Source organism: Maniola jurtina, chromosome 3 (genome assembly GCF_905333055.1).
Source record: "Maniola jurtina chromosome 3, ilManJurt1.1, whole genome shotgun sequence".
Lineage (NCBI taxonomy): Eukaryota > Metazoa > Arthropoda > Insecta > Lepidoptera > Nymphalidae > Maniola > Maniola jurtina.
The window spans coordinates 8906009-9194366 of NC_060031.1; the positions used below are offsets into that span (position 1 = coordinate 8906009).

Consider the following 288358-nt stretch of genomic DNA (forward strand, 5'->3'; position numbering starts at 1 on the left):
ACAATGATCTCACGTCTGCGATACGGCGGGCGAGACGGTCGGTGGCACGTTGCCGCGGTCAGCGTGCCACGCGCGTTGCGCCTTGTGCTTTGGACGCCCGCGGAAGCACTTCTCCACTCCTCAGCAGCATATTCTACTACGGGTAGAAAATCGTGTATTTGTACTGTAGCACCAATGGCCGCATTTTTTTATTTATATTAGTGCTAGATGATGCCCGCGACTTTTTCTACGTGGTTTTAGGTTTTTTAAATCCCGTTGGAGCGCTTTGAATTTCCGGGATAAAAAATAGCCTAGATGTACATTTCCGAGATATATAAAAAATATCCTATGTACATTTCCGAAATATTAGCAGTCTCTGTACCTACCAAGTTTCATCGAAATCAGTTAAACAGATGGGCCGTGAAAAGTTAGCAGACAGACACACCATCGCATTAATGTAATATTATGGTCAGTTCGATCATTATGATAATGGATACTGTCAAATAAATTCAAGTGGACGAAGTGGTCGGCACCAGCTAAGAAGTTATTAATTTAAGTTAATCAGGTCTATTAAAAATAAAATTTGAATTCCAGATTGATTAGACATCGTCAGTCTCTGTTGATACACGCGTACCAAAAATAAATATTTGCTAAGTAATTTTATTCCTATCTATGTAAATTTAGCAGCAGCTTTAAATTCACAGCTTTATTTGTATTTGCGAGGCGTTCTGCGTAAAAACGCAAAGGTTTTACCTGGCCGAACGAGAACACAGTCAGAACGAGCTATTCCCAGGCGTCGTATACGAATTCTGATCACATGGACGTTGAGGCGTCTGGTGATGGCGTCTCACTTAACTACGTACTCCACTTTAAAGCATTGAATGTACTTTGTGTGTGCAGTGTAATAGAAAGATCATATTTATATTATCTGTTAAATTAATCCATAATCTATATTAATAATTAATATCATAAATAAAAAATTATGTCTGTCTTTTTTATAGCTTTTTCCTCCATAAACCCCGTGGCATTTATATTTATCAGGGTTCTTGAATATCGCGTATAATATTTTGATTGAAAATTTTAACATCACGCCAAAAACATTTCATGTAAAGGTTGCCAAGGCTCACAAGTTCGTAATGTTTTCACTGTTAAAAAGTTATGAGATCTCTAGTAGAGCCAAGCCCCTAACAAGCTTCGATTTGTGGTGCCCATGAGACCTGTCCTAAGACCAACGTATACCTATATAGCTCTTTTGTGCTCTCGACTGTGCCACATTTATATCAATAAATAACAAATAAATCTACTTATAAGCCCTGATTCTACAACCCCTACATCTTGGTGAAAAAAGTATGGCTTGGCCGTTTAATGTTCGTAAAACTACCACGTGACATAACTTAGCCTACTAATACTAATGTCACTTTGGAGATTTTCCTCAACAAATAAGTTTGAATGAAATCCAAATTTATTGATAACTAGCAAACCCGGCGAACTCCGTTTCGCCACTTGGTTTGTAGTACATGCTATGAAAAAAGATTTTCACGCTTTTCTGTTGAAATTTTTCCTGAATTTTCTTTGCTATAAACCACACGGAGCCCGAGACCTTTCCAACGAATGCAAAACCGTGGAAATCGGTTCGTGCGTTATGGAGTTATAGCGTCAGGAAGGAAAACCCGACTTATTTTTATATAGTAGAGAAGAATGTTGCCCTGAATAATAAAGGGCGCGAATACGTAGCTTTAGTTTCACGTTGACGAAAAAGTTGTCACTATTATTTTAAATGAAAGTGAAAAGAACAAGTACTACTTATATCAATAAAGGCACCTATTTACTTCTAAATTTTATGGATTTCAACATCTCTCCGCCTTATATCTTGAACTACATACTTAGATTAACTTACTTTATGTTACTGAGTAAAATTGAATTTGTACAAAGCAGCGCACTGCAAATAAATATTGTTTACACTCGATATTTTATTCATTCCCAGTAACACAGCCTTCCCAATGTGGAATTTGCTGATCGATCGAATAGGCTCTTGAAACGTTACTAGCCCACACGGACAGTGAAGTAGCTTGCGGTCAATACTCCCAGAATTACAGGAATTTATTTAAAAGAACCAGTGTCTGCAAAGTAGGTACACAATTTTCATTTCATAAAAGCTGTTTTACTGAGATCGTACATAAATCTAACGTGTTTTGTTACAATCCATAGCTGTAACCCGGTTTATTGATGGAATAGACTCAATAAAAATGCTTTTCAATCTGCTTATTTTTGGTAATAAATAATTATGGGAAGTATATATTTTTAGACTGAGAGTGGAATTATTACCATGTATTAAATAAGTCATATCTGGGAATCACGATCCACGACTAAAATACGTCTCACTGAAAAAAAAAAGTTCGCTCCCGTGACGCGGGTCTTTTTAAGTGTAAGATTATACTTGTATATAGTAGGTATATGCTGAATGTTTGGCTTGTAGGTACCTAGGTACCTACTTGTTGACAAAAAATTAAACCGTATGGTTTAGTTTTTGCTAGGAGCACTTTTCTAAAGTAGGTATTATTAGAAAATGTAGCACTTAAATCTCCTTTCATCTAATCAAATATCCTTGCATTCTACAGCATGCATTATACTTACGGTTATTTCGATCTCTCGTTGTTTATTTCTAAAAACTTAAAACCGTTGAAATACACAACTATTCAATCACTATCCATACTAATATTAAAAATGCGAAAGTGTATCTGGCTGTCTGCAAAATTTTCACAGTTCATCCGTTCAACCGATTTTCGCGAAATTTTGTAAATACCTAACTACAGAGATCGCTTGCATTCCGGAGAAAGACGTAAGCTACTTTTGGTTCCGGAAAAACAAATATTTCCCACGGGATTTGATAAAAACCTAAATCCACGAGAATGAATTCGCGGGAATTATGTAGTTTATGTACCATAAAAAAATTAAAGAGGATACGCAAAATAAGCAAACACAATTTACCTACCTAAAGAGACAAAACTCCTCTCCTCTCTGCCTAGTTACGCCCATTGTGAAAACTGCTGATTGCTATAACGGCGATGCCGTTAAGTTACAGAAATACGTAGGTAAAAGGTACCTATCCCATTTTCACAAATGAAGTTTGCTTTTAAAGCCCATAATATGGCAATGGTAACTACAAATTTTACAACCTACCACGGTCTTAATTGTTATATGAAAATTTAAATGTTTTAATTTAATTACCTAGTAGGTTCATGATTTATATGCAATTACATAACAGTACTTTTAATCTTGCAAAGTGATAATTATATTTTATATAGTATAGCTGTATAAATAAATGTTTTTATTGCCTTTATATTCGGTAGAAAATCGTGGTTAGATCAATGGTAGAGCCAAAGCGAGAATAGAACATCAAACAGATTTGAGGCTTGTTACTTGTACCTATATGCCCTACCTATATAAAACAAACATTGAATTGGCTTGCAAGAACAAGTAGGTGAGACACGTACGTTTTAAGTTAACTCAAAAATTAGAGTTTTTATTCCCGCATCTTCAACCGCTTGTATTTACCTAGATACGTTTTTACAGATCCTCTTGTAATTTCTGAAAACCCTTATCGCACCCTTACGGTTCTCAGGGAATATTTCCTCCCACCCTAGATCTGTGTTTCCTCCAGTGGCAGTGGCATTCCAAACCAGTGGTCTTTTAACGATTTAAAAGAACTTGTAAAAGTTTATTATTTAAGAGGGCTCTCTCCGTCACTCGTTTCATACAATCGTAGTTCCAATTTCATTTGAATACTAAGCAACCAAAGTCCATGAAATTTTGCAGACATATTCTAGAAACTAATATCTATGTCTGTGGTTTTCCAGATTTCTGTTAAAATATTCGGTTTCAAAGTTACGCGGCCATAAAAATTTTCATACAAATCTTTGAGCCCCTGTAATTTTAAAACTACATATTTTTCGAAAAATCTAAAACACCACAGACACAGATATTAGTTTCTAGAATATGTCTGCAAAATTTCATGAACTTTGGTTGCTTAATATTCAAATGAAATTGGAACTACGATTGTATGAAACGAGTGACGGAGAGAGCCCTGTTAAGTATAGTTATTAAAAAATCCTTCTATTTCTATTTCCAAACAGACCTAAGTGCACCGGTATAACTACGTTGTCTTTCAGTCGCTCAGTCATGGTACTGTTTAGTATGGATAAATTCGTTTAGATATAAATAACCATGAATGAACTTAATAAAAGGCGGTTACTAATGCAAAATCACCAAGATACACATCAATTTTATTTATAAACTTCTCGGTCAGCCTGGTATGTGCTCCCACTGCTCTAGTGCTCTCGAGTCTCTGAGTATGTACAAGATTCAGGCCCTCATGTAACGGGACTTGGCTGACAGCTTTGCACACAAATTAATGGCTACGGCTCAAGGCCGCCTACAACCATTCGACATAGATACATTCGTTTTTCGACTATGAGAATACGGCCTCACCGCAGGCCAAGATCGAGGCCGAGAAAGTGCTCGCTATGTAGGAGCTCATCAACAAACTTAATACGTAGTCTCGAAATGAGACGCATTATCCGACATAATTAAATGAATAATACATAGTATTTTTCAATAAAGATTTTTTAAATAAAATCGCTTCAGAATTTACTTAGAATATCAACCCGCTCAGTTTCAGTAACGGCAAACTCTCTCTGCTATTATGAAGAATAGAAACTTGCTACGTTTATGTGTCATCGTGAAGGAGTGAACGGCTTTTTGGCACGATGTAACATACATATCTAATTAAATCCTTATCACGACGAGGGTATAAAACGTGTCTTTAGTTTGGTTGTCCATTCACAAGTTTGAAGTAATTAATTGGAATGGTGGAGCACAAAAGTGACAGCGTATTTGGTGTCGGGCGGGTGCCCGGTTTTTGCCGCTCTTGTGTGTGTGTACTGTTACTGTTAGCCGAGTTTCGGCGGCTTGCCAACAGCTAACCTTGATATGTACTTTCAGTTACGATATCTATTTCGCACTCCTCTTGTTGCCACTATCAATTTATAGTGGCTGAGTAACTGACAAAAAATATCAATCAAAATTCTAGCACATGATGAGCCCGCGGCGCTCGCACACACTCTTGCGAGCTCGAACGATGTTCTATGAGAGGGGATATTGAGACGAAAGTTATCAACAAGTTTTTATGAAACGAATGTATAGACCAATATATTAAATATTAAAAATGTAGCCGTACCTACAACCTACGTAGTTTAAAAACCTTGTAACATCAAGTTGTAGTTGTGAATCCCCTATGCATAATTAATGTCTAAGCAATGAAGTACCTAAGTACCGTAATACAAACGTGGAAAGTACCCCATTGATTATACAATACAAAATAGGGATATTAATTCATTTCAAAGACTAAATAGGTTGGTAAAATATTTCGTGAAGTGCATTCTCTCACTTGTAAATGACTGCCTAGGTACCTTACCTAGTAAAATACAAGTTTCTCCACATTTTAATTTTTAGGGCTGCTGGAAGAAATCTCTTCAGTTGAAATAAGTTTTCCCTTGTGTCCACGTGTTATAAGAAGTCGTAATTTATTGATACATGGTAACATAAAAAAAATACGTAGAGTTAGATTCATGTAACTTCCGTGTTTTCCTAAAATGTTGCATTAATTTAATGTTTTAAGTTAACTTCACTTCTTCAGTACCTCAAACACCTATAGAGATCTATTTAAACAAAGTTATGTATTAATATTATTGTTTAGCAATCATAAGACCTGAAGAATCACGCGACTTGTAAGTTCAGTGACTTCGTCTCTCACTTGGCAGGAAGCTTATATATTATACGCTTTGCAGAACCTGTTTGTGCACCCTAATATTACCTGCACATAGAATTTTTTGGTTACAACAACGTCTGAGTCACCATACTCAAATGAACTCAAATAAAAGCTTATTAACCCTGTGTAAATATTTCGTAGGTATATAGTGGTGATGCCCGCGACTTCGGCTGCGTGGATTTGGGTTTTTAAAATCCCAAATAAATTCTTCGACTTTCCGGGATAAAAAGGAGCCAAAATATTCATATAATACGCGATGCAAGCTATCTTTGTACCAAATAGATATTGCCCGCTACGTCGGTTGTCCACTTGGATTTAGTTTTTTTTGAACCCATGACAACTCTTTGACTTTCTGGGATAAAAAGTTGCGTATCATGCAACCTGGGATGCAAACTACATACCCTTCGTGAAGACAGACACTTTTTCGCATTTATATTCGTAATGGATAATGTAGCCGGAGCGAAAATGTTCATGCAAAAATTTCAAACAGCAAGAATACCTACTGTATATTTTAAAGCGAGCTTTCGGGCTAAACGGTACGGAATACAGTTAGGTCGATAAGTGTCATCATGTTAAGAGATGTCTAGTAATTTATTTAGACGAGCATAAATCCGGCGGCCGTGTTCGTGTGTCGAATATTTGGATGCTGCAATATTCACTGTTACATAACAATTAGCGAGGGGCGCGGGCGCAGCGCGGCAGCCGCGGCCGAGCGCGGGGTCATTGGCAACGCGCCGCAAGCTGCCACTTAGGTTCAAGGGTATCTCAGCTAGGACTACATGCAAGCGCTTGACCGCTAGCTACCTGTACTTCGAGGCGTAGGCGCACTTTGATTTGCTCACTCTTTACTCCGAATTAAAACGCGACAAACTTATGTGTCTAACATAAATCCATCTCGTTTTATATTAAGCAGACTCAAAATGCTCTCTAGTATAGATGTCTGCCAGTATACCGAAATACTCTTTACTCTCAGCATCGTACGTTAATGTTCTCTTTATGACGTAAATTCCCACTAAGCAATTATTTAGTGATATTTCAAAGGTATTTAAAAATTTAAATCATGTGGATAAAGTTGCCAACATTTAGCTACTAATTAAATATCATTTAAATAAAATAACAATTATAATACAACCACTTGATCTTGTACAGTCTTATAATATATAAATAATAAACTTTCAATATATTACAGATAATAAAAAAAAAACTATTAATTAATTATTTGAAAATATGTGGATAGGTAAATACATAGGACTGAGGTAACCTACATTACGTAACAATGAACTTACATTCGCACTCGTATACCACTTGATGACACATTAAAATTGACAGCTAAACATTATCGGAGACAGGGGAAGAGGGGTTGATCAACCTTTGTTGTCTGATTGTTCAATTTTCAATCATCATTCGGTATTCGTCATATTACTCATACCTACTCCCAATTGCATGGGATTACCACAGGGATTACTGATCATTAACCTGCACCAGAGCAAAACTACCTACATACCACAATAACCACACCATAACCATACCACCAACCATACCAACCAGGCAACCACAATTGTAACCATAGGAACTTTTTTCTATTACAGATAAAGATCTTTGTAGACATATTTATTAGCGCGTCATGTAAACCAGCCGCGATCTCGCAGTTCTTTGTCATTAGCGCGTTCTCACGTCTAGTGCCTTAGCTATTTTGTCATTACTTAAGGCTGTATCCCATCACATTATATTACAACCAACGCTATTGTAAAAACAATATTTTAAATACCAATATAAGAATATCTTTTTACATTTATCTAAAGACATTAAAAGCCAGATTATACTCCTATTTTCCATTTGCGGTGTGGTGTTTTTAAATAATATAGTAATTAGATTTTATCATAGTAGGATTTAAAGGTACTATTAGGTATTCAGTGGTAGTATGTAAGATAAAAGTTTAAATGAAAAACATTTATCTACTGCAATCTTCTGCTCGCAACTCGGATTTGGGTTTGGGTTCCGAAGTTAGAAAATCATATTAAGCTTATACCGTTATAGGTATAAGCTCAATCACAGAACTTTGAATATAATATGTCGTATCTATGTACTCATATATTGCATTTTTACCTACTGAAGCTTTAATCGCTACGTGAATGTTTGCTGTGTCTTTTTAACTGTAATTTCAAAGCCATTAAACAACTTTTTGTGTGTAGTAAGTTTTAATTTGGCTTGGCTTACACAAAATAAAGAAACCAAACCGGATACAATCTTTATTTATACCTTTTCTTTGATAAAGTTAAATCTAAACTTTGAAATTGTCATTGAAACACTTTTCGAATACCTAGATCCGATACAATTTTGGGGAGAGTGAAACTTGAAAGTTTACAATTCTTGTCAAGTATTCTAAAGGGCAAGATTCAAAATTCTATACCTACCTACCTATCGATGAGTGCAAAAATCTATGTCAGAAATCACCTTACTTCTGTCTATGTTTTCTGATCTTTTACTGATAGGAATTTTCCTTCTTGGGGTGGTACAAATAAAGTGTGTAATAATAATAATTCTAATAATATATTATCCTTGGATTTCATTTAAATTTAATCATTCTATCTCTATTTTAAAAGAAGCCAGTTAAAGTTTTTCATCGATCTGTGAGTACTGCAATGCAAAATCTACCTAAGAAAGCAAACTTATTTCAAACGAACATCTGTCATAATATCTGTTCCGTGTTTCGTACTTACTTCTTTAAGTTTTACCTATAAATAACTATTAATAGACACCGACCACGAAAAGCAATCTCGCCGGGTGGCAGTTAAGGGTCCTCAGCTTATTTTATAACGACGTTCATTAATGAACCCGGTAACCTATGTCGGAAAACGCACCTAACTACTTACGCTGTAGGGTGTTTTCCCTTTGGACCCCTTGCAGTGCGTTGTCCCGAAGACTATGTTATTCATTACTTAATATTGCGCCTGTAATACATAAGCTTATATATAAGAGAACATTGTTAACATCGCAAACTTTGTTCGCTTATTACAATGCTAATTATATGGTAAAAATTTTATATCGGTATCGTGTACTAGCTAAACATTCTAATAGTACAAAATGAGATTTCTCAGGAAATTATAACTATTCATCCTAGCAATGAGAATCGTCAGTTTAGTTTTCTTGGTAATTAGCGTTGGTGAGGAGCGTTGATGTCTAATGTAAAGCGCGTTGCGCGAGCGCGTGACCGTCGTTCCTTATGAATGAATATTCACTGTGACAAAAAGCTTCTCAATGGATGACGAACCTACTACAACATAGTATTATTCACTCCTCTCATCAAAGGTTGCCTGGTGCAGATTGCTCTGTGAGTAACGAGACCGCCTTTGCATACGTAGTTTTAAGTTAGCTAGCTATTCAGTATATTCCACGTATTCTGTATCTTGTGAGCAATAAAGTACTCATTTAAGTATCTATCTATTACATTATTCCTATATTCCATGGTTTCATTCTACTTTTTTACCTACCCGGTAAAAGCAAAAAGAAAACGATGGGTTATGATTTTAGCAGTCTTTGTATGCATGTATGTTGTGCTTATGTACGTTCCATCGAAACGTCTAAACCACTGAGCTGATTTTAATGTATGAGGTGTCAATCGATTCATTAATAATATCGAATCCATTGACACCTCGTTCGCCAAATTACCATAATGACCCGGCTGACATAGGTTACATTTTATATGAATAAAATTAGTATGGCGGATGTAACATTTAAAAAATGGGATGTTAAAATGAAAGAGGATAAAAATCTGAGTTCATAAATATTAATATACCATATAGGTATATTAGTTAAGTATTAATATAATAATTAATACAATATTAAAATATATTCATGTACCCAGAGACAGAAAAATATTTTTTCTATATTTCAGCGTTTATTAAGAGGAGTAGTCGGATTTTAGTTTTAACTTTATTTTATTTTTTCAATATTAGTATGTACTATATTCGGTATACGTTTAGGTACTATTTCTGAATTTTATTGTAGTATGTTGATAAACTAGTAACAAATATTTTTTTAATAAGAAACAATGCGTCAGTCCTTGGTCAGTAGGTAGGTAATTTTAATGTTGTTAAACCTGCTAGATTTCTTGTATACTTACCTGAATTATTTATGAACAAAAAATAATATAAATTATACTAAAACAAATGATTGACACATCGCGTAGATACCTATATAAATATTTCAAATACAATTATACTAATTAAGTCTTATATTTAAGCTTAGTAAAATTGTACTTAATACTCGTACTGAGGGACAACACACAGGTCTAGAAGCAAGAAACTTTGTAAAGAAATTCCTTTATGACGTAGGTGAGCACTAAAAAATATTTTTGGGAAATTTGACCTAAGAGGGGGTAATAACACGTAATAATAAGGAACGAAAGTTTGGATGAGAAGTGCGTCATTTTTGAAAAGTCAGTTATATCAGCATTTCTGAAAATTCGTCATAAAAGGGGATCCCTTATGGGATCATTATTCTTAGAAATGAATTTTTAAATCCTTTCTTATGGTTCACTTACGTCATATAAGGAACTCATGTGCGAAACAGGTAGGTATTATAATTTAACCGGCGTTGTTGGCATAGATTTCAAGAGTTGGGTGAGCACTCTGTAATCCCTCACTCTCATGGTTTCCTTCACTTCTGCTGATCAATGCGTATGCAACTTCGAGACGAGTATGAGAAACGCAACTTATTGGCTAGGCGCTGGGCATATTATGAGTGAGCAGTACAACAATAAGAGGTGGGAAATGTAACTGGCAGGGCATTTTATAAGCAATGCTTCACTTTTATCGAGTGTCTCATGATACGAGTACGTCAAGGTTTTATTTAAGACAAGTGTAAATTAAAAATTTTCAACACCCCCGACCAGTGAAGGTTTACAGTAACTAGAAAAGAGCTGATAACTTTCAAACGGCTGAACCGATTTTCTTGGACTATTCCGCGCCTACGATCCAAAGTATCTGAGTTTTCCAAAACATCATTTTCAAATAAATAATTATGTATATCTAGGCAACGTCCATCTTGACAGCTTGACATTTGTCAATTGACACTTGAATATTATGAACCTAAGGGTTATCTAACCTTCTTTTCTACAAGAAAACTAGAAAAGAGCTGATAACTTTTAAACGGCTGAACCAATTTTTTTGGATTATAGCTAAGAACACTCTCGATCAAGCCATCTTTCAAACAAAAAAAACTAAATTAAAATCGGTTCATTCGTTTAGGCGCTACGATGCCACAGACAGATACACAGATACACAGACACACAGATACACAGATACACACGTCAAACTTATAACACCCCTCTTTTTGGGTCGGGGGTTAAAAAGAGTCGAGACTTTGTTATTCCATTATCTAGAATTTATGCCAGATTTTGCTATCCCTAACAGTTTCAGTTTCCGCTTCACTGACCGTTGCCAAAATGTCACCCTGTGTATACAGAATCGTGTTCATCGTGGCCTTCCTCACACGAATCTTCACAAAAACCACCCAAATGTTTGTCGGATGAGCTAACCCGCCCCGAACTAACGCACGATTCACTGATAACCTTGATAAATTAATCGATGAGCAAAAGTTATATTTTAAAGAAATTTTTATCGTACCTAATCAACTCTGCATTTAAATTATAGACTCGTAAATTATAATGTAAGTACACTCTTTTGTGTATTTAAATAGTCTATAAATTATCGTAAACAAAGTAGTAGGTAAGCAAAATTCGGAAAATTCTCGAAATTAATTTCAATGCTTTGAATGTAAGGGTAAACCCACACATATTGAAATTATGGAAATGATGTAAAATCACCCGGTAAAGCAGCGCGAGTTTAAGTTTACCCGAGCTCGTAACAACATTTGCTTGCAGATGTCAAATCAAGACTTTTGCCGGTCCAAAATTACGGTTTTAGAACCCAACGAGCATGACTTTTTTTTTTGTAATTCAGATACAAGTTAAACCTTGACTGCAACCGCACCTGATGGTAAGTCTAAGATGGACGCAGGCTAACCTGAAGGTATGGCCGTTTTCATCAATCCTATTCCAGCTTTGATTTCTACACGGCATTGTACCGAATCGCTTGGCAGCACGGCTTTGCCGGAAGGTTGGTAACTAGTCACGGCCAAAGCCTCCCATCCAGACCAGATCAGAAATTTGGAAAAGAGCACTTTGACTTTACTCAGAGATTAGAGCTAAATACACACATAAATAAAGACAAATAATGCTAAATAGAGACATAAATCCTGGTCAAAGTTAAAGTTGGTAAGCTCTATAGATATCAGCCTAAGTTTTAAACTAATCAAAAATTTTTTATATTGACAACCTAATGTCATTATTTGAATTAACTTTGTTGACCCGTTATTGAAGGGGTTTTGATTAGCGGTCCTAGTAGTATAAGTTATAAAGTTAACGTAAGCTGTGTGTAAATCTATTATTTATTTATTATGGACGGAAAAGGGACGAAAAGTGGAAAGAAAAGGGGGAAGGATGCCTTTCCCTTCTAAGTCCATACCAAATAACTAAGAAAAGATACACTAGAGACAGATACAGACAGAGCTTAGAGTAGCAATGTCATAAACCCTAGCGTACCTATTCTTCGATGGCGCGGGATCAGAAACCGGATGTCTGTGAAATATTTAACTGATGGTGATGTCAACACCGTGACGTTCCAAGATTTTATATCACCTGATGCCGGTCGTCGGTATATTTAAATTACCCAAGTTTTTTGGGTAAGAAAATCGTTTCCATTATTAAAATAATCTATTGTAATTTGCACAAATTGTTTTGTTTCTTTGATATTTTAATTTCGTTTAATGATTGGTGATGATGATGATTTGCGGCGTTCTTTCAATAATAAATTGAAGATTGATGAAGTCTAAATTGATAAAAAACTGTTGACCTTAATAATTTAAATATAGTCATTATTATTTATATGTGTACATGTAGTTATTTAATATGCAAAAGTAGGTACGTAGATAAAATATGTATACAGGTTGGTTTAGAGTTCTACTTAATTATACAATCTAAAAAATCAAATGGTTAATTAAATAAAACACGATATAAGTATGTTCAAAAATAGATTCGTTTTTGAAATAACATAATAATAATAATTGTCTTTTATTATTTTATTTTTTGAACGTACAAAGTTTCACAAGTAGATACGTACCTACAGATGGTTACGTTTAGGGGTGGTGCGTAGGGTTGGTAGGTATAATGAGCCGTTACTTTTGTTTTCATTTGTGTTATGGATACCATTTTCCCAAAAATACCATATTCCCAAAAAATGGCTACACAAAAATTTATGGAAACAGTGAATGTTAATAAAAATCTTACTTAGAAAGCTAAAGCTAAGGAAACCCAAGAGCACATAATGCACACAGCATCGATGTAGCGACTTTTCGTAAATGGAGGGCCAAGGGGTCATCAGCTAACCTTCTAAAAAGCATGTGATGTTCCGTCCACTGAGCAATTACTACGGTACAGAGCGATTTTTACTTTTGACCCACCGCTACATTTATTTTATACCCGGTATCCCCTACCATAATGTAGTCACAGACATGGTTTACATTTATATCGCTGAATGTAAGCAAAAGTCAAGTCAAATCATTTATTAAAATAAAAATAGGTAATACATTGTACTCTTTTTGACGGTCAGAATTTTTAGATTTGTAAGATGACATTAAAGTGGTGATACTTAATAATTACATAAACTTAAAACTAAAGCTATGAGGGTTCCAAACGCGCCCAGGTCTGAGACGAGCCCACAGTAAAGTCAGCTGGGTATTTGTTGTTATTGTTATTTTTGTGGGTAGTAATTTATACAAATATGTATATGGTATATGTAATACGTATTTTGTACAAATAATAAAAAAATCGCGCTCGCTTCTATCGTGCTTATTGGTAGAGCTGATGTAATTTTATGGTAGCAAAAAATAAAAAATTATGAAATCTAAGTTTTAAGTACATATTTATAATAATTTTAAAAATGTGGGGGGAAAAAAGAGGAAATTGAGGCTCTCGGGAGTCGGGAATGCCAAAATGGAATCTCACACCACTGGCAATAATGACTCGGGCCGGCCCTGATCACATAAATTATGTAAAGGAGTGAGAGAGGAATAAATCATACTTATGTAAAATAAATTCGACACTGAGGAGCAATAAACTCCGAAAACTTTTTTATTACTTCAGGAAGCTCTTCAGATAAACGCCTAACTGGTTTTACTGTTGATATTAATTAATAAAATCATTATATGGGGGTGAATGGCCTAGTTAGGTACCGACTGCTCATATTATCACGATTCACATTATGCGGAAACGCAACTGTGCTAAGAACTAGTCAGCCTTTTCTATTTAGCCTTCCTTCTTGTCAATAATTGACAGAATAATAAGTCCCAATCATTTATTATTAGATGATGCCCCGTGCCCGCGACCTACCGCAGAAAATTCTAAGTGTACTTATTTCATTGATAAGTGATACGATACGATTAATCGTGAATGAAAATCATCTGGTCCATACTTCTTTAAATTAGTAATCATGATTTAGTCAATTTAATTTTGTATATATATATTTAAGTAAGTATCATATTATATGTATTTACATATTTAGGTTTTGCAGGTAGGCATGTGTTAATAATGCATGCATAAAAAATTGCGATGCGATCGTGAATCTCGAAGCGGATGTTACTGTCTACTGCCTAGGAAGTTTTTCTGAGGTAATGATTGCTAACAGTCGGTCATTGTTGATCAGAGTGTACGCCTATAGGTACATTTAAAACCTAGGAATTCTCAAAGGAGATCGCACACAGTACATGGCTTTAAGACCCGCACAAGGTGTCTGTCTCAAGAGACGCATTTTTCAGTACAAAGGCTATGGTATGTCAGCGTCAACCTCTGCAGTTGCACCCACCTCTCGCGTCTCTTGGTTTACCTACCAAATGATCTATAACGATGGGATAATTAAATTCACTTCATCAGGCTGCAAGATTCCACTGCTGGACAAAGGACATTTCGAGAGCGCCCCAACAAACTTGGCCACTTTAACATTTTTCACTTCAATAAACCTACAAAAACGCGATTTTCATGGCAATTACAGACTCAACGCAATAAAACCCAAAAAAAATGAAATGATAAAGGTATAGTATAGGTATATTTATAATATTGGAAGCAACAACATAAACTAATTCCGGCCAATTTGCTACGTTAAAGTTGTGATAGATTAATATTCAAAAGTTTCCGTTAAGCTATTAAGATAAAAAATGATAATTGGGAGCATTTAACATTCACTTCTCGTGCTATGCAAGTTTAATCAACGGCTACGAGAATTATAATAGCTGGAGCTATAATTTGAATTATTGTGTTTTCTAATTTCTTCCATCTGCATACTCATACATGTATCTACCTATCTATTCACGAACAACTTTTATGGTTTCATAAATATCGAAGTAGCCAACTGAACCAAGCCAGCTTCGCTCAGTTGGGATTTCTGAAAATCCTTTTTAGTGAGATCTTCGTTATCTACAAACCCAATAACCTTCGTAATCTAAAAAACTCTACATGTAAAATCTCAAATTATGGTTTGAGTTGTTGATGTCAATTAGTTCCACATTTTAGGTACTTGTCCGGTCGCCAACGATTAGCGAAAAACGAGTTCAGCTAAAAACTAACGAGTCGGCGAACAACGAGAAGCATTTGTGTAGTTAGGATAGTTTGCGAGTATGCGAGTTTAACGAGCCATTATTCGCACCAGTCGCCGAGATATGCGCGAGTATTTTGACCGCTAAGAGAGCGTCGCTTAAGGGCCTGCCGACATTATTCCTTTGAAAGTATTGTTATTCAACACCTATCTAGTCCTACAAATGACATCACAAAATTTTCAAAAAAATATGTACAATAGTTTGGTTAATGGTCTTTAGTTATTTAGAGTTATTTATTAAAATAATCGTTTATTACGATAAATACACGAATCTTATACAATAGCAGCTTCATTTAAGATCGTGTATCAACTTCTTTACCTGTGCAACCATGAAAGTAAATCTTACATTTAATAATAGAGAATATATATATGATACACTTTCGAAACGTATTTTATTGTATTTCGACATTCTTTATGAAAAATTCACATTTGGGTAAAATAATCCTAGTCGGCCCTGCGCGGGAGACGCGTCGCATACGGCAGGCGCCCTTCAGACGTGGTGGATGTGCGCAATTTTTCCCGCCAATCGCTCTCGATTTACGAAAAATATTTTTTGTGTGATCTTATTGTAGCGAAATTATTATTTATAAATTATTGAATAAGGATGATTTGTTTTAGTTTTAAGAAACTTTTATCATCCAATATTAGTGAACTCCATAGTAAATAGGTACTTAGTAGTGTTTTTTAGTTATTTCGTTGTTTTAAATTGTGTTAGGTAGATACGAAGGTATCATAGTCAAATATCAGGATGCCGAAAATATCTCGACTAAAACGATCCCAACTACAAAAGATTGAAAGCATGAAAATCGCGTAAGTACCTACTTATCTTCCCATATACCTATTATTACATAAAAATATTGTGCGGCACACTATTTTTTGGCCCGATCCCTGGAATTGAATCCAAAACCTCGTCACCTATAGTGGAACATTGAAACTCCTGACTAACTAGGTACTACTACTTACTATAAACGGCCTCGCCCCCGGCTTCGTACCTACGGCTTTTTTGAAAATAAATAAGTAGAGCCTATGTCACTCAGGAATAATGGTAGCTTTCTACTGATGAAAGAATTTTCAAAATTGGATCAGTAGTTCCAGAGATTACTTCATACAAACTTTACTTCTTTATAATATGAATAAACACACACCATTCCTTGATGCGTCATTCATGTAAGCAGCTGGGCAAAATACTGTAAGTAGGTAAGTACTAAGTACCTACCTACCTAGTAACTTCCTACCCACCGACACAGATTACAATAATGGTCAAAACTTATTTATAAGTAGGTAGAGGTACCTATAATAGCACCCCATAGTACGCGACAGGTTGACATTGAGATGGCCTTGCCATCCGTCATACGGTTTTATGACTGTCGGAAATTTGAAGCCTTGCTCTTAAAAACAAAAATCTCGCACGAAAAGAAATAAATTAGTTAAGATTCTGAGTAATTGTAGGAAAGGAAGTATAAAAAACAAAAGGGCAAAATAAATTGCTCTAAAGCTAAATTGCGTTAGGGTCGGTCATAAATTAGATAAAAGTCGTAAATTTTAACTTAGAAATCTCTACAAGTGTACAAAATTGTAATCACGTGTTATGCGAGTGGTCTAGGCAAGGCAAGGGCGTGAGAAAGTAAAAGGTACGGCCCATTAAGGGAAGTTTGAAATACATTTTATTTTCAGCCAATTAGCCATCAGCCAGAGAAATTCTGTGCGCAAGAGTGAACCAATCAGAAACCGAAATTTCGCTGGTTTTTTTTTTGCATTTCAGATCATGGGCGTGGACAAAGATATCCGTGTGGACGTTTTAAGTCTACACTGGGGGACCGAGAGGAACATTCGATTGAGGTCTGGCTCAACGTGCAGTAGAGCCTAACAGTGAATATTAAGTGTAGAAATATATTGCAATTGTGTAGTTTAATAATAGTAAATTATAAATAGAATAAAATAGTGTGTATCCGGACCAGCAGAAGCTGATATATGGTGATGTACTAATTTACATTTAATTTTAAACTAGATTATTTGAAAATCAGTTCCAAAAATCTTGAGTAAAGAATTATTTTACAAACTAAATTAGAGATGATATTATTATTTGGATATTAGGAGGTGTTACAATATTGTGTATAACTATTAGATTTGCATCCAAAATTATAGAAATGGGACATTTCTCTTTGTGGAACTAGGATTCAAATATATCTAGAATAAATAATGAATATATTATAATTTACGCATAATGTGTGTCCTTAAAATTTACTTTATTATAGAAGTAAGAATTATAGATAATATCTCTATTGATTATGTGGGCATGTGTGTATTTTAGATAAAATGGTGTACATAATATTATATAAAGCCGAAAGGGTTTTTTTGTTTGAATATTTGCTTTTCCCTTTCAATAATTAGTATGGCTTAGGAAGCAAATATTCGGCCGGGAATTAATTAATGTAATAAAGTTACTTAATTTCCAGTCTAAATAATAAATTCAGTTTCTCTTCTATATTTGTTTTTAAACTGAGTGAGTAGTAGAAAATCTATTCACCAGTAATAAATTATATGAATATTATTTTCCTCTTTTATTGCTATATTTAATTATACCTATATGAAGTAGTGAATATTGAAAGGAGATTCAAGTTAAAGATTTATTAGTTATGGTTCATTTGATTTTTTGATATAGCTCAAACTTAAGTCACATGTGTGCATATTTAATTTGATAACCTTCAATATTGACTTTCTCTCTCTAATACTTACCTAAATAAAAGTACTTACTATGGAACTAAGAAATACAAATTTCTTCCATCTTACATTGAAATTAGTATTGAAATTGAGTAAATAAAATAACGTCCTTTAGTGGAAGTTGATCACAAAAGTTAGGACGAAGCATCATTATCATCATCATGATCAATCTTTTATATGGTTATGAATGAACTAGAACATTTGAGAGAACTCTAGGGATGTGAAATTCTCACGATGGTTTTCCCTTATACTTCTATTTTCACAAAACGATTAGTACCTAATTTACCAAGAATGCTCTACACTACTAAAGATAATAGAGTCGGCTGGGTTCGAATCTCAGGCTAAAGACAAAGGGACCTTTTACTTTCGAGTCATAGCTAAATTTCATCTACTTACCCCGAACGAGACAATGGAGTACACGCTGCCTCCAGAGGGCAGATGGCGAGGCAGGTAGGTACCTTTTTTTTTTATTGTGTACCGATCTTTCCCAAACAGCATTTTAGGTAACATTATCTGTTAAAACCGACGCCAGCTGAATTTGTGAATCACCGAGTTTTTGAATAGATAAAAATACTAGTTTTGCTGTACTTTGTAATTCCTTTGCTTGATATTATGTGGTACATGGTTGATTGGTGACGTACCAGCAGCGAGATTCCGGCACAAAGCAAACACGTCATGTCTTTATACAGCTGGACTCTCCGAACTAATAAATTGGCCAATTTATTGACAATCAATCAAACAAATATATAAATATACAAAAATACCATGGTTTTGGGGCGAGCCCAGAGCTCATTGAAAAGAACCTAGGTTTCCGTACCTAGGCAAATTGAAAACGCTTCGCAGCGAAATAGGAGAGTCCAAGTGCTGTGCCCCGATAACAATGCTAAAAGACTGAGATTTCAGTGTAGGGCTCCCCCCGTGCTTGAGGAATGCCGGTTGGTCTCAAACCGATGGCCTAAATAAGGCAAATACACGTATCAACTGATTTTCCACACTAACAGGACGTTCTAAATTAGCAAATCTCTCCACTCATTATATCTATTTTGAGGAGTTGAAATTTTACATTAATTTTTTATAATTCAATCCGTGTAAACCTGTTAGCTGGTCGAGAAGTCTACGTGTTCACCCAACGTACTGTACCAATTAATTACTTGTAAATAACTCATGACTTAAATACCTAGGTGTTTCTATAATTCAGCTGAGTTTATTTCTTATTTTATCTCTTCATAATGCCTAATCTTAACCACAAGTATAGACGATCACAGCGTACCATCACAGAAATTTGATGCCGAGTGACCAGGGATCTATGTACGTATTCGAAATAACGATATGACTAGATTTACATTAACATAAAAATAACACAACGTAGAAATTGTGATTGGGTATTTGAGAGAGAAAAATTTATAAACTTACATTGCTATTTATAAATTATAAGTTTTAAGGACACACTGCATGTTGTTTTATATTTATATGTTGTACATTTACATTTATTTATGTATAGGGGGAGCAGGAGAGCAGAAATAAGCTGTATGTCTTATAAATGTAAAATTTACAGGTTTTCAGAAGATACTACAGAGATCGAGCTATTATTCCTTGCTTATTTCTCAGACTTAATTTTTTTCAAACTCTGAGAATACATATAATCGAAGCAGACCCAAACATGTGATTGCAATTAGTATCAGTAATATATTAGTATTAAAAATACGGCTTCGCGACTTATGAAAGTTATTCAAATAAAATTTAAGTTGGCACTTGGGTAGGTAAAAGAAATAGGGTCAAATTGAAAAAAAAAGATGTCTTCAGGTAGGAAGGGACGTAGAACAAAGCAAGTAGGTGCGGGGCAAAGCGATGTTAGTACCGTAGAATCGAGCGAGCAAACAACGACCTTAGGGAATGCTACATTAGAGTTGATTTTGAAAAAAATCACCGAATTCGAAGCAAAATTACAACAGTTAAATTCAAATACCGGTTCAAATGAAATCGCGAGCATTTCTTCACACGAGTCGAACGGGATTAATGAAAATGAAAAATCTGATAGGCAGGGGTCGAATCTTGAAACCGCGAGCACAAGTACATTATCTGAGACCCGGAATTTATATGTTGTACAGCCGTCAGTAACTAAACCAAATTTCGACGGAAAACCATTCACTAACCCCATCGTTTTTCTTAAACGATTAAAGAAATATATAAGGGCGGTAAATGGATTAGATCGCGAAATAGATATAGCGTTAGGTTGCATCTCGGGGCATGCTCGGAAGGTTATGGACTTGTATTCGAAGGGCTGGACTACGTTCGCTGACTTCGAGATTGATTTTAGACGAAATTATTGGACCGAACAAATTCAGGAATCTATAAGATATAAATTGATTAATGCGGTATATTCAAGCGATTCGGGAATGTCGATGTCCGAACATTTTGCTGAGCAAGCAGAATCAATGCAGTCATTAACTATTGCGTTTAGTGAGAGAGATTTGGTCAATTCTATTATGCGACATTATGCTATAGATATACAGCGATTATGGTTTACTAGAACAGAAGAAGTTAACATCATGAACGGAGCGAAATTTCTTCGAAACATAGAGCAAAATATTGTTGAAAAACCTAGGCAAATTACGAGAGGTACTGTTAGTAATAATTACAGAGGTAGACGATACAATGAGTCATCATCGAGACGACCTATTGTAGCAACAATGTCAACAAGAAGTTGGAGAGCTAGGGGAAATTCGACGAGGGGACGCGGCTATCGTGGTCGATTAGGTTCTAGGGTTAACTTTAACAGGCCTACGGTATCCGAATCTAAACAAATTAGGCCGGCTATCACGTTCGTGAAAGAGGGCGAGAATCTTACTGTGTCTAAGAATGTGGGGGAGGGTTCATCAAAAAACTAGAATGCCCAACACAAACGAGGTCAAGTCAGTTAGTCTTGTGTGGCACGGGCGTCAGAAAGACCTCAGATCACGAAGAAATAGGTGTAGTCTATAGGATCTTAATTAATAGTGGATGGAAGCCAGGACAGAGTTTGGGGACCGGAGATAAGGGACTTAAACGGTTATTAAGAGGCGGCGTTGATTATAACGAGTATAGTAGTCAATTTGAAATTAGGAGTATAGGAATCTTATTGGAAAACCAGTTTGAAAATGTAACAGAGTGTAATGAGTTAGGCGTGACTTGTGAAACTTGTATGAGGAGAGGTTTGAATGTGTACACAATGTATCATGAATTAGATGAACAAACCGATGTGAGTGTTGATTATTCTTTACCTAGGTTACCTGAAGTATGTGTTAGACTGTATGGAAGAAGTATGAGTGCACTCATAGATACGGGAAGTCAGATTAGTGGAATAACTAGGGAATTGTACGACTCTATTCTAAGAGAACATGGGACATTGCCAGAGATCGCTATTCCAGCAATTCAAATACAAGGCGCGTTTGGGTCGCGAAGTGAAAGCACAAATCGGTTAGTGCTAATAGAGTTTCAGTTAGGTAGTACTTTAGTTGAAGCACCTGTACTAGTTATGCGACGTCTTCCTAGGTCATTGATACTAGGATACGATTGGTTAGAGCGGGTAAAAGGAATAGTGAACTGTAATGGTGAACACACTTTGACTATTGAACATATGGGCGTTAGGTCTTGTGTTAGGCTGAATTCGGACTGCAAAATCGAAAGGTTAGGGGGAGAGACGAACGCAGCCACGATTAATTTAATATTAAATCAAAACTCTAGGCCAGTGGAACAAAGTGTATCAGACATGAATTTAGATAATGAGAAATTTAAGGGATTAAAATTAGATGACGCGAACTTAAGTAATGAACAAAAGGAATTATTACTACCTGTGTTAAACAAACACTGTAAGGTATTTACGGAAGGTTTAGGTTTGACAAACAAGTACGAACACGTTATTGAGCTATTAGACGAAACACCTTTTGTAAAACACAGTTATCCGGTACCTTTGGCGTATAGGGAACAGGTAAAAGCCGAATTAGAAGAGTTAGAAAAACTAGGCGTGATCAGACAGGAAGCGACTCCTTACTGTAGTCCTCTCACTTTCACTAAGAAGCGAGATGGGTCAATAAGACTCTTATTGGACGCACGAGAGTTGAATAAGAAAATGGTAGGTGACGCGGGCGCGCCTCCACTCACATCTGAGATTTTACAATCCTTTCATGGAGTAAATTATATCAGTTTAATTGATTTGAATAATGCCTATTTTCAAATACCTTTGCATAAAGATTCTAGGAAGTATACTGGGTTCTCGTTCATGGGGAAGACGTATACTTATAATGTTTTACCTCAAGGTTTAAAAACTTCTGTAGCAGGGTTCTCGAGAGCAATGGATTATATCCTAGTAGGAGTACGAGAGTTTTGCGTAAACTATTTAGACGACATAGTCATATTCACTACGGGGGACATAAAGTTACACTTAGAACATTTAGATCGAGTGTTAGATAAATTAGAAACCGCAGGTTTATCTGGAAGGTTAGAGAAGTGTCGGTTCTTATGTGTAGAGGTAAAGTTGTTAGGACACATAGTAAATACTAACGGGGTACGTATGGATCCTGAACGGGTTAAAGCCATATTAGACTTCCCTATACCTCGGACTATAAAACAATTACGAAGATTTCTGGGATTAATAAATTATTTCAGAAGATTTATTTCAAAATATAGCGAAGAGGTTAAACCACTGTGTGACCTATTAAAACAAAATACGAAATGGTCATGGACAGAGGAAATTAACGATTGTTTTGAAAGGGTCAAGAAATTGTTTATAGACACGATACTTCTTGTACACCCAGATCCTAAGGGAACTTATTATTTACAAACCGATAGCAGTAATTTGGGGGTTTCGGGTTATGTCTATCAATTGAATGAAGCTGGTGAAGAACAAATATTAGGGTTCTGTAGTAAAGCATTGACAGAGACAGAACGCAAATGGACAGTTACTGAACAAGAACTATGGGCCATCATTTTCAGTTTGTCAAAGTTTGAAACATATTTGAGAGGAGCGAATTTAGTCATTAGGACTGATCATAAAAGTCTGATTTTCTTGCAGACGTGCAAACTATTGAGTGCTAGGATGATACGTTGGGTACATTATATAGGGCGATTTAATTACACAGTCGAACATGTGAAAGGTAAACTAAACATTGTAGCAGACGTATTGTCTCGACACTTAAAGGGGACCACTGATGTATTAACTAACAAGGCCACGGGGCCTGAAATGAATCTATTTAAAACATCATTAGGACGATTAGTGCGGGAGCGATGGAGAGAGATAGGTAGTTATCAAAGTCGCGACAAGACTGTTAGTGAGATAATTAGACGCGTGCAAACAGCAGACACTTCTGAATCAAAGTACTACGTGCTTAAAGAAGGGATTCTTTATAGAAGAGACATAAAAGTGGATATCTTAAGGTTATATGTTCCCGAGAACATACTAAGGGATTTGATAGTTAGCATACATGAAGAAGTAGGTCATTTCGGGCGATACAAGGTTTATGCTCTGATGAAACGTCAATATTATTTCCCAAATATGTCTCGTATAATAGGTCGTGTTGTAAGAGCTTGCGAGACATGTCAGAAGTCAAAACATGCTTTGGAAACGCACACGGGGCCGATAAAAACTGTAATAGCGAAGGAAATAGGAGAGAGAGTTTTTTGCGATATTTTTGGACCTTTACCAGCAGGACGATTTGGTTTTAAATACATATTCGTAATGCAAGATGCTTATAGTAAGTTAATCAGACTATACCCACTACGCCAGGCTAGTGGGAAGGCTACTTTAACTTGTGTAAAAAAGTTTCATAAGCAGGTCACAATTAAGACATTATGTTCAGACAGAGGCGCGAACTTTACTTCAAAAGTTTTCGAGTTAGGTATTCGCCAACTAGGTATCGAATTAACGCACACATCTGTTAGAAATCCGCGGCCAAATTCGACAGAGAGGGTTAATAAAGAGTTAGGTAGATTATTCAGGACGTATTGCGACAAATCACATCGATCGTGGGTAGATCTATTATCGGATATAGAAGATTGTTACAATCAGGTAATACATACTACAACGGGATATTCGCCAAACGAGATTATATATGGAAAACGTGTGATGGTACGCTGTGATCGTCTATACTTGTGGTTAAGATTAGGCATTATGAAGAGATAAAATAAGAAATAAACTCAGCTGAATTATAGAAACACCTAGGTATTTAAGTCATGAGTTATTTACAAGTAATTAATTGGTACAGTACGTTGGGTGAACACGTAGACTTCTCGACCAGCTAACAGGTTTACACGGATTGAATTATAAAAAATTAATGTAAAATTTCAACTCCTCAAAATAGATATAATGAGTGGAGAGATTTGCTAATTTAGAACGTCCTGTTAGTGTGGAAAATCAGTTGATACGTGTATTTGCCTTATTTAGGCCATCGGTTTGAGACCAACCGGCATTCCTCAAGCACGGGGGGAGCCCTACACTGAAATCTCAGTCTTTTAGCATTGTTATCGGGGCACAGCACTTGGACTCTCCTATTTCGCTGCGAAGCGTTTTCAATTTGCCTAGGTACGGAAACCTAGGTTCTTTTCAATGAGCTCTGGGCTCGCCCCAAAACCATGGTATTTTTGTATATTTATATATTTGTTTGATTGATTGTCAATAAATTGGCCAATTTATTAGTTCGGAGAGTCCAGCTGTATAAAGACATGACGTGTTTGCTTTGTGCCGGAATCTCGCTGCTGGTACGTCACCAATCAACCATGTACCACATAATATCAAGCAAAGGAATTACAAAGTACAGCAAAACTAGTATTTTTATCTATTCAAAAACTCGGTGATTCACAAATTCAGCTGGCGTCGGTTTTAACAGATAATGTTACCTAAAATGCTGTTTGGGAAAGATCGGTACACAATAAAAAAAAAAAGGTACCTACCTGCCTCGCCATCTGCCCTCTGGAGGCAGCGTGTACTCCATTGTCTCGTTCGGGGTAAGTAGATGAAATTTAGCTATGACTCGAAAGTAAAAGGTCCCTTTGTCTTTAGCCTGAGATTCGAACCCAGCCGACTCTATTATCTTTAGTAGTGTAGAGCATTCTTGGTAAATTAGGTACTAATCGTTTTGTGAAAATAGAAGTATAAGGGAAAACCATCGTGAGAATTTCACATCCCTAGAGTTCTCTCAAATGTTCTAGTTCATTCATAACCATATAAAAGATTGATCATGATGATGATAATGATGCTTCGTCCTAACTTTTGTGATCAACTTCCACTAAAGGACGTTATTTTATTTACTCAATTTCAATACTAATTTCAATGTAAGATGGAAGAAATTTGTATTTCTTAGTTCCATAGTAAGTACTTTTATTTAGGTAAGTATTAGAGAGAGAAAGTCAATATTGAAGGTTATCAAATTAAATATGCACACATGTGACTTAAGTTTGAGCTATATCAAAAAATCAAATGAACCATAACTAATAAATCTTTAACTTGAATCTCCTTTCAATATTCACTACTTCATATAGGTATAATTAAATATAGCAATAAAAGAGGAAAATAATATTCATATAATTTATTACTGGTGAATAGATTTTCTACTACTCACTCAGTTTAAAAACAAATATAGAAGAGAAACTGAATTTATTATTTAGACTGGAAATTAAGTAACTTTATTACATTAATTAATTCCCGGCCGAATATTTGCTTCCTAAGCCATACTAATTATTGAAAGGGAAAAGCAAATATTCAAACAAAAAAACCCTTTCGGCTTTATATAATATTATGTACACCATTTTATCTAAAATACACACATGCCCACATAATCAATAGAGATATTATCTACAATTCTTACTTCTATAATAAAGTAAATTTTAAGGACACACATTATGCGTAAATTATAATATATTCATTATTTATTCTAGATATATTTGAATCCTAGTTCCACAAAGAGAAATGTCCCATTTCTATAATTTTGGATGCAAATCTAATAGTTATACACAATATTGTAACACCTCCTAATATCCAAATAATAATATCATCTCTAATTTAGTTTGTAAAATAATTCTTTACTCAAGATTTTTGGAACTGATTTTCAAATAATCTAGTTTAAAATTAAATGTAAATTAGTACATCACCATATATCAGCTTCTGCTGGTCCGGATACACACTATTTTATTTTATTTATAATTTACTATCATTAAACTACACAATTTCAATATATTTCTACACTTAATATTCACTGTTAGGCTCTACTGCACGTTGAGCCAGACCTCAATCGAATGTTCCTCTCGGTCCCCCAGTGTAGACTTAAAACGTCCACACGGATCTGTTGTCCACGCCCATGATCTGAAATGCAAAAAAAAACCCAGCGAAATTTCGGTTTCTGATTGGTTCACTCTTGCGCACAGAATTACCCTGGCTGATGGCTAATTGGCTGAAAATAAAATGTATTTCAAACTTCCCTTAATGGGCCGTACCTTTTACTTTCTCACGCCCTTGCCTTGTCTAGACCACTCTCATAACACGTGATTACAATTTTGTACACTTGTAGAGATTTCTAAGTTAAAATTTACGACTTTTATCTAATTTATGACCGACCCTAACGCAATTTAGCTTTAGAGCAATTTATTTTGCCCTTTTTGTTTTTTATACTTCCTTTCCTACAATTACTCAGAATCTTAACTAATTTATTTCTTTTCGTGCGAGATTTTTGTTTTTAAGAGCAAGGCTTCAAATTTCCGACAGTCATAAAACCGTATGACGGATGGCAAGGCCATCTCACGCTCCCCCAAAATAGATTTTTAATACACGTAGCTCCTTTTGTCCCTGCAGCTGTGCTAGTCGTTTCAAAATCTATTTTTCCCCTTATCTGTATTAGAACGCTAGTATCAAACCTCCTACGCCTATCTATTATAACCTCGGGCATGACCATAACTATTTAACTCAGGTATCTCTTTGTTTAGTGTACCCCAAACTACCTGTTTTCTGTCCCTTTTAATACTCTAGTTTTGCCTATCTTTCTGGTTATCTACATAGTACCTAAACAAATGAATGGCATTGTAGTTACCCTTAACTTTACCAGTATGAACGTCTATTATTGTATATACATTATTATATGGAACTGCCCCTATTATGTACGGCCCTTCATATAAGCGCATGAATTTTTTTGTCAACTTTTTATCCGCATCTGACTTCGTAAAAGTCTTAAGTTTCACTAAATCTCCGATTTCGAATTGTATTAACTTATGATTTTTGTTATAATGTAATTGTCTACTTTCGGCCGCCTTATCTATGTTTTGTCGTGCCTGCTGTCGAATTTGTTCTAACGGTTCACCCTGTAAGTCTGCCCTCACCGACGAGTCAGTGTTGAAATCAGTCGATAGCAGAGTACGTTTTCCATATATAATCTCGTTTGGCGAATATCCCGTTGTAGTATGTATTACCTGATTGTAACAATCTTCTATATCCGATAATAGATCTACCCATGATCGATGTGATTTGTCGCAATACGTCCTGAATAATCTACCTAACTCTTTATTAACCCTCTCTGTCGAATTTGGCCGCGGATTTCTAACAGATGTGTGCGTTAACTCGATACCTAGTTGGCGAATACCTAACTCGAAAACTTTTGAAGTAAAGTTCGCGCCTCTGTCTGAACATAATGTCTTAATTGTGACCTGCTTATGAAACTTTTTTACACAAGTTAAAGTAGCCTTCCCACTAGCCTGGCGTAGTGGGTATAGTCTGATTAACTTACTATAAGCATCTTGCATTACGAATATGTATTTAAAACCAAATCGTCCTGCCGGTAAAGGTCCAAAAATATCGCAAAAAACTCTCTCTCCTATTTCCTTCGCTATTACAGTTTTTATTGGCCCCGTGTGCGTCTCCAAAGCATGTTTTGACTTTTGACATGCCTCGCAAGCTCTTACAACACGACCTATTATACGAGACATATTTGGGAAATAATATTGACGTTTCATCAGAGCATAAACCTTGTATCGCCCGAAATGACCTACTTCTTCATGTATGCTAACTATCAAATCCCTTAGTATGTTCTCGGGAACATATAACCTTAAGATATCCCCTTTTATGTCTCTTCTATAAAGAATCCCTTCTTTAAGCACGTAGTACTTTGATTCAGAAGCGTCTGCTGTTTGCACGCGTCTAATTATCTCACTAGCAGTCTTGTCGCGACTTTGATAACTACCTATCTCTCTCCATCGCTCCCGCACTAATCGTCCTAATGATGTTTTAAATAGATTCATTTCAGGCCCCGTGACCTTGTTAGTTAATACATCGGTGGTCCCCTTTAAATGTCGAGACAATACGTCTGCTACAATGTTTAGTTTACCTTTCACATGTTCGACTGTGTAATTAAATCGCCCTATATAATGTACCCAACGTATCATCCTAGCGCTCAATAGTTTGCACGTCTGCAAGAATATCAGGCTTTTATGATCAGTCCTAATGACTAAATTCGCTCCTCTCAAATATGTTTCAAACTTTGACAAACTGAAAATGATGGCCCATAGTTCTTGTTCAGTGACTGTCCATTTGCGTTCTGTCTCTGTCAATGCTTTACTACAGAACCCTAATATTTGTTCTTCACCAGCTTCATTCAATTGATAGACATAACCTGAAACCCCCAAATTACTGCTATCGGTTTGTAAATAATAAGTTCCCTTAGGATCTGGGTGTACAAGAAGTATCGTGTCTATAAACAATTTCTTGACCCTTTCAAAACAATCGTTAATTTCCTCTGTCCATGACCATTTCGTATTTTGTTTTAATAGGTCACACAGTGGTTTAACCTCTTCGCTATATTTTGAAATAAATCTTCTGAAATAATTTATTAATCCCAGAAATCCTCGTAATTGTTTTATAGTCCGAGGTATAGGGAAGTCTAATATGGCTTTAACCCGTTCAGGATCCATACGTACCCCGTTAGTATTTACTATGTGTCCTAACAACTTTACCTCTACACATAAGAACCGACACTTCTCTAACCTTCCAGTTAAACCTGCGGTTTCTAATTTATCTAACACTCGATCTAAATGTTCTAAGTGTAACTTTATGTCCCCCGTAGTGAATATGACTATGTCGTCTAAATAGTTTACGCAAAACTCTCGTACTCCTACTAGGATATAATCCATTGCTCTCGAGAACCCTGCTACAGAAGTCTTTAAACCTTGAGGTAAAACATTATAAGTATACGTCTTCCCCATGAACGAGAACCCAGTATACTTCCTAGAATCTTTATGCAAAGGTATTTGAAAATAGGCATTATTCAAATCAATTAAACTGATATAATTTACTCCATGAAAGGATTGTAAAATCTCAGATGTGAGTGGAGGCGCGCCCGCGTCACCTACCATTTTCTTATTCAACTCTCGTGCGTCCAATAAGAGTCTTATTGACCCATCTCGTTTCTTAGTGAAAGTGAGAGGACTACAGTAAGGGGTCGCTTCCTGTCTGATCACGCCTAGTTTTTCTAACTCTTCTAATTCGGTTTTTACCTGTTCCCTATACGCCAAAGGTACCGGATAACTGTGTTTTACAAAAGGTGTTTCGTCTAATAGCTCAATAACGTGTTCGTACTTGTTTGTCAAACCTAAACCTTCCGTAAATACCTTACAGTGTTTGTTTAACACAGGTAGTAATAATTCCTTTTGTTCATTACTTAAGTTCGCGTCATCTAATTTTAATCCCTTAAATTTCTCATTATCTAAATTCATGTCTGATACACTTTGTTCCACTGGCCTAGAGTTCTGATTTAATATTAAATTAATCGTGGCTGCGTTCGTCTCTCCCCCTAACCTTTCGATTTTGCAGTCCGAATTCAGCCTAACACAAGACCTAACGCCCATATGTTCAATAGTCAAAGTGTGTTCACCATTACAGTTCACTATTCCTTTTACCCGCTCTAACCAATCGTATCCTAGTATCAATGACCTAGGAAGACGTCGCATAACTAGTACAGGTGCTTCAACTAAAGTACTACCTAACTGAAACTCTATTAGCACTAACCGATTCGTGCTTTCACTTCGCGATCCAAACGCGCCTTGTATTTGAATTGCTGGAATAGCGATCTCTGGCAATGTCCCATGTTCTCTTAGAATAGAGTCGTACAATTCCCTAGTTATTCCACTAATCTGACTTCCCGTATCTATGAGTGCACTCATACTCCTTCCATACAGTCTAACACATACTTCAGGTAACCTAGGTAAAGAATAATCAACACTCACATCGGTTTGTTCATCTAATTCATGATACATTGTGTACACATTCAAACCTCTCCTCATACAAGTTTCACAAGTCACGCCTAACTCATTACACTCTGTTACATTTTCAAACTGGTTTTCCAATAAGATTCCTATACTCCTAATTTCAAATTGACTACTATACTCGTTATAATCAACGCCGCCTCTTAATAACCGTTTAAGTCCCTTATCTCCGGTCCCCAAACTCTGTCCTGGCTTCCATCCACTATTAATTAAGATCCTATAGACTACACCTGTCCTTTCGTGATCTGAGGTCTTTCTGACGCCCGTGCCACACAAGAATAACTGATTTGACCTCGTTTGTGTTGGGCATTCTAGTTTTTTGATGATCCCTCCCCCACATTCTTAGACACAGTAAGATCCTCGCCCTCTTTCACGAACGTGATAGCCGGCCTAATTTGTTTAGATTCGGATACCGTAGGCCTGTTAAAGTTAACCCTAGAACCTAATCGACCACGATAGCCGCGTCCCCTCGTCGAATTTCCCCTAGCTCTCCAACTTCTTGTTGACATTGTTGCTACAATAGGTCGTCTCGATGATGACTCATTGTATCGTCTACCTCTGTAATTATTACTAACGCTACCTCTCGTAAATTGCCTAGGTTTTTCAACAATATTTTGCTCTATGTTTCGAAGAAATTTCGCTCCGTTCATGATGTTAACTTCCTCTGTTCTAGTAAACCATAATCGCTGTATATCTATAGCATAATGTCGCATAATAGAATTGACCAAATCTCGCTCACTAAACGCAATAGTTAATGACTGCATTGATTCTGCTTGCTCAGCAAAATGTTCGGACATCGACATTCCCGAATCGCTTGAATATACCGCATTAATCAATTTATATCTTATAGATTCCTGAATTTGTTCGGTCCAATAATTTCGTCTAAAATCAATCTCGAAGTCAGCGAACGTAGTCCAGCCCTTCGAATACAAGTCCATAACCTTCCGAGCATGCCCCGAGATGCAACCTAACGCTATATCTATTTCGCGATCTAATCCATTTACCGCCCTTATATATTTCTTTAATCGTTTAAGAAAAACGATGGGGTTAGTGAATGGTTTTCCGTCGAAATTTGGTTTAGTTACTGACGGCTGTACAACATATAAATTCCGGGTCTCAGATAATGTACTTGTGCTCGCGGTTTCAAGATTCGACCCCTGCCTATCAGATTTTTCATTTTCATTAATCCCGTTCGACTCGTGTGAAGAAATGCTCGCGATTTCATTTGAACCGGTATTTGAATTTAACTGTTGTAATTTTGCTTCGAATTCGGTGATTTTTTTCAAAATCAACTCTAATGTAGCATTCCCTAAGGTCGTTGTTTGCTCGCTCGATTCTACGGTACTAACATCGCTTTGCCCCGCACCTACTTGCTTTGTTCTACGTCCCTTCCTACCTGAAGACATCTTTTTTTTTTTCAATTTGACCCTATTTCTTTTACCTACCCAAGTGCCAACTTAAATTTTATTTGAATAACTTTCATAAGTCGCGAAGCCGTATTTTTAATACTAATATATTACTGATACTAATTGCAATCACATGTTTGGGTCTGCTTCGATTATATGTATTCTCAGAGTTTGAAAAAAATTAAGTCTGAGAAATAAGCAAGGAATAATAGCTCGATCTCTGTAGTATCTTCTGAAAACCTGTAAATTTTACATTTATAAGACATACAGCTTATTTCTGCTCTCCTGCTCCCCCTATACATAAATAAATGTAAATGTACAACATATAAATATAAAACAACATGCAGTGTGTCCTTAAAACTTATAATTTATAAATAGCAATGTAAGTTTATAAATTTTTCTCTCTCAAATACCCAATCACAATTTCTACGTTGTGTTATTTTTATGTTAATGTAAATCTAGTCATATCGTTATTTCGAATACGTACATAGATCCCTGGTCACTCGGCATCAAATTTCTGTGATGGTACGCTGTGATCGTCTATACTTGTGGTTAAGATTAGGCATTATGAAGAGATAAAATAAGAAATAAACTCAGCTGAATTATAGAAACACCTAGGTATTTAAGTCATGAGTTATTTACAAGTAATTAATTGGTACAGTACGTTGGGTGAACACGTAGACTTCTCGACCAGCTAACAGGTTTACACGGATTGAATTATAAAAAATTAATGTAAAATTTCAACTCCTCAAAATAGATATAATGAGTGGAGAGATTTGCTAATTTAGAACGTCCTGTTAGTGTGGAAAATCAGTTGATACGTGTATTTGCCTTATTTAGGCCATCGGTTTGAGACCAACCGGCATTCCTCAAGCACGGGGGGAGCCCTACACTGAAATCTCAGTCTTTTAGCATTGTTATCGGGGCACAGCACTTGGACTCTCCTATTTCGCTGCGAAGCGTTTTCAATTTGCCTAGGTACGGAAACCTAGGTTCTTTTCAATGAGCTCTGGGCTCGCCCCAAAACCATGGTATTTTTGTATATTTATATATTTGTTTGATTGATTGTCAATAAATTGGCCAATTTATTAGTTCGGAGAGTCCAGCTGTATAAAGACATGACGTGTTTGCTTTGTGCCGGAATCTCGCTGCTGGTACGTCACCAATCAACCATGTACCACATAATATCAAGCAAAGGAATTACAAAGTACAGCAAAACTAGTATTTTTATCTATTCAAAAACTCGGTGATTCACAAATTCAGCTGGCGTCGGTTTTAACAGATAATGTTACCTAAAATGCTGTTTGGGAAAGATCGGTACACAATAAAAAAAAAAGGTACCTACCTGCCTCGCCATCTGCCCTCTGGAGGCAGCGTGTACTCCATTGTCTCGTTCGGGGTAAGTAGATGAAATTTAGCTATGACTCGAAAGTAAAAGGTCCCTTTGTCTTTAGCCTGAGATTCGAACCCAGCCGACTCTATTATCTTTAGTAGTGTAGAGCATTCTTGGTAAATTAGGTACTAATCGTTTTGTGAAAATAGAAGTATAAGGGAAAACCATCGTGAGAATTTCACATCCCTAGAGTTCTCTCAAATGTTCTAGTTCATTCATAACCATATAAAAGATTGATCATGATGATGATAATGATGCTTCGTCCTAACTTTTGTGATCAACTTCCACTAAAGGACGTTATTTTATTTACTCAATTTCAATACTAATTTCAATGTAAGATGGAAGAAATTTGTATTTCTTAGTTCCATAGTAAGTACTTTTATTTAGGTAAGTATTAGAGAGAGAAAGTCAATATTGAAGGTTATCAAATTAAATATGCACACATGTGACTTAAGTTTGAGCTATATCAAAAAATCAAATGAACCATAACTAATAAATCTTTAACTTGAATCTCCTTTCAATATTCACTACTTCATATAGGTATAATTAAATATAGCAATAAAAGAGGAAAATAATATTCATATAATTTATTACTGGTGAATAGATTTTCTACTACTCACTCAGTTTAAAAACAAATATAGAAGAGAAACTGAATTTATTATTTAGACTGGAAATTAAGTAACTTTATTACATTAATTAATTCCCGGCCGAATATTTGCTTCCTAAGCCATACTAATTATTGAAAGGGAAAAGCAAATATTCAAACAAAAAAACCCTTTCGGCTTTATATAATATTATGTACACCATTTTATCTAAAATACACACATGCCCACATAATCAATAGAGATATTATCTACAATTCTTACTTCTATAATAAAGTAAATTTTAAGGACACACATTATGCGTAAATTATAATATATTCATTATTTATTCTAGATATATTTGAATCCTAGTTCCACAAAGAGAAATGTCCCATTTCTATAATTTTGGATGCAAATCTAATAGTTATACACAATATTGTAACACCTCCTAATATCCAAATAATAATATCATCTCTAATTTAGTTTGTAAAATAATTCTTTACTCAAGATTTTTGGAACTGATTTTCAAATAATCTAGTTTAAAATTAAATGTAAATTAGTACATCACCATATATCAGCTTCTGCTGGTCCGGATACACACTATTTTATTTTATTTATAATTTACTATCATTAAACTACACAATTTCAATATATTTCTACACTTAATATTCACTGTTAGGCTCTACTGCACGTTGAGCCAGACCTCAATCGAATGTTCCTCTCGGTCCCCCAGTGTAGACTTAAAACGTCCACACGGATCTGTTGTCCACGCCCATGATCTGAAATGCAAAAAAAAACCCAGCGAAATTTCGGTTTCTGATTGGTTCACTCTTGCGCACAGAATTACCCTGGCTGATGGCTAATTGGCTGAAAATAAAATGTATTTCAAACTTCCCTTAATGGGCCGTACCTTTTACTTTCTCACGCCCTTGCCTTGTCTAGACCACTCTCATAACACGTGATTACAATTTTGTACACTTGTAGAGATTTCTAAGTTAAAATTTACGACTTTTATCTAATTTATGACCGACCCTAACGCAATTTAGCTTTAGAGCAATTTATTTTGCCCTTTTTGTTTTTTATACTTCCTTTCCTACAATTACTCAGAATCTTAACTAATTTATTTCTTTTCGTGCGAGATTTTTGTTTTTAAGAGCAAGGCTTCAAATTTCCGACAGTCATAAAACCGTATGACGGATGGCAAGGCCATCTCAAACGTACTCTGCTATCGACTGATTTCAACACTGACTCATCGGTGAGGGCAGACTTACAGGGTGAACCGTTAGAACAGATTCGACAGCAGGCACGACAAAACATAGATAAGGCGGCCGAAAGTAGACAATTACATTATAACAAAAATCATAAGTTAATACAATTCGAAATCGGAGATTTAGTGAAACTTAAGACTTTTACGAAGTCAGATGCGGATAAAAAGTTGACAAAAAAATTCATGCGCTTATATGAAGGACCGTACATAATAGGGGCAGTTCCATATAGTAATGTATATACATTAATAGACGTTCATACTGGTAAAGTTAAGGGTAACTACAATGCCATTCATTTGTTTAGGTACTATGTAGATAAATAGAAAGATAGGTAAAACTAGAGTATTAAAAGGGACAGAAAACAGGTAGTTTGGGGTACACTAAACAAAGAGATACCTGAGTTAAATAGCTATGGTCATGCCCGAGGGTATAATAGATAGGCGTAGGAGGTCTGATACTAGCGTTCTAATACAGATAAGGGGAAAAATAGATTTTGAAACGACTAGCACAGCTGCAGGGACAAAAGGAGCTACGTGTATTAAAAATCTATTTTGGGGGAGCGTGAGATGGCCTTGCCATCCGTCATACGGTTTTATGACTGTCGGAAATTTGAAGCCTTGCTCTTAAAAACAAAAATCTCGCACGAAAAGAAATAAATTAGTTAAGATTCTGAGTAATTGTAGGAAAGGAAGTATAAAAAACAAAAGGGCAAAATAAATTGCTCTAAAGCTAAATTGCGTTAGGGTCGGTCATAAATTAGATAAAAGTCGTAAATTTTAACTTAGAAATCTCTACAAGTGTACAAAATTGTAATCACGTGTTATGCGAGTGGTCTAGGCAAGGCAAGGGCGTGAGAAAGTAAAAGGTACGGCCCATTAAGGGAAGTTTGAAATACATTTTATTTTCAGCCAATTAGCCATCAGCCAGAGAAATTCTGTGCGCAAGAGTGAACCAATCAGAAACCGAAATTTCGCTGGTTTTTTTTTTGCATTTCAGATCATGGGCGTGGACAAAGATATCCGTGTGGACGTTTTAAGTCTACACTGGGGGACCGAGAGGAACATTCGATTGAGGTCTGGCTCAACGTGCAGTAGAGCCTAACAGTGAATATTAAGTGTAGAAATATATTGCAATTGTGTAGTTTAATAATAGTAAATTATAAATAGAATAAAATAGTGTGTATCCGGACCAGCAGAAGCTGATATATGGTGATGTACTAATTTACATTTAATTTTAAACTAGATTATTTGAAAATCAGTTCCAAAAATCTTGAGTAAAGAATTATTTTACAAACTAAATTAGAGATGATATTATTATTTGGATATTAGGAGGTGTTACAATATTGTGTATAACTATTAGATTTGCATCCAAAATTATAGAAATGGGACATTTCTCTTTGTGGAACTAGGATTCAAATATATCTAGAATAAATAATGAATATATTATAATTTACGCATAATGTGTGTCCTTAAAATTTACTTTATTATAGAAGTAAGAATTATAGATAATATCTCTATTGATTATGTGGGCATGTGTGTATTTTAGATAAAATGGTGTACATAATATTATATAAAGCCGAAAGGGTTTTTTTGTTTGAATATTTGCTTTTCCCTTTCAATAATTAGTATGGCTTAGGAAGCAAATATTCGGCCGGGAATTAATTAATGTAATAAAGTTACTTAATTTCCAGTCTAAATAATAAATTCAGTTTCTCTTCTATATTTGTTTTTAAACTGAGTGAGTAGTAGAAAATCTATTCACCAGTAATAAATTATATGAATATTATTTTCCTCTTTTATTGCTATATTTAATTATACCTATATGAAGTAGTGAATATTGAAAGGAGATTCAAGTTAAAGATTTATTAGTTATGGTTCATTTGATTTTTTGATATAGCTCAAACTTAAGTCACATGTGTGCATATTTAATTTGATAACCTTCAATATTGACTTTCTCTCTCTAATACTTACCTAAATAAAAGTACTTACTATGGAACTAAGAAATACAAATTTCTTCCATCTTACATTGAAATTAGTATTGAAATTGAGTAAATAAAATAACGTCCTTTAGTGGAAGTTGATCACAAAAGTTAGGACGAAGCATCATTATCATCATCATGATCAATCTTTTATATGGTTATGAATGAACTAGAACATTTGAGAGAACTCTAGGGATGTGAAATTCTCACGATGGTTTTCCCTTATACTTCTATTTTCACAAAACGATTAGTACCTAATTTACCAAGAATGCTCTACACTACTAAAGATAATAGAGTCGGCTGGGTTCGAATCTCAGGCTAAAGACAAAGGGACCTTTTACTTTCGAGTCATAGCTAAATTTCATCTACTTACCCCGAACGAGACAATGGAGTACACGCTGCCTCCAGAGGGCAGATGGCGAGGCAGGTAGGTACCTTTTTTTTTTATTGTGTACCGATCTTTCCCAAACAGCATTTTAGGTAACATTATCTGTTAAAACCGACGCCAGCTGAATTTGTGAATCACCGAGTTTTTGAATAGATAAAAATACTAGTTTTGCTGTACTTTGTAATTCCTTTGCTTGATATTATGTGGTACATGGTTGATTGGTGACGTACCAGCAGCGAGATTCCGGCACAAAGCAAACACGTCATGTCTTTATACAGCTGGACTCTCCGAACTAATAAATTGGCCAATTTATTGACAATCAATCAAACAAATATATAAATATACAAAAATACCATGGTTTTGGGGCGAGCCCAGAGCTCATTGAAAAGAACCTAGGTTTCCGTACCTAGGCAAATTGAAAACGCTTCGCAGCGAAATAGGAGAGTCCAAGTGCTGTGCCCCGATAACAATGCTAAAAGACTGAGATTTCAGTGTAGGGCTCCCCCCGTGCTTGAGGAATGCCGGTTGGTCTCAAACCGATGGCCTAAATAAGGCAAATACACGTATCAACTGATTTTCCACACTAACAGGACGTTCTAAATTAGCAAATCTCTCCACTCATTATATCTATTTTGAGGAGTTGAAATTTTACATTAATTTTTTATAATTCAATCCGTGTAAACCTGTTAGCTGGTCGAGAAGTCTACGTGTTCACCCAACGTACTGTACCAATTAATTACTTGTAAATAACTCATGACTTAAATACCTAGGTGTTTCTATAATTCAGCTGAGTTTATTTCTTATTTTATCTCTTCATAATGCCTAATCTTAACCACAAGTATAGACGATCACAGCGTACCATCACAACATGGCAATCGGATAATGAGCCGCACATCACCCGCGCTATCCCGCACCGGGTTAGCGCGAGGGCTGTGCGGGTGAGTGGGACGTCCCCATCCCGATTGCCATGTCGACCTGTCGCGTACTATAAAATATGCTAGTTATAATTACCTACCTCGACCTATCGCCGACTAAAGTTCGCGATAGGTCGAGATGGCAATTGGAATATGAGGCGGGGGGACGCCCCGCACACCTGCGCTCGCCCGCACCGCTCGCTAGCACGGGGACTGTGCGGGTGTGCGGGGCGTCTCCACCCCGATTGCCATCTCGATTTGTCGTGTACGATATACCTTCATAATATTGCAAATTGTACGATAGGTACATAGGTAGGTTACTAACAACAGATTCTTTGTTTACTTTTATTATTTTAGTTGTAGTTTACTCACGCCCCGAGGGTTCTGTACTCAGGTATTTTTTCGAAATTTTACACGATAAATCAAAAACTATTGTGCATAAAAATATATACGTAGTTATAAATAGTTACCTTTGAAATTTGAAAATACTAATTATTTCTTGATGGCATAAATTTTTAGGGTTACGTACCTCAAAAGGAAAAACGGAACCCTTTTTTTGACCTATCTCATAGCCAGCGTTTGCAAATCTAAGCATACGTAGGGACTGACTGACTTTGTTTTATACTATGTAGTGATGACGCAGTTTTCGCGGCAGCTTATGAAAGTGGCAGAGGCGGCAAATAAATAAAAAAGACAGAATACCTTGAGCGTTTTTTACCCGACTATGGCAAAGCCGAAAGGAAGGGTTATGATTTTAGCAGTGTATGTATGTATGTATGTATGTATGTTTGTATCCAGATTCTGTGTGTTCCACCGTAGCGCCTAAACTACTGGGCCGTTTTGATGAATGAGGTGTCAATCGATTCGTTGTAAAGGCCCGGGTGACATAGGCTATATTTTATACGAAAAAAATTGGCCAGATGGATGTTACATCAAAAAAAGTGAGGGTCTTAAAAAAATTAATTGCTATTGTGTCGAGTGAGATGTCCAATGAAAGAGGAGAAAATTTTGAGTTCATAAATATAAATATAGTTATTATTAAAATATACCAAGCGACAGAAAACCATTTTTTAATATAATTATTATTTCTTATTCAGCGCCACCTATTGGTCATTTACGAGACCTCGGTTGGTCGTCGCATCATAGACAACGGAAAAGTTTCAAATAAAAAAAAAGTTGAAAAAACTATAACCCGACTACGGAAAAATGAGACAACTTGAACCCGACTTGGTACAAGTAAAATAAACTAAAAAGAAAGAAACAAGATAGGTGCTTAGTGCTATCATCGTCTTCATCGTCTTGAGTAAGATTCAATACAAATGCCGTGGTCGTGCGTTGTCTTGCTCTCAAACTCAAATGGCAAGCACTTTCTTAAATTTTATGCATTATAGCACGATTCAATATTAACTCTGAATTTAGTCTTAGTAAAGTCAAAGTACGCTTCACATCGTCACTTACTACCTACTGCTATTTACCAGGTGAGATATCAAACAAGTGCTAATTTATAATTGAATAAAAAATATTAATTCAGGTCATTTACGATATCAACACACATTAAATTTTCTCCATTGCCGCTTCTAACACGCTTTTGCTCTATGGAAAAAAACCAACCGAGTGCGAGTCAGACTCGTGCACCGAGGGTCCCGTACTCGGGTATTTTTTCCGATATTTCATAATAAATCAATCACTATTATGCATAATAAAAAAAAACCCCCACCAATACTAAAAAATAAAAAATTATTTAATTTTTATCGAACATATTATTATGTATACAGGAGTAAAATGTAGTTCTATAGTATCATTTTTTGGATAGTAAATTAAATTGCTTTTACTATTTAGTGTTGGTGGTTTTTAAGTTTTTTATCTATTTTTAGGGTTAAGAAAAAACGGAACCCATAAAGGATCACTTTGTTGTCTATCTGTCCGTCCGTCCGTCGTGTCTGTCAAGAAAACCTATGGGGTACTTCCTGTCGACCTAGAATCATGAAATTTGGAATTTTGAATGAATATTTTTTTTGTGATGTAACCTCAAATTCACGGTTTTCGGATTTATTCCTTTATACTTGTACTATAAGACCTATCTACCAGCCCAATTTCATGATTTTAGATCTACGGGAAGTACCCTATGGATTTTCTAGACAGACACGACAAACGGACACCCAAACAGATAGACAGACAGTCAGACAACAAAGTGTTCCCAGAAGGGTTCCGTTTTTCCTTTTGAGGCACGGAACCCTAAAAAGCTAAGCGCATCGGTGCTATGTCGTTTCCGTTTTTCGTCTCCAATGTTGAGGTTGTTAACTTGGTTGACCTGTAGCCGTAGTACAGTTTACCGCCACTAGATGGCGGTAAAAATTAAAGTAAATTAATGTCGAGGTGTAGAGGGGCGAAAGGGAACCAAATGCTCAAGGCCATTCGAAACTTGGAGACTCTTAACGAGTTTTTCGCTCGTTGCTCAGAGAAACCAGTGGTCCGATATTATGTAGGTACAGTCAGCGGTTACTCTCTTTTATGTCGACTATATTTTTTATTTTATAGTCGATAGCCAGCCAGTAAACATTATTAAAAAAGCTTTCGGCCCTAAAATTAAAAAGATAAAGGTAGGTACGTATGTGCCTTAAAAAGCTCTACCTATTACAACTTTTATGACTTCATAATTAAAGGGCCACTACGTGTTTCTGACTCGACCATTATTACCACCAAGGAATGAATACTAACATCTATTAATTACTTGGAAGCTCATGCATTCGTATTTAAGCTATAGCAGAGGAGAGTAGACCAATATGGGATAAATAGACAGGTATTTTGCTATTAATGGTGAAAAATAGTCACCCTCAGATAATTTTAACAAAAAGAAAGGCCTAACTTACATCCTAAGTACCTGATAGTGAAAACTTTTTTAGGCGCGTTGGGCAATTATGGATAAAAACTTCAAGGTTGCGTATCATACAAGAAATGACACTTTTTATTTAATTTTGGATTTTCATGGCGACCATTTTGAAATTATTATTATTTGTTGTTATAGCGGCAATAGAGATGTATAAAAATTATACCTACACATATGTGAAAATTTCAGCTCTCTACTTATTATGGTTCATGAGATACAGCCCGTTGACAGACAGACGGTCGGATGGACGGACGGACAGCGGAGCCTTAGTAATAGGGTCCTGTTGCCACCTTTCGGGTACGGAACCCAACATCATCCAATCACCGGCTCACTACTGAGCCCGAATCTTCTCTCAGAATGAAAAAAAAATCTACCACACCTGGCCAAGTGCGGATAGGTAGACAATATGTTAAGAAAACGGGGCCAATTATAATATAATTAGTAGATAATAGATATCCAACAAAGTCATTATCAGCATCATAGTTAGTGAAGTATGCATCTACTTAGACATAGGATCTCTTGAGAACTCTACATCTAGGTATTCATGGAATACCCTCATAGCCTCAGGCTTTCATATCCTCGGTGCCAATCACTTTCCAGATATCCTTGATCCACCTAGTTGGTGGGCGATAATATCCAGAACAAAACTTAAGATCTTCTACTTCATCTGCAGTCATTTCGAGACATGCTTTCTAAAAATAATAATATAATTTACGAGTACTTATTTGGCCTTCAGGGCACCTAGCCCGATCCGCCCCGGTGTCCTCCATGCGTTTAATTGATGCGCAAGCGAATGTCCGTAGTTCAACGCACGATTCACGAACAATTATTTAATCTGCACATTCATTATTCAATCTACCTTGCGGAAACGACTTGAAAATTTATGAGAACTCCTTAGCATGCTAGCTTTTTCCACGTCTACTTACGACGAAGGCAAGAATGAAGGCTGAATGGGAATTCTTTCTAGCTCTGTCAATTGACATGATCATAATAATTTAAATATGCGCTAAGAAATATAGGTGTTCTCAAGATTTTCTAAAATATAAATCTTATGATTCTTATAAATAAATACAGAAAAGTAAAAAATAAATCTTCTTGATTCTTATCCTGTAGCTGTTACTTTTTCACGGTACAACAGCTGAACTGATTTTGATGAAATTTGACAGCTTGCATCCTAAATGGACTTTACTTTTTACTTTCTATCACGGGAAATGGAAATTCCCACGCGATTTTTATGACTTAAATTCACGCGGAGGAAGTCACAGGCTTCATCTAGTAGTATGAACAGCTATTGTAACCTAGGTAATCACTTGACGATTCGAAAGCACTTTTAAAAGTGTACTTATTGATTTAAGAATCTTTTTTATTCCAATCTCATTTCCAGAGTAATAATAATAAGAACAGAAGCTGATAGATCAATCACTCCAGAAACATGTTCAGTACCTTAGATGAAATTTCTCCAGCATAACCCAGCTTTGATTTAAGGAGACGTTTTTCAAACATTGATTTTTCATTCTGATGCTCAAACATAAACAAACTTTTTGCTGCCTATACGTCTAATACCTACCAAAACAATCATTTTATAATGGAGTTTTTGCATACCTTTTGAGATGAGTAGGTATCTAATAGTTAACTCAGATAACTATCTTATTTTAAAGGACTACGAGATACTTGTTTTATCATAATCATCATCGTCAACGGATTGACGTCGATTGCTAGACATAGATAATAGGTACCTACCTATCTTATAGGAATTCCTACAAGATAAGTCTCGCGTCGTCGTCTGTCTACATCTGAGGTCTGCCAATGCTGCGTTTTCCCGTGCGAGACCTTGGGACTCCAAAGTCTATCAGTTTTTCGAACTATGTACCACTTAGTTTATGGTATGCAATGTAGTTTACAATCCATACTAATAATATTATAAATGCGAAAGTGTGTCTGTCTGTCTGCTCTGCTACCTTTTCAGTTTTCACGGTCCAATCAGTTTAACCGATTCTGACGAAAGGTAAAGTGTTAGCTTATATCTCGGGGACGGACAAAGGCTACTTTTTACCCTGGAAAATCAAAGAGTTCCCACAGGATTCCTAAAAACCCATCCGCTTAACCGATTTGTATGAAATTTGGTACCGAGGTAGCTTACGTCCCTGTAATTGGCAACTTTTTATCCCGGAAAATCAAACAGTTCCCACGGGATCTTTAAAAACCTAAATCCACGCGGACGAAGTCGCGGGCATCCTCTAGTGATAATATATACTAAGTATAGATTTCTTAAGAGAACATTTGATTACAAACCTCTCCAGTCCTTTAGCGAAAGCTTTTAACAATAAGCAAGGAAGAGCTCTCCGATTCCGATTTACCTATGTATGGATGTATGGATGTATGGTTGTATGTGGCATATTGGTGGTATATTGGTGGCATGTATGGATTGGATGTCCCCTTTTCATTAAAGTGACTCATTTTATCTTCCGATAGCGAATAATTGGTATTTTGTATCACAAACCTAGCAATAATGCGGTTTGCATTTCTTGGTAGGTGCTAACAACACTTCGCTCGGAAGTGGAACAGTCATTTATGAGCCAAATCGCTCGTCAAGGTTGTTCCCGTTATTTGGTCATTATTCCTTAAGCATCTCACCTATCGTATCTGAATTTCCAATAAGTAAATGGCTCTGCGAGAAATTCTAACACTATCAATTTAAACAAAACGCATGTAGTTAACATCTAGTTACAATAATACATTAATATTATTTTTTAGGTCTAGTAAAGTGGTGTTGTAGTACCTACCCTACTTACTTCAGATTTTTTAAATAGACCGAGATAAAGGTTTATAAAACCAAAAATAAAATGATTATATTACTGGTTTTACATAACTTATCGTTTTCTACAAAAAAACAAATAAGTAACCACGTTTGGAAGATAAGTTTTAGGTACCTACCTACTAAATCACAATAGCCTTACTTAATTGTTGTAATTTTATGACCTAGAAATCCACTTAAATTTATAACTCTGATGGATTTCCTATTAAATATAAAAAAGTAATAGCCTTCACCGGAATGAAGACACGGAAAAATACATGTTGAGCGTAACGAAATGTTGTTAATATGGGTAAAAAATTAACCTACACCTATGAATGTATACTACTTCGTATCATAGACCTATGCTTCGTACCTAATGAAAACCGTATTTAAGTACTTAGGTACCGACCTACCTACCATCCTACGAATCGCAACAGCTGTGCGTCTGCATCGGATTGATGGCATTATATGACCAGTTGATGACATCAATTATTATTATTATACTTATGCCTTCTACTATCTAAGGAAAGAAACGCATAAAAAAGTTGTTCATAATATGAACTTATCGATATCCTATTACCTAGAACATAATATTATGTACCTACCTGTCTAATTATATCTAACTACTTAGTACCTAGGTATCGACTTGTCTTTCGTTTAGTTTAGTCTTTTAGTTCGTATCGTCGTCTCTTTTTAACCCCCGACCCAAAAAGAGACACACAGAGAGAGGGGTGTTATAATTTTGACACACGTCAAAATTATAACACCCCTCGATACGTTATAAGTACGATGTCTGTGGCATCGTAGCTCCGAAACTAATGAACCGATTTTAATTTAGTTTTTTTGTTTGAAAGGTGGCTTGATCGAGAGTGTTCAGCTATATTCCAAGAAAATCGGTTCAGCCGTTTGAAAGTTATCAGCTCTTTTCTAGTTACTGTAACCTTCACTTGTCGGGGGTGTTATAAATTGTTAATTAATTACACTTGTTAGTTCCTATATTAGGTATAAGCACCTAACTTCTACATAAAGTTATGTAGAAGTTAGGTGCTGTAAGGTAACTTCCTGTTTTTAATGTTAAAGCAAGCTACCTACTTATTTGATTACTCACGAATATCCTTTAACTTCTCAGTATTTTGTTAGATTTTATTTTAGTTTTGCGTGAGTTTATCTTTTGTGTCTAGATAGGTATTAGGTAGATGTCTACATTTGAGATCTCGGAGCCCCTAAATGCGCTGAGGGTAGCCACCGAGTGGGTTTTAGTAGGTAGGAATCCTACATAAGCCAATGAAGACATCGGGGAGGGATTAGATTTCCCTCCCCATAAACAAAAAAATAAGGCACTAGGTAGATTCTGTATAACTACCTAATTCACAGCACAAAATACTAACGTGATTCGACACAATGGGTATAATATTACATTATACCTATACTTACATACCTATTTATATGAGTTTACTATGACAGCATGCAGAGGCGAACACTTAACTACCATTTTCCTCATAAGCCGATTTTGATGTGGTTTTTGACAAGAAAACTTTCACGGGGCTTTTTTATTTAAATAGTCATAAGATCTACATTTAGAGTATCTTGTGTAAACTATAAATAAATATGTTATATGTATAAATAGGTACGATAGGTACTTAACTTAGGTATGCATGGGTACGAACTACGCAGGTACCTACCGTTTATTTTTCTGACTTTGTTTTTACATAATTAATATAATAATGATAATATCTACATAGAACATACCTTATTTAGGTACATACAAAGCATCCCATTATAGTATCCGTTAGAGGATGGAAGTACGTATAATATTAAAACAACTTATGGTGTAATTTCCCAACTACGGGCACATCACAGCACCTCATAACAATAAATAAGTAGTCGAGTAGGTAGGTATGATACATAATAGGTATTTTTATTTTATTAAATGTCGGTAATATTGACTCATCTCAATAAAATGGTAGGCAAGTTGAATACCCAAAGAAAAAAAGGGTTCAATGTACATGAATTTGCAGCATTCCAGTAAAACGACCTTGGGTTTTAGCGGAAGTCGTTTGAATAAGCTTTACCTTCCTACGTACCTAAAACTTAATCCTTAAATGCGAAAATTTGTCAGTCTGTCTGCTAGCTTTTTACGACTCATCCCTTTAACCGATTTTGACGAAAGGTAGAAATAAATAGCTTATTGACATAGGCATCAAAGAGTGCTAGTTAGAACAAAAAAGCTCTTTTCAGACTTCGCTATACTATTGTGATATAGGTATACTATAGCAAATCAGCCAATAATAATATATTGTACAGTGAAGTGTAAACGTGTCCATGATAAAACGGTGCGCAATATTGTTGTGCTATGAACTATATAATATTATAAGTATATGAACTATATGCTATTAACTATATTATAGCGTAGTCTGAGAAGAGCTTTATTATTTTAACCTACTTGAACTTATTTGATCTTTTTTAAATGAAGGTACCTATCAAAAGATTAAGGCTTCCAGATACCTAGATTGATTAATAACTTAATCATTAATCTGGACCGTAAGCAGGTACTTAGTTAGGTGTCCTCTTTGTTTCCTGAAAACTGCATTTCTGCGAAGTAGCTCGAATTTTCTCCTTTTTCTTTTTTCCATCTGGAAACCCTAGGTAGAGTAAAAGTTTTTCGTTCTGGAGGTTTTGTGAATGAGCCACCACACCACCAAAGAACCACCTTCCACCTGTATGTGGGCCAACTTTCATACATCTATTTAATAAAATGCGTACCTAGGCACAGAATACCGTACATTTAAGACATTTCCATAAATGGCCACCATAAAACAAAGTGATCAATAAATAAACTTTCGAAGCTATGTCGCAACACGCTTGCATCTCATAGCTATATACCTAGGTATATTGTAAAAATAAGCTAACACGGAGCGCCTAAAGCGAGATGCGCACGGTAAATAAGAATAACGGTGCTTTTACAACCTCAGCACCGATGTGCGCCGGCCTCGCCTCGGAACATTGCCAATTCCCATTGCTCAAGTCTTAAGATAGGAATTTCTCACTTGTACCACCATAAATGGATTTACTATTCATTTTCAGTATAGAGATGCATATTTAATAACACAAGCCTGTGTAAGTACAGTCCTTTTGAATTTAATTTCATAATTGGCTAAGGAAAAGGAAATACCCTCGGAAGCTTAACTGCTTGGCTTGCGTGTTCCGCGGCTTATCAATTCAATATAGACATCGTCCCTTGCTCTTTGTTCTCCCGAGGCTACCTATCGTCCATCCGACCTTTGGCGTCATACTTACGCTACGTCGAGTTTGTACACTAATTCTTTTAAATAAATGAACGACCTACCATTGCAAAAAATATTTTCCGATCTGTCGCCAAAAAACGTATGTTTCTAAAAAATAAAAATACTAAGAACCAAACTAAAATCCTTGAACCTTTTTAGAAATATAACTCAAAAAATTAATATCGGCTTTTTAGTTAACGGAGCACAGAAAATAACATTTCAGCATTCAAAATATGTGTGAGGCTCGAAAATCCACTATTGGGATCCGATAAATGATCATATTCGGCAAATCAGCAAGTTCGACATTCAGCAATTCAACTGGCGACACTGTACCCTTCCAGTCATTTCGTCCGAAAAAAAGGCAAATAAAAGAAAATGAATTTGCGCTTCTAATTTTTTAATATGTTGTAGGGGATACCTAGAAAAGCTTAACTTGAGATTGTCGACCAAGCTTTCCTAGGAGCTTTCGCCGCCATCTTGAAAAACGCTTAAAATTTGTTTTTCGGCAATAACTCGGCTATCCGATGAGATTCGAAAATTTTTGTAAGACACTTTTTGTAGCTTTCTTTGTGCTCTACAATAACGCCTGAATCATTTTTAGCGTATCATGCATCGTTATCGAGATATCGATCGATAAAGTCAAAAATTTAGGACACAATTTTTGAACTATTAAAGCTCATTTCCTGTAAGTGTAAAGGAAATTGTGAGGCCGCCTGTGGGTGCAGAAAAGCGGGAATCAGTTGCTCCGTTATTTGCATGCACTGCAGTGGGCAAACATGCAGTAACGCCAGAATCGACATTTTGCTTGACGACGACGACGATGTCTGTAACGATGATGATGACGATGCTCTCATCGAATCAGCATCATTTCCAACGTTTCAACAGACACAACAACTCGAAGAGTTTACGGAGGACGAAGATCTTCAGCCTGGACCATCCAAGCGAAAAAAGACATGAAAAAAGTCCATCGTTCGTCTCTCGAGTGCAGAAAAAAATATTTTTCTTTCCGTTTATTTTGTTTTGTTTATTTTGTATTGTAAAAAAATAATATTTTTTACTGCACAAACAAATTATTTGTTTAATAAATTACTATTGTGTGATCCTTAATTTGTTGCTCTATGTACTTATTTTTTATCCCATCAATTTCCTGAACAATTTCCCATTCGATTCGACATCCAGACACAACCGAGCGAGCAGCTCGCTCGACGCTGAGTGTGGATTCACCGACTTTGCGGCGCGCTGGAGATCGTAATTTTTGTCCAACATAAAAAAATCCAAGAAGGAAATTGTAGGTCTGAATATGCTCTACAAGTTTGAATTCCACAATTTTTCATACTTATTAAGACCCAAAGAAAAAAAAAGAAAGCAAGAAACAAAAATTGTGTCCTAAATTTTTGATTTTATCGATCGATATCTCGATAACGATGCATGAAACGCTAAAAATGATTCAGGCGTTATTGTAGAGCACAAAGAAAGCTACAAAAAGTGTCTTACAAAAATTTTCGAATCTCATCGGATAGCCGAGTTATTGCCGAAAAACAAATTTTAAGCGTTTTCCAAGATGGCGGCGAAAGCTCCTAGGAAAGCTTGGTCGACAATCTCAAGTTAAGCTTTTCTAGGTATCCCCTACAACATATTAAAAAATTAGAAGCGCAAATTCATTTTCTTTTTTGAATGTACGTAATGACTGGACTAGGGATACAGCGAATGTTTTGTGTTTGTCAAATTTTAAATGAGTTTGGTAAGTCAGCCGGCCGGCAGAGCGACATCCTGACTCCTGAGACAGCCAATAGTCCTCCCTGTGCTGTTTTAGATATATCCCGAAAAAACATAGAGCGCGAATGTGCCGAAAGATACGATTGCCGCCGGGCATCATCTGCCGAATTCCGATAAGGAAGGCGACCCATAAGTACCAATTAGAGCTAAAAATAAAACAATTTTTAGAAGTTATCAATGTTTATTAACATCATGATTAAGAGAAAAAGTAACAGCATCAAATTGGTTCAAAAATGAAAAACAGATATTACGATAATATACATTATTTCAATACTGTACTGTAATAGTACAATATGGTTTTAATTTCAATGTAAACAATTTACTTTATCTACAAATAAAGTAAGATTTCGATGGATACTATTAAAATATTGTACTCTGCAAATGCACCACAAATTAATAGAACAATACTATAATAGATTTCTATAATAATATAATAGATCTCTTGTGGGAATTTGTTACAATAAAATTATCTTATTAGAGATAGTAAAAGTCTGTATATTTTTAAACATTTAACAAAAGTATATGTTTGTATATGTATATTTAGTGAGATATAAAGTGATGGAATATCTTTTTGTTCAGTGTTAAATCCTTATTGCTATAATTCTTCTAGGCTGCAGTCATTTTAATAATAATTAAAAAAATAAAATTATGTCGCTGATCGGAAACAAAAGCCAAAAATATCTAAAACTTACAAATGGCACAATACGACAGTAAAATAATATTTTAATAAAAATAACTGAGCCATTTGTAATACAAACATTTTTTTAAACGTCTTGCAATTAAAAATGCCAAGTATCAATTGCAACCGTAATGGAAATTAGTAATAGGTACATAATAATAAAATAAGAAATAGAAAAAAGCTATGGGCTAAGATGCTAGCTGAAAGCTACAAACTTGATATTAAAATTGAACTCTTTGTTAAAAATATCACCTAGCTTTATAACAAACATTAAAGTATACTTACTATATTAAAAAAAGTAAATAGAAATAGTTCAGCAACACCAATTGATTGAACTTTAATAATAATAATTAAAATATACCATAAAAATTAAAAAGTGATAAAAATAAAATTAACAATGAAAATGTGGCCCAGGAACACGGAGGTGGAATCCTAAAGCTCTTAACAAAATTTGTTAATATTATATCTCTCTATTGGTGTATTATTTTTACTTATACTATTCAATTCCTATACTAGAGTGACGCGTTTATTGCGTCGCCTTGTCGATTTCACTATACGAATGTCAGCGACAAAAATTCTTTTCGTGTCTAATCTAACTTGCATCGTAATTAAATCGCGTCAAAAACAATTAAATCGTAACAATAATACGAACTAAAATAGGCTCAGTATAATATTGCGTCGAATTACTTCAAACTTCCGGACTGTGAACACCGGCTGTGGCTTTCGCGTCCTGCAACAAATATTTTACTTAACTCGCATACGAATGTGTTTTTAGGATTGGATGTCATCCTCCATCACTATAACGCCAAATAAGTTAATAAATGTGTTTTAATGAATAATTTTGATATTTTTTTTTAATTTTTATTATATACATTTTTTTATTTATGAATTTCTTTTTTATATATATATATAAATATATATATATAACTATATATATATATATATATATATATAGTTATATAAATATATATATATATATATATTTAATAGACTGTCCCATTCGAATTGGCGTGTTTCTGGCTGTACGGTTTATGAGTTTAATTTTTTTTTATTGTTTCATCGCAAATAGAAGTAAACTACTATGGAAGTCTCTCCTCGGCTTCGCCTCGGCCTTCCAACTCGGCCAGTGAGTGCTTTAATTGAGGCCTGGACTGTAATGTACAATTATTTTCATTAATTAATTATTTATCACACACATTTTCTTATACCGTTCATCTCCTATTTGCCCCCTGCTCTGACAGAGTGTCTCTACATGAACGATGAGTGTTGACATACCGGTGGTGGTGGTTCCGCGTGTATGCCGGCCCAGTGCACGAAGGAGGGCAGGTCCCGCGCGGGCAGCTCGGCCGCCAGCGCCTTGACGCGCAGGTTGCGGTCGTCCGTCAGCAGCACCAGCTCGCGCACGCACGCACCCTCCCCCCCGCGCGCCTCTGTGGTGCCGTCAACGTTAATGATAAAAATTCTCATTTGGGGGTTCTGTACACAATTATGAAAATCCCCCTTCCCCATTTCCTTGTTTTTAAGATAAAAATGAATAAAAATACTACTCTAAAATAGAACTACTATTTTTCATGTATGAGAGCCCCCCTGAAAAATAATTTAGTTGAATTTCTAATTCAATATTAGATTTTGGGTCAACCTTCTACACCAAATACAAAAATTTCAGATTTGTTACTCATTTCATCTACGAGCTACAGAACTGTGACCAGTGGACAGACAGACCGATGGGCAAACAGACAGCAAAGTGACATTAATAGTGCTCCGTTTTTATCCTTTGGGTACGGAACCCTAAAATTCAGTCAAGTAGCGAGTAGCACACGAAGGGTTCCGTACCCTAAAAAGCGCTCGAGATTTTGTGATAATAATATATCTTTGATATGATTGTATGTTCTGTTTACCCGTATCGGTGGCAAGGTTCGCGTTGAGGTTGATCGCGGTGGCGAGCACGCGGTCGTCGTTGGTGGCGCGCGCCTGGTCGTGCTCGGCGGCGAAGGCCACGCCGCGCGCCGCCAGCAGCGAGCCGCGCGCCGTGGCCAGGCGCACGCCCGCGCCGCCAGCGCACAGCCACGCCAGCGCAGCGCGCGCCGCGCCACCCACGCGCGCGCAGCGCCGCAGCCCCTCCAGCTCCGACACCACTGCCGACGAGATCACACAAGCTTACATTCGTATTCTCGTAATCATGAACAGGTATCATCTTCAATTTGAAGTTTAGCTGTCAGTATGTAACAGCTCAATCGGCTTGGGAAATTACATTATGTACAATATCTCAAACTTGATAATAATAGGAAAAGGCACGTCGCAGGCAACGGAAGCAGTTGGTTACAACGCTACTACGTTATTTTTAACGTTAATTTTTAATAGGTTGGATTATTTCTTTAACAGGCATCTTATTTTACTAACCGATAAGCGGCACGGCGAGCTGATAGGGCTGGTCGGGCGCGGCGAGCACGGCGCGCAGCAGCGGCAGGTGATCGATGAAGCAGTTGGTGTCGGGCACCAGCCAGCGCGGCCGCACCTCCACCTCGGCAGACACCCAGCCGCTGCTCAACATCTCCTGCAACAAGGAATAACCCTTCAAACCAACCCATGACGAACAACCATCTAGCTAAACCAACCAAGCCAATAACGAATAAGACTCGGCGCGTACTGGCGTGTAGATGCCAAGATAGGGCCGGCGAACATTAGCTTAGACGGACGCCTCGGCATGCCCGAAGACTTCGCGAAATACCTAAAGACCATCAGCGTGCGCTTACATGTAGGGATGCCAAAGGTGGGCATCGGGCCCAAGCCCTTGAACCGTGGCAACGACGAACCCTTTGACCGGGCCAAGGTCGTACGCTTTGGACGGATCAACAATGAACAAATGAAATGCTGCTAAATGGTTAGCAGCATATATAGCGGGTTATAGCAAATTAAGCTTTTGGTTCCTTGTATATCATGGACTTCCGCAATATAACGTCTGCTTTTATACTAAACCTGCATTCGTTGTCGACGTTTGTCGAGCGTTGCCTTCCTAGATTCGAGTTGCTCTTTCCTCCGGAGCAGTTTCCTTGTGGTCTCGTCAGCGCCTTCGGGCAACTCTTCGCTGAGGCTGGTCGGACCACTCGTTACCGCGCTAGTGCTGTCCTCTTCCCCTGAATTTTCAGACTAAAACAAACAGAAGATTGTGATATACCAGATGACTCGCGCCGGTTTGCCCGGATGACTTTATTAGCTGATGCCCGCGACTTCGTTCGCGTGGAAAACAACAAATAAATAGTGTGTGTGACGTCTGCGTGATTTTGTTTTTGAAAATGTCTTTGATTTTCTGGAGTAACAGGTAGCCTATATCACTCTGCAGGTTGAACCTAATACCATAAAAAATCACGTCAATCGGTTGCTTCAGCATGATTGAAAGACAAACAAATACACTTTGGCATTTATAATATAAATTATACAGATAGTTTTCAAATATCCGAGAGAATAGCAACCCAAGTAATAGTATAAGGCGAAAGGGAAGAAGAGGAGTTAGTTGTTCAAAATAATTTCTTTATACAGTTAACGTAATAAACAAAATACATACTAATTGTTGCAAAGGTGAGTAGCTGGGTTCGGTTCGTTGCACTGCGCTAACGTAACGAGGTTGCGCTTCTGCGGGGTACTCCAGCTTCAACACCGGCGGATCCACTCCTACTAGGTATCTGTGGCAAATATTATGGCGTTTACGTTCAGACTGACACCAGCGACTTACAACAACAACAATATATAGGATGTACATTAAAACTAAAACCAGACCCAGTATGTGATTCCGAGTCACTCAGTGTTCGAATATCTCAGCAGTTTTTTCATACTTTGACGATGTTTTTTTTACATTATTTTCAACTAATTACAACATGGAATCATGTGTAATCTATCTCAACTTGTTTTTAAATAAAAATTATTTAAGTATATATTTTTTTATTACTATGTACTTAAAACAGACTAAAAAGTACAATAATTAAAGCTAGATGTAAGAATACTAAACTTGTAACATTTAAAACGCTTTGGTGTGTTAGCAATAGATATAACCGATTCTAAGTGAAAATTTCATTCCTCAGCAAATGATATTATGAACTGTTCGAGTTTTTTACTACTAGACTTTTTTCTACTTTTTATGCGTTTTAAAAAGTGGTATTTAATAAACATTCTGAATTAATTGTTTTCAGTTTTTTAGTCTTATTATTTATTTATTTCTTTATATCTCGTTATGATTAAAATTTCAAGTCTCTAGCTACTCGAGAAGCTAGTTTAAAATCGTATCCAAAATTTTGTAACGAACCATCACAAAGCTTCGGCAGTCGTGTCCACACTCCACACGTAGCCTGCGTAGGATAATACCGTATACTCACTCAGTGCCGAAGAAGAGCAGCTTCCGCGTTCGCAGCACGTGCTCGGCGGTGTGCGGCGCGACGGGCGGCTCGGACGGCAGCCACGCCGCGGCCGCCTCCATGTACATGAGCGGCGTGAAGCCGGCCAGCGACGCGTCCTCCGGCAGTCGTATCGATACGTAGCCTGCACATCACAACATTTTATTACATATATACAAAGAATAAGTTTATTTCGCTATATAATCCGCTAAAGTTCATAAGTCTGCATTATTGGATTCATTTTGGAGAATGTGCTCAGGAACTTTACAACCTTGTTTCTCCTTCACCATTTTACCACAGAGCAGCAAGAAACCGTGAACGTTGGCATCCTTATGTGGTCGAAATCCATTCTAACGTTTTCGCTCAACTTTTTCTGTTACGAACCGCTAAGGTGTGGCCCTATCGGTATTCGTGTTTTCTGCCACGTATAACCTAAATACCCTTCAAAACAAGTTTGAAAAGACATCTTCTAGGCAAGCGCGCTCGAACTTAGACCTCATCATTGCTTATTCCCTTATATTGGGATCCCTTGCCATCCCATGCCGCCAGTGGGCGCCAGGCCTGAGCCGTGTCAGTAAAAGACCTTATAGAACTCTCATTATAGTAGGTCCAGGTACTGAGGTAAAAGCTAAAACTGTGGTATGAAATGCTGTGCTTAGCTAAAATAAGGTAACGTACAGTATCCAGACTTACCTTCTTTCATTTCGCTTTCGAATTCAATGGATTTATCGTCGAGAGCTTCGAGTATGTTCATAAGCTTCGCGAGCCAATCCCATGGGTCGTTATCGGAGCTATAACAAATTCTACATCATAATAAAGTTCACAGTAAGTTTACATTGTGCCCCAAATTTTTGTTTCAATAAACTGTCATCATAACTTGCAAAAATAAAATAAAAATTGAAGTTGAGATGTGGGCTCGTTTCTCTGGTAAACGCCATACCTTGGCACCACTTAATCCTGCCAAGGCATGGCGACAAGAGGAGGGTATAGTACTTGGCAGTTATGTGTTTTTGGTTGTTTGTCGGTTCATCGGTTTCCTCGTAGTTGCCAAATTATGATGAATGACAAGTCGTTAGCTTCGTCGTGGCTGTCCTACTACCATAGACATAAGCCACCATAAAAATCCAATATGGCGAAAATGACAGACAAAAAAAAATCGAGATAAATGCGTAAATGTTGTATCATATGAAAATATATAATTTATATAACAAAATGTAAATCATCACCGTGCAATTAGATGGCACAGTGAATTTAAATCGGCGGTCATGTTAAAAACTTACTCTATTTCGAAACTGTCAAATGATGGCGGCGGATTCCATATACTGCTATGACATAGCATCCAATCTGACCAAACCTACAACAAAAGTTCAAGTAAACATTTGGACAAAGCGGCATAAGCCTGAATTTATTACTGTTAAAAGGCTCGGTGCGACATGGATCTCCCTTTAACTAGATAATACAGTATAAGTGCATGGTTTGTTTCATTTATAAAGGGTAACTTCGTGAATAGGTTGCACTTAAAAAAGAAATCGCAATAATATCGCAATCGCAATAATCGCAATAATCGCCTATAAAGAAATCGCAACTATCATATCTCGAAAATGATGAGTTATCGATGTACTTTTAATTTTGTAGCGATGTACGCCCACGACTGGACATAGATCTCTTGTAGGGACTTCCACACGTCACGGTCTTGCGCCGCCTGTATCCCAGCGGCTTCCTGCGATTCATTTGATGTCGTCTGTCCACCTAGTGAGGATTTGCCAACACCGCCCTTTCCCGTGCGAGGTCGCCATTCTATTTCGTTTAAATTGTTTTTGTGTTGTGAAAATCTTGATGAACCGGTCAAGTGCGAGTCGGACGCGCACACGAAAGGTTCCGTACCATCGTACAAAAGTAACAATTATAAATTTTTTCTGTGATGTAACCACAAATTCGCGGTTTTCGGATGTTTCCCTTCACTTGTGCCATAAGACTTACCTACCTGCCAAATTTCACGATTCTAGGTCAAAGGAAATACCCTATAGGTTTCTTGACAACCCCGACAGACCGACCGACAAAAAATGATCCAAGGGTTACTTTTGAGGTACGGAATCCTCAAAATGGTAGTGGTAGTGGTATATTTTCATCACATCGTTATTACTTTGATAGCGGGCAGCAAGAGCAGCGCGTCGGCGTGTTGCTGCGTGTGCGCGGGCTCGGGCAGCAGCGCGCAGCAGCGCTCCAGCAGCGCGCCGAACATGAGCAGCGAGACGCCCAGCGCGCACTCCAGCCATTCTGACCGCTCGCCGCCCTTGCTGCTACCTGCAGCATTATTATTCGGTTAAATATTATAAAAAACAGTAAAGTGCGAGTCGGACTCGTACACGAAGGATTTTGTACCAACGTACAAGATTACGTAAGTATATGTACTTACTTTGTATTTTTTTTTAAACTTTTTACTTTTTTTTTAATTTTTTTTTAGTGCCAATACTCAATAAATAATTAATAATTTATCAAAACCCTATGACTATGAAGCCATAAATAAAAACTGATAAAATAATTTATTGTGGTCTGAAAAAAAAATTGAAACACTGACAATTGACACAAACTATTATTACAGATCGAGTAACGGCGAGAGTAAGATATGACGCGTAGATACACATTTACTTCCATACTTCATTTTGATTTCTGATTTTATAAATGCGAAAGTGTGTCTGTACTAGACTCTAGCTGTCTGTCTACTAGCTTTTCACGGCCCATCCGTTGAACCGATTATGACGAAATTTGTTACAGAGATAGCTTGCACGCGGGGACGGACATAGGCTATTTTTCGTCCCGGAAAATCAGTTAGTTCCAATGGGAATTGGGATTTTAAAAAATCTACATGGACGGATACGTGGGCATCATCTATTTGGTACAGAGACGGCTTGCCTCCTGGAAATGAATATAGGCTATTTGTATCCCGGAAAATCCAAAAGTTCCCACGGGATTTTTAAAAACCCACGCAGAGATGAAGTCGCGGGCATCATCTAGCATAATAAAATAATGCTGCAATTTGCTCGTACAATATAAGTATTACGACTATAGTTTATGGCATAAGAATAGAGATGACGGTGAAGATGATGGACAGCTTGTCAATAGTAGCAGAGCCGGACCGATATAAATAGACGCAGCTAAAAATACTCCCTACGGATTACACCTGCGAACGTAACGCCTCAACTTGTAGAACAACTTCATACATTAGTGTAGATAATGTGTGGTTTTCCGTAAATTCTTACTTATTTTTAAGTTGTCGTAATTTTTATGGGAAAAATTTGTGTTTTCATCGTTATTGTCTGATATCTACAACCAACCCAAATAAACTGGGACATGAGCAACAGAAAGAAAGCCATTAACAATCACTAGGTAGTAGGTACCTACTGTTTTTTCGTTTCACCATGATAGACCGCCTGGTTCTAAAATTACAATGTTTTCTTTAAAGAGGGTCCACAATTACTAATAAAAAATTAAGATCTAAAACCAGTACAATATTACGATCTAAATTCTAAACGAATGTCTATCTGTTAACTTCTAATGGCCCATCCGTTTATCCGATTTTCACGAAAGCTACAGAGATAGCTTGCATCCCGGAGACGACAGGGGCTTCTTTTGATCCCGGAAAATCTAGGAGTTCGCGGGCATCATCTAGCAATCAATATTATACAAGAATGAATGTGGCAATGCGGTCTTTTTAATATAATATGATGTGTACCTATTGTAGTCATAAAAGATTGGTCACAGATATACAAACAAACTCATAAGCTAAATATATAATATAATCCGTTACGCCGTCGCATAAAAATAAACGCAAAAAATACAGAGTTGTTATGGAATCGGTTTGTTGAACCTGTCGGAGTTAAGTGTCTGCATTCATAGTGGTAACGTGCGCAAGCGCAATCGGACCCTGCGGTGCAACAACCTCTACTTCGTGATTATAAACCTTTATTCATTGGTCCATATAACACTAGATGCACTTCAACCTTCAAATTATAGCTTATAAAACAGTCCAATTTAAAATACCGTCTCGAGTACAAGGAAACTATCGGGCTAACTAGTCTTTTATGGTTTTGATATTTTTAACAATTTACTTTTATTCACAACTGTAACTTCGTCCGCGTGGAATTTTGCTTTTTAGGTTTTGTGTTTTCTCGTGAGACTTTACATTCCTCTGGGATAAAAATTGAAAAGTAACGGAAATCCATCTTCGAGATGACAGCTATTTCACTCACGCAGAATGAAAATTAATTATGAGAATAATTAATTTGTATTGATACGAAAACACTGTATCAAGCCAGTGTAATAAGAAATATACGTCCAATGTTATGAATTTCTTGCAGAAAGCTGCAAATGTTTTTTTACATTTGTACTAAATATTACCTAAAGTTGATATAAAAAATAACCTATGATCATCGTCATCATTACCAACCCATTGCCAGCTCACTACTGAGCACGGGTCTCCTTTCAGAATGAGGAGGGTTTGGTCATAGTCCACCACACTGGCTAAATGCGGATTGGCAAACTTCACACACCTTTGAGTATATTATGGAAAATTCTCAGGCAAACAGGTTTCCTCACGATGTTTTCTTTCACCTTAAAGAAAGTGATATTTAATTGCTTAAAACGCACATAACTCCATAAAGTTAAAGATGCATGACCGAGATCGAACCCCAATTATAACTACCTACTTAAAAATAAACTACATCTAATCTAAATTACACATTTTATTTTTACTAACGAACGTGCCACTTATCATTGTAGTCCTGATAGCTTACCGTAGCTAATTGCATGAATCTAGAAAATAGCATTTTTTATCGATTGAATAATTTCTGCAACCATTGTATTCGTTTCGGTTCGATTGCCTGAGAAGGTCACAAAAACTAAAACTCCAGGTAGAAAATAAAGCAACACAATTTTTCTAAACGCAGATATGTATAAGATCGCATATTTTTTGCACCTAAACATAAATAAGTGACCTTTTGAATATACTTGTTGCAAATCATAGACGTAAACGAATCTTAACAAGTAATTCCAAATTAATTTTATCAATAACTTTCTTTAACAATAATTTAAACAATAATTGGTCCTTTACGATAAACAATAAACAAATAAATAACAATAAACAACGCGAGATCGTTACGAATTTCTACAATAAAATTAAAGATTTCCGTAATCCGTAGGCAACGGCTTAACAACTAGCTATCCAATGATACTATTACTGCATGATATAAATTCGATAACCAATTCAATTTTTCAAAAGGGGTTATTCTAGAGGTCATTTAAAACCAATTCAGTCAACTAGTTGCCGAAAATGACTCCTAACAAAGAATTTTACGTGTTTTTAAAATTGATGATTTGCACGACGTCCGCGTCTCCTGAACGAGCCCTTATTATTTAATATTTATTAATTTCATATTGACACCTCCATGCGCTCCTGATAAAAACCGGTCAAGTGCGAATCGGGCCTCGCTGTTTTAGAGTTCCGTACATAATTATTATGAACATTATATTTTGGGTGAATGAAATTCTTTTCCGAGCTAGAACATCGCAATAAACCGTGAAAGAATACCCCAAAAAATGTTCGTTTGTTTTGGTCACAGCTTACAAACTATTTTATAAACCGTTGTTTTCAGTATTCATTGTTTGAATACAGTATATGGTACATATACCAAAATTTCATATTCCTAACTATAGTTTAGTTTTTGAGATAGCCCCGTCACAAAAATGGTCTAAAACTGACAATTTTGACTGCCTCCCTATCGACCCTAACGAAATCGTTATTTTTAAGATAAACTTGTAACAGAAAAAAAAAGATAAAGTTGAAAACTAAAACCCGATTGCGATCGTCTTAATAAACGCTGAAATATTAGAGTAAAATTGTTTTTTTGTCGCTTGGTGTATTTTAATGTTGTTGTACATTTATATTCATGAGCTTAGAATTTTCTCCTCTTTCATTTGACATCCCACTCGATACAATAGCAAAAAAAAATTTTTGGAGACCTCCACTTTTTTATGTAACATCCTTTTTTAGGTCTATTTTTTTTCGTATAAAATATAGCCAATGTCATCCGGACCTTCACAACGAATCAATTGATAACTCATTCATCAAAATCGGCCCAGTAGTTTAGGCACGGTGGCATTCATACAGAATCTGGATACAAATATACGTACATATGTGCATACATACATACATATATAGACTGCTAAAATCATAACCCTTCCTTTTGGCATTGCCGCAGTCGGGTAAAAAAAAATAAGGGTTACCTTTAAGCGCTGCGGCGGTGGTCTCCACGGCGAACATGTTAAGGGCCGTGAGCTGCAGCAGGCGCGCGGCGGGCGTGGGCAGCGGCTGACGGTTCAGCAGCGCGCGGAACTGACGCAGCATTTGTGCCGCGCTCTCGTGGAACGTCTCCATGCTGATATTACGGCGATTTATCAACCGGACAATTATAACACCGCCCGACCCACAGCACGCAAATCATCATCATCATCTTTATGATAAACCCATTACCGGCACGGGTTTTCTCTCAGAACGAAAAGGGTTTAGGCTATAGTCTGCCACGCTGGTTCAGTACGAGTAATTGGCAGAATTCACCATTGAGGACATTTTGGACAACTTTCATGCAGTTTCCATCACGATATTTTTCTTCATCGCTAAGCAAGTGATATTCAATTGCTTAAAACGGACATAACTCCGAAAAGTTAGAGGTGCATGCCCAAGATCAATTCCCCGACCTTCCGAAAGGCAGATGTCTTAACCACTGGGCTTGCACGCACAACACACTACAAACGCCCGACGAGACGCGGTGTCATTGTTTTTTAGTGTAAAGTTCCTACAGACGTATTCGATTTTTAACGATCGTTTGTCACTCGATTTGTTGTGTTTTGACGATCAATAAAATCTTAGGCTAAGATTTAGTGCCCTTTTACTTTGCTCAGACTAAAGATAGAGATAAAACAAGACATAGTTTATATATCGATAAATACCAAGGTTAAAATCACATCACTTGTTCGTTTATCGATCGACAAAAAACACAATGTTGATCGTCCGTTGCGTTGCTTGCACATTTACTAAATTTGTTTGATCACATATTGTGTCGATCGTCAAAAATCGAGCAAATCTGTAGGCATCTTGCGATAGGGTGGAAAGTTGCAAAAATGTGACCTTATATCGAATTAAACATAAATTAATGTAACGACTACAAGCACACAAAGGCATGTGAATTGTGAACGCGGTAGCGGACTGATGGAAGACTTTAGGCCTACCAATATTATTATAACCCGCATACTGTCTGCAAATGCGTTAGTGTTCTAAAAGCGTAAGGACCGATTTAACAATCACGAAATTCTAATACTTAAAGTATTAAAACTTTACTTAAAGTATTAAAGTTTTAATACTTAAAGTAGTAAAAGAGCAATTTAATAATAATGTATGTATATTCACCGCTAATTATTATTAATACTCAGTACTCACCCAATTTTGGTAATCAATTTTCCGTGGACATGCAAGTAACTGGTTATAAAACTCTTATTTAACTGCAACAAACGAAAGTGTAAGTTTTAGATAATCTAAATATATAAAAAAAGAAAAGGTGATTGAATGACTGACTGACCTATCAACACAAAGCGACGACAAGCACATGACGGATCGGAATGAAATTCGGCATGCAGGTAGCTTTTATGACGTAGTTATCCACTTAGGATTTTCGAAAATTCAGCCCCTAGGGGGGGTAAAATAAGTTTCCGAAGTTGCGGAAATAAGCTAGTTTATTATATATTCACCAAATAACTTATATCTTTTGAATGAATGTGGAGGAGCCATCCGCAAGATTCGTTCGATTCGAAAAAGGTTTTACCTAAGACTTAAGAGTGATGTTACGTGTAATGTTACGTGGTGCATCGTACTGGCGAATTACATTACTATATATTATTTCTTCAGTAGTACCACCCATGTATCGCCGCCTCACATTACAACATACCTCAACGGGTGTCATGGTCTGCAGCGAGTCGTCGGGCGCGTGCTGCAGCGTGGTGGTGCGGTGGCCGCTCGGCCGCACCCACACCTCGCGCCGCAGCCCCGCGCCCGCGCGCGCTCCCTCCGCGCCGCTCTCGCCCGCCTTCGCCGTCTCCAGCGCCGCGCGACGCTTGCGCTCCGCTGCCTCATACTGTCAACACATTCAGTACTTACAATCAACATACTCATATTAGTACTTAGTAACTCGAACCAAAAAGAATAATTTATATCATCATCATGACTATCAACCGATAGACGTCCACAGCTGGGCATAGGTCTCTCTTAGGACATGCCACGGTCAAGCACCACCTGAATCCATCAGCTCCCTGCAATTTGTTTGATGTTGTCTGTCTAGTGTATGCCTGAGACACAATCCAGCTAGGCAGGTCCAATTTCAAGAAAGAGGTTAGCTGGCCGAATCTAATTCGGCTGGGCAATGTTCAGGAAGCTTCGAGATGTCTTCTTGTAAATAAATTATGTCTGTAAATGTCTTCTTCATGGTAAATAATTCTTCACGGTAAATAACGATTCAAAAGCACTTGTAAAAGTTTATATAAAAAAAAAATTTGTTCTATTCTATTCTTGTCCAGAACTCCTCAGTGCTCGAAGACCAAAGTCTTCAATTAGTGCGTGTTGCCAATGATAACATATGAATTGGAGACAGGGTCGCTATCTATGGGCCTCATAAGAAACTCGATATCAGTCACTCAGCGGGCGATGTAGAGAGCTATGCTTGGAGTTTATCTACGTGATCAAATCAGAAATGAGGATATCCGTAGAAAAACCAAAGTAACCACCTTAGCTACATGGGTCGCAAAGCTGAAGTAGCAATGGGCTGGGAACATAGTTGGAAAACACGATAGACGTTCGAGTCCCAAATTGCTGGAGTGGTGACTTTGCACCGGAAAGTGCAGCATTGGAAGATAATTTATATAATATACTTACCAGTAATAAACCTTCCATATCATTACGTATTTATTTTTTTAACCCTGATTAGTTCTCAATGATCAGCACAAAGCCTTGGACCTAGAAAGCTGAAATTCCGCACGTAGGATCGCTTTATAAAGTAGACAAGGAATAAAGCCGGTTGTTTCGAAATCTCTGCGAAGCACCTGGCGATCCCTAGTTTGAAAATTAAAATATTCCAAATAGTATACTCACTTTTTTTCTATTTTCATCAAATAATGATAATAAACTTTCTCTTGCTGATTGAAATGGATTCGAGGACATTAAACTTCTCATATAATAATAAACTGCATCTAGTTTTCTTCTCTGAAAGACAATTAATTTATTAAAATTATTATTTGGCAATATGTAAAACCATAATATCGCCTTGAATCTTGTACTTACGGCATATATCGCTAAAATTGCTAATTGATTATATGGTCTACCATTCTTAGGATTTATTTGCTGAGCCTTTGTGTACCAAAATTTGCTTTTAGCATAATTGTTAGTTTCGTTTACTTGTTCCTTATATCTAGCTAAATCACCGAGAAAAACATACAGTTTCTGTACTGAGATCAGCGCCAAGCCTACATAACCGAGTCCCTTGGGCGGCAATAAGTGATTATCGTTTATGTAATCCTCCGTATTAAATTTGTAAGTCTTCTCTAACATCTGCACGAGATTCTCGAAGAAAACATTTCCCTCATCGATAATAACGTTTAATAGTTTGATGACCTCGGGCTTCTCCTCTGGAGTGACTTGAGAAATACTCTTTCTCAAACTTTCAATGAAATGATAGTACAGAATTTTCCAAAACTGGTGCTCGATATTGTCTGCCTGGCAGTACTTTAGGTCTGACATTAGTAATCTCTGAAGCGCACTTTGTAAAAATTTCCTGTAGAAACAAAATTACACTATAATATAATCAACATAATAATTTATGTAAATATGGAAATGCCCATATTTATTTAATATTACAAAAGCGAAAGTATGTCTGTCTGTCTGTCTGCTAGCTTTTCACGGCCTGATCCGTTTAACCGATTTTGACGAAATTTGGCACAGAGATAGCTTGCATCCCGGGAAAGGGCATAGCCTGCTTTTATCCTGGCAAATCAAAGAATCTTCCCGGAATTTTTAAAAACCATATAGCTACGTGAACAGTCACTGCATCATCTAGTATTTGAATAAATTAACAATAACATTTCGTTCATCAGTTAGGCTTATTTGCACACGCATAAAAAAACCAACCACGTGTGAGTCAGACTAGCCCACTGAAACGAAGGTTCCATAGTTTGGAAAGAAACATATAAACAGTTATTTACTTAAATTAATCTACCGTCTCAAAAACGAATTACTTTTATTTGGAATAACAAATCAAAATTTTTGTTTGTAAATGTTGTGTGCCCATTCTTAAAAGCGAGTACTATCATCTAATTAGCCAATTCAAAGTGATTGCTAACTTCAAACTTAGTCAAACTAAGGCTATACAATCAAACCTGGTTTCGATGACGTCGGGCCAGTTGGCGGCGAGCGTGAGCGGGCCGCGCAGCGTGTGCATCTTGAGGATGGCGTCAGCGCGCTCCACCTTCTGCAGCAACGCCACGTGGCGCGCACCGCGCGACGCCTCCACCGCCTCGTAGCCCGCGCCCGCCTGCGCGCGGCTCGAGCACTCCGCCGCACCTACGATACAATCAAACTTATTTATTTATATTTTATATTTATTAAATTTATTTACTTATAGAATATACAGGGCATTTTTGTTACAGTCAGTGCCACAAAAACCACACTCGGTTTTACTGGGAACTGTGTTCAAGACCAAATAATGTATACTAGACCAAATAATAGATGGCACTATCAGCGCAGTGTGTCGCGGTCTTAGTCCACTATTGTGTGACGCACACTCATGTACGAGGGCGGCACTGAAAATTTCGGGAATCAAGGAAGTGACACAACATTACTATTTAAAAATGTATTTATTGCATTTCGAAGTATTCTCCGCGAAATTTGACACATTTTTCCATACGATGGAACTAATTATTGAAGCAACCATTCCATTCGGAAGTTGGGGTCTCCAAAATGGCCGTTTTGTAGGCGTCCACAGATTCTTCAGGTGATGAAAATCTCTGACCACGCAATGTATTCTTTATTTTAGGGAAAGTACAGAAATCATTAGGGCTTAGGTCGGGGCTGTACGGCGGATGGTCTAATAATTCTATGTTTTCTTGCTCTAAAAACTCTTTTGTTCTGTGCGCGGTGTGAGAACTCGCATTGTCGTGATGGAGGATGATGCGGCGGTTGCAGTTCTCTGTACGGAGTTCAGAAACGACCTGTGGCAAACAAATGCTAGTATACCATTCAGCATTAACCGTTCTTTGTCCCTCAAGAGGAATAGTCGCAACATGGCCGGTTTTGGAGACAAACGTGGCCACCATTTTTTTTGCAACACTTCGTGAACGAACAATTTTTGTTGGCTTTAACTCATTTTCGAACATTCGAATTTTGTTTCGAGTTCGTACGCGTATATTCAGGATTCGTCACCTGATACGATGTTGTATACAGCATTTGAGGATCCTGCGTGGAATCTTTCGAGAGTTCTGACGCACCAAGTAACGCGAGCCGCTTTTTGCTCTTCACAGAGCAAATGTGGTATCCATCGGGAAAACAACTTTTTTACACCTAATTGTTCATGCAAGATTATTTGTATTTGACTCATGCCAATGTCTAAAGTTGCCTGAATTTCGCGGTATGTCACATGTCGATCTTCCTCAATCAGCTTACGCACAGCATCAACGTTTTCTTGGGTGACTGCAGTTTTTGGACGACCTTGACGGGGATCATCACTGAGCTTAACACGTCCACGTTGAAATTCAGCAAACCAGCGATAAATTGTGGTTTTAGATGGGGCTTCATCACCAAATGCAGAAATCATCCGGTCGACACACTCTTTTTGTGTTAAACCACTTCGAAAGTCATAATAAATCATCGCTCTAGAATTTTCTCGAGTCAATTCCATTTTCTCAACGACTAAACAAGTTTGACAAGACCTTGTGACAAGACCGAGAATCTTTTTCTAAATAAATAAATGGTATTCGATTTTTAAAACCTAGGAGTTTTCAATTAAAAAGATTTCAATATGGCAGGGACAGTGGAAATATTCCATTCCCGATACTTTTAGGGCAGCCTATGTAGAATTTTGACCAACGTATGTTTGTCCTTGGGTTTTCAATAAACCAGCCCACCTTTTAGAACAAACCGTGTGGTTTATGTTTTACGAGCCGCGGACGCAGCACGGCGGGCTGGGGCACGAACACACTGCGTTTACTTATTATAGTTATATTATAAAATTATAAAAACAAGCATATTAATGACAAACTGGTAAAGGTAGGTACAATACTTCATCTAGTGGGTAGGTAAGAAACGATGTAACTATACCCTGTTCAGGGAGACCAGCTGATAGGGAAGTAAGAAACCGCACGGCATTGGTCACAGATATGGATATACTATGGCGTTGCGACCATACGGTGTGGATGTCATGTTTTTTGATGCTCCTTACTTTTGTTTATACAATTGTTGAATTTTTGACTTCAGCTGATCGCTCAATTAAAGTGAGATAAAAATAATAGTAAATGTTTTCAAAGGTTTTCATGTAAGCGATTTCTAATGATTTGATTGCTTATTAATATCCCTGAAGGGCGAGGAAGCCTCGTAATCAATATTATCGCAGTCATTGTAGGATCTCTTTGAGCAGTAATTTGTATGTAGCGACCTTATCTGCACGTAGTGATACGAAATTGTCCTCCATGGAGCTCTACCACGCTGTCAGTGCCAGGACAGTGTGTCTAAAGTATACTTAAAACACTGCTATTATGCAGTGTTATAAGACTTTAGCGATAAGCCTAAAGCGATAATAACAGCATGTTGCTAAGAACCACCTTCAAACATTTTTATGGCTCTTCGGTTCAAGTGGAATCTTTTTCACCCCCAACCCAAAAAGAGGTGTGTTATAAGTTTAACGTGTGTATCAGTGTATCTGTGTGTCTGTGTATCTGTCTGTGGCATTGTAGCTCCTAAACTAATGAACCGATTTTTTTTTTTGTTTGAAAGGTGGCTTGATTGAGTGTTCTTAGCTATAATCCAAGAAAATCAGTTCAGCCGTTTGAAAGTTACCAGCTCTTTTCTAGTTACTGTAACCTTCACTTGTCTGGGGTGTTATAAATTTTTAATTTACACTTGTTTCCATAGTAATGTTCTTTTCTTCTACGTTCTTCTCAGAAATATGTGTCAGGTGTTACTAATTGGGTCTCAAATCTGTTGCAGGATTATATAGAAATACGACTTGACAGAATGTTTTAATGCATATTTTTACTCTATAGATAAAGATGCCTGATCCACGTTCTCCAACAAGTCTCAGAGACTAAGATTGTGAACATGTTTTTATAAGCAAAAAGCAACAAATGGATAGCGTTTAAATCAAATCAAATTCGTACAAACCTCGTTCCATCCTCATGTCTTGCTTTGTTGGGCTAGTCTGTACTACTATTGGTTTTGATGGATTCTGATGATCAAATAAAGTTTTTTGTGTTTCTGCATTTGCTACGCATCTGAAAAGAAGTAAAAATTTAAAATATACTCATGTATTTTTAAAATAAATGCGAATGTATGACTTGCTACCTTTTCACGGCCCATCCGTTAAACCGATCCTGACGAAATTCATACAGAGACAGTATACATACCGGAGAAGGACATATGTTACTTTTGGTCCCGGAAAATAAAAGAATTCCCATGGATTATTTAAAAACTAAATCCACAAGGACCAAGTTGCGAGCATGAACTATATGAGATAGCTCGCATCCTGGAACGGACACAGGCTACTTTTATCCTGGAAAATCAGGGTTCCCGCGGGATTTCAAAACCTTTATCCACGAGGATGAATCGCGGGCATCATCTAATAAGAAAATAATGATAATAAGATAAGATGAATATTCAAAGCGACTTCATATAGCAAGCGCCCAGGGTGCGCGGACTAAGCGCCATAACAAAATGTATGACGCTCTATGGAACGAAATACAAAAAGCGTCCGCCGCGCGCTTCTTTTGTTCTAGAGGCCGCCATACATTATCGTTTTAACCCCGTCCTGTCCGCGCACCCGATGCGCTTGCTTTACAAAGTGCCTGAAATATCGATATCGAGTACATACCCCTGGTCCTTATGTAGATGAGATATGGAACTTTGCGGTAAAATTATCAATCCAGGTCGCGAACAAGATTCTGTCACCGATTTTTCCGAAAGAACGCTGTTTAGTCTATTCCTGTGATGTGTGTTATCTTGTTGCCTAAAATCACATTTTGACTGTTATGAAGCTGAATATTACAAGCAAGAGTAAAAATGACTTACAAGTCGTGTTTATAATTCAAGTGCTGAGGTCTACTTTAAGCCTTATAATTCAACTTTGCCGGGTTGTAGCTTACCGATCGCTGTGGTGGTGCTTCTTGGACTCGAGGATTTCCTCGCGCCAGTTGACGTTGGCGGGCGCGGGCGTGGCACCAGGCGGGTGCGGCGCGGGCTGCACGTTCTCCGCGTTTCGGCGGCGGCGCCCCTTGCTCTTGCGCGAGCGCCGCGCCCCACCGCCGCCCGCACCCCCTCCCGCGCTCTCGCCCGCCTCCCCGCTCACGGCACTCGGCGTCGGCGAGTGTCTCCTCTCTATACTGGACGTACGACCTCCGTTCCACCTCGCATCCCCTTTCTTCTATAATCAAAGATCGGAATAGGTGGAGTACAAAAAATACCTAAAGTTCGAGTGAAGACAACAATGAAGTTGTTAAAACCACCAAGTATTTTTTTTTTATGATAGGTATATTAAAGTGTGTATTACAATTTTTATACAAAAATATATATTTATTTTTTTATATAAAAATAGCGAGCAAACGAGCAGGCGGGTCACCTGATGTTGAGTGATTACTGCCACCCATGAACATTTGCAGCACCAGAGGAACCGCCAATGTGTTGTCAGCCTATCAGGAATTTGTTGATCCGCCCCTTGAATAAGCCCATGTTGAAATCTAGTGGGAACACCGCCGAAAGGAATTGGTTCCACAGTTTTCATGAAAAAAAAGATCTGGCAAAAAGGTGGTTGAAGGCACCCAGGAGGTGAGGGTGGAGACTTAGATCATAATGTAAATAAAATTTGACTACCTGAGCGGGTGAAGACCAAGTAGCAGTAGCAGCTTTACTGGCAGATATTGGCATCTTAAATCCATTACTGTCTTTAGGACTTCCAACGCGATTAGTTGAGGTATCTCTACTGTTGCATTGAGATACTATTCTCCTGTGAAAATGACATAATATGGCTTATTCTCTGGTGCACTATCTCTAAAGTTAATTGACAGGTCTAAATCTAACGGTGTCGTTTTCCACAGGGAGCATTATGAAAGGTAAAGAAATACATTTTAGACCTGTTATTTTTGTTTAGTTTAGAGAGTGTACAAGAATTAGCCACATTGTACTGTTGTAAAAAGGTAACTGTATCGAAAACAATAGCTGTGAATTTAGGGCATATTAACAGCCACTAAGTGTTGCGACCCTTGTTATGTAATAAATTAACCTAACCAGTATTTTTTAATGATATAGTCGTATATATAATATCTTAGCGGTTAAATTGTCGTGAGTGATATTCATCATAAATATATAAATAAAACGGATAAACATCATGTAACTAAGAACACTTAACATGTACATCTGCATGCCTGAAGGCAGACTTACGTAGATGTCGACTCCCCCCCTTCGGTTCCGGTTCGAAACTAATCAGGCCTATTCCAACAAAAACGTGAGTTTAGCTGTTTTATTTATATATTTATAACGATACAACTACTTATATCATTTTCAAAAATTAAAAAATAAGTACTAATAAAAAAAACATGTTTCCCTCACCTTTCAGAACTTTGCTCTCGGCTGTAAGATCGCAACGAGCGCCATCGATCCAAATCATCTCTGCTATTTCCGATAGTTGAGGAACGATTACTTCTGTGGCTATCACGCCTTTCTCTCTCCCGTTTGAGAGCAAAAACTGCGGCGTCCTGCTGTATACTGACATTACTATCTTTTCTATTACGTTCGGGCTCGTGTTGAACACTAACATTACTATCTTTTCGGTTACGTTCTTTCTTTTCCGAATTTTGGTGACCTCTGCTAGAGCTCCTATTGAGATATGATTATTAAAGTTATATTATAAAACAAGCAAATGCTTAGGCGCCATCTCCACGGGCGAGAGTATCGCGATGAGTCCGTCCTACTATCGTCGGATAATCTTCACGGTACAACAATAATGCCGCCAGCGTGTCGTCGCGACTCGCAACGATACTCTACGAGACTGCAACTTATCGCCGCGTGACGTGACCGCTACGCCTCATTGGGCCTCTCAAGTTGAGAAGCGTAGCGCCACAGTTGAGAGTTTCAACTGTGGCGTACAGTGGCGGCATCGCCGGGAGACTCGACGATATCCACGGCGTTATATTCGTCCGGATTCACTCGTCGTATCGCTGCTACAGTATCGCACTATGGAGATAGGCCCATAGATTTTCTATCAGATTTAATGGTATGGCGAGTCTATAGCCGCAATACACTCGCCTGAGGAGATGGCGCCTTATAGTTTCTTCATGTCCATCTGTCCCGCTCTCCATTGTGCCTGACGTCCCACTGTCACAGATGGACTTAAGAAAACTATAAGCATGTTTTACCACAGAACACTAAAAACAGTTAAACACTACCTTTTATCTCTCCGACGAGATTTACCACTTCTTTTCGATTCACGAGGTACAGCAGGTTTGATGTCTTGAACTTGAGATGATTTTATGGTTTGCGAAAAAGAAGTAGAAGTATCACAAACTTCATCCAATTTAATATTTTTCTCAACCTCTTCTGTCCAATCCTATAAACAGAACACAAGGTGAACAAAATGATTATTTAAAAATCTACTTTCTACTAAATGATGCCTCAAACTTTGTCCATGTGGATTTAGGTTTTTGAAAACCCCATTGGAACTCTTTGACTTTCTGGGACCGAAAATAGCCTATGCTCTTCCCTGAGATGCAAACTAACTGTGCCAAATTACATCAAAAAAGATGCCTACTGGCTACTGCCTTGAAGGTATTTAAGTTATATGCGGCAGGAAACATGTATGGTTTTAAATACCGTAGTGATTTGTATGAGAAATGTTAAACCAAAAACGTTTTATGTGAGTAGATTGGATTGATATCGACCGCATAACAATGCCAACACTCATGGCTACCACCATCTTGGAATGCATGATCTCTTACACCAAGAAGTCTGTAATCAAGGGCTAAATTGTAATTGAATACACAGCAATGTAGGTATCACTCACCAAGTTAGTCATATCAGAAAGGTTTGCAGATATGTGTGATATAGGTTCACTATCATTTTGATTATCACTGCTCTCATTTGTATTTTCTAATTCATACTGCACTGTATTTGATTTACTAATTCCATTTTTTGAGGCTAAAATAAGAAATTAATCAAGTAGGTAAAAATTAATGTTTGTCCATCTGTCTATTTGTTACCTATGTTCAGGCATCATTCACTTGACATTGTACAGTTGTAGTTGGAAGTTGTGGAAAGGTTTCTGACATAATACCATCAATGTACAGTACATTGTGACCATGCCACCTACTGGTAACTTACCAGCAACATACAGTAGGTGGCATGGTCACAATAGCGCCATAGCTCGCTGAGCAACATTGAATTTGTGAACAAGGCCATTTGTCAGTATCCACGTTTCAGCACCATAGGTGAGGATGGGAAGGACACACTGGTTAAAAATCCATAATATAGACATTTTATAAAGAAAATTCAATAGTGGGATTGATTTTTTCAATTAACTGTTTGATAGTCAATAAAAACCTGAATAAAGTTGTAGCTTGTAGAATGAGCAATGTAAGCAGTATCTACATTACATCATTTAACTCACCACCATCATATAATTTCTTTTCACTTTCATAATCACTCATGAGGGAGTTTGGCTTTTCACAAACACTGTTGTCCTCTGTAATATTTGGTTCATATAAGTTCATATAGGAGTTGCTTGGAGTGGATCTTCTTGAACTTTGTACTTCATAATTATTCTTTAAATATGCATTTATAAACTTGTCCCTATCAAAGTTTTCATGGTCTCTTAAACGTCCCCTTCCTCTTGAAGGTAAAGTCTGAGACCAGTTTGTATTCTGAGAGCCATAAAATTGACCTGGATTATATGCTGACTGTGTCATTTCATTGTGCATATATCTGTCTTTGTTCAACTGGTCTACACTATCAAAGCTTTGATGACCTGGCACCTCTAAATTATACTTTTTTCTAAACCTCGGCGGTATATTGTCTAAATTAATAATATGTTTAGAGCGTGAGTCATTAGGGAACCCAGCTGAATTTCTTCGGCCCGAAGGTGGCTTGCCTCCAGAGCCAGACTTGTGGCGTCCTGCCCAAGTTTCCATGCTCCTGCTATCTCGATTTCTCTCCAAGTTTTGGTGAGATGGTGAAATTGATCTGGCTTCTGATCCTTGCCTATGGTGTCTATTAGAAGTATGATGTTCGTTACTAGGATTCTCTTTATGATGGAAATCTCTCCCCGAGGCATTTCTGGGATAAAACCCTGCACTACCAGTAGAACCATTATCTTGTTTATTGGGCATATTACGCCTATTACTATATTGACTAGAACTTTCACACTTGAATGATTTTGGCTCTTTGTCAATATCAAAACTTGAATATTCTGACCTTGGTACATACAACTGTTGTTCAGGCTTTCTATAACGTACGTTTGCAGCTTCTCTAGTTGAAGCACTGACATCATCTCCATTCACTGAATGCTGAGATCCATAATTGCAATGTTCTCTTCCTCTGGAACCGTTATCTAATTCATACGAGTCCATTCTTGCATCCAGACCATACCTAGATCGTCTTAGGGGCCCACTACCAGGTTTATACAGCTTCTGTTGTGGCTTGTTTTTTCTATAATCTTTACAGTCATCATCCATATCAATATGACATAGAGAAGAATTGCTTAGAACAACGTTAGCGACATTATATTATAAACATTTTTGCTGAATCTTCAATTATTTTCCGTTTTTACATACATCGTGAAGGTTATAATAAAATTACTTTATCTAGAAAATATCACATTAAAACTTCTTGTCAATATCAAATCATATAAATTTTAGATATTTTGCTTCACCACATTAATGAAAGTTAATAGATAGGTTTACAACAAAAAATATTTTCTAAGAAAACAATGCATCAAATACGTTTGTATTATTATTAGGTCCACAGATGAAACACAAGATGAAAGCAGGGTGACCAGATTTAAATTTGATGATTCTGCTAGTTGCTGTTCTAAAAACTGTTAAAACCTGCTTAACATGTTTAAAAAAACGTGTTAAAAGAGCTATAAACAAAACCTTAAAAAACTATGATTATATATAACAAAAAGCTAACCAATTATTTGAAAGCTATGTGTTCCTTCCTGAGTGACATAAAGCTATATATATTTTATTTTAAGCACCCGTGCGAAGCCGCGCCGGTTCACTAGTAGGCTTATAAATTGGATGATAATTAAAATATGTATATTAAACATGGTGAAAGAATTATTTTCAGGTATTTGCTCTGAGATTATTTTAATATGTTTAAAAATGACGTTGATCAACTTCTCTGTACTGTAAGATCTCATTTTACGGACGTTAAAAAAGCGTCCAAAATATAGAACATTATGTATTGCCAATTATTTGTTCACACGTAACGAAGCGTTGACATGTGAACAAATACTTGGGTTCATACATTTCTAGTACCTAAATAACTCAAAATTTAAAAAACCCCCCGACACAAAAACCTCTATAAGAAAACTTGAACAGAGCTAGCTGATAACTTTCAAAGGGCTGAAGTGATTTTCTTCGATTATAGCTAAGAACATTCTCGATCAAGCTACCTTTCAAACAAAAAAAAACTGAATTAAAATCGATTCATTCGTTTAGGAGCTACGTTGCCACAGACAGATACACAGATACATAGATATACAGATATACACGTCAAACTTATAACACCCCTCTTCTTGGATCGGGGGTTAAAAAAGCTCTCGTGTAAATGAGGCCTAACTGTATCCCACAAAATAGTCGGTACACACCGTAGTGATTACATAGTCTTTGGTTGGTACTATCCCATACAAAAACAAATAGCCGTGCGGAGCCATCTCAAGTGTGACGTCATCAGAGACCTTAACCACTAGAACATACTTTCAATAGCGTTTAAAAAACCTCGTCAGCAGTAGGAAACTATCCATCAATTTATAATAGAAATTTTTGGAAATTGCTGGCTTGCAGACAGTGAAAAACCAATAGTCTTGATTTTAGGGTTCCCTACCTCAAAAGGCACCCATAAAGGATCACTTTGTTATCTGTCTGTCTGTCATGTCTGTCAAGAAAACCTATAGGGTACTTCCCATTGACCTCTTGACCTAGACTTGCTGAAAATTGGCAGGTAGGGAGGTCTTAAAGCACAAATAAAAAAAATTTCCGAAAATCTTGAATTTGTGGTTACATCACAAAAAAAAATTAAAATGTGTTCATGAATAAATAATTTAGTATACTTATGTAAATACAAAGTAGGTATGTTAATTAACTATAACAAGTGGGGTAAGTATCATATTATGGAAGGGTATAACTACCTATACATTCTAAAATAGATTTTTGAGGTGACAACGTCTTATAATTCGATAGAGCCGGCTGCACGCACATGGCTCATGCGGCGTTAACTCGCTCTGAGGCGTTCCATGTAAGGCTTGAAGAGCGCGGAACGAGCGACAAAGAAGCACAATTGGCCTTAGTTGTCACGTTCAACTATCGTCAGTAAACCGACTTTACAGACAACCAATTTTTTATTTATTTTTACGCATAATAGTTTTTGATTTATCATGCAAAATGTCGAAAAAAATATCCGAGTAGGGAACCCTCCGTGCGCGAGTCACTCGCATTTAGCCGGTGGAATTAGAAACGAGGTGACAAATCGCTTCGTACATTTATAGTTATGAATACAAATATTTTTTTTATTTCATTCCATTGCTCAAAAGTCCAATTTAAACAAAATATATTATGACTTTTGTATTGTATGTATTTAGAAGTATAATTTTTATATGTGAAACTAAAATTTTTAAAATCCCGCTAATAAAAACCAATGTTACCCATCGCTAGTGCACCAACATCGGCCATCGGATACAACAGCTGTGTTATATAATTACCAAAAGATATTCTGAAACATGGTAGCCCTAAATATAAAATGTCAGATATAGAAAGTTGTCGTCTACAATTGTAGTGCGCTAAATCACGTTTGATACTTTAATTTATATGGCCATAAATGTATAAACGCAACTAACTGATCAAAACTTATTGTGCCACCTATGTTTTCAACCATCAAATTGCAATGGGTTCCTAACCCGTAGCTGACGTATTTTATATTTAAGAATATTCAATTGTACAGAAATATAGTTTAAGTGAAAGTATCTGTGTTTGTTTTAATCATATATCATTTAATATTGTTCATGATTAAGAAATAATGTCCTTCGAGTACTTGCCCGTGGCTGAAGATGAAAATGAAGAACCCATAGAACTTCCAATCGAAGAAGATGGTACGTTGATGTTAACAACAGTATCCGCGCAATTTCCTAGCTGTTGTGGACTGAAGTATCGACATCCCGAGACAAAAACTTTTAGAGGTATTAGATTAAGGGATGGCAGGCTTTTCCCACCTTCAGAAGGTTGGGGTAATCATCTTTATATTTGCAGTTTTCCAAAAGAAAATAAACGAAAATCAGGTGAAAATTCAGAAACTTCATCGATTAAAAGTAAACGTAATGATAATCTGTGCTCTGATTTAATTGTTTTGGGTTTGCCATGGAAAGCAACAGAACAAACTGTACGAGAGTACTTCGAGAAATTCGGCGAAGTTTTGATGGCGCAACTGAAACGTGACCCTAAAACTGGTATGTCAAAAGGTTTTGCATTCATTCGATTTTCATCATATACAACTCAAATGAGAGTGCTAGCTCAGAGACACATGATAGATGGTCGCTGGTGCGATGTACGGATACCCAATTCAAAAGAAGGTTCCCTCAATTCTATGCCTTGCAAAGTTTTTGTTGGACGCTGTACTGAAGATTTAACAGCCAATGATTTAAGAGAATACTTCTCACAATTTGGAGAAGTTACTGATGTTTTTATTCCAAAGCCTTTTAGGGCATTCAGTTTCATTACATTTTTGGATCCTGAAGTTGCACAAAACTTATGTGGTCAAGATCATATCATAAAAGGAGTTTCGGTGAATGTGTCAAATGCATCACCAAAACAAAACAAAAGTGGCTCTAACCAACGGAATCTACCAAGTAGAAACTATGATGAGGGCCATCCACACAATGCTTCAAACAACAACTCATGGAGTAACCGTAATATGGATATGGTAAATATGCAAGCTTTAGGTTTATCTGGACAGCACGGCCAAACTGCTGTGGCTGGAGGCGGTGGCCAGGGGCAAGGCGGTAGTATGCCACTGGGCATGGGAGGCTTACCAGTAAATCAGGCACTTGTAGCAGCAGCTCTGAATCAAGCAGGTTGGGGTCTAATCAACAATATACCTTCTGGAGGCTCTGAACAAGGAGCTTTTGCAGGCCCAGCTTCGTCCGCCCCCCCTGCACCACCCAACTTTCTCTCATGGATGCAACAAGGTAATTCTGCACAGGGACCTTCTAGTCAGTGGGGACAAAGACACCAATCCCAAGGCCATTCTGTTTGATCCAGTGTCTGATTTGATAAGCTCACAATAATCTCTGTGATTGTAGCAAGAATTAGATAATTATTTTGTGTTTACCTATAAAACAAATGGGTTGTTCTGTTGGTGAAGAGTGGTTTGCTACTGATGTTATTAATTTATTATGGAATTGTGTTTTGTTGTTTTTTCTTTAATCTTATTACAATATAATGCTGTTAAACGTTTGGATACATTTAAAGCAGTAGCTAATGTATAATGTATAAATAATATGAATTAATTGTTGGTGTGCTTTTCTCCTTCAGGTAATTTTTACTTTAAATGATATTTAACCCACTAACTATTTTCAAAACTAAAAATGCAGAAGTAAAAGCTTTATAGTAATTTCATACTACAATGAGAGCAGTTGCTTAGCTGTATTTTATTAATTATCACTTAAAATATTTTATCATCAATAACAACATTTAGGAATAATGTTAATATCAGCATCTATTTACTATATATTTTCCCCTCTTTCTGGTATTATAAGCCTTCTGTAATGCTGCCTGATGCACATATTCATTGGGTCAGAGATTATGCTCTTACATTTTAAATAAAATAATTACTGTCCTTAGATTTGAACTCCTGCAATAGTTAAAATTATAATATGTAATTTCTGAAAAGGATTTTATTTTATTAAGTATATTTTTTTATTATCTTACAAAGCAAAACCGAAAAAAAAAAATCATGAAAATTCATTTATATATTTTTATGTGAGTGTATTTTGTCAGATGTAGTATGGGTTTATTTGTTTTATTATTTATTTCTTTTATTGTTTTCTCTTTTGACATAATGTGTACCTAATAAATATTGCAACCCAAATAAGTTGTACCTTTAATAGATTAAGCGTACTGTGCTTTGTACATTATTATGTATATGTTTTTACAACAGACTGTTGAAGTTCATACTTGTATAGTGAAAGATAGAGGTCTATTGATTGTTATCATTGTTTATCAAATAATGTTGATTATTATAAATTTATTATGTGTGTTTCCTCAGGATATGTGCAAAATGGTAAATGTCTATTTTTGACTAAATAAATGGCTAGATATTTTTGTGACTAAGCAATGTGGAGTTCATTGAATGGGTACCTAGCGGTAGATATAGTAAATCCACTGGCATAATTATGTAAAAATATGCATGTATTTTATTATGTAGGATGGATTTGAAATGATGTTGGTACAAATTTTAAGACTGTAAATAACTTTCAGCTATATTAAACAACATAGAGTGTAAAATTTCAATAATTTAATATTTGAATTGTTATAAATAATTATCAATTTGGTGCAAAGTGTATGTAAAACTAATTTCATTTTTTATTGTGATTATTATTTAAAGAAAACTTTTTAGGGTTACGTACCTCAAAAGGAAAAAAGGAACTCTTATAGGATCACATACTTGTCTGTCTGTCTGTCCTTCCGTCTGTCTGTCGTGTCTGACAAGAAAACCTACAGGGTACTTCCCATTAACCTGGAATCATGAAATTTGGCAGGTAGGTAGATCTTATAGCAATAAAAATCCAAAAACCATGAATTTATGGTTACATTACAAAAAAAATATTAAAATGTGTTAATAATATTAGTATTTTCAAAGTAAAATAACTATATCAAGTAGGCTATCATATGAAATACTTTACCTGTACGTTTTAAAACAGATTCTTATTTATTTTTATGTATAATCCCTAGTTTTTGATTTATACTGCCAAATGCTAAAATTTACCATCCTCCCCCTACTTACTTTTCTCCAAAGTTTACCAGTCGAAATATCTGAAATAATTATGGTCAATAGAAGTTTTTGTATATTTTACAGAAAAACTAAAACTAATGCTCTATCATAATTTTTTTGATATTAACAATAAACCTTTACAAACAAAATTAGTTTTGCGGTTCGATAACTTCATTATTACCCTTTTACTTCTTTTGTAGTACGGAACCCTCGGTGCGCGAGTCCAACTCGCACTTGGCCGGTTTTTTTTTTTTTGAGTTGTGGAGTATTATAAATGGAGTGCCTCACCAGTTAGTGTGAATAGTAAGTTTAATAACAAAAATGTTTAACGCATATTTATATATTATGTAATATGCAGATTTTGATTTGATATAGTTTGACCATAGTATGACATTTAAAATGTAATAGGTATTTAAAAATACATAATATTTTGACTAGGATTGTGTATAGAATGAAATATATTTGTCAATTTAAATGGCTAGTATTTGTCTGATCAGTCAGTGGATTTGTTATTTTTTATTTGTATACCTACCTACCTTTACACGGATATACTTCTAATATTTCATTATTCATAATTCCAGATTATTTATAAAAATTATGAGGAACTTAAAAATAGACCTTTTAAGTATTTACTAAACCACACAAGTATAATATTCTGTACCTATTTGACACAAAATAGTAAGGTACTCATAATATTATATTGCAAATCCACTACAGATTTTACATGGTTTATTTTTTAGTCTGTACTCTGTAGTTTTGGTATAATTATGTTTGTTTCGTTAACATACAGAAAGTGGGCCAAGCTATTTTGGTAGTGCCTATTATGATAAATAGGTACCTGCATGAAATTATAATTTTTAGAGCTTTTATGTGATGGATCAATTTGATTGAATGTAGCATAAGTGTTACACGGGTGATTTCAAGACGATGTACATATTGGTCCCCAAACATTATTTATATATTATGTATACACCTTCCCCAGCTAAAAACTAATTTTTTCAAATTAACACCAGCTGATTTTTTAAAGTGCAATACATAATATATTATGCTCTTTGTAAATAACAGCTTATCTATACAAAAAATGAAGTGCAATTGGCACATCTTTTATAACGTGAATCATCCACCTTCATGTGTGTGCTTAGTCATGGTTTACATTGTATAATTATTATTATTGCAATCCCACTGACTTCAATAGGATCAAAAAAACAAGGTGCTAATTATAAAAATTAAAATTTTGCTTTGAATACTTTTAAAAATTTCCAATTTCTGTGATAGGGTATTTGACATATTTTATTTGCAATGTTTAGAAGTACTTGGCAATATTATCAAGTTTTCCTTGAAACTGCAAAAATTGGTTGCTGTTCACTGCCAGAACTTTTTCAACAATAACAGATACCTAGGTTTCTTAAATATAACGTAACCACTAGAGGTAAAAAGGATTTCAAGCCGTAAAACGGAAACATGCATGTAGCTGAATTCCAACTTTAGAAAACGGAGCGAATCACGAGTTATTAAGAAGATAGGTACTCTAACATCACACTATCACACTAATATTATAAAGGAGAAAGTTTGTATGTGTGTGTGTGTGTGTGTGTTTGTTACTCCTTCACGCAAAAACTACTAGACGGATTGGGCTGAAATTTAAAATGGAGATAGATTATACCCTGGATTAGCACATAGGCTACTTTTTATCCCGGAAAATCAAAGAGTTCCCACGGGAATTTTAAAAAACCTACATCCACGCGAACGAAGTCGCGGGTATCAGCTAGTTTTCAATATGAAAGTACTTTTACTCAAAATAACCCCCCTTATCCCCTTGACGTGTTTTTAACAGACTTCAAAAAATGAGGTTCTCAATTCGTCTGTCAGCACGCGTCGAACGCAACATACCTGATAACTATTTTTACTATTCTAATTTTCAATAGGTAGGTAGGTACTTACCTAAATATTAACAATTAAATGAAGATCAAACGATGAGTTGATGACAATCGTTACTAGTATATTTCATTACAAGTGCGGAAAGGCTGTCATTGCAAAGAGTTCCGACAAATGTCTACCCGAGCCGAGGCGTAGCTGAAGGCGAGGGTTGACAGTCGGAACGAGTTGCAATGACGGTTCCGCACGTGTACTGAACGACTATTTTTAATACAGTTGCGAAAAAATGAAGCAATTTAATAAAATAATAAAAAAACAATAAACTCAACTAACTTAATTTAATTTAATTTAAAACAACTTTATTGTTAATAGATATAAAAAACTAGGGTCGAAATTACTCATTTTAGGCAACCAACAACTAAACTCGCAAAAATTTCTGAAAAATGGCGCCAACCGTAGAATATAAGCAGAGTTTTTTTTTTTCTTCACCCATTCTGGTAGGCAAAGGGAACTATGTCCATACAGCCAAGTCTTCAGTAGAAGTTTTTTATTGATATGAAATGAAAATGAAATTTAATGTGATGAAATGAAATGAAACCTAACCAAACTCATTCAATCAAATCATTAAATCTGATATTGAAACAAATTAGTAGCTTCTTATTAGAAATACGTATTTGCATGAATCATAAAAACTTCTATGAATTTTTTTAGTAAAAACTTCATGGTTGGTTTTTCTTTTTAATATTTTGACAGTTGGGAAAGAAAAAGCACGAGTGCGGGAAAGGTAAAGAAAAAGCACGAGTATGTAATAGCCCACATCCCGAACGCTATACGTCCCTGCAATACCCCACTTTTTGAGCAACTGTATTAAAAAATACTTTACATCATATACTATCTCCATGACATTACATGTACGTAGTAACGTTACGTCATACACGCCGCGTTTCAAGGCCGTAACTCACACCGTAACTAGAAAACGTTTTGCATAAGTTGCTTTTTTAATTGTTCTGCCTACTTCAAATAGTTTCCATAAAAAATTTAAGAATTCATTTTAATATCCTATGTATGTTTTATTTATACTTATGTCAAATATCCTATATTCTACAATAGAATAATTTATGTTATAGTAAAAATCTGAATAAGTAATATATTATTAAATACTACCTTAAGTCTTTCCATAAGTCGGGACTCGGGAGCGATACGGGATTTCTACATATAAATTATCTCAAAGAGTATAAAAAATGTTAAACAAGTTAGTTACCTATTTAAAAACGATCAGAATGACTGTATAAACTTTTTAAAGTTTTTTTTTGTGAAGCCTTAAGGTGGAAACACACTATAGTATGTTGGTCTAGGTATGTTGTGACGCGACTTACGCGATTAGCCGACTCGAGTCAGCATATTGTATTACGACGTGCATACACTAGTCGGTTGTGACTTGTTCAGTGTCGCACTGGCGCGCTTCGCTTTAGGCACCCACTTCGATTTGTCGATCGTCGCGCCTGTTCGCGTTGCAACACACCACAACACAATGATGTGTCGCATAACCCTTTACTGCAAAAAAGAGAAAATATAACGGCCTAAGTTATTCGATTTCTTTGTATATTTTTGTAACAGTTTAAAATAACTTACCTGATATTCATTCAGAATTAGTGTTTTAAACTAAGTTTTATTTTCATTAGTTTCGTAAGTCTTCCACCTCTAACCATTGTGACTTCATACCTAACCTACTCAAGGTGCAAAGGCACTATTGTGTTGTGGAGTGTCAAGCGACAAGGCGATCGAAGTCGCACATGCCTGCTCAGTTCGCTGTGGCGTTTCGCTCGAGGCGCACTCTGATTGGTCGATCATTGCAGCAGATTGTGTTTACAATGCAACACGCTACAAGTAACAAAACAATGTGTCTTCACCTTCAGTACCTAGTGAGCTATTATGTATTCACACTTAATTTATGTGATGTACGAGTAATTGCTAATGTAAGTACAGATTGCTACTTTCCCTTAGCTTTTACTTAATAAATTATGATTTTGTTCACACACCAGTTTCATTGATTCTATTGAATTTGTTTTGTGTCTGCGTTGATTTAATAAAGTACTTAAAATCAGAAATAAAGGCATGGCATGATTTTACTCCATCTCTCTTACCTACTCTACCCATCTAGGCAGTGACGTGCAAACCATTAAAACAGCACTGCCTGCTCCATTTAAATATTGTGTTTTCAGTTTTCGCAATTGACAGATCCGAAAGCCACCCGCCAGCTGGCGGCTTTACATCGTTGACAATAAAATTGCCTGATTATATTTTGTATGCGAACAATTGAAAGCCAAAGGCTGTTTACCTACCACCTGCACTATAAAACCCTATGCATGTAAAATTGACTCACTCGAGGATACTCATATAATATTATTATACATAGGTAATCTTTGAGGCTAAGGGTGAAATGTACCATAAGCATGTAGGTAACACATCGAGACTTATGATGCGATCCGATGGCAATCGAACGTGCTGCGTGGCGCGTGCATACATTGGTAGATCATTGTGCACAACAACAATAGGTAGGTAGTTACCTACAAGGAACCAAGAGCTTGAATCGCTATAATCCGCTGAAACCGGCAAATCTGTATGGTGCAATATATAGCATGCGATATGTACCGCCAGTCCTCATACTCATACTTAATATGTAGGAGAAGCCAGCCATCAAGCAAGCAACGCACCACCACCATGTAACATCATCACCACCATCACGCATGATCTGTGTGGTGGTGTGTTGCTGGATTGCTTGGTGGCTTGTAGGTAGGTAGGTAGGTATGTCATGCCTGGTCTTCCGCAAAGTAAAGCCTGCTTCTATACAATACAGCATGTAGGACTCTACCTAGTAGGTACCTGTTAGAAAATAAATACTATTGGAATGGATCTACATAAGATATAATAACTACATGAATATCAACTGATTTATCAGCGAAACCTGCTTTAAACCTTAGATTTAGGCAAGAGGTAAACTCATTCTCAGAACCATAGACTTACGATTTTTATGCTCAGAACTCATTGATGAAGGAGAAATCGGGGAAATTAAACTCTATGAAATTCTCTTTGAAGAACTTTGAGTCGGATTCGGATGTCATAATCACGTCAAAATTATTGTGTGTACCACATGTGTAAGCTTTTTATGCAATTTTCATGAAACAAACAAACTTATCATTAAGTAACTACAATAGTCATTACTGTAAAAATGAAATTATGGATCCACAAAGAAAAACACCGCCCGGACCAATGGCACCATCTAGTGTGAGAGCAGCACACAAAAGTTTCGCAGTCACGAATACTTATATCAAAAACGTTAGTCCTCAAAAAGAAATTGTAACAGTCCACACTAGCACTCCAAATGTTGAGCACAGATCTTTTCACAGCGAACAAAACCAGGTATATCAAGGAGAAGTTAACGTGCTCTCAATTATGTAAGTTTAAGGTTTTGGGTTCCTCCAACTGCTAGTTTATATTCACTGGCGTGCAGGTCATAGAGGCTTAAAACACTGCTTACCCAAATTGAAGTTCTTTGCTCATTTTTAGAGTTCCGTACCTCAAAAGGAAAAACAACGAAGTGATCCTATAAGGGCCCCCCTTATATAGGATCATTTCGTTGTCTGTCTGTCCAGAAAACCTATAGGGTACTTCCCGTTGACTTAAAACCACGTAAGGCAGGTAGGTATACATATAAGTCTTACAGCACAACTAAAGGAAAAATCCGAAAACGGTGAATTTGTGGTTACATCACTGTTCATTCATTCATCATTGCTATTTGCTATCTGCCATCCTGTTGGTTTCGATTCCATTGACGGGTCTTGACTCTTGACATAGAAACAGACAACGAAGTGATCGTATAAGGGTTTATTTTTTATAAGGGTTTCCGATTTGGCTGATTTTTACGGTTCTTTATCTAAAGAACCGTAAAAATCAGCCAAATCGGTCGAGTCCTTCTCAAGTAGGTAATGAAATGCAGGTTATGTAGATCCAACGAGCTTGTCAAGATTAATAATATAATAATAATGGGGATCCGTGGCAGTTCGCTCGCAGCCAGGATGCAAAAAGCGGTCTTGCTAGACTCGGCTAGGATAGTCCGCCGCTTTCTCAACCTGTCGCCCTGACCTGACCCCCGGCCGTTTGGTCTCCCCTGCCGGGGCGTAATCCTCCGCCCGGTACAAATATGTATTTATGTAAATGTGTATGTAGGTTTATTTATTTTTATGTATGTAAGTATATTATATTCTCTTTGGCTTTTATAGGTATATATCTATTTTGTAACCGGGCGTGAGAGTAAGTTATATAGATAATAATAATAATCCTTTATTTGCATAACAGATTAGAACATTTCATTTCAATTAGGTACCTACGTCAGTAAGGGCATGGCTAAGTTAAACACCACCACAGAATCAACTAGGCACCTGTTTTCAGGTTTTTTTTAATTTATGGAGGCAGTTAATTTCGATCACTTGCTGCATAAGATACCTAGGGTATTTTAGCCCACCACGGCGCAAGTTAGCAAATACTCACTAATCCTATAGGGCTATGGGCTATACTCTATCCCACACATTTTGTTTCTCAGAAGATAAGTAAAGTCTAGCGGTCCCGGAATATTGCTCTAACAGATATGTAACGATTAATATCTAAGTATTTTGAGCGTTGCAATAAATTCGTACGACCTACTTACCTAGGTATTACTTAAAGACCAGTAATTTATGTTGTAGAGATACGAATAAGGAAATAACGTGTTGCAAGTATACAGAAGATGTAAAAGAAATAGCCTCTGGTTTTATTGATGGCACTATAAGATTATTTGACTGTAATACGGGAAATTGTGTCCATACTCTTGTCGACGATGAGTGCCGTGCATACCCTGGACCTGTCACTGCTATCAAACATAGACCAGTTAGCAAGGCACATCCTGTAACAAATATGTTATTAACTTGTTGTAAGTCCACCTGTACGCGACAGGTTGAAATGGCAATTAGAGAGGGAACGCCCCGCAGATCTGCACAGCCCCCGCGCTAAACCGATGCGGGCGAGCGCGGGTGACGTGCAGGGTTGCGGGCCGTCCCCCACCGCCTCGCATACCCCGATTGCCATCTCAACCTGTCACGGACTATACCTTACAGATTTTTTCAAGTCATAATAAGTATCAAATTATTGAAGGATGATATAGATAGGTACGTACTTTGTTCAAAAAAATAAATCGTTTTTGTGCAAAAAATCACACCAATCCGTTGCTCTGTTACGGCGTGATTGAAGGACAAACCAACGAACATACTCGCATTTATGATTAGGTAGTATGAGGATACGCAGGTGTGGATTGGCTTTTACAATTTGTTATTTACCTACATAATTAAAGTCGATATGATTATTTATTTTGTTTTTCGATGTCTCAAGATGTTAATGGATGTATAAAATGTTGGAAATATAAATATGAACAATGTCTATACACGATAAGGGAGAAACGGCAAATACTAGGATTATGTTACCACCCACATTATAGTAAATTCGTTACCTATGGTGACGATGCTAAGCTAAACATGTACGACGAAGAGGCACAGACTCAAGAGAGAGCTTTTTATTCTAGGTATGCTAATTAGATTTTTTTATGAAATCGAAGGAGAAATTCTCAAACATGATGAAGCAAACTTGACACAATAACTAACAGATTGGATGAAACTTTTGGGGTTCCTTGTTTTAATCACACTAATATTATAAAGGCGAAAGTTTGTATGTGTGTGTGTGTGTGTATGTTTGTTATTCCTTCACGCAAAAACTACTAAACGGATTTGGCTGAAATTTGGAATGGAGATAGATAATATCCTGGATTAGCACATAGGCTACTTTTTATCCCGGAAAATCAAAGATTTCCCACGGGATTTCAAAAAACCTAAATCCACGCGGGCGAAGCCGCGGGCATCGGCTAGTCACTCATCATCTTCTATCATCGATCTACATCACTCGGGATGATGTAAGGATTCAGACGATAACTCATAATTACATCCAAATCAGTTCCGGCATTTAGAAATTATGCTGAAACGACGATCTCCCTGGCGCAGTGGGGGCATTAGTTAGCACTGTGGTTTTAAAAGTGCGAGGCCCCGGGTTCGATTCCTGGCAGTAGCACTTGGAAAATTTATAATTTCTAAATTGTCTATGGTCTGGTCTGATGGCAGACTTCGGCCATGGCTTGTTACTTATCACCCTATCGGGAAAGACGTGCAGCTAAGCGATCGGTTCCGGTACTATGCCGCGTAGAAACCGATCAACAGTTCGTACGGATTTAATGAAATTAACAATATACCCCTATACCCCTTAAATTAAAATCAAATAAATAAATAAAAATCAAATACATACATGAATCCTGAAAATGTTACATTCCTTTTTTAGGGCAGTCGTATATAAATAGGTACCCTAGGTCCAGTAGGTAGGTATGTCACTAAGCGACTATTTTTGAATTCACAATCAGGATATTAAGGTATGAACGTACCTAGATAAAATATTTTAAAAACTTACAGCCAACGCAAAAACATAATAGATGGACACACGTCAAGAATTTTCGCCTGTGTCTTCAATCCTAAATCACACCACGAATTGATCTCAAGTGGATGGGACGACACGGTGATGTGTTGGGACGACAGACAACCCTACGCTACTCGTTACTTCTCTGGTGTCCACATGTGCGGCGAAGGGCTAGATTTCGATAAACCAGGAAGACAGGTGGGTAACTGGCGGTCGGTACTACTATTAATAATAATAATCATCTTTAATTCAAACTAGATGATGCCAGCGGCTTCGCCCGCGTGTTTAAATAAATAAAGCGTGTGTTGATTGTGTTCTGGAAGTTTTGTGTGTTGGTGGTGTACAGTGCTTGCTTTTCCTGCTTCTTTAGTAGTGGGAGGGCGGGTGGTGCATATCGCTTGTATATCTTTGTTTCAGACATATCCATTTAGAGTAACCATTACACCACTTTTAGGGTTCCGTATCCAAATAGTGCCCTCAGGAGCCTATTGCTAAGCCTCCGCTGTCCGTCCATCCGTCTGTCTGTCGGACTGTAACTCATGAACCGTATGTCGACAACAACTGTTCAAAAAGGCGGTAAAGTTTCAACTCAATCGGATGAATTATGTGCTTACGAACAGGTAACGAACGAAAACATTAATTTGTAAATGTATGAATTGAGAGGTGATAGCTTAGTGGTTAAAAGTTAAAACTCCTAGACAGAGTCCGAGATTCGATCCCGGGGAAGCACCTCTTGCTTTTCGGACTTACTCGTAGGTACGCGTAAGCAATTAAATCTAATAACGGTGAAGTAAAACATCATGCCCAAGAGTTTTCCATAAGGTTCTCAACGATGTATGAAGTCTGCCAATCTGAAATTGGCCTGCATGGTAGACTACGGCCAAACCCTTCTCATTCTGACAAGAGTCCTGTTCTCAGTAATGAGCCGGCAATGTGTTGGTGATGACGGATTAAACAATTGATATTTTTAAAGATTTTAACATGTTCTTGGCAAGACAAGGACAGTATTCAAATCTGGGACTATGGATCCTGCAAACTAATCGAAACAATAACGCCAGATAGCTACCAGTCAAAATTATACTGTGGGAAAATGGTCCCGCGTACTAATTTGATAGTCTGTGGCGGTACGGAACCTAATATTCTACGCGTCGTAGACGTCAATTTAAAAATTGTAAGTACAATTTAGTATAATTAGTATCCTATACGCAGTATCCAATGAAAGTTATTTTTTTGTGTCGATTCAAAGCGCCCCACTGGAATTTATAAAATTTACACAATGTGTCAAATGGTCTCCGTATTGACATTATGTTGACAGATGTCTCATCACTTACATTTAGTTCAGAGTATGCTCACATGATACTGCTGCTATCAGCGCCAAAATGGCGATAATAACTGCGTCAAAACAGGCCGGCAATAGCAAGTCAACAATACCTGTATTAGTAGAGGCCAGTGATCCTAAACGAATAAATAAAATTGAGGTGTCTGTATGAAATTTCAAAGTAACTGCCTAAAGTGCTATAAGACCTATTAATCTACCTACCTTCCAAATTTCATGATTCTAGGTTAACGGGAAGTACACTATAGGTTTTCTTGACAGACACGACAGACAGACGGACGGACGGACGGACAGATAAACAATAAAGTGGTTCTATCAGGCTTCTGTTTTTCCCTTTGAGGTACCCTAATAACGACTCTACTCCACTTCTTGTGTGCGCTGGCCCTTAGATGATATATTTCTTTCAGACGGAATGTTCAGTACGCAATAACCCCGGCGGTATCTATGCATTCGATTTTGGAACGATAAGGAGAAAACTGACAAAAATACCAGACACATATAAAAGAATGAGTGAAATACCAAACGTTCCACGCGTTGCTTTTGTCACTGGAAAAAGACTGCAAACTGTTGACTTCGGATAAATAAGTTTGATTGCATTTTACTGTGATGGTGATCTCATACCGCGAAACGACCACAAGCTCTGGGGCGTAGAAGCCGTATCTTTCAGTACTGGAAATGCGAACAAAGGCACAAAAACGAGCCTGCCACAACGGTCGCAGATTTGTTATGCCATCGCCGTATTTCATCGGCGCGCCCAATGCGGCCGACTCGCGCATTCAAATTTTCAGTATTGAAAAGTCATATAGTCGTATGAGATCACCTTTAGACTGCAGTTACACGCTCAGCTTGGCATCAGTTCAACTTCAAACAGGCCATGACCTTGATCACAGTGAATCTGAAACTAAGGGGCTGAAGAGCATTAGATGTTTATTTCAGCATAAGTTTGGCTTGAAGATCTTGTCTGTCAATCTGGATCATCAGTCCACCTGAGAGTCTACCAGTCAACACTGAACTAAATTAAAACCTAATGTCTTTTTGACAACAATCATAAAGATTCAAGTGATATCAAACAAAGTGCAACTTAGGCCTAGTATAATAAGGCAAAAAAAACACGAGTCTCATTATAAAAGTCTCTACTCACAAACAGGCGTTTATACAATTTACTGTGATAGACAAATACACTGTGATTTCATTTGTAAATAGTATATAAAACTCTAGAAAGATAAAATATCCAGTTTGGCAAGAATTCATAATAAATAAAACAATACTAATAGCCAGAGAGCCAGTGGAAAATTTTGGAGAGGTACTCAGTACACCTTAAAGTTACAACACCTCCCACTGGCTCTTGGACCATAATTACTACATAGTATTATACACAGGATTCGAACATCTATTATTTGACCGGTTCAAGTTGAGCCTCGTCAACGGATGGGTTTTCCCATGCTGCAATTGTTTTTTGTTTTGAGCTTTCGACATCACAGTTGAAACCACCACACTCGAGTAGTCCAGAGGTGCGAGCGCTACCACGGTGGGCGCCGCCGGAGGGCGCTCGCCCGGCGGCCCGCAGTACGACGTGCGCGAGCGCGCGCGGCCCTCGCTCTCCGCCGTCAGCTTGCACTTCTTCGACACCGACTCGTGCGGCGCCTTGGCGCGGCTCGGCTCGCCACCCGCCTCGCGCGGCCGGCCCGGCTGGTCGTAGCGGCCCACCAGCACGCGCACTGACAGGTCCTCGGCGGGCTGCGGAGGCGCGGGCGGCGAGGCGGGCGGCCGCGCGCGCGTCGCCGAGCGCGCCTCGAACTCCTTCTTGAGGTTGCTGACGAGGCCGGCGGGCGGCGGGCGAGGCGCGGGCGCAGCGCGCGGCAGGTCGCCGTGCGAGGCGGCGGCGAGGCGACGCCGGCGCGGCCCCACGCGCAGCCACGTGTCAGCGGGCGCGGAGGCGGACAGGCGGCCGCCCCACGTGGAGGCGCCGCGGTCGCGCGCGCTCTCCATGCGCGCCAGCTCCTCGAGTATGGCACAGGTCTCGTTGAACTTGCGTTCGTTGGCGGCGAGGTCGGGCGGCGCGCGCTCGCGGATCACAGCGAGATCGGGCGCAGGCTCGTCGCGCGGCGCGGGCGGCGGGCGCGCGCGCGCGTCGCCGGAGCCCCATGATGAGTGGCGCGATAGGTCCACCACCACCGCACTGTCGAACGAGCTCCAGGAGCTCTGTCGGCTTGGCGGCGGCGCCTCGTCGTCGCCCCGCCGCTCCACCGGATCGTACGAAGCGTCGCATGGTTTTAATTTAACGTCTATCATACCACTGTCACTCTTCACTATATCGTCACTGTCGCCACGCGGCCACGGCGCCTCCCCGGGGTCCCAAGCGTGGATGCGGTCGGGCGCGCGCGCGCGGCGCGGCGGCTCGCGACGTTCGATCTCGTGGACCAGCACGCGCACGCTGGGCGCGCCCTGCTCCTTGAGGCGCATGATCTGGTTGGGCGACACGCTGTAGGAGCCGCCAGCGCACGGCATGAGCATGTGGCGCGTCTCGGAGGCGAGGTTCTCGAGCGACACGGAGGTGGGCGGCAGCAGCTCGCCGGCGAGCTTGGAGTCGGGCGACCAGGAGCGCGGCCGGCCCGTGTACGACCCGGTCAGAGCTAATACTAGAGGGGTGGGGTCCATTATTTTGTTCTCCGATTTAGACGACGACTTGGGAGCCTTCAGATTCGTCTCGGACTTCGACCGCTGCAATTTCTCTTTGTTCTTCATTGCGTCCAGGATTCCTTGATAAGTCTCGAGCTGGTTCAGGAAGTTGTTGTTCGGCTTGATGCAGCTTCGTTTCGCCTTGACGTGCCGGAGAGCCTTGTCGAAGTTCCAGTTGAACGCCTTCATGGCGTAGGCAATGACGACGGAGGCGGACCTGCTGATGCCCATCTTGCAGTGCACGAGAACCTTCGAGCCTTCATTCCTAGCCTTATTTATGTATTTAAAAGTATTATCCCAGTGTTTTAGAAGATCAGTCTTTTCGTCGTCGTAAACTCTAATATTTAGGTAATCGAACATACCAGGAAAAAAATTGTCTATTTCTCTAGTTACGTTGAGTATATGTCTGACCCTGTAAGCGAGAAACGTATTCCTTTTAATATTCGGCTTTTACAGAAACTATCAAAAAGTTCAGCTAAGCAAAGTCATACCCATTTCTTTGCAACTCCTCCAAGTTGCTCGCATTCCATTCGGAGCCGAGGTACACGTGGTCGAAGATCTCGGTGGGCGCGTCCATCTGGCCCAGGATGGTGAGCATCTCCTGGTCGATGAAGGACTTGAGCTCGCCCAGGTCCATGTCGAGCTCGTCCTCGAGCCGGCTGCGGATGGCCTTGCTCGTCACCTCGTCGAGGTCCACGCTCATCATGATCTCCTTCAGCGTGCTGCGGATCACGCGCTCGGTCTCGTCTTTCTCGCGCGGCCTGTCGAAACAACAAACGCTTTTTAGCTCTTGAACTAGCCTAAACTATCTCAAAATATTAACCACTATGCAGTCGGGAGTCATTATTTTTGGTTTTGATTTGGGGCATCATTAAGGTAAGATTTTTCTTACAATATTATGTAATCAAGAAAAGACAAGACAAAGTAAATAAAATACATTGTATTATCATAAAGAACGTAAGAATGTTACGTACGTTGCATTTCGCACGCATCTAATGCGTTTAATTAGCGCATTTGCCAACATCCGATTCAAATTCGAGGTCAAGAAATGAGGTCTAGGTATGCTGTAGGATATAATGTAATGTCTGAGTTGAATAAGGTCTTAGTCCAATTACTTGAACTGAAGTAAACACAAAATGTTTCCTTGGTCTCTTTTTTTTGTTTTTGTCATTGATAAAAACAAAATATTATCATTAATAATATAATATTGTCATTAATAATATATTGTCACATAATCAATTTCTGCTGGAATCAATTCCTGTGGAAACAGAGTTGGCAAAACTCAGTTTTTTTTAAAACCAAATCATTTTCGCTTAAAACAATTTTTTTAGATACAAAAAAACCTGTTCAAAACAATGCCAACCCTGACCGGTACCAATATGAACGCGTTCATTCTTTAAGCAATCGTTACCATTTTACCGCACGAAATTCGAGCCATTAATTGATACAAGCATTACCTATGCTTGTACATTATTAGTAAGTGGCAAACAAATTGAGCTAACATGCAGTATAAATTTTAGGTCTCTGGCGGACCGAGGGGGGCGCGAGGGAATTTCTACCGCGCGAGGGCACGCGATTGGTTAACCAGTCGTCACATGTATCTTGTTGCGTTAACTTTCCTTTATGCCGCTTTTTCTCAACTACCGTCTTATTTTCTAAAAAACGGTTAACTGCAATAAGTAGTTTTTGAGTAATCGCTAAAAAACGTGGGATTCCCAAAAATTTTTGTTTCTTAAAGTTTGCATGTATGAAAGAAATAAATAAAAAAAATCTTCGTTGTTAGGCGATAACTTTTAGCAGTTAATAACTTTCTAGAAATAGGACGAGAGTCAAGTCGTTTGGAGGGCAAAGCTTGTTAATTTTTTTAGAAAGAAAGTAAATACATACGTTTATTCTGTAAGTTGTGTCACATGTTACAACTAAAGGTTGGTTTTTTATAATTTTATGACAGTGCTTTACCTACATTCAAGGAAATTTCTAAATATTTTTTTTAAAACATATCAAACATTGCGAAACCGGCAGGATTCGAACCTGCGTCTTCTAGGTTTTGCTCCCGACGCTCTGATCGCTAAGCCACGGTATCGCTTACTGGCAGTGACGTAAAGATTGGTTACCCCGGCGCTGCCACCACTTGAGCATCAGTCAAAATGTCTCAAGCAGAAGAAGCGGCGGAATGTGTCGTGTGTGCATACTTGAGCCGCAGCGAGTCGGGCGAGGGCGGGCGACGCGACTCGAGGCAGTCCATGGCGTGCCACTCGTTGAGACAGGAGCGGTCGGAGTCCACGCGGCGCTCGTAGTGCGCGCACCACGCGTGCGACGCGCCGCCCGCGAAGTGGTTGAGCGAGCGGGCGCGCGCACTCGCGCGGTGCAGCGTCTGCAGCGCCGACCTGAAAACGACACTCCTCTTTGAACCAGGGCTTTGAACTAGAGCTTTACTCTATGTACCTTCTTTTAATATTTTTTTATTTACTTTTAATTATTTCTTGGTAGAGAGTTGAAACTTTCACAGAATGTGTATTTCTTTTGCCACTATAACAATAAGTAATATAAAACCAAGATGGCGAATTTCAAAATGGCGAAAATCGATACTAATCCATATTCAACATTTTAACCGATTATGATGCAATTTGGTATAGAGTTAGTTTACATCCTGGTGAAAGAAGCTACTTTTTACCCCAAAGATCAAAGAGTTCCCACGGAATTCTTAAAGGCCCATCCGTTTAACCGATTTATATTAAAGGTACAGAGGTGGCTTGCACCCCGGAAATTGACATAGGCATCTGTTTATCCCGGAAAATCTAAGAGCTCCCACGGGATTTAAAAAACCGTTAATCCACGCAGACGAAGTCGCGGGCATCAAAGAAATACATAATAATGTAAAATAATTACATATCATTAACATTTTAACATTAAATACGTACCACATGGCTTGCACAGATACGGGCTTGAAGATATGTTGCTGGTTGCACACACACACGCTAAACCCTCTGTGGACAATGAATCTGTAATTAGTTATTGTTTCACTGGACACGAATGTCTTGCGCGACGAAGGTGGATTCCTGCAATCGTAAAGGTAATACTTACTCCTAATCAAACAAACATGATTTGAAGTATCATAAAAATGAATTTCAATGAAATGTCATGTCAAAAATTCTAAATTCCATGTAAACCAACTTATGGCTCTTCCCCGATTCGAATAGTAGGTTCTATTGAGAAGAGCTTTTTAAAAACCTAAATCCACGCGAACGAAGTCGCGGGCATCACTTAGTATCACTATAATTTCTCAAACAGAAATATTAACTTAGGTAGGTACTCAAGCGGCACAAAGTAATGCATAATACACAGCGGATTTCAACGAAGGTTACACTAACTTAACATTTTAATCAAGGGCGTTCCTATCTCTTGCAATATTCTTCGATTTAAGGGCTCTAACACATTATGCTCTTTGTGTTATAAAACCGGCACAATTTACTTGAATTATAAAAACCTTGAAATTGCTAAAACTAGTTTTAAATGGCGATGCGTGATGGTGATAAAAAATATAGGGCTGAATTTGTAGTATGCTTCTGCTCATACCAGGGCGCTTTAAAGCCCCCGAGGTCCAACGATTTAAGCTGTTGATTGTTCTTTGATACATTTTCAATCGGCCAGTTTATTCCATAGATAGACGGTAATACTTGGGACACATAAGCCAGTTAGGTAAGTTCAATTTCGAGAAAGACGCCGAATCCAACTCGGCTGGGCAGGATTCGGGAAGCTTCGGAAATTGCGATGTTTTCTCGTCGAAAATTCCACAGTGCTTGAAGACCAGTCCAGTGCGTGATGCCTGTGATGACATATGGATCCGAGACATAGTCCTTAGATAGCTCATAGTCAATAAGATGGAGAGAGATATTCTTCAAGTTTCCCTACATACATCAGGAATGAGGAGATACGTATTCCGTACTTAGAAGATGCAAAGTAACCGACATAGCACGACGGGTTGCGAAGCTGAACTGGCAATGGCTAGGGCGCAAAGTTAAAAAACCCGATAGATGTAGAGGTCCCAAAGAGCGCAGCGTTGGCAGGTTCTCCACTAGGTAGACAGGAGAATATCAACGACGAATCACAGGGAGCCGCTGAACTCTCTAGAGCTATCCCTACCATATCCAGCACTACACGTTGACAATGATGATTACCAATAGTTGATCCTTTTATATGAAAAGATTAGCTGAGCAGCACCGGCTTCGCGCTATTCGCAAGTTAGTCCTTGACTGCGATCTCACCTGGTGGTAAGTGATGATGTAGTTTAAAGTGATGATGCAGTCTAAGCTGGAAGCGGGCTAACTTGGAAAGGATATGGCAGTTTTTCTAATTACTAGTATTAACAGTATGACTAATTATTTTCTTACCCATCTCCGTCTAGTTTGATGGAGGTGTCCGCCAGCACCCGCAGCACAAGGCCGACCGTGGTTCGCTCATTGCAGTCGATGCCCAGCAGAGCGGCTTCGTCGCCGCGACACACCACCACCAAATACCGCGTACGCCCAGGATGAGCGCTCTCCAATTTCACCGCCTAGTTCAACAAGTGCAGGGTAGCGATCAGCATGACTGCTTGATTTAAATCATTTTCGTTTGTTGAAATGAGTGATTTCACAGGCGATCATGGAAAATGATTTTTCAATTTTCACACTTACAAAATATAGTTTCCTTCATTAATTTGACTAGGAATTAATAATCAAGATCAATAAGCTCTTTCGCAAATTGGTTTTCACGGAAAGTGAATTTTCGCACTTATGATTGTAAATGCGAAAATTCGCTTTTAGTGAAACTTTGTGCGCTTCGTGATTTTCACAGCCTACTTTACCTAAGTAAGGTAGCAAGTGTTGACGCGATCTTTACATGCTATCTTTTATTATGGTTATTATCCAACTCTACTATCTACTGGGTGACTCTTCATAGAGTAAAACAGATTTGTATGTTCCTTGAAGTACACATACGAATATGGATTACGGCAAACTAGACCCAATTTGACTGACAGAAAGCTTAAATAGAAAAAACATTCCGTTCATTAAAATTTACGGAAATTCAGATTTTTTTACTGCGTTTTCTAGAGAACTGTCAAATTTCGCAAAATAGAGCTTCATTTACTCTTAATTTTGTTTACTTCGAGATATTCTAATGAAAATGTTCAAATCTAGGTGATGACTGGTAACTAGATTTCAAACGCTTAAACAATGCGGTAAATGTACGAAAAACAACATGACAAAGACCAGGTATGACCTCTATAAACGGTATGCTTCCTAATTATTTCAGTATCACCAAGTTTTGTAGAAATGTAGGTGAACTACTGTATGCTAATCACATCCTATTTTCAACTTTGGCATCAGTACCTATACTTTTGGAAACACCACGTCCCCCAGTAGCGTTATTAATAAATATAATTTTATCAGGTATCCTCAAAGTATCAAAACCTAGCGTATAATAATTGTGTAGTAAAAGCTAGTCAAAAATGAGATAGGCACCCAACAGTAGAGTGGCTGCAGACCAAGATGCACTTATAAAACTGCAGTGAACAAAATAACTAGTATCTACCTATCTAAGACCTATATCCTTAGTAGTAAAACATGACATTTTGTATGCGGTGCAGTTAAAAAACCAGCGTAGCCTAGTGGCTAAGAAGTTCGCCTCCTATTTGGGAGGTCGGGGGTTTTCGACCCCAGGCACTGTAATTTTTCGGATTCATGTGCGTTTCGTTTCGTTCGAAATCTGTAACTTTTCGGAGTCATGTGCGTTTCAAGCAAAAAAATATAAATCAATTTAAGGTGAATAAAATTATCGCGAGTTCTCCATAATAATCTCAATATCATAGATACACACATACACACGTCAAACTTATAACACCCCTCTTTTTGGGTCGGGGGTTAAAAATAAAACAAGTAGGTATCCATACCATTTTGAGCGTCTCCTCCGGGCGCACCAAATAAAACATAGACTGTAGATGGTTGTGAATGTGAGGTTGAGGAAGAGGCCGTGCTGGCGAGCGGCGGCGGTCCGCGCAGCCTCGCTCCGCACTGCCCAGCACCAGCGCCGCGCCCTTGTTAGCGAAGTAGCACTCATTGAGACTGGAACAAATACATTATTGTATACTCTTAGGCTGAGATCTATAGGGCGAACTTTGACCTTACTAAGACTTACTGTTAAAACGAGACAGCGTTATACCGCTGGTATAAATCTGTCTCATTTTAACTGAAACTTAAGTCTAAGCAAAGTCAAAGTGCACTCTATAGATTTCAACCTTTGTGTCCTGAGTGACGGTGAACCGCGGAGGCGAGATGAACGGCGGATTAAACAAATGTACGTTCGAAACTATAGTGTCCGTGGTGCATCAATACACTACCTATATACCTACTAGGCACATTCGGCGTGAAAATCCGCTCTGCAAGCCGCCATACGCGGTGCGCCATCACTCAGGACACACCTTAAGAAGGTAGTGGGAACTGGGTGGATGAGGAAGGCGGAGGATCGTGTGTGGTGGCGCCTCTTGGGAATGCGAATGTCTACCAGTGGACGCAAACAGGCTGACTGATTGATTCTCTTGATATGTCTATTTCTCCATTCAAATGAAAACAGGTGCAATGTTGCGCTTGTTGCTGATGCTAATACTAGATCGCTTCAATATTTATATTATGAACTATCACATACTACTTAACTATACATGCGGCCCGTCTGGAGTGTGCGATATCAAGGCGAATTTAGTGCACGTGTTCTTCACAATTTGATATAGGCGCCATCTCCACGGACGAGGCGAGAAAAGTCCGAATCCGAAAAGAATCCGAAGATTGTGGGGATAGCATCGCTTTATGGAGATTGGCCTGTAAAGAGTTGTATCGAATTTGGTGGTACAGCGAAATCATCGCCGCGATTCTCTCGTCCGTGGAGACAGCGCCGTGCGAGAAGTCTTTTTTATATGCCTAATTATTTCAAATACTTAACTGAAAATATCGATCAAAATTCATTCATTAAATTTATACCTAACACCAAAACTTCTTTATCTAAGAGATGGGTAAAAGGATGATGGTATTCGGTATCGGTACAACCTTCCCTTTGGATTCGTCTTTAAATCCATGCTTCAATAAGTACTAATATTATAAGGGAAAGAAAGAAAGCTACAAACGGTCCGTTTGGTTAAAAAAAATATTCAGCCACAAATAAAGTATTTAGTTTTTAAAATTTGTTATTTAAGTAATGCAAAGTGATATGCTAGTGGTAGTTTAATAAAAAGAAATATCCTGCCGCAAGTTTCTATGTAACTGACTACTTTTTTAATAGGCTACGGCAGAAGACTCGCTTATTCGCCTCTTTATTCATTAGTTCACCTTCTCGACCTTCGACTCGGCCTCGTAGGCTTGTTTCCTTGGTGTTTCTCCTTCACTATCTTCTGGCTTCGCGCCTTACAAAACACTCTAGTCTCTAAAGGTAGGACAGACAAAACTGGGTGAAGTCCGACTGATTTCATTTTGGACTACTTAGTTAAAAGGTACTCTAGGTAGGTACCGGAAAGGTTGCATACACTTGCATTAAAAATTTAGCCGCAAAATTTTAAAAGCTAATAAAAAACTCGTAGACTCGTAGCTTTAGTTTTAAGTTTACGTAATTATCACCACTAGGTATATATCATGTTTCAAATCGAACAAATCGGACAAACAAAAGGTGTACTATAGTACATATTTTGAATAAATGATTTTGACTTTGACTTCTAGCCGTGAAAAACTTGTGATATCGAGCGAATGTTACAATGTTGTACGAAAGTTCTATTCGAATAAAATATATTACATATTCAAAATTAACATTGAAAATATAGAACTGTGTTGCATCCAATATCTGAGCACTAGTTCTTTAACAGTTTTTTATTTTACTTTTATACCACTGTCATAAGCAATATACTACCTACCATTTTTATCATTTATAATTATTTATAGTAGATAAACCTGTAGCTCAAGATATAATTCCTAATGAAAACAGTAAACAATTCTTGCCATATTATGGTAAGCTAAAAATGTCATGACAAAAATAGCTCTAGTAGAAAAAGTTGTACATGGCTCGTACGTTCGGAGAGCACTTTGAGCGGTATGCCACATTGAAATCATCGATGATAATAATAATTGAGGCTCAACTACTTGCAACAAGCTGTCCTTCAAAAGAGGTGCGCGAGAATCGTACCTACAAGTCATTCGGCAATGACGTTTTAAAAATAATGCAACTGCGAAATGTATGAATGACGCCATTTTTAGTCAGGTTGTTGCAATCCGTCTTGTGGCGTTTACCTTCCTTTCACCGGAGCGCCGCGCAGCCCGAGCGCTGCGGTGCTCGATTGCGCGCCGCCGCCTGCCAGCCGCGAGACGCGCTGGCTGGCCCTTGAGCCGTGGGTTTGAACCACGTTTGGACTATGCCTCAATACGTACAACGCGGTGATTACTCATACAACTTGCTATTTTTGATTAATCTTACAAACACGTTCGTATCTACGTTCAATGTTCAATATGTATTGTTTTCATGTTTATGTTAGGATGGTATTATTGTACCAAAAGTCTTTATTATAGTTTAGGTAAGTACTATTGGTTCGGCGCCCCTGAATTATCTACATCTAGAGATTGCAGCGTACCTACTTTGACGTTGCTTATACGAAATACAGTGATTCTGAGGCTCTGACAGACGGGCGGACGGATAAATAATGTATGACCATGTATGATAGGAAACTATTACGTCTTATAGACAGTGACGGATTAAGACTACTTGATGCCCTAAGCAATCCATGCCTGTGGGCCCCCCTATCCGTATGTCAACTGGAATCGGTCTTTAAACCTTTACCGCCTAAAAACATTAGTTTTTTGTAAAATAAGATGCGGCTTTCGGGGGCATCAGGGGGCACGGCAGTGCCCCCGCCAAGACGAGCCAAACGGCGGCCGGGGCGCTACGTAGTACCTTTTTCTCGAAGTGTTTCGCCGTATTTTCGACCCGTCATAACTTCGGTCTGGATGGCGCTAGAAAGCTGAAATTTTCAGTATAAGGTGTCCTCAGCAAATGTACCAAATATACTAAGTATCAAATATCTAGCTTTTATGGTTACAGATTTATTGATACCTAAAATACGCCGTTTTCGTCCCTCACTGATGATCATCACTATTCATAGTCTGTAATTCTAGGGTACTTCCCGAAGTCCTAGAAGGCTGAAATTTGGTATGTAGACTAGAAATTGCATACAAACTACAGGAAAATTAAGAAATTGGCAATGCCCCCCTTCTACGCCTCTTATGAGAAAAGCAAATCTGTAAATTATATCGCTAGAATGCTGATATTTTCAGGATAAGATGTCCTTGGCAGATTTATTAAACGCATTGAGTATCAATTGTCTAGCTTTTATAGTTTCAGATTTATTGACAGTCAAAACTTCTAGTCTGTAATTCTAGGGTACTTCCCGAAGTCCTAGAAGGCTGAAATTTGATATGTAGACTATAAATTGCATACAAACTACAGGAAAATTAAGAAATTGGAAATCCCCCCCCCCCCCCCCCCTACGACTCTTATGGGAAAAGCAAATCTGTAAATTCTGTTGCTAGAATGCTGATATTTTCAAGATAAGATGTCCTTGGCAGATTTATTAAATGCACTGAGTATCAATTGTCTAGCTTATATAGTTTCAGATTTATTGGCAGTCAAAACTTCTAGTCTGTAATTCTAGGGTACTTCCAGAAGTCCTAGAAGGCTGAAATTTGGTATGTAGACTAGAAATTGCATACAAACTATAGGAAAATTAAGAAATTGGCAATGCCCCCCCTCTTATCGGAAACGCAAATCTGTAAATTCTGTCGGTAGAATGCTGATATTTTCAGGATAAGATGTCCTTGGCAGATTCATTAAACGTACTGAGTATCAATTGTCTAGCTTTTATAGTTTCAGATTTATCGACATTCAAAACCTCTAGTCACAAATTCTAGGGTACTTTCTGAAGTCCTAGAAGACTGAAATTTGGCATTAAGTAGGTATTTCAAGAATTATGAACAACAGATAAATTAAGAAATCGGGTCCCCCTTCATGCCCTCGTATATGAGATGCATATCTGCAAAATCTGTTGCTCGAATACTAAAGTTTACAGGATAAGATGTCCGTGGCAGATTTATCAAACGTACCAAGTATCTCTGTGTTTCCTGAAGTCCTAAAAGACTGAAATTTGGTATATCTGCTTCAAAATTGAGTTGCAAGATTCCACCCGAACAAACATACTTACATACGAGTACATTGCAAGTTGCAATTGAAAAAGTACGGCTTGGCCGTTTAATGTTCGTAAAACTATTACATGACATAACATATTAAACGTTAAAAGTTATTAAACGGCCAAGCCGTCTTTTTTTTTACCAAGATGTAGGGTTTGTAGAATCAGAGCTTGTAAGTAGAGTGATTTGTTATTTATTGTTATAAATGTGATATAGTCAAGAACATTTAAGAGCTATATAACTTTGGACTTGGGATAGGTCCCATGGCCAGCACAAATCTAAGCTCAGCTAGGGGCTTGGCTCTACTAGAGATCTCATAACTTTTTAACAGTGAAAACATTATGAACTTGTGAGTCTTGGCTAACTTTTTACATGAAATGTTTTTGGTGGGATTCGAATTGTCGAATGCACAAGCGGGCAGCGAGTGGGCAAGCGGGAGTGGGCTTATGACTCTAGATCGGATTCTATGTCAACTTAAAACGCGTGAATTTTCAAATTAGTCCTAGAAACTATTTTTGGTGTGGGTTTTGGTGACGTGAGAGTGAGACGTGATGCCCTAGGGACGGATTTTTTTTGTGCTTCTTCTGGTGCCCCCTCAGACGTAATGCCCTAGGCAATTGCTTAATTTGATTAAGGGTTAATCCGTCACTGCTTATAGAAGATTACTACTAGAAGTTTGGTAGTAGTAAAGTAGTTGCTGTAAATAATTTCTGTAGATAACTTTCTGAAAATTGATGCCAGACTTTATTTTAGAGATTTTTATGTTTTTATAGGTATCTATTTCATTTAGTTGTTTTCGCATTTCAATTTTCCGTCTCAAATTAGTCCCAACTTTCAAGTAGACGCCGGAGGAACTACGCATTATTTTAGTCGATTAACTATAGTTTGTGAATTAGCAGGCCTTTGATAATAAAATAATATTGTGAATTCGTATGCATTTTAGTGTCATCATCTATTTAACGTTCTAGGTAGGTACTACTCGACTTCTTTACCTACATCCCGGAAAATCGAAGTTTCTTTGGGATTTTTAAAAACCTAATTCCATCGCTGAAATCAATGTATTAGAAGTTTAGGACCTAATATAATTTTTGTAAAAAGCCCGACATTTAGGCACGTTTGATGTTCATAAATTTACTTATTTACAGTGACTAAGTAGTAAAATCCCGATAAAACGGAGCTCTCATGCATCAAACTCACATGGGTTGACCTTTTGTAATCATACGGCTGGGTAGGCAAACGGTCTTCTTATACTTAGAAATGAGAAACCATAATTCATTAGAATAAAATGTGGGATAGATCACATTTTAGAGTTTATTAAGTACGGCATTACATTGTCACTTCCATTACAGAAGCAAGGGCGGTTGATCTCAAGGTTCGTTAAAAATAGAGCGGCGGCGCGTTGCCAAAGCCGCGCCGCGTTGCCCGCTATACTTGCGCGTGAATAAAATTGCCGCATCTGTCTGCAGCCCGCGAGCCCGCTTCTTCGTAGTCGTACCGCTTTACCCAATTTAGGGCAGCGCGCATATCCGCCACATGGCGTGACGTCGCGACGCGTCAAAACAATGCGACCAGCGCCTTCAATAGTTGACTCGACTGTGTTCGCGTTTGCCTTGCACTGAGCACTATAAATCACATCGCTATGTTATGGGGCAAGCTCTCATTACAGTATTTTTACATAGTAGTAGGTCCTTAGTTCGCTTATAATATCTGCAGTAAATTTTCACTAGGAAATGTAATCACCGTTCAAGAAAAGCTTGCACTTTTCCGGGTTTTTAGGGTTCCGTACTCAAAAGGTAAAACGGAGGCATGCTAATGTTACTCTGCTGTCTGTCTGTTCGCGTGTCACGGGTCTCTAGCTTTTTATCTTAAAAAATAAAGTTGTCAGTTTTAGACTATTTCTAAAATATACCCCATATTTCAAAATTAAACTAGTTAGGAACATAAAATTTCGGTATAGATACCATGTATAATTCGTACAAAATGAGATTTCTCTCGCCTTTGTAACTTTATGTGTCAACTGTCATGTCAAAAGTACGATTTCATTATTTTAAAGGTAAACCTTACTTTTGACAGGAAAGTTGACACAGAGTTAAAATGGCGAGTGAGTTCTCATTTTGTACGGACTATGCCTACTGTATTTCAACAACAAATATTGAAAACAATACAATTATCTATGGAACTCTAAAAGAGCGAGACCCGACTTGCACTTTGCTGGTTTTTTTAACAACCAATCCATAGGCTTGTAAATTGTACCTAATACTTATTAAATATACCTACTTACATAAATTTAAAAAAAAAATCGGCTGAACCATTATTATCGATATGTATATAGAGCAAAACAATTTTTAGGGTTCCGTACCTAGAAGGGGAAAACGGAATCCTTATAGGATCACTTTGTTGTCTGTCTGTCTGTCCGTCTGTCGTGTCTGTCAAGAAAACTTATAGAGGACTTCCTGTTGTCCTGGAATTATGAAAGGCAGGTAAATACCTCTTATAGCATAAGTAAAGAAATAAATCCGAAAACCGTGAATTTATGGTTACATCATTTAAAAAAAATTGTGTTTCAATTTTCAAAGTACCAATTCAATTTCAAGTTTCAAACTATACCAAATGGTCCAACCAACTATATCATATGAAAGGGCTTTACTTGTACATTCTAAAACAGATTTTTATTTCTTTTTAAGCATAATAGTTTTTGATTTATCGTGCAAAATGTCGGAAAAAATACGGAACCCTCGGTACACGAGTCTGACTCGCACTTGGTCGGTTTTTTTTTTTTTCAAATTTTGTGTCTGTTAGCTGTCTTCCACGCTAAGCTGAAACTGCGAGAATGGATTTGAACGCAACATGGCATACCTTCTTATAGCTTATATCCCGGGTTAACATATAGGATACTTTTTATCCCGATAAACAATAGGGCTCGTTCGGAATACGGGATCAAAGTTTTTGTCGATGTTACTCGATAACATCGTCGAACCTATTTTCACAATTCTTCTTTTTATTTCAAAGGATTGTCAGATTGGTTTCATGTAAAGGTAAAGATCTAATGAACAGTTTCGGAGATAGAGAACGGAACTCCAGAACAACGGGTAACAGCAATTCAATTGCGACAGTGTACTATAAATATGCTTAGTAAAAATTACATTCAAGATATTTTATTTGCAGAAACATTTTTTACAAGACCCAGAGTCATAAATAAAACCTATAGGTTTTGAGTCCCTTAGCGGGTCTTGACAGGCACGACAGACAGACAGACAACGAAGTGATACTATAACGGTACCGTTTTTCCTTTTGAGGTGAGGAACCCTAAACACCGGAAAAGTGCAAGATTTTTTTGCAATCTTCAGTGTTCCGTAATTAAAAAAACTACATTATTTTACCATATCATGCAATCAGTTAACTTAATAAGCCAAGTTCAATCTCTGATCAATTAGTGACCTTCAAGTCAAGAGTGAATGCTGGATATAGGCATCTTCTAGGCAAGCGCACTCCATCTTAGCTTGCATTATCACTCTTGCCAGACTATTTAAGTCTGATTGCAGCCAAGCGCTAGTCTATAAATTAAAAAAAAACTATCTACATTTTGTGGTAAAACCATTTCTTTTTATAAGAGTGCTATTTCCTTATTATAAAAGTCACGTTAGGACAAATTAATCACGTAATCAGCGTATCAGCTAGTAATACATAACAATTAATAAAGTAAATTTCAGATATACGAACACGTGTAGTAAATAAACAACTCTTATTCTCCATCAAGTCGACAACACATCCAAAACAACAATCGAAACAATAGGTACAACACAAGCTTAATATACGTAGGTATTAAGTACCTAAATGCAACCATGTCCAAGACAATGGCAAAAAAAATATCACAACTAGTTATCACTGGATATTGACACTAACACAAAAACTACGAGTCCGTGATGGCAATTTTCACGACGGATGCGGTTTGTGAAACGACACACGGGCCGCTGCACTGCGCCCACCGCGATTCACCATCCGGCGCATCCCGAAGTACAATTCGCCATACACGCACGAGTCAGTCAGCTCGTACGGCGGCGCGAGCGTCTGAGCCGAGCCAGCGCCGTGTACGTTGTTGCGTACGACACGGCTTCCCTCTGAACGGAGCGCGAACTGTCGCGTAAATATAGAAACTACAGCTACACTGAACAGGAACACGAGATACTCAACAACACACTCTTCACACCTCTGTTATTGCGTTTCAAATTTTGAATGTCGATCTAAGAACATTTCCAGAAACACACCAAAGTATAGTTTACAATTTGCGTTTTCGCCCAAAACCTATAATATGCTAGAAAGAGTTTGTTTTGCCCTTAAGTATCGTTTATGATAAGAGTGGAGCCTCTACTATTCTATTGGATTCAATATTTTTTAACCGACTTCAAAAAAAGGAAGAGGTTATCAGTTAGTATGTTTTTTTTATATTTTAGTACATTTTCTAATAAAAGACATCTATTTCTAGGACAGATATTTCTAGGTAGAGTTAGGCAAATAATATTTTTCATTACTAAAATAAATAGTACATACCTCTTGCTGGTAAGATTCCCGGCATCGTCCTCTGAAGCTTCAGTTGATTTTTCTTCCTCATCCTGTTGGAGTAATCAACATAAACCATCAAAGAAAATCATTCAATTAAGTATCATTGACAAAATAAAATAATAAATACTTTTTGTACTCTGGATAATTATTATTAAATTTAAAATTCGCTAACTAGTTATGAAAAGTTTAAAGCATTATCTATGTGTTAGTACCCAGCATACCATGACAAAACAATTTACTTAATACTACTAAAAATATAAATATTATGATATCAATCTTACAATATTGTGATGAAACAATGGTAAAATTATTATGGTCATTAATCATTATTTATGTAAAATTAGATGTATTAGATAGTTTAGTTATATCTTCATTTGTTATTAATACAGTAGCTACTTCACACTGTGTTTATAAAAAATGGCTTAAACAAAAGGTTATTAAGAAAAATAATGCATTCCAAAATGTTATTAACATTTTTTTTTACGTACCATTTGATGTTACAACTGCATTGCCAGTGTTTGTTTCTGTGGAATTTATTCATAATATATGTTACTCTTACCAAAAAATATTTTAAAAACCCTTCTTATCCTTTATTCACATTACATTATTTTCTATATACTTTCTTTTCTATTAATCTCAATCATATTCATAAAACTATCACTCAAAATAATAATATAATTGTTGTACTGACTTGGTATAGTTGCATAGAATAAAAATTACATTTATTTTAGATAAGATATTGTACTTGTAATAAATGACACAAAACATGTTCAGCTACTTAAAGTTGTTCGAAAAAACATTTTATAAGCATTCTTTCCAGAGTACAAAAAATGAGATCTATAAAATAAATGTGATATTTTTTACCAGAGTAGCAACTAACACCTTAAGGTTAAGAATTTTATTTTAATATAAAAACTTTACTATATTACTCTCATGTTTACTGATTTGATTTTATGTACATCTAGACTTATAATAAAACTGTTATTAGATAATTTCTGTACATTAAATATATTTCGAAATTTAGGCGAAACATTATTATCATTATGGAGCCCAAATTATTTTTTAAAATTAGTGTCAATTTGTCTGTACATGTCATGCTGAAAGAACTGAATGGATGAATATACCAACCACATTTTCAGATGAGATTATTTGTTTTGGGTACACTATAATACAGGATAAGTCTTTATAAAGTGTACATATTATAAAATAGGATGAAACTAGATCAAATTTTATCAACAGATAACAATGAAAAACAAATTAATTTTACAGACCCCTTTTTTATTAGCAAACTTTGTAACTTTGAACAAGTGATCCAGTATGTTAAAAACAAAAGAATAATGATTGTAAATATGAAGCAATGACATTGACATTAATCTACCTCAAAAAACCAGACAAGAGCAAGTTGAACTCACATGGAGTGTTCTGTACAATGAATATGTAAGTTTCTATGCACAGTATTGAGAGATAATATTATACTATGTTGTTTAAGACTTATAGACTTCTTATAAGTTTTAGTAGTCTATAAAGTACAGAACTTTTTTAAGTTTAGGCTCAGTACTCTCTAAGATAAGTGGGGTGAATGGTCACTTTTCAGCTATTTTCTCTATAACTTTAAAACTTAAGTTTTAAGTTTCAAGTAGTACTTTATTTTGCTTCGACCTTCCAATATTACTCAGCCCAAAATTGTTTTATATCAGACCTGTACAAAGATTAGAAAAAACCTATGTAAGGTTTAAAACAAATTACTTAGTGAAGACCATTGATGTTAGTGCCAGGTGAAAACAAAATTATGCTTTACCTATGTGTTTTATGAAAAGAAAAAATGTATACACAAGCCAACAGTAACTAAGATATTTACGTATGTATTAAGTAATACAAGTTTTTACTCTTAACTTAAAAAATTAAGTTTTGTAATTTAAAATTAGGGTGTTTATATCAAAGAGTTATACTCTAAACTAAAAAGTTCAACCTTATAAAAAGTAAAACCCAATATAGTAAGTACCATAATGATTTAAATAGTCATAGGGATATTATACTAGTGTGTACCTTGTAAAGGTACATTCATAATCCAAAATTAGGTTAAGTTTACAACATACTAACAAATATACTGACAATTCGTTTCTTAATTATAGAATTTTGTCATAAGTTCAATATTGTTGTGTAGTTAAAAACAAAAGTAAATTGTAGACCTAAGTGCCCTATTATAAGAATCCCTGATGCTGGTCAGTGTGCTAAATTATTGACTTTATTTTACATCCATTGGTTACTCACCGTTTTCTTTGGTGTTTGCACACTCGGAGAACGATGAATTGTTATAAGTGCCATACCACATTAATCCTAACCAATCATTATCAAAGTAATACACAATCACAAACATAAAAGTAATTTAATATCGACTTGTCATAATACTAATCTTCAGATGAATCAGTGAATCACTAAATATATAGTATAAACAAATCTGATTGAAAAAACACTCTCTGTATACTCATGGTGAGACAAGGAAACAAACAAATTTGCTTAGTGTTCATTTAAAATATTTTAATAAATCTACGAACACGGAACAACGAAAATATAATTTCATCAGTACGTTTTGGTCATTGCCATATTGCCATTAGATTACTTTACTCTATGATTGCCATTTGCCAGCCACAGTGAGCCACAGAACACATTGGAATTCACACACTTCACAGATTGAATGGATTGAATCTCAGACAGTGTTGCCCAGAGTTGCCGTTTGAGATACTTCAGATTGCCGTATTTATAATTAAAAATCATGAAATTGCCGTAATGCTCATTTTTATTGATACAAATATATTTAAAAAGTACAAAAATACGATAAATCAAAAAGGAAATGAAAATATAACCTACTCAGTTGTACTCAACATAACAAGCGCAACACGATCAATTGAGGTGGAAGCGACGGGGCTGCCCGCGAAATTCAAATTTAATTTGGTTTTTCGCAATTTGTAGAGTAATACGACAACGTAGGCTTATGGTATTTTAATTGCGACAATGGCAGTATTGCGAAATTGCGAAAAACCAAATTAAATTTGAATTTCGCGGGTACGCCCGTCTCATGCCCCTTAAACTGATTTTCCTTGCGTAATGTGTGCGTTCATAGCGCTTGATTGGAATTGTCATTAACTTAAAACAGTATTCTTGTGAATCGATTCAAAATGAAATTGGATTGCTGTATATTACTATACAGTAATGAAAACCTACCGCATGCCGTATCTTCTGAAATTATACGCTCGAATCACCACATTACGGTAATTGTCATATGAATGACAACACTGATCACGACACCTATTTTATCTGGCTTTACTGCTCCGGCATCTAGCCTTTTGAACCTAACACCATTTTGCCACAGAGCACCTAAGGCTTCCAATACACGTCAGGTTTTTTCATCCGGTCTGATCCGGTCCGGTTACCTGAAGGCACTTGATACACGTTCGATTCTTGCGTCAGACTTTTTCTGAACTAAGTCGATTCCGATTTCCGAGTGATGATCTCGAGTATAACAACAAAAATGTGAAGAAATAATACTTTTCGCTTTATTTACCCACCTTAATATTCCTAACTAGGTATAAATGAGGCATGTAGGTGTTTGGAAACTGAATTTTTTAATGATAATTTGTATAGTTTTAGGTACCTATACTTAAAGCGAAAAACAAAAATAGGTGAGGTGAGTGAGTGAGTAATATTTTCTGTTCAAGGTCCATTGACATCAATGTTTGTTCCAGTATTTCATAACAAACGTCTTCCCAGGCTAAATCTTTCTTCTGTCTGTCATGTTCATGGACGTACTATACTAATGGTCCATTGCCAGCATTGCCCGTGTCCCACAGACAAATACCTTTTTTCTATGGCTACAATAAGCTGCTCAATGTCATAATTTTCCATTATTTAAACCCTTTCTGAACCACAACGATACGTCCGTTCAGAGTCAACGCTGGAAGCAACTGGCAAGCCGGAGAGAAAAACCGGCGTCTATTTGGTCACTAACGTGAAGTATGTAGACCGCGCCTTCAGGCAACCGGATCGGCAATAAAACCTGAAACACCTGACGGCAGCTTACGTCTCTGATGAGCGATCAAGTTACCCGACCAGACGTGTACTTTCAAACAAATGTATGGCTCCAATGCCTTCAGGTAGCCGGACCCGATCAGACAGGATAAAAAAACCTGACGTGTAATTGGAGCCTAATAAGCCAGGCTGTATAAAATAGCCATGCATAGAGTGTAGACAGTAGACTAGAGGTAGGTCATAGTGGTGTGAGCACCATTGTCTGTGGTCAATGTTATGCCATGAATCGTGATGTGATTCTGTCTACGGATCAATCATGATCTAAAAAATAAAAAAATAAACAATATTTTAAGACCCTGGATATAGGAAAGTCCATTTTATCAGCGATTTATAAATGTTTTATCGTTTAGTAAGACAAATAAGTGTTGATACCAAGATTGGAATGACATCTTTGCAGTTATACAAATATTTATTACGGCAGTGTGAGAAATTGCCACCGGATGCTTGTAAACATTATAAATTCGCTATTAAACAGGTAAATAGTTTATTACTTTAATAATGATGGCAATGTAATGTTACTTTAGTCCCTAATCTATTCTTAAATTAAATTGTAGTAATAAATAAAATTATTTTGAAATTTTGATTGGAGGAAGTGTTGCGCATCACATTGAAGCACATATCCACCAGCTACTTACTGAACGGGTTTAAGAATGTGATTTGGCATACTTATAGAATATAGCTTTTATACTCCTAGTTATGTTAGGATAGTATAGTTTTTATCCCAAAAACAAATAGGCTTAAAAACATCTCACTGCAATTCAACTGGGTTGAATTGCAGTGAGATGTTCTGAATGATAATGATATCATTAAGAACATTTTGAAAGGAAGTTTATGTATCTTAATATATCATAATATAATTATATAACGTACACATTTGTCTATGGAATATGTAATCCGTGTGGGAAGTCAAGGTAGGTCAACTATAGTCCGCGACAGGTTGAGATGGCAATCAGTGTTTGAGGCGGGGGGGGGGGGGGGGGGCACACACCCGTGCTTGCCCGCATCGGGTTCGCGCGGTGGGTCTGCAGTGCGTGCCCTCCCTGATTGCCATTTCAACCTGTTGTGTACTATTGTTGGTGCTAGTGTATGAAAAGTGAAGACATACAGGAATTGTATATTTGTTCTTCATCTTCTATGCTTTTGTATTGACAGAGCTATAAACAGCATAAATCTGAATCAGATCCAGAGAGAGTGAAAGAAATAATACACAAAAGCATTTGCGATGCTAAGTGGATTGTGAATAAGGTGGGTTTGATAAATAATTAGGATATAGGAAAATTTTACTATTTTTTAATTCTATTTAATTAAAATTATGTAATTTGTTTACAGTATTTGAAAAAATAATGGAAAGAGCAAACAAAGTGTACTTGAAAAGAGTATTTAAAAGATATTTCATTTATTATAAGCAAATATTATAATCAAAAAATGTTTGGTGAAAAAATAGAAGACTATGAAATATTAGAACATCTAGGAAAAGGTGGATTTGCTCATGTGTATCGAGCGAGATGTCGGAAGACAAGTTTATTTGTTGCTATCAAAATGATAGACAAAGCTTTGATGGCCAATGCAGGCATGATAGGCAGAGTGCGACAAGAGGTCACCATTCACTCACGCTTGAAACATCCCGCTATATTAGAATTATATACCTTCTTTGAAGATGCACATTATGTATATTTAGTGCTTGAATTAGCACACAACGGTGAACTAGCTAAGCACTTTAAATTAGGTACATGTGGCCTTTCTGAGAAGGCTGCTGCTGACATTTTTAGACAAGTATTTAGTGGAGTTTTATACCTTCATACCCATAACATCATACACAGAGATCTTTCACTAAACAATTTGTTACTGACCAAGGATCTAAATGTTAAAATAGCAGACTTTGGTTTAGCAACACAGCTAAATGGGCCTGATGAGAAACATGTTACTATGTGTGGCACTCCTAACTACATATCACCCGAGGTAGCATCCAGAGAATTGCATGGCTTGCCTGCAGATGTTTGGGGATTGGGTTGTATGTTATACACATTGTTAGTAGGTAGTCCTCCCTTCCACACAAAACATGTTAAAACTACCCTCAATAAAGTAATTAATGCAGATTACAAAATACCAGGTGAATTGTCTGTACAAGCCCAGGATTTATTACAAAAACTTTTATGTAAAGATCCATCTACAAGAATTACACTCAAGGGTATTTTGGAACATCCCTTCCTGAATAATTGTTTTACAAATAATCCAAAACAGGACTTCTCTCGAGACTCTGGATTTCTGACTACTCTGCATAGCACACAACACAGCCAAAAGCCAAGAATAGATGAAAAAAGTGACACTCAGAGTGCTTTATTTATAGATCTTAATCATTTAAACAAGGGGACTGCTGCATCCAGTAAATGTTATGAACAGAACACCTATAATTTATTCAACCTTAGACAACAGAATGATTATGTACATACTGGAAATGAACATCTCAAACTGTTTGATAATAATCAAAACAAAATGCACATGGTAGCTCACAAACAAGATAATCCTTGTGACAGTGCTTGTCTTCCTGAGAACATAAAAATTTTGAGTACAACAAAAAAGAATTGTAATATTCCTAATTTATCTGAAGATAAAGAAAACTTATCAAAAGCATGTATAACAACTTCAAATTCGTTGAGTGTACCACCTCTTTGTGCTGAGAGATTGCCTACTATATCTCATAGAACAAGAAATGCCATTTTGAAAATTGAACCATGTGGGGTTATTGTAGAGTTTATCAAGAGGAAAGGTAAAGACAGAGAAGAAAAAATTGTAGAAATTTGTAAAATCTCCAAAGATGGTATGAAAATTATCATACATTCAGTAGATAAGGAAAAGGATAAAGTGTTAGGTGTGGAGTACAATCCTAAACCTGAAGAAATTTTTTCTTACCATAATTTACCACAAAAGCATTGGAAAAAATACCTTTATGCTGCAAGGTTTGTAGACCTTGTGAAAGCGAAGACACCAAAAATTACTATTTACACTTCACTAGCCAAATGCCAACTTATGGAAAATGGCACAGACATTGAAATGTTCTTTTATAATGGTGAAAAAATTACTTCCACTGCAGCGGAAGGGTTAAAAGTCATTGATAAGTCTCTTAAAATTCATCAAAATCCTGGTTCATTGGTTCCAGATTTGAAATACTTGACTGATCATTTTGAAGAGTGTTCCAATCGTTTAAACAGGATACAAAATGCACTTTCATGTATTTCTGATGAATGTTTTCCCTTGATTATTGGTAAAAGACCCATCCAAACTGCCAGCAATGTAATACCACAAAATGTAGCCACACCATCTGTGCAGGGATTTGCTGAGAGAAATTTCAATACACCGCTTTTTAATAATTTAGGATCATTTCATCGTACAACTACTTGTTCTAGTCGTTCTCCAAGTGAAAACAATGGACATTACTAATATAAGAATTATTTTTAGTTTTAATTATTATGAGTACATAATAGTAGTGCCTTTTTGATTTATTATAGTTATGAATTTACAAATAATTTTTAGCTGTCAAATTTATTTTTCTGTATTATACTTATTAGTTACAATAATGTACATTACAATCTGAGTAGGTAGGTACAGTACTACCAGATTATAAGCCGCATCGGTATAATGCGTTTGGGCTGAAAAGCTCAATCTAACGTCAACTAAAACCGAATGTACACCCATGAAATAAAGACCTTATTGCTTGACATTAAGACTTAACAAAAGAAACAAAGAATCATGCTCTTATGATTCGCGCGTGCAAAACATGGCGCATGCGCAACAACGGACCCAAGACTGACGCGTGCTATGATTGGCTGAGATATTTTCGCGTCATTCAAAAAAATTTAAATACGATTTCTGCGCCGGTACGTCAGCGTAAAGGTAATTATATGGTAGTACTGTAATAGATGAAGACATTTTCATGTTTAAAATGTTAAATACGACATAATATCCGGCATGTGTTGCAATGCGACTCGCTTGCCACCTATTGTACGTTGATGATACTATGTCAGAAACCTTCACGTAAGTGCAACAACAACTGCACAAAATTTCAACTTCGTCAGGTGAACGCATAGGTAAACGAATATTAATTTTTTAGGGTTCCGTATGTTGTATAAAAAATTGGGACCCTTAATACGATCACGCATCTGTCTGTCCTGTCAACCAATATTTACTTTTTTGTCTTATGTAGGTACGAATTTTATAAGAAAAAAAAATCATAGCTCATACCCTACCCTACTACTAAATAAATAAAAAAATGTAAAAAAATACTTTTATGTTTGGAAGTACTAAAAAAATCAAAAGCTGCCAGTAGCGTGCACTAAAATTTTGAGTCTTTAAATGTAAAATTCACGTTTCGTTCTTTTTTAGCAATATTAAAAAAACAATTTTGCAAATCGGTATAGAAACCTCGAAAAAATCAGTGTAGTTACATACATTTAAAAAAAAATTTGAGAACCACCTCCTTTTTGGAAGTCGGTTAGAAAGAGGAGGATGCAGATACTCTAAATTGAGTTTAGAGAAAGACAACAGAATCTGCGCCACTGCTTGATGTATTACACAACTAACAATTTCATCTAACTCGAAGTACATTTTATAAGTTGGTCAACTATTACTCGTGCATGGTTTCCACACGCAAAATTCATAACCTACCTATCTAACGACACCCCACACTATGAGAACAGACCAGGGGAAACAAATCTTCCCCACTTTACGTGTATGGGAAGTTACCCTAAAAAAATTAAGATTTTATTTTACAACTTTTTCGGCGTGATTAATATATTTTTAAATGCCAAATTGCCAAATTACACCTTTCTAGTTTCTAAGCCAAGCCGCGGACCCATGGGGGTTCTTTGTTGACTACGGAACCCTAAAAATGTGCAATTTTGAGCGGATACCCTCAATATTATCACTTGTGGCGTGAAATAATATTATGTATACTTTTGTCGTATATGTACCTACGTAACGTATTTACTAGTAATAAATAGTTTGTCTGTATACAGGATGAGATTTTTTGGAAAGGAATTAGCCTTATGATTTTATTATTTATACTTAAATAATATTTTGAAACTTATTTTTTGTATAAACTTTTAATATTAACTTCCAAGTTTTATTTATTCAAAATCGATTAAAAATACATTCGACAAAAAAAATCTTTAATTTCAAATACCACCGATGAATTAACTTTTCTCAAAAATCTTATTCTATAGACAGGTATTGTATAGGTATAGTGACATACAAATTATATTATTTAATATAGTTATTGTTCAAACTACATAATATACGGCGTTGTTATTCTATTTATTTAATTTTAATTAATTCCATTTTTACTATTGACTAAGTAGCATAGTACTCCTAGGTAGGTTTATTCATCCAAGGTAGGTAGGCATTGTTATAGAATTAGTAGTACGTAGGTAGGTAGATAATTGATAGACATTTTGAGTTCATAAAAGTTGACTTGTTCAAGGTACTTTGTAATCTTGAGATTTTTTAAATTCAAATGACTCCTTTTATCATTACATGGTAGAAGTAAATCTACAAATTATTTTGATTTTAAACTAAGTACATCCTTGTCAAATCCGCTTCATCCTTCCTTTTTAAACAACCCACACCCCTAGATCTCTAGAATAGCTAGGTAGTCTATGTATCGATTATATTATTTATACTAGCTGATGCCCGCAGCTTAGCCCGCGTGGATTGGTCAGATCCCCTGCAGCATCAGGATTGAAGAGTTGGAATCCAAATTTTTTATCGATTAAAAAAGAAATGACGCAAATCGGTTCAGAAATCTCGGAGATTTCAGTGTACATAGGTAGAAAAACACAACTCCCTTCTTGAAAGTCGGTTAAAAAAGTAGCCTATGGTCCTAGCCCTGGTCAATCCTCTACTTGTATGTGAAAATCCCGTTAAAATCGGTTCAGCCGTTCCGAAGATTAGCCTTTTCAAACAGACAGACAGACAGACAAAAATTTTAAAAACGTGTGATTCAGTTATGGTATCGTTCAAATAACCATATGACCTTAATATGTGGTAGTTATTTCGAAATTACAAACAGACACTCCAATTTTATTTATTAGTATAGATTTATTTACAAAGCGCCGCATTCCATTAAGTATTTTAATGTACCAAGTATAGGTAAAGTACTGAGTGGATTTCAAAATTTTTAACCCCCGACCCAAAAAAAGGGGTGTTATAGGTTTGATGTGTGTATCTGTCTGTGGCATCGTAGCTCCTAAACTAATGAACCGATTTTAATTTAGTTGTTTTTGTTTGAAAGGTGGCTTGATCGAGAGTGTTCTTAGCTATAATCCAAGAAAATCGGTTCAGTCGTTTGAAACCCTTCAGCTCTTTTCTAGTTACTGTAACCTTCACTTGTCGGGGGGTGTTATAAATTTTTACTTTAGACTTGTATTATAAAAGACTGCTTCACATTTTGACAACTTAAATTACGGCGTTTCGTGAAGAAAAAATATTGTTAGAAGTGGAGCCATCAAGCTGTTGAAATACACGTTAAAAAGGTCCGAGAAACCGCCCTGGCGAGCCCTGTAACTATTAGGAGTCGGAGGTCGCCCGCCCCTTACATGACTCGTTTGACCCCCGTACCAGTATCTGGGCAAACCTCTATCACTGATTTAGGCACCCCTGAGCCGAGCAATTTGCTCCAGAGGATTTCATAATTCACTAGATCAAAATATGCAGCTCTGATACAGAAAGTAAGTATAGTTCGCGACAGGTTGTGGAGGGAGGACGCCCGGCAAAGCGCGGGCGCCTGTGCGGGTAATGCGGAGCGTCCCCACCTCGATTGCCATGTCGACCTGTCACGAACTATAGGTATAATCATGTACAAAAATTTTAACCCATACATTTTCCGGCAACATTTGTAGGAAACAGTTTTCAATCAGATCACAGGATTCCGAGTTCCGACATCAGAAAAGAATTGTTCAGAAGTTACAACGGAGTTAAGAGAGGAAGACAGTGAATGTCGAAGAAAACTAAGAAATAATATTAGCGATTTATGACTTGTGTCCATTACCTACTTCGTATTTAAGATACTTAAGTGTCGTCTTATATACTTACTAACCTTGAAATTACGATAGTGAAGGGTTCCGTACCTCATAAGGAAAAACGGAACCCTAGTGATCCTTCACTTTGTTGTCTGTCTGTCCGTCCGTCGTGTCTGTCACGAACACCTAAAGGGTACTTACCGTTGACCTAGAATCATGAAATTTGGCAGGTACGAGTAGGTAGGTCTTATTATAGCACAAGTAAAGGAAAAAATCCAAAAACCGTGAATTTGGAGTTACATCATTAAAAAAATTAAAATGTGTTTCAATTTTCAAAGTAAGATCACTATACCAATTGGGGTATCATATGAAAGGGCTTTACCTGTACCTACATTCTAAAACAGATTTTTATGCATAATAGTTTGTGATTTATCGTACAAAATGTCGGACAAATACCCTACGGAACCCTCGTTACGCGAGTCTGACTCGCACTTGGCCGCTTTTTTTTTTTAATTTTCATGGCGGCCATTTTAAAATATTTACTATTTATATTGTTGTTTTAGCGAGTTTATCGACATTATAAATAGGTAGGTATGTACACATTCTGTGAAAATTTCAGTTCTCTACCTATTACCTACAGTTCACGAGATACAGTCCACAGACAGACTGACGGATGAAAAGCGGAGGGTTAGTAACTAATAGGGTACCGTTGGTACTCTTCGGGTACGGAACCCTAAAAATGTTCCATTCAGAAAGTTAGGTAACCAAAACTATGGGGTAGGTATAATTTGGTATATAGGTAGCACAAAAGTATGATTTTAAAAAAATCTACGGCCACTCGATCTTTTCTTTTGTATTGCAAATTATTCAGGAATCATGGGTATATCTAATTGTAAATACCTTATTATAATACTGGACTTGTAGCGCTCAATGATCCATCCACCTTTGGGACGATGGGAATAGTATAGTACATAATCTACGGTGGGAATCTAGAGCCGTAAAGCCAGTCGAAAAAAAACCAAGGATGGAAAATGTAAAGTGAAATTTTAAGACTTGGCAACACTGAACACTATCCCATTCTCTGTGATCTCCATCTTTTTGTCAAGATGCCTCCCAAGAAGCAACCCGAAAAATCAGGTATGTTATAATGTTTTCAATAGCAGAAGTGTTGAATAAATATACATCTTGTATTTTAATGTAGTGCAGCAACGTACTAATAATCTAATTTATATATTCGCCTCGGATAATACTTGAATAGTTGCTTTTGTTGGACATTTTGTTAAGCCACGCGGTATTTATACCCAAATAAAAAAAACTTTAATTTTGTTGTATTCTAATTGATATTATAATTTAGTCTTACCTATTTTGTTTATTTCATTGTAATTTTGTAAATGTTTGCGTATTTATTTTAAAATTTCAATATGAAAACTAAACATTGTTATTGAGGTTAGGAATTTAGGTTCCAGTTCTTCATATCTCACCTTGTCCTTTTCTTGCTGTCTGTGATCTATATTAGGTATGTACCTGGATTTGAAGCCTTCGATTTGGTGATATTTGTGAAGGGAATAACATTAAATTTTATTTCTAGGGTCCTCTGGGACTAAGCCCGCAGAGAAAAAACCTCCAACTGCTAAAACACCCGCCGCGGCTCCAAAAGCTGCATCTGCGAGTAGTACGAGTGCACCAAAACCAGCGTCTGCTAAAACTCCCGCTCCTGCTCCTAAAGCAGCTGCTGCTGCCGCACCTAAGACGACGCCAGCGCCCAAGCCAGCACCAGCCAAAGCAGCCTCAGCACCAGCAGCCAAACCTGCTGAAAAGAAACCAACTGCTGCACCCACTGCCAAGCCTGGCTCTGCTAAAGCAGCTGCTTTGAAAGCTAAGTCTAGTGCCAAGCCATCGGTTAAAAAGGCAGCCGCTGCATCTAAACCAACTAAACCAAAACCAGCAGCAGCCAAATTGAAAATTGCACCCAAACCCAAGAAGACAGGAATCAAGGGACAAAAGAAAGTTGTAAAACCAGTAGTTAAGGCACTTAAAACTCAAAGGAAGGTGAGATATCAGTATAATATTTGATTAAGTGTGTATTGCTCTTAGCATTTTTAAATCTAAAGATACATGATAGGAAATTCTACACTGCTACTTAAACAAGAAAATCATAACCCAAGATTTTCAGTTCAAGTGTGACTATAACTTAGTACTTAATATGAAAAACAATTATAAAATTTAAAATATTATAAACTTTAATTTACTGAATTACTGATACTACTTTTGTGAATTATTATTACACTATTTAATGTTGATCACTTTGTTTCAGGTTGTTAAAGGAGAGCATGGAAAGCGTGTACGTAAGATTCGCACATCTGTGCACTTCCGTAGGCCCAAAACATTTGAGCCTCCAAGAAATCCTAAATACCCCAGGAAATCTCTACCCAAGAGAAATCGGTGAGTGTTCATTGATTAATTTTTTCCAAATTTCTTCACTCTTCAGTATTGTTTCAAACACTTTTAAGCCTTGGTGACATCAAACATCAACAATTAAACAAGTAATCCAATCTGAAGTTGCAACTTGGTGGTTTACACAGGTTATAGACTAAGGATTAAATTATTATACCCAAGCTCAGCTTAGTTGTTTATGTATAATGTGCAGTTATTGTGTTCAACTTTGACTACTTATTTGGCGCCCACTATATGTGCCCATTAAAACCCTGTCAGACTTGGGCTATTATGAGTGCTGGCTTGAATTTAGAATAAAAAAACCGGTCAAGTGCGAGTCAGAGTTACGCACTGAGGGTTCCATACTCTGGTATTTTTCCAACATTTTGCACGATAAATCAAATACATTTAAAGAAATGTATTATACAATTATACATTTAAAGAAATTAAAATCTGTTTTAGGATGTACAGGGAGGGCCCTTTCATATGATACCCCACTTGGTATCTTACTTTGAAAATTGAAACATGTTTTAATTTTGTTTTTAATGATGTAAGCACAAATTCACGCTTTTCAGATTTATTCCTGTACTTGTGCTATAAGACCTACCTACCTGCCTAATTTCATGATTCTAGGTCAACGGGAAGAACCCTATAGGTTTCTTGACAGACATGACGGACAGACAGACAGACAATGAAGTGATCCTATAAGGGTTCCGTTTTTCCTTTTGAGATACGGAACCATAAAAATAAGCAAATTTCTGAAGATTTTTTATTAAGAAAGGGTGGTTATTTTCAAATAACTTGTTTTATTTCTTTAATTATATTTGTTTACAGTATGGATGCATACAACATCATTAAATTCCCCTTGACCTCTGAAGCTGCAATGAAGAAGATTGAGGACAACAATACCTTGGTATTCATTGTACACACGAGCTCTAACAAGCACCACATCAAAGCTGCTGTCAAGAAGCTATATGACATCAATGTTGCTAAAGTGAACACACTTATCAGGTATAGAATGCTGCTGAAATTTTTAGATACTATTAATTAAATGAAGAAATAGATAACTTACTGTTAATAACTAGAAACTATTAATCTAAACTATAGTAAAGCCATTTTAGTAGGCCACTTTTGAAATATTATGTATTACATATAAATATTTTTAAACATAGCGGACAATAGTGTTAACTCTCTGTAATGGAAACTCAAAGGACTGAGTATTTTTTTGTACTATGTATAGAGTTTTCATTATGTGGAGAGAATAAAAAATAACCGAAGTTCACTAATTATATTTTTGATGTTTGCAGGGCTTTGTATCTAGCATGTTAACTACGTCCAAAGCTCCCTGCCACATAAGACTATAGATAATAATTAATAAATAATATTATTCTGTAAATAAATTTCCAATTTGCCTCTGCTGGGAATCAAGCCAGAGACCTACAAAACTACTGCACCAGGGAGGTTGTCAAACTGTTTTAAATGTGACCTAATAAAATAGCTTTACTATAGTTTTACACTCATGATAGTTAAAAACTGCATAGTTGTATTAATAGCTCTAGTACAGTTACTGTGAGAAACTAAAATGATGATATGTTTTGTGGGAATCTCTTTGAATGAGGATGAAATAAAATCAACACACCTCTGACAATATTAAAGGATAACAAATTATTTTTACAAATCATTATGAAAATTTTTTCTGAAAAAAAAAAAACTACTTCTGTTTCAGACCTGATGGCAAGAAGAAGGCGTATGTAAGACTCGCAAGAGACTACGATGCGTTAGATGTTGCCAATAAGATTGGAATCATATAAGCACTGTACAATATTTTTAAAAATACAAAATTTATAAACATGAACTATTTTTTACTCCATTGCCGAATAAATATACTAAGGTCTCATGTTTTAGTGAAAATAGGGAGTTTTGGAGATGGATATTGAAACTTCTCAATGGGTATCAACAAATCAATCTGATATTCTGACTAAATCGGGCTCAAAGGCGCGACAGATAGGATAGAAAGAGTAAATGGATAGGCTCAAAGTCCGGTTCGTTAGTAGCTGGGAATTTTAGATTTTATTAGCCTAATAAGGTACATAAATATGGTATATTTTGTGAAATTAGGTGTTCCTAGAGATTCCTAAACAATTTACAATACAAAAGAAAAGGTAGGTACCTGCCTATGTAGTCTTAAATTGCTATGCAAAGATTATTCGATAATCTTCACAATTTGGGATGACTGACTCGTGGAACATTAAGGGGCATGAGACGGGTTCTGCCCGCGAAATTCAAATTTAAATTGGTTTTTCGCAATTCGTAAACTAATAGGATAACATAGGCTTATGGCATTTTAATTGCGCCAATGGCAGTATCATCCTCACAGGTTTATATCAAATCTTTACTTGAAAGGGTCCAGTTTAAGAAATTAGTTATAATATCGACTAATTTGTGAGTAACTCATGACAAACTCATTATTTTGACTAATATCTTAAACTGAACACTTTCAAGTAAAGATTTTTATGCATAGATATGTTTTTTATGTAATCCTGTGAAGATACTGCCAACGTAGTGTTTACATACTCTTTGATACTACCATTGTAGGAATCTGTGGTCGGAATTAGAATGCCATAAAACTACTTTGTCGTATCATTCCTATCATGGACCTATTATAATATCTTTATGATTCCTATCCATTCCTATCATTCACTTATTGTTTAAAAGGTCAGTGTAATAGTAACATAGAGATAAGTATAGTTATAACTTTACTCTAGGACTTTGTCTGTGTTGGCATTTGCTGGCCTGCTCTGCCTTTTTGGAGTGTTTTTTTTTTTTGTTGGGAGTGGCCGGGTTTTGTGTTTTACTCATAAAGATATAGTATAATAGGTCCATGGTTTTACTGGTGTTTTTGGTGTTGGAACTGACTGGGAAGCGCTCTAAAGGGGTGCCGCGCGTGTGTCAGTAGCGCCGGCACAGACGAAGTCCATGTAACTCGTGCACATAACATGGCACCTGGCTCGAAGGCAACCCTCCTCCCACTTCCCCGCGCGATGTCCCGCTCTCGCCGTCCTGCCGCGCCGTGCGAGACCAGTAGCGGAACGGCGAGAGCGGGGCATCGCGCGGGGGGTTGGGAGGAGGGGTTGTTTTCGAGCCAGGTGCCATGTTAATGCGCACGGGTAATACTAACTACAAACTTGACATTGGCTAATCTTTGTAAACCCAGACGAGAGAGAAAAAAAAACTTTATGGTCAGAGAGTAGAGTAGCGCCAGTTTAATTTATGTTGCGTTACTAGTAAGTTGTGTGATAATTTTGATGAGGTCCAAAAGTTAATTTGTGTTTGTGCTAAGTAGATACGGGACAGATAAAAGTGGCCTTGAACGTGTACAAATTAAGTTTTTAGCGGGACACTCCTTGCAAAATGTCGGAAAATACTCAGGATATTCTAAAAGAAGCAGCGGCCGCAGCTGCCCTCGGTGGTTCACTGTTTAGTACTTTCGACATAATCATGCTTGTCATCTTATTTGGTGCAGCTGTATGGTGGCTTTATAGTTCAAGAAAAGAAAGTAAAAAGGACGACTTATTGCTCAGCAATTATGCTATTCAGTAAGTTCCTGGTCGTTACATGTTTTTATTGCTATGATATCAAATTATCCAATAGAGATCAAATTTGAAATAGGGGATAACCGTAGAGTCCTAAACACTAGCCAATAGTCATACGGTCATGCGAGTGTGCACTGTGTACTTGAGAAAACCCATTTACTGCAGGTGTAACAGGTTGTGTATGTTCTAAAAACCTTCATAATTGTGCAACATATACACTATTTTACCTTAATAAAACATCTGCTCTAATCATTTTACCATAATGTAATATCTCAACTGTATATCCTATATATAAATATAGGATATAAAATAAAAGGTATATGCTTAGTGTGAAGGGAAAAGTGAAACTTACTAGAGGCATACATTATAGGAAAAACCAACAAACAAAACTAAACAAGTACTATTTACACAAGAACACTGTTTCTAAAGCTGTCATTTAAACAATGTCTATTGCAATTTCTAATGATTTCCTGCGCTTTTGACATTTTAGAATAGTGGTGGATACATTACTGAAAAAAAAAGATATTGTCAAAATTAGTCACACCTAATAAGTCTATGTGAGTTTAAGTAGTAACTAATTAAAAATTTTATTTAGACACATTTTCCTGAGATAAAAAGGTTTACTAAATATATCTAATCAGATTTGTGCATAATGAATAGCTGCTGCTGTCGGGCAGCATCAACAGTATGGGGTTTTGTCATTGATGTATAGGAATGGGCCCTTCGAAGATAAAAAACGCGCTCAAAAAGTCAAGAGAAATTGCAAAAGTCTCTTGACTTTGTCAATGACGATGATGTAAGATTCAAGCGTATTTTTGCGGACGGAATTGTATGGGAAAGGCTAATCCATATACATCGATGGGTTTTGTCCATGATTATAATAAACCATTCCGGGATGCTAGGCAACATTCAGGTAAACCATTAAGTAAACTTTTCCCTATTAATTTCTTCATGATAGTTCCCAGTCGTTTTTGGCACAACAGCAATCGGAGACCTTCCAATAAACCTGTTGATGGTTCATATTAATATGATGACCTATTTTAAAAAATTATTATAATAATACCATGTTCACTAAAAACAAAACTACTTAAATAAATTTTTGTTCTTAATAATAACTAGCCGATGCCCGCGACTTCGCCCGCGTGGATTAAGGATTTTCGAAATCCCGTGGGAACTCTTTGATTTTCCGGGATAAAAAGTAGCCTATGTGCTAATCCAGGATATTATCTATCTTCTTTCCAAATTTCAGCCAAATCCGTCCAGTAGTTTTTGCGTGAAGGAGTAACAAACATACACACACACACACACACACACACACATACAAACTTTCGCCTTTATAATATTAGTGTGATAGTTGGATAACATTGGTTGATAAATAATATTATAACAGTGCAACATATAGGTACTTCATGTCATTATTTACAAGTGTAATGCAGCATACCACTGCAGCAACATACAAAGTATAATGCTCAATGTAATCTATTAATGATAATAGTATAAGATAACAGCACTAATATACAACAGAGAACTAAAGGTTTGCACTTTTGAAAGAAAAGACTATAATTAAAAATATTAAGTATTATAATCATAATCATGTTACTCTTAGGTACTTATGTTAATTGATTAATTAGAACAAAATACATTATCCAACTTACAACAAAAAACTAAACCTATGACATAATAATAATTATGAGCAGCCATTATAGTCTAGTAGTTTCATGTTTTGTCTGTTCTTCACAACTCTTTAATAGTGGTGTGGTGTAATTGATACTTAAACAAATAAATATTTGTAGGAATTCTTATTAAATGTGCATAAGACAACAAAATGTGTTGAAAATAATTCAAATTCAACTGAAATAACTGGCTTGTTTCTGAATTTATGAGTTTTACATAATATTGAAAAATCTGATTAGTGAATTATTTTTTGTATTTTTAAAAATACAAAAAATACATCTATGGAATATGTAGGCTGAATGTGCAAAGCAGGGGCGGCTGAATTAGTACTTAATATTATGCAGGTAAATAGGTATAGTTAGTTATTCAGTTCATTTGTTTCTAGGCCAGCAGGATCTATACAAGTAACTGAAAATTCATTTATAAAAAAATTACAATCTTCGGGAAGGAGTCTCGTTGTATTTTATGGTTCCCAAACAGGAACCGGAGAAGAATTTGCAGGGCGTTTAGCCAAAGAGGGTATACGATACAAAATGAAAGGCATGGTCGCCGATCCAGAAGAATGTGATATGGTTGGTTTTTTACGACGTTTTCGTAAAATCCAGTAATTATGATATCTACTTGTCAATGTTGAATAAAATTATTTTGCAAAATTTTTAGGAAGAGCTTACTAAACTTAAGGATATACCAAATTCACTAGCAGTATTTTGTTTAGCTACGTATGGTGAAGGAGATCCAACAGATAACGCTATGGATTTTATCGAATGGTTAAAAAATGAACAGGACTTAACTGGATTAAATTACGCTGTAAGTTTATTTAGTTTCCTTACGTAGTGCGATATAAGTAACATACATTGTATCCAAAAGTTAAAAATACTTACTTATAAAAAAGAATTATTTGACGTTATTAAATATTTACGTAACTGATGCCCGCGACTTCGTTCACTTAAGATTTAGGTTTTTGAAAACCCTGTGGGAACTCTTTGATTTTTCTGAAATGAAAGACCCTATGTCACTCTTCAGTTCTTCAAACTCATGCAAAAAATCACGTCGATCCATTAACGTGATTGAAGGATAAACCAACAAACAAACACACATTCGCATTTATAATAATGGGTAGTGATGAACAAATCATCAGAATAACTTAACTACTTAAGAGACCTTTGTGTGATTTCACAACCAAGTGTAAGTGTTTATGTACCTACTATGTAGCGAGGAGCGAATGATAAAATATGATAATGTTAATTTGCTGCGTAAGTAGGTACCTATAAAGATATAATATTTAAATTGGTTGTTTGTGACGTCACATATATCACGTGGCCATGTTGATGCGAAACACGTTTAATTAATGGTTCATACTCTTCAGCAACGACTTCTAGACATGTTCTAGAGATGATGTTTTGAGGTCCTCGTAAGTGACGTTCGTAATAAACGCCGCGCCAGTAAACCCATTCGGTACCTATCTATACGCGCGGAAAAGTAGTCCAATCTGAACACGAGGCGTATGACTGCGCAGTATCACGCAGTATTGTAGAAAAAACCGTATACTGTCCTGTGTATACCGCAATTGCAACTTCATATTGGATAATGGACTACTGGTTTATAACGCGTACCTACAAAGTAAGAATCTTGTAGGAATAGACTCCCAATAAATTAATTCTTTATCTGTCAACTGTCATTTGAAAAATACGGTTAACTAGCAACTTGCTAACCGTACCTTGTAAAACGTGGACCATCTGAGAAACGACGTGGCCGCTGAAGATAATATGATCCAATTAGGTAGTACTAAGGCATGCCCGCGACTTCGTCGGCGTGAATTTACGTTTTTTTTTAAATCCCGAGGGAATTTCAGGGATAAAAGTTGCTTATGTCAACTGTTGCCCGGCTAGCATGGGCAGTAGATAAAAATTATATCCCCCGATTATATCCACTGATGTCATAGAAATCTGTGGATATAATCGGGGATATAATTTTTATCTACTGCCCATGCTAGCAGGGCTGGGATGCAAACTACCTCTGTACTAGAATATAAATCAGCCTTTTAGTATCCCATGGGAACTTGACTTTCGGGAATAAAAGAAGCTTATGCCCCACCCCAGAAGCAGAATATAAGCTAACTCTGTACCCTTCAAAATTGGTTACTGTTGGGCTGTGAAACGGTAGCCGACAGACAAACAGATGGGCACATTTTTACATTTATAATAAGTATGGAATGTGGAAGTATGGATTTAGCAAAATTCTGTGCTTACAAAAGAATCAAAATGACTTAATCTGAATGTAGTTCTAGTCCGAATTATGCCACTGATGTCACGATCGATCTCACAGTAATCATCATCCTTATCATTATCACAGCTGCTTTCTCTTATAAAAATAGAACATGGACTTATAAAGGATCTAAAAACCTACCAAGAGCTGATGTATTTAAAACAAAAAATTGTGTTTTATTACCAGTGTTTTTAATAAAACTAAAGTTCTCACACTGATTTTCTAATAGGTACTTATCTTTCTTCTCGGTTCGTTTCACATGATTTATTTCCCTCTGCCAATCGTCCTTGGTTAAATACTCGTTATACTTGAATTTAAATATACCAATAGTAAATAAGTAATATCGGCATTGGCTAATCTATGTAAAGCCAGACGAGATAAAAAAAAAAAAAGTAATATCGGTGTTTATGCAACATTTAATCATAGAATGAAATAATCTATGAAAAGTTTTGTATGCAAAATTCTTTTCTTGCTAACCGTACTTTTCAAATGACAGTTAAGTGATATAATAATTATGGCTAGTCGTTTGTGACTTGTACGCGTCGTATAAGGGCTAGAAGCCAGAGCCGTAAAGGCAGTTAAAAACATCGACGGACTTGACAATGACAAAGAAAATATTAATAATGTCAAAACGAACTAAAATCTAAACTGCGGGATTTATTGTTACAAACAAAATATTGAAAGAAGTGTGAATGAACACCTGCAATATAATATTATGTTCTTTTTGTTATGTAACTGAAATGTCTGAGTACGCTCATATAATATTATAGTGTTTAAGCAATCACGTCAGATGATAATAAAATGTTTATAAATGTAGTAACAAGATCTATACGAATTTTACCACGTTATGTCACCAAAATTATATTTAGAAAACAAATTTTATCGCCACTACTAAAATTAAGATACATGGTACGAAAACTCTACACTTGGTAATTGAAATTTTTTTCTAACCTCTGTTGCAGGTCTTGCTATCAATGTTAAAATTATTAAGTCAAGGAATAAGTAAAAACTTTATTTATTGAAAGTATTTATACATAGGTTGATATTCACCAATAATACTTAATTATAATTATTCTGGATGTTTTTAGTTTTTGTAGTTCATCCGTCCATAAGCCGGGAGTCTGGAGTCTTCATTACCTTAACCTTTTTTCAGGTGTTTGGACTCGGAAATAAAACTTATGAGCATTACAATGCAGTGGCTATCTATGTGGACAAACGCCTTGAAGAGTTGGGAGCCACAAGAGTGTATGAGCTGGGATTGGGAGACGACGATGCTAAGTATGTGTGAACTGTGAAGCAAGTGCTATATCTTTGTTTTAACTATTTCTCATGGAAATTTTATTGAAGAAGAATTTTCCAGTTTATCATAAAATTGAAATAACTAGTTACATAACATAACATACATTTATAACAATATACTTTACTTTTATAATTTTTGTATATCACAGTCAAAATCGGTTTTAATAACATTGAAGGACACAGATTATTTGTTTGCAAAAACCATTAGTTGTAATAACTGCTGTTAAGTGTTTATGTTACAAAAGGGAACTTATGTTTTGGTTATTATAACCATTATATCATTCTAAACAATGTGTCATTAAATCTTGTAAGTGGTTTTAACTGAACTTAATAACTCAAAATTTAAAAACCGCCGACACAAAAACCTCTATAAGAAAACTAGAAAAGAGCTGATAATTTTCAAACGGCTGAACCGATTTTCTTCCATTAAGCTAAGAACACTCTCGATCAAGCCACCTTTCAAACAAAAAAACTAAATTAAAATCAGTTCATTCGTTTAGGAGCTACAATACCACAGACAGATACACAGATACACACGTCAAACTTATAACACCCCTCTTTTTGGGTCGGGGGTTAAAAATAGTGAGCTCTACATAGAACTTAAACTAGGCTAGGTTGACAGATCTTAACGTAGAGCCGGACCACCTGTGGTTCTAAATTGTATCATTGTTGTCATTGTGACTAAAGTGTTGTGGAAAAAGAGAGCAATATTCATGACCTGACTTTGTCAATTACCAACTGCCTAAACACTGAATATCATTTTATTATACATACTTACTTAAAATATTTCCTCAGTTTCTATATATAACTTACTTTATAGCATTGAAGATGACTTTATAACATGGAAAGATAAGTTTTGGCCATCAGTTTGTGAAAAATACAACATTGAGAGCACAGGAGAAGAAGAACTGACTCGGCAGTTCCGTTTAGTGACTCATGCTCCTGAGGAGTTCAAACCACATGAGATATTCACTGGGGAGATTGCTAGACTACATTCCTTGCAGAATCAACGCCCGTAAGTTAATTTTCTCTCATCATCATCTCACTGTCTCCTCACTACTGAGCATGGGTTTCTCTTAGAATGAGAAGTATTTAGCTGTAGCCTACCACGTTGGCCATGTGTGGTTGATAGATTTCACATCCCTTTGAGAACATTATGCAGAACTCTCAGGCATGCAGGCTTCCTCAAGACATTCTGTTAAAGCAAGTGATACTTAATTGCTTGAATGGACATAACAATTATTATATTATTATAATATTTATTATTATATTATTATTTAATATTTATTATTATATATTTATTATTAATATTTTTAATATATTTATATATTATTATTTTTAATATTTATTATATATTTATTATTAATATTTTTAATATTTATTATTATATTATTATTGTATGTAAGTATTTTATTTTGGTATTTATCGGAAGATATTTGTGTAAATATTATTGTGTAGCACTTGTATTAACCATTTTATAAATCTAGTACCATGGGACCTATTCCACGTATTTATGCACCTTACTCACAACCTGCACGGGGAAGCTGGAAGAAATCTCTGTTTAGAGATAAGCATTTCCTATGTACATAGCTTAATTTATCTTAACTTTGTAACTACAATTTTGGTACATGAAAAATAAATATAAATATAAATATATAACAATAAAAAGTTGTGTGCTTGGGATTGAATTGAATCCTAGGAGGGGAACACCTTAACCACTAGGCCATCATTGCTTAATTTAATTTTTCTACTATTATAATCAATGACTTTCTAAGCATGGACACATCACGGCATACAACACAAGAGCCCAAACATGGCACACGTTTCTAAATTCACCCTATGTAGCTTCAACTGCTCCATTTATACATTCCCGCTAACATTCAAGTCCTGTAAACTAACCTCAGTGATTAAGCCGCAATGTAAATCGATTATTGTACCCGAAGCTGAATAAGGTGATTTTAGAAGCAAACTTGAACAAAAAATGGAATGGAGTAGTGTAGCACTATTAATTTTTGTTATTTCTTTGAGAGATTTTTCGTTTTTGTAAATACGAAACTATTATACTATATCTATATCTACTATATACTATTCTGCTCGTGCTGATTCACTGACTGACTGACTGACTGACTGACTCATTTGATCACCTCTTCTGTAAAATTTTGTATGTTTTTTTTTACCGATGGTTTCGTATAGAGGACAAAAAATGATTCAGAGGAAAAATATGGATAGAGCTGATGATTGAGGATTTCGGTGAGGAGCACGGCCAGGGTATTGAAGATAGGTGGGGGGTGCTCGAACAAATGTCACTCAGAACTTCATCCAATTGACAGGGAGCTGAAAAATAAAACCAAAATGGCGGATTCAAGATGGGCCTTGAATCAAGATGGCCAAAGGCCTCCCACCAGCCGACCTAAACCAATTAAGAAAATCTCAATCGGCCCAGCCGGGAATCGAACCCGGGACCCTCGTCATACAAATCCACCGCGTTACCACTGCGCACTGGAGGTCGTCAAAAGATCTATCTATACATATAATAAAATTGTAGAAAAGTGGTGTCTGTACAATGGAAATATATAAAAAAAAGTAGCAGGGGTTGTTAATAATAACAACCCCTGCTACTTTTTTTTTATCGATGCCGAACCCGAAATTGTAATTAATTTTTTTTTGTCTGTTTGTCTGTGTGTTTGTGCACGCTAATATCAGAAACGGCTTATTCGATTTAGATACGGTTGTCACTAATATATTGTAGTAAGCTTCACTTAACATTTAGTGTTTATTTCATGTCAATCGGTTCATAAATAAAAAAGTTATGTCAATTTAAAGAATCACGGCGAACATTTTTAACGTACAGATACACGCCTCGCGCCTGAGCGTCCGTGGCTATATAAAGCGCGCTGAGAGCTATTCCACGCGAACGAAGTCGCGGGCACAGCTAGTAATAAAATAAATGTGATACAATAATGGCCAATAGATTTTACATTGAACAAAAAAAAGCTACTCCACAGTTTTGTTTTTCCGACATTCGTGACGCGCCCTTCCATCTGTCTCTTTCCGATGTGCGTGAGAGAAAGGAATGGGAACATTGTAAATAATTTTAGATATTTCTAGTGTTTTCAATGGTTTTACTAAATATTTTACACTTTTTCGCATGTTATCTTACGTAAATAAAATTAACTTACCGGTGGTAAGTCACACCATCTCTTTTCTGCGTCGTTAACGTATTATTTTGGCACTTTTTGATCGCGCATTTAGGCGTCTTGACAGCTTTGCAGTCAACATGCGACTAATGAAGAAAGTGTGCTTACACCGAGTATAAGCACACTTACTTGGTCCCTTGTTATGCGCGCCAGTGCGATGTCCTTGCTTAGAAAGTCATTGATTATAATAATAAGGTAACTGTTTTTCTGTCTATAAATATATTTGTGAAAAAGAGAGTTAATTTTATGGGGATATCTCTTCTCTATCTTGTCTATATAGATATATCCCCTAACAATTACATATTATGTCACACTGCATTCTGCTTGATATATCCCTAGCTTAAGGTTGGGTATAGAATAGATCAATATCTATTATTATCCATGTGACTATAAAAAAATTGTATAAATATACAAAGCAGCTAAGATGTCCTGCAACATAACTCTGTCAATTTAAATGCACCATTAATGTTTTTATTGCATAGTAATGTCCCACAGTTTATTGTTATTAGTTAGTTACATGTTATTATTCAACTTTAGAAAATGAATGCAAAATGAGTTGTGTTTAAATACAGCACACAAACTTATACAAATTCTTGAGACTTAATACATTTTTCAGGCCTTACGATGCCAAGAATCCATTCCTTGCACAAATCGTAGTGAACAGAGAACTCCACAAAGGTGGTGATAGATCATGTCTACATGTGGAATTAAATATTGCAGGCTCCAATATGAGATATGAAGCAGGTAAGTGTTTAAGTTACTGAAAAGTTTTGATTATGTACAGTGGAATCTCTTTAACTCTAAACCGTGTTAACTCTAAACCCTTGCTAAGCCAAAGTAATTAACTACTTGCTTCCGCTGAAGTAACAAAAACCGTACAACTCCCATTATTTAGACACTATAACTTGAAGTGAATATGATTTCCTTGTGATATACTATTTCTTACATACACACTGTAACTTGAATACAAATCTAGCATACTCAATAAATCGAAGAGACAATATGTAAACTTTGTCGACTCTGTAAATTAAAATTTTGTCAGTAAGACTCTTTATCCTTCAATAACCAATTCCAAGGAATCATTAGAACCCTCGACGCGCAAGTCTGACTCGCACTTGGCTGGGTTTTTATTTATAATGATAGATCGATTTTTGATACTAAAATTAATTTTTCAAAAAAAGTTTATTTTTTCAACAGTCCTCACTGACTGGCAATTTTTGAAAATTAGTACTTACCACTGACAATTACATGTAACAAATTGACATGAAATGAAAATTAAGGTACTAAGTACACATAATTCCAATTATAGGTAGTTCTGTAGTAAGAATTGTTTTGCAGGTGATCATGTGGCTGTGTATCCCATAAATGATAATAATTTGGTTGACCGCCTGGGTGAGTTGACGGGCGCTGATCTTGATGAAGTGTTTTCCCTCATCAATACTGATCAAGAGAGCACAAAGAAACATCCATTCCCATGCCCCACATCTTATAGGACAGCGTTGTCTCATTATGTGGAAATCACAGCCATGCCAAGAACTCACATTTTGAGAGAGCTTGTCGAGTATTGTTCAGATGAAGAGGTAGGTGTCTATGTTTTTTGGTGTAATGTTATGTTAAATCAATTTTTATTGTTTTCTAGGTATCTGTCTAATATTGAAAAGCATCTTAAAATTCAAATGTAATATTCATATTGGCTTTTGAGAATCCTGTCGGAACTTATTGATTTTCCGGGATAAAAAGGAGCCTATGTTCGTCTCCGGGATGTAAGCTAACTCTGTACCCATCAAAATTGGTTAAGCTGTTGGGCCGGGAAAAGCTATTAGACAAACAGATACATTTTCGCAGTTATAATATTTGTACAGATTAGAATAGACAAGGCCCAATTGCACTTTGAATAATAATATTATAATCTATTATACACTATCAATGTATCGGTAGATTATACTATTATGAACAATCACTACCTTATTGAAGAACCTAGTCGAGTTTACGTCAACTAACCACTTGAGTACAGCAGGTATCTTTGTAATTATGTATTGAAAACGTTACAGCACATCACTTCAACAATTAAGTGCAAAAAAAGGAACTATCCCTTATTACTTCCCAAAATTAAAGGACAACACAAATAAAAAAGGTCAACCCAAATGTAAAACCTCATTCCAAAACTCGAACTCAAATTTTCGCGAAAGTTCGGCATCTTCCATCAGAACATAGCTGGAGTACTCAATAAAGTAGATAATATAGATATTGCACTAAATGATCTTGAAATGAGTTCAATAAAAATTGATGTACTGTGCTTGTCAGAAACTTTTTTACTATCTGGAGAAGAATCTAATCTACATTTGAACAATTTTTCCTTAGCATCCTGTTTTTCCAGAAAAACTTCAAAAAGGGGTGGGGTATGTATACTGACTCGCCCTTGGATAGATTACAAGCCAATCGAAGATCTTGATTGCTATGCAAATGAAAAAGACTTTGAATGCTGTGGTATAATTTTGAATCAGCTAAATACTGTCGTAATATGCATATACAGAATTCCTCAATCGGATGTAAAAATATTCTTAAATAAATTAGACACGTTTCTACACACACTCACAAATAAATATAAAAAATTCAAAATATTAATATGTGGTGACGTAAATATAAATATTCTCAACAATAACCACACTACGAAATCATATAAAGAAATCTTATCAAACTATAACCTCGTTAATATGATTAAAAATGCAACGCGGATAACATCCTCAAGCAAAACTTGCATAGATCATATTATCACCAATATCAAGGAAGGTAAAAGCCTACTTCATAAATTGTGTCTATCAGACCATAATATTGCACAATCTTTCCATTTTAATACAACAAATGAATATGTGAAAGCACGCACAAGAAAAACACATACTTTCAGAAGAGATTACTGCAACGAGAACATGAATAAGTTCACTGATTGCATAAAAAGCCTTTCTTTTTGTGAAATATTAGAAGAAGACGATACAAATGAAGCATTTAATAAACTACATGAAATATTAATACTTTTCCATGGCCTCTGTTTTCCCGTCATTAAGATATCAAATAACGTGAAATCAGAGCAAGCAAAATGGATAACAAAGGGCTTAAGAGTTAGTTCCAAAAAAAAGCGACAAATGTACTTTGAAATATGCTGTAATCGTGAGAGTCATACCAAAAAAGTTTTATATAATAAATATTCCCACATTCTACGTCACTGTGTTTATTATAGAAAAAGACAGAGCAACAAAAAATATATTAATAATTCAAAAAATGTATGTAGTGCTACTTGGAACATTATTAAAAGAAAAGTAGGTGTTTCACGTAAATCACAAGAAATTAACTATATTACACAGAATAATGAAGTGATATACAATCCTATAGACATATGTACAACAATAAACCAGTATTTTATACAAACCTCAAATAAATTATTGAATAATTTCGACAGCTCTGTAAAAAATTTAAAAAGCTATGAAAATAACATGTTTTGTAGTCCAACCGACCCTTATGAAATAAGAAAAGTTATCTTGAGTCTGAAAAATACATATTCAACAGGTTACGATGAAATAAGCACAATTTTATTAAAAAAATGTGTTAATTCCATCTCAGTGCCTTTAAGTCATATAATTAATATCTCAATGGAACAAGGCGTATTCCCAGAAAGACTTAAAATGTCCGTTATAAAACCTCTTTTCAAAAAGGGCAAAAAAGATGAAATTGGAAATTATAGGCCAATTGCTCTAAATCCTGTACTTTCAAAGATCTTTGAAACGGTTGTCTTTAAGAGAATGTATAATTATGCTGAACACTTTAATATTTTAACTGATACACAACACGGATTTAGAAAAAATAGGTCTACTACAACAGCAATATTCAAATTAATAAAGTTAGTTACAGAATCAATCGATAAAAAACAAGCTATTACTGTATTATTTATGGATATGTCAAAAGCATTTGACTTAGTAAATCACCAAAAGCTTTTGAATAAATTAGAATGTTATGGATTCCGTGGCAAAATTCACGATTGGATAAAATCATTTCTAATTAATAGAAAACAAAAAACTGTGATATCAAAGCGGGTAAATAATACGATTAATACTTATGAATCAGTCTATGCAAATAATAACTTTGGGGTACCACAAGGAAGTGTCTTGGGACCTCTTTTGTTTCTTTTTTATGTAAATGACCTCTCTACTTGTATAAAATATCCATCTATTTTATTTGCAGATGACACAACTGTTATTATACCATGCAAAGACAAAAAAGTATATGAATATGAAATAAACGAATCCTTAAATAAAACCATACAATGGTTAGAAAGCAATAATTTATCAGTAAATGTAAATAAAACTAAATATATGCAATTTAAAACAAAACGTCGGGAAATTAATCAACTAAAAATTATATATAATAATGAATCGATTGGCATGGATAATAACATGAAATTTTTAGGGATACGACTAGATCAACATTGTGACTGGACATACCATATTAATGACATTTGCAATAAAATTAACAGATTTATATACCCACTTCGACGTTTAAGACAAACTGTATCACTTGAAGCAGCATTTTCTGCATATCATGGGTATATTATGTCGAACCTTCGCTATGGTATTGTTATATGGGGGTCTTCAATTGACTTTAACAAACTTTTTATAGTGCAGAAGAAGTGTATCAGAAGTATCCTTCTTATGAAACCAACTGACTCATGCAGATTAATATTTAAAAAATATAAACTCCTCACATTGCCGTCTTTATACATATATGAAACGTCTGTATTCGTACATAAGAATTTGGAGTATTTTGTCAAAAAATCCGATGTAAACCAAAATAGTATTACAAGGAATCAAGATAGACTAATAATGCCACAATATAATCTTAGACAAACTCAAAAATCGCCTTACGCAATGAGCATTCAAATTTATAATAAATTAGATATAAATATAAAAAAGCTACCGACGACATTTTTTAAAAGGAAGCTCTTTCAGTGGTTGTGCGATAAATCGTTCTACTCTATTTCAGATTTCCTTAATTATATATCTTGGAAATCATAGTGCTTCATTTATTTTAGACATATAATTAGTTTGTTGTAATTTTATATAATTCTAGTTTTAGTTTATTAGTTGTAATTTTATAGAATAAAATTTAATAGTATTATTATGTAAAGAACATAGTAATAATCAACATTGAGTAATATGCCCTACATTATTTGTTGTAATACAAATAAAAAATACCTGTAGAGTATATTATTAATATTTGCATACTGAAGTTTCAGTAAATATGCAGGGACTATTTTAGATTATAAGACCTTTGTTAACAACGCATATTTAGCAAATAAATAAATTTCATTTCATTTCATTTCGAAAACAAAACATCTTACAAGCACAAAATACAAATGTTTTAAATTTTAGGATAAAAAGAAACTACTGCTCATGGCCACAAATTCTCAAGAAGGCAAAGCATTGTACCAGTCATTTGTGGTTGATGCCTGTAGGAATGTTGTCCATATTTTGGAAGATATCAAATCATGTAAACCACCATTGGACCATCTATGTGAGCTGTTGCCTCGTCTTCAGCCAAGATACTATTCCATTTCATCAAGTCCTAAGGTAATGAAAGTTACTAAAAATTTGGAAAAAAATCTTTATTTAAGAATTTATATACAAATTTTATTGCAAATATATAAATGGAAAAGTAAGCCTAGCTATATAATATTTATACGATATATTGTATAATTAGTCAGGTGGGGATTAATTTGTTTCAGGCCAAAATAGAAAAAAAAAATAGTAACGAAAATTTAAGAATGTTAAGCCCAAAAAAAAGCGTTGCGTTAAAACCCGGTGTTGCGCTGAAAATACAAAGTGCGCGTTAAAAAAGCGTTGACGTGTGAACAGATACAGTTTGGGAATGCATTTCTCATTTGAACGCTTTTTTAACGGACGTTAAAAATAGCTCTCGTGCGAATGAGGCCTAAATCTACAAGTTTGGATTTCTTTACTTGTTGCTTGTTCCAGCTGTATCCTGAGACAATCCACGTGACAGCTGTAGTAGTAAAGTACAAGACTCCCACTGGACGCGTGAATAAGGGAGTCACCACCACTTGGCTAGCAGAGAACAAGCCGGAGCCAGACAAGCCTTTCCCACGAGTACCTGTTTATGTTAGAAAGTCTCAGTTCAGGTGAGTCAGACTTGCAGCTTCTTGTCATTTCTTTCAGGTAGTCATACTTCTTCAAGATTAAAGTACAAACAAACTTCATTGTGACATATCTAAATCTCATTCATCTCATTGGTCTCATCGTGAAATTGTAAACCAATAAATAGATCTCACAGTAGAGAGATTTACATCTTTGGGTCGTTTACAATCTCACGAGAATGATTCTGTTAGATTTATTAGAATCTAACGGTATTTGCAAATTCACCGTGACCAACAATTCTATCAGGAAATTGGAACAATCATTCATTATTCATTAAAATATAAAATAATCCTCGACCTTCTCGACTTTCTTATCAGAACCTTCTTATCTAATCATAATTTTATTACAATAATCTCATAATAATTATGTAGTTAATATTTCTGGCACACAAGTTATACAATAAAGGTCCTTTGCTTCCATTTCCGATTGTGCACATGAAGGAATCAACGTTTAGAAGTGTAAAAATACTAGTCTAATCTTCTGATTATTCTTATTCTTAACAAATTAATTATTATTGATCAAGAAAGTTGTCTGAGTGTCGACTGCCGGTCTTTCTATTTCATTTTAACGGCCCATCCGCTTAGCCTATTTTGACGTTTGGAACAGATATAGGCTACTTTTATCACGGAAAATCTGAGCTCCCAAGGATTTTCAAAAACCTAAATATGTGCGGGCATTATCTCGTTGTTCATAATATGCAATTGTTTATAAAGATGTGGCTCTATTACGGGTTAGAACTCTCTGATTGAGCATGTAGATTTCAACATCATTAAATCTTATGTTCCGTGTCTGCCCTCGGGGCAGTGAGCAGACACTATACTTCTCCAACCTCTCCGATCTTTTTGCCTCAACTAAAAAAATAGTACGCCGCCAAATTTGTTTTGGCCGTCCACGCTTTCTTTGGCCTTGCTGGTTTCAATCTAACGTCTGCCAGGTGTACCGATGCTTGACTGATGTAATGCTCGATCCATTAATTTTCGACGTTATAGAATTTGTATAGTGCGCGACAGGTTGAGATAGCAACCGGGGTTGGGACGCCCGGCACACCCGCACAACCCCCGCGCTAAGTCGCTGCGGGGAGCGTTGGTGTGCGGGGCGTCCCCCCGCCTTATACCTCGATTACCATTTGAACCTGTCGCGTACTATACGTGTACTTATGGGTTGTGCATGGCTTAACCTTCGCAGGTCTATGACCCCCGGCAAAATATCCTCAGAACGTATCGCAGACAACTTTGATTTAAGTAGAATATGAAGGTCGCATAAACTTAGCTATAATATTATTTTGAACTCAACAACTCATATTCAGCGAATAAATTGATTTTTCGTTCATTCGTTTCATTTCATTTCAAGAGATATTTTTTCGTCTTCCGTGTCTCGTAGCCGTACAATTAATATCAGTACAGAATTAACATTTGTATTGCAAATTTTGAGCTGCACCCTTCGGGAGAGGTGCTTCGATTGCCAGACGGAGTCCATACACGCAGGCTCTGTGCAGGTGGCCCTTACGTTTCGAAGTTCTCAGTATTGTGACTTCGCAACCGCGTTGCTTAGAACCTAGCTGACCCTACTGTATTTACGAAGAAATCCTGCCGTCATTCAAGTGCATTTCCAGGTGCAGTTATTTCTAGAAATCTAGCGAATATTCTACCGTCGCGTCAGGACGTGGAAATTTTACCGCACGGATACAAATAGCTACTACTTACTAGCCTTCACCGACCGCCTTCGCTGCGCTCTCATGGCGGCACAGTGGTAGAGTTTCTTTGTAAATAATGTATAATAACTATACTACATCTTTTTTATGCAAACTTTAATATTTTATTCATACTATTATAATATTAATGCGAAAGGGTGTCTGTCCTTCTGTCTGCTTGCTTTGCTTGTCTGTTTAACCGATTTTGACGAAGTTTGTATAGGGACGGACATAAATAAATAAATTTATTTGCAACAACGTTGATGTAGAAAGTTTGAATCTATACTTTATAGGGTTCCGTACCTCAAAAGGAAAAACGGAACCCTTATAGGATCACTTTCTGTCCGTCTGTCCGTCCGTCCGTCGTGTCTGTCAAGAAAACCTATAGGGTACTTTCCGTTGACCTAGAATCATGAAATTTGGCAAGTAGGTAGGTCTTATAACACAAGTAAAGGAATAAATTCGAAACCGTGAATTTGTGGTTTCACCATCAAAAAAGAAATTAAAATGTGTTTAAATTTTCAAAGTAAGGTAAATATACCACGTGGGTATTATATGAAAGGGCTTTACTTGTACATTCTAAAACAGATCTTTATTTATTTTTATGCATAGTAGTTTTTGATTTATCGTGCAAAATGTCGAAAAAAATACGCGAGTACGGAACCCTTGGTGCGCGAGTCTGTCATGTCATTTCTCAAGTCATTAGTTTTGTTTAAGTTGACTTCGAGACCGACTGTGGCTTCAACTTGGAACCTTTCCATCAAATATTTAAAGTTTTCGATATCATCATCATGATCAACCAATCGCCGGCCCAATACTGAGCAGGGATATCCTTTCAAAATGAGAAGGATTTAGACCATAGTTCGTCACGCTGGTCCAGTGCGGATTCGCAGACTTCACAGTTCACACACCTTTGAGAACATTATGGAGAACTCACTGGCATGCAGGTTTTCTTACGATGTTTTCTTTTACCATTAAAGCAAATGATATTTAATTGCTTAAAACGCACATAACTCCGAAAAGTCAGACGTGCAAGCCCAGGGTCAGACCTTCGACCTCCCGAATAAGAGGCTGACTTCTTTACCAATAGGTTATCACCGCTTGTGATATCATATTATAAGTAATAACCGATAATAGCACACGTATATATTTTACCAGTTTCACAACAGTATTATACCGACCTCCAAAAACTATCAAGGATAAACCAATCAGGGTAAAAGGTTAACTACCGATAGCATTGTTTTTGATGGGATTGACCTCGTAGCATGCTGCCAAATGGAGGCGGAAGACGTATTATATATTAGCTACTACTGTGTCATGAACATACTCGTGATACTTGACCGTTTACGTATGTAGGTACTTACTAGGTATGCATCGGAATTCTGATTCATTGAAAACTAGTTGATCCACGGCCCACGGCGCAGCTTCGCACGGGTGGCCTCACGTATTCCATATACAAATGGGGATGTGTAAAAGACAATATGCACATACTTAATAAAACTTAATGGAAATACTTCATCGTGAAATGTCCTAAATCGAATTTGTAAATTAGTAGGGGAGAAATGCGGATTTATTTATTTATATAGAATATAGATATTATGTTGTGTATTATAACATGGTTAAATGCCTACTTTTACAAAGCCCATTACATTCATCGCGATTGATTTGATGTTACCCGTTAACAGGGCTCTCTCTTAATTTTTAAGACCGCGTAACTTTGAAACTGAATATTTTAACAGAAATCTGGAAAATCACAGACATAGATATTAGTTTCTAGAATATGTCTGCAAAATTTCATGGACTTTGGCGGCTTAATATTGAAATGAAATTGGAACTACGTTTGTATGTAGCGAGTGATGGAGAGACCCCTCTTAAGGAGTTTCATCATCCATCTTCGAAACTATTCATCAGATCTCTACACGGTATCTACTTAAGTCTTCATTATAAGTATTTTTTTTGTTCAGTTCATATTTGTGGATTATCAACAAAAATTTAACTGGACAGAAATCATTCCGTTGCAGTCTTATCTATGTAGGTATAGATAGATGACGAAATTAGTCCAATAGATCATTGATTGTTAAACTAGCTGATGCCCGCAACTTCGTTCGCGTGGATATAGGTTTTTAAAAATCCCATGGGAACTAGTTAAGTAGAGTTTATAATATTAGCGTGATATTTTTGGTGTGAAGTAACCTTAACTTTAAGAGTATAGTCTGTGTTACAACTAGTACTAACTTGAGATATTCTTACAGTAGTATAAGTAGGTACTTACTGCAAAAATATATCTCAACTGGCGAAGCGAACTTTATAGGATATGAAAATTCTAAATACTTATAAGTCTTTCTAATAATTACGAAATGATATTATATACACTTCAAAATTACGCTTAAAATATGCAATAACTTCACTAGTGGCAGGATTATATTAAAAAACCATTTGTGGCCATCTAGAGTGTAGACATTTCCATTTTGAAGTAGGTCCTCAAAACAGCTTTGCTTTAGTCAGTTTTTTCATTCAGGAAGACTTTATATGCACAAGTACTTATTTCGTACTGTACTTATTTTATTATTCTGAATTCACATTTAAACTAATTTGCGATTCAAGAGTGTCTTTAACTGATTACATGTATAATAATATATCCAGTATTTAATGAGGTTGACGCAGCGTTTTTGAATTTTTATTTTTTATTTCATTAGTTAGTATTTTTTATACCTACTTAACTAGATGATGACCACGATTTCGTCGGCATGGATGTAAGTTTTTAAAATCCAGTGCGAAATCTTTTATTTTCTGGGTTAAAACTATCCTATATTCGTATTTAGGATGCAATGTATCCCTGTACTTAATACCTACCTATAGATGAAGCCCTCGACTTCATGCAGGTGGATTTAGGTTTTTTAATTATCCTTTGGAAACTCTTCAATTTTCCGGGACACAAAGTTAGCCTTTGTGCATCCCCGAGATCCTGGAGACCAAATGGTAAAATAATCGGTTAAACGGATGGACCGTGAAAAGCTAGCACACAGGCAGACAGTCACGCTTCCGTATAATATGTTTTTTTATTTTTTGATATTTATTATACTTATAAAATATACGGGGCATTTTTGTTACATTCAGTGCCACAAAAACCACAGTCGGTTTTACCGGGCACTTCGTTAACTTATTATAGTTACATAATAAAAAAACTATAAAAACCAGCACAATGACAAATTGGTAAGGTAGGTACACAATACTTAATCTAGTTGGTAGGTAAGAATAATGTGCAACCTGACGATATAGACTTAATATTAGTATAGAAGTTACAAGTATTACGAGAGATTCGATTTATGTATTTGATGTACGCTGGGTGTATGTGTCACACAACGTGCATATGTTGAACTAGTTGATGGCCGCGACTTCGTTCCCGTGGAAATAGTTTTTCAAAAATCCCGTGAGAACTCATTGATTATCCGGGATAAAAAGTAGCCTAGGTATGTGTTAATCCAGGGTATCTCCATTCAAAATTTCAGTCATATCCGTCCAGTAGTTTTTGCGTGAAAGAGTAACATACATCCATCCATACATACGAACTTTCGCGTTTGTATTATTAGTAGGAAGTAGGATGTGACCGCCAGCCCTACTTTATTATGCACCTATTCAATTCAATTCAATTACAAATATTTTTATTCTATTAAACTTTTACAGGTGCTTTTGAATCATCAAAATAATCTCCCACTGGTTCGGAATGCCGTTCCTTCCGAGAAGAACCAGCAAGAAACTCGGCTATGAACTATAACTATAAACTATAAAGAAAGACTAATTTTTTACGCAACTATAGATATTCTTTTATTAGATATTATACAAAAAATTGCTATGTACAAATTAATTATTATTTACAAAAAAGGTACAGAAAATAATAATATAAAATCGTTACATGAAAAACAAAATAATAATATGGAAACGTTATATGAAAAACACATGATCGAAGTTACTTAACATACCTACTCGTAGGTAGGTACGCAATAAGTTTTTTGACGCGCGTAGTTGTATCGGTAACTTGCTGACCTTGCCCGATGTCTACGTGACGATAGTTGTTTGTTGAATGGTGTGTTAGGGCCATAGCAGACACGATGCCTTTAACATCAGCGATCGGGGATTTGGCCACTACATCGATGCTGAAAACCGCCTTTTGACGACTTTTGACGAACACAGAAGTTCGATCACTGTATTGAAATCGCGCACTTTAGCGTTTGCTTTAATGCTGCATCGTCCTTTTGACTACATTCTGCGTTCGATCGCTGTATTGAAATAGTAAATAATATGGAGTATCTATAGTGGAGACTCTACTCAATTGCCGATCGTTGATGCGAAAGTCATCGTGTCTGCTATGGCCCTTAGCTGAGTGATTATGAGTTAAACGTTCGTACTAACTGTTATAAGTAAAACTACCTCGTTAATCTAGTGCTAGCTTATCCGGTTGCACTCCGATCCCCCCTGGGTTCGAGTCCCGAGTCGGGGCAAAATTAAAGTTAACCCACAGTTGGAAAGTAAACGGCGTTACACGCGCGTGTTACTAGAGGATGTAAAACCATCACTCGGTCCTACGCCTGATATGTCTCTGCTGGTATCGGCATACCATCCCATCAAACTATCACTATCATCATTATGAACCGAATGCTGGCCATAGTTCTCAGGTAGGGACTTCCACACGCCACAAAGGCATAGGCTACTTTTGGTGCCGGAATATCAAAGAGTGTCCAAGTATTTAAAAAAACCCAATTCCACATGGACACAGTCGATCCTGCAACTGATCTCTCTCAGGTCGTATCGGATTTGCCGTCCCATCGCACTATGAGAGTGCGGGAATAGACAGTGCACCCGTTTTTATGCACATACTAGTGCACTATAGTATCTTGCGCGCAGATGGCTAATCCTGCGAAGGTTGGCCGCCATAGTCAAAATTCGGTCTGGACGACATTGTTATGATGTTAATGGTGTTTCCAGATTGCCGATGCAGACTCAAACGCCGATTCTGATGGTGGGTCCTGGCACGGGGCTGGCGCCGTTCCGCGGCTTCCTGCAGGAGCGAGCGCACGCACGGGCTCAGGGCCGCCCCGTCGGCGACACCGTGTTGTACTTTGGCTGCAGGCATCGCGACCAAGACTTCATCTACCAGGAGGTAAGTCTACTCGCCCTGCCTTCAATACCTCGCTTCAGTGTCACGCACGCAGGGCTACCCCGTCGCGACACCGTATCCTACTTTGGCTGCAAACATCGCGACCAGGACTTCATCTATAAGGACGTGAGTCTTCCCCTCTCTGCTCTCAATACAGTTCGTGCACATATGACTGCTCCGTCAACGATACCGTTTTGTATTTCGGCTGCAAACACCGCGACCAGGACTTCATCCACCAGGAGGTGAGTCACCCTTTCCCTGTCCTCAATACAGGTCGCGCGTGCTAAGCCCTTCCCTCCGTCACTCCGTGCTTTACTTCGGATGGCGGCATCGCTATCAGAACATCCATCTAATCATCTTCCAGGTAAGTCTCCTCCCTGCATTGGCAGACCTTTCACAAGGTGAACTGACGACATCAAATGAGTCACAATCGCTGTTTTCAAGCGACACAAGACCGCGTCCGCGGTAGAAGTCCAAGAGGTCTAGGCCCAGCTGTGGACGTCTTTTGACGATGACCAAAAATAAAATAGCTTAGTTAAAGCCCATCTCCGAAAGTAGTCTAAAAAAGATTTAAGCCTACAAAGGAAAAAGGTTTTTTGGTCTACCACCGAATTTTACGTCCGTATGCTTTCTTTTCCCTTTGATGCTGCAAGTATTTTTTCAAACCTTTGTTATTCATTTTAGGAATTAGAAGAGTTTGAGAAAAACGGCGATGTTACACTGCATCTTGCCTTCTCCCGCGATCAACCGCAAAAAATTTACGTGACGCACTTATTAGAGAAGAATTTAGAACAGATTTGGGATATTATTGGGAAGAGGAATGGACATTTCTATATATGCGGGTGAGTAAAGTGACTCCTTGTTTGTACCTTATTAGCTGTTAATAAGGTACAAACTACAAATACATAAAGGTCATATAAAGGTCATATTCTATTTATTTTAAATATTCATATTATAAGACATTAATTTTGAGAATTCAATCGCCATATTTGCTTTAAGTGTCAACTGTCATGTCACAAGTACGGTTCATATTTAAATTAGGGACTAAAATGGTAGTTTTGACGTAACAGTTGACACATAGACCAAATATGACGAGTGAGTTCTCAAAATGTAGATACGCACTATATTTTACACATTTTATATTACCATTAAACATTATGCAACTTAAGGAAATTTTGTCCTGCAACAACGACCTTACTTACGCTATTTACAATGATGTTATCTGCTTAACATCCCAACCACGTTAACCTTGATGGCTGGCAGTATTTAAAACTCAAAAGTGCTTTAAATAAGAATAAATATAATGCGGCGGACTAGGCGTGGGGTGAAGGGAGCGGTCCGCCCTGGGTCTCAGATCTCAGGGCTTTCAAATCTTGATTTTGATTTTGTTTCCGGTTTTTTTTTAAAAGAAAAACAGCGAGCAAACGAGCAGGTGGGTCACCTGCTGTTAAGTGATTACCGCCGCCCATTAACATTTGCAGCACCAGAGGTACCGCCGATGCGTTGGCGGCATTTCAGGAATTTGTTGGTCCACCGCTTGTTTCGTCCACCCATGTTCCGTCCAACATGACGCTCATCGCTATCAGTGCCAAAATGGCGATACTTAAGTTGCTACAAAAACACGTCGTCAATCGCATATCTAGCGTACTATGTATATAGTATTATTATACATCTGCTGCAGTCGAAACCTTGTCGAAACGTCTTCTCACGGTCGTTTTTTTGCTAGTAGATAAAGCCTTGTCAAATAATGTCATATTATTAATATTGACAGCCATAATTCTGAGTCATCATGTTGTTTAAGTGCTCTATTCATAAGTGCAAAAGGAAGTTATAAAATACCGCCTGTATACATATTTTTTTATAAAAATAAAATGCACCTATAAGTTTATCCTTGATCAAGGTGAAAATATTGATGCAAAAAATTAATTAGTTGCGCTCACACCTTAGATAATTACATTACTCCTAAGCTTGAAAGTAGCAAAACATCACTGTTTAATTTGCTTTATAATAATTTCGATGACTGTTTCTTATTTGTTTGGTTCTAGGGACGCTAAAAATATGGCTGTGGATGTCCGTAACATAGTAATTAAAGCTGTCCAAGAGATAGGCGGCCGCTCGGAAACAGAAGCTGTACAATTCCTCAAGAAATTGGAGTCCATGAAGAAATATTCCGCTGATGTTTGGAGTTAAGGTTTATATTTGTGTGACCGGTATGAGATCCTAGTAAAATTGAACAAAGCAGTTAAATGTTATTATATAAAAGATGGATATAGTTAATTTCTAAGATAAAGTCTGTCTAGTGAAGCTGATAGTGAGAAATGGCGGATTTAACAAATTAGGTCATTATTCTCTATGACTCGGAATAAACGTATTTGATAGTTTATATATTTCTTTAAATTTTGACTGTGTAAGCATGTATGCTGATTACTTAACATAATTTATTATATGCATTGATTCTGCTTTCTGCTACGAAGGTTCACATCAGAAAACATTTTAAACTGGACTATATGCTTTAAAAAAAGTAAATAAATCTAATATCAAAACCAGGTGAGTTTATAAAACACGTTGTGATATTTTGCCGTAGTGTTGCAGGTTTCTGCAAACACTAAAAGTTCACTCTCAGCTTTCGTTAGACAGAAGGGTTGCCCCAAATAAAGGGCTAGTCACATAGCATTCCGTGATGGGGGCGTGCTTTTGATTCTTATGGCAGTATCTACATCAGTACGTCAGAGACCGCCGCCGATTAAAATTAAGCTGACGTATAAAGGGCAAACGCCAAAACGGTACCAAGCAATAATTACTTTGTTTCACTTAAAATTAAATGTCACTGTATGGGTATTGTTGAAGAGTTACAAGTACTACCACTTTTATAAATTACGCCGATGTACCTTTTTTTTTTCTTCGGGGGAGGAAAAAATCCCTACGGACTTCTGCAGGTGTGCAGGGTGTGTCCGACTCGTACGGTCTAAAATAACCTCCCCATGTCATCCAACGTGAACCCGGAACTGTGTGGCATTACGCTAATATCGTAACCAATGATGTTAATCTGAGGATTGCTAGTTGAAACGCCGATGAACCTGCGAAATCTTATTTTCGAATGACGCGAAAATGTCAGTGTTGCTCATAGCGCGCGTGCGTCTCTATTGGTTGTTGCCTACGCGCCATGCTTTGTACGCGCGAATTATGAGCGAGATAGCACGAGTCTGTCGTTCTTGTATTTAAAATCATAACGTTAAGTAATAAGGTCTGTATTTCATTGGTGTACATTCGGTTTTAGTCGACGTTAGGTTGCGCTTTTCTGCGCAAATTTTGCAGACGCGACTATAAAAGTGGTATTATTACTGTAATATAATATGAGTGTGTATTTATTACAATTGAATAGTTTAAACTTTGAAGCAGCCTGTGTATACAGTAAGTACATTGAGAAGTGTAGAGTTTCAGACAAGCTAGCAAGCGCTTACGAACAACTACTTCATTGTGTTTGTATCAAAGCATAATTTTATTTCATGACAGTTCATTGTCAAGAGTCAAGAACATAAATATTTCGTGCTTCCAGCGGCAAAGATAATGGTGATTGATATTTTAGGACTTTTTGTTAGTAAACTTATAATTTTCTATAACTTATAGCTTTTCCTGCGATTTAAAGAAGATTATATTTCGTTGTTTTCTGCATTTATAATATAGATATATACATTGCAGTACGTCTGGGTTTTCATTAGTTTTTTACCTCTTTTTAGGCAATTTTAGCGTCTTAGCTGCTTAGTTTCGATAAGGTTAGATTGATTTTCGGATTAAAAAACCCTTTTCTGTGATTATTACTGTATCTGAGTATAAAAACGCCTGGAATAATAATTCAGCATACGTCTTGGAAACGTTTGCCAAGTGAACGCTTTGTTCAACTCATCGACAATATTTTAAACATGCCACATAGGTATCAAATGTTTTTTTAATGTTTTTATTTTTAAACAAACGTACTAATTAAAACAGCTAATTATATTTTTTATGATAGTCTTTTTACCTACACTTTAAGGAAAAATGATTTAGCAACATACCTAAATAATACAATTGCGTAAAAATAAGCAGCACAATAAAGAAATCTCAAAGTTTGACATTTCAAATGGTTGAGACCTATTGAGCATACTTTGCTCGGACTGACAGATTTATGTTAGCGATATAACACTGTTTAAGTCAAACACACACTTGAGCACTGTGCTAAGTCAAAGTGCTCTCTATAGATCTCAGCCATATAGTACGTAAAAATGGCTTCTCGCGCGCCATTTTAAATCTGTGGTTCAACTGACATGTCAAAAGTACGGTTCACCTTTAAAATAAGGACTAAAATCGCATTTTTACATGAAATTTGACACAAAGTTAAAATAGTGCGTGAGAAGGTAATTTTTTTATTTTATTTTAAAGTTATAAGTACCTACTGTTACCATCATAAGATAATAATATGTACTTATTGCTATAAGTACTATTTAAAAAATCTGCATAGACGAAATTATTATGTAATTAAAGAAATATTTATTTGTTAAATATCAAGGATTTTATTACCAACTGGTCAGTTCAGAGTCACATTCATTTTGGTATATTTGTAGTGAACATTTGTTACTTGTTACTTAAAGCGGTTCTTTAACACTGAATGGTAGATTTTTCTTATTTGATTGATAAAGGAAATGCCAAAAAACAGTCACAAATTTTATGAATGATGCTTATAAGGTGTATTTACACATTCGTAAAAGAAGGCGCGACGAATCGCAAGCCGGGAGTCGAGGAGACGGGTCCCGATTTGCATCCTCCCCGAGACAAGCTTGTCTGGTTTCACAATGGCATCTGGCGAATGTGTAAATGCAGGCTAGCACTAAGCTCCGTTTCAGTGTACGGCCATTAATGTAATATGTAAAGTAGTCCAGAGTATAATAGTAGAAAAGGATGGTAGTACGATTAGAACAATGTTACAATTATTTAGTTTTGTGTGCAACAGAGCTGACCTCATTTTGTGTACATTTTGAATTGTTAATAAGACAATATTACTATCGTAATGTAAGTGGATTGGGATATAATATAGGAATATAAGAATATTTTTAAATTTATATGAACGAAATAAACGTTATTTGATTAAACGTTCGGTTTTTTTCTTATGACACCTTTACCAACAATGAATAGTAATAGATTACCCACCAAAAACATTTCATGTAAAATGCTGCCAAGACTCACAAGTTCATAATGTTTTCACTGTTAAAAAGTTATGAGATCTCTAGTAGAGCCAAGCCCCTAGCTGAGCTTAGATTTGTGCTGGCCATGGGAGCTATCCCAAGTCCAAAGTATATAGCTTTTAAATGCTCTTGACTATATCACATTTATAACAATAAATAACAAATAACTCTACTTACAAGCTCTGATTCTACAAACCCTACATCTTGGTTAAAAAAGTACGGCTTGGCCGTTTACAGTTCGTGGATTTTTTATCTGAAATGATATTTAAGCCCGGAATAGCTTCTGCGACCATCACGAAGTACAATACAAATTAGTAATTGTCGAACAAACTATTCCTTATATGGCCTTAAAATATGTTATATCATGTAATAGTTTTACGAACATTAAACGGCCAAGCCGTACTTTTTAACCAAGATTTAGGGTTTGTAGAATCAGAGCTTGTAAGTAGAGTTATTTGTTATTTATTGTTATAAATGTGATATAGTCAAGAGCATTTAAAAGCTATATACTTTGGACTTGGGATAGGTCCCATGGCCAGCACAAATCTAAGCTCAGCTAGAGGCTTGGCTCTACTAGAGATCTCATAACTTTTTAACAGTGAAAACATTATGAACTTGTGAGTCTTGGCAGCATTTTACATGAAATGTTTTTGGTGGGATTTCATTTCTTTTTGACAGGTGCCTTAGATTTTTTTTTGATTTATTTCTTGTAGGTTCATCATTTTCATGGCCCACTCTCTATCGTTACCTCTTTTTTTAAAAGCTTTTATTAAACTTGCAATGTACTCGTATGTAACTATGTTTGTTCGGGTAGAATCTTGCAACTCAATTTTGAAGCAGATATACCAAATTTCAGTCTTTTATGACTTCAGGAAACACAGATAGTTGGTACGTTTGATAAATCTGCCACGGACATCTTATCCTGAAAACTTTAGTATTCGAGCAACAGATTTTACAGATATGCATCTCATATACGAGGGGATGAAGGGGGACCCGATTTCTTAATTTATCTGTTCTTCATAATTCTTGAAATTCCTTCTTAATGCCAAATTTCAGTCTTCTAGGACTTCAGAAAGTAGCCTAGAATTTTTGACTAGAGGTTTTGAATGTCGATAAATCTGAAACTATAAAAGCTAGACAACTGATACTCAGCGAGTTTAATAAATCTGCCAAGGACGTCTTATCCTGAAAATATCAGCATTCTAGCGACAGAATTTACAGATTTGCTTCCCCCATACAGAGGGCTTAGAGGGGGAAATTTCCAATTTCTTAATTTTTCTGTAGTTTGTATGCAATTTCTAGTCTACATACCAAATTTCAGTCTTTTAGGACTTTGGGAAGTACCCTAGAATTACAAGACTAGAAGTTTTGACTGTCAATAAATCTGAAACTATAAAAGCTAGACAATTGATACTCAGTGCGTTTAATAAATCTGCCAAGGACATCTTTCCTCAAAATATCAGCATTCTAGCGACAGAATTTACAGATTTGCTTTTCCCATAAGAGACGTAGAGGGGGGAAATTTCCAATTTCGTAATTTTCTTGTAGTTTATATGCAATTTCTAGTCCACATACCAAATTTCAGTCTTCTAGGACTTCGGGAAGTACCCTAGAATTACAGACTAGAAGTTTTGACTGTCAATAAATCTGAACCTATAAAAGCTAGACAATCGATACTCAATGCGTTTAATATATCCGCCAAGGACATCTTATCCTGAAAATATCAGCATTCTAGCGACAGAATTTACAGATTTGCTTTTCTCACAAGAGGCGTAGAGGGGGGAAATTTCCAATTTCTTAATTTTCCTGTAGTTTGTATGCAATTTGTAGTCTACATACCAAATTTCAGTCTTCTAGGACTTCGGGAAGTACCTTAGAGGTTTTGATGATCATCAGTGAGGGACGAAATCGGCGTATTTTAGGTATCAATATATCTGTAACCATAAAAGCTAGATATTTGATACTTGGTATATTTGGTAAATTTGCTGAGGACACCTTATACTGAAAATTTCAGCTTTCTAGCGTCATCCAGACCGAAGTTATGACGGGTCGAAAATACGGTGAAACACTTCGAGAAAAAGGTACGTAGTGCCCCGGCCGCCGTTTGACTCGTCTTGGCGGGGGCACTGCCGTGCCCCCTGATATACTGAAAAAAAAAATACCTACATTTAAATTTTAAATTAATGTAAACTGCTAATGACAATGAATTTGAATTTTAAAGGCAATTCGCTAGTTTGGCTATTAATAGTAAATCATGTGAGGAACGAGTGATTGTAATCACAAAGATAACAATATAATAGTCTGGATTTCCACAGCACTAGAAATTAATAACTTGAACATAATACCGAGATAGCAATTTCCTAGAGATGTGTCATCATATACCAGATAATCGCTAATTTCTTGGTACGCAAAAATTGAGAGTAAAATTATTAAGTAGGGGAAGTCCGGGAGACTTGATCAGATGGGAGAGTTGAACCACCTTTTAAAATTCAACTTAAATTTCGCGCTAATGACACGTCAAGACGATCATTGGTAAAGCGTGGGAGGCCAATAACCAGCACGCCGCCATTTTTTACAATGGCCGGTTTGTTTGGCTATCAGGTTCGGAAAGGTGTTTTTGTTACGGCGGAGTAAATTTTATTAATTTATGTATTTTTGAGATTGCGGCCGTGTTTATAGAGTTACGTATTGTGTGTAATTACTATTGTACTGCCTCATTATTGTAGTTTGACATGTGCTAAGTATTTTTTCGCTAAGATTGATTGTTTTTTCTGTGAATAAAATTTAGTGTCAAAGTAGTATACGCGGGAGAGTTGAACCATGGCGGGTGCGGGAGATATGACCAGTGGTTCATGTCTCCGTCTACAGTGTTTGTATGCGGAAATTTGAAGTTTTATTTTATAAATTTAGAAAGAAAACTTTGAAAACTAAACAAGGTTCAAAACAAAAAGCCCAGAGAAAGAAAACTGGAAAAGGCTAAAAAAAATAAAAATGTTAATGATGATAGTGAAACCGAGTGTGAAGACGTATTTAAAAATGTTGCTTACGCTGATTGTTCCAGTAATAGTGATTTTGCAGAATTCCTGACGTGAATGATCGTTGGTATTGTTTTGTTTGCCAATCAGAAGAAATTATGACCATGCGTCTATGTGGTTTATGCCGAAGATATTATGTCCATGAGATATGCGTAGGAGTTACACAAGATATTGATAAAAAGGTTAAGAAAGACCAACAAATTTGATTAAAGAAACGTTATACATTTAACTTTGTTGGCAAAATGTTTAATAAATAATTAACTACTATGTTGATTGTGGAATGTTAAAGAATATGTTGAAATTTTCTTTTTTTTAGGGTTCTGTACCTCAAAAGGAAAAACGGAACCCTTATAGGTAGGTCTTCTAGCAAAAGTACAGGAATAAATCTGAAAACCGCGAATTTGTGGTTACATCATTTAAAAAAAAATTTAAAATGTCTTTCAATTTTCAAAATAAGATAACTATGCCAAGTGGGGTATCATATGAAAGGGCTTTACCTGCACATCCTAAAACAGATTTTTATTTATTTTTATGTATAATAGTTTTTGATTTATCGTGCAAAATGTTGGAAAAAATATCCGAGTGCGCGAGTCTGACTCACACTTGGCCGGTTTTTTCTTCATAAGAAAAGAAATAGCTATGTTTATTTATAATTTAATTTCATTTTGTGATGTTTTATTTAATATATCTGTAATTTAAGCTACAAAATGTTTTTATTTTCCCCTTTAAAATGCGATGTTCAACTCTCCCCAGACTCCGGTTCAAGTGTCCCTCCGGTTGGGGAGAGTTGACCCAAATCCCATTTTTCATTCAAATATTTATAAAATATTTCAGTATTATAATATCGAAAATGTAATTATGCATAAGTAATCCTAAATAAATAAGCTACTGTTTATAATTATAATTGAATCACTAAGCCTCATTTATAAGAAAATACGACACTTTAAGCAAAAAGCGGTTCAACTCTCCCGGACTTCCCCTACTACCTTTTTTTAAAGTAATATGTTATTTTTTTTTTAAAGTAATTTGTTACTAGCTGATGGCCGCGACTTCGATCGCGTGGATATAGGTTTTGTAAGAAACCCTTAAGAACTCTTTCATTTTCCAGGATAAAAGTAGTATATGTGTTAATCTAGGCTATAATCTATCTCCATTCTTTTCAGCCAAATTCGTCCGGTAGTTTGTGGGTGAAAGTTTAATAATATTAGTGTGAAATGTGATTCATCAATCATCACTATCAACATCAAATGAACTTATACTAGCATCGCTACAAACACTTGATTTCAATTGCGATACACGTGACGAACAGGCAACTGAATTCATATTTTTTAACCCCCGACCCAAAAAGAGGGGTGTTATAAGTTTGACGTGTGTATCTGTATGTGGCATCGTAGCTCTTAAACTGATGAACCGATTTTCGCCGTCGTCGCCTGCCGATGTCGAATAACGTCATATTATTATTGTCATCTCATAAGTCATACCTGCTCATACCTCATATCCAATGAGGAACTTTAACTTTCCAGCGAACGTTCCATAAAATTATCATAGATGTCTCTGAATGCATAGCTCTCCGCGAAAGGCAGAAAAGTTCTGTCTCTGTCTGTGCCCTAAAGGGCATTGTTTTTTGCGTGTCTTCATGAGCAGTAGTGTGTCAATATCCAAACAATCGTAGCCAAGTGTTCAATGTACTGTAGAATCTGTGTCCAAGTCGTAGTCGCCTTTAATATCGCAGTAAAATCGGTATCCAAATATAGCCAGGTATTCATATATGCAAGGGTAATCGGAATCCAAAGTAGGGAAATTGAAAATTCGCAATTCCAGGCAATTTAGTCAAATATCACGTCACGACCATATGAAGCAATTTACTGCAATACCCAGTTGCCGAGCAACAATTGCTTCGAAAATTGCCCATGTAAGCGCCGCACATAAAAAAAGGGGTCTTCCATTTGATGTTTTTTGTGTTTCATAGTTTCAACAGCAACCGTCAAAAACATGTAGGTAGTTACTGAATATTCAAGATTTTCTAACGATTTTACAGTTTTCAGTATGCGGCTGTAAAATGGTGGTAGGATTTCGGAGTAAAAAACGAATACATTTTTGAAACGATAATTTATTGATTTAACCACAAATATATTAGTTAAGTATATACAGTAAGGACGTTAACAAAATGCAAACGTAGAGCTAGCTACAAAGTAAATCAATTCACACTCTGGTATCACCAATTGAATGCGTGAACTCTGCGAACAAACAACCTTAACTTAGGATTTTAATATTATTACATCCGAATTTGCAGCGTATCGTCGACACCCTCGATATATCTTAAAACTATAAAAATTAAAATCGTCTAAGTTATAGCCTGCCACGTCCTACGCAATACGCACGTACGTCCTACGTAAACAAATTCAATTTACTAACAAAAATAATTTTTCCAACATACTAAAAATACTGAATGAATTTTTAGAAAACAAACATATCAATTGTTTTTTTAGTAACTACCTAAACGTTCTATTATGTACATTATTATTCTAAAGTCAGGAATATCGACATGCTCATTATAACAATAAAAATTTAACATTTACTCAATCTCAATCAGCAGTATTTGTTTTATAATGGTCAATATTCGACATTATATTTGAATAATGACCATAGTATTTGTAAATCGTAATGCCTCCTGAAAAAAATTTGTTGAAGTTTTGAGGAAGAATATTTTTAGTAACGGCGCATTTGTTGACCGATTGCCGTCTTATGCCATAAAGATTTTATTTGAATTAGGCATAATTTATCTACTTTTGTATTTTCAAATTAACATCTAGCCATGAATAACAAATAATTTTTTTAGAGATCCATAGAGCTTTGTTCACGATTTGTAATTACTATTTGCCATGTAACTCATATTTTGTTTGAGGTTCCTACTCCAAACAAATTCAGTTGAGGTGGCAAAACTGGTGGTGTTCTCGAAAACTTAACAGTTACACCTTTCAATCATCTTTTTCATACCAAATCTAATTTAAACACCACTCAAAGCAATCACACAATACTAAATTGTACTTTGATATTTTACAAAATATTTAACAATAATTACACATTATTTTATGCACAGGATACAATTTGTCACAGTTAAATTTACAACCTTCTTTTGCAAAATGCAGGTAGTACAATACCATTTATTATACTAACAATAATTCATTTATACACATAGGAAGTTCAAGGGGAAGAAAAGTGTATTTCAAAGGCCACAATTCGAAAGGCGAAATCCAGAATCTAATACAATTATTATGAAAAATTCGTTTCTATTACGATGGCTATTGGCACTGCGTAAAACTGAGAAATAGAGAAAAGTTAAGTAAAAAATTAATTATGTAAAATGCAGACGGCAGTGCTGTGTTATTGTAGTATTATAATGAGCATCCTGACCAACACTTAACATCACTACAAAAAGGGTTTCTAAATAAAAACGCAATATTACGATAAACTTACACAAGCGCCAAATTATAACTACTAGTTCAACTACGAGAAAGTATAATAGGTATATTTTTCGTTACTATTAATTCACTACAGTTAGTATAGTTCATTTGTAAGCGTATTGAATTTTAAATGTGTAATTTGTGGTTGCTTAGACACGAGAAGACCAAGCGTCATTGCGACCGGGCGTGCGGATTTCGTTGCAAAAAGAATCTGTTATATTTTATCGATGCACATTTCCTCATAGTACATACACCGATCTTTCCAAAACTCAGTCGTGAGATCCGACCCGTGGCCGCTGACGCGAAGCGAATACAATCTACAGTCTAGTCGTAGGGAATTCATACGACAAGCGCCCGCCGTGCGCTCATTTTATTCCATTGAGTCATACTTTTTATTTTCGAGTCGCGTCCACGCGCCCGGGGCGCTTGCTGTATCAAGTCCCTAATATACCATACTAGATGAAGCCCGCGACTTCGTTCGTGTGGATTTAGGTTTTTGAAAATCCCGTGGGAACTCGTTTTCCGGGATAAAAAGTAGTCCATGCCCTTTCCCGGGATGCAAGCTATCTGAGTACCAAATGTCGTCATAATCGGTTTAACAGATGGACCGTGAAAAGCTATCAGACAGACACACTTCGCATTTGTAATTTTAGTATGGATTATAAAATATTATTAAAGTATGAGTCCATACAAATATGAACTGGTAATTTTTTTACATTTAGTCAGCAATGGTACGTAACCAAGTCAACGAATAAAATTCGCAATCGCGTTTTTAAATTTCGTTATTAATAGGTACAACCAAAAAATAAGTCACCAATCAAAACGTTTACAAATTTAATCAGCACAGAGTGCTGATTTATCTGAGGAACGCAAGAGACACGCGCCTCGTGTTGTGGGATCGCTTCACTTCGGCAGGTTTGAGGCGCGCAAGCTCACGGTGCGGGCGCGCGCTCACGAGTCGGGCGGCACGTCCCACTCCGCCAGCCCGCGGTCCACTAGCTCTCTATTTAGGAATATCACTTGCTGAAAATAAAAATAAACAAATCAGATAGTCTGTCAGAAAGTTGAGAGTGAGAAATGGTGGCTATTTTTCTGCTATGGAGCTTGACATACAAGGTGTAACCAGAACGCTAGCCAAAACAAAGACAGACGACGGTACTGATGTTAACTGATAAGGTACCTATTTTCAAATTCAAATTCAAATTCAAATTATTTTTATTCAATTAAACTTTTACAAGTGCTTTTGAATCGTCAAAATAATCTACCACTGGTTCGGAATGCTGTTCCTACCGAGAAGAACCAGCAAGAAACTCGGCGGTTGCTCTTTTCAAATGTACAATTTACAATAATATGCCATACTGTATACAAGTAATTGCAGCGCCGTATATTGCTGGAGCGAATCAAATCCAAGCTTTTTTGTCATTTACATAATCTTCGATTGTATAATAAGTTTTTTCCAGGAGCATACTTTTAATAGATTTTTTAAACTTGTGTAAAGGCAAGTCTAAAATTGATTGTGGAATTTTATTATAAAATATTACACTCATTCCCACAAACGATTTTCCCACTTTCCTGAGGCGGAGCGTAGGATATGCGAGCCTATTACGGTTTCTAGTTTGCCGGTCGTGGAAATCACCGATTTTTTTGTAACTATGAATGTTTTGTCGTACAAAAATTATATTAGCGTAAATATATTGAGAAGCTACTGTAAGAATACCTATTTCCTTAAATTTCTCTCGTAGGGAATCGCGCGGTTTTAAATTATAGATTGCGCGTATTGCCCTTTTTTGTAATACGAAAATTTTTCCAATATCTGCCGCTTTACCCCATAGTAAGATTCCGTAAGACATAATACTGTGAAAATAGGCAAAATATACAATTTTTGCAGTTTCCACATCAGTTATCTGTCGAATCTTTCTAACAGCGTAAGCAGCAGAGCTGAGTTTACCAGCAAGTGTTGATATATGGGCGTTCCATTGAAGCTTTGCATCTAAAGTTATCCCTAGGAACACGGTAGTTTCTTCTACTTTCAACATATCATTATTTACCATTAAATTAAAATCATTTGCCGTCTTAGTATTGGGCAATGCGAATTCGACACACTTAGTTTTCTTTGCATTTAAAAGCAAATTATTAACAGTAAACCAATGAGTAACCTGCGATATGGTTCTATTTACATCGTCAAAATTATTATAATTTCTATCGACTTTAAAAATCAAAGACGTATCATCAGCAAATAGTACAATATCGCAATCATTTTGGACGAAATATGGTAAATCGTTTATATATACCAAAAACATGAAGGGACCTAAGATAGAGCCTTGTGGAACACCCATTAGTGAGGCTGATCCGGATGACTTCACATCATTTACACATACAGTTTGTATACGATCACTGAGGTAGGACGCAATGAGACTAAGCGCAGAGTCTTTGATTCCATAGTGGTTCAATTTAGCCAAGAGAGTCTCATGCGAAACGCAATCGAATGCTTTAGACAAATCACAGAAAATTCCAATAGCATTCTGTGAGTTCTCCCATGCATCGAATATATGCTTTAAAAGCATTGCGCCCGCATCGATTGTTGATCGACCTTTAGTAAAACCATACTGCTCCGAATGAAGTAATTTATTCAAGTGCTGGAGCAGTTGGTTGAGCATAATTTTTTCAAATATCTTGCTAAAAGTCGGTAAAATTGAAATTGGCCTGTAATTATTTGGGTCAGTTTTAATACCCGATTTAAAAAGAGGAATTAATTTACTGTATTTCATAAGATCTGGAAAGGATCCTGAATCTACGGACTCATTAAAGATTAGAGCAAGATATGGAGCAACAATATCAATAATATTGCTGATTACTTTTACTGAAATTCCCCATAGGTCTCCGGTTTTTTTGTACTGTAGCGATTTGAATACTTTAACAATATCATATGGGGTAACGTGTTCAAATTTAAATAATACACTGCACTCAGAAACATTGCTCCTTAGAAGAGTGTAGGCTTCCGTTGGCGACGAGTTAAGGGAACTGGTAGTGGTAACTGGAATGTTTCGAAAAAAGTCCTCAAATACGTTTGCTATTTCTAAGTCGGAGTCAGTAATATGGTTGTTAATTTTAAGTTCCAATTTATTATTTTCCACTTTACGTTTCCCAGTTTCATCTGTGATGATATCCCAAGCTGCTTTGATTTTATTATCAGAATTAATAATTTTCTGTTTTATGTGAATTGACTTAGCTTGTATGCAAACATTTCTAAATAATTTTGAATAATTTCTTACATACTGAACAAATGTTGGAGTATAATTATATTGCTTTTCTGCATACAAGTCAAACAGCTTGTTCCTACTTTTATAAATGCCAGCAGTAGCCCACTCACTAAATTTAAGATTTTTAAACAATCTTTTTTCTATGACTTTAAAAATACAATTAAATTGGGAGTTTATACAGCTAAAAAAAGCTTTATAGAGTTCATCCGGACCACCCTGTGTAAGGTCAATTGTAGGTAAAGTAGATAAAATATTGAGTTTGAATTGCCTTACTTTTTTGGTGGTGACTGGCCTATACTTTATAACTTTTGTTATATTTTGTTGAGAGCTGGGAACAGATATCATTTGTCCACAGTGGTCGGATCTAAGAGTGGTGATAATGGATTTTTTAACAATTTTACAATCACCAAAAATGTTATCAATACAAGTAGCTGAAGTTGCAGTTACACGTGTGGGCTCAACAAAAATGTTTTCTAAATTAAAACTTTTAAATAAGTTAAGTAATCTGTCTGTAAAGGAGGTGTGAAGTAAAATATCAATATTAAAGTCTCCACAAATCAATATTTTTTTTGATGACCTACATATCCGCCTCAGTGCCTCCTCCATGACGTCCTCAAACAGAGAAAAGTCACCCGAAGGAGGTCGGTATGCGCAAACTATAATATATCGCTCCAGCTCAACACAGGACAGCTCAATAGTGCGTTCAACCGAAAGATTAAGAATGTCTTTTCGTTCCTTGTAATTAATGTTGTTGCGGGTTATTATCATAGATCCTCCGCGAATAGCCTTCTTTCTTGTGAACGCACTTGACAATGAATAATTTCCAAGATTGACAATTAATTGATAACTATTGAGCCAATGCTCAGTAAGGCATAGAATATCGATATCTAATTTTTAAAAAAAAAAAAAAACTGTATTTTTTTAAAAGTTCACAATATATTTCAAATTATACATCTGACTGACGCTAGAGGTCAACGAACGTTTTTTTTTTATTTTATTCGAAATAATTTTACGTGGCTTTTACATTTTGTAGCTCGCCAAATTGGTGGGCCAGTTTGTTGGCGAGGTGGTTACGTATATAGGACACTCGGGGTCAATACCGTGTAAGTAGGTGATGGATGGGGTATTGACCCGAGTTTTGTACGCTATACATTGCGGGTTAGAAAAATCTGTAAAACTACAAAATAAGGCTCACGTCACCCGCGCTATCCCGCACCGGATTAGCGCGGGGGCTGCGCGGGTGTGTGGGGAGACGCCAGCCTATCCCCATCATGGCTCGGAAAGCACGTAATACTCGCCTTGCGCGTCGGACCTACGGTCGTGGCAGATTGATTGCATGGAAATAATGAGTGCATACACTGTTATCTCCTGCATATATGGCTAGTCTCGTTTGAGGAACTCGTCAGGCGGAACATTCAATACCTGAGGGCTGAGTGTGAGGTAAAGGTGTACGAGCGGCAGCCCCTCCTCGTCGTAGCCGGCCACCTGCGCGTGCAGCAGCTGCCCCGCCGTCAGCCCCGCCATGATGCGCAGCGCCTCGCCGCTCCAGTCCGCCTCTGCACACACACATTCCAAATTCATCCATAATGTATGTACTAGTATTATTATGAGTACAAAAACGCTGGACTTGCTATTGCCGGCCTGCTTCGAACCAATTATAGCCATTTTGACACTGTTGGCAGCAGTGAGTCATATGATCATACTAGGGAACTAAATGTGAGTGACGAGATATGCCAACTTTGTGTTAATATGAGGAGCATTTGACACAAAGTATCAATTTTGAGTCTTCTGTACTAGCCAGCTGTTAATGTTTTCGTTTCAAATATCTTTTTTATGTAAATATTATTTTTTTGAATGTATGTCAAAAAATAAAATAAAAAATTTATTTTTATTTTATTATTCAAATAAAATTAAAATAAAATTTTCCTTCTTGGTACACTCAGTGGGATGCTTTGAATCTGAGCAAAAATAACCGTCATTTGGTATGGCACACTTATCTAGTGTACTTGGATAGTCCATATCTTTGATTCAAACTCAGATAGGAAAGTCAATGGCCTCTCTCTGTCAATTGTCACTTGAAAGGTAAACTCTACTTTTCAAGAAAAACAGGAATTAGAAAATTTTGAATAGTGCAACTCAGTACAGCACTATGTAGATTGCAAACTATTTAACACTTTATATACATGTAAAAGCTTACCGTTTTTGGCTGGTTTGACGAATGCTAGCAGCGCTTCCGTCGCCTGGAAGGGCAGGGTCATGAAGTCGGAGCGGATCTGCTTGAGCTGGTCGTTGTCAACGGTGAGGTAGCCGCCGAAGTCGACCAGCTTCACCACCGACGTGTCGCTCTCCTCCGACGTGGATATCACCTGCGCCCGGTACCAGTTGTTCTCGGTGGGCGCCGCGCAGATGGAACCCTCTAAACAAAGTAAAAAACGTTTAAAATATGTATAAATAAAGCCTTTATTTACTGAGGGTTTACACTTTACAGTTTTTTAATTAAAATTTTTAAATAAAATTTATAAGTATTTCAATTTGCGTCAATCGGTAGCCGTTGTAACGCCCCAGTGTCTTTGGACGCAGGGTCGGCGTATTGCGAGAAACAAGCGACTGATCAACCTATCGCGTGCTCCTGTGCGATACATATTATTTTATTTAATCGCTATTCTATATAAATAGTTTCTAGAATATGTCTGCAAAATTTCATGTACTTTGGTTACTTAATATTCAAATGAAATTGGAACTACGATTGTATGAAGCGAGTGACGGAGAGAGCCCTGTTAAGCGTGGAAAGGCTATACTACATTTTATGATTCCGTGTGGTTATCAGATGAGTGACGATATTGAAAAAAAGGGTAACTATAACTTAAGAAGACATCCTTGATTGAACTAACTTTTTTTTGCAACTCATTTCAGGGTTGTTGATTCATAAAAGTTTTCATTCTTATATCATACTATGGTGGGTGGTGGAATAATGACTTATTCCTCATTTATTATTTTGAGAAAATTATAAAATATTAAGTTGCCATACAAAATTAATAATTATGCTGAGTGTAAGACACTGACATTTTATCCTTTTAAAGTATATTATTAAGGTTAAACATCGTCGATAAGGACGACTACATTAATCATTCGGAATATCTGCACTTGAATCATATAAGATGACAACATATTTAGGCCTGGTTTATAAAAAAATACGAATGGTAAAAACGTACACGTCTTTAGAGAAGAAATAATTAAATTATGTTCGCCCGTATCTACAACACTTCAGTAAAAACTTACTTGAGTTTACTATTTGAGAATTGCATTCAACGCCAATATCGAAGAAATTTCTTGCAAGTAAAATTACCTTGAAAACTAATTATAACAAGTTATAAGCGCTTACAGACATACTGGTACATTGAGCAAGTAGTACAAACCAGTTGGTTGCAGTGTGCAAGTGTGAAGGTAAAGGTCGCCACTCACCTTTCACCGGGCGGGGCAGCGCCGGCACGTCCGGCTGCTGGTACGTGGCGGCCATGAGGCGGTGCAGCGCGTGCAGCGAGGGGAAGGTGGGGTGCAGCGGCTGCTGCAGGAAGAAGTGGCCCGCGCTCACCAGGCACGTCATGATTGTGTCGTTATTCACCGACTCCACCAGCTGCAACTGATAGTTTGAGCATACAATGTTCGCTGACTTTCATGAGTGCCTCTAACTACCAGTAACCAGTAGTACCAAGTTGAGCTCACTTGGTGACGTGACCTGAGATATATAGCTAAGGAGCGCGAGCGGCGGCCGCGTCTCCCGTTCCAGTCCGATCTTATAAGAGTATAAGAGTTTACGCGATAGAAAAAGAGGTGTTTGTTGAACTTTAAATTACAGTGCTATGCAAGCTAAATTGCATTTTAATACATCGTATCTAGAGTTGCCCTTTATTTAAACATCTTTGCGGGGTAAGCCTTCTGTACCAGAAAGATACTTATTCAGTATTCTGTACTAATACAAAACAAGCCAGCATATGGACGTCCACTGTTGGACAAGGGCTTTCCCTATAGAGCGCCACCACACCCGGTCCTCAGCCTTCCTCATCCAGCCACTTCCCGCCAGCCGCTTTATTTCGTCGGTACATTGTGCTGGAGGACGTCTCACACTACGCTTGCTTAAACGCGGTCTCCACTCAAGGACTTTCCAGCTCCAACGGCTATCGCCCCTACGACAGGCATGGCCTGTCCACTGCCACTTCTCCTGTGGATCTCCTCATTTCGGATCTTGTCCCTTAGGGAAATTCCTAACATAGCCCTCTCCATAGCCCGATGAGCAACTTTGAATTTGTGAACAAGGCCATTTGTCAGTGTCCACGTTTCAGCACCATAGGTGAGGATGGGAAGGACTTGAGCATACATATACTTCGTGTCAAATATAAAGGGTGACAGTGGTATATGTTTACTCTGCTCTACCCGCGAAACAAAAGATTGACTAACGAGTAACAAGCCAGTGCGCGGCAACACAGACACTCCCACCGTCGTCACCCTCTTTTCGTACCACCGAATAGATCGATAAATCACTCACTGCGCAAGTTCTACCTCAGAGATCTTTTTATGTGAAACCAACTGTGCACAGTTACCTCGCGAGCTCGACAGTATCAAACTTAGAACCTAGTACAAAAATAGTACATCCGCGTGTTGATCATTGAACAAGCGCTCACGGCTCAACACAAGACAACAAATCACTTGAATTTTCACGTTAGGTTAGGTTAGGTATGTTACAAATGAAACGAGTGAACATCGTGATTTGACATTAAATCACAACGTTCGTCCGTTCATGCTTACAGTACATTTATTTTAGTATGTCATTTTTGAATTAATTCAGATTTTTAGGGTTCCATATCTCCAGAGAAAAAGGAGTCCTTCATTGTCTGTCTGTCTGTCAACTGTCAAAACTCGTCAAGGGAATCAAAACATGTAGGGTAATTCCCATTGACTTAGAATTACGAAAGGCAAGTAGCAATGTTTTGTAGCACTAGGAAAGGAAAAAATCCGAAAACCGTGAATTTCTGGTAACATCATAAAAAAATATTCAAAAGTGGTATTTCTTTAAAGCTATTTTATCCAGGAATAGCATAGGCTATATATTATTATGTATTAAAAATATGTATATTAAAAATATGTTTGATGCTCCACTAAATACATAGAAATAAAACAAGCAAAAACCCGACTGCAAAAACATGTAAGATAAACAGGAGGAATAAATTTAATGAAATTTTAAATTTACTTACTTGAAGGAACTCTGGTACTAAAGGTGTCAGTCTTTGATATAATTCTGCACTAATTTCTTGTGTGGAGAAGTTTGGGAATCTCTTTTCTGGGAATTTTTCATTTATCATCTCTAAAGCTGCTTCAATTTCACCTTGAGTACCTAGTATGGAAAAAAATTAACTTTACACTGTGTTTCAGACTGCTTTTTTTATTTATTCTGTTACAAGCTAACCCTTGACTGCAATCTCACCTGGTGGTAAGTGATGATGCAGTCTAAGATATCTAACCTGGAAGTTGTATGGCACTTTTTACTAAACCAATCGCTTGGCTTTGCCGATAGGGTGGTAACTAGCCACGGCCGAAGCCTCTGACCAGACCAGATCAGAGATTTAGACATTATAAAATTCCAACCCCCTGCTGAGAATCGAACCCGGGACCTCCTACTAATAAGAGCAGAGCACTAATTACTATGCCAGGGAGGTTGTCAAGCTGCTTAGCGTCAGGGAGCTGATGCAAAGATGATTACTTTCATTAAAAATTTATCAATTGTATAATTACCTCAATACACTTTTAATAGTACAACTGCTTAATCAAAGTTGTGTGCTGCTTTATATATACATTATATGCACTTACTGTTGTGCATATGAAAAGAATAACATAGAACAAGACACAGCAACACCCTGAGAAAGATAATTTTATCTGAGAAAATTATTAAGAAATTACATACCTTCAACTGCACAGATTTTTTGCTTGGCTAAGTCTGGATGTCTTCTGACATAAACCGTTGCTCCAGTTTGTGCTTTAATTTTAGTTACAAATGAGCCATATTTTCCTATTAATAGACCAACCAGAGCCTGTGGTATTACAAATTGGTGTATTCTCATATTTATATTTGCAGGCGGTGGACTGGCTGCTTCTGAACATCCTTTACCACTATCACTGGAACCCTAAAACAAAGATAAAATAAGTTTTTTATTTCAATCGTTTCATACAAATTGAAGCTCCAATAGAAAATATTATTACCAAATCTAGGGGATTATTTACTTTATTAAGACTTTGGTTAAAAAACTTAGAAGTTAACTAATATAAATGACTGGAAATTGACACTTTACAAATTGTAATATGAAACTTACTTCACTGTGATTATCTGAAAAATGACATGTTGAAGGGCTAGCTAACATGGGATCCACCGGACTGTGGTTTGCAGAGTCTCTTTCTGAAATAGTTCTATTCTGTGAAGCTGAAAACCGGTTGCCACTCTCACTGGGCCCCATATTGTCAGATTCCTCGGTTATATTATTCTCAATGTTTGGTTCTTTATTATCAGTTGCAATGTTCTGTTCAGTCCCGATGTCTTCAGACACCATATCACATTTAGTACTATCCACATGTAAAGCCATTGCCTCAGAATCAGCTAATATCATATTTTCATTTACATTTATTTCCTCATCTGTATTCTGAAAGCTAATGTTGTCATCATATTTGTTGCAACTCAGTTGAGATTTGAAAGACATACACCCAGTTGCCTCAGAAGCCGTAACAATGGCAGAGTTAATCTGACTGCACAAATCTTCTATCTTACTCTCTGCAGTCACAGACATTTTCTTCTCTTTTTCAAGTGATTTTTTTCTTTTAATGTTCTCAATCTCCAAATCAATTTCCTCATCAGTCATTTCAAGAGAGGATCTCTGGGAACCACTACCTTTAGGGATTATGTCTATCGGTGCAGATTTAATTATGGAGCGCTCAATTTTGCCCAAAGGTGAGGCTTGAATCAACTCCGCTTCAGCACTTAACGCTTCTGCGAGCTCTTCTTTTAAACTTTTTATCTTTTCTCTTCCACCTGGGTCAGATTTTGCGTACTCCCGTTTTTTCTTGAACCAAAAAATACCCAGTAATACTGCTATTGATGGAACTGACCACATAAGCAACTGACGACAAGGTGCCATTGTGATGAGCCACTTTTAACAATAAACTACAACAAAAGGAAAACATTTTACTATTATAAGTTTAAAAATAATACAAATGTTTAATTAGTCCTATTGTCATACCTAGAATAATATTAGAAACATAGGCTTGATAAAAACAGAATCAATAATGATAATATAACAGACTAATATTTTCAATGTTTTTATTTATTTATGCTCTCATTCTGACTGATAAGAGCAATGAAACAGAAGATTGTGGACAAAAATGTTACACTATCTATCACTATATTATGTTATAATATAAAAACTCAATAGATAAGTAATTAATAAGAGTCTACATAATCTTAATATTATAAAAACTTAATAATTTAGAAGTTAATAAAGTATACGCACATTACAATTTATGTGGCACATTTTTAAACCGGTCAATGCCATGCCATACGGAAATTGTTCAAAAAGCATGTATATAAGTAAATGTAAAAGTAGCCCAATCGATGATTAGGCGACAATAATTATAAGACACGTATACATTACTTTCTCAGCCATGCTTCCAATGTTTGAATCATGTGCTTCTAAATTTTTAAGATTAAAACGTATTGCGATGTCCGACGAGGGTCACGAGCAGAGTGGAAACCTTCGCGGACAACACGTAAGCATTTGTACCAAATTATAAAATGAAAGGTTACGCAATTTTATATATGTCAAAACTATAATTAATATGCTAATTAAACATAATATTAGATTAGATGGTATTTAATTAATTAAAGAGTAAAAACTAGACAAAATCATATCGACAAACTATTGTGGAACCAACCAAATGGTCTAAATGTGGAATTGTTACCGGCTATACATTCCTGACTTTAGTACTTACTTTAATATCCAATGTAGAATAGGGTCACTTCCTAATTAAGAAAACTAAACAGGTTAGAAGACCAAATACCTAACTGATCTTAATTATGTACTTATAAATTTCACTCAATAAATTAATTTCCAATAATCCACGTGCTCACAATGTTTTCCACCGAAGCACAACAGAATTCAATATGGCGGAGCGGTGACAGGTTGGCAACCTTCTAAAATCATTCACGGTACTTTACGGTATTTAGGTATAAATACCTCTGAAACGGTACTTGTACAGAAAATAAAATTATAATAGTACTTACCAGCTTCGCACTATTGCTTTGTCTAGACGGCTTTCCTTGAATCTCCTTTAATAAATAATAATATTATATCATCCTTACTCTGTGGTCTGTGGTTGCAGATTTTTTAAATCACACATAAATACTACGACAAAGTTACCCGACTCTTTGGGATAACTCTGTTATAATAGATAACATTTTCGTAAAATATTTTTTCATTTATGTAGGTACTGTATGTATTATCTTTAAAAAACTGGCCAAGTGCGAGTCAGACTTGCGCACGTAAAGTTCCGTACTCCGGTATTTTTCCGACATTGTACATTTTTTTTTTTCTTTAAATCTGGCTTTACTCTGATTAGCCAATGTCAAGTTTGTAATATTTTCAAGTTATTGAATTTATACAAGTATGGACTCCGTCTGCGCCGGCGCCCGCCGACATACGCGCGGCGCCCCTTTAGAGCGCTTCCCAGTCAGTTCCACCACCAAAAAACACCAACTAACACAAAAACCAGCCACTCTTAACAAAAAAAAACACTCCAAACAAGCACAGCACGCGCGCCAGCAAACGCCATCGCAGACGAAGTCCGACATTGTACATTTGATTACATACATACATTTGACATTTCCGGTATTTTTAGGGTTCCGTACCTCAAAAGGAAAAACGGAACCCATAAAGCATCACTTTGTTGTCTGTCTGTTCGTCCGTCGTGTCTGTCAAGAAAACCTATAGGGTACTTAACGTTGACCTAGACTCATGAAATTTGGCAGGTCGGTAGGTCTTATAGCACAAGTAAAGGAATAAATCCTAAAACCGTGAATTTGTGGTTACATCACAGAAAAAAATAATTAAAATTTTAATTTTCAGTTAGATAACTATACGAAGTGGGGTATCATATGAAAGGGCTTCACCTGTACATTCTAAAACAGATTTTTATTTATTATTAATCATTATAGTTTTTGATTTATCATGCAAAATGACGAAAAAATACCAGAGTACGGAACACTTGGTGCGCGAGTCTGACTCGCACTTGGCCGGTTTTTTTTGTGATGTAACCACAAATTCACGGTTTTAAGATTTATTCCTTTACTTGTGCTATAAGACCTACCCACCTGCCAAACTTTATGATTCTAGGTCAACAGGTCCCTTTAGGTTTTCTTGACAGCCAGGCAGGCAAGATAGACAGACAACAAAAACTACTTATAGGAACCCTAAAAAATAATTACTGCAATTTTTCAAACATTGTCTTGTTTTATTATACTGTACACTGAAACATAATGAGGGACCCTGTATTTCTGCGAGTTGTTCTTGATACTTTTGTTAAACGTGGGTGAAGTCAGCTAATCTGCACAGGATCAGTGTGGTGCACTATGGCCTCACCCTTCTGTGAGAAGACCTATCCTCACTGTTTAGGTGGACCGTGCCACTGCAGCATTAGTTATCCTTCATAGCCACAAGATCTATTCATAAACTGATTCTCTATCCGCACCATTTAGAAAGGGCAGTTAAAAGACTGCATCTGATTAAGGAGTTGGAACCTGGAGTTAACATTTCATTGTGTTTCCTTGGTGACTAACTAAACTATGCAAAGTTCCATGAGAATCAGTTCAGTACCTACAGTACCCGACAGGTCGAGATGGCAATCCAGGTATGAGGCAGGGGGGATGCCCTGCACACCCTCACTATCCCGCACGGGGGTTTTACCATGTCTACCTATCGCAGACTATAGAAGTAATTGAACATGTACAAAAATTAAAATTAGTATTTATTAGGTTAAATTAATCAGGTAAACAATGTTGGCTAACAGTGGATCAAAAATCAAATTATAGAAATTTCGCATACAGGTATTACAATTGCATACTTGAACTACTTGAACTTATGACAAGTCAGCTAGTTCTTAAATAATAAGTGGATTTTAAATAAATAAGAATAGTTTTGCATTTAAAATTATTTAATTATATACATTCCTTACAATTTTATATTTACTTAACATGGATTGAAGAGTTCAAGGAATGTTGCACTTTTAATTTTGCTATTATATTATTGTAAACATAGGTTTGCTATTTTTTTAAATAAAGTGGGATCATTGTTAACTTCTTCCAATTTAAAGACAATACTGAGTATCTAAATAATTTAGTTAATTATTTAGGGTAAGTATGGCTACATGTAATCTTGAGAACAAATTATCAAAATTACAATGACACTTTATTTATATTTAAAACAGAAAATAAATTTACATAGACTTACTTAGATGTGAAACAAAAAAATTACTTAGATAGCATCAACAGCATCTGCTTCATCTTCTGAGCTAACCTCGTCTCCAAACTCGATATCTTCGTCCAGCCCATCGACAGAGTACACCACTGTCTCGTTGATGCGTACTGTTTCTGGGAATTCTCCGTACGTCTTCAGATTCCTGGCCTCGTCGGGGGTATACTTTAAGATGACGTCAGCTTTGGCGTCTTGGTAATCTCGTAAGCCAATAAGTATGATATCTCCTTGATTTATCCACACTTTTTTTCTTAATTTCCCTCTGATGTGGCATAGTCGTTTTATGCCATCGAAGCACATGGCCTCCAAGCGGCCATTACCGAGCATCTTTGTGACTTGGGCGTACTCCTGTCCGTCTTCTTTAAATACTAACTCACGTTTTTCTGTTTCGTTTTCATTCTTTCCCCTCCTCCTGTTTTTACCACCTTTTCCTTTGTTTTTCGGCATAATTTATATAATCTTGAGGACTAACATACAATTTAATATTTAGTTTATATATATAAATATAAATCTCAATAAATTGTGGATTGGTTTAGTTGACCAATTTGACGTTTGTCTATGACTATGACCCTAATGCACTTGCCGTCACTGTCAACTGTCATGTATGCCTGTCAGCTAGTGTTTCCATTACCGATTTTGGTTTTACCTTAGTTTCTGTTAGAAAAAGAAGAAGTAACTAGTTTCTGTAGGATTTTACCATAAAGCTATTGTAAGACTAGAGACCCTCATAGGTTGTTGCCGCTCTTGTACATCCATGTGTCAACTAGGTATTGTTATCTCGGTCTATTTCAGGGAACCTCCGTTCGGGTAAAAGCGATAGCTCATATAAGTCTGGCAACAACGCACTGTATGTGTAACTGGTGACAGTAGTTGTCAGCATTTGGAGACAAAACATTGGGATTTGATTTAGTGTTTTTATAAAATTTTAAATATCACATAAATCTGGGTTCATCGATGTCTGGGTTAAAATAAAAATAAAATCAAAAAACCAAATGTGTGACGCTGTGTTTTGTGCCTCCAGATATAAGAAAGGAGGCGTCCAAGTTCCTGAATTGCCTTTTCATAGGTAAGTCTTTAATAACTATTTCATCGATACCAACCACGATTTTTATTCCGAAAATCGCTGAAAATTAAAGATTTACATGTTATAAGTTTAATTATCTCGTGTAATACTGACAAAAACCACGTTTTATAGCGTAATCTAATATTAATTTATGCATTATTTTAGGCTTCATTTTTTGTGATGTGTACACACTTTATCGATTAAATCAAATTTGTCTTTTATCGTTTTAATAACATTTGCATACTTTTGTAGATTTCCAAAATGTCCTGAATTTAGAACTGCGTGGATCAGGGCCATAAAACGAAAAAACTGGGAGCCAAAGGAATATTCTCGTCTATGCTCCAAACATTTCGAAGAGTCTTGTTATACATATTTCTGGTTTAAAAATAAATAAATTGAAATCAGATGCAATACCAACTATATTTGAAGGATATCTTATACTAGCTGACGCCCGCGACTTCATCCGCGTGGATTTAGGTTTTTCGAAATCCCGTGGGAACTCTGGTTTTCCGGGATAAAAAGTAGCCTATGTTCTAATCCAGGATATTATCTATCTCCATTCCGAATTTCAGCCAAATCCGTCCAGTAGTTTTTGCGTGAAGGAGTAACAAACATACACACACACACACACACACATACAAACTTTCGCCTTTATAATATTAGTGTGATAGTGTGATGTGATACCATCAACCAGTAAGCACTAAGCACTTTCAAATTGTATGTAGGTACCTATCTACTAATAAATATGTAGTAATATTACACTTTTCTTTATTTGACAATAGTTAAACAAAAAGGGACCAACAATTATTTTTCAGGATTGAGGTACAAGTGAGTTTAAATAATTTCTCATGTTTTACTGATGTTTTCTTAAATTTTATTATCATCGTAAGGAATTTTGCATTTTTAACTAGTAACAGCAAGACATAAATAAATTCATTTAATTTCAGGTTATACAAAAACGAAAACCACTTCGAGAGCTGTAATAATTTTGTTGACACAGAATTAACGTTTAAAGAGCTTTCTATTTCATAATAGAGCAAGATCCCAGAAGCACCAGAACGTATTTACTTATTTTCTGAGAAATGGCCAATTTAAAGGTACATAATTAAAACATCTGTATGTATATTTTACAGAAGATTGTAAATAATTAATATTCAATGCTGCCAGAAACTTTGCGTCTCAAAAAATAACATTGCAAGTATATAAAATATGTCTACGATAATTGTAATAATACGTAATAAATTGATTTAAATTATTTGAAAAGTGTTTCATTTTACTTTTGTTTTTACTGAATATATAATCGTCAGCGTGGATTTAGGTTTTTAAAAATCCCGTGAGTAATCTTTAATTTTCTGAAGTAAAAAGTTGTCAATTTCCAGAACGTAAGCTATCTCTGTACATACAAATCGGTACAACGGGTGGGTTTATAAGAATCCCATGGGAACTCTTTGATTTTTTCGGGATAAAAGTAGCCTATGCCCACTCTTAGGGTGTAAACTAACTCTGTACCAAATTTCATCAAAATCGGTTAAACTACTGGGCCGTGAAAAGCTAACAGACAGACTGAGATACACTTTCGTATTTATAATATTAGTATGGATACGTAGTCCGTCATAGTAACATAGAAAATTAATTTTGATGTGGTATCGATATACCCAAATTCGCCGTCCCAGCCCTAGATGGTGCACACAGTGACAAAATGACTTACGCGCACAAAAATAATTGACACGCATTTTATTATCGGTCCATAGTTATAATACGTCCATGGATTTTACCCTAAATTACCTAAAAAAACAAAATACCCTGATTTAGGGGACTTAGGGATATTATGTTTAATTAATTAATATCCCATTTTTAATATTATCTAATGATCCTGAATTTTGACGAAAAAAGTGATTGATTATGATTTTCTTTTTTTCTATTATTATATAATAATGATGACTTTCAGCCTCATACGAATAATGAATACGTAACTGATCAACACCTAAGTGATCATATTATTATTTGTCATTAGATGTTGCCCGCGGGTTCACCCGCGTGATCCCGAAGATCCCCACGATTTAGAAATGCAATTCCTTACAGCGTCAGGGTTGAGGCATTGGGTCCTCGAATTTCAACGATAAAGTTTAATCTAAAGGTATTACTTAATAACTCCAATATCAATTTATAACCGGTAGTTTCTTAATCTTAAAGGTTTTGATAGTCAGATACATAGGTATAAAAACACAATTTTTACTTTTGTTTATCATAAGCGTGGGGCGGCACTATAACGGTGGCGCTACAGGTAGAGCTAAAAGTTATTATAAAAGGATAGAGGAATAAACAATGTTGGACTACTTAAATAATTGTTAGGTAGGTACATGTTTTAAGATGCATGAGATGGGTCTGCCAGCGAAATTCAAATTTAATTTGCTTTTTTCCTCGGTGTGCGGGTCTGACTCACACTTGGCCAGTTTTTTTTTTTAATATTAGCGCCATTCCATATACATTACATACATATCGTTATAATTAATCCAGCATAAAATGTGTCTACATCTTAAAGCTATATTTAGCACTAGATAAGTATAGTATTTGAGCAGCTGAACATGATAGTTTACAAGTTCGTGGCCAAACAATGGTTTTTATTATTTTCCCCATGTGAAAACAGGGACGGCTTTCCCAATTTCTCATTCAGTTCAATTTAGGTAAAAGTTACTCGAGATTTTCAGTATTGACATTTTTTAACATATTCCCTAAAATTGAGGAGATTCTAATTGCTGGCAGCCTTTGTTCCAACGTCACCCTGTCAATGTTATTCAAGTGCCAAACGATCCTTGTCGGACTGTAGGATCTGTAGGATTTAGGACTGTACTGTCAAAGCTCTAGTCCATAGATGAATTTACCTATATTATTTGTTGTGATTTGTATGCGGTAATCATTCATACAAGTCTAAGATTCATGGCTAGTTGTATGTGTTTATTGTTATTGTGAGGGCTTATCAGTGACAAAGAGTAAAGATGTGACAAGTTATAGTTATCACATCTTTACTCTATGGCCTGTCAGCATGACTGTCACTTACAGAAAGAAAGATTTGCAGAAACTGAAATACAGAGGTCACGGGTAACTTTAGAAATGTGTTGATCATTGTGATTCATTGTGTCTACCTGCCTACGCATATTGTGCGCATACTTGGGAATTTAGTGAGCTTGATTCTTGTAAACTATTGATCTGATTGAAAAAAAATCTTAAAAATGTAGCAGCAAAATTTTTGTTCTTGTAATAAGTATTATATTTTGTAATAATTTTTGCATTAGGTGGTATTAGAGAGGTAGGTATTCTTGAAGCGGTAGGTATTCTAGGTGGGCTTACGTAACCTCTCGCTTAGGACTCGTACTAAGAGCTGTACGATTTCGACTCGATAGATATTAAAGTAATAGCAGCTATAGGACCGAGGGAGGCCAAAATCCAAATTCTTATCCAATTTGCAGACTCTCCATAGTTGGTCTGTAAAATGGGAGTTTTTGTAAAAAATTTAACCCTCTTAGAGTGCAAATTTTCCAAAATCCTTTTTTCTTAGTTAGTGTGCGTTTTAACTCCTCTATAAATCCACCTTCCGAGCAAGACTCTTAGTCCAGCCATTTTATAATACGACTAGCTGATGCAACGCAACTTTATCCGTGTAGATTTTTTTTTAAATTCCGTGGGAACTCTTTGATTTTCCGGGATAAAAAGTAGCCTATGTTACTCTCGTCTTAAACTTGCTAATTTTTAATAAAATACAGAAAATGTAGCTAGGTACGAGTGGCTCGTACAATCCGTTACATAATCCGTCGTACAATCGTCGATCCGTTGCTCTGCTGCAGCGTGATTGAAGGACAAACCAACAAACAAACATATTTTCACATTTATAAGGATAAGAGAAGGAGAAGAATGGCAGAATGCGTGCCAGAACTTCGTTATTACTCACGAGTATTATTATAAAAGCTGAAAGGTTCTCTGCGTATCATCCCCAACACGGGAGAAACGATCCGCGCCTATGAAGTTTGGATTATGGAACTTTCAGATTTTATAAAATAACGAAGGTCTGGCACGCGTTGGCTCTTAGGCTTTAAGTATTAGGTAGTACCTATTTGTAAGTACCTACCCAAGTTGGGTTGTATTGTAGCCTGTAGGTTGCAGTATGGCAAGCGTGCAGTCGAGCCGGCGGCGTCAAGGGGCGAGCGTGGGTGGACTGTAGGGGTGAGGCCAGACGGCGAATGAACTGCAGGAAGGGTTAATGCTCGCTTCCCCTGCAGCGGCCTGCGCTCGTCCACCTAGCTACGTTCTGATCCTGAATACTTATTTTACCCTCTCAAATTAGCAAAATGTCAAATGAACAGACAACTTTTCAGGTAAGATAATGGTTTCAGGTAGGTACCTAAAGTGTTAAAAGACCTTTCTTTTATAATCGACTAGGTAGGTAGGTAGGTACCTACGATGAAATTCTATGTCGATAATTATATATCAATAAAATCAAATAAATGAAAAAAAAATGTTCTATAAAGAATATAGGTACATCTATTACCTACTTATAAAAAAAAACCGGCCAATACGAGTCAGGTTCGCGCACTGAGGGTTCCGTCCTCGGGTATTTTTTCCAACATTTTGCACGATAAATCAAAAACTATATACATAAAAATAAATAAAAATCTATTTTAGAATGTACAGGTAAAGCCCTTTCATATGATAACCCACTTGGTATAGTTATCTTACTTTGAAAATTAAAACACATTTTAATTTTTTTAATAGATGTAACCACAAATTCGGTGTTTTCAGATTTATTCCTGTACTTGTACTATAAGACCTACCTACCTGCCAAATTTCATGATTCTAGGTCAACGGGAACCTATAGGTTTCTTGACGGACAGACAGACAGACAACAAAGTGATACTATAAGGGTTCCGTTTTTCCTTTTGAGGTACGGAACCCTAATAAAACTGCATTACATTTTGAAAATTTTATTCTGATGAAGCTTATGTCGATAACATGTTATCGACATAAATCCCAAAACATTTTTTTTTTCAATTTTTTTTCTGGCTGTCTGATCGTGTATCACGAAGCTACTGGACGCGTTGAATGCAATTTGGAATATTTATAGCAAATGATTGACATAATATTATACTTAGCATGTTTTTAAGCTAAAAGAGTTCCTTCGGGATTCGTGATCAAAACTTTTGTCGTTAGCCTAATCCAACCATTATCTATCTATCAATATTATAGTGTATAACTTTTCCACAAAAATCGGATGAATAGTTTCGAGGACGGAACTCCTCAACGAGAAACACTCTTAAAAATCAACGGCGTAGCCTACTAAAATGTACATTATTAAAGGTCCATCCGTATAACCGATTTCTACGAAAGGTACAGAGGTAGATTGCATCCCGGAAATTGACATAGGCAACTTTTCATTCCGGAATATCAAAGAGTTCCACGGGATTTTAAAATAACCAAATCCACACGGACGAAGTTACGGGCATCATCTAGTTTATTCCTTACATTTTAACTTACCTAACGTCTACATCAATTTTAGATACCCAAGAGACTGCGTCGAGGTGTGACGATAGAATGCACCTCTTCACATCTCTCGCTTACTTTTTATACCTTAACTAACACTTAATATTAAAATGTACATAAGTCCCAATTAGTTCGAGTCACGTGTGGCAACGAGGTGAAATTTTGCTGACGGTGCGCTGACTCTGTACCCTTAGCCTTCGAGGTTGGTTTGCTGCGCAAGTGATTTCAACTATGCCATCCTTGGAATATGTAACAGGCTAGAAAAAAAACCGGTGATAGCCTAGTGGTTAAGACGTTGGCCTGTAACTTAGTTAAGTACATATGTGTTTTAAGCATTAATCACTTGCTTTAACGGTGAAGGAAAACATCGTGTCGTGAGGAAACCTGCATGCGTGAGAATTTTCCGTAAGGTTCTCAAAGATGTGCCAATCCGTACTTGGTTGGCTAGCCTATGGCCAAGCCTTTCTCATTCCGAGAGGAGACTAATACTCAGTAGTGAGCCAGCAAAGGGTTGATCATGATGATTCAATTTGAACAGGTTCAATTTCGGTAAAAAAATGCAAAAAACGCTAGTGAGAACCTAAACTTCTCTGTGCATATTATGTTACCGGCAGTCTGTGTAATTCTATGAAATACCAGGTTTATTTTAGCCAGGTATAAATAAAATATGTAATCTATCGTTTACCATGTGCCATTGTATGAATTATACAATTCCTAGGTATTGTATACAATTCTTAGGCATTCCATACAATTTTTCGTAAATTCTCCTAAGAAATGTATGAAATGTAACCACTACAGACATGGATATTGTACTGTAGAAATAGTGAATTAAAAAAAAAAAACCGACCAAATGTGAGTCAGACTCGCACCCTCGCACTGAGGGTTCTGGCTGAAGAGAATATCGTGCAGCGCGCTGCCGCGACGCGCAGTTCAGTTGCAGTTCAGTTCGAGTGCGTGGGCACCTTAAGGGTTTCTGTTTTCCTTTTGAAGTACGGAACCCTAATAAAACACAGATAAACTAATAATTATGATGTTGATCATGGTGTTAATAATAATTATGCTCACCATAACCAAGATCAACATGGTTATCATCATGATTATCAGTTTTATTTTTCATGACGATGGTGATCATGACTATGGTGATGATAACGATGATGAGGAGGATGATCACAGTGATTAAATATCAAGTTTTCAAATGGGCTAGGTAGTTACGCAGAAGGCTCGCTTCAAAACTCTTAGAATTGACACCCATATTTGGACTTTGATTTTCCTTTATTAAACGGTACAACAACTTGAGAACTAAAAATAAACTAGGAGTTCCTACAAAAACAGAAATCTCACACCAACATACAACTACAGCTGCTGAGGTGAATTTTACCTAACGGCATAAAGGCCAGCGCATACAGATGGAGGGGGATCGGAAGATCAGTGGGTCGAGAGCCAAATAGTCTTGTAGGTCAGGGGGATGGAATTCGAGGAATCGAGAGGCCATGGTCCATTGGGTTGGGAATTGTAATTTATGGGGTTGAGAGGTTGTGGGTCGTTGTGTTGTAGGGACGTGGGATTGGGAGATCATGGGATCGGTGCGTCAGGAGGCTGGGGCATCGGAAAGTGGTTTAGTAGTAGTAGAGAGTTTGGGAGATATGAGGCCGGCCAGCTCAGGGATCGAGGGGTCAAGATTCGGGTGGTCGCCATAAACATAATAATTTATGTATTATTGAAGCATGAGTCATGACTCGAGTTAGGGTAGGTACACTACTACTTATGCAAACGCTACTTACTAAAAATATTGAAATAAGACTACAATAAAGTGAACACACTTCATAAGCACTGAATAGCAAAATCAATTTACTTTATAGAGTCTAGGGCCCTGTATCTAGTTCCCACTATAAACAACGCCTATAATAATCCTAACAAACCAAAGATATAATACCTATTACGTAAGTATGAAAACTGCGACGTCTGCCTCTGCAGCTCTACGTTTGGGCCGGAATTTATGAAATTGTCCTTATTTACTGTAAAATTAATAATTTAGTGGTCACGACCTCTGATTAGTTCACGACGAATCAGGTTTAGCTGTAATCTAATGGAAGAAGGTACAGATCTTTACAAAGATGCCTGGTATTTTAGCAGCATAATCTATTTACAAGTTATATAATAAATAGGTAGGCGGTATATAGGCCTATTCTTTCGTTACAAGGTCAGGGTATCAGTAGTGACGGCGCTTGCGCGATGAAAGGTCAAGGTCGGATACCCTGGAAGATTTTCATGAGTTCGTCGACCCTAGTTCGTATTTCAGGGCGAGTTGCTTTGGGACAATTTAGGATGTATGACCTTCACTGTGTTGACCGAACAACATGGCACGTGTATCCGAGCGGAGGCGTTTATGCCATTGAACTGAATCCCGTAATATGGTTCCTTACATTTACATAGGTAAGTACCAAAGCTAGTTGCCTATAATATTTTATTTAAGTAGGCCTTGCGACATAATATTATAAGCTGTATGGTTACAGTTTAAAAAGTTCTTGTAGACAGAACTAAACTGGTAGTGATTAGTAGGGCTAGTTTGTGTGAAACCAAAAAAGCGAAAAAGTAAACGAAAAAGTAACAAGTGTAAATTAAAAATTTATAACACCCCCGACAAAGTATATCTGAGTTTTCCAAAACATCATTTTCAAATAAATAATTATGTATTTAGGCAACGTCCATCTTGACAGCTAGTCATTTGTCAATTGACATAATATTATGAACCTAACGGTCTGTTACAAAGTTACAAGAAAACTAGAAAAGAGCTGATAACTTTTAAACGGCTGAACCGGCTGAACCAATTTTTTTGGATTATAGCTAAGAACACTCTCGATCAAGCCACCTTTCAAATAAAAAAAACTAAAATAAAATCGGTTCATTCGTTTAAGCGCTACGATGCCACAGACAGATACACAGATACACAGATACACAGATACACAGATACATACGTCAAACTTATAACACCCCTCTTTTTGGGTCGGGGGTTAAAAAGTGAGCTGAAAGATTCAGTAGTACATACTATGTTTCTATGCGTAATATCTAGGTACTTAAGAAGTAGGTACTTTTCTGTATTTTGAGGGTTCCGCGTCTCCAGAGAAAAAAAACCCTTACAGGATTCGCCTGTCTGTTTGTCGTTGTCTGTCAAGCCCCATCAAGGGAATCAAAACGTAGGTTTTGATTGACAGGTCTGGACCCTAATAGAGGATACGTCCCGTTGACTAGAATCATGAAAGGCATGTCTTGTAGCACAAGTAAAGAGAAAAATCCGAAAACCGCGAATTTGTGCTTAATTACAAAAAAAAAGTGTTATTTCTTGTACGATAGTATGGAACCCTTCGTGAATGACTCCTACTCGAAATTGAGCGGTTTTTTTATTCCCATTAATAATTATCTAACAATTTTTTAATAAGGCATCACTCGATGGGGTAAACCAATTTTTTTCGTAATTTATGGGGTAAACTAAATGAAAGCATGTCTTTCATTTCAAAAGGTACCTACCCTGAAAGTGTTTTCCAAAATGTTAATTAGGTATATGCCTCAGTGTAGCGGTAATAATAACTACGTTTGAAACGTAGCCTACTCGTAGCTATATAACTCATAAAGTACCTATTCAAGAAATGGCTGCGACATACCGACGAAGACAGACAGAGAGACTGGGCGAAATTATAGCACTACCTAGTTATACAACATAAGATTAGTAAAAACCAAAAAAATATATTCTTTCATTAGGTCTTATACCTTGTTTCTTGCTGGTTCTTCTCGGTAGGAAAGGCATTCCAAACCAGTGGTAGATGCTCTTGACGATTCAAAAGTAGTTGTGAAAGACTAATTGAATAAAAATATTTTGAATATTGAATTTTGTTACCACGCTGTCGGCAAAGCCGTGCCGCCAAGCGATTTAGCGTTGCGGTACGATGCTGTGTAGAAATCGATAAGGGTTACTTATGAGCTTAGTAAAATTTCCATACCCCTTACAAGTTGGCCCGCTTTCATCTTAGAACTGTATTATCTCACTACTTAGGTGAGTTCGCAATCAAGGATTAAGTTGTCGATAGGGATTTTAACAATGTTTTCTGTCCATAAAGTTGGACCCAATTTCACTTATTGTGTTCTTAATGAAAACTCACGGTATAGGCGGGCGAGTAGGTAGGTACATAATAATTCAATGTCGGTGCGCGGGGCGCGAGGTGGCGCGAGCGTCGGTCACGGTCGGGGACGCGGCCTTGACACGCGCGCAGCCTCCCGGGCTAGCTAGCACGCTTTACATAATTATTTCGTTTACATGCTAATGCCGAGTTTTTCTAACACGAAATAAAACGATATTGATTACCATAAGCCATGTCCAGATCGACCGAGCACGACTTGCGAGGCAGCCTCGCGGGTCAATGGCTCGGCCGCTGTGGACGTGGCTCAGGCTTCCTCGAGCACACATTGCCTCGGTGAGACAAACGTTATCGGTTTTTGTCGATGCTCAAAAGTTGCTCGCTTGGTGTGGTCGGATATTGTGACGACGCTCGCGAGTCAGTGCAAAATAGACTAGACCCGGAAGAAAATAACTGCTCAAATTGGCTTGCGAGCCCACACGCAAAACGCCTCGCGAGCAGAAAGTCCGAGCGTGGCTCGCGAGCCATGTTCAGTCGATCTGGCCAGACGTGACTATTGAAATGCGGTGACAGATTTTTAACCCCCGACCCAAAAAGAGGGGTGTTATAAGTTTGACGTGTGTATCTGTGTATCCGTCTGTGGCATCGTACTCGTAGCTCCTAAACTAATGAACCGATTTTAATTTAGTTTTTTTTTGTTTGAAAGGTGGCTTAATCGAGTGTTCTTAGCTATAATCCAAGAAAATCCGTTCAGCCGTTTGAATGTTATCAGCTCTTTTCTAGTTACTGTAACCTTCACTTGTCGGGGGTGTTATAAATTTTTAATTTACACTTATTATAATGACAGTTGTTGGTTGTGTCCGCTACATTGGATTTCACTTGACCATATTATTTTAAATAAAGCAGATTTTTTTTTGGGAAATTTAATTTGGGAAACGCCAAAACGAAGCCAATTAACCTCATCCAACAAAATTGAGTTTAGCAGAACAACGGAACAAATGAAAGTACCTACTCACAAACAAACTAACACACGCAAACAATCTCCAAAACCCCTCCGTTCCATACGCGCTTTACTCACCTTCAGTGCCTTTCAAAGCGTGCCCGGACGTCACTCGGTACTCCAAGGGCTAAGCTCAAATGTATGTAAGGCGTTAGTTTATTACTATGTAGTATGTTACACGTAACACGTTCATCCCGATTCCCAGTGAGTCGCGGAAGCTATGGTAATAAATAATAATCATAATCGTTTTTGAACTGGGTAGCCTGCCAAATGTAGCTCATTACTAGACGATGCCCGCGACTTCGTCCGCGTAGATTAAGATTTTCTTTTAATCCGGTGGTAGCTCTTAAATTTCCCGGCATAAAAATTTATCCATCTCAATTTCTAGGACGCAAGCTACCTCTGTACCTTTCATATAAGTCGGTTAAACAGATGGGTCTTTAAGAATTCCGTGGGAATTCATTGATTTTCCGGGATAAAAAATAGTTTATGTCCGTCTCCGGGATTTAAGATAACTCTGTACCTTTCCTTAATTATATATTTAGAGACGAAGGAGAAGAAGAAGTGTGAGGGATATAAGAAAAAAATTTAGACCTGTTAGGTACATAGGTTTTATTTTTTCAGGCTTTGACTTGCTGATAATTAAGATTGCCTGTATGACATAACATGATAACCCTAAATTCCCTTAAAATTTAGAATAAAAAACATTTCTTCTCGGTATAAAAAATAATATGACTAAAGCTAAATTGGCTCTTGGCCATCTCAATCAATCCGATAAAGCACGATTAGTTTCCAATCGATACTTGGGGAGGTTTGAACGGCGCACGTTGCTGAACTAACAAGCTCATAACCACAAAGGCTAGATTTTCAATATCAATTGGTTTGATATATAACAAGTTGTAATACCTAGATATTTTAGAATTTAGATTAATCGGTGATGGGAAATAAACAAATGATCAATTTGTTAGCAAGATAAATCAGCTATACCTATTACCTACCTAGTCATTTTGACAGTACTTATGTAGTAAAAATAAAACGGGCGTAATACTGTACCTACTATTATTACTAAGGTAATAACTTGGTCAGAAAATAAACAGTACAATAGGTATTATCAGTAAAATAAGTACAATTTATAGTACATACATCATTTGTATATACATAACATAGGTATACATAGGAACATGTATTTGGTAAGCTTGATTGCTACCAACAATCTCTAGAAGCAACATTTGAAGACAACTTTGAAGGTCTACGAAGTGATGGTGTAAGTATGGCCTCAGAATACATAATATCTAATAGTACCTACCTAGGTACATAGTGGTACATAGTAGTATGGTTAACGTAATGATCGAATGATCTGTGGGTAGAGTGGTTGTTGATCCTCATGATCTTATTACAAAAACTTTAGATGTCTTGTATGGGATAGACGAGTTTCAACCGCGCCAAAGTTTTTTTGATAAGACCATTATTATAGTTAACAGTTTAGATAAAAGTAAGGAAAAGGTAGGATCATAGGTATCTACTTAGATACTATAAGTAGAAAACTATTAATTTGTAAGTAAGTATGTACTTAATTGCTTCTAAATAGGTATTCTAAAACAGGTCGTCTCTATTTTTTCTCAAAAGACGAGGACGTGACGAGCGAATAGGTAATAAGTAACTATAAAACGTGTATACGTGTACGTGTAAACCTCTTGGTTTTAAAATTATTTTGTTATAGAACGAAGTTTACCTTACATGTTTACATTTAGATCAATTGTAGATAATGCGATTAAAACTAATTTTAAAATATTGGGGATTATAATTAGCCTTTTTAAGAAACAAAACTGGTTGATCAAACAGTTGCATTTAGACAATGCAATCCGATACTATAATTAAGTCTCATTGAACGATTTAACTGGATAAAGTACTGAGTAAAAAAAAAAAGAACATGGAAGTATGCGATCCCGAGAGTCATCGTCTCGGTTACTTATTGGCGACTTTGTAATCGTTTTCATTAGTGCAACAAATCAACAAACATTTGAACTGGGAGTGATGTAAAAACCGTCATTCACTGTGGCGGTGGGATACGGGTTCCCGCTGGACTGGTGCACGGGGGGTGCGGAGCGCGGCGCGGCGCGCGGGGCGCCGGGAGTGCATCGGGACGTTGACTGTCTGGCTCCTGACTGCGTTATCTGCAGTTGCCCTTTCGTACGATGCACCGTAACCCTCCTTCCACCCCCACGAGACGGGGACAGCAGACTACTACAAGCCCCTGAGCATGCTAGAATCGTTGTTGACCTGAAATAACACCGTAAACATAATTTTGGCAGTCATCGACTTTACTCAGATTAAATTCTACCTAAGTTTCAATGTAATCAAGTCGTCAAATTGATAGCAGTTTCCATTTGTTTGCAACAATACAATGGAGTGCACTGTGCAAACAGTAGGTAAACCACATTTCACAAACAAGTTTTTTGATTTATTATTTATATATACACAATACATATTGACCATAATATAACTCACTGATATAATTTAATCGTGAATTAGGTTACTTACTCGTATGTAACGTCATAAACGTCGCTCGGTGTAATTGTGAAAACCACATAACTGTTGCTTTTTTTATCTTATAGATAAAAATCGGTCAAGTGCGAGTCGACCTCGCACACGAAGGTTCCTGTACCATCATATTATGTAATGAAAGTTTCAAATCTCTACCTATGACGGTTCACGAGATACAGGCCGCTGACAGACGGACAGACAGCGGAGCCTTATAATAGCACGTAATAGAGTCCCGTAGGCATCCTTCAGAAAAAACGAGCTGAGAGTTCAATTTTATTTAAAACTTGTAAATAACCACTATAGTCTCTATAATCTGTCGATAAGTTACCTACTTCACCCAAATTGTTTTTTTAAATAGAAATTTAGTACGTATAAATAGTAGGTAACTTATGCAACAACAATAGTACCGACGCTATACCTAGTTTACAATTTTGTGGTACACGACTTGCAGACGTCTCTTAGTTTTCTTTGTGCTCTATGTGTGTATGTCTGTCTGTTCGTCGGTCTGTCCCTATATTCATCTATCCGGACAATAGTGCATCAATTTCGAGACTTAAGTATTTTCCAAATTCTGTTCCAAACCAAAGTCCCAAAGTCACATATCCATTTACCGACTTATGTCAAAGTTATTAAATCAACAACTCCTACTAAGAAAAGACTCAAAAATTCCACCCGAGCGAAGCCGGGGTGGGTAGCTAGCAATTAATAAGTAAGTTAAAAACATACGCACAATGGACAATGTGTGGGGCATTGTTTCCTGGCTGTGGAGTCGTGATAGCGATAACATAATAACTTATAGGCAGTTAAGCCTTGAACCCTAAGTGTAAGGACCTTCGCGTGCCCTAGCCATTGTTTTAATGAACATCCTTACAAGCTTCATAAGTATAACTTTACTTGTTAAAACTTTTCTCTTAAAGTATCGCAGAACTTAGAAGAAAATGTCTTGTTGTTCCTGAAAATTTTCTCCATTTTACATGAGTTTATTGAATACATTTTTTATATTACAGGAACACTTTTTAACTATTATGATAGGTAATTTGTATACTCATGTCCTGGGTGAAAGCTATCTCGAATTCTCCACGCTATGCTCTTTATGATTTGTTTAGCGGTTAATCCGTGAAAAGGCAACAGAAGGAAAACAGATCAACTTTCACGTTTTATTATATTAGTTTAGGGTATGGATATAAAAGCCTGCAAAGAGATTCGAATTCAACCTTTACGATTTCTTAGTGTGATAAAATAATTTGTAAAAATCCCTAAACCGTGAATTTGAGGTTCGGTTCTTATACCAATAAAAAATTAAAATAAACACATAGATATGGCGCTGTCCTTCATTAACTTGCAGTGTTGCACATAAATACCTTGTAAGATGGTACGGAACACTTCTTGCGCGAGTCCAACTCGAACTTGACCGGTTTTTTCCTTCGTACAAATTTAACATTTCATTTCATTTATAAAATTGTGGATTCTGAAGTAATGAACATGTACTTAATCGTAACATTTTTTTGAAGGTCAGTGGTTGCATGTTGGCTGCCTGTGACATTCACAAGGTCCTTACTCCATACATTAGTTTTGATAAAATGTCAAAAAGGACGACAATTAATTCTTCGAGTATTTTATACAAACAAGTACTTGTAAGTCTTTAGCACTGATATCACCCAAATAGCGCCAATAAACATAATATAGTAAACCTACGTAGATCATAATATTTGGACCAGAGGAAGAAAAGAAAGAAAAGAAAGAAAGAAAAATGTTTATTTCTGATTGTGTCATACATCACATCTTATATTATTAATAAAATACTAACGAAGAGTTGGTCATCCCAGCGCTTCCTCAACTTAGCATTAAAATCAACATGCCTCAGAAACGCTGGAATAAACTGTGTCATGTGTGGCACAATTCGAATTCAAAACACTTCCTTTCGGCTTTGCCGTAGTCGGGTAAAAAGGTTCGATCTCAGCATAATGCTATCTGTATGCCTTTATTGTACACAGGATCGTACAACGTTGATTTTCAGAGCTCCAATTATTATCATTTTTGTATTACATAAATTAAATTATCATTGTATTGTATACTCTTAATATTAAATTATGAATCTGTCCGCCACTCTTTCACGCCCATCCATTAACCCGATTACCCGAGTACTCCCGGCCCGACTCCCAACCGGACTCGAGATGTATCCCGCAACTGGCATCCCGGAGAAGTCTACTTTTTATCCTGAAAAATCAAAGAGTTCCGTTGAGTCGATTTTGACGAATTGACATAGACTAAATACTTTTTATCCTGGGAAATAAAAGTTTCCACGAGAATTCTAAAAGCTTATCCATTTGAGCGATTTTGAGGTTGGTACAGAGATATTTTGCATATTTTTATCGTGGAAAATTAAAGAGTTCCCACGAAATTGACATCTGTTTAACTGATTTTGACGAGAGATACAGAAGAAATAGCTTTCATTCCGGAGATGGATATAGGCTACTTTTTGTCTCGGAAAATCAAACAGTGCCTACGGTATTTTTAATGAACCTAAATCGAGAGAGAAGAGATTACAGATATTAAAAAACTCAAACAAGATTCGTAGCTGATTTAAAAACCATTGGCATGGCATTGGCCAACAAAATAAGCGTACAATTGGAAGCCCCAATTGCAGTCGGTTGAATTTTCACAAACCGCCTTATCGGGGATGTGAGGGGGGAAGGGGCACGCTTCGAGGCCGCTGTCGTTGACACGGCCCGAGGACGCCGTTCCAAGGTCGATCTGCCCAAAACTGCTCATCGCTTATGTACATACATACCTACTTTCAAAACGGTTAGTATCGATTATTATTTTTGGCGTTGTTTTAAAAATAACTAGTATAAATTACACCATCGTTTTTATGAAAATAAAATAAGTTAGCCATAACTCATGCGTTTTAATCCAATTTGGGTACCTTCAATTATAGATACAGCTGGAATAGTTCAATGACAGCTGATTGAATTGTAGGTTCAATTTACAGGAGCTGCATTGGTACTTAGTATAAACAAGACGACTGCTTATGTCAAAGTTTAAAATAAACTCACATCGGATGTTTATAATACATACAGGCCTACTCTAACTACTAATTATACTTACCTACAGAGTTTCCTAGATTTATAATTTCTAAGAGTTGCTAAGAATTAGAAATTATGTAAACTCCTAGGTAGTTAGTACTTAGGTACTTACGCACTTTAGTCTGTCTCCAATTTTTTTCATCTTTATGTTTCTAACTCTTCGATTCTGATGCTGCAGGGACACTGCACTCCTAAATCCTAAGGGACGTTACACGCTATCGACTCAACATTCGACTCGAGTCAAAGAAAAGCATTGAAATAATATGAGCTAATTTTGTAAAAATTTAAAAATTAATAGTTTTACGTCGTTTTGTTACTTAGTCTATTTGAGACTTTATATCAATTACGTATGCCTAGTTACAATTTAAACATGCCATTTTGTTAGTATTTTTTTTTTTTGGAAAATGGAAAATAAGATGAAATTAACTATGCCGAATCGATATTAAATGAAGCGCAAATGACTATTGCCGCCGGTCTTAAGACAGCTACGGTGATATATCTATTTACAATACCTACCTATAATTATTATAGGTAGGTATTGTAGATAAAAAAATAGTTGTAGGTAAATAAGTGTCTTCTCTAATTTAGTTACCAGTTTTCTCACAAATACATATATTGGTGCACACGGGAGTAAAGGTTTTTAAAAAATTGTTACGATGGTAAACCCTCGTCTTTGGCTCGGGCACACGAGTAGATATCGGGCTTCCAAACATAAGCCCGTTTGTAATAATCTTCTTCCCACCCTTATCAGTTCAATCGGTTTTTAAAAAAGAAATATTAATAATAGCGTCAGTACCAATAATAATTCTTATCTGCCTATAGAAAGTAAGTACGTACATGTTATTATTAACGTTAAGTTACTAATGTATTTAATATTAATTATTATTGTACGTATATAACAAGCGTATAAACTTGAATGTACTCGTAAATAAGTCTATAATTATGTACTATTTAATCGTAGAAAATCTGACGTATTTTTAAATAAGGCGTACGTAGGGACGCATTAATGTTTATTGTTTTGACTGCATTGAAAGTTACACAATGCGACTGTAGGCTGTTCTTGATAATATGATTATTTACTCAGATGCATTTTAAAAGAACTGTTGGAATGGGTGGCGAAGGAGCGAGGAGGAGGCAGGGTGGAAGGGGGACGGCTGGCACCTAAAGTCCGACATTGAAATACCCTTGCAAGGGCATTCCACTGCTGCAGTCTTCAAGGCTTATAGGGTCGAAACACTTGCAAACTATATTCTGAACTAAATTTTACAGGTTACATGGATTCGCTGAACTCAGTCTGTTAGAATTCAATACATATTATACGTTTATTTGCATTAGTTTGTTATTTTAATTTTTAATATTGAGGTGAAATTACACTTGCAATGTATTTAGATCTTTATCGCAATATCTTTGTATTATTTATATGTTACTAGCTGATGCCCGCGACTTCGTTCGCGTGGATGTAGTTTTTTTAAAATCCCGTGGAAACTCTTTGATTTTCCGGGATAAAAAGTAGCCTATGTGCTAATCCAGAGTATAATCTATCTCCATTCTAAATTTCAGCCCAATCCGTCCAGTAGTTTTAGCGTGAAGGAGTAACATACACACACACACACACACACATACACACATACAAACTTTCGCCTTTATAATATTAGTGTGATAAAATTCAAATTAAGTATTACCTATGCATTTATAATACACTTGAATGAATTAATACATCAGCCAGTACGGAAAACAGATTTTATTATGAAGAGTTGGTAAGAAAATCAATATCAGTTACCTAATATAACTGTATCTATAAATCCAATATTAATCATACTAATATTATAAAGTAATCTTAAAGTAACTCTCTGTCGGTTTGTTAACTGTTCGGCAATTTTGACGAAAAATCAGGTCAGAAGTAGGTTGTGTAAGGTGTAGGGCATAGGCTACTTGTATCCTAAAAATCGAAGTGTTTCCATGGGTTGTTAAAAAACCTAAATCCACGCAGTTGAAGTCGTGGTCATCCACTGCAATAGTAAATACGAAAGTGTGTCCGTCTATCTGTTTCCTATTCACTTTAGCTAAACTAAAGCACTATAAAGTAAGCTTTTGGAAATTTGAATATGTGTACTGTACAATCTAAGATTGCAGCCTCATACATTGTGAGTAGACACTTCGTGTGCTTCTTGTGCCGGGAAACAAAAAGTTCGCGCGGGGTTTTCAGAAGTGAACTAAGAGCTCGTGAGGGCCAGACCTTATTTATTTTATAAAAGCTGAAAGTTTCTCTGCTCGACTATGAAGTTTGGATCATGGTGGCTTTGGGAGATAACAGGTGTAAAACAAATGTGTAAAAAATCTAACGTAAAAGTATAAAGTATATTTTTTTATTCGAAATAGTATTAGAAATCATGTCATGCATTGCCAGACACTTAGAGTATCGTGGCAACTGGCAACCCCCTGCCAGACACCCTTAAACTTAAACAATTTATTAAAGATGATCCAAAATTCATAGTCGCTGATCGTTCTTCCATGTGTTGGCGACAATATGCAGAGAAGCTTTTATAAAATACCGAAGTTTTGGCCCTCGCGAGCTTTTTCTTTGAAGATCTAAATCAACGCGGACGAATTCGCGGGCATCAGCTAGTCAGTAAGCACGCGTACACTCCGAAGTGATACCAGAGGTGGAAAGAGATAAATAAGGGTTCAAATCCGAAGATTCCCCAATTTTTGAAATTAAAAAAATGTATTTCGCTTTTAAGTGTGAGTATGTAGAAATAAACCTCGCAAACTGACGATTAGCCATTGATACATAATTTAATTATTTATTTACTTTAATGGTCAAAACAACAATGACGAATCTACCGAAAATATAATTTAAAAATATTATCTCTCAGGTTAAATAAGCTTGTCTGGGATAATCGTCCTATATTTTTCAGTGTCCGTAGGGAGGAGAAATAATAGAGCTGTATAACTTTGTCGGTATTCCGTGTTTCCAGGGGAAGAAATACACGTCTAGCCGGTGCATATTGATCGCTTGAGGTCGCAACGGGCGGGTAAACTGGATGCAATCACACCGATCTTACAGGATAATGCTATTTTGAACTGACATCCTGCAGTGAAAAGTTTCGTAGGTATACGAACAGCCTGAGTTGAGTTAATCAGTAAGTTTATAAGTAGGTAGATTGTTTTGACAATAAGTAGAATGGTGTGTTTTTGTTTTTAAATTGAACATATTGAATTTATCATCATCAGGTGCCGTCTTCAAAGCTTACAGGTCATCCGACGAAATCTTGAAATTATTAAGAAACTAGCTGATCTTACGAAATAGTAGCTGATCCTAAGAATAAGTCGTTCACGTGGATTTTGAGTTTTACAATACCCGTGGGAACTTTGATTTTCCGGGATAAAAGTAGCCTATGTCACTCTCCAGGTCTTTAACTATACCATGCAAAAATCATGTCGATCCGTTGCGACGTGACTGAAAGACAAACAACAATAACCTACAAACCAATACACAAACAAACACACTTTCGCATTCATAATAATATGGGTAGTGATAGTGATATTTAGAGCTCTTGGCACACCGAAATGTTACAGCGCTTGGCAGGACAGTCCGATCATAGGAACTAGGAAGGTAATATAATATTGCTCACCGACCTCTAAACAAAAATACAGAATCAGGTGAATGCTACTCGAGCATTCACCTGGTTTCGTGACAAGTTTGTAACTATTACCTACTCAAATATTACAACACAATCTCGATATTTAATCTGGCATGCAACTTTCCCGCTTTATTTCTCTAAGTTTACGATCCAAACAAATGAAAAGTTCATTTTTTAAATTTGCATAATATTTTTACCTAGGTATACTAATATTGTAATTATGCGAAAGTGTATTTATCTGTTACAGTCTGTTTAGCCGATTTTGACGGATATCTACAGAGATAGTTTGCATTCCGGAAACATACATTTTATAGCGGAAAACCAAAGATTTTCCACGGGATTTTTAAAAACTCTACAGAAAGAACTCTACAGAAGTTGCGAGCAACAACTACCTATTTGGCACAGAGATAGCTTGCATCTTGGAGATGGACACTTTGTATCCCGGAAAATCAAAGAGTTCTCACGGGGTTTAAAAAATAGCTTAAATTTAATAGGACGAAGACGCGGGCATCACCTAGGTAAATTAAAATTAAATTTAAAAATGGAATTATATTTAAATTCTGGAATTTTGGAGATTCGGTGTGACACTGTAGAAGCTTATGCATAAGCGTGCATGCGTTGCGCATGCGGCCTGCGGGAGGAGGGAGTCAGACACCCTCGCCAGGACCGAGTGTCCTCGTGCCCTTCCCGGGACACCCGACTTTCACTGCCGACTACTAACTATACTACCCGGCGACACGCAATGCGTACTGCCCCTGATATTTGATAATGTTACGGAAGTGTTCTACGTATGCGAATTGATATAAATAATAGAACAGTATCCTTGCAGATATTAATCATTAATTGCGTTGTATTACACTTCAAATGATAAGAATTCATGTTTGCATTGTAGATATAATTATATGCATATCTAGGTATTGTAGGAAGGTGGGAAGTGTCACGTCCTCGGAATATAACTTTAAACCCCAATGTTGAAACTTTAATAAATAAATAATGCAACCTTGTGATGCCCGCGACTTCATCCGCGTGGATTAAGATTTTAAAAATATCGAAAAATATATTTAATAAATTGGCTCGTTTTTTTAAAATCTCATGGGAACTCTGATTTTCCTGAATAAAAATTAGCCTATATGTTCATCTCTGGCATGTAAGCTATGACTGAAGGAAACTTTCCGTAAAAAATTATTTAGTGGTAATAAATACATAATGTAGTGATGTTACCATTGTGATTTGTGAGACTTTATTGTTATGATACTTTTGCAATATCTGACACTAGAGTTTGCATTAAAACTGTCATTGAAGCTTACACAACTCACTTTCAACTCTGTTCTTACCGCAGAACGCTGGAAATCCATCGTTTGTTTAAAAAGCGACGCATTTTATATGCGCATGAATTGATTGAATTGATGCATGGTTTCCTACTTGTTTCATAACCACTAACCATGCTTTTTTAACGGGCGCATTAAAAAATTCTTTTATGACGCAAGATCGTACAAAAATTCTGGTTACCTATAATATTAGCTATGGCAACGAAATTTAATTAAATTTAATTAAAATAATTAAATATTTGAAATATGTGTCACACGTTCCCACGGCGGTGTTTCTACTAGATTTCAACATGGGGTTATTATTCCAGGGGTGGATAAACAAATTACTAAAAGATCGGCAAAGCATCGGCGATTCCTCTGGTGCTGCAAATGTTCATGGGCGGCGGTAATGACGTCAGGTGACCCGCCTGCTCGTTTAATCGATACAAACAATAGATGTGTGTTTAGCTTGAAAAAATAATACATAAAACTATAAGGTAAAGTTAAACGGCACTAAAATTCGACTACCTACTAATTAATATTTCCTAAAACACGATACAGAATACAGATGGGTCTAGAGTGAGAAATGCCCATACTATAGAGCAAGTTTTTACTATTGTTAAAAAGAGTAAAATTGTTCTTCATTGTCCCTTGGTATATTTTAATATTGTAGGTAGGTACTTACTGTATTCATATTTATAAACTCAAAATTTTCTCATCCTTAATTTAAAAAGACTGACCTGTTTTGGTCTCTCATATTGATAAAATGTAGCCTATGTCACCCGGACTATAATAATGTTTATTGTACACCATCAAATTCGGCACAGTACTTTCTGGGCGCGCTACGGTGAAACATACGTAAATACATACAAACATACATAGACTACTAAAATCATAACCCTTCCTTTTTGCTTTGCCGTAGTCGGATAAAATATAAAAATAAAAAGAGCGTGGTAAGTTTGGAATCATTGAAACCTGTCGCCAAAATAGACGGGCACATCAGCAGCGGCCGTGAGCCGCCGCCGGTGGCAGTGACCCGATCGCACCCTGCCACTGCACCGCCCTTCGCCTCCCTCCGTACCACCACCGCATAACCCTCCCCGAACGCTGTGTACCTACACGAAAAAATCCTGCTTAAGAACTTAGCCTACACTACTCGTATACCTTTAAAACATTGTGAGGACCTACATGTCTGAGAGTTCCCATAATGTTCTCAAAGGTGTGTGAAGTCTGCAAATTCGCATTGGTGGTGGTGGACTATGGATTAAACCGTTCTTATACTGAGAGAAGAACCGTGCTCAGTAGTGGGCGGCGATAGAGTGATGAAGGTATTATACCTTTACGTAGGCGAGAAATGATCTTCATAATAGGTATAGTAGGTACACAGAACTATGTGTTTCAAATGAGAATACCATCGGCAATATCACTTTCTATATTGTAACTAGCAATAAGTGAAATCGAACTTGAACTCAAATATTACTTAGATCTACTATTATTAGCATAATTTCTGTATTTAACACGACTGCCAACAAAGGAGTGGTTTGTTTCCAGGGTCGTACCTATCTATGTGAGTTTCTTTATCCTACCATAACTTCTAAAATATGCCTGAAATTATTTGGATGAATGTGGTAGCCTTAGAATTCTTACATAATCCCAAGTGACACTGGCTATAATTTTTTGAAACAAATTCAATATAGCGGCTGTATTTGCGTTATTTTTAGGGTTTCGTACCTCAAAAGGAAAACGGAACCCTTATAGGATCACATTGTTGTCTTTCTGTCTGTCTGTCAGTCTGCCCATGTGTCCGCCTGTCCGTTTGTCGTGGCTGTCAAGAAAATCTATAGGATACTTCCCGTTGAGCTAGAATTTAGCCAGGTAGGTTGGTCTTCCTAAACATCCCCTAAGAAAGCATTTTTGAAAATTGAACTTCTAAGGGGTAAAATAGGGGTTTTAAATTTGTGTAGTTTACGAGGACGAAGTCGCGGGCATGAATAAGTGGAATATAGATTTGCTAACATGTAGTGTGTCATAATATTACTTATTCTAATCCAGATTTCAAAATTATATAAGTATTACACTGGATATGCACATCGTTGATAAATTCTTGTCTTATCACAGACGGTTAGATGGTCATTACCATAAGCACGGTACACACTTGGCGTGGCAGCCTCGCACAGCTTTGCTCATGTCACATTTTTAGGGTTCCGTAGGTACTCGAAGGGTGCCAACGGGACCCTATTACTAAGCCTCCGCTGTCCGACAGTCCGCCCGTCCGTCCGTCTTTCTATCCAGTCTGTATATCTGTGTGGCACAAAAAAACTATAACAAAGATTTCTAAGAACATAAAAAACTGGTCAAGTGTGAGTCGGCCTCAACCACGAAGGGTTTCGTAACATCGTACAAGGACACTATGTACTTTTAAATTTTTATTATTTGCTGTTATAGCTGCAATAAAAATACATAGGTACATACGGACCTACTCTGTGAAAATTTAAACACTATGTATTACGATTCATGAGATACCACCCGCTGACGGATATACAGACGGATGGAAAGATGGACGGACAGACGGATGGACAGCGGAGGCTTAGTAATAGGATCCTGTTGACACCTTTCGAGTACGGAACCCTAAAAAGAAAAGCAGCTAGTTCAGGGCCAAACGAACGTAAGAAATAGAAAGATAATAAAATCGTGTACTATCTTCGGTAAGTGTTAGTGATAGGGATATTTTATTACAGTTTATTGAGCACATTTAAGATATACCTCGTAGTTCGGTTGCTGTGCTATCTGCTAGATGGTTATCAGACTCTTATCGGCGATCGTGCCCAAACGCAAGTTATGAACTTAACGCATAGATATCGCGTTCTTTACGGAAGTGATATAGTTATTACGCGTCTCTTATCAGTATTTAATAATAATTTAGATCTTAAAAATTACTTATACTTGAGTTTTTCAATTTTTTCCCCAAAACATGTTTTCTGTATTTGAAAGATAGTTTTTCAACAGTAAAATAAAAGTTATATATTATATAATTATATATGTATCACATTAGGAACAATAATACCCCAAAACAGACAAATCTGTACGGTACAATAATATGCAGCATGTGAAATGGACCGCCCACACTTCCACTGCAGCTAAATATGCAGGAAAACAAGCCAGCAAGTTACACCACTAAATATTGCCACTACCATACAAATCCTCGAAAACACACTCAACGTACGTTTCACTCCGACAACGCATCCTCAGGAGATGTTCAACAATGCACATGGCAATCTGCAGATTCCTCCTACATCAGTGGCAGTCTGCATGATGCACAATTGCAGAGTCGCTACATTTCCCGAGGATATTCCGGTGTCAGAGTGAAACGTACGTTGAGTGCACGTGTTTTGAAGGATTTGTCTGGTGTTTTTCCGTGTTGCTTGTTTGGTCGCTTTTTCTATTTGTAAAGCAGTGTAAACTCGGCCGGTTCATATTCGCATGTTACGCGTCGTATCATACATATTTTCCTGTTTTGGTGTAATGTAGCGAATTAAGCTACCCTTCAGAATCCAGTGGGAACTCTTTGATTTTACGGGATAAAAAGTAGCCTAGTAGTAGCCATCCCCGAATGTAAGCTAACTCTGTTCCCTCATCAATATCGGTTAAGCTGTTGGGCGTTGAAAAGCTAGCCGACACAGACAGACAGACACACTATCGCATTTATAATATTAGTATGGATAAACTAAACACGATTTAAATAATCGCGGTCATATGATTTTATGCTGATTTTACAAGGTCTAAGATTTAGGTATTAAAATCTATTGCGGAAGGCGAAAATTGTGTGAAGGTTATGTGTAGTTTACGCATCAATTTATTATTATTGCTGATTATGTAGTAGGTACATGCTCGATATTATTTGCACTTATCGTGATTCTACACTTAATAATGCGAAAGCGTGTCTACATGCTAGCCTTTCACGACTCATTATGGCTTACATCTTGGATATGAACTTAAGCTATTTTTTGTCCCGGAAAATGAATAAGTTTCCACGGTATTCTTAAAAATCCAAAAAGCTAAATCCACGTGGTTGAAGTTGCGGGAAATTTGATACGGAGATCGAAAAAGAAAGAAAAGAAAAAGAAAAATTAAAGTGTTCCCATGCATTATAAAAAATAACTATGCCCATGCGAACAAAGGCACGGGCATAATCTAGTTCTTAATAAAAACAGTATTTCTATATTTTCAAGACTGTAAATATTACGAGTATATATACGCTAATCAAACATATATATTAATATATGCACCAGATTTATTGGCCCATTATTTGAAAATATTCATGTTGCCAGTGCAGTATGTTGAAAATTACAGTCGAGGTGCTTTTTATCTAGGAGAGCCTCAGAGTAGGGTTTTTATATTATAACAAGCACGTGCATCATATTATAGGGGTTTTCAATGCATTTGTGAGTAAAAAAAAGTTATAAAATACAGTTGTTGGAATATAAACACCACAATGTAGACAACTTACCTATTGTTTCGGACATTTCATTAAACTATGTGAAATTAAAAATGATTCTGCATTTTTCCATTGGATAAGCTTCTCATAAGCTTTGAAATATTTTCAACTCAATTTTCCAGGCCAAATATTTTCATCGCATTTTCTGATAATTATAATAGTAATATAATATATGATAATAACAGCCAAGTATATGAAAATATTTCAACAAAGGCAATGTAATTCAATGTAATGGTGTTCAATGTTGGGCGGGCGGCGTCAATTCACTTTTTCCAGTTTTACTAAAACAAGTTAGCAAGATGTTTGTATTTTTTATGAGTCATAAAATAGCCAGTGAAGAGCTCGTTCACACAGGCTGCATAAGCGTTGCGTAAGCGTAGATGTAGCGCGTATCATTGCGTTGTAATGCATGGAACTGTGTGTAACATGGCACACCGCTTGCGTGTCGTGAACGTTCACGCCACGCAAGCGTATGTGTAAAGTGTATGGGTTCACACGCGATACTACGCCCGTATCACGTCTACGTGCTGCATACGCAATTGGTGTGAATCGTCCATTAAAGCTATAGGTACCTATTTTTTAGTGTCTATGATACTAATGACTTGACACTCATACCTCCATAACAGCTGGCAGCTTGGAACAGCTTTTCTTGGTGGACATTTTAAATATTACCGCTCTAGTCTGACTAGCTAATTTGGTTGTACACATTACACAATCTCTGAACTGAATTAAAATGGCAGGATTAAATATAGATACCTATAGCTATACCTTTAATAACGCTCCCTACTGAAAAGGACTGCACTAGATATAAGATACGAGTACTGAGTAGTTAAGACCTGTAAATTAAGTTTTAGTTTAGAGCTTGTGTCCAACCGAATTAGCCACATTGAATTACCACATGACTAGACCAATAGTTGTGCAGTTATATTTTTGTCGCCCAAGGGTGGTAAAAATTTACTTTATTGTTTCGAATTAATAAATTAAAACGCCACCTTACGAGCAAATGTATTGAAATAAATTTATGAGCTTAGGTTGTTTGAACAATAGATAATTGTGTTCGGCTTCTGGGCTATGCATAGCTAAGTAAAATAGTGCAAATATAATACCTGGAGAATTTTAATAAGGTTTCCAAAGTGCATTGCACCGGAGGTCAGGTATAAGGTTAAAGTTGACGGGCTGTTGCAGGCAGCGCGCAGCGTGGTGCCGAGCGTTGGGCGGGCGGTGCAGGACACCTGAGGGCGCTGGAGTGCGAGGGCGCGCGGGGACGCTGCAGATTCACTTTCGTCCGTCCGCGGCCGCCGCCACGCCAGTGAGAGAAAGTTGGCCGCGGCGAGCGAACGAGTCCCGCGAGTTGAGCGGCGCGCGCCGCACCGACCGCTGTACGCGCGATATCGCCCGTGTAAACATACGCTAGATGCACATGTAGATGCGATTTAAACATTTTTTCGTGAAGCTACATAACATTTGTGAAATTGATTTGAAGTTTAGCAGAAAACGGAGACTTTACAATTTAAAAAATTACAATATTCTAAAAGGAACTATGCAGTGCTATCCGAAACTGTCGCCGAAGCGTGAGCCTCCGGAGCACGGCTACGAAATAGAGATGATGGGTGGTGCTAGGAGACTGGAGTTGCCGGCGCCTCCGGGCAAGGAGTTCCGCGCGCCGTGCCTGCTGCCGGCGCCGGCGCCGCCGCCGCCGCCCACGCACTCGGTGATCCAGTGCATGCGCCCGCCGCCGCCGCCACCTCCGCCGCCACGTCTCCACAAGCCGCCAATCTTCGAAGAGCCTTCCAGCTCCATTCCTGATCTAGGTTAGTCAAATCATTGTTTAGCAGCACATACACACAAACTCTGCGGAATGATGAACCCAAGAAAGAGAAAAGATTTTTCTGATCTGCTAATATGTCTATCAAGGAAGAGTTCGTTTCTTATTTAACTACATTTGTTATTTATCCACAAACGTAGAGATGTTATTCTAGTAGGTACGTTAGCTAATTGCAAGGTGGTTAAATACGTTACAATGCCATGATAGGCTGCAATTTTGCTTCGCCTTGACCATCGCAGATTTCTATATTTCCTGCTTCGGAAAATTGTTGTAACACGGCGTTTACAGTTACATAGCGATTTCCGGGTGATGACGGCGATTGATGAAGGTCATGTTATTAAAATTACGTATGTGCTGTGATCGCAATTATGTACCTATTAAGTATATCAATGTCAACAAAGCAAAGTTGCGTATGTATGCAGATTACAGATAGATAAAGACGATACTATAACGTCGAACGCGGAAGGAAAGATTTTCGTAATATTGAAGGTAAACTGCGGCTGCGGTTAAACGACGCGAAATCCTTCCTGCGGACGCCGCGCGCGCTGCAGCCTCCCGTCCTCCCATTCGCTGCACTCTCGTGTACACTTCGTGTTCTTTTGACGAAAATCAACTCTATCTCTAAATAAAACCAGTGATCTATTCGAGACGTACTAATGTTTAGCTGAGTTATGTGCCTTTCAAGCAATTAAATATCACTTGCTTTAACGGTGAAGCAAAACAGCGTGAGGAAATCTGCACGTCTGAGAGTTATCCGTAATGTTCTCAAAGATGCGTGAAGTCTGCCAATCTGCACTGGGCCAGCGTGGTAGACCATGGCCCTTCCCGTTCTAAGAAAAGACCCATGCTCAGTAGTTGGCCGGCGGCGATGGATTTATCATTGAAAAATTATATAGAAAACTAGCTGATGCCCGCGACTTCGTTCGCGTGGATGTAGGTTTTTTAAAATTCCCATGGGAACTCTTTGATTTTCCGGGATAAAAAGTAGCCTATGTGCTAATCCAGGGTATAATCTATCTCCATTCTAAATTTCAGCCCGATCCGTTCAGTAGTTTTAGCGTGAAGGAGTAACAAACATACACACACACACACACACACACACACACACACACACACACACACACACACATTAAGCTATAGGTATAGTGCGCGATAGGTTGAGATGGCAACCGGGGTGAGGACGCACCACACACCCGCACAGCCCCCGCGCTAACCCACTACGGGTGTACGGGGTGTCCCCCCGCCTCATACCACGATTGTCATCTCGACCTGTCGCGTAGCTTACAGAAGTCCTGCGAGTATACCCTGTCTTTAATGTCTGTGCATTTGTGACTATGAGAAAGTCTTTGACTCCATCGAAACAGACTGTTCTGAAATCCAACATTGCATTGCAGCTGTAATCAGATTGCAGCGTAACATTGAAGTTTTGAAATACATTTACATCTCAGAGATTATGTCTGTCCATGTACAAAGTGCCCAAGTTCGAAAAAAGTTTCATTTTCATAGGAGGAGCAACTTTATGCCATAACTTATTAAAAGCTCTGTAAAGTTCACTGTTTGTAAATAAGAATGTAATGTGTAGGGAACTTACATACATTTTGTGACAATGAAAGTTTGTTATCTAATAAATATAGACACAAGTGCAATTTGGAATTAAGTCTATTAATTGACGAATAGTTCAGTCATTTGGTAGTTTAACCTGAAAACTTATAGATTTCTACGTGCTTTTGCCTTTTAAAATTTCACTTTGCCATCTCGTCTGACAATAACTCCTTTCCGATCAGAAGAAAATAAATATAGTCACATTAAGTAAGTATGCTAAAACAGTATGCAAGGTAGGCATTGGAATGTTAATTGGGGGGGCAGGTACAGACGTTTATGAAAAATGATTTTGTAAACAAAGTTTTCGCGAACGGATGATTAAATAAATATCGCAAGGTCAGAGCGACGAACGCGTGGTGACGCAGCGTCATTCGGTGTCATTAAGGTCAGTGTGACATTGGTTCGATAGCAGTGACAAAATAATAGTCGTCCGTATCTTATCACAATGTCAGAAGCGCGGGCGCAGGTGTGCATGACCCCTGCACCCTTAAGTGTTGATGTACCTGATTTAACAGTGATTTATATTATGCATTACGTTATGGAATAATAGATTTTTTTAACTTCGGTGGAAATTCTTTGATTTTCCGGGATAAACAGTAGTATATGTGCGTCTCTAGGATGCAAGCCATTTTTGAACCAAGAAGATGATGTCCGCAACTTAGTCTAGGTGGATTATAGTTTTTTGAAAATCCCGTGGGATCTTTTTGATTTCCGGGGCCCAAAGGTCTACGGCTTTCCTCGGGATGCATACGATTAGAAAACATTAAAAGAAACCATTGCTTATATTCGTGCGTTAAAATATAGTTTCTTTAAAAACGTGTATCATATCAGCAATGCTTTCTGTAGTATACTGTAATGTAGCCTAAATAAATAAAATAAATAAATCTTTATTGACAAGAAATTTAAACAGTCATTTTGCCTTTGGCCTCCACACTATGGAATCTGTGTATTGTGGAGACCTAAACAATGATTCAAATCAAATCAAATCAAATTTCTTTATTGCGAATTTGGGTAAACAGTGGAGATGTTACAAAGATAAAAAAGTACAGCCAAATTCTGCTTATAAGCATGCAATATGTTACATTAAATTAAGATACATTTTTGTCACACAAAAAATAAATAAATAAAAATAATAATTAAATAATAATAGCAAAATGTCCAAAATTAAAATACAGTTATAACTTTTCTGAGAGGTAATCATTAATTGAGTAATATGTCTTTTCTAATAATAGTTTTTTCAATTTTCTCTTAAATAAAGGAAGTTCACGGGTCTCAATTATATAGCTGGGCAAGTGATTACCTAAGTATAAGCCTAGTGGCGTGCACAAATTTTGAATCCAGGGTAAGCATTCGTTTGGTAGTCTGAGTATGATTACAAAGTCAACATTGAACAACTAGGGTAAGCATTGAATTTATGCATCAATGTAGCTATTTATGCATCATTTTTAGCTACAATACGGATTATTATCTTATGTATTATTTTATGTTGATTAGGAGCTACTATTTACTAGCTATAAGAATAAGTTTTAGTTCCACTAGTTCCACCGAAGAGAGCTTTTTCACTTATTTCTACTAGTACAGCTGAAGTTTGATAGAAATCGGTAGAATTTTTCCCGGCGAGCAAAGCCGTGTTTAAAAACTAGGTAATTAGTAAAATCTAATAAAAACATTAGTGACATGTATATAAGATAGATTAGATGGATATGATGATGGATTTTTATTATGTTTTCAATCTTATGTATATTCATTCTATATCTGGTTTCGCAATAGTGTGCAATGCGGCTGTACATAGATTAATCCCCTTACAAGGCAATAGTCGGCCGGTGGTATATAAATGTTATCACCATAACCTTCTATAAGAGCGAATTACTTCCTGCTGATATACGCGATGTGTATCGTTTGTATTTTTCTAATGATAGAAGACAATATTATTTGCTAATTCTATGACGTATTGTGATTTAAATATCTCTAATCTAAGAATCTTTACACAATGGTAGTGCAAACGTAAACATACTTTTTTTTTAAATTCCCATAGATTCAAGTTAGCCCTTTACTGCAATCTCACCTGATGGTAAGTGATGATGCAGTCTAAGATGGAAACGGGCTAACATGGAAATGGTGTAACAATTTCATGAAACCTATTATGATCCTGATTGGTGTCTACACGGCATCATATCGGAACGCTCTATCGCGTGAAGGCACAGCTTTTCCGACAGGGTGGTAAAGAAAAATTAGAAATAATAAATTACCAAATTGTCCGTGCCGAGAATCGTATCCGGGACCTCCCATTTATAAGACAGCGCTCACCACTGTGCTATGTAGGTTGACGAAAACATCAGGGGTTAGGTTCTATGCATGGTCATAATATAGCAGATTTGTTGACCAAATAAACAACTCTATTAAATGATTTACCTACTCAATATAAAATTATCTTGTTTAAGTTGAATCTGAGAATAACAAATTAAGATCTGTAGCAAATAACTACATATTTGTATAGCATATGACAGCGTACCACTACGTAATAAACGATAGAATACACAGGGAAGTGGCATGCAACCTTGCCGGAGGTCAACTCGCGTCATTCGCAACACTTATAAATTGTAATACTCGCACATTGCTTCACAGCACAGATACGTACATCGTATCATAATATTAATTGTTTCTAGATATTATAGACTAAAAATCTGCGATAGCCTAGGCCTAGTGATATCGGCCTCCTAATCGGGAGTCAGGGATTCGATCCTAGGCCCGCACCACCAACTTTTCCGGGTAATGTGCGTTTTAAGCAATAAATATCACTTGCTTTATCGGTGAAGGAAAACATCCTTAGGAAATCTGCATATGATGAGCAATATTTTTATTAATAAAATCCATACTAATATTATAAATGCGAAAGTGTGTCTGTCTGTCTGTCGGTCTGTCTGCTACCTTTTCACGGCCCAACAGTGTAACCGATTCTGACGAAATTTGGTACAGAGTTAGCTTATATCCTGGGGACGGACATAGGCTACTTTTTTATCGCGGAAAATCAAACAGTTCCCATGGGATCTATAAAAATCTAAATCCACGCGAACGAAGTCGCGGGCATCCTCTAGTACCAGATAAAACTAGAACAGATAAAAATCATGTCTAAATTACCAATAAATTGTTAAGCAAGTATTAGAATTTACGCAAATAGGTAGTTAAATTGGGTATGTGGAAAAAGGAACAAGATTCCTAAAATGCTTTAAGGTATATCGGGGTGGTCGGTAACAAGTAACAAATGAATTCGAGTTAAATTCTCCCTACCGACCCTGCCTCCGACGTCGGCCTTCACTTTGATCCGTGCCACCCCTTATTAATTTGACCGAGCACAGGTCACGGTCATTTGTATTAAATGCGTAATGTGATTGACATTGAAAATTTAAGTAAACGGATAAAGTATTATAATATACAAGTGTAAATTAAAAATTTATAACACCCCCGACAAGTGAAGGTTATAGTAACTAGAAAAGAGCTGATAACTTTCAAACGGCTGAACCGATTTTCTTCGATTAAACCTAAGAACACTCTCGATCAAGCCACCTTTCAAACAAAAAACTAAATTAAAATCGGTCCATTCGTTAAGGAGCTACGATGCCACAGGACAGATATACATTATACAGATACAGACGTCAAACTTATAACACCCCTCTTTTTGGGTTGGGAGTTAAAAATCGTACCAAAGGAATGTTTTCATTGCGCAATAAATTTTGGTCGCTCAAAATAACCAATTTTTACGCCGGGTACAAAGGAAGAGTCCCATTATTTTGGACGTGATGTATCTAGTCAATACTCTCTACTGGATAACAGATTCATTTGAGTCAATAATATTTTGTGAGTTTCATAATTTTTAAGATTTTTTTGAATTTATGATAGATATTATAAATTCTGATTGACTGAAAAATTAAAAAAGGGAAACATATTTCTCTTTTTTAAGTATTTGAACATCAATTGGTATCGTCCTTCCAACAGTACCTGTCTTCAAGACATCTCTATAGTAAAATTTATATAGAGTCTTGGTGTTAGAGAATCCCGATCAAAGATTCAGCAATACGGGAAGTCGCGAGAATATTTTACCAATACATTAAATAATTAGAAACGAGAAGAGCTGCTATCAGTTGTCCAGTACCCATTGGACCCGGTCATTGGACAAAAATATGGCACCGATTCCTTGGTGCTAAAATGTATAAGGAGCACCGAAGCGAACTGTGACTCTAGATTTCAAACGCCAGGACACGTTGCTTTGCATTGCTAAAATGCCGAGTTCATGAGTGTTTCTGAGATGGCGCTGATTTATTTAGTGATTAAATCGTAAAAAAAATTTTGTTCGGACGACCATATCTCGTCATTTATATCAATGTCAGTACCAGTAGCTAAAGCCATTTATATAAAATCGTTATTTTTAGATTTGCACATCCGTCATCGGAGCGAATCGGTGGTTCTCACGGTCAAAGCACACGAACTGAAAATACTACCGGTGTCGGTCTATATAGGAAGCAAAATTAACCTATCATACGTGTACCTACGTAAGTAGTACGTACATCAAGTGTACGACAAGGTCAAGGCCCAATCGTAACAAGCAATTTTCTGTCGGTTAGGTAGTCACTAGTCACTGTAGTCGTCCGAAATTTAGCTCGAGTTGAAAACACTTGGAACCAATAGGTATGGGTATCTATACAAGTGTGTTGTGATTTAGAATCCTCATATTTGGTGCTTTGTTATTATTCAATAACTAGTTAAATATATTTTTCTAGTGATTTTCAAGCACACCCTTTTAATTTTATTATTCTATTAAATTAAAAATGTGTCGAAATTATAACAACTTTTATATTCACGATACTGTTAGTTACATTGATGTAGGAGGAATCTTTTTTATTTAAAATAATACAAGCCACGTTAATCATGACTAATAACTATTCCCCTTTCCGCTCCAACTAAGAGTAAAGCTTGTGTTAGGAGTAGGTGCGACAATAGGGCAACGGGTGCTGAATTCTTTCTCCAAACTTTCAGGATTAGTCCGCTCCGGTTACACATAAAATATTTAATATTTTGTATAATACCTATCTATAGCTTAAATCGTTGTAGTAGGTAATGTGGAAAATGCAAATTAAAGTAACAGGATGGTAACACCAGTAGTATTTCGATGGTTCAATGGATGGTTAATAAGTATATTATACTCGTACTTGCCTTATTAGCTGCATTTGCGTTTTCCAATGTGTTCTGATTTGCAAAATCGGGTAAATACCTATAAAATATGTTTTCTTAGCGAATAGGTAATTATTATTACTAAGGTACTTATTTTTTCGACTCGGGATTCGTTGCCAGCTTGATTGTAATTTTATTCAAGATTGTTTTCATCATTTACTTACTTGTGGTTTTTCCAGCATACTAGTATTTTTTTCTTTTGTAGGTACTATCTTTATTTAGGTACAATTACATTTGTATGAGGACTGATTTGTCAAGAAAACGAGAAATAAAAGTAAATCTTACGCTTGGAAACTCGCATCTAAAAATATTGTTTTTTTGCATCTGCGCTATTGCTACTGCACTGAAGGTCACTGATAAGAAATCTCTTTATTGCAAACTGTATGCAGCTCAGTTACACAAGTAACACCGTTTTCATACCTATGTATATTGTAAAAAATATCTTATAAATTTGTCCAATGCAGCATAACAGTAATAACAGTAATAATAGGCATGACATGAAACTACATGACATACAAGATTAGCCATTTTAATTTTTCATTTGTGATGGGAAACATATTTTTACCATTTTTGATTTATATAGGTACACTAGTTTTCACAATAATAATAGTGTAATTTGGCAGAAAACAGAACGTACTTAACTACTTACTACAACAAAATTTCATCAAAATCAAAAATCTCGATAAAAATATATATTTATTTATGTGCAATAGATTTAAACATGGATGAGCTAGTTTTACTTTTAAATAAACGTTTACCAATGTCTTGAACAATAAGTATTGTACAACAATATTGAACTTCACAATAGTATAAGAACATAATTCAATGCCATTGCCATTGTGACTAAGAATCATGTGGGTTACTCCAAAGAACAATTTGCTAGAGCTATTCAAAGAATATACGTAATTACGAAGTTACTTACGTATTTTTAGGAAAAACAAGACAGATTTTTTGTATCGGTTTATTTAATGAATTGTAATGTTTCACTACTATGTATATTGTATACGATCATCAAGAACACGTTGGTTTACATCTGTAGAGCGCTATTCCTTACTCTCTTACATTTTTATCTTCTGTCTTATTCATCACCAAGCACGAATCGTACAAGCCATATGAAAAATCGCTCAAATCCGAATCGATTTATCGAAAACAAAATATCGATACATCGCTGTTTTTTCAACCAGCCTACATTAGATCATCCTGAAAGAATAATCTCTAAAACAGGTTATTCCTTCCTGTTATAAGTTATCTCTGCCTAAAAGAGTCCCTCGAATTGATTTAGCTAGTTAAAGGTGTACGTCGCCGCGCGGCGATGAAAAATACAAATATTATATCTAAATTAGAACCTAGTCCTTTTTGAACTCGTTTCGAAAGTGATAAATTACAAATAACTTGGATAACTGTACCAAACCCTGCAGACTAGAATGCACTATTACTAATACATATAGCTGGATATCTAAAGTATCACGCCCCTGACCCACGCACTCGGCGCGCGTTGCCATGGTCACGGTCGATCGATGCAGGGATGCACCCGGAAACGTCTGCTCAAGGCGTCCCGTCTCACGGTCGGAGGGGTTGGTCCTTGGTAAAAATATAACTTGTATAGCTAAGGCTAAGGAATACTTTGCAAGTTACATTGAACAGTATTGATTAATATGGTCTCTCCGTGACCAGCAGAAGCGAATTTTACAGGCTTTTCTGGAAACTTAAATTAAGTGGGATATTCTTCTTGGTGAGTTTTGCTTGATTGTGTATTATTTTTAATGGTGATAGATTAGTGGTTAAGATCTTTGTGTGATGGCCTTCTGTTCGGAGGGTCCGGGGTTCGATCCTAGGATTCCTAGGCACGCACTTCTAAAGAGGAGTTATGTGCGTTTTAAGCAATTAAATATCACTTGCTTTAACATGCATACCTGAGAGTTCTCCATAATGATCTCAAGGGTGTGTGACGTCTGTCGATGCGCACTTGGCTAGCTTGGTGGACTATGGCCAAGCCCTTTTTATTCCTAAAGAAGACCCGAGCCTGTACTCAGTAGTGAGCTGGTAATACGGTGATAATGATGATGATTATTTTCAGGTGTCATATGAAAATCACATGAAAATGATGAAAAATTACCCTTTAGTATTTGGGACTTTTTTCTTCTTCCACCTGTGTTTTTTAGTTATCAGTTTTTAATAGTAGTCAATTAAAAAGCAGTGGCTATTATCAAATCGCTCCGAATCGTTAATTAGGAGCAAATAAATTGAGTAGGCTCATGTTTACGTGCTGTAACGAGATTAACTGACGTGTTGTGGCTCCCATGTCGATATTTTCGAACACGCCATACCTATTCAGGGTGCTCTTTATTTTTATCCACGCGTCCGTTGACCCAGTCGCCCACGAATCGTGTCGTTTACAAAACATCGACTGAAATATTTTTTTGATATTGACTTTTACAATACTCGAAACAAAATAATAAGCTGTCAACAACAAGTGAAATAGCAGTATGCTTGCGACCACAAAAAATTGATAATAGTTTTTCGTGCCTTAATTCTATAAATGTTGCTAATACAGTCTATGAAATCTTGGCAGTCGCGACTTAGCAGCGGCGACCGTACTCGCACCGCTCTATAGAGACATTCACGCAGTTTTGACCGAGCCAATGCACCATAATGGAATTATGGCAGCGCAAGTCTTAAAATTTCGTAATGGTCAAAAAAATCCTGCTCCTTGCGACTCTCCTCGCAGCCGTTGCTATCAGAATACTCCCTGTCGCGGCTGCCGGGTCGCAACGGCCAAGATCCGAAAATCAATTTTTTGTACAATTTTCAAAGACTGCTGACTGACTAATTTGCGCCATGATATCATCTATAAAAAATTAATCTATCTTTGTCTTATGTATGTTTGTCCCTTATGCGTACCGAATATATCTTACCTACTCATGTGCCGAAACCATTCACACACTTCCAATGAAACTTTGAAAAGTAGATAGGTATTAAACTTATTCGGACGTGCAAGAGGGATACGTACCTCTCGTTCACACAAAAAGAGCATTTAACTACTTAGTGTGAAATTATTATTACTAAATAAGACTCGAATAATGGTGTAAGGATTTTGTGCTAAATAAAACTTTACCAGGATAATAGGATTGCTAGGTGGACGTCGCGGCATGACATTGTTACGTCCTCGTCCCTGCTACGCCATTCAAACTTCACGTTCCATACCACCGGGTCATTGCACGGCACGGGTGATTTTAATGTCGTTTGTTCTGTTCGCGCAACTCATATTAACAAAACAGTAATAATACATGTATTTATCGTACTAATGAAGGCCAGATTGTTAAATAATACATGTATAAATATAAGTAGGTCTAAATACCTAAATAGAATAAAAAGAAAAGTCCTGACTGACTGACATCATCGCATAAACCAAACTCAAAACCTAGAAAATTTAAGTTTTGCACAAATGCTGTATGCAAGTTTTGTATTCTGTACACAAGGAATAAGGACGAATTTTCCGAAATTCCCACGAGATAGGGAATAACGAGGATTCATATTTTCGCCGAGCAAAGTCGTGGGCGGTTGCTAGTCAATACATGTAGAATATTATAGTACTGTGGCTGACTGACAGACTGTCTACAAACTTGAAATTTTGCATGTAAGGTTCTTTCTATAACGTAGGCTCGTAGGTACTAAGAAAGAATTTTGAGAAATTCCCGCTTCTATCTGTCTATTTCTTTAAAAATCTAAATCCACACGAACGAAGTCGCGGGAATCAGCTACAGCTAGTTTTATATACGAGCAGCTATCTCATTGAATAATATTGTAAATATGTATTTAAAATTCGCATTACACAGATTTCTTAGCGAATTCTACTCCTCGCTGCTTCATTTCATTAAAAGTTTGCTATATTTTTTTGTACTTTTGTAACAAAAACCAGCGGACGAGATTAACCAAATATTGACAGACAAACTAGATATTAAATTGTCATGATATAGGGGTATCAATTTCGTTCGTATCTGGTTTTAAGGCACTTATCCGACCACCGACGATTGGCGAGAAACGAGTTGAGCTAAAAACCAGAAACGAATTTGTCAAGTAGCCCGAGCAACGAGAAGCGAATGTGTAGTTGGAATAGTTTTGTCGCTGGATTATGAGCAAACGTGCGAGTGTAATGTCTAATTGCTCCCACTGGTCGCTCACATAGGCGGCATACATTTTAATGCCTACGCAAACTGGGCGAGTTTTTTCTTTTATTAGTACTTGCCGCTGTGATAAACTAGTGGTGAAAGAGTTCTCGCCGACAGTGCCGCACATCAGTAATCAACAATTAATTAATTTATTTCATTTAATTGACACGGAATCATACATCGATTGTACGTTATTTGAGCAAAAAAATAGTCAATATCTAGTCGCTTCCTCGTCAGCAGTGGAACAAGTGCCTTATGCGATAATCGTGTCCTCTAAAGGTCGCCGCTAAAGTACCAAGTTAGCTTGCAACTGAACCGCGCCAGCCTGCATTGCATTTATGTACCAGGCTCTCATAAAGCTCGAGAGATGCGCATGCACATTGCACATTCGTATGATATATTTTATTTATATTATTTTACCTCAATCGCAGCCCATAAAAATTCATGTAATAACAAAAAGTTGCAACGTGAACGTGGATATACATAGAAAATACATCTAATAAGCGTGCCACTATAAACTTTATTTTGCTACAATTATTTAAATGTTTTATTGATCTTTTTAAAACAAATAACAGCGCTCGTACAGATGAAATGTTATTAATATACAATGAGCACTGAATGGAAATCAATTAAACTGCAACCATACATCCGAATTTCATTAAGATATTGAAACACTGTCTGTTGCATAATATTTTCTTTATCAGATAACAAACGTATTGTACTGTCGTGATTTAATTTCGTGGGAAAGTATATTTAATAATTTAACTGTTATCGAAGTCACTAATTTGAAAAATAATAGTGAGCAAATTATTGTGGCATCGGGCTGAAAGTAAATATTCCTCTCGCTTTTACTCGGTTACTGCACGCAGCGGTTACGTGAGGCATTTCTGCGTGTGTGAGATTAGATGATGTTGCTTTCTAAGCAGTGAAGGTGAGGTGCACGCCGCCGCTGCACTTGTAGTTCAAGTTTAGTGAGGCGCGGGCGCGGGCTCGGCGATATAAAGGCCGTAGCAGACACGATGCTTTTAGCATTAGCGATCGGTGATTTTGCGACTGCATCGACTACTTTCTCCTTGTATTGAAATAATAAATTGAATCGATTTGATCGCTACGACTGGAGATTATATGTGTGCGGAGTGCAGCGTTCGATCGTGGCATCGGGCGTCCGAAAAGCAACTAACACCCGTATTCTCACTACTGTGAGGTCTTTGTGTTCCACACAGTGTGGATTCCACCAATTACACAAGCTAAGTTGCTTCCTAACTCCGTGATCAGATTATAGAAAATTGACGTGACACAGTAATCAGATTGGTGGAACAGTTAGCACTGTGAGACCTCATAGTAATGACTGTGAATACGGGTGTAAATCAACGATTGAGTCTGCTATGGCCCTAATAGTCGAGATCGTTGCACATCTAACGCCCTATGAAGGGGCAACGTACGCGCGCAGCTGCCCGGGAAATAGATCCCGTCCTGACTATTTCAGAATACACTTGCTTAGATACTAGTCCCTCCGCCGCTGGTCTTGCTCCGTAATATAAGAAGCAAAAAATACACGCAATGAATGATAACATAAACTACGATATTTCCAGCTAATATAAAAGCTATGACGTACCTTATATAGTACGTGTATCCGGTCGTTGTCAACAGTCACGATTATTCCAGCTGTTTTATACGAATATCTATTAAAGGATTAATATAATAGGTATTATTTTTAATTCGTTATCTTCATCATCAACCGATAGACTCAGCTAGACGTTTCTCTCAGTTAGAAGTTTTCCACACGCCACGGACTTGCGCTGCCTGAATCCAGCGACTCTCTCTGACTCGCTTGATATCGTCCGTCCATCTAGAGGAGGGGTCTTACAACGCTGCGCTTTCGGGGCCGAAGTCGTCGGTCCAGCCCCTTGGGGCCCCAACGTCTATCGGTTTATCGAGCTATGAGCCCTGCCCATTGCCACTTCAGCTTCGCAACCCGCTGAGCTACGAGTATGTCTCAGTTCTTCTACGAATCTCCTCATTTCTAATGTGATCACATCAATAATAAATCGGGAATTATCGTGAATATTTGCAAAACTATTTATTTCTTATAGCGATGTATTCCGCAATATAGCAACCCACTTGGCGAAGTTCATCGGGGCATTGCTCTTTAGATGTGCATCTAATGCGCTCGCGTCGAAAGTGATTCACGTTAGGTTACTCTCTCCGCGTGGCGCGCTTAGAAATTTTAAAATATTCACTATTTTATAAACATTATGAAACTATGCTTTATTAATTGTGAAATATAACGCTACAAAGTAATGTCGTGCTGTAATTTGTATAATCTAAATATATTAACGGAAAAGGGGACCGACTTAGTGACTGACTGACTGATTTATCAACGCGCAACTCAAACTACTGGACTGATCGGTCTGAAATTTGGCATGCAGATAACTATTATGACGTAGAGATCTACTTAGAAAGTATTTTTTGAAAATTCAACTTTTAAAGAGGTAAAATAGGGGTCTGAATTTTTACACTTATTTATGCCTCAACTACCTGGAGATTTTATTAACTATTCCCATACGGACAAAGTTGCAAGACGAAACTTATTAACGTATTTTTTTAAACACGACGACTATCCTGCCAAAAACGAATTAAATGAAAAATTTCACATCACATTTTAAATCACCTCATACAGCCACGATATGCTTTTTTTAAAATTTATACCAAGATTGTATATGGTACCCCACGCTATCCCAATCAGTTCAAGCATTTGGAAGTTATCATGTTGTAATAAAAAAAATTCAAAAGAAAAATAAAACCGACTTCAAAAACCAAATTTCACAATTTTTAGTGGCCCCACTGTACTATAATATGCTATGCCCAGTTAAAACCCTACTGTTTACTAAGCTTTACACTGATCGCGAGCAATTTGCTCTTATTCATTGAGGAGTTCTGTTCTCCATCTCCGAAGATATTCATCAGATCTTCATCAAATTTATATGGGACCACCTGCACAGTATGACCCTTTCAAACAAAAAAAATCCAAATCGGTCCAGGGGAGTTTGAGTAATCAGGGAACATACATAAAAAAAAAAGAAAAATAAAAAAAAAGATCCCAACGAATTGAGAACCTCCTCCTTTTTTGGAAGTCGGTTAAAAAATCATAAACATACATGCAGGATAGGATGTATGTAAATAAATCCTGAAAACATTACGCTCTTTTTTTGGTTTTCCGTATTTCATATTATCGTTGTCGTATTGTCTAAATTAAGATTGTAGTATTTTTATCGATTACACCCTCATTACATCTGTAGCACAGTAGATCAGCCCACTTAGTGAAGTTCAACAGGGCGTTGCCTTTTAGAGACGCATCGCTTTAATGCGCGTGCGTCGAAAGTGAATCACATTCTGTGTTCAGGCAATACAAAAATTACCTATTTTTACCCATCGATTTTACTCTATCCAAATTTTCGCAATAAAGTGTATGAATTTGTTAGTAATTCAACATTTGTTAGTCTTTACAGCAGTAATATAGTTTCTTTTTATAATACAAGTGTAAATTAAAAATTTTCAACACCCCCGACAAATCATTTTCAAATAAATAATTAATATGTATATCTAGGCAACGTCCATCTTGACAGCTTGACATTTGTCAATCGACACTTGAATATTATGAACCTAAGGGTAATCTAACCTTCTTTTCTACAAGAAAACTAGAAAATAGCTGATAACTTTTAAACGGCTGAACCAATTTTTTTGGATTATAGCTAAGAACACTCTTGATCAAGCCACCTTTCAAACAAAAAAAAGTAAATTAAAATCGGTTCATTCGTTTAGGCGCTACGATGCCACAGACAGATACACAGATACACAGATACACAGATACACAGATACACAGACACACAGATACACACGTCAAACTTATAACACCCCTCTTTTTGGGTCGGGGGTTAAAAACAGCTGTAACACACAAAATAACAGAGAGTCAGATAGAGCGGACGAAACTATAAGGATTCTTTTTTTACTACGGAACCTAAAAAAAAACCGGCCAAGTGCGAGTCAGACTCGCGTACTGAGGGTTCCGTATTCGGGTATTTTTCCAACATTTTGCACGATTAATCAAAAACTAGTAAACTAGTATACATAAAAATAAATAAAAATCTGTTTTAGAATGTACACATATGTACTTTCATATGATACCCCACTTGGTATAGTTATGTTACTTTAAAAATTGAAACACGTTTAAATTTTTTTTTTTATGATGTAACCACAAATTCACGGTTTTCAGATTTATTCCTTGTGCTATAAGACCTATACCTACCTGCCTTTCATGATTCTAGGTTAACGGGATGTACCCTATAGGTTTCTTGACAGACACGACGGACAGACGGACAGACAGACAGACAGACAGACAAAGAAGTGATCCTATAAGGGTTCCGTTTTTCGTTTTGAGGTACGAATTTATCGTGCAAAATGTCGAAAAAATATGACCTAAGTACGAACCCTCGGTGCGCGAGTCTGACTCGCACTTGACCTTTTTTTTGTAATTTGACTTCCCAAAATATCTATAGTTCAGTAGCACCACAGTAGCACGGCCTAGTTAGTGAAGTTCAGGAGGTCGTTGCACCTTTGAGGAGAATTAATGCGCGCGCGTCGAAAGTGATTCACATAGTGTACTACGGGTTTACTCTCTCTGCACAACGAGATTTCATATCGCTCAATACTATTTAATGGCTTGGTATTTACTAGTTGCTAAGAAATCTGTTAATGATGCTGATACTTGAATGTAGGTATCATGATTAAATGATAACTAGATGATTCTCCTTAGCTTCGCTCGCGTAGAATTCCTGGAAATCCTCTCTTGTTGGGGGTTGTTCCAGCAACGTTTATCCAAGTTGGTAAATCGATGATCAAATTTGGAGGTTTGGAGGAGAATTTAGTGACCGTCGATCACGACTACTGTCTCTAATATCTAATAGGAATCGTTGATAGAACCTAAAAATTTAAATCGTGTGGATGCTGCCAGCCAAACATACAGACAATGAAGTGACCTTATAAGGGATTTTTTCCTTTTGAGTTATGGAATCCTAAAAAGCGGTTTTTATAAAAAGCATTCATTTTCTAATTTATACACTTCACATACACTTTCGACTATTTGTTAAGAATACATAACACAGACTCTGACACAGATTGCGAAAATTGATAAATATATTATTACATATACATATTAAAAACCAATACTAGTTGTAGTTAAAACTTAGTTCCAGAATATTTTTGAAATCTAGGTCTAGATAATCTAGATATACATTATACATAAATAATTTGTACTATGCTTCGAGAACCTACTTATACCTAGTACGAATGTATTTGTGCACGAATGCGAGGTAAAACCGCATTAAAACTTCAGATCCATTAATTGGTTTCCAACGCAATAGACAGTTTCCTATTGTTCTTCAGTCACTCCTAACTATCTTTAATAGAAAAATCATCAAAAGGATAAAATCGCAAACAAGTTTTAACCGTCCTCTCTCACGCCGTACATGGCTAGTTAACGTGCTCGGTACAAAAGCGGCATGAACCCAGTTGACTGTGTTGAGCTCAGGAATGCGGCGCTAGAAAAAAAACTGCAATGTTAGAAGTATCTAAGCAAGTCGAGTGCAGTGCCCCGTATAGCGCAGTGCCAGTGACCTGCACAGCGATCGTGTGCTGCGCGTAGAAGTGCTACGAAGCGCCTACGATCTAGGCAACGTAACGCTACAACTATTAAGAAAAAAAAACTACCGATTCTATGGATATGTTTCGAAATAAATTACGGAAAATAGACTAAGTAGTTAGAAATGTATTTTATTGTCTTTTAAGTGAATCTCAATCACCTTAGCTGTCTTTTTTAGATAATTTGACTTTTTTTCGAAAATTATTTTTTAATAATTTAGATTGAAGATTTTTGCGTAATAATTAAAGTAATTTTACTCGACTTGTATTTACTAATTTTCTTACATCGCATATATTATTGTTTATCATTATTAGGTAATAAACATGTATTTTCTTTTTAAACCAAGCTGAGAAAGTTTTTTTTACCGTTCACAACATCTAAGAAGAAGGAAATTTTTCTTTACTTATATTAGGGTGAAATCAGCAACCCCAATAAATGGCTATAAAAGCACAATCACCCTCTTGATGTCTATGACGTGTCTTCCAGATCAATATAGTACCGGGAATCCCTCTTAAGCGTCCTGATGTAAAAAGATGACTCATTGCCTGCAACGTCGTCACACTAGTCGAAACTAGAACCTATTCTCATCATATTTTCAGAAATCAACATATTATGCGTTAATGTGCGTTATAATCTCTCGTCATAGCTCTAATGTGCGTTATGTTATATCTATTAACTTTTAAACTGTTATTAAACTCTTAATCCTCGATTTTACTGAAAACATAAGACGATCATTTTCAATACAAAAATCGCTATCTTGATAAGATTATCTCTTTGATTCTTCTCTTTTTTTCCGTTATGCTCACTTGGTTTTATTTGTTTTGTATACTTACAAAAAAATAACGCCCCCGACAAGTGAAGGTTACAGTAACTAGAAAAGAGCTGAAAACTTTCAAACGGCTGAACCTATTTTCTTGAATTATAGCTAAGAACATTCTCGATCGAGTTTAGCAATATGTCAATCAGACTGTAATAGCATAGCTCTATAATGTATCGTATATCCTTGCTGCCATATCAGCCTATCATAAATCTAAGAATTTGCATGAAGAAATGGAAGAGATGAGGCTTCTATAGTTCCTATAAATAAATACACTATAATTAATCCCCGACCCAAAAAGAGGGGTGTTATAAGCTTGACGTGTGTATCTGTGTATCTGTGGCATCGGAGCTCATAAACTAATGAACAGATTTTAATTTAGTTTTTTTTTGTTTGAAAGGTGGCTTGATCGAGAGTGCTCTTACCTATAATCCAAAAAAATCGGTTCAGCCGTTTGAAAGTTATCAGCTCTTTTCTAGTTACTGTAACCTTCACTTGTCGGGGGTGTTATAAATTTTTTATTTACACTTGTTTTATGTAAATGTTTCGTCAGTGCAAACTCACTGTAATATGAATAAGACGTTGACCTATAATGTAAATTTGTAATAAAGATTTAAATATGCAATGCTATTAAGTTTGCTTACTTCGAAAATACAATTTACATCGACTTGAACAAATGACGTAGGTATTTATAATATTTAAAGTAGGCTAAAATCAATATAATTCACACTTACGAATAATAGGTTATGATCCAGTTCTGAATTTCTGCGCAACTATACATAATGTTTCATTTATGTAACACCAGGGTTGTCCCGTCCATAAAGGCGAACTTTTTGTATGTAGCAGGATAGTAATAAACAAAAAAAAAATTGTTTCTATCGATACTAATAAATTAAATTGGAGTGTCTGTCTGTAATTTCGAAATAACTACCGCATATTAAGGTCATATGGTTATTTGAACGATACCATAACTGAATCACACGTTTTAAAAATTTTTGTCTGTCTGTCTGTCTGTCTGTCTGTCTGTCTGTCTGTCTGTCTGTCTGTTTGAAAAGGCTAATCTTGGGAACGGCTGAACCGATTTTGACGGGATTTTCACAGACAAGTAGAGAATTGACCAGGGAGTAACATACGCTACTTTTTTAACCGACTTTCAAAAAGGGAGTTGTGTTTTTCTACCTATGTACACCGAAATCTCCGAGATTTCTGAACCGATTTGCGTGATTTCTTTTTTAATCGATAGAGGAACATTGCGACATTGTTTCATAAAAAATTTGGAGTCCAATTCCTCAATCCTGATGCTGCAGGGAATCTGACCAATCCACGCGGGCGAAGCTGCGGGCATCAGCTAGTCAAAACTAAAATTGTATTGTATCCGCCGGACTGAGTAACTAAGAATCGTTTCTGTAAAATTGAAAACAATTCGCGCTCGCTTCAGTCGTATGTAGGTATATCTAGTGCTGAAACTTTGTTTCGCAAAACTTACAAGCCATCAACGTGGTCGCTGAAGATGACAAAATGTTTGAATATTGGGCATTGGTTGGAGAATAAGCGAGCGGCCAACGTCTTTTTGTAGCATTCAAAGGTCGTATTTTTAACCCCCGACCCAAAAAGAGGGGTGTTATAAGTTTGACGTGTGTATCTGTGTATCTGTGTATCTGTGTATCTGTGTGTCTGTGTATCTGTGTATCTGTGTATCTGTGTATCTGTCTGTGGCCTCGTAGCGCCTAAACGAATGAACCGATTTTAATTTAGTTTTTTTTGTTTGAAAGGTGGCTTGATCGAGAGTGTTCTTAGCTATAATCCAAAAAAATTGGTTCAGCCGTTTGGAAGTTATCAGCTCTTTTCTGGTTTTCTTATTACTTTTATCCCAGGACCACCAGAGGTTACGTATTTTCTGACACAGGAAATATGTACGATTGAGTAGTGTTAGTAAGTACTAAGAAAGCATGCCTAGCCTACGTGCTAGCTTGCTTAGACGGCCAATTTTCAGGTATCTGATAATCAAGGTACATAAAAACATTACTTACCTCACGTAAATTCTCCAAACTGATTTTTACGTATATTTTAGGCAATATCCTTAAAAATATGTCGCCAATACTCCCAGACACTTCCCGCGTCGGCCGTATTGCTTTGCAGACGCTTTAAAGCTCCCAAAATAAGTAATTACTTAACTGCACGTAAATTCTGATGCTCCATTTTTATATATGTCCACCAGACAACTATTTTAAAACCTTTTACAAGAAGACAGACCGATCCAGAGGGCCAATCATCCCCTAAATTCAATTTTAATGCCTCTGTGGGTTTGAGCGCGAGGGGCATCATTATCTACGCGCATGAGACTGAGTAAGACATGTATTAGGATATATTGACTTCTCTCTCACTCTCTTATAGTTTACTGATGTCAATTAATTATTAATATTAAAAAAAATCTGCTAAAAATTAAAAAAATTGGAGAATTTACGTGAGGTAAGTAATGTTTTTATGTACCTTGATTACCTGATACCTGAAAATTGGCCGTCTAAGCAAGCTAGCAGGTCTGTAGGCATGCGTTCTTAGTACATAGTAACACTACTCAATCGTCCACATTTCGTTCGTCAGAAAATACGTGACGCTGGTGGTCCTGGGATCTTTCACTATTGTAACAGAGGTTCATAATATTATGTCAATTGGCAAATGTCAAGTTGTCAAGATGGACGTTGCCTAGATACATAATTATTTATTTGAAAATAATGTTTTGGAAAACTCCGATACTTTGGATCGTAGGCGCGGAGTTTCTAATTTATAAAATATTATAATCACAGTTAAACGAGAAAACATCAATTCAATTATAATATCCAACAGTCAACCAAAGGCCACGAACAATCAACCCAAACCCAAACCATAGTCAAACTATTTTTAGGGTTCAGTAGGTATCTGTAGAAAAAAAATATGTAGCCTCGACTGTTGTAGTCGCGTAGGTGTGCATGGCACCATTAAATATCGTAGGAGGCGATGACCCTCCGCGCGGCTGAGGTTCCCGCATCGTAGTCGCTTTGTCGCGCAGGTTTGGATGATGCATTAGGCGCACCTTCTTTTTATTTTATCTGCTTGAACTCAGCTTATTTACTTTGACAAAATACGTTTAAAATTCATCATCATCAGGATCAACCCATCGCCGGCTCACTACTGAGCACAAGTCTCCTCTCAGAATGAGAAGCTACCACACTGGCCAAGCACGTATTGGCACACCTCACTCAAGCATGCAGGTTTCCTGACGGTGTTTTCCTTCACCACTTCGTTGTCTGTCTGTGTGTCATCTTTCAAGAGAATCAAAACTTATAAATTGGGTACTTCCCGTTTACGTAGAATCATGAAAGGCAGGTAGCAATATCTTATAGCCCAAGCACTCTACTCTTGTGGCCCAAGTAAAGAGAAAAATCCGACAACTGAATTGTCATTACATAAAAAAAAACTTGTACGGAACTCTTCATGTGTGAGGCAGACTCGCACTTGACCGGTTTTTGAGAGTTATGTCAAATAAAAATTTGACATGCAATAACAAACAAAATGAAATACAAGCCACTTTATTCCTTATTTCATCGGGTGAAAGTCGATTTCAATTTAATCGTAGGTATATCTTGAAAAGCGAACTATTATACGACTACGTAAAATGGGTACATTTTTAAAGCAACGACATGTTAGAAACAGATATTTCGTTTTGGTCATGTTAAACTATGTGAGTCATTCAGATAATTCTTGATTTAGTGACGTTCGGTCAAAAATATTTCATGGAACGTATAATTAACATAACATTGATGTTACTTTTGAAGAGATATTAGCTGCCTTATTGGATTTATATTGTTATAGAAATTGGGTTTTAGAATGGCACAAATAAACGGTAATTTATGAATAAAGTTTAAAAAGCGTGAAATAAAAATTAAATTAAAAATTTAAAAAACCCCCGACACATAAACCTCTTAAAAGTAAAAAAATAATAGGTAAATATGTATGGGCCCTTTAAGAATAGTATAAATAGTAAAGTTTTTATCCAAGCGTTCGTTGCGTCGGGGGACCGCTAAAGACTATTCTTTCTACAACAGATGACTTTCATAGTTTATCATAGGTAGCGGTCCCCTGGCGCAACGAGCGCTTGGATAAAACTTTACTATTTATACTATTCTTAAAGGGCCCATACATATTTACCTATTATTTTTTTACTTTTAAGAGGTTTATGTGTCGGGGGTTTTTTAAATTTTTAATTTAATTTTTATAGTCACGTTAGGTTTTCTTGAACATTGATTTAAATGACAATAGAATGATGGCGGGCTATCATATTCAGCGAGAGCGGGCTGCACGGGCAGTTTTTGCTGTTAAGCCAAGTTCGCATACGAAATTAGCGATGCGATACGACCGCCGCGACCCGGCCGACGACCCGTCCGCGACGCGCGGCGTTGACCTCAGCTGCCTCCTGCGTTTGCTGAAAGGCAAACCGCGTGGATCATGTGTGGTTCGGTTTAGTTAAATTTTATTTACTTACTGGGAAACTTAACAACCTTTTTTGAAGAAGAAAAGTAATTTTTTTTTGCACTCCATTGCCCTAGGTACTCCATTGCAAACGGAAAAAATTAGCGTCCCCCTAGTTTATACTATAGGTACTAAAACATAACCTTTTACTTAAAGTAAAAACTTTATTAATTAAGTATTAAGTTGGTCTTCTACGAGACTACTAACGAGTCTTATTGTAGGTAAATATTTTTATAATACACGAGTTTTAGAGTTTTAGAAATGTTTTTTATCAATACTATAAAAAAGACTGAAGGAGTTTCAACCAACCGGTGACCCCGCCGTACAAACGAAGGAAGCACAACTATCGACCAAATCTCTGTAATTACACGTCACGCACACAAACTCAACATAAATTCTACGAAACTGGCCACTTAACACCTTCCGATACGCATTTGACACAACGTAGTGATTATATTTTTTTGTTTGACACTTCAATGAAATAATTTAATTTTAAATCGTATCGTAATCGTGCTGTGCAAATTACACAACTTCAAATTGAAGTCTAGGGTTGTCAGAAAATAAATGGGGTAATTTTGCCTAAAAATGAGCAATTTTTTTTCATTATATTTAGACAAATTTATATTTTATTTTTGATGACAATCATAATATAATTAAGCGAAAAGGGCTGTTTTGTTAATTAAAAGATTTTAAATTGATATTGAAATTTAACTAAAACAAAACTTATTACTAAATTGTAGTACATTTAATATACCAGTCTCCGTCATAATAGCTGCATGCCAAATTTATCATGAAGTACCTAGGTACCTACGTAATTGGACAGATAAAAACGTATGTTTTTATCTGTCCAACGTACTTACCATGTTGTCTTCTATGTTTTTTTTTAAATGTATATGTTTGTGTGTGCAATAAAGAAATAAATAAATAGGTAATCAAAATCTTACTACATTAATAATATTATTTAGTTATAGTTAGTCCATGATAGGTAGTAGGCACCCACCAAAACAACCTTAGCGACGAACGGAGGACTCGTCACGCGTGATGTGGTCAAAGATGGGACGCTATACGGATAGCTAGAATATTTATCTTTATTTAGATATTTTTTTAAGGTCATAAATGTCAGAAAACACAAGACAAATAAAATATGAACCCATTTTGAATAAATAACTTTGAATTTGGCTTAGAGAAAAAAAAACCGCTACCCAAGAGCCGCTTTGTGTAATTTGGTAAGAGATCTACGATATAAGGATGTAAACTTGCCCGGTGTATAACACCAAAAGTAGTGAATAGTCTACTAACCCTGCGAGCTACGCTAAACAAAATCACCAACTGGTACATACTTGGATTATTATTAAATATTTTTAGTGAATATATTGTGTTTTTATATTTGACTTTTTAAATTTTTAATTTTTAACTGTCAGGATACGATTATATAGTATATATGGTGATGGGCACCCTGTTAAGCAGTGATTTTCAATAGGGCCAGAGGCCCTATACTGTAAAATTCAAAGTTATGTAAAAACAGAGTAGGTAAATTTTATTACGTTGCAATCTATTATTATTATTTTTATCATCGAACATCCATTGATTTGTAACTATCATAATAAAGACTAATCTAATGAGATCTCATTTATTAATAATAATCATCGTGAAAGGGAAAAATAGGGAAAAATAGGAAAATAGGCAAATTTTCATATGTGAATGGTATCATTCCATAACGCACACATACTCATCAACTGACAGTTAGCCCTGCTTCATTTGACTTTTCGGAGCATACCATCCTGAGTATTTATTCATCCAAGGTTTCAACGTAGTTAGTATGCGAATCGAAATCTCGTCGTTTATCCTTTTTCCACCGATGAAGTGCAAGTGAGATGCGGAGTGAAATATCTCAGTATGGGTAAGTAGCGAGCCGCGAGACTTTATAATAGGGGCGCAGCACGGGCGAGAGTCGACGGCCCCGGCCAAGGCCCGTGCGGTCAGGGACGCGCTATCTAACTCGATTACGATTACTATAGCAGAATCGTGTTAGAATACATTACATTGTATCTACTTATCTAAATATATAAAACGAGAAATTGATTCACTGATGTAGCAACGCTCAGCTCCAAACACTGAAAGTCAAAGTCAAATTAAAAAATTAAAAATTTATAACACCTCCGACAAGTGAAGGTTACAGTAACCAGAAACGAGCTGATAACTTTCAAACGGCTGAACCGATTTTCTTGGATTATAGCACACTCGAGCAAGCCACCTTTCAAACAAAAAAAAAAAAACTAAATTAAAATCGGTTCATTACTTTAGGAGCTACGATGCCACAGACAGATACACAGATACACACGTCAAACTTATAACACCCCTCTTTTTGGGTCGGGGGTTAAAAAAAGGTAACATTGTACACTTTTTGATGGTCACTTGTTGGTAAAAATCCCCCAGGCCTGAGAAGAACCCACAATAGACTACAGGCCCATGTTTAAAAATGGGTGGGTCATATGAACCACCAGGTGACGTATACAGGACGATATAAGAGCATAAAATAATAAGATTCAGCACTATGCCGTCACTTGTAAGCTGTCCAACAGAGTGCTGGTGAGAATTGAAAAGTGCAGGTAGAGTGAGTACATTTTGGTCATATATTTTTGTACGGCATTTTTACCATCGATAGATCCATGAAAAATAATAAGAAAGCGCGCAGTGCCGTAAAAAAATGGTACGCCACAAAGTCAGTAAATGTTTTGATTTTCTGACAATTTCCGGGGTAAATTTGGTCATTTAATTCTGTACGGCACTAGTTTCATACTGTTTCAATACAGCCTCTAATCCATTATTCCGCAACGCCGTACAAAAATCATGCGACAAGGGGAAAAAATTGAGGGTAGCAACCCCCTCTCTTTCCGTGGTCCGGGGGGTGATTTGAGAAAGTACGGCTTTGGTTCCAAAACATTATCTAGCACTCAAAAGTACTATTAAAAATAATGCCGTAAAAAAATTAGTGTTCATTTGAATGTGTATCAATAATTATCTTAATTTCATGGTATACTTAATTTTTAAAGCTGTAAAATCATTTGACTCTGTACGGCAACTTTTTTTTTAACATGATAGTGTAAAATACTATTGTTATATAGTATTGCCGTTCAAAAGAAACTGTTCTAAAAAAAATTATAGATAAATACAAAAACTGAAATTTTTCAAATTATTGCAAAAGTTTAAATATTCATAGATTAATAAAATATAGCAATTTTCTACGCTTTTCCCTTGTTTTAAATAGTATTAAGATAAATAAATTAGGAAAAAATTATGCCGTACATTTTAATGCAGACCATATCTTTTAGGCTGATGAAAATGACGCTACCATTTTAAGGGTAGTACTTTATGGCCATCTGATACTGTACGGCATTAACATATTTTTGAAGAGAACAATTGATAATATGATAAAATCACTATGCCGTCTAACTGAAGTGAACGGGTGTGTATATAATATCCACAAACCCTGCAAACCTTTGGACCAACGAAAATGTACGGCATGTAAAAAAATATTATCTATGCATAAAATACTTTCAAAATAAATTAATTTTATGTTGTTTCAAATCACCCCCCGGAACACGGAAAGAGAGGGAGTTGCAACCCTCGATTTTTTCCCCTTGTCGCATGATTTTTGTACGGCGTTGCGGAATAATGGATTAGAGGCTGTATTGAAACAGTATGAAACTAGTGCCGTACAGAATTAAATGACCAAATTTACCCCGGAAATTGTCAGAAAATCAAAACATTTACTGACTTTGTGGCGCACCATTTTTTTACGGCACTGCGCGCTTTCTTATTATTTTTCATGGATCTATCGATGGTAAAAATGCCGTACAAAAATATATGACCAAAATGTACTCACTCTACCTGCACTTTTCAATTCTCACCAGCACTCTGTTGGACAGCTTACAAGTGACGGCATAGTGCTGAAACTTATTATTTTATGCTCTTATATCGTCCTGTATACGTCACCTGGTGGTTCATATGACCCACCCATTTTTAATTAAACATGGGCCTGTAGTCTATAACAAACAGCTGGGTATTCTTTTTGTTATCACCACTTTATAAAATCACTTAAACTTATTTAACTTGAATACTGGCTGTAGTCAAATTGTTGCGAATAGGTACCTACCTACATGCCAATAGGATTTTTGCATACAGATTTAAGAAAGGTTTAACAGAAATTCTACGCAAGTGTTGCTGGGGCAGTTAGGTATTACTGAATGTAAATGTAAAAGTGACTCTGTTTCTGTCTGTTTGTAACCTTTTCACGGCCGCTGAACCAATCTTTACCATAGGATATAGGATATTTTTTTATATACGAAAGTTTCCATGGGATTTTTGAGCTAGGTTCTGTTTAGTTTTCACAAATGCATTGGTTTTAATATTTATTATTACTCCTCATATTATATTTATGTTTAAAACAAAACAAATAACGAATAGCACTGTACATTATACCAATCAACAATTTATCGAATTATATTAATATGATTGTAGTGTATTAAATAAACTATTCAAATGCTGTCACAAGCATTTTCATGGCGATAGTTGATAAGAAAAAAGATGAGTAGAGAATAGCTTGCTCTACAATAATTTGCTCTACATTAGGGAGAAACTAAATCATGATCATCGTCATTATCAACGTATCGTCGGGTCATTACTGATCACGGGTTTCCTCTCAGAATGAGAAGAGTTTTGCCATCATCTACCACCCTGGCCAAGTGCGAATTGTTATTTTTTAGCGATTAAATACCTACCACTTGTTTTAACAGTGAATGGAAACAAAGTATAAAAATCTGCATGCCTGAGAGTTCTCCTTATAATTCTCAAAGGTAAAACTTAGTAAATTTTATGAATTAAACGTTTATAATAAAAGGTTTTATGTAAGCAAAAGTTAAGTCTATAAAGTGTAAGTAGTCAAAGATAATAATAGGATACATATTCATTTTCCCCCTTTTGAACGCTACCTGTATCCCTATCATTAAACTAGGAAACGAGCTCGTTTGAAAGATGGTTCTTGTAAATTGTGAAGCATAAAACCCTTTAGAAGATCTTTTTTTTACAGTACAGCCGTAGCCCGTAACAGCTAAGCATTGTGAAGCATAATCACTCGGCGTGTGTAATGCAAGTCTGTATGTATGTCGACACGTCGGGCGGAACTGAGGTGCGTCAGGCTTCTCCCGTCTGGCCCCAAACCCTCGGCCGCCCTGTCTGCAAGCCCCCTTTGCCTCATTTGCAGCCTGCCCCCCTGTAATTCACTCTCACTAACCCACTGCAGCACAGTCAATCATGCATATCGCACAGTCTAATTCAAGGCGATGGTCATGTCGGATAAAAAAGATCATTCAAATGCATTACTAATAATGTGAATAGCAGCTGTATAATTACTGTTAAGAAAATCTTACAATGCGTCCAAACTATAGTAGGCGACAGGTCGTGATGGCAATTAGGGTATGGGGTGAGTCGTGCAAAGGGCGCCGTCCGCGCTGTTACAGTTTTAGTGTTGTATGAATCCATATCAATCAATCAATCATTTATTTTGCTCTAAATGTAGGTTAACAATGGTATCACAATTATTATTTATATAGTATCACTACATTTGCCATGCAATGGCGTGCAAAATTTCACATAGATACCTAAGATAAAATTCAAGTACAACTTTACTTACTATACATCTATACATATAATAAAATTGTAGAAAAGTGGTGTCTGTACAATGGAAATATATAAAAAAAAGTAGCAGGGGTTGTTATTATATCGATGCCGAACCCGAAATTGTAATTAATTTTTTTTTTGTCTGTTTGTCTGTTTGTCTGTGTGTTTGTGCACGCTAATCTCAGAAACGGCTCATTCGATTTAGATACGGTTTTCACTAATATATTGTAGTAAGCTTCACTTAGGATTTAGTGTTTATTTCATGTCAATCGGTTCATAAATAAAAAAGTTATGTCAATTTAAAGAATCACGGCGCCTCGCGCCTGAGCGTCCGTGGCTATATAAAGCGCGAAAAGTCACTATTCCACGCGAACGAAGTCGCGGGCACAGCTATAGTCAAATAAGTCCATTAAAGTCAAGAATAAAATGTAAAAAATATCGACCGCGTTCATCGATTTTGTCGTTGCCAGTAGTTTTATGTATTGAAAAATATGACTTCAGTTGCCCGTTCGTCACGTGTCAAAGTAAAATATCCAATAATCCAGTCTCAAACACCGAAACACATGGCACATGGTTTTATAACATTTTTGGTAACGTAAACATATGTTATATAATTAACATATAACAATGTTAAACAATACAGGCGTTAATACAGCGACAGTTTTATAAAACATGTTATATGGGGCGCTTCTTCTAAAACCAATGTGTTACATTATCTAGACACACGGTACAGGATTATAATAGGTTGTGTGTAGTAAGGTAAGTGAATTCATCCAAGTTGTGAAATAAAGTATAGTTAAATTATGCAAAATACTTACATTTATATATATTAATTCTTCATGTTTGGTTTATTTATAAGAATCGATAAATACCTACTAAGAAAGCTTAATCAAATCCTGACTGACTGAATCTATCAACGCACAGTAAACTACTGGATCGGGCTGAAATTTGGCATGCAGGATAACTAATATAACGTAGTCATCTGCTAAGAAATATTTTTGAAAATTCAACCCTTAAGGGGGTAAAATAAGAGTTTGAAATTTATACGCTTACGACGAAGTCGCAGGCCTTAAGGCTATCGTTGTCAACGATCCCCCGTCGATTTCCTACGTATGATATTATTGTTCTTATCTCTATCTGCCCTGGTTCGTGCATTCTCGGTTCCTAGATCGGTACATTTGTGATAACCAAGTTTCAAATTGCTGTGATTGGCTGAATTTACCATGTTCTTGCTGCGACAGTGAGTTTGAGCCACTAGCGGAACAATGTTAGCCGGTCAGAAATGATTGCAATTAGTCAACCTGTTTGACGTCCGTGTTCTGTTTTCGATTACAAAAAAGAAAAAATTGTTGTTGCAATCATCAATTTTAGCAAATAGTGAAAGAGAGTCGGCCAATCAGAGGTCACAACTACCGTCACACTTTCTGTCACACTATGGCAGTAGGCATACCGAGTAATGAAAACAATTTTTCATTCTGTCTAGGTCGAAGTAGGGTTGCCACCTGGCTCTTTTTGATTTACAGGCTACACGATCAAAAATACGGGGTTAAGATTTGAAGAAATTTGAAAATTTGAAGTATTTGAAGAAATAGGCGTTGGTTCTCTCTGAAATGCATGGAAAGCCTATTTAGATATTTCAGTTTATTTGTAAGTTTTGTATTTTTTCTCTGTATGTTGCCGTGTCTTGATTGGTGAACTGTGTTTGCAATGTGGTTTTAAATAAAAGATTTATTTATTTAAATAGCTTTTAAAAACTCTTAGTGTTGTAAAGCAAAATGTTATACATTTCATGCATACAATCTTCTCATTTCAACTTAAAATTACATTTAATTCGTAATTCCACCTTCACAGTATCAATACTATGGCCGTAGCCAGGAATCGATTGCGGGAGAGGTTTTATTAGGGCCGGAACTGAATCCTGTCATGAGGAAAAAAACATTCGCTCAACTTTATGGGCTAATTACCTGGTTAGTGGAATTTCGCCTTTCAATTTGACAGTGAGATAAAATACAACAATAAAAAAGCGCGAGCGCAGTGAGCGTAAGTGTTTTTGGTTCAATACAGAAAAAATTAAAGTGAAAGGGAAACGAGTTTAGCCATAGCAAGATTTTATTTTTAAAGCTTCCTATCCATACTAATATTACGAATACGACAGTATATCTATTTGCCTATCTATTTGTTACCCTTTCACGGCCCATCTTCTTTACCAAAATTTTGGTACTTACTATTCAGAGGTAACTTGCATCCCAGACATTTTTTTTAGGCGGCTTTTTAGCCCGGAAAATCCCCCACGGAATTTTTAAAAATCTAAATTCATGCAAACGAAATTGCGGGGTTTACACCAAGTAATAGAAATTCAAAGCGCGAGTGAAGTGACCGCGAAATGTTTGATATATTTCCAAAAAAAAAATTGGTAAGCAAATGCAAGAAATAGTGTAAGTATTATTTTAGGCTTAGGTTTTTGACGGCTTCACAGGCGCAGTCGCCATTTCAAAATTTCTGGTCTGGTGGGAGGCTTCGGTCATGGCTAGTTATATGGTTAGTATGGCCCTAACGGCCAAGAAATTAGACTGCATCATCACTTACCACTAGAAAAGATTAAAGTCACGGGCTAGCTTGTATAAAAAAAGGCTTACATCCTCAAACCAAGCCCCGCCGCCTTGGCTACGACCATGATCAATATCGAGTGGGTTTCGGCTACGCATTGCCGCAAAAGGAAAATATTCTTTCTACTGGAAATAACGTTAGTGTTTGATTTCGCCAGCCAGCTCCTGCTGAATTTGTAAAAAACCGGCCAAGTGCGAGTCAGACCCACGCACCGAGGGTTCCGTATTCGGGTATTTTTTCCGACATTTTACTCGAGAAATCAAAAACTGTTATGCATTAAAAAAATATGCATAAAAATAAATAAAAATCTGTTTTAGAATGAACAGGTAAAGCCCTTTCATATGATAACCCACTTGATATATGTAGTTATCTTACTTTGAAAATTGAAAATACTAATATTTGTTCATGAACACATGACAGACGGATAGAAGGACAAATGGACAGACGGACAGACGGAAAGACTGACAGACTGACAGACAACGAAGTGATCCTATAAGAGTTCTTTTTTGCTTTTGAGTTACGGAACCCTAAAAATATTTAGTTTTATTTGCCCCGTATTTTATTTTCATAATTACAGGTTTCTGTATCCTGAAATACGGGGTAACCAGTAAAATACGGGGCCTCTGGCAACCCTATTCGGAAAACACTGTCACATTCAAGTTAGTGTCAAATATTTTGTTTTCAATTACAGAAAGCTGCATCAATCATTATTACAATATTTTCTTTGTTGTGATTGGCTGAATTTTTGAGTTTCAGCCAATAAACAGACTGTTTGCCAATTAAACGTCATAACAATATAAATGCCAGAAAGTTTAACCAAATAAAACAAACTTAATGAGAACCTAGTGAGAATGCAAACGGCACACAATTTATAATACATATTATGTTAGTCGTATATAATAGATATTATAGTAGTCGTTCACTTTGGTAATAGTCAGATTGTCATCAGTAAAATTGATATTGGTCGATGAATCGTAAATTATTGACAAATATTTTTATTATCTATTTATCTTTGAACAGAATGGAATAGAATGAAATGGAATCGAATACAATGATAAATTTTTATTCCTGTAAACTTTTAGGTAAACTTCAAAGTGTTTTTGGATGGTCAGAAAAATTTACCACTGGTTCGGAATGCCGTTCCTACGTTTTCTAGGGTTTCGTACCTCAAAATGAAAAACGGAACTCTTATAGGATCACTTTGTTGTCTATCTCTCTGTCTGTCGTGTGTGTCAAGAAAACCTCTAGGGTACTTCCCGTTGACTCAAAACCATGAAATTTGGCAGGTAACCTAACTGCGTAATTTTGGGTAGTTTTTTTAATCGATAAAGAAAGTTTGCGACATTGTTCAATAAAAAATTTGGATTCCAACTCCTCAACCCTGATGTTGCAGGGGACCTGACTACTAAAGCTAATGGGATTTAAAAAGTGTCGATTATTAATTGATATTGAAGGTATCTATACCAAGTAAACACTTTGTCGTTGATCTCAACCCTGATGCTGTAAGAAATTGCATTCCTAAATCCTGGTGATCCCTCGGGATTTGAAAAGGATCATCCGTTTAAATATTCTTACGTGATACAGAAACAAGTTGCATCCCGGGGACGGGCTATTACGGAGAGGCAACTTTTGTTCTGGGAAATGAAAGGATCGGGATTTTTAAAAACCTAAATCCACGCGAGCGAAGCTGCGGGCATTAGCTAGTTGTAAATATATTTAGAAGCTACTATAAGATAATAGATAAGGTACTTATTTCCTTATATTTTTATTGTATGGCAGCGCGCGGTTTTAAATTATAAATTGCACGTCCTGTCCTTTTCTGTAATACATTTTTTTCTCAATATCTACCGCTTTATCTCATAGCAAGAGTCCGTAAGACATAATACAGTGAAAATAGGCAAAATATACAATTTTTGCAGTTTCCACGTCAGTACCTGTCGAATTTTTCTAACAGTGTAAGCAGCAGAGCTGAGTTTACCATCAAGTGTTGATATGTGGGTGTTCCATAGAAGCTTTGCATCTAACATTATACCGAGAAACACGGGGTTCTCCTTTATTTTCAACATATGATTATTTATCAATGAATTTATGTCATTTAAGGTCCTGGTATTGGGCAGTGTGAATTCAACACACTTAGATTTCTTTGCATTTGGAAGTAAATTGTTAGCAATAAATCAGAGAGTGACCTGTGATATGGCATTACATATAGTATACATTGTCAAAAATTATAATATTAAAGCTGTGCGTATTGCGTGAGGAATAGGTTGCAAGAGAGTTGCAACTTGCAGGGTTTGATGCATGCGCTATTGCCAGCAAACATGAGACATATTTTTATCTACAGGCAACGTCTGAGTAGGTAACGCATACGTCTAACGCAAGTTGAAATGTACCAGTGTATTTAGTTAGACCTATTGACAAGTTTGGAGTTGGGTGCAGTCTAAATGTGGCCCGTGTGTTTAGACTGTCAGTTTCTGTCAGTTTCACGTGTCGTCCCCCGCACTTCACCACCCCGCTTGCACAAATCGAGACAGCACGAAATTTTCAAGATTTCTGGGTGTAATTTCTGGTTTTCGTAGTTCCCACATAATTATAACAATATAAAATATATAACGATAATTTTTTTACTACATAATATTCATTAAATTTTCTAGGTCTGTGGTTTTTCCAAATTTCATTAAATTGCTTCGTTGTCTAGAAAAACGAGCACAAAGTTGGGCCTTTTTTAAAAGAAAAATACAAATCTTTGAGCCCCTGTAATTTTAAAACTACATATTTTTAGAAAAATCTAAAACACCACAGACACAGATATTAGTTTCTAGACTATGTCTGCAAAATTTCATGGACTTTGGTTGCTTAATATTCAAATGAAATGGGAACTACGATTGTATGGAGTAAGTGACGGAGACAGCCCTGTTAAGCTAGTGAGTAGCTCGATCCAATGTTTTGTCCAATAAATACGAGTAATAATTATATGGGGTTTGTCAGCAATTATCTTTGTTAAAACGATCTTGTAGTAAGAACTAAATTAAAAGTTAAATAAAATGTAAGTAGTTTTATAAAAGCTTGTATACAGTGTGTAATGTTAAGTGGTATCATAATGCATTAAAAATAAAAAACCAGTCAAGTGCGAGTCAGATTCGCAAGCGAAGGGTTCCGTACCTACCATCGCACAAGAAATAATACTTGATTTTTTTTTGTGATGTAATCTCAAATTCACGGTTGTCGTATTTTCCCATTGTGCTATGAGACGTTGCTACCTGCCCATGATTCTAAGTCTACGAGAAGTACCTATCTACCTAGGCTTTGATTCTGTTACATAAAACTCTAACCTCATTGCAAACTTCGGAGATAAAGGGGGATATTCATTGTAACCATAATCTTTTTTGACTTTTTTATTTGCTATATGTAAGGTTGGTTAAGCGCTGTTCAAAACTATTCCACAAGTTAATAACATTGATAGTTAGTGAAATAAATAGTTATGACAGACGAACAGATGGACATTGTCGCACCACAAGGGTTCCTTGTCCATCTTGATACGGAACCCTAAAAATGAATGGAATGTTTCCTTCATTTGTTTAGACGTCATCGTTCACGGTGAACTTTTTGTAATTATCGCTGAAACGGGGTTTCATTCTTCACGAGGGTTTTGTTCATGTCACACACTACAAAAGTTAAAAGCGTCGATGCATTCTGTTTTTATAATGTCTGCAAGTCGTCGGTGAAAGCGTGAGGGTGGTGGCGGGGGTGCGGCGCGAGGGGGCGGGGGCGGACAGGGGAAGTGCCCCCATGTCTAGACTGGGTCGGTAGTTTTCCGGGATTCAGCCAGCTTTAACTGCAGTCTGTTCACCCACTCACTGCACCATTATACATATACGTGTACATACAACCGTCTGAGGACCCTCGTCGCATCAGACGCAGTTTTTGTATTACTTTTTTTTCTTTATGTAGGCGGCTAGCACATTCAGGGCGGAGCGATGAATGCTCTTGTCTGCTAGAGATCCTTGGGGCGGTGGGACAAAAAGGAGCCAAGTTGCTTGGTAATATTCGCTGCCTGTGTCGCAAAAGGGGAAAATATCCGGTGAATACAAAATTAGCTACTTTTAAGAGGGTCTGCAGAGAAGAAGCATTTATTTGTTTAACGAATCAAACAATGAATTGTAAGAAGTAGTTAACAGTAAGTACCTAATTTACCTTTAGTCAACTAGCTGATACCCACGACTTCGTCCGCGCGGAACTCTTTGATTTTCTGGGATAAAAAGTAGCCTCCTATGTAACTCTCCAGGTCTTCAACTATATTCATGAAAAAATCAGGTCAATCCTTTGCGGCATGATTGAAGGACAAACCAACAAACCAAGAAACAAACACACTTTCGCATTTATAATATGAGTAGGTATTTTAATATCCATAAGTACTAATATTATAAATGCAAAATTGTGTCTGTCTGCCTGTCTGTTACCTTTTCATGGCCCATCAGTTTAGCCGAAGGACGTATCCAATAAATAACTTGTTTACGATCTTGTCTATGATCCAGATTAGATTGTTGGTAGGTAGGTACCCAGTCTGTGTAAATACAAACACTAGTGAGGTATTTTTAAAAGTCTTCCTTACAGCGCATTAATTATGTTAAAAATTTCGAAATATCTATTTTTTTAAGTTGATTTCTTTAATAATGAATTCTAGCCTCCAAACTGCCGCTATAAAAAACATCACATCATTTTATTACTAGGTACAGCCCAAGACTCATTCTTGACTTATTTAGTATTATATGAACATAATAAGAATTGTAGCTATACAAATGGGAAAATAATATAATTACTCTCTTTGGTTTAGTAGAGATTCGAATGTTCCTGTGATAATAAAATCAACACAAGAGGGGATGACCGTCCGTGTCTCCCTGACACTTTTGCCCTTTATTAATTTCGGGTCTTCCCACCACACGTCTGGCTCTTTCCTATGTGAAATATATTATGTAGGTAAGTAGCCAGCAGACTTATCCTCCCATATATCTCTGTCGGTACTCATAGTCAGTAGAAACATAAAAGTCCGTATCTCCAGAGAAAAAACAGAGGAACCATCAGCAACTATGAAGTTTGGATCATGAAGGCTTTGGGAAATAACAGGTAGTCCCGATCCCTTAAACTTTTAAACTTTGGGCATCTGGCGGGAGGTTGCCACGATAGTCAGTGTCTGTCAATGCATGACGTGATTACTAATACTATTCTGAAGAAAATATAAATTAATTAGACTTTATACTTTGACGTACCTAAGATTTTTTACACATTTGTCACCTGTTATCTCCCAAAGCCACCATGATCCAAACTTCATAGTAGCTGATTGTTCTTCCCTGTGTTGGGAACAATACGCAGAAAAACTTTCAGCTTTTGTAAAATAACGAAGCTCTGGCACTCGCTGGCTCTCAGTCCATAAGCATTGCTTTCCAGTAACGCATTATTCCATGAATTTTCAGTCACTAGTGTGCGCCGGACATCCAATGTCAACTTTATCGAGGTTTCTAGTTGCTCGATAAACAATTCATCACAGTTCATAAATAGAAAGGTCCCATGAACTAGTAACAATAGATCGTTTACTGTTAATAAGCCTTTGTGATAACTATGAACTTAAAACTGAAACCAAAAACGAAACCTTAATGAATTCTAGAATAGCTACAAGTTTATCAACCATTATATCACAGAGTTCGTGTAGTCTAGATACCGCAACCGTCCGTCCAAGCCTGCTCGGAGCCTAAGTGCCAAGTGCTTATTTTATTTTCATTCCTCTGTCAATACTATCATTCCTCTTTCCATTATATGAAAAACTAGATGATCCCCGCGACTTCGTCAGAGTGGATTTAGGTTTTTTAAATCCCGTAGGAACTCTTTAATTTTACAGGATAAAAAGTTGCCTATGTCAGTTTCCGGTATGCGAGCTACCTTTGTACCTTTCATATAAATCGGTTAAATGGATAGGCCTTTAAGAATCCCGTGGGAAGTCCTTTCCCAAGATGTAAGCTAACGCTGTACCATCAAACTCGGTTAAAGTGTTGAGCCATGAAAAGCTAGCAGACGGACAAACAGACAGACAGACACAATTTCGCGTTTATAATATTAGTATGGATGGATCCTCTCTCCTGTCACAATCTGTTGGATCCCTTGTAATTACGCGTTGCGATCAGCGTTTAAATGACTCGCGTGACGTTAACATAGGTAGGGAAAAAATTGGCATGGTTAATTTTATGATGATTTTATTTAATGAACTTGCGGCATCTGGCTACTCTAAGTCTATGTTCAGTACCTACCTATTATTATGCATTTACGTGACAGTTTAATTAATGATTTTTTCGTTGATTCAGATTAAAGTCTAACGACATGTTGCGCTTTCAACTTACGTTAGGTGCATGCGGTAACTGCACCTGATGTTCGTTAGCAATAGAGCATGCATCAAACCCTGTAGCTGTACGCACGCACTCTCTCCCTCCTTTGCATCCTCTCCCTAAATTAATACTATCCGTAGACGCATGCGCTATTGCATGCTGCTTGGGCAGCTTACATGAACTTACTAAGAGGTACTCTACGCAAGTTGAAACGCAACTTTAAACACAAATTGAAATTGCACCACTCTGGTTAGATCAATTCAGATTTCTTTACTTGCATAATATGTGTACATGATAAATCTAGTTAGAGAGTCTTACATATTAACCGAAACCGGCGTAAGTACACATGTGTATTAAGCTAGATGATGCCCGCGACTTCATCCGCGTGAAATTAGGTTTTTAAAAATCCTATGGGAACTCTTTGATTTTTCGAGATTCTCAGTCTATCGCATTTAAGTACCTATACTGTTGGTTATTTCATTCTCTCCTTCAGGATCAAACGTACCCAGGGAAAAATATAATTCGGTATATGATTGGTGTTATAATATTACCTATTGGTGTTATTTACCTATTGCTTTCAATAATAAACGTACGTTTCTATCTATAGGTACCTACATTTGCATATTTATTATGGTGTTATACCTACTTCTTTAGAAGAAGTCACTTAAAATAGATCATCTCGTAAAAATTTCCTTTAGAATGCTGTTTCACTTACTTATAGATTGGAAGCTCGAGCATTTGCACCAGCATCTTCATACCAACGTCGGGCGATTACAGTCTCGAAATAGTCAGGCTAATTGTGTTTCATAATAGCAGTCTGAAGGGTAGTAGGAGGTATATTTAGAGAGTGAGGCGCCGGGGGGGTACGGGAGGGGCGAGGGGGGCAGGGTGACGCGGAAGCGTAGGGCGGGCGGAGGGCGTTGACCGTGAACGTGGGGCGGCATCGATCGGGCGGCCATACCCTCGCGCAACGGGAAAGTGTGCCCGCACCGCTTCGTCTCTCGATGCGTCTTTAATAACGTCACTTGACTTGCGACACCGTCAGCGAATAATGATGTCATTAATGATAAAAAAAAATTTTCAAAAGAAAAATAAAACCGACTTCAAAAACCCAAAACACTAAAAAGTAGAAAATAATTTTTGTTTAGCTACACATGTAATGTACCTAGGTATGAAGTCGAGCGAGCATATTAAAACAAAATTAGAAATCCAAGAGTGAAGTGAAGCTCGCCCGACTTCATACCTAGGTACATTACATGTGTAGTTAAACAAAAATTATTTTCTACTTTTTAGTGTTTTTGGTTTTTGAAGTCGGTTTTATTTTTCTTTTGAAAATTTTTTATTTCACAATTTTTAGTGGCCCCACTGTACTATAATATGCTATGCCCAGTTAAAACCCTACTATTTACTAAGCTATTACAGTGATCGCGAGCAATTTGCTCTTATCCATTGAGGAGTTCTGTTCTCCATCTCCGAAGATATTCATCAGATCTTCACCAAATTTATATGGGACCACCTGCACAGTATACCCTTTCAAACAAAAAAAAAATTTTGCAAATCGGTCGAGGGGTCTTTGAGTAATCGGGGAACATACATAAAAAATAAAAAAAAATAAAAAAAGATCCCGACGAATTGAGAACCTCCTCCTTTTTTGGAAGTCGGTTAATAATTGTGCATGTCTACTTTTGTAAGAGTTCGCATTGCGTTATGCTTCTCACATATTCCTAATGCGGACTGATAGATATTGCTTTCGAGCTTTAAGACTTTTTCGCAACTTTTTAAAAATTGTATGTAATAAGTAGGTAGGTATACATACCAAGCACCAAGAATAAGAAGAACACCTTTGATTACCAATTCACAAGTACTTATCTTGTTTATTGTAGAATAATTAGGTACGTACCTAGATACATTGATCTATAGTTATTACATTATTAATCTACAATAAGCAAAGATATAAAGTTTTTTTTTTAATTTTCCATTTCAAAATCAACATAAAACAAAAATAAAAACATCAAAATAAACATAAAATCAGATTTTAGAAATTAATCTATTTCATTTATTAAATCAATCATATTGTAATTCATTGTACGAATACGACTGCATGAATTTAGAATTTTTAAAACCCCGTAAGAACCCATAAGTAGTAACTGACTTCGAAAGCACAAACATTTACTTACATCAAATTATATTTCTTTGTATAAGTAGATTTTGATCCCGTATCAACGAAAGCCGTTAAAAATACCGCTAAAAAAATGTTGCATTTCGATACGCATGTTGTCTTGGCTCGGAACCCTCTTGCCTTCCTTCCCTCAATGTTATAACGAAATTAAAGTTAGTAGGGTGCTTTGGTCAGGAGGGTAAATCGGAAATGTCTATAAGACATAGGTAAGCTACCTTCGTGTTCACAGTAGAGTTTGAAACTTTTCTTTCTACTCGTTTGTAAACAGGCTAAAAAAAATTGATTTTGCCCCCGGGATTTGAAAAATCATTCAAATAGAGATTCATTTAAATTTTAAATAGAGATAAAAGTAAAGTAGGTACGCATCGACTTTTTGGGAGCTGACTAAAGCTCTAACTTCCTTCACCTCTCGCAGCACCGACCGTAGCAACTAGCATCGCCTCGCGTCAATCGTCAAATATGTATCGATAATGTAGAATCGTCCTATTAATCGTGGTATTTATTAGGTCCTCTATAAGCTTAACAGGGCTCTCTCCGTCACTCGTTTCCACTCGTTTCATACAATCGTAGTTCCAATTTCATTTGAATATTAAGCAACCAAAGTCTATGAAATTTTGCAGACATATTCTAGAAACTAATATCTGTGTCTGTGGTGTTTTAGATTTTTCTAAAAATATGTAGTTTTAAAATTACAGGGGCTCAAAGATTTGTATGTAAATTTTTAAGACCGCGTAACTTTAAAACCGAATATTTTAACAGAAATCTGGAAAACCACAGACATAGATATTAGTTTCTAGAATATGTCTGCAAAATTTCAAGGAACTTTGGTTGCTTAATATTCAAATGAAATTGGAACTACGATTGTATGAAACGAGTGACGGAGAGAGCCCTCGACTAGAGTTCTGAAATCTGATTTCGCCAATCAAAGATTTAATGCGTACATTTTGAGACTCGACGCAAACGCGAACTCTCTACCGCTAATAGACCGCTGACAATAATATTAACAAACTGTCACCTAATTTATTCAGTTAGTGTGGGTGCGTAGTTCGCGCGGAATTCGGCATTCATGCTCTAATTGTCCTCACCGCGCTTCAGTTACTTTTCCGCATGATTTTTGCCTTTGACTGTGGGATCTAGTTTTTCTTGGGTAATTAAGAAAGAAATACCTACTAATGCTTAAGAACATAGTTATATTTTGTTACCTTTTCACGGCACATTCGTTTAACCGATTTGGACGAAATTCGTTACAGAGATTTTGCATTTGGGAGACGGACATAGGCTTTTTATTCCAGAACATCAAAATTATAGCTAAGTTGTCCTTGTGCATATCCTTTTAATGTTTATGTTTTAGTACTTTAAATAATCCTTGCATGGTTTTCTCCTGCCTGCGAAAGTTGCTACAAAATTGGTTCAGTCGTTTCGAAGGTTAGCTCGGACAAAACCTTGTTTTAATAGGGGATACCTACTCATATTTGAGTTAAAAGACAGTTAGTTACTCTAAATTCCAAATCAATCAAATCAAAGATAGACACTACGATTTAATTTATGTGTATATAGCTAGATGTACCTAGTATTTTTTAAATGTTGCTGTGAAATTGCATATTGATCTAAACTCTAAATAAATAAAAAGCAAAAGAAGTAAGTAATTTAAAATGTTTTAAAATGACTGCGGTTTGCGCTACAGCACTTCTGGAGTTTATTAAGTGATTTTTTTTTTCACTAAATAATAAAATAAAATGGTGCCATAAAGTCGCCAAATTGATTTTTTTGGGTCCCGTACTTTAAGAGGAAAAAAGAACCTTTATACGATCACTTCGTTTTCTGTCTGTCCGTCTGTCGTGTTTGTCAAGAAAACCTCCAAAGTACTTCCCGTTGACCTAGAATCATGAAAGGCAGGTCTTATAGCACAAGAAAATCAATATCCGAAAACCGTGAATTTGTGGTATAAAACAATTTAAATAGTGTTATTTCTGTACGATAGTATGGAACCCTTCGTCTGCGAGTCCGACTGGTACTTGACCGGTTTTTTGAATCTCATGATCCGCTATCACTCGAACCGCACCTGAAACTCCTAGACAGCGAGATGTGTAGTGATAACGCACCGGGCGGGTGGCGCTGGCGAGTGGGACGGGGAGTTGAATGTCGGGCAAGGGCGGCGTGAGTCACGGCCGCGATCAATACTGCAGCAGGAAGCCGGTGCGTACTCCACCCGCCGCCCGCTGCGCCCGCTGTGTCGCCCGCCTGCACTTTGACACTGCCTCTACTGCCCCTATGAGTACATTTTGGCATAGCTATAGCCATCGAGTTGATGCATGTACTGAATCGTAAACGTTGCTTCGGAATTCATTGTCCCGGAGGTACTTTTTGTTTGAGTATTGTACAGTTCACTCTGATATTGTGGAAATGTTACACGAGACGTCTATCTCTAACTCTATCAATGGACATTTAGACTACAATAGCTATTAGTACGACTATCTTGAACAGTATTCAATTTGGTCGAATTTGATTTCTTGTAATAAGTTCAAGTGGCCTGGTTTGCACATGGTTTGCATACATAATAATATGATACATCGATGTGTTTCTTATTATATACGATATGTAGAAAAAAGTTTAATACTATCAACAACTTCGGTTTATTATTAGTCTTAACACTTTGGACATAAAGTTTAATAACGATTGCAAAATATCTTGTCATCGACAATAAATTCTAAAATATTCGAATTTTTGAGATGAGACCAGAAATATTTAAGTAAGTATTGTAGAACAAAACTTAACAACTAAGTAATAAGTCTTATTTGAGTAATTTCAAATAAACATATTGGCTGCTATTTTTCGGGCCGTGTTTGAAACATTTCATTTTTTGAGAATTTTATTTCTATGGACTACTCTCTACGTCAGAGACAGAGTAAACTCGAGTGAGGGAACATGGAGGGCACTCTCGGTTTGATCTTGAATCGACGATATGTCAAACATTAGGCTATGGTGACATAAAATCAAATCAGGATCAAAGAAAGATAGGGCAACTTTAGGGCTACCTGCTTCAAATGTACCTACCTACCTACTTAGAACATTTGACGCCTGCCAGTGACGTCGATGCGTTGCCACGACGTTTTGTTAGAAATTCCCTAACCTGTCGTGTCGTGGCAGAATTACTAATAAAATAGCTCCATTCACTCTAAAAATATTAGCTTCATGAAGTAATTACTTATGGATCAGCCTTAGACTCTGCAAGCCCACATTCTACAACGCCTAAGTACGCCTACTCTCATATTGTGACTGAAAATCTGAAAAAATCTAATTGACCACGCGGACGAAGTCGTGGGCATAAGCTACCAATAAATAAATAATAATCGACTGGTAGACGCATATATCGCATAGATAGAAAAATCATATAGATAGATAAAAAGAAGACTAAAGAGTCACCGCTTCAAATATCACCGGTGCACCCGTTTGTTATTGAGAGGGTATCCTTTTTATAAAATGACTTTTCCTTATCTATTTGAGTATCTAATGTACGATATCAGAGAAGGTCACTGTCGAAATTGCTGATAATAAGGCGATAACGTAATCAAATAGCAACACATACAATAGAAAAGTTTATTCATCATCATCATCATCAACATCATGATCAACCCATCGCCTGCTCACAACTGAACTCGGGTCTGTTTTCAGAATGAGAAGGGCTTAGGCAATAGTCCACTACTCTGGCTAAGTGTGGATCGGCAGACTTCACACATTTAAGAACATTATGTAGAACTGTCTGGCATGCAGGTTTCCTCACGATGTTTTCCAGTGATACTTAATTACCTAAAATTAAGCGATAAAATGTATTTTATCACTACCCATATTTTAAATGCGAAAGTGTGTCTGTTTGTTATTTTATATGTTTGTTGATTTCTCCTTCAATCACGCCGCAATTGAACAATGGATCCGTAATGTTTTTTAACTCCCGACCCAAAAAGAGGGGTGTTATAAGTTTGACGTGTGTATCGGTCTTATCTGTCTGTGGCATCGTAGCTCCTAAACTAATGAATCGATTTTAATTTAGTTTTTTTTTGTTTGAAAGGTCTTAGCTATAATCCAAGAAAATCGGTTGAGCCGTTTAAAAGTTATCAGCTTTTTTCTAGTTACTGTAACTTTCATTTGTCGGGAGTATTATAAATTTTTAATTTACACTTGTGCATGGATATAGTTAAAGACCTGGAAAGTGACATCTAAGGCTATTCCACATTCCACGTGAACGGAGAATTGCGAGCATCAGCTAGTTTATCATATTATAAAAGTAATCAGTTATGATCGTAAATCAAACTAAGTGCTTAGATTAAATATTCCTTTAACCTCAGATGTTCATTTGAGTAGGTATTTAGTACTAACAAGTTCACTGTCAAGATTATACAGATAATACTCGTAATGTACCTAACTACCTACCTATTCCTACTATAGTAAATGGTAATCAAAACAATAGGGATGTCCACATTTGTTTATGATACTTTATTATGCATTTAACTAATATTTTCTTAACCTGTTTCTTTAATTTCTTTTTTTAACCCCCGACCCAAAAAGAGGGGTGTTATAAGTTTGACGTGTGTATCTGTGTATATGTCTGTGGCATCGTAGCTCCTAAATTAATGTACCGATTTTAATTTAGTTTTTTTGTTTGAAAGGTGGCGTGATCGAGAGTGTTCTTAGCTATGGTTCAGCCGTTTGAAAGTTATCAGCTCTTTTCTAGTTACTGTAACCTTCACTTGTCGGGGGTGTTATAAATTTTTTATTTACACTTGTTATAATTGAATCTTACTACTCGTAAGTCTCATATTTTGCCGACCCCATAAAGTGTAATATGATAATATGTAGAGGTTAGATACCTATGTGGATATACTTACTTACTTATGTCACCGTTTATGAGAAAACTAGCGACCCGCCCCGGCTTCGCACGGATGGACATTTATTTTTTCTATTTTCCGGGATAAAATATAGCCTATACGGATTCGGAAGAATCCCTCTAAGTAATGGTAAAAGAAATTTTGAAATCGGTCCAGTAGTTTTTGAGCCTATTCAATACAAACATACAAAATTCAAAGGTTTCCTCTTTATAATATTAGTATAGACTACACGTAGTAGGTAGGTACTATGCATAATTTCCAGCGCAACCAGTGAGATTGGTTTTTCTAAATGAAATATTTTAAAAAAAATAATAAGTATATTATGTGTGTTTTAGACAAGGCCGCGAGAGGAATGTTAAGTTATAATATTATATAAATTTACAAAGAATATTTTTAACGATGCCGGCTATGTTTTATGATACTAAAACATATTTTGAGTTCATAATTTTGTTTATAAGTATGGATTTTTTTTTAACCTATCGTATGAGATATCAAAGTGAAGGCCTTTTGAGCTGATTCTAAAAATATTCATCCATTTTAGAGGTAATTTGTTCTACAAAACCATTCTCAAACGCACCAAGTTTGAGTTCCTTAAGGGAAGAATACGGCTGAATGTTTTTTTTGTAAAACACACGCCAAATGACATGTAATATCCCAAAGTACCTATGTGATGTGTTTAGAAAGTGTTTTTTTATATAAAACAATGACTGAAATGTACTTAGTAATGATACAGGTAGGTACTTAGTATATCTTAAGAATCAACCTTTTAAGTTGATATCTTTTCAATAACTAGAAAAATTGAATCGCGTACAAAAATTTATGACGTCATAAAGAAATTTAGGAGGTCGCAAAACTTGCTAGCAACATCAAAACTATAACATCTTTATGACCTAAAGAATACCTAAACAGAAGTCAATGTCATTTTTAAATAATATCACAATTATAAGTGTTAAAAAAGATACACAAATCTTAAAAGCCTTGTATTTATTATGACAAAACGCAAACTTTTCACGGATTATAATAAATTTAAAAATTTAAAAAAAAACTTGTAGGTAGGAAAAATTTCGAGTATAAAACAGTCGTATTGCCTGACCAACACTATGCTAGTATAATTGAGTATGTTTGGTGGCATTGGAACTAATAATAATAGGTGAACTTGACATTGAGAGCAGAGGCTCGTCATCGTAACAACACTCGCCATCTCTACCGCACCGGTCGATTACGCGAAGGTTGGACAAGGACAAATAACGAATCTTTCTGTATAGGCGACTGTTTGTAGGTCAGTCGTATATTTGTTCCGGACGATAGTCAGAAAGTCAGCTGGAGGTTACAGCACATACATAAACAATATAGGCTACCTTTTTTTCTACTTATCGATCTATAGGTGCTATAATATTTCATTATCAATTATTTGCATACACCAATATAGATATTTTAGATATTGAATCGGATTTCGTCCGATTGAATTGATTGTTCGTATTTGCTATATTGAATTTGTAACTTTTAATCCAACAATAGATTAATGCGAGACGAATACCTACAGTACTTTCTTTTTGAAGTTGGTCAAAAAATGTGAATGAGGTAGCAGACATCAGGAGAGTCAGTTTCTTGATTGATAACAATAACTATACTTACAAAAATCCGAATTTATATTTATTACTCACTTATTCAACCCTTTCCAACCATTTCTTAAAATAGGTTTTTTTTTTAAATTATAAAAATTGAAATACAAATTATTATACATCTTATAAAGAAGAAATTGTGCATGACGTAATAATACGATGGTATTATTATTTATTATATATTTTTATCTCTGTAACAAAACTATTTGTATAATTTTATGGAAAAAGTTACCATTCTCAGAAACATACGGATACAGTTCTTTAAAGCGAAATCTAGTGGCATTTTCGCGAATTTCTTCGCAGGAAGAACCCGCGAAGCCTCTTGGTTCCGGAAAATGCTACTAGATGGCGCCTTAACGAAGCCTTTCTCTTGGTGCTTTTGTGAACTTAAACAAGATGGAGCTACTATCGTGAATCACACTTTCGAACAACATGATATTTTAAAAAATTATTTACAAAATTCATAATACTTGATCTTAAAATAATAATTATCTACTTATGTTTATAACATTTTACTAGCTTTTAGAGTACAATGAAATAAAGTATGAACTAATAATATTAAGATCGTTATTGTATATCACATTAATTATTATTATTATCATTTCAATGAGATTCTTTTTAAAATTTTCATTATACATTCATTGACCTACTGAATATAATGTAGACATTGATTGAGTGTAAGGGCGGTTCGGTGTTCACCCGCAGTATGTTGATGACGCACTAGTAGCACGTTAGCGGTCGTCGCTCTCCTTACAGAAAAATGACGTTCTTGACTCACTTTGTTTATTGCATATTTACCCACGTTTACGTCATGTGTTATTTGTGTCCATTTTATATGTTACTAGCTGATACCCGCAACTTCGTCTGCGTGCATTTAAATTTTTAAAAAATCATTGGGATATCTTTGGATAAAAAGTAGCCAATTGTCACTCTCCAGGTCTTTAAGTATGCCATGCAAAAAAACCACGTCGATCCGTTGCTCCGTTGTGACGTGGTAAGGACAAACCAACAAACAAATACAATGATCTGGATAGGGTGGGTAGTGAAATATGGGTAGCGATATAACTTTTGAACAAATTGTTTTTAAATTAATGGGTTGGGGCTTGGATGAATTTAATCATCCAAGGTTTGGGCGTGTTAGTATAATAAATAACTTGTGTTGTTTTCTTATGAAATTACTTAGTAGATCTCTCATGCCTGATTGTTTTAATATTTTTGAGCTTAAGAAAGGTCCATATGAATTTTTTTGCATCTTTTGCTGCTATGTTACAGCTATTCGACAACAGATGGCGCTATACGTCTATAACTCGAACAATGCACATTATACGTTTAGCGTTCCAAAAACGATATTCTGAAATGCATTACTAGTAATATAATTGTGATCTACTTCTAGCCGTTTTAAATACTTTGAACGTGTGCCCAAGTTAAATATATGTTGATCTATTTTCGTTTGACTTGTCTGCTGTCTTGAGATTTACCTTATGTATGGGATTTGGTTTTTCATTTGAACAATTTTTAACCACAACGTTCTTACTCGTGTTATTATTACCTACTAGGCAATAGGCACCTATATTTTCCCAACATTTTCCACAATTAAATTATATGTATAATAACGATACTCTTTGGCTTATGAAATCAAATTTTTGTAACTTTTTTGTCAAAGTATTTACAAGAAAGAATCTTTATTTAATTGGAGTATTTAAATATTTATTTGTTTTCTCCTTTTAAATTGAAAACCTCCAACGCAATAGGTAGCCTAAACTCATAAGCAGGTTCGCAGATTACTAATATAAATTTTAAAGTAATCTCACTCATGTATTAAAATTTTAAACATTTAAAATTGTCACTGGGCACACAAATTGATTTAAAATTTATTGATGGTTTAAGTTTGTGACCCTAACTCAAGGGCAAAATTAATGTTAACGATTCAATAATAACTTAACGACGTGTTAATTGATTTTATTTATCCCCAGAATAAAGCTGTTAACTGTCGTGAAGTGTAATAATCTAAAAGACCTTCAGCACAATATCGATATGATAGCAATGTAATAAAATAAAACGGTATGTCGGAGAAGGGCGGGCGATATAGTAACTGTAGCGCTGCAACCTTGCAAAGTTTGTTGATCCGGCCGCGCGGGCATGCGGGGCGGGCGGCGGGGAGGCAGACTGTAACCTCCGGATTATATTATATACTACATGATGCCCGCAACTTCGCCCGCGTGGATTGGTCAGATCCCCTGCAGCATCAGGATTGAAGAGTTGGAATCCAAATTTTTTATGGAACAATGTCGCAAAGCTCCTTTATAGATTAAAAAAAATACGCAAATCGGTTCAGAAATCTCGGAGATATCAGTGTACATAGGTAGAAAAAAACAACTCCTCCATTTTTCAAAGTCGGTGAAAAAAGTAGCCTACGTTACTCCTTGGTTAATCCCCTACTTGTCTGTGAAAGTCCCGTCAAAATATATGTTTAGCCATTCCGAAGATTAGCCCGTTGAAACAGACACGACACAATTTTATTTATTAGTATGGATTCTGTGCCTCCAGTGACATGGTCCTGCGACAGCGCTGACATACCACGATGCACTTATAACTTGCCTGCACTCCACAGCAGCCTATACAGTCTATTCATACTGCTAATAGGTCAAATATTTGCACCCTTTTCCCAGCCGTAAACAACCTGACTCACAACATTTCACAAACTACCTACTAGAATTGGATTCGCAAACCTATGACTGAATGTACTTTACCTCTTTTGTATATGGTTTAACTGAAAAAGAGCTAAGTCAAAGAAAAAGCAAAAAGCTTCCACTCAGTAGAAATTGTTTTTCTGTAGTCTAGCTATTAGGTATGACGTAGACATCCGCTAAGAAAGGAATTTTGAAAATTCAAACAAAGTAAAATAAGGGTTTGAAAGTGAAGTCGCAAACATAAGTTAGTTCATGGATAAGCGCCAATCAGTTTGACAACATAATATAATAATAATATAATAGCTATTAAAAACTGAACATCGCTCGTACTTGATGAAGTTTATTGTTTCGTCATCGTTGCTAAGTCAAGAAATCAAGTTTTGCCTTTAATACAAATATACGAACTAACAGAGATTTGTTTCAAACTACAGAAAGGATTATTTTTCGTAGCGCGGCCCGTGCGAACGCGCTGCTGCGCGCTGCCTCGACCAAGGCATTTGCATTTGCATTGGTCTAGCTAGGCGCGCTCACAATCGCCTCGCAAAGCCTCGCAAGTCTGTCGCGTTTAGTTTAATAAAGACCGAGCCAATAAAGAACAAAATTTTTATTGTTTCATAGGCATGTGTGCAAATTGAATCAACTAATGCATGCCCGCTACTGATTGTCTCTAAATCATTTGTTGCATGCATTAGTTTATTAAATAGCGGCTCTTGCCTCTTGCATTATCTCTAATAGAAGCGTGTTTCATGCAAATTCATGGATAAACGTCTATCAGCTCGACTACATAATGATATAGCTATTAACAATCGAACATCGCTCGTACTTGATGAAGTTTATTGTTCCAATTGTAGGTTGTTTACTGCACTCGCATACGCGGTTATATGTATTTCTAGTCATACAATCATCATCAATTGCCCGTACTCTACATCTAGGAATACCTAATATCCATACACACTCATAAAAGTATCTAACAAAACAAAAATGAAATTTTTTGTTGATCCAATGAAAATGTTTCTGATCGCTTTGCTGTTTTTAACCGTCACTAACCCTTTCTTACTCCAATGATCAAAGAGCTCCCACGGGATTTTTAAAAAACCTAAATCGCGGGAATCATCTAGTTTTCTAATAAATCTGTGACTGCGAAATCATCAAAAGGTATCTATGGAAAATAGATGAAATAGCCAAAAGCTACCACTGCAGTTAAACCATAGTTTATATTGTAAACTAATTAAGTATATTGTAAAGTATTGAAAAGTAAGTATAAAATCTTGATACGGGTATCTACTACTTGTAAGCCAAGCCACCTTTTATTAGCTGTTCCACAAAGTTGACATACACACGTTAGTTGAGTTGTGCAACTTCTGTCCCGTAGGAGTGTTCGTTCACCTCACTTTAACCTAATTCAACGTAATAGGTACTTGAACCAAGAGAGAGCTAACTTTCTTCAGGAGACGTGATCTATCTGAGCTTTTATCTTTACTTTCCCATGCATCGTTTGGGACGTGTTTCCTTTGAAAATGAGGACATGTTATATTCCTTTGTTTCACCAAGATAATTTCCAACCCTCGTAGCGCTCGCTTGTTCATCCAGCTACATGACCTATATACAAACGCAATAGAAAATTATTTATGAGTTTGTCAGTCAAGTTGTATTTATCAACGAATGAGCGAAAGTACCCATCTAAAAAGAATAGTTAAACTCTGTTTAGTAGGTAGTTTCAGAGTTTATCGATTACAAACAAAAAATCTTTTCTTTTTATAATATTAGTATCTACAGTTATAGTAATATATACCTTCCTACATATATTTTAAATTCGAATGTAGTCTTGGATAAATTTAATGCATCTATACTAATAAATAAAATTGGAGTGTCTGTCTGTAATTTCGAAATAACTACCTCATATTAAGCTCATATGGTTATTTGAACGATACCATAACTGAATCACACGTTTTTAAAATTTTTGTCTGTCTGTCTGTCTGTCTGTTTGAAAAGGCTAATCTTTGGAACGGCTGAACCGATTTTGACGGGACTTTCACAGGCAAGTAGAGGATTGACCAGGGCGTAAAATAGGCTACTTTTTTAACCGACTTTCAAAAAGGGAGTTGTGTTTTTCTACCTATGTACACCGAAATCTCCGAGATTTCTGAACCGATTTGCGTCATTTCTTTTTTAATCGATAGAGGAACTTTGCGACATTGTTTCATAAAAAATTTGGAGTCCAACTCCTCAATCCTGATGCTGCAGGGGATCTGACCAATCCACGCGGGCGAAGCTGCGGGCATCAGCTAGTTATTAAATAAAAGTTTTAAGCGTTTTATGACTGAATGGTTTAGTTTTTCTTCAGGCGTACTTAAATAAGAAAGGTTTTTTTTAAATTCCATTACAAGTTAGCCCTTGACTGCGATCTCACCTAAATAGTAAGTGGTGATCCACGCTAAGGTGGAAGCGGGCCAACTTGGAAGAAATATGACAGTTTTACCCATACCCCATATGGATGTTTACACGGCATCGTACCGGAACGCTAAATCGCTTGGCTGCACGGTTTTGTCGGTAGGGTGGTAACTAACACGAGACCAATCCTATATAGGTACCTGCTGTGATCACTTTTAAGGTGATTTTAAACTTCTACAAAGTAATAGGTATAACTTATAAGCTCAAGAAGTAATGGTTGACATGAAGCTGGCTATGAGGCAACAGCAGTTGGATCTCACGAGGGCGATAATTGTGAAGGTCGCGTCGCAGCTGGATCCAGCGTCACACGCCCAACTCCTCCGTGAGATATCAATATACACTGTGACGATATTATGCTGGCCCTCAGCGCCGCACGCCAAGATGTCGTCTAAAACAAGCGGGATAAGACTCAGTTCTGTGTAATGCTCGCTGCGGTCGGTGGCCTTACCTCATTAGAGTTCATGCACCCGCGCGAAACTAGGGCACGTACCTCGTGCGCCCCCTCCACCTGCGCTCTCTGCCCCCTCGCCGTCCCGTTACCTACCACTGACTTTCATTGAAATGTTACTATTACTCGAATTTGTAATCTCGTACTACGATATTAAATACTAGAACAATCTCATCTCGTTATGATAACTCAGCCCTTTTATAAAGCTGATTGTTCACATAAGATTGCTCCTTAACTCTGTGATTTTACTATCTTTGTAGTAATTAATAGATGCGCAATGGTAATTGGTAATAAAAGATGCTTACATAATGTCTTACGAAGAGCCGTGCGTTTACAAATCAAATAAAAGGAATACTTGTTCATTAAAAAAATTATGGCGTCCATGACATTATTGGTAAGATAATATAGAAAAAGGTGGCTTCGAAGGAAATGCTGTCACCGACGACAACGGGTCCAATGAACCAGTATTGCGCTACGTCGGTTGCGCAAGCGCAAGGCGAGAAAGTGCGAGTAAAAGTTGACGCAACCGGCGTCACCACTCGGCTCCACGTCACACGCATACATGCTCGTGTGTATATGAAGCGTTATGTATACGAATACATCCACAATACACATAGCACTAAGACGTGTCACGCATTCGATGACACCCGATTACATACAAACGAACGAACGGTTGGTTATACAATCCCCTTTATCATAGTACCTAATCGTTACTGTAACGTCTCTGCATGCATCTACAAGTATTATACAAAAGACTTCTACTAATAATCCATACTTATGTACTGTATTGTAGTATATACGGTACTGTGTCTGTCTGTCTGTCTGACTGCTTTTCACGATCCATCCGTTTCCGATTTTGGCGAAATTTGAAGGTAATTTCCATCCCGGGGAAGAACATAGGTTACTTTTTATCCTCGAAAATGAAAGTTTCAACAGCATTTTCGAAAAACGAAATCAACGCGGACGAAATCGTAGGCATCACCTAGTTCATTATAAATATGTTGATCTAAAAATATCGTAAATAATGTTTCTCAACCGCGATATTCTGAACTGAAACCGACACAATATGAGGAAAATTGGTAATAAAATTACGTTGAAGCTATTCGCGCGTCAATGTTTAAAAAAAAAAATATTTTACATGTCTCACTAACCAATGGTAGCCCGTTGTTTTCAGTCCAAGTATTTCTTTGCAATGACAAGATTGGCTAAATTAATGTATGCCAAAGTAACAATTTTCCTAATTTAATTTCGCCGAATGATCATTAGCCAGAATGGATTGGTTGACCAACAATCGTTCACATGTTAGAGTCGAATAATGTATCAGGGATTATTCTTCGATAGCGAGTTTAATCGTTCGGGGTTTTACAGGTATTCGTCGAAATGAAAAATGAAGAATGATTTTCGGTCTACCAACAAATATGAACTTCTAATTTATTTATTAACCGTCTGTGTATATGAATGGGATGAGTAGTGGTGAAATTTTTTTGTAGGTAGGTACCTGGCAATTTTTATTTTAAAACTTTTATATTAAGTACCTATTTGGTATCTTAGTTGTATAATATACATAAAATAATGGAGGAAAAGCGGACAAGAATTTTAAATAAATTATTAGCTAAATAAATAATCATCAACATGACAAAAAAAAACTGATTTCATAATAGTACCAGTCTACGGTCGTAAATATAGCTAAGGTTACGGTTGTGCCTTCAAGGTATATTACTCTGCTAGTCTGCTGTTTGCTGGCCTTCCTCACTACATATAGCGGCCAGTGCTCATTACTGTATCGTCCTCTTCTTAAACTTTTGAGTACCAATATGGTGGCTCAACCCGCCAGGAGATGTCATTGACACGTAACATAAATATCGGCCAAAATTTGAGATCCTTATACCAAACTCACACTCAAAGCATTTAAATTCAAAATTGATATCATTGTACAATTATTGATTGTCAATAGTTTTTGTAAGATAATGATGTGATGGTGATAAAATTACATAAACCTAAAACTAAAGCTACGACAGTTCTAAACGCGCTCTGGTCTGAGAAGAGCAGCAAACTTAGCTGATACAATATGACAAAAACATCCCCAAGAACTTTAAACAGACGTTATACTTACTACATCATCCCTTACAATGCATGTGTTTGACATAAATTTTGTATAAAACCGTTTACGTATACGCAAACGTATTCATAGTCAAGATATGGGCTTCTTAAGGGGATAGTTCAGATGACATGTGTCACATTCAACCTTTACGCAATGCTTACAACAACAAAGTGATCCTATAAGGGTTCCCTTTTTCCTTTTGAGGTACGGAACCCTAAAAAAAGAAATCAGTATAAAACCTGGTTAACTTTTATTCCAACAACTAGCAGTATAATTTTTAAACATCAAACGGGAAAAAGAAACGCGGAGCGTGAATAATGACACATTTAACCACAAAACAGAAACAGATTTGTGAGTTCTTTGTTTGTAGTGGCAACTGTTACCTTGTGACCAATAAAATCTTAATTACTAGCTCTCGCTTGTGGCTTGTTTTGTTTTTATGTACGGCGGAACAGACTATCTACTAATATAATACAATTTAAATTCGGCATAGCTGATTGCTGTGACTGGATAGAATACAGACTTTGTAAAATTCGAATAAAAAAGGATAGTAATGTTTTCAGGGTTGATGTATTTACCTATTAGGCATGTGAGTTTCTTTATTTCACAATACCTTCTAAATGCCCTAACAGTTATGGATGTATGGGGTATCATTAGAATGCCTATAATATAATCCCGAGTGACACATGTTTTCTGAAAAAAAACAAAGAGGTTTTAAAAAAACAAATGAGTTTTTTTTAAAACAAGTCGTGCTTTCTAATTTTTTCAATAACGGCGTGTTTAAATTATATTTAAAGGTCATTTTACCATTCATAAGTACATAATACAGACAAAGGAATGTATGTTATATCCGACCTGAATTTCATAAATATAAAAATATGAGGCCGTTTCACCCCCAAACCCCAATTAAAATAAAATAATTGTTTTGTACAGATTTAACCTCATTATTTTATGTTTTCTCATTTTCTAAGAGTATTCTGGAGTTAGTAATTTCCAAAGTGGAGGGTTGAAGAGAGGGCGCCTGATGAGGGGCGGCGGGGCGGGCGGGGAGAGGGGAACGCTGTGGCGACAGAAATAGGGCGCGGAGGACAGAGCAAGGCTGCCCCGGTTGTCGTTCGTCGACCCGCGCCCGTACCTACGAGAACGTAACTACGGCCTACCGCTGCGCGTGTGTGCGTAGCCACTCTACGAACGATGTTCGCGACTTCGCGCCATATTATTTATTCCTCGCGTAGTAATGTTGATGTATCAGACTAATTTTATTGTTTTTGGTCCAGCACATTAGTAATTTTTTTAGAAGCCAAACACTTAGAATTACATATTATCTTAAAATAGCTATTTCAATTTTGTAATATATGAGCATAGGTACTCTATCAAATAAATATTTAGCCTGAATTAACTAATTTATCTTCTTAGTATTTTTAGTTTTTTTGAATAATTTAGTACGCCATCTATCGCAGAGTAGGCTCAACAAAAGTCAGTACAGAGAAACGCTTAGCAATGGCTGCGCCGTCCTCTCCGCCTCTCCCCGCGATAAGGGCACGAGTTCGTTGCCCCAATACAGGCTGACCTCAAAAACGAGGACACTGCAAAATTAGGACGATGACAACGTAACGACTCGAGCGCCACTGTGCTACAAACAAATTTAAACTCTGACTTGATGATTATACGATTGATTGTTTCTCACGACGCAACATTGAACTACATATATTTGATCAATTAGGCAAATACGCTGACTCCGACAGCAGTGAGCTAGCTTCAAGTATTTCATCTAGGGTAATAATAGGCTAGGATTTATTTAAAGTATTTGACTATATTACTACCTTCAACAGCACAGTGTAGACAATAAGAAATACGTAGATATGATTGAATTTTGATTTACATTGCCCAAATATCACAAAATTAACAGGATTGTTTTTGTTTCAGGTAAGAAATCGAAGCACAAAGCACGAGCGAAAGTATCACGCAGGTTATTGTCGCCGTATATTTAGGAATAATTTAATGTCTTCGTCCTAGAAATTACTTAGGTATATATGAAGTAACTAAGTAGGTATGACCCACAAAATTTCGGGGACGATGCCGAAATTTTCCGTGGCTCATACCGAGTTTATAAAGATGCCACAATGTTGAGAATCTTGAAAAATATGTTATAGTAATAGAGCTTTGTAAAAAAGTAACAGATATGAATATATAACAAAATATATTTGTGTGACTGACTAACAAAAATGCGTGATAAATTCTGACAGTTTCAAAAATGTATTCATGATGATGAAATGTTAAATATTCAGGCTATCCACTGTATCACTTAATTTTTTGGGAATTCAATTTATACAGGAATTTACATGTGTTTGCTGACGTTAATAAAATATTAGAAAATCAAACTTAATCATTTATTCATTAGCTGGTTCGAAACATTATTGCTTTAAACCGATGACCTTTTATTACTTTCGAGATGCAAACCTACTTGAAAACAGCTCAGATAAAAATAAAATCGCTTGAGCAAAAACAATATTGTTTGTTCAAAAGAAACAAAAAATAAGATGGAATTAAATCGACAGCGATTGCGTTTGTTGAATAAATCCTGCAGATGTGTGACGAGTAAAAATAGGATCACGTGGCGTTTGGAATATCGTTAGACACGTGAAAGGAAACGAGGTTGAGGGGATTCTGAAATTCTGTTATGTGTGTGATAACCATCGATGTCTATAGATAGGCTCTTTCCATACTGAATGTGTCCACGAAAATGTTTGAATGTTGAACAAATCCGTATCTTGTGATGTGTTCGACGTAATGTGTTTTAATGATTATAATCATACTAGTTTTATTGGTGCGATTTTGAAGTGAACCTTCTTTAGCCGAGAGGGAATGACCTTAATATGGAGGTAATACTATGAAAATCATCTTATGTGACAAAGGTAAAGGTGACGGATATGACGTCACATAAGTTGCTGGCTTTAGCCGTATAAGCTGAGAAGCCACCGCTTCGTTCGATATAAATAAAAAGGAATATTTTAAAAACTGGACGCCAATTTGAAATTCTTTGCGATTATTATATTAGACTAAATTCTTTCAAAGTCCACACCTCGGGTTCCTTGTGAACATTAGAAAGCACACTGTTGTCAAAATATAGTTGGCGCCATTTTGAATTTTTTTGCTATTAGACCAAGTTCTTCCAAAATCTTTATCTGGATGCTACAGTTATCTTAAAAATTAAATATTGACATAAAAAAATTACCCCAAGTACCTAATGAATGAGCGAGTTAGAAGTTTCACTTCTTTTGCATGCACGCAAACATTTACACGAAAATATTTTTTATGTATAAGGACCTATCTATCTATATAATATCGACGGTGATAACGAATGCAGTGGCAATAAGTTGGATGCACCGAACTGGGAGCCAGGCTAAATATACCGAGTTCGTCGCACCTCAAGTAGGTCGCTCCCTCGCGGCTCTCCCGCCACCACCCTCTTAACCGATATAGCTAACTATAATGTGTATAACGACTTTTCAACTATCGCCACCATTGAGAAGGCCAATGGAACAGCAAACCTCATACTATCAAAAGGGTCAAAAAAGCGCGTGCACACAATATGAAAAGACGTACCTACACCTAAGCTTGGAACCTGCATATATTTATATGTTAACATTTATTATAGTAAATACTTTATAGTAATTACTAATATCTTTTACTCGTTGTTACCGTAGCATTTTGCCATCTATTTTATCTATTCCTATAAAACAGCACCGTGACTGACTGACTGACTGCTGACAGACAATGCAGTCTGAGCCGGTGGATATGGAGATTTAAAAGGATCATGCGTCATTTCGGGCCCAATTATCAACATTGTCCTAGGTATGTCATATGAAAACTTTTGGGGTGAACTTAAAAAATATGAATATTTTAATTTAATATTTTTAAACATGCATTTTTAGAGCTGGGTTTGAATTTAGCATACTCGAAGTGAATGAAATGAAGTACACCCTCTTTGCTTTCATATAACATAGATCTCATCATTGTTGGGAAAAGTGGGGTCAGAGATCATACAATAATGCTCATGGTCCTTTGGGAAGGTATTTGAGAAACTGCGGGTTTTTTTTTCAAAAACGTAAACTACGAGGAATAATTTAGTAAGTATAAAAATATTTTTTGAATTTTTCGGTCGCGGGAATAAGCTAGTATGAAAATTTCTTTGAATTTTCTTGACAAAGTAAAAGTAGATGCAGCGCCAATGTACTGAGTGTCATTAAGTACGACTGATGAATTGTAAGGTTGTGTCTATTTTGTGAGACATTGCTGCTCTAGTAATATTACAACTCTTTTGTTACAAATTGTTCAGGGTTTTCCTGATGGAAATATATGGGCTCGACGTATGGGCTATATGTGAAAATATTATATACAAAATAGGTTATGTTAATATCATAATAATATTATGATTATTTGATATCAAAACATTTACTTCTAAGTATATCCAATTTAGTAAAATAGGTGTAATAAGTATTCAATAATAAAATTATTGTGAATCGCCATTCTATAAAAATTTTATTCATCTTTAAGAAGCTTAAACAAATAAGTGTGTGAATGAATATGAAAAAGTAGGGCTACCATGTTTCTTGAGAACGAAAGTAGGACGTCGTTGAATGATGAAACTTTTACCAATTTCAGAACTGAGGACCATAATGTAAGTGGAATAACTATGTAAAATTCCGCATTTTGACCAGCAGCATTATACTGTAAATAATTAATAAATATTTTTTTTTTCAATTAAACTTTTACAAGTTCTTTTGAATCGTCAAATGAATCGATCACTGGTTCGAAATGCCTTTCCTAGCGAGAAGAAACTCAGCGGTTACTCTTTTCAAACATTTTACTACTACTCTTTTCTCTGATACTGTTTTCTTGATTAAAATCAGTCTTTGGGTATTCTTATTTAATCCAAATCGATATAAATAACATATTAATATTTCTGTTTCATTCACCAATTTATCGTTGAACAATATAAGCTTACCCCAAAAGAAGACGTAGTATTTGACTAGTATGTCAAATACTATAATAGTATGTTTGACTTGAGTTTGTATGAAAAACTACGTAAATTGGTCTCTACAGAGTTACAGAGATAAGAACGCTACGAAGATAAAAATGTGTACGATGATGAGATTTCATGTTCCTAGAGCAGCAAATGTCATGCATCAGGCGCCAAAAAAGCGCGATTATAAAGGACGTAAATTGGTAAGTTGAACTAATAAATATTTTTAAGAAAAAATAATTACTTAAGTATCTAATTCATTTATCTACGATAGCTAAGAGTTGCGTCTTATGTTAGTGATAATATAAGATACAAAGGAAAAGCAAGTTTCTTTCGCCTCTCTTTGTTCACTAGTATTAGTAGTAGTTATTTTGCGGGATACCACTGCCTCTAGTAACTTGGCAACTCTATGATAAGGAGCATGAATTGGTTGATGGAGAATTCACGCTACCAGATCCCAGTATAGCGATGAACCTACGTGCTGAGATTGTGGTTAGCTGTGAATTTAGATTTTTATAAGGAACGTGGGTGTTGCTGTTTTCCCTATGGTTAACTGAGGTTGGATAGAGGCTACGGCGCGGGTGCGAGCGGCGCGGTGCGGCGAGGGGAGGTGTCGCAAGCCGGGGGCATGGCCGGCCGTCGGCACCGAGCGACCCTGACTGACTTTATCTTGCAAACGTGAGCCGCGCGCAAATTCGCATTCTAATGCTGGCGAATTTTACAACCTGATATTATATTTACTGCTCCATTGCCATTTGCCTTAAGTTTTAACACCTTTCCACGGAAACGGTCTCCCAAATCGTTTCGAATTTCATCCCAACCGCTATCAAAGTTCTGGACTCCTGTACTCCTCTATAAAGAAAATATTGAAGACGTTGAATGTGGCCGTCTGCAACGAACTAAGCTCCCGAAATTCCTTATTAACTCTCATATTCTAGGGTCCCTAAAAGGCTAGGTCTGTTTAGGAAAATATCATCGCTCAAAAAAGCCTGTTTCTCCTTAAAACTCTTCATAACTTATTCTAAGTATAGTGTTTCATTAACTAGTTAGGCGGAAAATTCGTAATCCTCGATATCATTTGATAAGTGGATTCATGCGTCAGATAGAATTTTTATTGGGGTTATTAACATAAGCATCACCCATTTTGTTTGATTTTTAGTAACTCTTAGAAACTAAGAGTTCAGCGGTTTTTGTGTCAAAATATGATAAAGCCTGATATATCTACTATCTAAGCCCTGCGAGACAAGCATGAGGTTTAATTGCGTTTATCATTTGTCACAAAAATTTACCAGTTGTGGTAAACACTATTTACTATTTTAGCACATTTTGGTAATAACCTTAGTACGAGTTTCAAAGTACTCCTTTGCACATAAATTAAGAAAAATTCAAATTTTTACTAGTTTTTGAAAGAGATTTTTTGTTGAAATAAAAATAATCATTTAATTACAATTTAAAAGATCATTATCAAAGTAGAAAAGGTACAGGCAAAAAATTTGATTTCTTGAAGAAAAAATAGCACTTCGTCGAGGTAACAAAATAGAAATTATGAAACTAGTAGAGTTTCGGAGCTTATAATCTGAAAAGCTTTATGGATCATTTTTATTTTAGAACTAATAAATAATTAATTACTGATTGGAATATCTGCTACCTACAAATCAAAAAACTGATACCATATTGCCAATAATTAAAAAAAAATACTATCAAAACGTTCAATAACGCAAAAATAGCTCATGTTCATCTAAAATCATTTAGGAGTCATTTGATAGCATTTGAACTCCCTTACAAGCCCTCAACGAGATGGAGTTTTACTGATCATCCTGTATATATAGGAAAATATAAAATAAATTGAAAAATTATATTAATTAGACAAACAAATATGAATGTTCTAGAATAAATAGTTAAGTACTTCATAAAGATTTTAGACACTCAATTCAATAACAATTATTTAAAGCTGAAATAATGATTAGCATCGTGTTGCCATTTGAAATGGGCTTATTTCACCTTGATGCAATGAGTTACAGGTAGCCTTTATAGCAAGAGGTAAGCCTAGGATCTCAAAAGCAGAGTGGCAGGGAGCGGCCGCGGCCGAGTCGGACTTTGTAATACGATCGGCCTAGTCAGCGTTCGTTGCCCTGCGCTCGAGGCCGCGAGCCACAGTGCTCTACGGCCGCAAACAGCGAGTGCCGAACGCGCCCGAATGCCAACGGAAATCGCAGATCGAAGTGTTGGCGCGGAATTCAAAGTGGCTTGCACAATGCACAGGTTGCACTTGCTAGGGCTACCATCAAGTATCTGTTTCTTGAGACTCGATCCCGATACCAGCAGCATGCGGCAGCGACAAGTGACCATTTCGCCGACCGCAAGAGACACTATTGATTCCTATACCTATATTTTGAATTAAGATACATTGTATGTAGGTACGGCAAAACTGCTGCTGTGTTTCTGTCATGTAGCGGGGATGTCACTATACCTACTTAGAATGTATCTTAATACAAAGTCATAGAAAATGTATAGAAACTCTACTGGTTTCTATACATAATGTCGCTTGATATTGGCGACATGGTCGCTTGTTGCTGTCGCCAGTCACCGCCACTTGACGCGGGTCTCAAAAGTCTACCTTTAATGCCTTGTACTATGTTTCTGTGTCGACAGTATCTGTGTCGTTTTTCTCATTGCTGAAAGTTATGACGCCCTTCTATTTTTCACATTAGGAGTTTTCTTGGGATAGTAATGCAATAGGTTCTCAGATTCTTCCGCAAATAACTTGACCAAAAAACGTGATTACAACTCTGCAGTTATTACCAGGTTTCACATTATTAGGAGTGTTAGTGATAATGATAAGGGACCAACGGCTTAACATGCTCTCCAAGGTACGGAGGAATCGGACCTCCAAAGTCGGTCACCCGTCAGATATTATCGACTTGGGGTAGATTTTTGTGTTTTTATATCTACACTTACGTTATAAAGAGGTAAAGTTAATGAAGAAGTAGGTAAACTTTCTTCTATTGAGTCAGATCCGAATCCACCATCGACGTTTTCTATACGGTGTAATTTTTTTATTTTCGCGCATAGATGATAATTTGAATGATCACCTTTATGAAGGCCTTACGCAATGCGACTGCCCCGCTGCCATTTTTCTTAACTTGTGAGACAAAAATGTTTTCAACTCATGTTTAGTACGCTTTAAGATAATTTAAATTTTTATAACATTTCTGTCCTGAAATGTTTGGTATATAAATATGGTAACCCTACTAACTCTAGCATCGATTAAGGCCTCGTATGTAATCCGTTGCTTAATCGGGGAAGAGACGATAATTATAAAAATCATTTGGCAAGAAAATGTAATTTTCCGACTGTAATTTTCCTAAACTTTGTTTTATACAACTGGGTGACCTAAACCTCCACTTGAATAACGACTTTCTGCGATTTGAGTGTCCATATTTGCAAAAATGGACTACTTAAGTCATGGATAAGCGCGAATACGCGGGTCTAGTTCACATGAGCTTTAAGTTGATATACGATATTCGTAACTTGAGAAAGTGTAAGTCTATTATGGGATAGCGTATAGTCAGTCCACTTAAGTCACAGGTATCGTAATCCATATACACTCTCTATTAAATATAATATGTACTCTTACAGGATTTTCATAAAACTAAATCCACGCGGAAGAAGTCGTGGGCATAGTTTAGAGTACTTTTAAATGTTTGCGTTCGTCATTGTACAATACCGACTCTATCATTAACTCTACCTTTAAAGATAGAAATATAGTTTCGTAAACCACTTGCAAAGGATGTTATAGGGTAGTTAACATGCTTTGTAAATAAAGTCTCGAACGAAATAAAAGTTTATTACGCAATATTTGTCAGAAAGCGGTCTCATGACACTAACCCAGTGCTTCGCATTCCGGACCTGCAAGTGCGTCGTACCCGATTCGCATTCATTAGTATGGAGACAGTGGCTCACCACTTTCACTCTCGCGAATAACAAGTGTTACGCAAGAGCGCCGCGCCGACAACTCTCTACTTGCCACTCGCCTGCTATCTCCGCGGCGCTCCCACCATCGACGAGTCTCTAAACGAGATGAGAATATAGCTCTCGCGGGGATGGTGAAACCGTTTGCAGTCGACGTAAGACGCATCCTCGTACCTAATGACGAGCTCAGAAACGAAAGTGTAGTGTTTCGGTTAGTTCATAGTGGGTCAGGGGAGTAGGGCACCCGGGGTCGACGGCCGCGCAGCCTCGCCAGGTGAAAGTGGCCCTCCGCGTCCCCGCGCCCTCCCGCGCCTCCAATGGCGGCAAAACGCGTCGGCAACTTGCGCACGCGCTGGCTTTTTGCAACTTGGCCATGGGGCCTATTACGATAACTACGAAACACTGCTGCTGCAAATAAGTAAACGCATAGCTTATACGAGTAATTGTCAAATGTGTATCGTATCTACCTACAGATTTTGCATTTTTTGTTATCGCATGGCAAAAGGCAAAAGTCGAAAAAGCGTTGACTTTCTGTTCGTTCACTTCAATGTTTTTGATCGAGTATTTTTTTTGACCTCGAAGGGGAAAAAACGTTTAATAGAGCATTAAGTTACTTATAACTTTGTAACTAAGATGAATGGGTATCTATCCACTTAATTTAGTAAATAATAATAATAATTAATCAATGAATTCGTACGTTATAAAATGGAAATAACAAGGATTACAGAAATTAAATAAATACGTATTCCTATTTTTATACTCTCATTTATTTATTTTTTACATTTTATCCTATTTTTAAACAATAAAATAACAAAAACAACAGAAAAAATAACAGAAACACAGAAAGAACAAAAAATAAAATAACATCAACAACAAAATCAATAAATAACAGAAACAAAAGAGAAATAAAATAACATAAACAACAAAAAACTAAAGTAACGGAAAAAAAAAAAAAACATTGAATAAAAATATGATAAAATGTACCCCACTGGCAACAGGGTGGGTTGGACCCAAGCCGCCAGTGGTCAGGGCTCCAGATATATTATTATTATATTTAGATTTCCTATTTTATTATTATTATATTAAAATATTATGATATTACTAGAAGATGCCCGCGGCTTCGCCCGCGTGGATTTCGGTTTTTTAAAATCCCGTAGGAACTCTTCGATTTTCCGGGATAAAAAGTAGCCTATGTGCTAATCCAGGATTTATCTATCTCCATTCCAAATTTCAGCCAAATCCATTCAGTAGTTATTGCGTGAAAGAGTAACAAACATACACACATACACATATTACCTACAAACTTTCGCCTTTATAATATTAGTGTGATGTGATTATTTAGTGAAGCACTGCTTAGCACAAAAAGCTTCCGAAAGCCTAATAACATTTTGTTATTTCAAGTTACACGCACTTACTTTACATAGTTTGCAGTATAAGCTTTATGTAAAACTTCTATCTAACATTTAAAGCAGAAAAATAAAAATCATTGGATCCTCAAATTATAATTTGTAAAAATGAATAACATTGGATGCCCAAATAGGTGTTTATTATCACAAGTTTGTGCGCGCGACTTTGTCCGCGTTAACTAGTACACAAACAAACTTCTATTTTACCCTCTTTAGAGGTTGGATTTACAAAAATCCTTTCTTAGTGGATGTTTGTATCATAATAGCTATCAACATGCCAATTGGGATGATGCCTATTTCTAAAATAAATTATTTATTAGGAGTCATTAAATAGAGGGACTTCCAAAATTCTTAAAATCCACGTCCGATGTTAGTTTTAAGTGTGCTAACTATTTTAAATTATCGATTTAACTAAAAAAGTATGTTCAATTATGTCAAATGTGTATGGCGTCACATCTGTGAATTTCATACAAGCTCCCTTACTATTCGAGCGTTTTGACGTTTGTTAAAAGTCACTGATTTGACTAGTTAGTCATCATCCCTATTATATAAAACGATGTACAAATTATTTATTAATCAAGTTATTGCTGGTTTGCTTAGGATCAAAGCCGATTGAAGTCATCAAGCAACGCTATCGAGTTGCATTATACTTAAAAGAGTGACATATTTATTGTTGTTCAAGCAAGAATAGTGCGATACGTGGAGCATTTTATATAACCGGTAGTAACTATAGTGATTGAATAGACTCATCTTACGTAAATATAACGTACACACACACGTAATAAGTGAAGCTTATGTAATGTTTACGTATTTAAAACGTTTTTGTTACTCGCATTACGGCTTGCTTGATTTACGTTTGGGAATTGAGTGTTTCTTCGTTTATATCGAAAATTACGACGTCGTATATATATTTTATAGCTCAATATGTATGTTTTTCTAATTGTACAATGTAGTTACAAGTTCGGTGTCAAACACGTGACTGAGTTTCGGCAATGTTGTATTGTTGAACTGATGCATTGAACCATGTCGCGACCAATTTCGTTGATTTATTTGGTTTTAAACTTCAAATTATTTTATATGTTGCACTTGAACTGGAATCTATACTAATATAATAAAATTGAACGTGTCTGCTAGGCCACGGCCCATTTGTTTAACCGATTTTGAGGGGTACTGGGAGTTAGTTTGTACTACTGCAACTGGGTTACTTGAGTTAATGAAGGTTCTGTAGCTTGTAAAGAAACATTATCATATTTGTTTCGTTAAATTAATCTACCGTCTCAAAACAAATTTCATTTATTCGGCACTGCTAAAATGTTTGTCTGTAAAGGTTTATTGCTAATTTCTAAGAAACTTTGCTAGTTAGAGACTTTGCTCTTTTTTTTCTTCCTGTAAGATTTAATGTAAACCTCTATCAACTCGATTTTTCAAATTTTGAAGACAAGGAGTGAGAGAATATTTTTCGATTCAAAAACTACTTTTAAAAGAAATAAAAATCGATTTTAGAATATGTGCAAGTAAAACCAAGAAGAAAATGTGTGATATTATACTTACCCTACTTAATCTTGCAGTTCTAGCACCCCAATTAAAAAACTCGAATCTCTTTTGCAATTCTATAAATAATAATAATTTTCACAATAAAGCTGGACAAGAATGATTTAAAACTATTCCAAATTTTAAATCGATAGAATTATTAATTACTGAATTAAGCAGGTGCATAAGGGTTTCTTTTATACCATTTTGGTATGGAACTCTAATATGATAATGGTATTAACCCTCACCGCAATTTGGTGGTTCTAAAACATAAAGCAATCACAAAGCTGATTGCTTGATGTTCTGTATGTGTAGATTATAATATTTACAGCGACTCTGACTTAGATGGGTGAACGCTTGATAAAGCGAGCCGAGGTTAAATTGTGAGCCTGTGTGTTGCGACAGCTTAAACAAAGAAAGCGGCAGCGGCCCGGCCTTGGGGAGTTCGATGACCGACTTTTGTGCGTCGCAAGGTTTCGCCAGCCGGGCTTCTGGCAGTCCAGGATATTGCCAATTTGATCAAGCACTCAAGGCTGCGCAGCCCGGGACACGCCTTTTACTTTTCAATTTTTTTTAGGCGATATTTCTGGCATATTACTGCGTACATTTAGAAGATAGAGCCTTTTTACTCATATTACAGTCTCTCTTGACTGAATTTTTTTTTAACAATATCTGTCAACAACTCCGTAGCTATGTTAAATACCCGTAATCCTGAACTTAAAGACTTGTTAAAATCTTGCATCCTACTATTTTTTCTTCTCATTTAAAAGGCACAAAACGGTAAATTTGAGACGGTCTGGCAAGGTACCTCCTCTAGGTACCTATTCAATATATTTTATGTAGGTAAGACTAGATTTTTTAAATTTCTATAACAGTAATACAATTTCTGGACCGTAACAAACTAAAATAAATCATGCTTTAGACAACCTTAATGGTAGTTTGTTTGTATGATAGTGGTAAAAACGTTTAAAATAATCTTTATTTATATTGAAATTATATGTATACATATACATAGTATAATTAGAGAAATTAAATATCATAATAATTTATTCATGTAATCCTACCTATTTATATAAAATATCGAGCTTAGTTATTATTACAATGATCTAAAAAAGTCTGAAAAACCGATTATTTCCTATACTTTATTTCATACGTATAGTTAAGTATAAAATCAATTTTAACCTTCAATGAAAAATAACGTGTACAAGTGTAAATTAAAAATTTATAACACCCCCGACAAGTGAAGGTTACAGTAACTAGAAAAGAGCTGATAACTTGCAAACGGCTGAATCGATTTTCTTGGATTATAACTAAGAACCCTCTCGATCAAGCCGCCACCTTTCAAAAAAAAAAATTAAAATCGGTTCATTAGTTTAAGAGCTACGATGTCACAGACAGATACACAGATACACACGTTAAACTTATAACAACCCTCTTTTTGGGTCGGGGGTTAAATATAAAGTGTAACAAGTTTTTTCAGATCCACCTGAAAACATGTCATAATCACATTTAAACATTTCATAGGAGGCAAAAAATCGTTTACTCGCCGCCCGTCGTCGCTGTCCTCAATACATTTTGACATACTTATACTCGTACGTCTACATACATACATTTATGCATACCTACAAAATTACGCACTCGAAACCTAGATCCCGTCTAGCAACACGGTTAGCTTTATCTGACAATCGTTCTAGAAGGGTACTCGCCTCTATTTACCCACATTTCACCCGCTTTACTTTCCCAATTGCCATACTATAACCTGTGCTATAACCTACATTGAGTGATTCAGAATTATCGATTAACTACACTGGACAGCAAATAAACCGGGCCACCCGCTACCTTGGAAGTCTGATTCGATTTACTCAAAAAGCATAAAACTTACATCTATCAAAATTATATCTGCAGAAAGTGCATTTCATAATGATTAAAATGAATGGAAATTCATTGCGATTAATCAATTAATTAGTGTTTATTAAGGATTTTACAAGGAAGAGTCGTTTTCCAGCCATGTTAATCGTAAGTAATCATGAAATGAAAACAAAAATTAAAGCCAGAAACAAAGATAAAATTTAAAAAAAAGTTTTTGTTCAGTACTCAGTATTCCCTCCCCTTGCTCGGATAACTGCCAGCATCCTCGTATTCATCCACCTCACGAGCCTGACGATGAAATCTCGAGGAATTGCATTCCGCTCCTCTTCAATTGCGATTCGCAGCTCTGGAAGCCTTGTTGGACCCGATATTCGGGCTCGAACCCGATGTTTCAGCTCGTCCCATAAGTGTTCTATCGGATTCAAGTCCGGGCGTCGAGCTGACCAGTCCATTGTACGAATGCCGACGTCCGATATCCAACTTCTGTTCTGCGAAATCGCCGCCTCAACGCAGTTCAAGTCCAATAAAATCTGCGTGACGAACGCCAAGTGGTCATAAGCCCAGACGCCATCAGAAGGATACTTGTTGAATGGAACCTGACTCCAAAGAGAGCTGCAACAGGCCCAGCATTGACGGTAGCCCACCATGAAGCACGACTTGAATTTACTCGAGAGCATAGGGACTGGACGTTAGGACAGTGGGGTAATGTACTCTTCACTGATGAGACCAGGGTGAGTCTACATTGAAATGATGGACGTCTGAGACAATATCGTTGCCCTGGAGAACGTTATTCTCAGTGTTGCATCGAGGAAACTGTTGCAAATGGAGAAGGATCTGTAATCATCTGGGGCGGCATCTCGTTAACCGCATGTACAGCGTTAGTTTTCATCGAACCAGGGGGCCGTACACGTGAATTGATCTCATTGCTACATTACTGAAATCCTCGCAGACCATGTGGTACCTTACGCAGGATATATCGCGCAGAATATGCCAGTTTATGCATCATAATGCACGACGTCACGTTATTCATGTGGTGACCCAGTATGTATGCGACGTGGGCATTCGTACAATGGATTGGCCAGCTCGAAGCTCGGACTTGAATCCGATAGAACCCTTATGGGATGAGCTGAAACGTCGGGTTCGAGCCCGAATATCGGGTCCAACAAGGCTTCCAGAGCTGCGAATCGCAATTGAAGAGGAGCGGAATGCAATTCCTTGAGATTTCATCGTCAGGCTCGTGAGGTAGATGAATACGAGGATGCTAGCAGTTATCCGAGCACGGGGAGGGAATACTGAATACTGACCAAAAACTTTTTTTTAATTTTATCTTTGTTTCTGGCTTTAATTTTTGTTTTCATTTCATGATTACTTACAATTAACATGGCTGGAAAACGACTCTTCCTTGTAAAATCCTTAATAAACACTTAATTAATTAATTAATCGCAATGAATTTTCATTCATTTTAATCATTATGAAATGCACTTTCTGCAGGTATAATTTTAATAGTTGTAAGTTTTATACTTTTTGAGAAAATCGAATCAGACTTCCAAGGTAGCGGGTGGCCCGGTTTATTTGCTGTCCAGTGTATTTATTAAATAATAAACAAGATAAAGGTGAAGACTAAAACTCGACTGCGATCGTCTTAATAAACGCTGAAATATTATAGTAAAATTGTTTTTCTATCGCTGGGTATATTTTAATGTTGTAGTACATTTATATTTATGAACCCAGAATTTTCTCCTCTTTCATTTGACACCCCACTTGATACAATTTTTTTCGTATAAAATGTAGCCTATGTCACCCGGACCTTTACGACGAATCGATTGACAACTCATTCATCAAAATCGGGCCAGTAGTTTAGGCGCTACGGTGGAACACATGGAATCTGGATACAAACACACACATACACACATACATAGGCTGCTAAAATCATAACCCTTCCTTTTGGCTTTGCCGCAGTCGGTTATAAACAGTTATTTTACAGATACCTATATAAAAAACCAAGGTTGGAAATATTGCACATAACGTTTAGCTATAGAGGTTAAGCCATGAAAAGCTTTCAGTGGTATCATATAAATAGTCGATTGATAGTAATAATGGATGTATTTATGTACTGAAAAATATGATCTGGTTTTTGTATCCATCGCACAATCATTTTAATTAATACTCCGACGAATACGAAGCCCCCACCTGTTAAACCTAAAAGAGGCGGCTTTAGATAAAGAAGCTTTTGTATTGTAAGGTGAGGTGTAAGGCCCAAGCTTTATAATAAAACTAGCTGATGCCCGCGACTTCGTTCGCGTGGATTTAGGTTTTCAAAATCCCGTGGGAACTCTTTGATTCCCCGGGATAAACAGTAGCCTATGTGCTAATCCATGTTATTGTCTATCTCCATTTCAAACAGCCAAATCCGTTCAGCCGTATTTGCGTGATTGAGTAACAAACATCCAAACATCCACACTTTCACATTTATAATATTAGTAGGATAATCCGCTGTTAATAATAATACGACTAACATATAGGTTATTTTTTATCCTGGAAAATCACCATGAGATTTTTAAAACCCTAAATCCACGGAGAATGAAGTCGCGGGCGTCATCTAGTTAACAACAAAATCAATCAGACTTATCAATAACATTAGTGGGCTCACATTCGTCATACGTTACGTAAATCAAAACCTGTCCAAGTCAATAAAGTTTTACGATGGACACGGTAAATTGCCCGTTCGACCCTGAATGTTAAACAAAGAGCCGTTATTTACGAGTCGAATTATGAGCGTCAGTTTTTCAGTGAACTCGTTAGAAATAGTTTGTAACCGAAATCTGTCCTAAATATGTTTGAAAAATAGATCAGCCTCTCTCAGACACTAATTACACGACTGCCCAGAAAAAGGAGTGTATAGTTCTTTATTCAAGCGTAACTTCTAAATGCCTGAACAGATTTAAATGTAGGGGATATTGTTAGAATCCATACATCATCTTGAGTGAAACTGGTTATAAATTAAAAAAAAATCAAATGGCTGCTGTATGATGCCATTATATTTTTAAAAAAATTCTTTTTTTTGGGAGAGTACCTAGTCGCGTTTTTTTTTTATTACGACTTGTTTACGCTTTCACTAATACATATTCACTTTAAAATTCCGGTTAGATAATATCCTAGCTGTGGCTAGTGCTGTATCACTAAGCGCACGAAGTGCATTATGGCTAATTAGAACTGGCTTATAGGCTGGTGCAAACGATACCTCTCTCTCTGCGACGTATTCCTCATTGTTGAGGGTCGTGACCCTTTCCAATTAAACAAATAATTGTAGGGAGTTTCTTAGGGTAGTAGTTTCACAGATCCTTCCATTTACAACCAACTAGAAAAACGAGATTTCAATTCTTAGTTGTTTAGTTATTACCAGATGTTAGTGATGATCAGGAACGACTGCTTAACATGCTTTCTGAAGCACGGAGAAGACGAAAATATCATATCCAGACCTCTAAAGTCGGTCACCCATCTAGTTACCGACTTGGGTCAACATTGCTTAACCATCGCAATCTATTGATATATGCATTGTTACAACTTGGCCACACGTTTCATTATGAATATGCATCAAAAATATTTCATCAACTACCGGTAGTCAGATAGGTACAGAGCGGTTATATAGCCTAGTGGTTAAAACGTTGGCCTTTCTGTCGGGTGTCCCGGGTTCGATCCCGGGAACGAGCCTCTTACTTTTCAGAGCTATGTGCGTTTTATCTTTAACGAAACAATTCAATATCACTTAATTTCTAGGTGAAGGAAAACTTCTTGAAGAAATCTATATGCCTGAGAGTTCACCATATAATGTTCTCAAAGGTGTGTGATGTTTGCCAATCCGCACTTAGTCAGCGTGGTAGACTATGATGACTGATTGATGATAATGACGAACCTTTCTCATTCTGCGAGGAGACCCAGGTCAATGCAAAAAGCTGTGCTATCAGTAAAAAAGCTTTGCCCTGAAAATATTAAAGCATCACACTTATAAGGGTCAATTAACTGACCTAAACTGTGCATGTTGTACACACTGTTTTTCACCTCATTTCCTTTGGCACAATATGCGATGCATATTTTAAAGTGGTTTGTATAAAATATTAATTTAATTTACATTGAATGCCTTAGCAACTGTTTATGGTGAGCGTTGCTTTCGGTCAACTATAAATATGTGTTGTATAAAATTACATCGTTTTCCCTATTGTGTCACTTTACAGGAAATTACTCATTACGATCTAGACTTTAGTGGCTTGACAATTTTTTGAGCAGATAAGAGTAATTTGGATATTATACACGTGTCAGAAACGTACAAAAGTTTGTATAATAGATTTTCCTTATTTTTTGTTTTTCCTTATTTTTTTGTTTTTGCTTATGAGAAAGAGTACTCATGGTATCTTTTCGAATTTTCAAAAAACTATTTCTGTAGCATCGAAGTATACTCTATTTGGCCTCAAAAAGTCTGCAAAATTACAACCCAGGACTTTTACTACTTACTTTATCTAACAAAAAATTGACCAATTTTTTATTTGCATAGTCAAATAAACAAATTGCTCGGGCGAATAATAGCCGACTGTTTGGAAAATTTTATTTATAACAATGTCCAATGTAGGTATTACGAAAATGTCATCCGTCACAACTTTCAAGGTATGAAAACTAATCAAGATAGTAGATGAATAGTGCAAACAACGAGATAATTTACTAAATTATAAACATCACAACAGATAATTTAGACTACAAACTGTTACAACACAGCTTCTGAGTCACTTTGAGCTACTTATACTTTAACCTAAATCTAAATGAAGGCTATTTTGGGAATTTCAGCCGTTAACCTGTTTTTTAACTTAATACTTAACTAAAATTAATGCCCACATTTGATGGTGTAACATAAGAGCGATTAGCTTTAAAGTCGAACTTCATAGAGAATAGATAGTCCACCTATCATAATATCATCACTACCCATAATCACGCTAATTATTATAAGGGCGAACAAACCAATAATCAAATACAGTTTGTATTTGATTGTTGGTTTGTTCTTCAAACACGCATGGATATAATTAAAAATGGGACTACTTTTTCCCACAGACTTTTAAAAACCTAAATCGTAGTCGCTGGCAGTATCGAGTAAGTATCCTAATACAAATCTTAAACAGTTATATTTACTTTTCAAAATATATTTTTTATCAATCCTTAATTGATTTGTAATTTTTAAGTTATTGACCTCATTTGAAAGGTAGATAGATACTCCTTGTTTTTCTGTTTCGTTAAAAGTGACTAATGATAGGTATATTATTTAATATGTTAGTTATAAACATTATATTACGTTCAAAATATGATGTTTCTCATTCTTTCTGTATCTTTTTTTATATCTAGCTACATATAAAAAAAAAATTTATATTAGAATAAGTGAAATAGACATGAATCATAAAACGAGTACTTTGAACATAAAATTTGTAAAGCAGCAATAAATTTATAAGATGTAAATTCGGTTAAAATGCAGTAAGTATATTTAAATATATTTTAGTTTTCTTTCAATAAATCTATTTCAATGCAACCTGAAAATGTTTCAAAACAAATAGTTACCTACTTTGTTTACAAATTCTGAAATTGAAAACAAGAACCTTGGACCAAACGTCCCTGTTTGGCAATATCTTTTATGAAAGTAGAGTAGATGACGTTCAATAAGCGTCAATCAGACTGCATTTACAATGCAATTAGAAAGCGAATTGCACAAGTTCCAGCGTAGCACTCGTATCAGAAGAAAGCGTACAACGTAAGAAAGTTGGATCGAGGAGGGTGGGGTGGGGCGTGCGCGCACGCAGCACCAAAAGTAGTACACTTTCGATCTCAACGCGCTGGTGAGAGTTGCGCGAAAATGAAAGTGGTGTGTCATTATGGTCCACTTTCCACGCTGGGGTCAAAAACCTCAGCCCCTGGTGCTCTAAGCGAGTTAATTGACAGTCACCAGATCACCTCGCGCTGCATAGAACTCACATTAAATGTGGTAATCGAGTAAAAGTTACGTATCCCATGATATTAATACGTCGTAAAGTCGATTATGTTTGATGGATGATATATTTTGAATTACAACAACCTACCTAATGACAAAATAGTTTATTGTTTATCATTCGGCGGCATTTTATGTTCAGCGGTTTATCATCGTCAACACTACCTACCTATATTATTATCATTACCCGTATTGAAAGTAAGTTTGCTTGTTGGTTTATTCTTCAATCACGTCGATTCGTTGCAACAGAGCAACGAATCGACGTAATTTTTTGCATGGTTAAAGTTGAATACTTGGAGAGTGACTATAAGCTACTTTCTATCCCGGAAAACAAACGGTTCCTGCGGGATATCATGGCATTTTAATGCCATTGTCCTTAATCAGGCAGTAGCAGTTCAACGGATTCAAGTGATTTTCTGCATGAATATTATTTTTGAAGACTTGGAGAGTCAGACAAACTTAAGTACATACTTTTATCTCGGAAAACAAAAGTTTCCATGGGATTTGAAAAAAAACCTTAATCCACGTGGATGTAGTCAGCGGGTATTAATTTTCAATGACAGTCTCTTCTGTCCATGTTTTTATTTTTACCTTCACCCTAAAAACAATAAGTAACTGCATTCTCTACAATGATTCAGAGCTACGTTTTGCATATTAAAGTAATCCTGATACGATATAGGTGAAGCATCATTGCAGTATGAATATGGAACGAGGGTGCGGGTGAAGGGGTTGACGGGTCAACGACCTCGGATGACGTCAGCGTGACCTGACGCTGCCCGGCTCGAGCTTAACCCGAACTATGACCTGATCAAAACTTCCATATTTACATACATATTTATATGACCACTTTGTGTTATGTAACGTTTCGGTATCAAGAACACTGTGACAATCTTACTCATCTAAATACATAAATATTAAAAGATAAAGGTGACAGACTGACTGACTGATTGATCTATCAACCCACAGCAGGAGTAGCTATTATAACGTAGAGATCCGCTAAGAAAGAAAGGATTTTTGAAAATTCAACCCTTTATGGGAGCTTAAGTAGAGATTGGAAGTTTGTATGACAGTCTGTCAGTTTTTGAAGTTAGGTATATCCATGAAAATTAGTTTAGAAGCATTCAGTTGAAAAAGAAGGAATATGTATTTCACGATTTTCAGAAATTCTAAGGGAAAGGGAAGGCATAATTTAAAGGAACTTATTATACATACAGGTAGAGGGTTATGCGAGAAGTGATCTAGGCTACACGGGACTTTTAAGAATCTAATTATTTGAATGTTGGTTACTCCTTCACGCCTAAATGGCAGGACCGATTAGGCTGAGGAATGGAATGGAGATAATTTGTACCATGAATTAGCACGAAGGCTTCTTTGTGACCCGAAATTTTTCCGTGGGATTTTTAAAAAACCTGTCCACGAGGACGAAGTCGTAGGCATCATCTAGTAGGAAAATAAATTGTTGCACTCGAAAACATTTTTTATCCAAGGAACATTTTCTCTGTGTATAGTATAGGTATATACATTTTCGCACCGCAATCTGTGGTGGCTTCCACAGTGTCTTAGCATAATGTTTATGTCAATGGGTTTTGTGAATCAATGTTAAAAAGTTAAAGTAAATCCATGTTGTGAAACGAAAGATATTGGTGATTTGCCTGTGAATATTTTTTTAACTTTATCAATTCGCTTATTTAACAGATGTGTGAAGAAATAAAAACTTACTCTAACTTAAATTAATGGGGTAGGTTTGACGTGATTTCATTAAGCAATATTTCTAAAATGACTGCGATTCTAGAGTAACTCCGTTGTAACGAATTTGTGTGTCTATAAATGAAGCTTTAATATTTATTTATGTTTTACCTATTCATATGAGCATCTTTGATATCAGAAAAGCTCACACCAGTTATTTGCCACTGTGAACAAAAATTGAAAAACAATCTTTATGACAACTAGCATAGGAACCAGAATACCGTGTACAGAAGCGATGGGTAACTTCGATCCTATATACACCTAATAGACTCGTAGCAATAACTACAAAGAACAATACACAGCGATAACTAAGGTTAAGCTTGACGCACGATGTCATCATGAGGATGTATTAGTTTAGTGTGTTTTCATAGAGTTATCGACGCTCATAAAAATGTTTTGTTTACGGCAGCTCGTGGGCTCTTAGCGGTAAATTAGTCGCCTTGGCCTATAAACTCGTCTCCGCTCAACAACCGATTCGCCAATTCTAGATTTAGGTTTTCAGTTCAGTGGGTTGTGCTGGACGCTTCCGATTCGACAGCGATGTTTCGGCTTACGCATTATTTCGATCAGTTTATCTTCCATCGTTTAGATTAAAAGAAGGCGAGGGTCATTTTATTTTGGTTTCATTATTTAATTTGCGTTTACTATATTCTGACAAAACTATTATTATGTTGTGTATTCATCTTATACTAATATTATAAATGCGAAAGTATGTCTGTCTTTCTGTCTGCTACCTTTTCACGGCCCAGCAGTTTAACCGATTCTGACGTTTGGTACAGGGTTATCTTATATCCCGGGGACGGACATAGGCTATTTTTATCCCGGAAAATCAAAGAGTTCCCACGGGATTCCCAAAAACCCATCCGCTTAACCGATTTGTATGAAATTTGGTACCGAGGTAGCTTGCGTCCCTGTAATTGACATAGGCAACTTTTTATCCCGGAAAATCAAACAGTTCCCACGGGATCTTTAAAAACTAAATCGTTTGAATCTAGTCGTCGTAAACTAAATCGGATGAAGTCGCGAGCATCCTCTAGTATCTAATAATTTTATTACAGAAACAGTGCAACAAAATTATCCAGAAATACAATCTAATTCGAAATAGCACATTACTGCACTAGACCGGGAAATAAGCGTTTTCTGGTCGATTGTGAGTTAGACAATCGAGCCTTAGCGAGGACATCTATAACACGAGGCCAGAAAGGAACTCCCGGTCGAGGCATGTATAGTACCTACTTTTATAAAAAATTAAGCAAGTAAATTATTTAAAAAAAAAATATTTTGCTAATTCGGCCTCTGCTCTTAAATTAGGAGGTGTGCAATCCAATTCCATATTATATTCACTTGAACTAATTTTTTATCTATCAGGTAATTTGTTTAGTAAATAATTTAAAACGAACAATAATTCGCCCCTTTTAATATGAAGAAAAAAAAAAACAATTTTTTTAAATTTTTGCTCCGAATGACGCATACAACGCTCGCAGCGCTGTAAAAAATCCGATACGGATAACCGTACTGTGTTGTGTGCGCTGAAAGCGCAATTCGATAGAGTTCCGAATTCAAACTATTTAACCTAAAGAAAAAATATGAATATTAATATTATAATACTACAATAGACATTCAGGAAGAAATATTATTCCAAATTCAAACTTATCATTCATACAGAAGCGCTTTAATACAGTTCTACATAATATAAGTTACAGAAAACATGAAACTAAATAAAAAATAGTTTCAGCTTGTAAAAAATTATTTGGCTGAATAATCGTCAGAATTTGAACCACTGCTGTACCGTTCATGTGCTGACATTCTTCAGTCGGTCGGTCCTTAGTTTTTAGTATAAACACTGGCAAAAGTTAATGCAACAATTACTATTAATACTATGATCTTCTAATAGTCGACGTCAATATTTTTATTTACTCATTTGTTAAGTTCAAACCGATTTTATGCAATTAAGACAGCATCAAAAGCTTCGTCAATAAACAAAATAAATAAATCCACACAAACATTGGAAATGTGCAATAGATAAACGGAAATAATCCCTAGTGCCCAGTTGGGCTGTATAGTGAGATAGTAAGGGGAGTTCGTAGGGGCGGGCGGCTCGTAGAGCGTCTACGCGCGCCCCTGCCGCGCGGCGTAGCCAGTGGGCGCCATTCGCGTTAACGCCGTCGCCGGCCGCACGCGCTCTCTCGTGCGGCTCATGCGTCTCCCGCCAAAAATGACTGTGACCGAGTGCCGTCAGCACCAGCCCCGTGACGTCGAGCGCCAGAACCCACCGTCCAATGACGCCGACGTGCTGCTCGGCAGAGTCCTCGCAGGTGAGTCACACACTCCTGCCTCGATCAGCTGATCCCCATTGTTTACAGGCTTCATGTTTACTTTGCATAATTACATGTGACGTATATGTTTACATTTTTTCAGCATCGCTAGCATTACGTTCAGTGTATTATATTTATTATAAATTATAATTGTCTCAGCATTTTAATAGGTTTACTCGTTTGCACATTGCATCACGTACCTAACCTACACGCACGCCCAATTTTTTTGTTGTCTTGTATCATCACTCAATGCTACTAGTGAATAATGGAGGAGAATAATAGTTAAGGATGGCATAACGTCCTTTTCACTTTCCTGCGAGTCGAGACGTCGTGAGGGCGCGGGGGCCGCGCGGCGCGCGCGGGGCGGGCCGCGGATCTGGGTCAAGCGGAGTTCATTGCCCTCGGCCTTCCCGGCTATATTCGACGTCGCTCGCTAATCACCGCGCGCCGCCTGTATCGCACTGTCCGCACGTTCCATGCTAACGCGTGTTTGAGATTCATTTAAGTCGACGAGAACCATCACTCAGCGAGAACTACTTGGCGTTTCAGCAATCCTCGTCTCGATGCGAGACTAATGTAACCGATTTATCTTAAATGCCTAATAAAAATAGAACAACGCACTTTATGTTCATTGTTCGACCGTGTAATTCAATGTACCTAATCTTAAAAGGTGACCTAATTTTTAACAGATTCAAGGTCTTCTGTTTTCGTACTTTCTGTATTATACGTAGGTGGATAGGTACAATAATAAATATTTTACCATCGATACCTATACTTTTGAAATTATAGTAAAAGTGAAAAGACTTTGGGTCTTCACTCTTCACTGTACTGAAATAGAATTGCCTGAGGTAGGTATGGGGCAAATGATCAGATTAGTCAATGTATAGTTATTGCATTATTCGTAAAGAGAGTGAGCTAGTCGACAATCGCCATCATGGTCGAGTCGGGTTTCGCAAGGAGAGCCCATCGTTGAATGCCATTTTATTTTGGAGGCCGCGTGAGCGCTCCGAGGGCCCGCGGTCAACGGCCCCAACTATCTAGGTCGCCTCAGAATAACCTAGCGCCGATACTCTAATAATAATCTAAAGAGAGCCTTGGGGCGTACTGTTGTCCTACTCTCGCCCGTTCAGACAAATAGCGACAATGCGCGTTTCGCAACACCTACCTACTTTACAGGCAGCAGCTAACTAGGTTTCACTATCTCATTCTCTCTTGAAAACGAAGCTCACTTGACAGAACTAGTTGTGTGTAGGATTTTAGACTTCGTCCCGATCTTAATAATAACTAAAATATGACTTTTAGGATACCGTGCCCGTAGGGTGCCATCTGCCAATGGGACCCTATTACTAAGCCTCCGCTGTCCGTCCGTCCGTCCGTCCGGCTGTCTTACAACGGGCTGTAATTCATGAATCCCACCACAACATCCCAATGATCTCGATCACATAATATCTCCTAAGTCATAGTCGGCAGAGAGTTGTAATTTTCAAAAAGTGTGTAACATCAAATAATACAAATATCTAAAAAGCCGCCATGTAAATTAAAAAAAAAAAAAAGTACAAATGTGTTATATCTTGTACGATGGTACGGAACCCTTCGTGTGCAGTTCCGACTCGCACTGGACAGGTTTTTGCGTTTTTGAAAAATCGTGAAACAATGCTAGCGATGACGTAGGCCGTAGCACACAAGGCGAGCGGGCGAGCGGGCGAGCGGAGCGGAGCGGGGCGCGGGCGAGCGCGGCTCACTGCTCGGTATTGCGATCAAGGCCCCGAGTTCGTTCACCCGCCAGCAATTGGGTCACGCGCGCCCTGCGCCCCGCACCCCACACAAATAACTGTTTTAAACTCGCACTAAATCTGTCCCTGTAATGTCACAACTCACAATATGCTAACAGCTTGCATAATTACCTTAATTACTCTGTGGTTTAATGAAACACGCTCGGTCGATCAATGACCCGGGCATCGGAAAATCTAAATACGCGCTCCGGTCTAGTGATATTGAAAAACGTTTATAGACCTACCTACCATTATCTAATTAGGTGCAGAAGATACAGAATGTAGCAAAAATCTTTTTCTAGCATACCAGCATCTGGGTGTTAACGTAATCATCAGTTTGTAGTCATTAATTCATGTTACTGAAATTCTTTTTTCTTTATCGATTGATTGTCTCAGTTTTTATAGATTATCTCATTTGATGAGTTTTGTGAGCAATAAAGTAGACCGACAGTAGTAGAAAGACAGTGAAAAGCTAATAACTACCACTTGATAATTTTACTTTAGAGAAATATTTTTTAGCTTATCATAGAAATACAATGATAAATCTATGGTGTTAATTATTATTATGAAGTGTCTAGAATCTAGATGGCCAAAAGCAGTTGTTTTATATAAAAAAATATCCAGACATAAGCGGTAGTTTAATTTAAAAATTATACGACCAGAAATTATTGGCTTTTAATAAACACGCGCCGCCGTCGCGCGTTGTGTCATGTATTTCAGGCTTTAAAGTTATGAAAAGTCGAAGATCCAATCGAAGCCATCTTTGATTGCTGCGGATCCCGTCGTTGAGCAATTGTGGCTTTAATTATATCTTAACCCGGTCAAGAGTTTGACCCGCGTATTCACTCTATTGCATATGTGTCGACTGTCGACACTCGACGTCAAACTCTTTGCAAAATATTTTTTTCTCTTATTTATTCGACACAGTTACCTACTATTGGCCCAATAAATAAGATAAATAACAGTTTTAAAATTTCAATTAGTTAAGGCGGTAGTAGACAATCAATACCTAATCAAAGAACTACAATATTTATGTAGATTTTAGGCTGTTTCAGGTGTCTATTGATACAAGCGACTAATTGTTGTTTACGTATTTTTTTAAATAAATTTTATTGTATGAACAGTTGCAAACTATTTTGGCTGAATTTCAGTAAAATCCAAAATAATTTTTAGAAAAATTTTTCCTTATTTACATTTTTTCATTTACAAATAGGTATTTTATACATAAAAATGTTATTTGTCTAAATGTAGTAGTCCAGATAACTTCAACACTGAAATCCTGAAGGAACCATTACCTACCTGCTACTTTCGTTTCGGCGAATTAAGTACCTAGTTTTAATATTTGGTTAGCAACAATTGAAAAAGAGGTTTGTATTTATCTTGCAAAAGTCAAATTATCTAAATGAGGTAGCCTAGATAGCTTCTATACTGAAAACCTGAAATTCCATTGCCTACTTTTGTGTCAGTAAATTAGTGTTTGTACCTAGTTAATATATTAGGGTAGCAACCAAAAAGGGTAGGCTCGGGTGAAGGGGCACGGGCTGCGCGCGGGGCGGGCGGGGCGGGCGGGCGCGGGGCTCGGGAGGGGGGGCGAGGCTACAGGTCGACGGCCGCGCCGCCCTGACCCCGATTCAATCGCTCGCGTCATACCGCGGACCTCTCGTCCAGGCACACCGAGCGGAAAAAACCCATTGATTGTTACGACATAACCACTTCATGAAAGTGTTGCAGAAATGTGAAATATCAAAACATTTGTCTTACGCCTATGATGTATTGTTACACGTCGGCCCATAAAAAGGAATGTAATGTTTTCAGGGTTCATGTATGTATGTATGTGAGTTTCTTTATTCCACCATAACTTGAAAATGCCTGAAGATTCGGAAGTAGGTATCGTTAGAATTACATCATCCCGAGTGACACGCTATAAATTAAAAAAAAAAACAGTAACGATGCCTGTATGGCGCCATTTTCAAATATGAAAAATTTACTTTTTAGTTCGTTTTTTTTAATACTTTTAATTACGACTTTTAAAAGTTGTGACTGATTTGGTTTTTCATACCCTTTCTTCATTTTTTATAAGTATAATAATGCTAAACAATCCTCCCTTAAAAAATAATCAAAATGTTTTTGTTAACTTTTATTAATCTTCATAAATATTAGGTACATAAAAATTCGACCTCATTCTATTAGGACATATCGAAAAAGTCTAAAATAATGCCAAGGACTTTGTTATATTTATTGATACATTGCTGGAAGGTGTTAAATGATTTAGGGCCTGTTTCACAACCGCCAGATAAAATTTATCTAACGAATAAATTTGACCTTATGACAGTTTTTGTATCGGGAATCTATACAAATGTCTTTATTCGTTAGATAAAGTTTATTTGGCGGTTGTGGAAACAAGCCCTTAGTCTATTAGGTATATTTCAACGGTCTTAAAAATAAGAGTTGTATACATTCAAATTCACCACTTACAAATTAAGTGAAAACTAATAAAAAGATTTTAAAAGTAAAAAACAATATCTCCACATTTAAAAATTAGTTAGATAAAAATTAAAAAAGACTTAAAACAAGATTGCGCATATTATGTAGGTACATACTCGTAATATTACTTCAAAAATTGAGCTAAGTGTGCCAATGGCCTTATCGTGGAATAAGAGTCCGCGTATTTTTTATTTATTATTCGCAACGTTTTCCTCTTAACCTGCTAACCTGGACCCGTTCTTACTAATAATGATATTGCGGACAGTAAACACTAAAATCCAAACAAAGCCGAAACAAAAAAATTAGACACAGCCTAAATTATGTTGCTAAGTAAACAATTTTCCTGTAGTATATATACATAAGTATAAAAAATACACAGTAAACAGAAAATCAGTGCGAATTTCTCAGAATTTAGTTTTCGTGTCGTTCGCATATTTTATAGAAGTGCAATGTAGAGCAGATCAAAACAATATTTTAAGATTCATAATTTTAGAATCATTTAAACCAAATCTTTGGATTCATTTTAAAGATGCAAAAGTTTGATTTTTATTGCTCCTTCACGCAACAATGACTAAATGATGATGGCTTTATACCTACCTACTCTAAATTAGCAAATATGTTACTTTCATCTTGAAAAATCAGTCTTCAGAGCACAGAGGGATTAAAACCTATATCTACGCATACAAGTTATCTATAATGGAATTCTATAATAATATTAAAATATGTAGGCATTTTATAAAGTCTTAAAAAATATTTATGCGTTCGTCAGAATAACTTTGACCATAATCTAAAAATAACCCCAATAAATTTAGGACGTAGGTACCTATGCGTGATTACATGTGTATGACTACGCAACTGTTACGCTTACGCTAAGCTGAAGTTGATGATTAAGTCCGCTTGAGTCAGCGCTGACCCAGATGTGGCAGGCCGGTGACGGTAAGCGGGAATCTACATGCTCTAAATACTCTCAGAGTAGGTTAGGGAGCGGGGTCGACGACCTCAGCCCGCTGCCCTCCGCACTTTCCGGGCGGCGTCAATTTTGACACAGAAATGAGCTGAACAATTTAAGTAATTGTTGTTTTTGTTAGGTAATTATTAGGTATAGGTTTATGGTGAAGTCATGCCCACGACTTTGTCCGCGTGTATTGAGTTTTTAAAAATCCCGTGGGAACTCTTTTATTTTCCGGGATAGAAAGCGAAGGAAGCGCCCGTCTCCAGGATGCGAGCTATCTCTGTACCAAACATATGATACCCTCTCCTTCTTCGGTGTAATTTAGGTTTCTTAATAGTCCCGAACTCTTTGATTTTCCGGGAGTAGAAGTAGCTATATCCATACCAAACTTTGTTAAAAAAGGTTAAACAGATGGACTATGAAAAGCTAGCAGACAGGCAGATACTTTCGCACTTATAATAATTAGTGTGTAAAATCCACAATATCCACTTTCAGCAGTTCCAAATCTTTGCTTTAATCAAAAAGTTCCTCACAATTTTTGTGAGGGCTCTTTAGCACTAAATAAGTAATTAAAATTTAAAACAGTTTTCACGTGAAAAATTAAATAAGGCTCATTTTCAGCAGATGAATAAAAATGTATAAAATCATGATTACAACCAATCGTTTTTGAAAGAAACCTTATCGTTTTGACGCCATCTAGCGTCGAGTAGATTAGTTGAACAAAGTCCAATAGATGGCGCTATGTGTCCAAAAGATTTGTAGACTGCATAAATAAATATCGGTAGAGCACTAACTATCAACGTTATTTTGTAACATTTAAATAAAATTATTGGTAGCATCATTTAATAAAATATTATGTACAATTTAATGTGAATTAAACCTTTTTTTTTTAATCTGAGCAATTAATAAGAAATCAACGTAATCTCTCAGTAATTTAGTAGGAATAATCATTATCTATATTTATAATTTTTTATTAATATTACAATAGGTAAGTAGGTATAAAGAATTAAAAAAAGATAACTTATTAAACGAAAGCTTAATTTTATACCTTTCTACTTTTACGTAACATTTACACAAGTAAGGATATTAGGTAGGTAGGTATGTACATAATCTAAGCAAAGTCGTAATTAGGTACCTACTAGTACTAGTAGGTACTAGGTATCCTTTTATCATTCAATAATTGACAATAATCCCTTCATACATTTTTCCATTTAGCTGAGAACTATAAATAGCTGGATGCTAAACTCAATAGAGTGGTGCTGAGGGGGTGAGGTGGCGTGGCCGTGAACTCCGCCGACCCCACCCGTACTACGGCGTAGCTACGCGTAGCTAGATCTGTCATCTCATTTTCCTGACTTTATTTCACTAACCGGGTAATAAATATTATCTTACCTAGCATTTTCTGGAAGTTGACGAGTTTATAAGGATTAGCTTAACAAGTTGTAACTTTGAAGGACTATTAAGTCGCTTCGTAAGTAAGTCATTTTTTGGTGTTTTCGACATTTTAATGCAATTTGCTAGAGAATCTGCCAAATAGAAACAAGGAAGCGTTCAATAGTTCCTAAAAAGGAATAAAAAGAAAAGTTTTGCGTTCTCCTGTAAAGTTGCTAGTCTTGACTTAGGTACGTGGTGTTAGACCTTAAGCGATCAATTTTTTTAATAGGTGTATTGCTTATCCATGAACAAGAAAGTAAGAATTACTTAATAGGTACTAAAACGTAATAAATAGCTCCTCCTGCATTTTATTTTAATTTTATTAATTTGTTTTTATAGAACAAAACCCTAATTTACTTAAAGTTCGTTTCTAGTGCTAAATAACCGCTCCATGAGGTCCGTAAAGGTGTAAGATTCCCGAAAATAAATTAATAAGATGACGTAGACTCTACTTACACAAAATATTTTCCGAAAAATGTTTTTCTAAATGCGGCTTTACACGATCACTTATCAGTGCTGCCAGTTTGGACTAAAGGCTGAACACTTAAGTAATTCTTAAAACTGTCAGTGAAAACTGAAAACTTAGATTTCATCGCGTAAAAACTGACAGTTATGTTTTCAGAAAAAATTAGACGTACCTACCTAGTGGTAGTTTTTGTCAAAATGTGTTCGTTAGATAAAGTTTATCTGGCGGTTGTGAAACAGGTCCTTCAAGTTTACTGTAGACCTGAAATGTTTTTAAAAGGGGTTCATAACCGAGATGGAACCAATTATAAATTAACGCGGGGAGTAGAATGGGGGTTGAACAGACGGCTCGGGGCGCATGCGTGGTGCTCGCCCACGCGTTCGTGCCGCGTCCTGGCGCCGCTTTCGCGCTAAACTGCCGGTAGGTTGCGCGCCGCGCGCCTGTCATAACCTAAAAAAATCTGTTCGTCAACATGGAAGTTAAACCCGATGATAACATGTTGCCACCTGATCGGATAGCAGGTATGTTGTTTTAATTGCACCTATAACCTAATAGTCATTATTAATTTATTAGCTCATTTTGATCGCGGTCGTTCAACTTTGACCTTAATTGTAATAGCCAGCAGAAGTGCCAACGGTTGGGGGTTTTATTTCCAATTAAACGATCGTATCTATAATCTATATCTATACAAATATGATAAAGACGAAAGAATTGTTTGTTTAAGTATTTGTTTGTAACTTGGTTTGTAATCGATAAAATACTGAAGCGATTTTAATTTTTTTTAAATCAAACTGTTATGGCTAGAGTGTCATATCACATATCATCAATGTTTTTCATCATTAGAAAGCTTCTTTAGCCAGAATAAAAATATAAAATGTTATATTTAACCCGGACGAAGTCACGAGCAAAAGCTCAATTAATAAACTTTGAATAATTTTCATTTCATGTACCTAATTCTGTAAGTAGATAAATTTTTTTTTATAGTTTTCCTTTTGAAAAATAATGGTACCTAGTACCTACTGTACTGTAACCTACTAAAATACGAGTACGAATACGATTTTTTTTTATATCAGATAGGAACGAGTAGGCAATTTATATTTTGTATGTTCAATGTTTATTTTATTTGATAATTTTATTCAAGCTTAAACAAGATACGTAATACAACCAAAAAAATAATAATCAGTGAATATAATTGATGCGAAAATTCACTTTCGAAAAGAATTAAAAATACTGAAGTCAATTTATGTCTGAAGGTAAACAACAATAATGTGTGCTCTGTGGCAAACTAAAAGCTCAGTGTCCGCGTGGCAACTGTTCGGTGGCAGCATTCAGACCGGAACCTGTTACCTCAGTTCCAGCAGGCGCTAGGCAGCACGGTCATCGCGCTCCATTGCACCCATGCATATTGCATCGTGCACATCCGTTCCACTTTCCTTCATATCCTCTCCGACATGCAGCTAGCGAGCCTACCGACATATTTATAACTAGCTGATATCCGCAGCTTCGCCCGCAATTAATTTATAATTTTCAGGATCGGGATTGAAGAGTTAGGTCCTCTGGTTCAAAGATAAAGTCCTTTCCTGCTAGGTACCTCCAATATCAATTATAACCGACGGTTTCTAAATCCCATCAGTTTTGTTGGTCAGGTGCCCTGCAGATTCAGGACCGAGGAGTTGGAATTCAATATTTTATAGGACAATGTCGCAAAGTTCCTCTATCGATTAAAAAAAATTATGCAAATCGGTTCAGAAATTTCAGAGATTTCAGTAGAAAAACACAACTACTTCATTTTTGTAAGTTGCTTAATAAAGTGACCTTTGTTACTCCTTGGTTAATCCTCTATTTGTATGTGAAAGCCCGGTCAAAATAAGTTCAGCCGTTCCGAAGATTGGCCCGTTCAGATAGACAGATAGACAAAAAATTAAAAACGTGTGATTCAGTGAAATTTGAGCTTAATATGCGGTAGTTATTTCGAAATTATGGACAATTTTACTTATTATTAAAAGATTAGTATCTAGATATTTAGGTAAGCCCGCAACTTCGTAGTATGTAGATCAGGAAAAAAAATCATGAGAACTCTTTGATTTTCCCGAATAAAAATTTGCCTTGTCTGTCTCCAATATGCAAATTATCTCTGAACCAAACGCCAAAATATGATACAAACAAAACAGGCAGACGTAGTATGTCTGTCGGTCTGTCTGATTGTCTGGTAAACTTTCACTCCAACTCCACTCCACTCTGCTCCAAACCAGTTTGCCTGTAGGTTAAACCTTAAAAACCTTTAAAAAAATTTCACACATCTACTTTCTTAAAAGGGCTTCTTAGTCTAGTATAGGTACCCTTTTCTCCAATTATGTATGTATGTCTTTTGACTTTTTGGTCTATTGTGCGTAATACTCGTTTATAATTTCCGATTTTACGTAATAACAAAAGAAAGCGGTAATAAATACCTAGTAAATACATACTCGTTAAAGACAGTTGTGCCACCTCACGTCTGTTTATTATGAATGTTCTGTTGCTCAACAACATGGTTCACCATCTCGGTTCTCTATGAATGTATTTCTCGTTTACTTTGTTCCACCCAAGTTTGTTATTTTTAACTCTACATGCATTTTTTTTACGTGCTTACGTCTATTTACAACTATGTACTTACATATATTATATCAATTAGATGGGGCTTACAGCTTAAACAATGCTAATCTAAGTAAATAAAAGCAAGGTAACTATAGTCCTCGAATTATATGAGATTGTGGCCACTTCTGAACTTTTCTTATTTTCTTCTGATTGTTATAATGTTTTGGTACTAATTACATAAATAAAATTGTATGCACAAATTCAGTAATACGTATCAGTATTCAGTAGATAACTAGGTATATGATATAGTACCTATATCGTTTACAAGTGAAATGATATAAAATCTCTAACATAAGTAGGTGTATTTTGGAACAACACTATTAAATTTTAGAACAATAGTGGATTTCGAACTAGATATATTGAATAAAATATGTACAAAATGGGTAAAAGTTCACAAAATTGACTCTATCCTTACATGAGTTGAGCACAAGATAATACTTGGTCAAAACTAATGTAAGTATATTTACGTAGAGATTTCCTTTGTAAGTAACATACTGCAAGAGTTATTAAACTGTGTTAATAATATGCAAAATATCACTGTTGATATATTGTTTATTGAGCGAAACGAACATTAACCTTTTATTGTAATGCTTAACAATCTTTATTACAGGTCATTGTAATTGTCGGTATTTTGGTATAATATAATGTTCACGATAAAAACTTTGGATACTCTTACCCATAACTACCATGTAGGTAGGTACTAGACGCACTCGACTCATGTACTTGGTCTCTTTGTTGACTTGAGCCTGGCGAAAAATTTGATATCTGTGCGTACCTACTGCGTAGCAATGTAAGCATACGGCATTTCAAATTCACACTGTACGAAAATTAACTTTTGACTGTCACATTAAACTCGAAATTGTTTATGAAGACTAGGAATCCTGAAAAGATCATTTATTCCACACATCAATCAGTATATGAAGAAACTATGATATTGGAGTGGGCGCAATGTAACTTTTAACTCCTGCGTGAAGTGTTATCGTCCTATATCTTAATGACAACGCAACTGTCTTTCAAGTGTAAATTTTCCTTAAACATAAAAGAAGGCACATTACACAGGACGGTTTCAATCTCCTTCAAGACGAGGGCTCCTTTCAAGAAATTGTAAAGCGAGACTCGACGTCGCCCTACACAACTGTGGAGGAAAAAAAAATAGGTGTGTGACTGAGTGTGCGTCTAGTACGCGACTATGTACTCGGAGTGCATCGCTCCCGGGCGGGTGTCGTCGCACTGCATATAGGCCAGTGCACGCGGCGCCCGGCCCCGCCCCCGCCGCCCGCGCCCCGCTGTTGCACTTCGCGATTTTCCATTTCCATCGTCCCGTTCGCTAATTTCAGTGCGCTACGACATTCGATGTCGTAATGCGGAGAAATTCCACAAACCTTTCTCTGAACGTGTCTTTCGCCTTCCGCTTTAGGCTCCGATAGACAGGGAAATTGTAGTATTACAAGTTTTCTTATGGTTTTGTTATGACCGCATCTCGGTTTGAGGACATTAGTTTTTGTTTCTTGTAATAGTATATGACATAGTTATATACCTACTCGTACATACTTTATTTACTATAGTTTAGAACAATTATTCCTTAGACAATATTTTGATACTGCCGTTTAATGAATGGCTGTGTTAGTTAGGTAAAACGTTGATTACCATGCGATATTCTAAGGCGTGTTAAAATATGCAGAGATATGATGATTAGTTTAAAAAAATGTTCAAAGATTACATAAAGTTCAGTACATTTTTTATCGTCTTTTGAAGGCAAAGTTACGCAGTCTATTCGATCAGATTGTTCCAATTAAGTTTTAATTATGAGGACGGGTTATCGATATCGCAAAGAACGACTGTCGGATATAGGTTCAAAGCGCTCGGTAACATCAGTGGCGTATCAACAACGTATGAGCGTAATCGCAGCAAACGAAGTTACGCTGTTATGCCTTTGTAGGAGCACACTGCGAGTGTCAGTTAGGCCGTTCTGGCGATGAGTGCATGGATGTAGTTACAAGTTCCCGCGGTCGTTGCCCGCCCGATGCGTGCGCGACTCCCCTATATCGGCTAACTGTGGCGCGGAAACTCATTCCCGCGTCCCACAGTCGCCACTCCGACGTCTGCGATCCTCACACGCGACATTCCTATTCTAAATCCATTGGAATTATGTCTAAGCTATTACAGATTTTAATTGGCTAGGAATTGTTTATCTTTTACAAACGGTCCTGAAAAGTTTACTTTTTACTAAACAACTTCAAAAATTCAAAATTATCGCGATTATACATACATAAACAAACCTACATAACTACAAAAGGAGGTTTCTTTTTTAAAGTTGGTTAAAAATTCGATCTGTATGTATGTATATATGTATATTTACCGTATATGTCCAAGATTATCTCGCTTCTGGCTTGACCAATTTGAATGCAGTTTTTTTATTCAAAGTCACAATATTTAGCCGGGACGGTTCTTAGCTATGTTTGATAAAAGTCTGTTCAGCTATTTCCTAGATATGATGATGAAACAGGGTGATGAATGATGATCACAGGAACTCAAGCCCTATTAAACGTAGATCCACTGAGTTTGCACCGTTGCATAGGTCTTGACTAATAGTTGGTAGATGATGATGATGATGGTATCTATGATGTACATGTCCGCGATTTTCTTGCTTCTGGTTTAACCAATTTCAATGCGGTTTTTTATTAAAGTAAGAGTTGTCAAATAATATGAGTAAGTAATAATAATGCAGAGCGAATGCGTGAACGCGGAAACGGTTTATGCCGTTAGGTAACTGTACAGGTCTAGTCTAGAACAATCCTGTGCGAGCCTAGCGATAGGATCGGGCGACACGTCCTGCATTGATGAGTATTTTCGTGACCACGCATTGGGTTT

General features: G+C 36.7%; 10 protein-coding genes across 20 annotated transcripts in view; 6 read left to right on the plus strand and 4 right to left on the minus strand.

Annotated features, from left to right (window-relative positions):
• Positions 1–50010: 50010 nt before the first annotated feature.
• LOC123879144 lies at positions 50011–73681 on the minus strand. 3 transcript variants are annotated; one of them, XM_045926709.1, is made up of 25 exons: positions 73357–73681; positions 72195–73282; positions 71592–71725; positions 70978–71138; positions 70142–70408; positions 69407–69539; positions 68683–68960; positions 68412–68546; positions 67706–67815; positions 64711–64894; positions 63620–64109; positions 63431–63541; positions 62235–62420; positions 61730–61791; positions 60520–60671; positions 56381–56541; positions 55518–55591; positions 54931–55028; positions 54220–54382; positions 53415–53532; positions 52829–52999; positions 52253–52406; positions 51751–51987; positions 51128–51282; positions 50011–50582 (listed from the first exon to the last, which is right to left on the minus strand). In XM_045926709.1, exons 2-25 carry the CDS (start codon positions 73255–73257, stop codon positions 50541–50543), a joined length of 4839 nt encoding a protein of 1612 aa, XP_045782665.1. In that variant the 5' UTR covers positions 73258–73282; positions 73357–73681; the 3' UTR covers positions 50011–50540. The 3 variants fall into 3 exon arrangements, with proteins under 3 accessions (XP_045782665.1, XP_045782674.1, XP_045782657.1); XM_045926718.1 differs by having other exon boundaries at positions 68683–68957; positions 72195–73681; XM_045926701.1 differs by having other exon boundaries at positions 72195–73681.
• A 1907-nt stretch (positions 73682–75588) lies between these two features.
• LOC123879809 (TAR DNA-binding protein 43-like) lies at positions 75589–78129 on the plus strand. Its single transcript, XM_045927704.1, has one exon. It carries the CDS (start codon positions 75821–75823, stop codon positions 77051–77053), a length of 1233 nt encoding a protein of 410 aa, XP_045783660.1. The 5' UTR covers positions 75589–75820; the 3' UTR covers positions 77054–78129.
• A 5650-nt stretch (positions 78130–83779) lies between these two features.
• LOC123879580 (uncharacterized WD repeat-containing protein alr3466-like) lies at positions 83780–89726 on the plus strand. Of its 2 annotated transcripts, none has more exons than XM_045927376.1 (6): positions 83780–84120; positions 85408–85631; positions 86087–86276; positions 87208–87409; positions 88185–88382; positions 88955–89726. In XM_045927376.1, exons 1-6 carry the CDS (start codon positions 83843–83845, stop codon positions 89126–89128), a joined length of 1266 nt encoding a protein of 421 aa, XP_045783332.1. In that variant the 5' UTR covers positions 83780–83842; the 3' UTR covers positions 89129–89726. The 2 variants fall into 2 exon arrangements, with proteins under 2 accessions (XP_045783332.1, XP_045783340.1); XM_045927384.1 differs by having other exon boundaries at positions 83780–84085.
• LOC123879575 (protein phosphatase Slingshot) lies at positions 89666–108728 on the minus strand. Its single transcript, XM_045927363.1, is given in 9 exon segments — positions 89666–90004; positions 90006–91638; positions 91718–91987; positions 93419–93613; positions 94148–94213; positions 95618–95781; positions 97159–97330; positions 106028–106089; positions 108311–108728. Coding segments are annotated over 9 exon segments (2652 nt in total). The 5' UTR covers positions 108365–108728; the 3' UTR covers positions 89666–89968.
• Positions 108729–110317: 1589 nt separating this feature from the next.
• On the plus strand, positions 110318–114149 carry LOC123879684 (LYR motif-containing protein 9). 3 transcript variants are annotated; one of them, XM_045927560.1, is made up of 3 exons: positions 110318–110600; positions 111278–111370; positions 111455–114149. In XM_045927560.1, the coding sequence occupies exon 3, from the start codon at positions 111551–111553 to the stop codon at positions 113561–113563; it is 2013 nt and encodes a 670-aa protein (XP_045783516.1). In that variant the 5' UTR covers positions 110318–110600; positions 111278–111370; positions 111455–111550; the 3' UTR covers positions 113564–114149. The 3 variants fall into 3 exon arrangements, with proteins under 3 accessions (XP_045783516.1, XP_045783534.1, XP_045783525.1); XM_045927578.1 differs by having other exon boundaries at positions 111455–111601; XM_045927569.1 differs by lacking the exon at positions 111278–111370.
• A 3983-nt stretch (positions 114150–118132) lies between these two features.
• Positions 118133–121426, plus strand: LOC123879825 (60S ribosomal protein L23a). Its single transcript, XM_045927720.1, has 5 exons — positions 118133–118275; positions 118727–119187; positions 119453–119580; positions 120406–120582; positions 121298–121426. The coding sequence occupies exons 1-5, from the start codon at positions 118245–118247 to the stop codon at positions 121380–121382; spliced, it is 882 nt and encodes a 293-aa protein (XP_045783676.1). The 5' UTR covers positions 118133–118244; the 3' UTR covers positions 121383–121426.
• A 1378-nt stretch (positions 121427–122804) lies between these two features.
• On the plus strand, positions 122805–147429 carry LOC123881157 (NADPH--cytochrome P450 reductase). Of its 2 annotated transcripts, XM_045929770.1 has the most exons (12): positions 122805–123167; positions 125224–125410; positions 125499–125645; positions 128257–128381; positions 129223–129417; positions 132216–132343; positions 132938–133179; positions 137020–137217; positions 137623–137786; positions 144476–144650; positions 145332–145489; positions 146693–147429. In XM_045929770.1, the coding sequence occupies exons 1-12, from the start codon at positions 122983–122985 to the stop codon at positions 146835–146837; spliced, it is 2049 nt and encodes a 682-aa protein (XP_045785726.1). In that variant the 5' UTR covers positions 122805–122982; the 3' UTR covers positions 146838–147429. The 2 variants fall into 2 exon arrangements, with proteins under 2 accessions (XP_045785726.1, XP_045785727.1); XM_045929771.1 differs by lacking the exons at positions 122805–123167; positions 125224–125410; positions 125499–125645 and adding an exon at positions 127712–128012.
• A 7561-nt stretch (positions 147430–154990) lies between these two features.
• On the minus strand, positions 154991–167839 carry LOC123881158 (A-kinase anchor protein 1, mitochondrial). Of its 4 annotated transcripts, none has more exons than XM_045929775.1 (8): positions 167651–167839; positions 165985–166826; positions 165579–165798; positions 164872–165011; positions 163085–163256; positions 161820–162038; positions 161045–161178; positions 154991–157385 (listed from the first exon to the last, which is right to left on the minus strand). In XM_045929775.1, the coding sequence occupies exons 2-8, from the start codon at positions 166798–166800 to the stop codon at positions 157314–157316; spliced, it is 1773 nt and encodes a 590-aa protein (XP_045785731.1). In that variant the 5' UTR covers positions 166801–166826; positions 167651–167839; the 3' UTR covers positions 154991–157313. The 4 variants fall into 4 exon arrangements, with proteins under 4 accessions (XP_045785731.1, XP_045785728.1, XP_045785729.1 ...); XM_045929772.1 differs by having other exon boundaries at positions 163085–163262; XM_045929773.1 differs by lacking the exon at positions 167651–167839 and adding an exon at positions 167314–167451 and having other exon boundaries at positions 163085–163262.
• A 2260-nt stretch (positions 167840–170099) lies between these two features.
• Positions 170100–170756, minus strand: LOC123879873 (eukaryotic translation initiation factor 1A, X-chromosomal). Its single transcript, XM_045927760.1, has one exon. It carries the CDS (start codon positions 170632–170634, stop codon positions 170188–170190), a length of 447 nt encoding a protein of 148 aa, XP_045783716.1. The 5' UTR covers positions 170635–170756; the 3' UTR covers positions 170100–170187.
• Positions 170757–198440: 27684 nt separating this feature from the next.
• Positions 198441–288358, plus strand: part of LOC123878858 (ecdysone-inducible protein E75) — a 139774-nt gene continuing 49856 nt past the window's right edge. Inside the window, exon 1 of one of the 2 annotated variants that reach the window (XM_045926221.1) lies at positions 198441–198799. In XM_045926221.1, the coding sequence (XP_045782177.1) occupies positions 198529–198799 (271 nt within the window). In that variant the 5' untranslated portion in view covers positions 198441–198528. Of the gene's footprint in view, positions 198800–275610; positions 275746–288358 lie in introns of those variants that run through there. The other variant, XM_045926231.1, reaches the window with a different exon arrangement.

Bases quoted from the DNA above. Each gene is read 5' to 3' on its own strand.
- LOC123879144 (XM_045926709.1), bottom strand. From the start codon at position 73,257: ATGGATGATGACTGTAAAGATTATAGAAAAAACAAGCCACAACAGAAG. The intron at 56,542-60,519 runs GTAACCCTTATT...ATAATGCTGCAG, and splicing joins CACCGCCGCAGCGCTTAAAG to GTAGCAGCAAGGGCGGCGAG. The intron at 51,988-52,252 runs GTTAGTAAAATA...TCTCGTCGGCAG, and splicing joins GCTCGCCGTGCCGCTTATCG to TGGTGTCGGAGCTGGAGGGG.
- LOC123879809 (XM_045927704.1), top strand. From the start codon at position 75,821: ATGTCCTTCGAGTACTTGCCCGTGGCTGAAGATGAAAATGAAGAACCC.
- LOC123879580 (XM_045927376.1), top strand. From the start codon at position 83,843: ATGAAACAAACAAACTTATCATTAAGTAACTACAATAGTCATTACTGT. The intron at 87,410-88,184 runs GTGGGTAACTGG...ATATTTTTAAAG, and splicing joins TCGATAAACCAGGAAGACAG to ATTTTAACATGTTCTTGGCA. The intron at 88,383-88,954 runs GTAAGTACAATT...TATTTCTTTCAG, and splicing joins TAGACGTCAATTTAAAAATT to ACGGAATGTTCAGTACGCAA.
- LOC123879684 (XM_045927560.1), top strand. From the start codon at position 111,551: ATGTTTGGTGAAAAAATAGAAGACTATGAAATATTAGAACATCTAGGA.
- LOC123879825 (XM_045927720.1), top strand. From the start codon at position 118,245: ATGCCTCCCAAGAAGCAACCCGAAAAATCAG. The intron at 118,276-118,726 runs GTATGTTATAAT...TTTTATTTCTAG, and splicing joins GAAGCAACCCGAAAAATCAG to GGTCCTCTGGGACTAAGCCC. The intron at 119,581-120,405 runs GTGAGTGTTCAT...ATTTGTTTACAG, and splicing joins TCTCTACCCAAGAGAAATCG to TATGGATGCATACAACATCA.
- LOC123881157 (XM_045929770.1), top strand. From the start codon at position 122,983: ATGTCGGAAAATACTCAGGATATTCTAAAAGAAGCAGCGGCCGCAGCT. The intron at 132,344-132,937 runs GTAAGTGTTTAA...ATTGTTTTGCAG, and splicing joins CAATATGAGATATGAAGCAG to GTGATCATGTGGCTGTGTAT. The intron at 144,651-145,331 runs GTAAGTCTACTC...TATTCATTTTAG, and splicing joins AAGACTTCATCTACCAGGAG to GAATTAGAAGAGTTTGAGAA.
- LOC123881158 (XM_045929772.1), bottom strand. From the start codon at position 166,800: ATGGCACCTTGTCGTCAGTTGCTTATGTGGTCAGTTCCATCAATAGCA. The intron at 165,799-165,984 runs GTAAGTTTCATA...TCTTTGTTTTAG, and splicing joins TTTCAGATAATCACAGTGAA to GGTTCCAGTGATAGTGGTAA. The intron at 161,179-161,819 runs GTAAGCTTTTAC...GTGTGTGTGCAG, and splicing joins CGTCAAACCAGCCAAAAACG to AGGCGGACTGGAGCGGCGAG.
- LOC123879873 (XM_045927760.1), bottom strand. From the start codon at position 170,634: ATGCCGAAAAACAAAGGAAAAGGTGGTAAAAACAGGAGGAGGGGAAAG.